The sequence below is a fragment of the Gossypium hirsutum genome, chromosome D05, assembly GCF_007990345.1.
Source record: "Gossypium hirsutum isolate 1008001.06 chromosome D05, Gossypium_hirsutum_v2.1, whole genome shotgun sequence".
In the NCBI taxonomy this organism is placed as follows: Eukaryota; Viridiplantae; Streptophyta; class Magnoliopsida; order Malvales; family Malvaceae; genus Gossypium; species Gossypium hirsutum.
The window spans coordinates 59,393,622-59,642,316 of NC_053441.1; the positions used below are offsets into that span (position 1 = coordinate 59,393,622).

At 32.7% G+C, this 248,695-nt stretch overlaps 16 protein-coding genes and 4 pseudogenes across 29 annotated transcripts; 14 read left to right on the forward strand and 6 right to left on the reverse strand.

Moving 5' to 3' along the window:
- Positions 1 to 16,611: 16,611 nt before the first annotated feature.
- LOC107902250 (uncharacterized) lies at positions 16,612 to 17,118 on the forward strand. Its single transcript, XM_016828463.1, has one exon. The coding sequence runs from the start codon at positions 16,612 to 16,614 to the stop codon at positions 17,116 to 17,118; it is 507 nt and encodes a 168-aa protein (XP_016683952.1).
- A 16,470-nt stretch (positions 17,119 to 33,588) lies between these two features.
- On the forward strand, positions 33,589 to 36,497 carry LOC107902249 (disease resistance protein At4g27190). Its single transcript, XM_016828462.2, has 2 exons — positions 33,589 to 35,000; positions 35,111 to 36,497. The coding sequence occupies exons 1-2, from the start codon at positions 33,589 to 33,591 to the stop codon at positions 36,495 to 36,497; spliced, it is 2,799 nt and encodes a 932-aa protein (XP_016683951.2).
- Positions 36,498 to 40,475: 3,978 nt separating this feature from the next.
- LOC107902248 (disease resistance protein At4g27190) lies at positions 40,476 to 43,289 on the forward strand. Its single transcript, XM_041092785.1, has one exon. It carries the CDS (start codon positions 40,476 to 40,478, stop codon positions 43,287 to 43,289), a length of 2,814 nt encoding a protein of 937 aa, XP_040948719.1.
- A 13,984-nt stretch (positions 43,290 to 57,273) lies between these two features.
- On the forward strand, positions 57,274 to 64,882 carry LOC107902247 (disease resistance protein At4g27190-like). Its single transcript, XM_016828460.2, has 2 exons — positions 57,274 to 57,466; positions 62,418 to 64,882. The coding sequence occupies exons 1-2, from the start codon at positions 57,289 to 57,291 to the stop codon at positions 64,880 to 64,882; spliced, it is 2,643 nt and encodes an 880-aa protein (XP_016683949.2). The 5' UTR covers positions 57,274 to 57,288.
- Positions 64,883 to 69,203: 4,321 nt separating this feature from the next.
- LOC121216865 (probable disease resistance protein At5g63020) lies at positions 69,204 to 71,849 on the forward strand. 2 transcript variants are annotated; one of them, XM_041092332.1, is made up of 3 exons: positions 69,204 to 69,354; positions 69,445 to 69,534; positions 70,053 to 71,849. In XM_041092332.1, the coding sequence occupies exon 3, from the start codon at positions 70,063 to 70,065 to the stop codon at positions 71,767 to 71,769; it is 1,707 nt and encodes a 568-aa protein (XP_040948266.1). In that variant the 5' UTR covers positions 69,204 to 69,354; positions 69,445 to 69,534; positions 70,053 to 70,062; the 3' UTR covers positions 71,770 to 71,849. The 2 variants fall into 2 exon arrangements, with proteins under 2 accessions (XP_040948266.1, XP_040948267.1); XM_041092333.1 differs by lacking the exon at positions 69,445 to 69,534 and having other exon boundaries at positions 69,226 to 69,354.
- Positions 71,850 to 78,378: 6,529 nt separating this feature from the next.
- Positions 78,379 to 81,341, forward strand: LOC107902246 (disease resistance protein At4g27190). Its single transcript, XM_016828459.2, has 2 exons — positions 78,379 to 79,500; positions 79,602 to 81,341. The coding sequence occupies exons 1-2, from the start codon at positions 78,379 to 78,381 to the stop codon at positions 81,339 to 81,341; spliced, it is 2,862 nt and encodes a 953-aa protein (XP_016683948.2).
- A 1,671-nt stretch (positions 81,342 to 83,012) lies between these two features.
- Positions 83,013 to 159,647, forward strand: LOC107903589 (disease resistance protein At4g27190). Of its 5 annotated transcripts, none has more exons than XM_041092334.1 (6): positions 151,714 to 151,978; positions 152,093 to 152,167; positions 152,928 to 152,977; positions 155,894 to 155,982; positions 156,405 to 159,359; positions 159,437 to 159,647. In XM_041092334.1, the coding sequence occupies exons 5-6, from the start codon at positions 156,415 to 156,417 to the stop codon at positions 159,531 to 159,533; spliced, it is 3,042 nt and encodes a 1,013-aa protein (XP_040948268.1). In that variant the 5' UTR covers positions 151,714 to 151,978; positions 152,093 to 152,167; positions 152,928 to 152,977; positions 155,894 to 155,982; positions 156,405 to 156,414; the 3' UTR covers positions 159,534 to 159,647. The 5 variants fall into 5 exon arrangements, with proteins under 5 accessions (XP_040948270.1, XP_040948268.1, XP_016685172.2 ...); XM_016829683.2 differs by having other exon boundaries at positions 155,897 to 155,982; XM_041092336.1 differs by lacking the exons at positions 151,714 to 151,978; positions 152,093 to 152,167 and adding an exon at positions 83,013 to 83,089 and having other exon boundaries at positions 152,871 to 152,977; positions 155,897 to 155,982.
- Positions 101,410 to 109,005, forward strand: LOC107903591 (disease resistance protein At4g27190-like). Of its 2 annotated transcripts, none has more exons than XM_016829687.2 (3): positions 101,410 to 103,522; positions 104,039 to 106,978; positions 107,053 to 109,005. In XM_016829687.2, the coding sequence occupies exons 2-3, from the start codon at positions 104,049 to 104,051 to the stop codon at positions 107,054 to 107,056; spliced, it is 2,934 nt and encodes a 977-aa protein (XP_016685176.1). In that variant the 5' UTR covers positions 101,410 to 103,522; positions 104,039 to 104,048; the 3' UTR covers positions 107,057 to 109,005. The 2 variants fall into 2 exon arrangements, with proteins under 2 accessions (XP_016685176.1, XP_016685177.1); XM_016829688.2 differs by having other exon boundaries at positions 101,410 to 101,630.
- LOC107902245 (disease resistance protein At4g27190) lies at positions 117,105 to 119,420 on the forward strand. Its single transcript, XM_016828458.1, has one exon. The coding sequence runs from the start codon at positions 117,105 to 117,107 to the stop codon at positions 119,418 to 119,420; it is 2,316 nt and encodes a 771-aa protein (XP_016683947.1).
- On the reverse strand, positions 121,115 to 122,812 carry LOC107902244 (proton pump-interactor 1-like; annotated as a pseudogene).
- Positions 139,100 to 147,248, forward strand: LOC107902243 (40S ribosomal protein S6-like; annotated as a pseudogene).
- On the reverse strand, positions 148,239 to 149,194 carry LOC107903590 (uncharacterized). The gene is made up of 2 exons (XM_016829686.2): positions 148,928 to 149,194; positions 148,239 to 148,655 (listed from the first exon to the last, which is right to left on the reverse strand). Exons 1-2 carry the CDS (start codon positions 149,159 to 149,161, stop codon positions 148,551 to 148,553), a joined length of 339 nt encoding a protein of 112 aa, XP_016685175.1. The 5' UTR covers positions 149,162 to 149,194; the 3' UTR covers positions 148,239 to 148,550.
- A 1,950-nt stretch (positions 159,648 to 161,597) lies between the features above and the next one.
- On the reverse strand, positions 161,598 to 165,239 carry LOC107903588 (proline--tRNA ligase, cytoplasmic). Of its 6 annotated transcripts, XR_005913071.1 has the most exons (6): positions 164,921 to 165,188; positions 163,476 to 163,649; positions 163,281 to 163,374; positions 162,627 to 162,699; positions 162,055 to 162,189; positions 161,598 to 161,987 (listed from the first exon to the last, which is right to left on the reverse strand). XR_005913071.1 is itself a non-coding variant. In XM_041092337.1 (5 exons), the coding sequence occupies exons 1-4, from the start codon at positions 165,068 to 165,070 to the stop codon at positions 162,665 to 162,667; spliced, it is 453 nt and encodes a 150-aa protein (XP_040948271.1). In that variant the 5' UTR covers positions 165,071 to 165,188; the 3' UTR covers positions 161,598 to 162,189; positions 162,627 to 162,664. The 6 variants fall into 6 exon arrangements, 2 of the variants coding, with proteins under 2 accessions (XP_040948271.1, XP_040948272.1); XR_001685855.2 differs by adding an exon at positions 163,988 to 164,076 and having other exon boundaries at positions 161,598 to 162,189; positions 163,281 to 163,649; positions 164,921 to 165,239; XR_005913072.1 differs by lacking the exon at positions 162,627 to 162,699 and having other exon boundaries at positions 164,921 to 165,189.
- Positions 165,240 to 168,938: 3,699 nt separating this feature from the next.
- On the reverse strand, positions 168,939 to 172,293 carry LOC107903586 (proton pump-interactor 1-like; annotated as a pseudogene).
- Positions 172,294 to 173,349: 1,056 nt separating this feature from the next.
- On the reverse strand, positions 173,350 to 176,731 carry LOC121217258 (mitotic spindle checkpoint protein MAD2-like; annotated as a pseudogene).
- A 6,545-nt stretch (positions 176,732 to 183,276) lies between these two features.
- Positions 183,277 to 201,666, forward strand: LOC107902239 (probable disease resistance protein At1g61300). The gene is made up of 2 exons (XM_016828454.2): positions 183,277 to 183,332; positions 198,684 to 201,666. Exons 1-2 carry the CDS (start codon positions 183,292 to 183,294, stop codon positions 201,664 to 201,666), a joined length of 3,024 nt encoding a protein of 1,007 aa, XP_016683943.2. The 5' UTR covers positions 183,277 to 183,291.
- Positions 186,456 to 189,087, forward strand: LOC121216868 (uncharacterized). The gene is made up of 3 exons (XM_041092339.1): positions 186,456 to 186,705; positions 186,795 to 186,903; positions 187,497 to 189,087. The coding sequence occupies exon 3, from the start codon at positions 187,499 to 187,501 to the stop codon at positions 188,009 to 188,011; it is 513 nt and encodes a 170-aa protein (XP_040948273.1). The 5' UTR covers positions 186,456 to 186,705; positions 186,795 to 186,903; positions 187,497 to 187,498; the 3' UTR covers positions 188,012 to 189,087.
- A 4,190-nt stretch (positions 201,667 to 205,856) lies between the features above and the next one.
- LOC107903585 (disease resistance protein At4g27190) lies at positions 205,857 to 210,627 on the forward strand. 3 transcript variants are annotated; one of them, XM_016829680.2, is made up of 5 exons: positions 205,857 to 205,949; positions 206,040 to 206,124; positions 206,644 to 206,796; positions 208,262 to 208,350; positions 208,722 to 210,627. In XM_016829680.2, exon 5 carries the CDS (start codon positions 208,732 to 208,734, stop codon positions 210,568 to 210,570), a length of 1,839 nt encoding a protein of 612 aa, XP_016685169.2. In that variant the 5' UTR covers positions 205,857 to 205,949; positions 206,040 to 206,124; positions 206,644 to 206,796; positions 208,262 to 208,350; positions 208,722 to 208,731; the 3' UTR covers positions 210,571 to 210,627. The 3 variants fall into 3 exon arrangements, with proteins under 3 accessions (XP_016685169.2, XP_016685171.2, XP_016685170.2); XM_016829682.2 differs by lacking the exon at positions 206,040 to 206,124; XM_016829681.2 differs by having other exon boundaries at positions 205,943 to 206,124.
- Positions 210,628 to 233,327: 22,700 nt separating this feature from the next.
- LOC107903581 (probable disease resistance protein At1g61300) lies at positions 233,328 to 239,671 on the forward strand. The gene is made up of 6 exons (XM_041092341.1): positions 233,328 to 233,428; positions 233,924 to 233,955; positions 234,053 to 234,141; positions 234,564 to 237,538; positions 237,614 to 237,732; positions 239,469 to 239,671. The coding sequence occupies exons 4-6, from the start codon at positions 234,574 to 234,576 to the stop codon at positions 239,616 to 239,618; spliced, it is 3,234 nt and encodes a 1,077-aa protein (XP_040948275.1). The 5' UTR covers positions 233,328 to 233,428; positions 233,924 to 233,955; positions 234,053 to 234,141; positions 234,564 to 234,573; the 3' UTR covers positions 239,619 to 239,671.
- Positions 239,672 to 241,557: 1,886 nt separating this feature from the next.
- LOC107903583 (uncharacterized) lies at positions 241,558 to 244,431 on the reverse strand. The gene is made up of 2 exons (XM_016829679.2): positions 244,287 to 244,431; positions 241,558 to 244,121 (listed from the first exon to the last, which is right to left on the reverse strand). Exons 1-2 carry the CDS (start codon positions 244,297 to 244,299, stop codon positions 241,960 to 241,962), a joined length of 2,175 nt encoding a protein of 724 aa, XP_016685168.1. The 5' UTR covers positions 244,300 to 244,431; the 3' UTR covers positions 241,558 to 241,959.
- Between the last annotated feature and the right edge of the window lie 4,264 nt (positions 244,432 to 248,695).

Genomic DNA, 248,695 nt, shown 5'->3' on the forward strand with positions numbered 1-248,695 from the left:
CAAAGTTTCCATGTTTTCAAAAATTCTGGCGTTTAAAAAAAATTCGTGTTTCAAAATATTCTCGCATTTCAATTTTTGTTTTTTAAATCGTGTTTCAAAAAAATGTCGTGTTTAAAAATTTTCGTGTTTCTAAAATTTCCCTGTTTTAAAAATTCCCGTATTTCAAAAAAAATGTCGTGTTTTAAAAAAATTTCGTTTTTCTAAAAATTTTGTGTTTCTGAAATTTTCGTGTTACAAATTCTCGTGTTTTCAAAAATTCTCGTGTTTTAAAAAAAACTTTCGTTTTAAAAAAGAAATAATGCGCTTCAAAATTCTCGTGTTTTTTTAAAAAAAAGGGTTCTCGTATTTCAATCGGATCACGACTAAATATTAAATGGAACTCGTATTTTTGAAAATTAAGACAACATGCGTTTAACGAGATACCAATTTGGGCGTCGCGAGGGTGCTAATACCTTCCTCGCGCGTAACCGACTCTCGGACCCTAATTTTCTCTGGATTTTGACGTGGACCTAAAATTGTCTCTTTTTTAGAAAAGTTTAAAAAAAATTCTTCTAAAAAAGGATTTTATTTGGTGTCCGATCACACCTAAAAAAGATCGGTGGCGACTCCTTTTTCAAATAAAATCGAGATTCAATTTTCAAGTTTTCAATAATTACTTCGAGTAGCGCCCGTGCACGAAATTTTTAGGTCACTACAGCTGGCGACTCCACTGGGGACAGCCTTGTTGAGAGTCGTGTCCGGAATTAAACACATTTTGTCAAAATTTTCAAATTTCCTTGTTCAAAGTAAATATTTGGTCATGATCCGAAAATCTCGTTTTCAAAATTCATGCATTTGTATCGTGCTGTAAATATTTCTTCTAACTTGCTTATTTGGTTGTTTTTCAGTGTTTCAATTTTATGGTTTTAATTTGGTTTAGTTTCTTTAAGTGAAACGTAAAGGTTTATGAGTTGTTCCCCACACACCGTGTACTTGCATTTTCGCACAACATGAGCTCTCTACCCGGGCTCCGTCCGTTTAAGTGAAAGTAAATGCTACGCCTTCGTGAGTTAACTCGTCCCTCCGCACAGGCTAGTGAATACTTTCGGGTTACATATGACTTATGCTTTCGTGAGTTAACTTGTCCCTCCGCATAGGCATAAGTAAATGTAACCCCTCGAATTGAACTCGTGAGCCTGTGATAGGCTATGACCGAGGCTCCGTGTTAATCTTAGCAGATGATAGTACAGGCAATTCGAGTACCTATCTAGAACCAAAATCGCATATAATGAACCATACGAGTCACCTAACTAGAGCCATGCGAACCTGTCGCTTATAGTCACAAAATAAGTACACGGGAAATGCCTTTGCCTTCATTTACACTGTTATGCAATAATTGGATTGGGTAGTTTAATACGTTTTCAAATTATATTGTTGTGTTTACTAACCAAGTTTGTTTGTTTTACTTTTATTTTCATCATGCATCATAGGCATCATATTAGGAAGATGTTGATTAAAGTTGGTTGCCAAAAAACGGGTTTCTGATGGAGGAGTCAATTACACAAATAACCGAGAAGAATGTCGTGGTTCGGGACTGGTCTCTAAAAATTCAGAGAGAAAAGGGGGATAGTCTAGTGGAAGGGTGTGTCGCTAATTTGCCCGAACATATAACTGTAAATGTTCGCCAAAATAACTTTAAGGATTTGGTTCGAATTTGGAATCAGTGGGATTCAGACACTAGAGACATTTTCACTGAGAGGTATGGAGATATAGCTCACCTGATCACCATCCGTGTAGACGAACAGTTGATTCAAGCCATGGTTCGGTTCTGGGACCCAGCTTATCAGTGTTTCACCTTCAATCAAGAAGACATGACTCCAACCATAGAAGAGTATGCTGCTTTACTCCGCATCGACAATGCACAATTCGGCAAAATATATGTGAAGGAGCCTAAGCCGATGACCTTCAAGAAAAAGTTAGTGAGACTGACAGACATGACTGATGCATGGGCCGAAAAACAGATAAAGAAGAAGAATGAAACCATTTGCATTCCATGGTCCTCCCTACGAGATTTGGCTCTGAACCATCCCGACATGCTGAAAAAGCTAAATCTATTCGCTTTGGCCATTTATGGTTTGGTCATTTTCCCAAAAGTTCTCGGACATCTCGAAGTTGCAGTAGTTGATTTCTTCGAAAGGTTAAAACAAGGAATCAACCCTGTCCCGACCATCCTAGCCGAGACCTTCAGGTCCCTGAGTAGTTGTCGAAGAAAAGGGGAGGGACGATTTATCGGATGCGCGCAGTTGCTCAATGTTTGGATTTTGAGTCACTTCTGAAAGGTAGAGCGCACTCCGTTCCATATGTTTTCTAAAACATTCTCCCCGCTAGAAGCTTACCTCAATAAAGAATGGCCGAAGGAAGTCACCGAGCAACATTGGGTATCAGTTTTTCAGAATCTTCGCGCCGAGAATATAACATGGAGAGCACCCTGGATCCGTCCTTCAGTTCTGCTATACAAATGTGGAAGCCAAGATTGAGTACCTCTACTCGGGTTATGGGGAGGAGTTGGATATGCTCCGCTATTAGTCCAAAGGCAATTTTCTTCGCAACAATTCCTCCCCGCAACTGGAGGATTAGCACAGTTCGAGTTCACTTTCGCGGGTGAAGGATATATGAAGAGAGTCCGAGACACTGCAAAGTATTGGAAGGAAATTCATTTCATGGAATTAGCTTTGTATGTTGATACCCTTACCCAAGATTACGACATATGGAGGAAGCAACGGGTAAATAGTTAGCAAATCTCATCAACAAACTACACCATCCAGAATCCTTTCTCGGAGGAAACGCCGTCTGAGCTAGAAATGGCAAGACAAGAATTTGAACGAGAAAAGGCCAAGATGTCTCGGGACCTTAGTGCCCTTCAAGAAGAAAACTATCAACTGAAGATTGAAGTTCAGGTTGAAAGGTCCAGGATTGAAAAAGTACAAAGAGAAGCCGAGATTGTGAGAAACGACTTAAGGGACCTTCATTTGGAAAACAAGAAATTAAGAAACACTATAAAGAATAGCGGGTTGGGCAAGTCGACAGCAGAATGGAAGGAAGAAATTAGCAATATCAAGGGAGGAATGGAGTTTTGGAAGGGAAAAGCAAAGAAAGAGGAGAAAAAGGCTGCGCGCGCTGTGATAGAGTTAAGAAGAAGAACGCTGAGTATGAAATAGTGACTGCAAAATTGGCGAATAGTTAGTCTAAACATCAAGAATTAAAAAGGAAAAAATGAGATCTAGAAAATATGCTGCAATCTCGTCAACAACAATTAGATAACCTCTTGAAGGCTCTAGAAGAAAAGAGTGAGCAGTACGATAGGACATTCACGCGTATGAAGGAACTCTCAAAGAAAAAGAAATGCAACTTGACTTCTTGATCAATGAAATTCGTAAAGCGGCTATGCAAGTTGTTCAATTATCAGATGAAGCCGAAGTTCTCAGTTGCCAATTCCCTCCGAGCCAAAGATCGAGCATATCAGAGTTTTTAGAGCAAGTGAAGAAATAGGCAATGTGGCTAGGAAATTTGTGTAACTGTTGGAAAAATGAGAACTTTGTGTAATAGACTATGTTGATAAATGAAATGCCTAAATATGGGGCTATCTTGAAATCAACACCAATTTCTTGCATTTCATTCATAATTGACATTCACTTGACATTCATGCATTCATTCATGCATCAATTCATTCATTACATATCCCATACTCGTTCGCTGAGGTTAAAACGTACAATTCGCAGTTGCAAGACTTCAAGACTGGAACCACGTCATCCGTATAAAACGCGCCGACAAGCTAGAGTAATGGAGAATGAATTCAATGAGAGAATTGAAAGGATGGAAAGGGCTCAAAAGGAATTACAAGAGCAACTGGCCAAATCGCAACTAGAGATGAGAGACCTAATGGTGAGATCTCGAGAGGAATCTCTCGAGCAAAGAGATCAGATGGCTAAAATGATGGAGATGATGACAACTTTGGTCAAAGGAAAGGGACCTATGCAGAGTCCTGAAGTCGTAGAGCCACCTCAGACAAGAGCTAATCAAGACCCACTTTATCCCCCAGGATTTACTCCACCTCATGTCCACGTAATGCAACGAGGATACCCCCAAAGGGAACCTACAGGCCTAGAACAACATCCTGCTCCACCCACTAATTTGGGGCAAGGAATGTTAGCGTTGAACCTAGGGGCTAGTCCTGCTAATCCACTAGTTCCAGATCTGGATGACCCAGCAGAGGTAGCCAAGTTGAAATTGGATAACCATGACGCAAAATATAGGAGTCTAGAGGAAAGACTCAAAGCAATAGAAGGCACTGAAGTCTTCCCCGCACTAGGTGCCAAGGAACTCAGTTTGGTACCTGATCTAATTTTACCTCCGAAGTTCAAAGTGCCTGATTTTGAGAAGTATGATGGGACAAGGTGTCCAAAAGCACATCTCATTATGTTCTGTCGAAAAATGACCGGTTATGTGAACGAGGATAAACTACTCATACATTGCTTTCAAGATAGTCTAACAGGGTCAGCTCTTCGGTGGTACAATCAACTTAGTAGAAAAAAGATTCGATCCTGGAAGGACTTGGCGTCAGCATTTTGCGAGCAATACAAGCATGTATCGGATATGGTGCCAGATCGTATGACCTTGCAAATGATGGAGAAAAAGCCATCAGAGACTTTTAGACAGTATGCGCAGAGATGGAGAGACGTCTCAGCTCAAGTGGAACCCCCACTAACAAAAACAGAGATAACCGTTCTCTTTATCAATACTTTAAAGGCGCCGTTTTATGACAAATTAGTGGGAAGTGCCACGAAAGAGTTTGCGGATATTGTAATAACTGGTGAACTCATAGAGGATACCGTCAAGAACGGTAGAATGGAAGGATCAGAAGGCTCAAGAAAAGCAGCACCCTTAAGGAAGAAAGAGCCAGAAGCCCACATGGTGGGAACTGGGAGTCGTTACATTCTCAATTCGTATCCTAACCAACCCCGACCTCGAAATTATCCACCCTCGAATTTCTATTATCCCCCTCAAGCCTCTTACTACCAAGCACCACATCTGTCCTGCCCCGTATACGCCACGAACAACCAAAGACCCGTTACCACTTTCCCACAAAACACAGTACCCGCCCAAAGCCAACCCAGAAACGAACCAAGACCATCAAGGCATAATCCCGAGAGACCACAATTTACCCCCATCCCTGTGTCGTATGGGGAATTGTACCCAAAACTTTTAGAAAAACAGCTAATTTCTCCCCATTACATGGCACCCCTTAAACCTCCATACCCAAAGTGGTACGATCCAAACGCTAGTTGTGTATACCACGCAGGGAACCAAGGGCACTCTACTGAGAACTGTCTCGCTTTCAAAAGGAGAGTTCAAGGACTCATTGACGCAGGTATCCTACGATTCGATAGTGCTAGTAACGCCACGGGGAACCCGTTCCCTAACCATACCGAAGGGAATGTGAGCACAGTGGGGAAAGAGGATGAATGGAAGGTCAAAAGATGTGTATCAGAAATAAGGACGCCTCTGCAAAAAATCTGGGAGGTATTGGTTAAGAAAGGATTGCTCTGTCACTCTGATAGAATTTTTGGAGAAGAAGGTCAAAGTTTTTACAATTTTCATGGGATTGTTGGACATGACATTCAGTCATGTGAGGACTTTAAAAGGTTACTTCAAGACCGGATGGATAATAAGGAGATCAAGGTCCTTAACAAGAGTGAAGATGCCAACGAAAGAGAAGTATGCGTCTCTAATAGCCAATCATCAGGGCCCCCTTATAGTGCTGATCGACCGTTGGTAATTTATTACGACGCGATGAGAAAGCCACTGAAACCATAGATGGTAATTGAAGTACCATCTCTTTTCCCGTATAAGGATAACAAAACAGTACCGTGGAGATATGATGTTAATATCGTTACACCGAAAGTTGAAAAGTCCAAAGCCATAATTGAAGATGTTGGGGAGGTAGGTCATTTTACTCGAAGTGGACGATGCTATTCTAAAGAAGTTGAACCGGTAAAGAAAAGTAGCAACTCGAAGTAAAAAGGGAAAGCAGTGATGCACGAGATCGAAGTCGAGCAAGAAATTCCACCCGTACAAGAAACTAAAAAGCCTGTGAATGAGGAAGAAGCTCAAGAATTCTTGAAATTTATTAAGCACAGCGAATATAGTGTGGTGGAACAATTGAGCAAGCAGCCAGCACGAATCTCAGTTCTATCTCTACTGTTAAATTCAGAGCCACACCGGAACACTTTATTGAAGGTGTTAAATCAAGCTTACGTGGCCAACAACATATCTGTCGAAAAGCTTGATAGGTGGGTAAACAATCTGAATGCAGACAACTTCATCTCTTTTAGTGATGATGAGATACCGCTAAATGGTAGAGGTTCGGTGAAAGCGCTGCATATCACGACCCGCTGCAAGGGCTACATAATACCGAACGTACTCATCGATAATGGGTCAGCGTTAAATGTTATGCCATTGGCTACGCTTTCCAGAATACCGATAGATTTGTCCTACTTAAAGCCCTGTCATTCCATGGTAAGGGCATTCGACGGGACGAAGCGCGAAGTCATGGGAAAGATCGAAATCCCTTTGGAAGTGGGCCCCTACATCTATAAGGTCGAATCCCAAGTCAAGGACATTACACCCTCTTATAACTGCCTTTTGGGAAGACCTTGGATTCATTCTACTGGAGCAGTCCTAGCATCCCTCCATCAAAAGGTGAAATCCATCATGGATGGCTGTTTGGTCACAGTCGAGGGCGAAGAAGACATCGTCGCATCTATCTCTACTGATGCGCCATACCTGGAAGTAAGCAAGGACGCAGTGGAATGTTCCTTTCGATCCCTTGAATTCATCAATCCACTTTCGTCGCTGAGGGAAATAGAATTCTAATGCCAAAACTGTCGAGAAATACCAGAATGGGTGTCAAGTTGACCGTAGGAAGGGGAGCTCGTGCGAGAAGAGGTTTAGGGAGACATCTGTAAGGAATAGTGAGGGCTTTAAAGCCAGTGCACCACAAGGCCCGATACGGTTTGGGGTTCCAGCCTGACATGCGCCAAAGAAGAAGACAGTGGAAGAAGGATCAAGAGAGAAGAATTGCAAGAACTTTGGGCCGAGAACCAGAATGGGAACCAATAGAGTACCCTCCTTTGTCAAAAACATTTACATCTGCGGGAATGATGTACCCTGGACAAGATGATCCACGAAACATGCTGGGATTAATTGAAAGGGATTTTCAGAATGTCAGTATAAATGTCATTGACAAAGAAGCTGGTGCAAGTAAAGATGTCTCGAGGATACGCCCTAGCCCTCCTGGTTTCATGTTGAACAATTGGATTGCTGAGGAGCTTCTTGTAGTTTATAAGCCTTCAGAGTAATGCTAAACATCAACCTTCTATTGTGTCCTTAGATATAATGGAATTCTTTTGTAGGAGCTTGCATTAACTCTTTATCATTTAAGTGAATATCAATGAAGATGCATTTTGTCACGATTTTTCGCATTATCACTAATTTCATAATCATTTTCTCATTTCATAGCCTATCCTTACATTTGCCTCATTGCCATGACATAACATTTTGTTTGTTGTTTCCAATACTTGGATGTCCCCCGATAGCTTCCTTTTCCATTCAACTTTCAGGTGCTCAAATATTGACGACATGAATAAGCCCGTTACGAATCTTGAAATTGATTTTGAGAAGGCTGTTTGCTTAGGAGAATTTGAAGCCGAAGAAAATGCTGAAGATTATGTCTCGTCTCCTGAATTGTTAAGAATGGTGGAACAAGAGGATAAACAGGTTCTGCCTCATGAAGAATCTATGGAAACAATAAATTTGGGCACTGAAGGGAGGAAACAAGAAGTGAAGATTAGGACTTCTATTTCAGAAAGTACCAGGCATAGTTTGATCACTTTACTCCGCGAATACAAAGATGTTTTCGCGTGGTCATACCAGGACATGCCAGGGCTAGATGAAGATTTAGTGGTCCATAAGCTCCCATTAAAGCCAGAATGCAAGCCCATCCAGCAAAAATTAAGACGGATGAGGCTCGAAATGCTGTTGAAAATAAAAGAGGAAGTCAAGAAGCAATTTGACGCTGGCTTCCTACAAGCCTCCAAATATCCAGAATGGGTGGCTAACATAGTCCCGGTACCAAAGAAAGATGGAAAAGTACGAATGTGCGTGGATTACCGTGACCTGAATCGAGCAAGCCCAAAAGATAATTTTCCCTTGCCACATATTGACACGTTGGTGGACAACACAGCAAAACATTCATTGTTTTCTTTCATGGATGGATTCTCGGGGTATAATCAGATCAAGATGGCCCCTGAGGATATGGAGAAAACTACCTTCATAACAATGTGGGGAACGTTCTGCTACAAGGTGATGCCATTCGGGTTAAAGAATGCTGGGGCAACATATCAGAGGGCTATGGTGACGTTATTTCATAACATGATGCATAAAGAAATAGAGGTCTACGTTGATGATATGATTGCTAAATCTCAAGGAGAAGAAGAGCATGTAATGAACCTCAAGAAGTTGTTCGAAAGGCTGAGAAAGTTTCAGCTAAAGCTTAATCCAGCCAAATGTACATTCGGGGCTACCTCGGGAAAGTTGCTAGGCTTCATTGTCAGTGAAAGAGGTATCGAAGTTGATCCAGATAAAATAAAAGCCATCCAAGAATTACCACCTCCGCGCACGCAAAAGGAAGTTAGAGGATTTTTAGGGAGATTAAATTACATCGCCCGATTTATCGCTCAACTTACCAACCAATGCGACCCAACCTTTCGGCTTCTTCGAAAACATAACCCGGGAGAATGGAACGAGGAATGCCAAGTGACCTTTGATAAGATAAAACAATATTTGTCCAGTCCTCCAGTGCTAGTACCGCCAACTCCGGGAAGACCATTAATTTTGTATCTGACAGTGTTCGAAAGTTTAATGGGTTGCGTACTGGGACAACATGACGAGTCAGGAAAGAAAGAAAATGCGATCTACTACCTCAGCAAAAAGTTCACTGAATATGAGGTAAAATATTCGTCCATTGAGAAATATTGTTGCGCTCTGGTTTGGGTAGCTCGGAGACTCAGACAATATATGTTGTATCACACGACATGGCTAATTTCAAAGCTGGACCCAGTAAAATACATGATGGAATCGCCGGCACTATCAGGAAGAATGGCACGATGGCAGATCCTCATTTCGGAATATGACATTGCCTATGTAAGTCAGAAGTCGATAAAAGGGAGCGCAATAGCTGACTTCTTAGCAACTCGAACGACAGAGGAATATGAGCCTTTAAGATTCGATTTCCCAGACGAAGACTTAATGTGCATCACAGAAATAGAATCCGAGTCATCAAAAGAGAAGTCATGGAAGATGTACTTTGATGGTGCGTCAAATGCTTTAGGGCATGGAATTGGAGCAATCTTGGTATCAATAGACGGGAATCATTATCCGTTCACTGCAAGACTGAACTTCTTCTGTACCAATAATATCGCAGAATATGAGGCCTGTATCATGGGGCTTCGTGCAGCTATCGAACGAAACATCGAGATCTTGGAGGTGTACGGGGACTCAGCCCTAGTGATTTACCAAATCCGTGGAGAATGGGAAGTGAAGGACTCAAAATTGATTAAGTATAGCGATTTAGTGGCTGGATTGATCAAGGAATTCAAAGAAATAACTTTTCATTACTTCCCACGAGAAGAGAACCAACTGGCTGATGCCCTAGCCACTTTGGCTTCAATGTTCAAAGTAAGTAGAGAAGCAGAAATAATGCCCCTCAAAATGAGCATATACGAGATCCCTGCACACTGTTGTAGCATTGAGAAAGAAGTAGACGGACGGCCTTGGTTCCATGATATCTTAGAATATATCAAGAATCAAAGGTATCCCGAACAAGCGAATGAGAACGATAAAAGAACAATTAGAAGAATGGCAGCGGGATTTGTTCTTGATGGGGATATCTTGTATAAAAGAGGAAAGGATCAGATGCTTTTGAGATGTGTGGATGATGTTGAAGCCAGAAAAATACTTGAAGAGGTCCATGAGGGAATTTGCGGAACGCATGCCAATGGTTTCAATATGGCCAGAAAGATCATGAGACTCGGTTATTATTGGCTAACAATGGAAAGTGACTGCATCAATTTTGCCAGAAAATGCCACAAATGTCAAATCTACGGTGATAAAATTCATGTAGCCCCTTCACCCCTTCATGTCATAACTTCTCCGTGGCCTTTTTCTATGTGGGGCATGGATGTCATAGGGCCAATTTCTCCAAAAGCTTCAAATGGACATTGATTCATTTTTGTGGTTATCGATTACTTCACAAAATGGATTGAAGCTGCTTCGTTTGCCAACGTGACGAAGACTACAGTGTGCAAGTTTTTGAAAAAGGAAATCATTTGCCGATATGGTTTGCCTGAAAGAATCATCTCAGATAATGCCATGAATCTGAACAATAAGATGATGAAAGAAGTGTGCGAGCAGTTCCAAATAAAGCATCATAATTCCTCGCCCTATCGCCCAAAGATGAACGGGGCTGTTGAAGCAGCTAACAAGAACATTAAGAGGATCATTGGGAAAATGACTGAGACATATAAAGATTGGCACGAGAAACTTCCATTTGCTTTGTTTGCATATCGCACATCTGTGCGAACATCTACGGGAGCAACTCCTTTCTCTCTAGTCTATGGAATGGAAGCTGTGCTACCTATCGAGGTTGAGATCCCCTCTCTGCGAGTATTGATGGAATCAAAGTTAGAAGAAGCAGAATGAGTTCGAGCTCGATATGATCAGTTGAACCTCATTGAAGAAAAACGTCTAAGGGCAATTTGTCATGGGAAAATGTGCCAAAAGAGAATGATCGCAGCTCATGACAAGAAGGTACGACCAAGAGAGTTCCATAAAGGAGAACTCGTTCTGAGAAAGATTCTCCCAATACAAAAAGACCTGCGAGGAAAATGGGCACCAAATTGGGAAGGACCATACGTTGTAAAAAAGGCATTCTCAGGAGGAGCTTTAATCCTTACCGAGATGGATGGGAAGGAGTTACCGAATCCGGTGAATTTAGATGCGGTCAAGAAATATTATGCTTAAGATGAAAACCCGAAAAGGGCATCTTAAAAAAAAGGGATCAGGGCGAAAACCCGAAAAGGGCGTCTTGATTAGTACAAAAAGATTAGGATGAAAACCCGAGAGGGCGTCCTAATGAAACAAACCTAGCGGTCGAACGATAGGTCAAGTAGTGAGACTACAGTATTTGAAGCACTTCTGAAAGCTCGAAATTTTCTACGCAAGAAGCCATGCTCGAAAAGATTATTGATTGAGGAACGTGGAAGAGTTCATGTGTTGAATATCTAGAGCATTTGTATCTATTGAATACGACCTTTTCTTTACTCTCATTGGTTAACTTTCTTTGTTTGCCACATTTGAAATAAAGGAATATGAGATATCCTTTTTGTCCCTACCTGACCATTTTCATGCATCTCATTATGTGTTTATTTAATGATAAATAGTGAAATGACATACTCTAAACAAAAGAAATGTCAAGCATTACCCGGATAAGAATATGATAAGTGCAAGATCTTCAAAGCAAGAACAAAGTTTAACCAAAGGCAAAAGGGTGATATCTGAGAAACGTCGATTACTCGTAAAGCTCGAAGATAGGTATGAGGCCTGAAGAGAAGGTCGAGAATCAAAGCAATGAACGCAGATCCTCAACAATCATGGCGAAAATGACATACGACCAATATGCTTAAGGAGCACTGCATAATCATGTAGGCATAAAGGCATTTAAGACAAACATGTGCATATCATGATGACATTATGCACGGCATATACAGGTAATCCAGTAAAGCAAGAAATCTTGAATGAGAGTCGCACTTAATCAAAGGAAAAGATACCCGAGTTCTACCAAAGGACTGGTTTTGGTATTTTGATGTTTAATATTCATGCTTTCCAAGGAAAATCAACTCATATTGCGAGAGATGAGTTGAGCCTCAAGACACGTTGAGGTATTTTTAATTTTTTTTAAAAATCAACTCATATTGCGAGAGGTGAGTTGAGCCTCGGGGCACGCCGAGGTATTTTTAGTTTATGTTTTAAATTGACTCATATTGCGAGAGGTGAGTTAAGCCTTTTAATTTTTTGTTTTTCAAAATCAACTCATATTGCTAGAGGTGAGTTGAGCCTCAGGACACGCTGAGGTAATTTCATTTTCTGTTGTTAAAAAAAAAATCAACTCATATTGCGAAAAATGAGTTGAGCCTCAGGACACACTGAGGTAATTTCAATTTCTGTTTTCAAAATTCAACTTATATTGCGAGAAATGAGTTGAGCCTCAGGACACACTGAGGTAATTTCAATTTCTTTTTTCAAAATTCAACTTATATTGCGAGAAATGAGTTGAGCCTCAAGACACGTTGAGGTATTTTCAATTTCTGTTTTCAAAAAAAAAAATCAACTTATATTGCAAGAGGTGAGTTGAGCCTCGGTTCACATGCTGAGGTATTTTTAATTTCTGTTTAAAAAAAAAATCAACGCATATTGCGAGAGGTGAGTTGAGCTTCAGATTACACACTGTGGTATTTTTTTTCAATTCATATTGCGAGAGGTGAGTTGAGCCTCAAGTCACACCGAGGTATTTTCCATTTCTGTTTTCATTATTATGTTTTTGAAAGAATCAACTCACATTGCGAGAAATGAGTTGAGCCTCAAGACACATTGAGGTAATTTCAATTTCTGTTTTCAAAATTCAACTCATATTGCGAGAAATGAGTTGAGACTCAAGACACGTTGAGGTATTTTCAATTTCTGCTTTTCAAAATTCAACTCATATTGCGAGAAATGAGTTGAGCCTCAGGACACGCTGAGGTAATTTCAATTTCTGTTGTCAAAAAAATCAACTCATATTGCGAAAAGTGAGTTGAGCCTCAGTTCATATGTTGAGATATCTTTAGTTTTTGTTTTTAATGTCTGTTTTTAAAGAGCCAATTCATATTGCGAGAAATGAATTGGGCTCAAGATCACATGCCGAGTAAGAATAAAGATTGAAGTTGATGAAAGACACCAGACTTGGTCTCCCTGAAGCTATAGTGGAACTGGTCAAAAGTTGCAAGTCTTGTCTCCCTGAGGTCGCAGTGGAACTGATCGAGGATATCAAATCTTGTCTCGCTAGAGTTACAAAAGAGAAGATCACGAATCTCATCTCACTGAAGTGATAAAAGAGCAGATTGAAGCTGTAGATCTTATCTTTCTGAAGCAGCATGGAAGCAGATCAATGCTACATATCTCATATCTTTGAAGTTACATTGAAATAGGTTGAAGCTACAAGGCATATATCAGAAGATGCAATGGACCAAGCTACAAGATACGATGGACTGGAAGAAGACTATTTGCATAAGAAGAGCACCAATGAAGTCAAGACTCAACAAGACGGGACAAAATTGGCCTTGCATTTTGTCTTTGCTCTATTTTCGTTACACGAAAATGAGCAAAGAGGGGCAGCTGTACAGGCCAATTTTGGGCCCTAAACCAAACAACCCACAAACCCAACATGACCCATTCACACTAAAGCCCGTCAAACCCAAAATGCCACCAGCCCAATTAGTCTAACCCAAGTACTACTAGCCCAATACCCTAAATTAACCTAGCCCAGCAGCCCAAAACAAATCAGCAGAGAGGAAACCTTAATTCCACTAGCCATCAGCCCCATACCCTGGCAACCCTAGCTCCCATCTTGTCAGCCGCCGCTTCTCACCAAGGGCCAACCATTGGCCACCTTGCGCACTACCACCACCACTCTCCACACACGCGTCTGGTCCTCCATACCCTGCAAAATGAAACAAACACCAAGACAGAACAAACGACAAGGAGCAATGGCCAGAAACTTAAAAAATGTTGTATAGAAATGGCTATAAAGGTCAGATCCGAATGTAGGAGAAGGGGGGGTTTTTTCATTTTCGGCAACCAAAAAGCAAAAAAAAAAGAGAGAAAAAAATCAAGCAGCAGCAAGCAAAAGCCCTCACCACCGTCGTTCAACCACCGCCACCGTTGTCGTCCCCTTGCCCCACCACCTGAAAAGTTGCAAGCAACCAAAAAGAAAAGCAAAGCAAACAAAAGAGTAGCAAAAAAAAAACAAAATAACTTCAAAAAATTCGCCGCTCCTTCGCCGCTACCGTGCTCGCCGGCGCGCCCTTACATTCCCACCACCGTCGCACCTCCACAAATAAGCAGACAAAGACAGAAAAAACAGCAAGCAAAAGAAGTAAAAAAGGTAACTGAAAAGAAAAAAGAAGAGAAGAAACAGAAAGATGAAAGGAAAAAGAGAGAAAAAGATAAAATAAAGAAAAAAAATAAAAACAGCAGCCCATTTTTTTGGTAGGCCACCAGCAGCCCACCACCAGTGGACCCGACCCAGCGCAGGCCCAACACCACTGACGGCCCACTAAGCCTCAATTTGCAGCAAAAAAAGGAAAAATGGCTTGTCCTCCAAGACTTTGGGCTTTTGGGTGAATTTTTTTTCTTTTTTCTTTTTAATCTATTTTATTTTGTTTAATGTATTTAAATGGTATTTTATTTAATTTAAAATAGTATGTTTAAAAATAGTTTTTCATAGATATTATTATGTCATTTTAATTACATATTTTTTTAAATAATAATAATGATAAATATTTTAATGCATAAGGCAACGAATTGATTTAGCATCGAATCATCGAATTCATCGCTATGTTGGATGAATATCGATGGCTCGTGTTAAATACGGGACGCCCTTCTAAAAAATCAAAAATATTCAAAATTCCTCGTATTTCAATAAAAATCCTCTTGTTTTATTAGAATCCCGATTAAATATTAAATTGAATTGATTTAACACTAATTCGATGGTTTCATCGCCATATCGGGGTGAATATCATCGATTTGTGTTAAATACAGTATTTTTAAAGAAAAATCGTTTTTAAAAAATTTTCATGTCTTCAAAATTTCTCGTGTTTCAAAATAATAATAATAAAATTTCCTGTGTTTCGAAAAAAATACATTCGTGTTTCTTTCTAAAAAAAATCGTGTTTTCAAAAATTCCCGTGTTTCAAAAAAATTCGTGTTTTCGTGTTTTCGAAAACATCTCGTGTTTCAAAAAAAATAAAAAAATTCTCGTGAATATTTTTTGATATTATTGTGTTTTCAAAAAAAAAATTCCGTGTTCGACAAATTTTGTGTTTTCGTGTTTTCAAAAATTTTCGTGTTTTCAAAAATCTGTGTTTTCAAAAATTCTGGCGTTTCAAAAATTTTCGTGTTTTAAAAAAAATTACGTGTTTTCACAAATTTTCGTGTTTCACAAATTCTCGTGTTTTCAAAAACTCCGGTATTTCAAAGTTTCCATGTTTTCAAAAATTCTCGCGTTTAAAAAAAAAATTCGTGTTTCAAAATATTCTCGCATTTCAATTTTTGTTTTTTAAATCGTGTTTCAAAAAAATGTCGTGTTTTAAAAATTTTCGTGTTTCTAAAATTTCCCTGTTTTAAAAATTCCTGTGTTTCAAAAAAATGTCGTGTTTTAAAAAAAATTTGTTTTTCTAAAAATTTTCGTGTTTCTAAAATTTTCGTGTTTACAAATTCTCGTGTTTTCAAAAATTCTCGTGTTTTAAAAAAAACTTTCGTTTTAAAAAGAAATACTGCGCTTCAAAATTCTCGTGTTTTTTTAAAAAAAAAAGGGTTCTCGTATTTCAATCGGATCACGACTAAATATTAAATGGAACTCGTATTTTTGAAAATTAAGACAACATGCGTTTAACGTGATACCAATTGGGCGTCGCGAGGGTGCTAATACCTTCCTCGCGCGTAACCGACTCCCGGACCCTAATTTTCTCTTGATTTTGACGTGGACCTAAAATTGTCTCTTTTTTAGAAAAGTTTAAAAAAATTCTTCTAAAAAAGGATTTTATTTGGTGTCTGATCACACCTAAAAAAGATCGGTGGCGACTACTTTTTCAAATAAAATCGAGATTCAATTTTCAAGTTTTCAATAATTACTTCGAGTAGCGCCCGTGCACAAAATTTTTAGGTCGCTACAGAACCTGCAGCAAGCTCACAACAAGACCAGAAACAGCAAAGCAGCTTGAAGTGCAGCATTGGAGCTGAACCGAATGCAACAGTAGCTTGGTCCATTTTGTTTCAATGTAATTTTGTTTAGTTTACTTTTGACTTATGCAAGTAAGTTGGTAGGATTGATCTTTGATGTAATGGCTGATATATCAGTTCATTTTGTGTGTAATTTAAGTTATCAATTAGTTATGTATTAGTGGGGGCAGTTAAGCCATTAGGTAGCTGTCAAGTTAAACTTGTCACTTATGTATTTTTCAATTTTTAAATGAAAATTAGTATGGTTCTTCAGTTACATTTTTTGCTGCTGTTCTTTCTTTCTTTTGCTTTGATTTCATTGATTTTGTTTTGTTGTTTTGCTTTTGTTTAATGCCAATGTTCCAACAAATGGTAATTAGAGCCTGTCATCTTTGAGGGCCTCTGTTGCTGGTTGTGTTTTTAGTAAAAACAAAGCTTGGAGAAAAGAGAAATCGAAGTCTTTGAACTTGTTTCAGCAGGATGAGTTTCACACCACCTCTACCACCTGTATTCATTGGAGAGAACTACCACATTTGGGTAGTTAAGATGAAAACATACCTTCAGGCGCATGATCTGGGGAATGTGATTGAAAATGACATCAAACCACCTCCATTGAGGGCCAATCCCACCATTGCTCAGATGATGCGACATAGTGAAGAGTGCTCCAAAAAGAATAAAGCAATGTCCTGCTTGCAGAATAGGGTATCAGATGTAATCTTCACCAGGATAATGGCCTGTGACTTACCTAAACAGGCATGGGAGAAGCTAAAGGAGGAGTTCATGGGGTCAGACAAAACAAGGCAGCAGCAAGTGATCAATATCAGGAGAGACTTTGAGAATTTGAAGATGAAAGAGTTTGATACCATTAAGCAGTACCCAGACAGAATCATGGCAACTGTCAATAGCATAAGGCTAATTGGAGAGGACTTCAGTAAGGGCAGAGTTGTTGAAAAAGTCATCACCACTCTCCCTGAAAAATTCGAGTAAAAAATTTCATCACTTGAGGACTCGAGAGATTTGTCCGCTTTTTCACTGTCTGAACTAATAAACTCTTTGTATGCACTTAAGCAAAGGAGAGCAAATAGGCAGGAAGAACATCCTGAAGGTGTTTTCTAAGCAAAAGCCAATGAAGGCTTAGGTTCAAATCAGAAAATGAAGAAGCCTTGGTCCAACAAAAAGGAGAAACCAAGAAGAGGTGAAGGCAAGAGAGTGTTTCCACCATGCATTCACTGCAAAAAAACCACACATTCAGAAAGATACTGTTGGTATAGGCCTGACATTCAATGCAGAAGCTGTAATCAGTTTGGTCATGTTGAGAAAGTGTGCAAAAGCAAAGGAAAGGAAGCTGCTCAGCAACAAGCTCGAGCTGTTGAGGGCCTACAAGCTCAGGAGGAACATGTTTTTACAACCTCTTGTTTTGCTAGCACAAACAAAGTCAGAAGTGATTGGTTAGTGGATAGTAGCTACTCACACCACATGGCAGCTGATGAGAAGCTGTTTAAAGACCTTGGCAAAACTTTTTCTTCAAAAATTAGGATTGGAGATGGGAACCTAATCGAAGCCAAAGGAAAAGGCAATGTGATGATCAGCACTTGTTCAGGTAACAAAGTCTCTGATGTGCTTTTTGTGCCTAACATAGACCAGAACCTGCTTAGTGTTGGTCAGTTAGTGGAAAAAGGATACACTTTGGTTTTTAGAAATGGTTCTTACATTGTTGAAGGCTCACTTCATGAGTTAGTTACAGTAGCTATGATTGATAGATGCTTCATGCTTGATGTGAGTCAAATTGAGAGAAAGGCTTACACCAGTCTTGCTGATAGTACTGGTCTTTGGCATAGGAGACTAGGACATGCCAACTTCAGATCACTTGATCGGTTGCACAGGTTGAACTTGGTTGATGACATGTCTAAGGTTGAAGTCAGTGATACTGTTTGTGAAGTTTGTCAGCTTGGTAAGCAAGCTAGATTGCCTTTTCCATCAAACAATGCATGGAGAGCTCGAGAGAAGCTTGAAATGGTACATTCTAATGTTTGTGGACCAATGAAGACCCCTTCACTGAATGGAAGTAAGTACTTTGTGCTGTTTATAGATGATCTAACCAGATTTTGTTGGGTTTACTTCTTTAAACAGAAGTCAGAAGTGTTTGAAGCTTTTGGAAAATTCAAAGCTTTAATTGAGAATCAAGCAGGCTACAAGATTAAGGCTTTGAGGACAGATAATGGCACTGAATACTTGTCTGAAAGATTTTAGAAGCTATGTGAGTAGGCTGGGATCCACCATCAGTTAAATACAATGTATACTCCTCAAAAAAATGGGGTATGCGAGAGGAAGAACAGGACAGTGATGAACATGGCCAGGTGTTTGCTATTTCAAAGTAAACTTCCAAGTACATTTTGGGCTGAGGGTGTCAATACCTCAGTGTATTTGCTCAACAAGTTGCCAACTCGAGCTGTCAAGGACAAGACATCTTTTGAAGCATAGCATAGACTCAAGCTAGTGGTATCACACTTAAAAGTGTTTGGTTGTGTCTGTTATGCCCACATTCTAGTAGAAAAGAGGACTAAGCTCAAAAATAGGGCTGTTCCAGGGATCTTTGTTGGCTATAGCAGTACTAAGAAGGGCTATAGGGTGTTTGATCCCTCAACAAAAAAAATTTTGGTAAGCAGAGATGTAAGATTTGATTAAGAAAAGGTTTGGAGCTGGAATGATGTTGAAACAGGCTTAAGTGAAGAGGATCAGCTAGACATTGTTGTTGAACCTGCAGAAGAATAATCAAATGATGAGGCTGTTGATGATACTCCTGTGAGAGGCACCAGAACTATTGATGACATCTACCAAAGAAGAAATATGGTAATAGTTGAACCATCTGACTTTGAGGAAGCTATCAAGGACAAGCCCTGGACGAAAGCCATGGAAGTAGAATTGGAGATGATTCACAAAAAATAACACTTGGGAATTGGTGAGCAAACCTGATCACAAGAAGGTCATTGGTGTCAAATGGGTGTTTAGAGACAAGTGCAATGCTGATGGCTCATTGAACAAGCACAAAGCAAGACTTGTGGTGAAAGGCTATAGTCAGCAATATGGGATCGATTTCATGGAGACATTTGCTCTAGTAGCAAGGCTGGACAGAATCAAACTTTTGTTTGCTTTGGCTGCTCAAAAACAATGGAAGATTCACCAATTGGATGTCAAGTCAGCATTTCTGAATGACTTTCTCAAGGAGGAAATTTTCATTGAGCAACTTGATGGATTTAAAATTGTAGGAGAAGAAGATAAGGTTTACAGACTAAGAAAGGCTCTTTATGGCTTGAAGCAGGCACCAAGGGCCTGGTATGACAAGGTTGACACTTACCTGTCTAGGCTTGGGTTCGAGAAAAGTGTTAGTGAAGCTACACTTTATGTGAAGAGGTCAAAAGGTAAGACTTTGCTGATTGTTTCTCTTTATGTGGATGATTTACTTGCGACTGGAAGTAAAGATGAATTGATTGTTAAATTTAAAACTCAAATGCAAAAGGTGTTTGAAATGACTATCTTGGGGATCATGACTTACTTCCTTGGTATGGAAGTGCATCAGTTTGATCAAGGCATATTCATCAGCCAACATGCTTTTGCCTTGAAAATTCTCAATAAATTCTGTATGCAGAACTGCAAAACAGTCAGCACACCTGTGGCTCAAGGGGAGAAGCTGACCAGTAGTGGAGATCAGGAAAGGGTTGATGAGAAGTAATATCGAAGTCTGGTAGGCTGTCTGCTCTATTTAACAGCAACCAGACCTGATATCATGTTTGGTGTTAGTCTTTTATCAAGGTTTATGCATTGCTGTGATGTGGTTCATTTCAAAGTAGCAAAAAGGATCCTTAGATATGTTAAAGGAACCTTAGATTATGGAGTTAAGTTTGAGAAAGCAAGGGAGCTCAAGCTAGCAGGATATTCAGATAGTGATTGGGCTGGTTCTGTTGATGGCATGAAGAGTACTTGTGGTTACTTTTTTACACTTGGATCAAGTGTATTTTGCTAGAGTTCAAAGAAGCAACAAACTGTTACTCAGTCCATAGCTAAAGCAGAGTACATTTCAACTACAGCAGCTGTTAATCAAGCCATTTGGCTTAGGAAGCTCCTACATGATCTCAATGAAGATCAAGCCGAGCCAACTGAGATCAGGGTAGACAATCAATTTGTAGTTACCATAGCTAAGAATCCGGTCTTTCATGGTAAGACCAAACACTTTAAGATCAAATTTTATTTTGTTTGAGAGGCTGAACAATCGAAGGAAGTCAGCCTTGTTCATTGTAGCTCAAAAGGTCAATTGGCTGATTTACTGACCATGCCATTGGGAGCTACTAGATTTGAAATTTTGAGAAGGGAAATTGGTGTTTGTTGCATACAGTCCAACGAGGAGTGTTAAACTTTGGCCTGCAATGCAACATGGAACTAACAACAAGCTCACAACAAGACCAGCAACAACAAAGCAGCTTGAAGTGCAGCATTGGAGCTGAACCGAATGCAACAATAGCTTGGTCCATTTTGTTTCAATGTAATTTTGTTTAGTTTACTTGTGACTTATGCAAGTAAGTTGGTAGGATTGATCTTTGATGTAATGGCTGATATGTTAGCTCATTTTGTGTGTAATTTAAGTTATTAATTAGTCATGTATTAGTGGGGGCAGTTAAGCTAGTAGGTAACTGTACTGTCGAGTTAAACTTGTAACTTATGTATTTTTCACTTTTTGAATGAAAATTAGTGTGGTTCTTCAGTTACATTTTTTGCTGCTGTTCTTTCTTTCTTTTGCTTCAATTTCATTGCTTTTGTTTTGCTGTTTTGCTTTTGTTTAATGCCAACGTTCCAACAACTTGAAACATGAAATAGATCGCGTCAAGTGTTTCAAATGGTGAAACTGGCAAAGAACACTTCTATTATCTCTAAACTTTTAGATACTTCTAACTTTGCACAGGTGAGCTATCATTCTTCTCTTCAAGGAATAAAGTTCATCACACCCACGGATTGCGTGGGCCCTGCATCTTCAAAATCAGCTTTAATCGGGATCATGGAGGCTATAAATGATAACGGTGTCAACATGATTGGACTGTACGAAATGCTAGGAGTCGGGAAAACAACTTTAGCCAAAGAAGTTGGGAAGCATGCTCGAGAACAAAAGCTCTATGATAAAATTGTGATGTTTACTGTGTCCCAAAATCCAAACATCAACAAAATTCAAGATAAAGTTGCAGATTTTTTTGGTTTAAAATTTGAAACAAGTAGCCAAGAAGGAAAAGCAGAAGCGCTTTTCAGGAGTATGCAAGGCGTGAACAAAATCCTCGTAATTGTCGACGACCTCTGGGAAGAATTCAAATTGGAGAGTATCAGAATTCCATTCGGTGATGGACACAAGGGTTGTAAAATTCTTCTGACTACATGTCATCAACAAGTCTGCATTAAAATAAACTGTCAGAAGGTGATTCAACTTGGCATCTTATCCGAAGACGAAGCATGGGTTTTGTTTCGAGAAAGATCTGGTTTAGATGATTACTGTTCCTCCTTGAATGATGTAGCCAAAGAGGTTGATGGTGAATGTAAGGGATTGCCTCCTGTACTTGATACCGTGGCAAGAGCTTTAAAAGATGAGAGTTTAGATGCGTGGAGAGCCTTAAAGCAGAGATTCAAGGACTCAAGGCATTTGGTTAATGAAGAAGTTCTCGGAGATGTCTTCAAGGGTCTTAAGCTTAGCTACGCTTATTTGAAGGAAGGCAATAACCAAATAACGGAAAATGACATCCAAAGTGTTTCTTACTGTGTTCCCTTTTTCCTGAATATGAAGAAATCCGTATTGACATCCAAATTGGAGTAGGATTGTTCCCTAATGTTTACTCGATTGAAGATAAAAGTAAAGAAATTAGTATGGCACTAAAAATACTCCAAAAATCTAGCTTATTATTGGAAACTTATGACGCAAAAACGATAAGAATGCATGGTGTGGTTCGAGATTTTGCTCATCGGCTAACATCAACAGGAGAAAATAGGTTTATGGTAAAAGATGAGGTGAAAGAATGGCCTCATCTGGATGAAAGTTTTGGATGTTATACTGCAATCGCTTTATGGAATTGTAGTAGTAACATAAAAAATATTCCCGATGACTTTGTTTTTAGCAGGGGAGTGGGATGATTTACTAGTGGTTTCCGAAACATTTTTTGGAGAAATGAAAGCACTCCAAGTTCTACTACTCAGAAATGTCAGTTTCTCACCGACGGGATTCCATTCCTTACCAAATCTTAAAACTTTGTGTTGTATTAATTGCGAGCTGAAAAACTTCTCATCATCAATGACAAATATGAGAAGCCTTGAGATCCTTGCATTGTTTGGCACTAAGATTGATGAGATAAGTGAAGAATTAGTGAAATTGTCTACACTGAAATTATTATATGTTGAAGTTGAAAAGGAAGAAAAAATCAATTTCCCCCCAATTTCCTATCAAGGTAATAGTGCATCAAATTTAATTTTCTTTTTTATCATATTCGTATTTTGTTTGACACCATTTATTTTCCTATCATTTTCTTTCATAGGTAATTTTTATTTTGGAATACTAGTTTTATCACATGTTCCTTCACCTGGAGATATCACAATATATAGTTCAATAGTCAACGTAATAAATATAAAAAAAAACAACTTAATAAATTAATTAAGGCATAATGAAAATTTAGTCGTTAACGTTTACATCATTTATTAATTTAACCCTTATTTTTTTAGCTAAATTTGGTTGTGCACCTTTTAAAAATAGTCGAATTTAAACATTATCCTTTTAAAAAATTATTGAATTTTTTTATAACGGAAATACTAACTAAAATGTAAAGTTTCTATACATGGAAGCCTGCATGGTAATCCATGTTTACTTATGCTATTCAAAAAAAAAAAAGTATGCATTTGCTATAGTTTTTGAATTTTTGTATAAATTTTAAATTATTTCTTTAGTTGACATATAAGATATATAATGTAATGTTTGCATGAAAAATACATGTATTAACATGTGGATTGCCATATCAATAAATTTTTTATTAATAATATTAAATAAATATAAAATATTCAATAAAAAATTAATAAAAATTAAACCTTCAATTCAATGTAACTATAAAAATTTAATATATAAAAAATTGTCAATATTTAATTTAATAAAAGAAATCAATTAATGAATTTCTGTTTAATAAGAACTTAATAATCTTGTTTAAATGAAACTTTTCATTTTTCAATTTCAATCATTGCACCCAAATTTTTATTATAAGAAAAAACATTTATATTTTTTTTCCCAAACTTCTTTATTTTTTTTTCATTTAGAGATAAATTATATGATATTTGCACCCAATATTTAACTTTTTTTCGAAGGTATCTGATTTAATCATTCCACATAAAAAATAAAAATGTTTTCTTTTAAATACAAAATAATATACTTACATGAGTTTTTTTTTTCTAAACCTCGTAATTTGTGTTACATATATAACTTGACAATTAATGTTGCTTCTTTTTATGAATATAATAAGTTGACTTCATTGCAAGAAGTAGATGTGATCAGCAAAAGCAATATCAACTTATTGAAGCCAAATTCATTGTCTCGTTTAACTGCACTATCACTGGCGCTTTCTACTAATCAATTTTCTCAAGAATATTGGGTGTTCCCTAAACTACAAAGGTACAATATAGCTGTAAGTGACAATTTTAACTATCGGAGGTTGTTTAGAACATTGACAATTGGAAACTTCTCATCCTCATTGACTGCATTTAACACTTTATTTTGCAATATGGAGAAAAAGTTGAACTTGAACAATGTTAGTGGACAAAAGAACATTGTGTCAAGTAAAATGGGAGTAAATGAGTTGACTTCTCTGCAGCTTAATTATTGTAAGGATATGGAATTCTTGATTGATATGACAAGAGATCAGGAGTCAATTGTTGCATTCTCTAATTTGGTGGAATTAAATATAGAAAGAATGGTTTCTTTGAAAGGGCTGTGCTATGGTCTTCCTCCGACTAGGTTCTTGCAAAATCTTAAGCAAGTAAGCATCAAACATTGTGAGGAGTTACAAGTGATACTTCAAATGGATAAGCTTTATGAAAAGGTGAAATGTCAGACACCATTGTGCTCAAATTTAACAATATTGGAACTATATTGATCACTGCCAAATAAATTGGAAAGCGTATGGAAATTAGAGCCATCACATCATGCAATTGCAAGCCTCACAAGACTAAAGGTTTTAAGAATTGTGCATTGCAATAAACCGAAAACAATCTTCTCACCTTGCTTGGCTCTAAGTATGCTGCATCTACAAGAACTCAATATAAGGCACTGCGATGGATTAGAGCAAGTCATTGACTTCGGCAAAGAAGAAGAGATTATTGAGGTAGGAATACCGATTCTCTCCAATTTTGTTAATCTTCTTTATTGTTTTAACTTTTTGATAGCATTCTTTTATGGATGAGACAAATTGCAAGAAAACCAAAAACCAATTTGAAGTGAAGTGCTTTGTTCAGTATTTATTGAGTTTAGATTAGTTTAGATTTTTATATTATTTATGTGTATCCAATTTGTTGAAAGTGTAGTGAGCACTAAAGAAATTAACTTTTATTACTCAAAACAAATACACCAATGCAAAATAAAACTATATTTTCCTCTCAATTAGTACCTACAACTAATTATACACTCACAATTCACTCTTTGCTTATTTCCACTTCCATGCACACAAAGTCACACACCTTTGTTTTGTTTCATACTCTTTCCTTTTCTTCTCATCCACACACTCGCTTATACATATCACAAATACATGAAACCTGTTTATAGGCTTATAAACCACATCCTGAATTGTTGTGTCTCTCATTTTTATTTAGATTTTATTTATTTATGGAAAAGCCTTCAATTTAATTACATGTCACTTTTCTTCTACCCTTAAATTTCTAACTTATAAAGTTAGTTTCATATTGTTGAAAAATATGAAACTAACATTTTTTGTGCAAGAGTAGCACCAAATTGATATGAAAATGATTTTCATATCTATTATATTGATAATTTATTAAATGACTTTAATGGGTTATGATTGAGTTCATGGTTGATATCTAGCCTATTATAGAATATCATATCACTAAGGAGATTAGTTTTTAGATATTAGATTGATTCAAAATTAACCAAGACAATCACTTGGATCGTAAAGTTTAATGATGTTCATGTTGGTTCCACTCAATTATACACCATAGTAGAACATGTCCTGAATAAGTTATGTTATTACCAAAAGTTGTATAAATGTAGAATATCCAGAAAATAGAAAATACAGGAGTTACCAGGTTCGGAAGATAGGGAATAATGAGCTTCTTTTTTATACATGTTCTTTGACTTCAACATAAGTAAGTGTGGCTTGCAAATAATGCACCAGCCAAGTGTTAAAATTGCTTGTTGCTTTTAATGTAATTCACCACAAGGATTGTTCACAGTTTGGTTAAAATCGATTTAACCGATCGAATCAATCTAATTCAGTTAATTGGTCGTTGGCCGAATTTAGTTCGGTTGAAGGTTGGTTAATGATTTTTTGAAATTTCGGTTATCGGTTAGTTCAACTCGAAATCGAGTAATTGATTGGATTAACCGATATATATTATATATAATATATGTAGTGTTTGGTTGTTAGCTTTCAAGATTTATCTAGTGTTTTTAATATCTTATTTGAAGTTTTCACCTCCATTTAAAGTATATTAACAGGGTATTTTTTATATCTTTTATACATATTTGAACCAAAAGACAAAAACATATATGATAAAGATTGAGACGGATGAAAGCGTAAGGGAATCATAAAGTTTGTCAAAGTCGTAAATTTGACTTAGGGCTGTAGACATTCGGAAAGAAACTTGGATTTTGACACAAACCTGAAACGAAATTGAATCCAAGTAAAAAAAATTAAAATAAATAACTAAAATAAAATAATAAATCAAATATTAGAATAACAAGAATGCGAATAAAGAAGATAAATCGAAAGATAGAACGTGGTGTGTATAAGTCCTAAGTAGCCTAGGAAACATAAAGAATCCACAACCCCCTTTAAACGGCTCTAATTTTCCCTCTAAGATAGAAATCTTGATAAGAAAAAGTTTGCAAGTGATCCCCACAAGCTAAAAACAATGTTAAAACTCTTCTAAAATAAACTCAAAAGAGAAATCCTTAAAAAGAAAAAACCCAGAGAGAATTTATTAACTCAAAGAGAAATAGAATAATAATGAATTAATGTATCAATTATGTACAATGCAAAGGCCTATACATAAGCTAGCTAAATAAATCTAAATAAAACTCTTAAGTATACTAGAACTCTAATTTAATCTAAACAATAAGTAATTTTAAACTAAACTTTCTTATTAACATAGAACTCCTAAATAACTTAAAATACTTAATAATTATAAAAAATTTGGAATAAAATAATAATAAAATAATAAGAGCTGATAAATAAAATATTGGGCTCATATATAATAAAAATTAAGCCTAAAACTCGAACCCAATATGAAACGTCTAGGCTTGTGAGATCAATTGGGGTTCTTGAAGTGAAATGCCTAAGCTTTTTAGCATTTTCCACATGGGAGAGTGTAGGCCCACAAATAGAATTAGTCCCTTCTAATTCATCATTATTCCAGAATTCATTGTCTTAAAACTTCGACTCTTCTTCTCGAATTATTTTCGTGATAAAGTATTGAACAAATAAGTTGAGTTTTGACTTTATCTACTTGGATTTAAATCTAGTAATTGGGCATTGAGGGAAACTAAGCACATCTATATTATGGCATTTGAATTGGGCTAAGTTTCTCATATCGTTCCCCTTTCCACAAAAGGATTCGTCCTTGAAGCTACAATATCAAAAGGAGAAAGGTCAGTGACATTAAAAGTGGCACTAACATCATACTCACCAAGAAGGTCGATTTGATATGTATTATCATTAATGTCCTTGAGTACTTGAAAAGGTCCATCAACATATGGGTCCAATTTTGTTTTGCGTTTAGTTAGAAATTGCTCTTTTCTCATGTGGATCCAAACCCAGTCACCGGGTTCAAAGATAATTTGCTTGCGCCCCTTGTTAGCTTTGTTGGCATTTGCTTCATTTGTTTTGGCGATTCATTGTCTTGCTTTCGCATGCATGGATTTCACCAATTTAGCTTTCTTCTCACCATCTAAACTAGAAATGTTTTCTATAGGAAATGGTACAAAATCAAGTACATTCAGTGGATTAAAACTATAAACAAGTTCAAATGGGGAATAGGCAGTTGTAGAGTGAATAGATCAGTTATATGCAAACTCAACAAATGGAAAACATTCTTCCCAATTTTTAAGGTTCTTACCCATAGCAGCTCGTAGTAAAGCACCTAAAACTTGATTGACTACCTTTGTTTGTCCATAGTTTTGGGGTTGACATGTAGTAGAATATAATAATTTAGTATCAAGCTTACCCCCACAATACTTTTCAAAAGTGGCTTAGGAACTTTATGTCTCTGTCAGATACAATGGTACAAGGTATTCCATGTAGGCACACCACCTCCCAAAAGAATAAGTTAGCTACATGTGTAGCGTCATCCGTTTTGTGACAAGGAATATAGTGAGCCATCTTTGAAAACTTGTCAACAACAACAAAGATACTATCTCGACCCTTTTTAGTTAGTATCAAACCAAGAATGAAATCCATAAATAAGTCTACCCATGGCAAAAAAAGAATCGGCAAAGGAGTATAAAGTCCATGAGGCATTACCTTAGATTTTGCTTGTTTACAAGTAATACAATTAGAACATACCTTTTCAACGTCCTTTTTCGTGTGCAGCCAATAAAAATGTTCATGTAAAATATCTAGTGTCTTGACGACACCAAAGTGTCCCATTAGGCCTCCACTATGTGCCTCACAAATTAATAATGCTCTCATGGAACATTGTAGAACACATACCCTGTTTAGGCGAAAAAGAAACCAATCTACAAGATAAAACTTTTTAAAGGCACCATTCCAATAATTAGAAAAAAAAAACATTTGCAAAATCAATATCATTTAAGTATAAATCTTTTATATGTTCAAACCCTAAGACTTTAGCATTTAATGTAGTTATCAAATAATATCTACGACATAAGGCATCATCAACTATATTTTCTCTACTTGTTTTATACTTAATTGTAAATGGAAATGTCTCTATGAATTCTACCCATCGAGCGTGTCTTTTGCTCAACTTACCTTGTCCCTTTAACCATTTTAGGTATTTATGATCTATATGGATAACGAACTCATTTGGCAGTAAGTAATGTTGCCAAACTTGTAGAGCTCAAACTAATGTTAGCAACTCTTTATCATAAGTTGAGTAGTTTAATTGCTCCCCAATCAGTTTTTCACTGAAATATGCAATTGGCCTTTTTCCTTGCATCAACACGGCACCAATTCCAATACCTGAATCATCACATTCAAGTTCAAAAATATTAGAAAAATCAGGTAATTTAAGAACCAGAGTAGAACATAACTTCTTTCAAGTTTGGAAAGCCTTTTCCTGCGCTTTTCCCCATTTAAAACCCACAGACTTTTTAATAATCTCAGTTAATGGAGCAGCAATTGTGGAGAAATCCTTCACAAAACGTCTATAAAAACTTGCTAAACCATGGAAAGATCTCACATCGATAATTGATTTAGGAGTGGGCCACTCCCTAATTGCCTTTACTTTGTCCTCACCTACATGAATACCTTGAACACTTACTATAAAACCTAAAAAGATTAGTTTATCACAATAAAAAGTGCATTTATTAAAGTTGGTAAATAAATTTTCAGTTTGCAGAATATCCAAAATAGATTTAACATGAAAAACATGATCATCTAAAGAAAAGAAGTTGAGTAAATTAGAATATCATCAAAATATATTACCACAAATTTACCCAAATAAGGTTTCAAAACATGGTTCATCAAGCGCATGAAAGTACTAGGTGCATTAGTCAAACCGAAAGGCATGACAAGCCATTCATATAAACCAAACTTATTTTTAAAGGTTGTTTTTCATTCATCCCCCTCTTTCATTCGAATTTGATGGTAGCCACTTTTTAAATCAATTTTTGTAAAGATACAAGCACCATAAGTTTCACCAAACATATCATCAAGCTTTGGAATACGATGTCTATACTTAATAGTAATTTGGTTAATTGGTTGACAAGCACCATAAAGAAATCGATTACCTTGAATAAGGTGGTGAAGTCTTTGTTTAATATACCTATAATAGTGAGGTGGGATAAAATGTTTTTGCATGATTTGTGTCAACTGTTCCCACGAATCAACTTCTCGTTCATGATTCCTTTAGGAGTTCAACACAAGTTGAGTGGTGGAATGTGATCTCCATTTTATCCTCCCAATCACAATATGCATCTGGATCATACTTTCCTTGGAATGGTGGAATGTTGAACTTTGGTTTAGCGATAGAAGATTGGCCTCGATTAGAACGAATACCAGTACTAGAATGAATACGAAGTTGTTTATTGTCCCTATCATCATCACTATCACGAGCACAAGATTGTCGATTTGAAGAAGTCTCCAAATGAGCAACAACTTGAATTAGCAGTTGAATTTGATTGGAAAGCTGATTAATGTTCTCTTGTAGTTTTGTTCGACACTTAGTCAAATTGGCCTCAAATGTATCACGTACCTCGTTCAATTGTTGATGTTGAAATGTTACCATCCTCACAATTTTCTCTAATGTAACATCTCGTTCTTTGTCATCAGATGGTATCTCATCATGGTTTTTACGGGTATGAGTGCCATGAGTCATAGTGAAAGCCTAGAAAAGCACAACACTTCAAAAGAAAAAATTAAGCAAACCTCACCTATATGCACTCCAAAAAAAATTCTCAATAAGGTTAGAATTAATCTTGTGAGTCTTTTAAAAAGTGTTTATATCAATCAATCAGAATGTATTAGAATCAAACTATCAAAGCAAAGCTAATAGCACTATGAGTCCAAAATTGGCTTAGATATCAAAGAATTATGTTGCACGGTGGAAAGAATATGCAACATGCTTTAACTTACTTACACAAGAAACAAGAAAGTGTAAGAATGCATAAAGGAACAAATAAAAATAAAAACAAATGAAAACTTAAAGCTAAGAGTCAATGAAAATTTCTAAAACTCGAAAACCTAAAAAATTGCGAAGCAACTTGACAAACTTCGTTTGGGATGTTCATATTTCCAAAAACCACAAAATTTAAACTAGAGCCTCCTCAAATAATGTAGATATGATCTGAAAAGTTTTAGCACAAAATTCAGCCCACAAAATATTTTTTTATTTTTTATATTTTTTGATCACTTTTTTGTGGGAAATGTTTTTTGTATACTCTAAAATAGTGCCAAGAAATAGTATGTAAACTTTTAAATTTCTTGAAAATCGTTTATCCACTGAAAAATACTTTTTTCCAAAAACAGTCGGGGTAAAAAAATTATTTTGAGGTTGTTCCTAGAAATCAGTTTATATATATAAAAAAAAAGAACACCTAAAATGCCCAAATTTGATACCAAATGATAAAGAATGAAATGGATGAACGCAGAAGTAGATCGTAAAGTTTGTCAAAGTCGCGAATTTGACTTAGGGCTCTAGACGTTCGGAAAGAAACTTGGATTTTAACACAAACTTGAAATGAAATTGAATCCAAGTCAAATAAAAAAATTAAAATAAATAACTAAAATAAAATAATAAATCAAAGTTTAGAATAATAAGGTGGCGAATAAAGAATATAAATGGAAAGATAGAACGTGGCATGTAGAAGTCATAAGAAGCTTTGAAAATACGAAGAATCCACAACCCCCTTCAAGCGGCTCTAATTTCCCCTCCAAGATAGAAATATTGGCAAGAAAAAGTTTGCAAATAATCCCTACAGTCTAAAAAGATTGTTAAAATTTTTTTAAAAGAAACTCAAGAGAAATTCTTGAAAAGAAAAAACCCAGAGATAATTTATTAACTCAAAGAGAAATAGAATAGTAATGAATTGTATCAATTGTGTACAATGCAAAGGCCTATATATAGGCTAGCTAAAAAAATCTAAATAAAACTCTTAAGTATACTAGAACTCTAATTTAACCTAAACAAGAAGTAGTTTTAAACTAAACTTTCTTGTTAACATAAAATTCCTAAAGAACTTAAAATACTTGATTAAAATAATAAAATAATAAGAGCTGATAAATAAAATATTAGACTCATATATAATAATAATTAAGCCTAAAACTCGAACCCAATATGAAACGTCTAGACTTGTGAGATCAATTGAGGTTCTTGAAGTGAAATGGTTAAGCTTGTTAGCATTTTCCACATGGGCTTATCATCATAGATTAAGAGTTTAGGCCCACGGACAGAATTAGTCAATTCTAATCCATCATTACTCCAGAATCTATCGTCTTGAAACTTCAACTCTTTTTTTTGAATTATTTTCGTAATAAAGTCTTGAACAAATAAGTTGAGTTTTAATTTTATCTTTTTGGATTTAGATCTCGTAATTGGACATTGAGAGAAACTAAGCTCATCTCTATTATGTCCTTTGAATTGGGCTGAGTTGCTCGTATCAATATAAATTTCGGTAATTCAGTTAATGTATTTGAAAAAAATTCGATTTAATTAACGTTAAAATTTTTTACATTTTGAATAATTCGATTTGGTTAATCATTTTACCATTCCTATTCACCACTATTCTATGGCACATGCATATGCAAAATATAGTTTGCTCATTACATGCAAATGCAAAGTTTGATCGATGAACAACGTGCCATAATTTAAAACAAATTTAAAAATCTTTAACAGATTTTAATAATGTATTTTTAAAAATAATTATTTAAAATGTTAAATAAATTTATAATTTATAACTAAAATATTTTAATTTTTTTTGTCTGATCAGGATTAAACAACTATAATTTTTATTCTTAATTATAAATTTCTTCCAAAAATAATTATAAAAATTAAAATTAGTGTTAAAGTGTTGTTAGTTTTTTAGCAATAGATTTAAAATATTTTAAAACAAAAACTAAGAATTAAAAATAATTTGAATAAAATTGATGGGACATTCCATTTCCCACATTCAAGTCTTTACATATGTTTCAACCCACGTAAGTATTTCCATAAAATATTTTATTCCTTAGCAATTTAAGAAAAAAAACCCAATGTTGTAACCAAAACCAAAATATTCATAATTTAGTAACTAATAGTTAATAATGTAAGGTAAAATAAATTAATTACAAAAATAATATGGAAAATAAATTAATTACAAAAATAAGACATTTGCTATGATGTTCTGCTGGTCGTCTGACATATTGAAAACACCATACTAAAATGTGATAACAAAAAATATTCAAAGACTTGATATGTAAATTACTCATTTTGATTGGCTGTTGAAAATAAAATCTAAAGATATTGTGTGATAGTGTAGTGGCACAAAATCTTAAATAGAGTTAATTTCTTTATAAACTCTCATCGTTTATTATTTTGTTTTTATCTCCCTTCAACACCAAATTACAAAGTTTTCCTACCTATTAATCGAGTTCAAATTATGTCTAGCATAACCGTTAACACTGTTGATAGTAATTTTCTTTGGCTCATATATATATATATAATAATAATTTTTTTTAAAATTTTTATAATTATAATTTTATACGCTATCGTAAATTAAATTGATAATAAGAATAATTAAAATGCCATCTGTAATGGCAGACGGCAAAGAAAAAGGCTAAAAGAAATAAAAAATGATTTCTTTCTGCCTTTGTGGAACCTACCACTGACTTCATAATTTGCCTGTTCTTATCTTCACTTTCTTCTTCTTCGCTGCTTTTAATTTATTTCGATATCCAAGGTCTATCACAAATTTTGAAGCATCCAGTCAAGGTAATTTTCTTTCATTTGCTTAATTCATCACATGCTTTTCTTTGCTTTTGATTATCTGCTACTGTTATAGCAGCTAGCTTTGTAAGATTGTCAAGGAACTCAACTTCACTGCTTCCTTTTCAGTTCTAATCTCTCAACACTTTCAGCCACTAAGTCAGGTAATAAGATCTGAAGCTATGATTTCCTCTACTGATTATCAACATTTTTAGATTTTAAGGTAAGATGATCAGCGGACATAATCTACTGTAGATTGAAATTAATACAGAAAGAGCTACCCAGAAGCAATATAATGTTGAAATCTCAAACAGTTACCATTTTATCTCTTAATATTCTGTAATGAACTGTTGCACACTTGAATCTAGCATTTTATATAAATCGAGAGCTTAATTCTGGTGACCAGAATTTCATCATGTTTCTGTCTGCCACCCATACATAGCTCCATCTAATAAACGCCATTGCTTGAAACTTGCATTCATGCTTACACTGACATATCAATACTTCATAAAATATCCAATTCATTCACAGATTTTCATTCTCTGCTACTGTTATATATGATTGCATTGCAGGGACATAGTAATGGAGTACGTAGAGCCTGTTGTAGGCATTGCAAATTGTCTCGGAACTCCTGTTTGTAAATATTTGCAATATCACAGAAAGCTGAACGATTATGTGAGAAACTTCAAGAGGATCAGAGATGAATTGAATTTCAAAATGGAAGATATAGAGCTGCAATTGAAAGTAGAGCTTCTTCGTCCTCTGGGGAAGATACCAAAGAAGGGAGTTGAAAATTGGTTGAAAGATGTGAAAGAGATGATTAGGGAAGCACAAGTTGTTGAAAACAAAGTCAGGAACGGGAGATATCTCTGTCGTGCTTGCAACGGCAAGCTGGTTGAAGAAAAGACTCGAGAAATGGAGGGATTTCTTGATAAAGCTCCTAATGCCTCTGAAGGTCTTGCCATGGATGGTCCAAGTGCTGGGTTGCCGCTGCCAACATCAGAACTAGTTGGAGAGGAAGCTGTCAGAAAAGAGATTTGGGCATATTTGATGCAGGAGGAGGTGAGCAAGATGGGGGTTTGGGGGATGGGCGGTGTGGGTAAAACCACTATCATGAAGCACATCCACAATGATCTTTTAAAGCAACAAAGATTCAAAAGGGTAATCTGGGTTACCATATCAAAGGAGTTCAATGTAATAAAGGTACAAGATGATATTGCAGCTGCTTTGAAGTTGAAGGAAGATTGGCCCACAGAAGGAGACAAGCTCAGACGAGCAGCAATCTTGTCAGAAATGCTGAAGAACGCAGGAAAGCATGTTCTAATCCTAGATGATGTGTGGGATAAAGTCTCTCTAGAGGAAGTTGGCATCCCCGAGCCTAGTGGCAGCAATGGCTGCAAGTTGGTCTTGACAACCCGTTTGGAGCATGTCTGTAAGTATATGGGTTGTAAGGTGATAAAAGTGAAGCCCCTGTTAGAAGAAGAGGCATTGATACTATTCTTGAATAAAGTTGGACCTAACATAGTTCAAAGTCCAACTATAATGCCTACTTTGAAGCTTGTTGTCAAGGAATGTGCAGGTCTACCTCTTACGATTGTCGTGGTAGCTGGTACCATGAAAGGAGAAGATAACCCTCTTATTTGGAAAAATGCACTCGGGGAATTGAAAGAGAGAATAGGGAAAGTGGAAGGAGTGGAAGCTGAGGTAATCGAGCGCTTGAAATTTAGCTTTGATCACTTAAAGGACAAGCAAGTGAAACATTGTGTTTTGTATTGCGCATTATATCCTGAAGATTTTGAATTTTCGAAGGATGAGCTAATTGAGTGCTGGATTGAGGAGGGGTTCATAGATGATATGGGTACAAGACAAGAAATGAAAGACAAGGGCCATGTTATTTTGAAGAAGTTAGGAGATAACTGCTTGTTGGAAAATATTACTAATGTATTTGGTCAACCTCACATAAAGATGCATGATGCAGTGAGAGACATGGCACTGTCGATCATAAGTATGAATCCTCGATATATAGTACAAGGAGGCTTGCAATGGAGTCCAGGTATTGAGAAAGTGTCGCTTATGTATAACTCCATAACGGAATTTCCCGCAGATGTGCTGCCCACAAAATGTCAACTGCTCACAACCTTGTTATTGCGGGGGACCCTGTAAAGAAGATCCCATATTCTTTATTCATGAACATGCCTTGTCTTAGTGTTCTCAATTTGTCATTTACAAAGATCTTGAGTTTACCAAATTCCATCTCTGAACTAAAGAACCTCACAACATTGTTGCTTCGTGGCTGTCAAGAATTAAGAGATCTGCCATGTCTTTCAATGCTTCAAGAATTGAAGAAGTTGGATCTTTCTGGGACTAAAATTGAGGAAGTCCCTAAAGGAATGGATATGCTGATAAAGCTAAGATATCTTCATCTTGAAGTGTTCACTCTGAAAGAGATACCCGCTGGACTTTTACCAAAACTGGTTCACCTTCAGCACTTGGGTTTTCATGAGGTCAATTTAAAAACAAGTCTAAAAGCAGAGGAGATGGAACCATTGAAGAAGTTGGAGTTCTTTACTGGACTTTTCGAAGACATTTATGAAATCAATAAGTTCATCTCCTCAATGCAACAAAGTAAGAAAAATCTCATCAAGTACTCTTTACAGACGGGCTTAGCTATTTTCCCTCATAGAAGAGATAAAAGAGTAACAATTGGAGGAGTCCATAATTGGGAAGGTGAGTTAATTATCCACCCAATTGAAATTCAAGAGTTGAATATTGTAAAGTGCGACTATTTGAGAAACTTAGTCGATGATAATTCTTCCTTCAAAAATGCGATTGACTTGAGGATTTATGATTGTAAAGGGATAGAGTGTGTTGTTTCCTTGTCCTCTTTTGCCTCTTCTTCCGCTCATCCATTTCAGAGCCTCGAGGTGTTAGAACTTTCTGCTCTGCCAAAGTTGAATGCCCTTATTATGATAGATGCAGGAATTGGTTCAGCAACAACATCAACATTGGCTCCGTCTACCACCTTTTCCCATCTTAAGAAAATTACGATATACAGCTGCTCAAGTATGAAGACGTTGCTTCCACATTGGTTGCTTCCAAACCTCCAAAACCTGGAAAAAATATCAGTGTCACATTGTGATGAGGTAGTAGAAATATTGGGAGCAGCAACATCAGAAGTTGAAGAAAAAGGGAGTGATGCATTAATCAAATTCCATCTTTCCAAATTGAGAGAATTGAGACTACGTAAGTTACCAAATTTGAAGATCATTTGCAGCAAAAGTGGAGTGATGGTTTGTGATTCTCTCCAACTTATCCATATTATTAGATGTGATAAACTGAAGAGAATTCCTCCATTTGTTCCCCTTGTTGGCAATGGGCAGCCATTTGCATATGCTCCACCTTCTCTTACCATCAGGTCAAGCACAGAATGGTGGGAATCGTTGGAGTGGGATGACCATCCAAACTTTAAAAATGTTCTCCAACCCCTTTGAAGGATGAAAGGTATGAACCATTTATGGTTTAGTTTATTTTTTTAGTTTGATAAATCTAATTTCTCCATATTAATAAAATTGGAAGTATAATTGTGATGATGTTGAAGAGAAAGATAAAAGGGTTGGTAGGAAAGTAGTGGGGGAGGATAGTGCAAAAGAGAGGAGAAAAGGAATGATGGAAGGAAGAGGTTAAGAGCATAAATAAGAAATCAAACTGCCTCCACTTTTTAAACATTTTCCCTCTCTTACCATTGCTTGAAACTTGCATTCATGTTTTCCTTTTCATGCTTACACCGAGATATCAATACTTCATAAAATATCCAATTCATTCACAGGTTTTCATTCTCTGCTACTGTTATATATGATTGCATTGCAGGGACATAGCAATGGAGTACGTAGAGATCAACAGTTATAGATTTTAAGATCTGAAGCAATGATTTCCTCTACTGATTATCAACAGTTACAATTGAGCACCAAGATCACTGTAATACTTGTTAGTGTTGTCCAGAATGAATGGAAAGGACATTTCCATGGATATTAGACCTCATATCTATCTTTCAAATTTTGAGAGCAGATTAAAGGTTTTATTATCAAGTATAAAAGTCAGTATGAAATACCCAAAATGCCAACTAATAATGGCAGACAGCGAAGCTAAAAGCTAAAAGAAAAGATGGGATTTCTTACTAATAATTCTGCCTTTGTGGAACCCACCACAAAAGTGAATGCCTCATAATTTTGCCTATTTTTTTCTTCACTCGCTTCCTTTTTTGGCTTTTGTACCCACAACATTCTTTCTTCTACACTGTTTTTATCAAACATGGTAATTTGTTTCGCTCTTAAATATTCTCTTAAGTATAAAAATATAAATTTAAAGGATGGAGCATCAAATTCACTAATTTTCATAATTAATTATCTAAAAACATGTTAAGAATAAGATTAAAATATGTTAATTTTGTAGCTTATCATACCCCTAAACCACAACTAAAAAGTTTAATCTGATATGGTGGCATCCACCATTAATAATTGACTCCCAATTTTGGTTCTTTTTGTCTTATTTTCTCTTTGCACTCGTAGTTTTAGATCATCAGAGTCTTCATGGTGGACCCTAGAGCTTAAAGCAGGCTAAAGATGGTGGAATCTAAGGTAGTGTGAAACAAACCTGGTCTTGACCTATAACACTAAAATTGCTTTAGCTTAAATGAAAATGAAAATATTTTGTATGCATCATATCTCTAGTTTAAATCTTATTATCGATAATTTTTTATTGATTTATGAAAAGATGAAAATACCTTTGTAATTATATATCTTATTTTATAAATAAAATGTTTTTTTAGCAATTTTCTTACTGTGTTCCGACTAATTGATGGTTGACACTATGTTACAATTTAAGGTAAATTACACCATTAGTCATTCAACCATGAGTAAGTTTTCGTTTTGATCATTTAACTAGAAAAAGTTACAATTTAGTCACTAATATTTTTGAAATTATTTTTTATCACCTAACTATTAAGTGGCAGTTGTTTTAATTGATATGATAATAATTTTAGTCCTCTTTTTTTTATATTTTCTATCAATTTGACTCTGATTTTGTACAAAATTATAAAAAAAACTTAAAATTTTAAAAATAGAAAAATGTTTATAAAAATTCTAGAAAAATAAAATCTTAAATATTTTGTTGAATAACTAAATTGTATGAGAAATAAAGCAAATTACCATTCAATAAAATCCGATAACAAATTAAAAACAGAACAAAACCAAAAAAAAGCTTCCTCAATGTTTCTCAAAACCAAATTAGTAATATTATCAAGTTGAGTTTCATGCCCTTGAAGAACATCTGGAACTGACATTACCAAGGCTTATGAAATTGACCCTAATGCCATTTTTTTAGTCAAAAGAATACAAGATATAAAACAAAATTTCCTTTTTCAAACTTAATTCAATTTTTCATTACATTTAAATTATTTTTCAAAACTCAAACTATAAAAATAAATTATATTTAGAAAAAAAATTTATAACGTAAAAGCTATGTTAAGAAACAGAGAACAAATAATTTTGCTTAATGTTTTTTTTACCTTTTTTACTAAGGAATGTGTATTGGATATTTCGATACAGATAATATAGAGAAATTTTGTACAGCTTAAAAACAATTATCTCTCGTTTTCTCTCACTTTATTTATTTTTGAAATTTTTATCTACTTTTATTTAATATTTTATTTTATAATGTTCTAAAATTTTAAAAATAATTTTAATTTTTTTACCATTTTATATATTATCAAGATCAAACTGACTAAAAGTATAAAATTTGAGGATTAAAATTGTTATTATATCAATTAAAAAAGTGTCACTTAACATTTGAGTGACAAAAAAAATAATTTCAAAAACATTAGTGATGAAATTGTAACTTTTTTAATTAAGTGACCAAAAAAAAATACCCATAGTTTAGTGACTAATAGTGTAGGCTTTTTTTGGTAAAATGAAAATTTGACCATGATTTTGTATTAAAAAAAACTCAAAATTATTTATAAGATAGAAAAATGTAGATTATTCAACATAGGGATTTTTTACCCAAATCATATAAAATATAATTAATTATGAAAATGGTATAGAAAATAGCTTAATTACAAAAATAAGACATTTGGTACAATGTTCTGCAGGTGTGGCCTAACATATTGGTAGCACTAGATTAAAATGTGATGACTTAAAATATTCAAGGACTTGATATGCAAATTTCTCATTTTAGTTGGCTGTTGAAAATAAGCTATAAGAGTGTTGTGTGACAGTGTAGCGGCATAAAATCTTAAATAGAGTTAATTTCTTTGTAAACCGTTATTATTTATTATTTTATTTTTATTCTCCTTCAACACCAAAATCAGAAAGGCTTCTTACCAATTAATCCAGGTCAAATTATGTCTGGCATAATAGTTATCACTATTAATAGTTATTTTCTTTGGTTCATATTATAATTTAAATATAGTAAATATTTTTTAAAGTTTTTAGAATTATAATTTTATATGGTGCCCGTAAATTAAATTGATTATAAGATTATCTGTAATGGCAGACAGCAAAGAAAAAAGCTAAAAGAAAAAGCAATAAAAATAGGATTTCTTGCTAAAAATTCTGCCTTTGTGGATCCTAGCAGAGACTTCATAATTTCCCTGTTTTCATCTTCACTTTCTTCTTATTTCTTCTTCACTGTTTTTAATTTGTTTCGATGTCCAAGGTCTATCACAAATTTTGAAGCATCCAGTCAACGTAATTTTCTTTCATTTTCTTAATTCATGACATGCTTTTCTTTGCTTTTGATTATCTGCTACTGTTATAGCAGCTAGCTTTGTAAGATTGTCAAGGAAGTCAACTTCACTGCTTCATTTTCAGTTCTAATCTCTCAAAACTTTTCAGCCACTAAGTCAGGTAATAGGATCCGAAGCAATGATTTCCTCTACTGATTATCAACAGTTTAAGATTTTAAGACAAGATGATCAGCAGACATAATCTACTCTAGATTGAAATTAATACAGAAAGAGCTACCGAGAAGCAATATAATGTTGAAATCTCATACTGTTAACATTTTAACTCTTCATATTCGGTAATGAACTGGTGCACACTTGATTCTAGCATTTTATACACATCGAGAGCTTAATTCTAGTGACCAGAATTTCATCATGTTTCTGTCTGCCACCCATCCATAGCTCCATCTAATAGACGCCATTGCTTGAAACTTGCATTCATGTTTTCCTTTTCATGCTTACACTGACATCTCAATACTTCATAAAATATCCAATTCATTCACAGATTTTCATTCTCTGCTACTGTTATATATGATTGCATTGCAAGGACATAGCAATGGAATACGTAGAGCCTGTTGTCTGCACTGCAACTTGTCTCGGAACTCCTGTTTGTAAATATTTGTAATATCACAGAAAGCTGAACGATTATGTGAGAAACTTCAAGAGGATCAGAGATGAATTGAATTGCAAAATGGAAGATACAGAGCTGCAATTGAAAGCAGAGCTTCTTTCTCCTGGGGGGAAGATACCAAAGCAGGGAGTTGAAAATTGGATGAAAGATGCGAAAGAGGTGATTGCGGAAGCACAGGATGTGGAAAATAAAGTCAGAAACGGGAGATATCTCTATCGTGCTTGCAACGGTAAGCTGGTTGATGAAAAGACTCGAGAAATGAAGGGATTTCTTGATAAAGCTCCTAATGCCTCTGAAGGTCTTGCCATTGATGGTCCAAGTGCTGGGTTGCCGCTGCCAACATCAGAACTAGTTGGAGAGGAAGCTGTCAGAAATGAGATTTGGGCATGTTTGATGCAGGAGGAGGTGAGCAAGATTGGGGTTTGGGGGATGGGCGGTGTAGGTAAAACCACTATCATGAAGCACGTCCACAATGATCTTTTAAAGCAACAAAGATTCGAAAGGGTAATCTGGGTTACCATATCAAAGGAGTTCAATGAAATGAAGGTACAAGATGATATTGCAGCTGCTTTGAAGTTGAAGGAAGATTGGCCCAGAGAAGGAGACAAACTCAGACGAGCTACAATCTTGTCAGAAATGCTGAAGAAAGTAGGAAAGCATGTTCTAATCCTAGATGATGTGTGGGATGAAGTCTCTCTAGAAGAAGTTGGGATCCCTGAGCCGAGTGACAGCAATGGCAGCAAGTTGGTGTTGACAACCCGTTCGGAGCATGTCTTTAAGTATATGGGTTGCACGGTGATAAAAGTGAAGCCCCTTTCAGCACAACAGGCATTGACACTATTCTTGAGTAAAGTTGGCCCTAACATAGTGCAAAATCAAACTTTAATGCCAATTTTAAGGCACGTTGTCGAAGAATGTGCGGGTCTACCTCTTACAATTGTCGTCATAGCTGGTACATTGAGAGGAGAAGATGATCCTCTTATTTGGAAAAACACACTCAGGGAATTGAAAGAGAGAATAGGGAAAGTGAAAGAAGGGGAAGATAAAGTGATCGAGAGTTTGAAAGTTAGCTTCAATCACTTAAAAGACGAGAAAATGAAGCATTGTTTCTTACATTGCGCATTATATCCCGAAGATTTTGGAATTGAAAAGCATGGGCTAATTGATAGCTGGATTGAAGAGGGATTCATAGATGACATGAGTACAAGACAAGAAACGAAAGATAAGGGCCATGTTATTTTGAAGAAATTAGAAGATAATTGCTTGTTGGAAAATGTCTCGAGTGTAACAGTGAAAATGCATGATGCAGTGAGAGACATGGCATTGTCGATAACAAGAATGAATCCTCGATATATGATACAAGCAGGGTCGCAATTAGAAGAGTTACCAGAAAAGGAGCAATGGAGTCCGGATATTGAGAAAGTGTCACTTATGTATAACTCCATATCAGAAATTTCCATAGATGTGCAGCCCACAAAATGTCAACTGATCACAACCTTGTTATTGCAGGAGAACCCTATAAAGAAGATCTCAAGTTCTTTCTTCACAAACATGCCTTGTCTTAGTGTTCTCAATTTGTCCTCTACGAAGATAAAAAGTTTACCAAATTCCATCTCTGAACTAAAGAACCTCACAACATTGTTGCTTTGTGGTTGTGAAGAATTAAGAGATCTGCCATGTCTTTCGATGCTTCAAGAATTGAAGAAGTTGGATCTTTCTGCGACTAAAATTGAGGAAGTCCCTGAAGGAATGGATATGCTGATAAAGCTAAGATATCTTGATCTTAGAGTGCGCACTCTGAAAGAGATACCCGCTGGACTTTTACCAAAATTAGTTCACCTTCAGCACTTGGGTTTTCATGAGAACAATGAAAAAACAAGTCTAAAAGCAGAGGAGATGGAACCATTGAAGAAGTTGGAGTGCTTAACTGGACATTTCGAAGACATCAGTGAATTCAATAAGTTCATCTCCTCAATGCAACAAAGTAAGAAAAATCTCATCAAGTACTTTTTACAGGTGGGCTCATATAATGTGTGTATTGGAAGGGAGAAAACAGTAACAATTGGAGGAGTCCAGAATTGGAAAGGTGAGTTAATTATGCACCCAATTGAAATTCGAGATTTGACTATTATAAGGTGCGACTATATCAGAAACTTAGTCGATGATAATTCTTCCTTCAAAAATGCGATTGACTTGAGGGTTTGTAGGATTCGAGGGTGTGAAGGGATAGAGTGTGTTGTTTCCCTGTGCTCTTTGGCCTCTTCTTTCGCTCATCCATTTCAGAGCCTCGAGGTGTTGCATCTTCAATCTCTGCCAAAGTTGAGTGCCCTTATTATGAATGATGCAGGAATTGGTTCAGCAACAACATCAAAATTGGCTCCGTCTGCCACCTTCTCCCATCTCAAGGAAATTATGATAGTGAACTGCTCAAGTATGAAGACGCTGCTTCCACATTGGTTGCTTCCAAACCTCCAAAACCTGGAAGAAATAGATGTGGATGCTTGTAGTCAGCTAGTAGAAATATTGGGAGCAGCAACATCAGAAGTTGAAGAAAAAGGGAGTGATGCATTAATCAAATTCCATCTTCCCAAACTGAGAGTGCTGTCATTCTGGGAATTACCAAATTTGAAGAGCATATGCAGCAAAAGTGGAGTGATGGTTTGTGATTCTCTCCAACTTATCCAAGTTGCTGGAGACTGTTATAAACTGAAGAGAATTCCTCCATTTGTTCCTCTTGTTGGCAATGGGCAGCCATTTGCATATGTTCCGCCTTCTCTTACCATCTTCTCAAGCACAGCATGGTGGGAATCGTTGGAGTGGGATGACCATCCAAACTTAAAAAATGTTCTTCGCTTCAACCCCCGTGGAGGATAAGAGGTATGAACCATTTTTGGTTTAGTTTATTTTTTTATTTTGATAAATCTAAGTTCTCCATATTAATAAAATTTGAAGTATATTTGTGAAGATGTTGAAGAGAAAGATAAAAGGGTTGGTGGGAAAGAAGTAGGGGGGAGGATAGTGCAAAAGAGAGGAGAAAAGGAATGATGGAAGGAAGAGGTTAAGAGCATGGAGACTGAGAGGCAAAGGTAAATAAGAAATCAAACTGCCTCCACTTTTTAAGCATTTTCCCTCTCTTGCCATTCCTTCTATTCTCTTATATATTCTTCTCTAGTATATAATATATATACTTCCCAAAATAACCTTCTAAATATTTATTATTAAAATATTTATATTAATCAAAATGATTTAAGGTGAGACAAAACTATGATCATAGTTTTATTTCCAATAAAAGTTAGGAAAGTATTGTAAAAAGACATAATATTTTTTAATTTCCATGTAAAATTTCTGAAAACATTAAGATTTAAAAAATAATAATATAGTTAGAAATTAATACCAAGAGAGCTACCCAGAAGCAATATAATGTTGAAATCCCAAACTGTTGAACAATTTACCTCTTAATATTCTGTTGCACACTTGAATCCAGCATTTTCTATACATTGAGAGGTTAATTCTGGATATACAAATTTCATCATGTTTCTGTCTGCCACCCATCCATGGCTCCATCTAATAAACGCCATTGCTTGAAACTTGCATTCATGCTTACACTGACATATCAAAAAGCCAATACATTCACAGATTTTCATTCTTTGCTACTGTTATATATGATTGCATTGCAGGGACATAGCAATGGAGTACGTAGAGCCTGTTGTCGACATTGCAAATTGTCTCGGAACTCCTGTTTGTAAATATTTGCAATATCACAGAAAGCTGAACGCTAATGTGATTAACTTCAAGAGGATCAGAGATGAATTGAATTGCAAAATGGAAGATGTAGAGCTGCAATTGAAAGCAGAGCTTCTTCGTCCTCTGGGGAAGATACCGAAGAAGGGAGTTGAAAATTGGTTGAAAGATGTGAAAAAGATGATTAGGGAAGCACAAGTTGAAAACAAAGTCAGTAACGGGAGATATCTCTGTCGTGCTTGCAACGGGAAGCTGGTTGATGAAAAGACTAGAGAAATGAAGGAATTTCTTGATAACGCTCCTAATGCCTCTGAAGGTCTTGCCATGGATGGTCCAAGTGCTGGGTTGCCACTGCCAACATCAGAACTAGTTGGAGAAGAAGCTGTCAGAAATGAGATTTGGGCATGTTTGATGCAGGAGGAGGTGAGCAAGATTGGGGTTTGCGGGATGGGCATAAAAAATTATTAAAATAGATCATTGCTAATTCTCTCTTTACTTAATCGGTAAGTTTCTCTCTTCAAATCCTTTTATTTCTTTATTGAATCCATCGCATATCATTTGCAAATTAACCGATTTCTCTACAGTTTGTTTGTTCAATTTTTCTTTTTCCAGTTTTTTTTCTTGATTTAGATGGAAGATTCTTTTGTTGCATTTGAAGAGTTTCTAAAAATTTTAGGGTTATCCTAAATCTAACTTTCTCGACACCACGTGCACGTATAAATTCCTTTCGTGGAGATTATTTATCATGTTTGTGTGTTTCGTCTTTTGAGGTTGAGCTGTTTTTATTTTCAAAAATAAATATTTATTTCCTTTTGCATTTATTTCTAAGATCACCATAAATTGTTTAGGGTTGTGTATTTTGGGGACTTTGGGTGGTTTAATTTGGGGATTTTGGGTAAGGGTTTTGATTTTGGGAATTTTTGTTTAGGGGTTTTTAATTTTGGAGATTTTAGGGATATCTTACACCGCCCTCCTCATCACCTTCAAAGCCAAGAAATCTACATCTAGGTTCATGCGAAAAGTCGCCAGAACTCATGTTTAAAACCTCGGGTCACTTCTGCCATGCGGATTGCATCGAACTGATCGACGACTCTATCAAATAGCTCCAAAAATCTATACGTAAATTTTTTTCATATCAGATGCTCCAACTTTGTGCTTATGAGTGATCTTCAAACCTAGGTTAATGCTGCTCTGACAAATGAAGATACTTGCATGGATGGATTCTTAAGCAGGGCTATGAATGGGTATGCAAAGATGATGGTGAGGAACGAATTATTAATATCACATATTTGACGAGCAATGTTTTGGCTCTCATCAATAACTATGCTTCATCTCAGATCCTTCATTGATTTTCTTGAGAAAATTTTGATGGCAAGGAAAGCATTCATGGATTTATGTTCAATATGGGATTTTATGGTTTTCGAATAGGACTTAAGTTTTTAAGGTACTGTAGATTGTGTTCTCAATTCTATGTTTGTGGTTATTGATTTTTGCAATTGTATCTGTTTGAATATGAAATTTGTGTTTGTGTATGTTTAGGGTTTTTTTATTGTTCTTTTAATAATTTTAAAACCATTTACTGACGTGGTATATAAGAGAAATAATATTATGGTAGTATCTAAATTTATTTAGACCGTCATGTTAGAGGTTAATGTTTGACCGTTAAACAACTAACATCCACATCAGCCTCTATGTTAAAAACAAACCAATTTGTTAGAAATTTAAATTTTGCACTATAAAATTAATTTTTAAAATTAACTATTCAATTTGTAATTGATTTTATTAAATTAAAATATTCACTAATGTTTAAAAATATTCTCCATGTTAATTAAAAAAATATTTAAGAATTCAGTTAAATGGTAATCAATTTATATTAAAATATCAGCTTTATTGGTTGTATTATTTCATTAATGTTCTTATAATATTATTTCATTTTTATTTATAGACACCAACTTCAAAATTAGAAGAGGATCAATTTACGAGAAGATATGATTCATACTGTAAACGATAAATAAGATATTATAAATTGATATGATTAAAATTTAAATAATATACAAAGAGTAGTAAAATAAATTTAAAACATTTGATATGACCTAAATGAACTATAATAAAGGGATTATATATTTTGAAATGGTGATTTGAGAGACAACTAATCAATCCTACTATTTTGTCTTTTATAAATAATTTGTGATCGAAGATCCATCAAAGATGACTCACATATGTTTCCCAAAGATATGATATATATATATATATATTCCTATCAAGCAAGTTGACAGCTAAAGGGTGCAATTTTGACTTTGCTAAATTCTCTAGCATCAAAGAGGCAAGATATGTTGCAAACAAAACATAAACCAATATCAACCCCTACTTTTGTATGATAGAGAAAATATGATGTACAAGTTTACAGTCATGGAATGTATTAGGTGCATTGAAGATAATTCAGTGTTAGAATCAAAGATATTTAGGAAAAAATGTTTGATTGTCATTACAAGAATATCTTTAAAGTTAATAGTTTGAGAGATAATTTTAAGTAGGAAATGGAAGGCATTGCTATAAAGAGAATCTCAAGAAAGTAATTTCGTTTTGAGTTTCAAGTGAAAGGAATGAAAGAAAGGTTGCTTAAATAAATATGGGATTGGATATTGAGCTCTTTTGAATAGTTGGAGCGAAAGACACATGGACCATATGAAATTCAAGTCTACCAAAGTAATGCTAATCAGATTCCTCTTTGGAAATGATCAACTTTTCAAAACATTGTCAATCTACCTTGAAAGGTGGCATCGGTGAAAGAATCAATCATGAAATATTAAAATTATACTAAAATGACTATAAAGATTTATTTCCCCCATAAATAAACATATTGTTATTCTTCCTTAAAAATTAACATGATTTTATCTTAATAGACATGTATATATATTTATGTGTCAAAATAGCCTTCTAAAATATTTATTTTAGAAAATAATTTATATAAGACATATAACAATTAATTATAAACTTATTTTGATATGATGTCAAAATTAAATATTATAATGGTCCTTTACCACATTCAACACTAAATAAACTTTAAATTTTATAATAAAAAGCATACATAGGCTTCAAATTTTAAGTTTAAAATATGGGATAATAGTTGACTATAGACCCATCCATGGGCCCTTGATCGGAGTCGGTTCTATATAGATAAAGTTTTTTTATAATTCGGGTCAGCCCAACCCAAATTTAATTTAAATAATAAAAAATTTATTTTTAAAATTTAAATTTATTTATAAAAATATGCTCTCTTTTTTTAACATTGAAACGAGCTTTTTAGGTAGATCGAGTTAGGTCGAAAATGGGTTTGGACTTGAAAATTTTAGATTATTTTTAAGAGAATAATAATATCAAGGAGTCTAATAATTAAAAATTTTATATTAAATTTTTATTGTTTGAAATCTTCTAATAACATAAAAAAAATTTAAACCAAAGTTTTTAAAAGAATTTAGGGTAAACTACACCATTAGTTACTCAAAAAAGGGTCAATTTTCATTTTGGTCACTTAACTAAAATAAGATACAATTTGGTCACTAATGTTTCTAGAAAAAAGTTTTGGTCACCCGACTATTAAGTGGCGCTTACTTTAGCTAGTATGATAACAATTTTTGTCACATCCCAAAAATCAAGTTAGTAGAAATTGGGTTTGTGAAACCAAGAGTGGTGACGTCCTATTTTTGAGTTAAGTTTGTGAAAATTATGTTAAGTAAATTGATTTGGTTTAGTGGTTAAGTGCTTTGGACGTGTCTAAAGTCTTGTGTTCAAATCTTTTCCCTTAAATTTTCATTATTTTTGTCCTAACTTCCATCTCTGAACATCTAGCTTATATATTATTTTTGCTCAATTGATGATAAGAATGAGTTTGTTAGTTTAGTGGTAAGGCTTTAGTTTACTTAGAGGTCTTGTGTTTGAATCTTATGTGTGTAAAGTGGAATTATTTTTGTTTTTAATAAGAAATTTTTTTTATAAGGATAACTAATCAAATTGAGTGGGGAAGTTTTTCATTTTCCTACGAACTTTCCCCAAAATTCGCCTCATTCTGTCATCCACTTCTTGCCACATTGTTCACGTTTTCTTTTCCCTTTTCTTTTTCCATCTGCTGATTTCTATTTTCTTTTTGCTTTAGTAGTTTTGTTGCCTTCCTTTCTCATCTTTGCTCTACTATTTTCTTTTGTGTTATTATATTGGTATGTTGTTCAATCTCTGTTATTCCTTCGGGTAAGTGTTGGCTATTTGTTTTTATATAAATGTGGTGTTGGGTTAATCTTTCAAGTGATTGATGGTTTCAAGTTTGATCTTCGTAATGTGTTGTTAGGAGAAGATCGACAAACTCGTGAATTGTCTCCAGCGGTTTAAGTGCGGGAAAGGGCTGTTGTTTTTGCAAGGGTAAATGATTAAAGTTTTCAACTGGAGGCTGATTCGGTTTCTTAGGCTAAGTGTTTAGCATTTGTGATCGAATTAGTGACTTGGATTTAGCATATTACTAATAATTCTTACATTCTAAAATGCCAGTTTAGGTACTGGAATCCTTGTAGTGGTGTTAACATCGAAAATTGACTAGGTGTGTAACGGAAAAATCAAAAAATAGCGAACGACACGATGTCAAAAAACCCACTATCGACGTCACACAGCCATTTGCCAGGTTATGTGGGTCATATGGGCTGGGTTATTTGGGCCATGTGTGTCAGGCTGTGTGCCAGGCCGTGCAGGCTACACGAGTTGGGTCAGTTAGGCCGTGTGGGACCATTTTTCGTAAAATTCCATCAGGGTCGTTTTTGAAGTGCAATTTGAAATTATTCACTTCTTAGGTTCCGAAATGTGTTATGTATGCATTCTGGATACGAAATTTGATATTTTGTTTCTGTTAATGTGATTTTTGAAAGCATATTATTCAATATTGGCATTGTACGTGTAATCTGTAATTTGAGAATCTATTTAAGCATGATTCATTTATGTGCATCTCAGTATGTAAAATGTTTTGACATGTGCATTGGGGTGGGATGATGATGTGATGGAGGAGGTGTTTGGCAGTTTAACTGCATACTAATATTTATAAGCCATCGTTGTCGAGCAACTCGAGATAACTTAATTTGTGGTTTAACATAACTTAATTTGTGGTTTAACCTCATATCTAATATGGTGGATTGACCACACTTATTGATTTTGGCAAAATACCGCATTATTTATGGCAGCTTGACTACGCTATTCTAAAAAGTGATATACGCTCACTTATTGGTGTGACGGATGGATTGGCTCTTATAGTCCTATTTGGTGTGTATTGGTGGGATAGAGATGGTGTGTAGTGGATAGGTGTAGGATCTATTTATGTGTCTGTATTTGCATTTGTATTTGTATCTGTATCTGCTTTTATATATGAGATTGCATCTGTATCTAAAATTGAAATTATATATGTAATTGAATTGTATCTATTTCTGTAATTGTTACTGTATTTGAGTCTATTCTGCCTATTTGGGTTGAGTTACACACTAAGCCTATAAGCTCACCCAAGTTCTTTGACTTCTCAGGTAATTAGCATACTTAGGACCAAAAGACGTGCAGAAGCTCAGATTGGGTTCTCAGTTATTTAAGTATGATGGTTCATGTTTTTAAATTATTCTAGACTTTCTAGATTTTTTGGGGGGCTGTAAATCTGTTTCTGTATTTTGCTTTACGTTTTGGTTTGCTTAGTTGAATTTAGTAATTATTACTTAAAACTACAAAGTTTTGTTGCAATACCCAAATTTTAGCCCGGGCTCACATATGGAAACATAATCTTCGAGGATATGCAATCTTAGATATGATATGTAATCTTAGAAGATATGATTTTGTAATCTTAGAGATTTAATTTGTAGATACCCTTTAATCTTCGCCGTTGATGTAATTGATCTGTACCGTTGGATTTGGGGAGGCTCAACTATAAATAGAGGCCTCTCCCTTCATTGCAAAAAAAAAAAGGGAGGAAGAAAAAATCAATAAAAAGGGAGAACGATTGACAGTTTTTTAAAGGTGGCTTTTTTTTCCGATTATCTTTTTACTTATTTACGATTTTAAAAAAGGGAGAATGTGATATTACTGCGAATTTTATTTATTTATTTTTATTATTTAGCCCTAATAAAGTGACGCGTTTCAAAGGATGGAGATATTTTCCCATTCGAGCCCTATGAGTTATTCGCACCTTTTAATTGGGCCCTTCATTTTTTTTCTTCTTTAATTCTGTTGATTTTCAATTTAATCCTTAATCTTTCATTTTAGGTTTTTAGTCTATTTTATTAATTTTGTTATTATTATTTTTATTATTATATTATCTATTATTATTATACCTACATATATGTGCGCATATGCATGTTAATATATATACATATATATTTTAAACGTTTTAATATATATACATATTATATACATACTTTATTATTATTTTATTTTCATAGTTTTTTATACATATATACACACACATTTATATTTCATAATATTTATACGTTTGCCCATATTCTATGATTTTTATGTACACATATATTTATACTCCATTCAAAGCTTATTATAAATATTTTCAGCGTTTTTATATTATACTTATATATTTCATTTTTTTTGTAAATGCATGAATATATTTTATATGTATATATTTATATTTTCCTTGTTTTCATAAATGCATTATGTATTATATATATATAAGTTTTATAACCTAAAATTTTATGAGTAAATTATCTTTATGTCTTTTATTCTTCATAATTTCAAATGTATATATATTTTGTCCCTTTTTCTCTTTATATTTTGTTGTTTATTTTCTTGATTTGCTTATTGATTTATGTTTTCATTTATATTCATTTGATACTTTACATGTCGTTGTTTATGTACATTAATTTTGTTTATTTCTATGCCATTGTTGTATTTATTATTACATTTTATATTTAATGTAGCATCACATCATTTTTTTTTCGATTTTAAAATTTTCAAAATTGAGATAACACTCGTATTTAGGATTTTCAAGGAAATTGAGCCCTAACGTATTGGGTTCCCATTTTCTTCGTTAAATAGAACGATTGAGGGTTGCTCATTAGTAAAAAATATATAAAATAAAAGGCTTGTTGTTGGGGAGTTAAATATGTTGTATCCTAACGTATTGGATGTGACGTATTGATTTCTCGAGACAAAGATTTTTTGAAAAAATAATAATAAAGGAAATATTTCAAGTTTGGGATTTTGAGGAATTGTGCCCTAATGTATTGGGCCGCGATTTCTTAAATCTTAAACAAATGAATATTCTTTTAAATTTTTATTACACGAGTTTTAGACTAATTCATTTTTGAGGAAATTAGAATGTTGTGCCCTAACACATTGGGTGTGACATTTTCTTTCTCCGAAATGATAAGGGTCTTAATAAGTAACGTTTTTAAGTTTTTGCTAAGGATTATATTTTTCAAATTTTCGACATTAAGACACTAATTAATTAACTAGGTACCAATTTTGGGCGTTACAAGGGTGCTAATCCTTCCTTGTACGTAACCGACTCCCGGATCTGTTTTTCTAAAACTCGTAGACCAAAGCCGTTTTTTTAGGTGATCCAATCACACCTCAATAAAAGATTGGTGGCGACTCCCAATTTTCATTTTTTTAAGTCAACAACCTAAATTTTTTGTTTTTCCAAAAAAATGGTTTCGACATTTGTGTTTTACAAATTAAGTCACGATTTTCAAATTTTAATACTTTGAAATTTCTGCTGCAAAATAAAGTAATCATTTAAGTGTTTTTCTATAATAAAATAAATAGTTTTAATGAGTGTTTTCTTAAAAACTAGAAAGTGATTTGCCAAAATTAATATTGCCAAAACACACTATTTCAAATTCAATTTCTAGGTTTTTAAATAAGCTAATGTAATTCCTCCAAATTTGGTAATAACGTCTAGGCCGGTTTTGGGATGTTACAATTTTAGTTCTTAATTTTTATATTTTTACCAAATTGACCCTAATTTTATATAAAAATTATAAAAAAAACTCAAAATCATTTATAAAATAGAAAAATGTATGTAAAATTCTAGAAAAATAAAATCTTGAATATGTTGTTGAAGAACTAAATTGTATGAGAAATAAAGAAAAGTATCATTCAATAGAATCCAATAACAAACTAGGCACATAACAAAATAAAAAAGTTAGATCATTACATACTTCCTCAACGTTTCTCGAAACCAAATTAGTAATATTATCTAGTTGAGTTTCATGCTCTTGAATAACATTTAGAACCGGTATTACGGAGGCTTATGAAATCGACTCGGATGTCATTTTTTTTAGTCAAAAGATTACAAAATATACCACAAAATTTTTTTTCAAACTCAATTCAAAATTTAATTATAATTAAAATATTTTTCATAACCCAAATTGTAAAAACAAATTATGTTTCTTCTTCCATGGTCGAGTTGGGCTTGGAAAAGGTTTTTATGTCTTGAGCCGTTACAACTTGAATTCAATTTAAATAATAAAAGTTATTTTTAAAATTTAAATTTAATTAAAAATATAAAATTTTTTTTAATATTTTATTATTTTCTGAACTCTAAATGGACTTTTGGAGTGACCAAGCTAGGCTAAAAATGGGTTAGGCTTGAAAATTTTTTAGATTATTTATAAGAGTATATCAAGGTGTCTAACAATTACAATTTTTTTTTTGAAAGGTCTTAATAACACTAGAAATCTTATCACACACGTTTACATGTGAAAATCACGTATTTATAACACAGACTGTGTTTAAAAATAACAAACAATGAATACTGAAAAGTATAATTTGGAACTAATTAATAATAACACGTTAAATATGTATGATATTAAAATAAAAATTAGATTAAATTGAGAGTAAAACAAAATCTAAACACAAAAACACATCATATTAAGAATACTAAATGAATACAAATGTTTATCATTGTTTTGTCTTCAATCCCCAGTTGGTGATGCTAAATCAATAACATTATTTACATACACAAATATATAAAAATTTAGAACACAAATGTTTATCTGTTATAAAAACATGTATGACATGTACATTTCTGACATTTGTTAATTATGCATGTGCATTAGGATGAGATTTGTGTTTACGGAGGAACTGTGGGAGTTTAATTCATTTGCCATATTTGGTGGCTCAGCCACGCATATTTCTGCATTTAGCGATGAATCACCTAATGATCTGGCAGTTAGGCTGCGAATACTTTGAAAAGTTTTATACCGACACTAAGCGGTGTGTAGGGTTTGATGGGTATTTAATACCCTATATAGTGTGTAGGGATGGTCGGAGATGGTGTGTAACGGATCGGAGTAGGATTGTAATCTACACCTGATATTTTTTTATTCTGTTTCTGTATATGATATATGTCTAATTGACTTCCGAAAGCATGTTTGAAAATTATATATGATATTTTAACTCTTATAAGTTACATATTGAGCTTCTAAGCTCACTCTTAGTTTCTCTTATTCTTAGGTAATCCTTAGATTTAGTCGGTGCGACTGGAGCTCGGTTAATTATCTTCTTGGTATATTTGTTATTTTAATTTGGTTTATTCTATTTTGGTTTTGAATTGTTTTTGGACTGTTTTTAAGTTTAGGTTTATTTTCGTTTTATTTATTTATTTAAACGTTTTTGGTTGGTTTAAATTTGATCTACAAAATTTTAAATTACATAGCAACAAACCGTGTTTTGAAAATTGGACTCAACTAAGAATTTTCGCTGCAAACGTAAGTGTTTTACGAATAAATAATCGACAAATTTATCGAAATGGTTAAGAAGGATATTTTCCCCAAATAAACTAGGATTTTACTTAATAAGAGCTAGCATTGTTTTATAAGTCGAACGGATTCTGGATTTTCAAATAAATTGTAGTAACATCTCTAGATTTGGCCATAACGTCTAGGTCAGATTTAGGGTGTTACAGAGCCTATAAGCTCACCCAATGTTTCTAAGTTCTCAATTATCAACATATTTAGGACCAGATGACGTGCAGGAGATCAGATTGAGTTCTCAATTATTTAAGTATGATGGTTCATGTTTTAAAATTATTCTGGACATTCTGATTTTTTTGGGGGTTGTAAATCTTTTTTCAGATTTTGCTTTGCTTAGTTGGATTTAGTAATTATTACTTTAAACTACAAGATTTTGTGTTTTAAAAATTAAGTCATGGTTTTCAAATTTTAGTACTCTAAAATTTTCACTGCAAAATAAAGTAATCACTTAAGTGTTTTTCTATAACAAAATAAATAATTTTAATGATTATTTTCTTAAAAATTGAAAAGTGATTCGCCAGAATTAATATTGTCAAAACACACAATTTCAAATTTATTTTCTGGGTTTTTAGACAAGTTAATGTAATTCCTCCAGATTCAACCATAAAGTATAAACCAAGTTTGTGGCGTTACAATTTTTGTCCTCAATTTATATATATATTTATCAATTTGACCCTGATTTTATATAAAAAATTTAAAATCATTTATAAAATAGAAAAATGTATATAAAATTCTAGAAAAATAAAATATTGAATTTGTTGATGAAGAGCTAAATGAGAAATAAAGAAAATATCATTCAATAGAATCCAATAACAATAAAGAAACAAAACGAAATAAAAAAGTTCAGTTTCATGCTCTTGAAGAACATCTAGGATTGATATTACAAAGACTTATAAAATTGACCCGGATGTCTTCTTCTTCTTTTTTTGTCAAAAGATTACAAAATATACCACAATTTTTTTTTCAAACTCAGTTCAAATTTTGATTACATTTAAATTATTTTTCAAAACTCAAATTGTAAAAACAAAATTTGTTTCTTCTTCCATGGTTGAGTTGGGCTTGGACAAGGTTTTTATGTCACGAGTTGTTCCAACTCGAATTCAATTTAAATAATAAAAAATATTTTTAAATTTTAAATTTAATTAAGAATATAAAAATATTTTATTATTTTTTGAACTCTCAAATGGACTTTTTTAGGTTGACTGAGCTGGGCGAAAAATGGGTTAGGCTTGAAAAAATTTTAGATTATTTTTAAGAGTATATCAAGGAGTCTAATTATTACAATTTTTTAAAAGGTTTTAATAACACTAGAAATCTTATCACACGCATATGCGTGTGAAAATCACGTATTTAGAACGCATATTTGCTTTTAAAAAGAACATACAATAAATAATGAAAAGTATGATTCGAAACAAATTAATAATAACAAATGAAATATGTATGATATTAAAATAAAGATTAGATTAAATTGAGAGTGAAACAAAATTTAAACACAAAAACACATGAATATTAAATGAAAACAAATGTTTATCATTGTTTTGTCTTCAATACTGAGTTGGTGTCATGCTCATTGGTGACGCTAAATCAATGACATTATTTACATATACAAATATATAAAAATTTATAATACAAATATACTTATTAAAGTTTCAAATGAAAACCTTAAATTGTTTTAGTTATAATGTAAATGAAAAAGCTTTATATGCACGGTGTCTCCTAGTTCAAATATCATTATGGGTAATTTTTTTATTGATTTATAAAGAAAATATAAAATGATGAAAACACTCTCATAAACATATATCTTACTTTGCAAATAAAATAGTATTTTTGGTAATTTTCTTATTGAGTTGGGACTTGATTGATGTGTGACACCAACTCAGTAAAATGCTTAATACATAGTATAGATAAAACAATTCTAAACTAAATTTTTTAAAAGAATTTAGGGTAAAATTCAACTATGGTTAAGTTTTCATTTTGGTCACTTAACTAAAATATGTTACAATTTGATCACTAATGTTTTCGAAATTATTTTCTTTTTGCTCACCCGGCTGTTAAGTGGCACTTGTTTCACTTGATATAATAATAATTCTAGTCATCAATTTTTATATTTTCTGTCAAGTTGACTCTGATTGTGTATAAAAAATTATTAAAAGAAACTCAAAATATTTATAAAATAGAAAATGTAGATAAGATTTCTAGAAAAATAAAATCTTGAAGTTGTTGAATAACTAGTATGAAAACTAAAGAAAATTAACAAATTAAAAACAAAACAAAACAAAGTTACGTTTTGCACCTTATACTTGTTCATAATAGCTAATATTCACATAATTTTCAATTCAGTCCATTTTAGTGATGAATTCACTAAATTCTAGTTACAGCTAAACATATAGATGAAATCAAGTACAATTTACACATTATATAAAACCAGATAGTAAGTTTCTTATTTAAAACTGTTGAACATTTTACCTCTTTAATGTTAAAACTCATTTCTAATACAACTCATTGACTTGTATATTTAATTTCAAGTTGTATATTCAATACTGACAACTTCAGCAATGCAAATCATTTAGTAATGGGGTGCCAATAACTATACCTAACACAACTCGTTTACTTGTATATTTAATTTCAGGTTGTAACTTATAATTATGCATTCTATTATTATTATTATTATTTATTGCCATCTTCAATGATTTTGTTTTGATGTCCAAGGTCTACCATAACATCCTGTCAAGGTAATTTTCTTTCATTTGCTTAATCCATCACATGCTTTTCTTTGCTTGATTCATGACTTTGCAATGATTGTTTCTGATTATCTGCTACTCTTATCAGCTAGCTTTGTAAGACAGCCAAGGAAGAAGTGAACTTCACTGCTTCATTTTCAGTTCTATTCTCTCAACACTTTTCAGCCACTAAGTCAGGTAAAAAGATCTGAAGCTATGATTTCCTCTACTGATTATCAACAGTTTTAGATTTTAAGATAAGATGATCAGCAGACATAATCTACTCTAGATTGAAATTAATACAGAAAGAGCTACCCAGAAGCAATATAATGTTGAAATCTCAAACGGTTAACATTTTAGCTCTTAATATTCTGTAATGAACTGTTGCACACTTGAATCTAGCATTTTGTATACATCGAGAGCTTAATTCTGGTGACCAGAATTTCATCATGTTTCTGTCTGCCACCCATCCATAGCTCCATCTACTTAACGCCATTGCTTGAAACTTGCATTCATGTTTTCCTTTTCATGCTTACACTCACATATCAATACTTCATAAAATATCCAATTCATTCACAGATTTTCATTCTCTGCTACTGTTTTATATGATTGCATTGCAGGGACATAGTAATGGAGTATGTAGAGCCTGTTGTCGGCATTGCAAATTGTCTCGGAACTCCTGTTTGTAAATATTTGCAATATCACAGAAAGCTGAACGATTATGTGAGAAACTTCAAGAGGATCAGAGATGAATTGAATGGCAAAATGCAAGATATAGAGCTGCAATTGAAAGCAGAGCTTCTTCGTCCTTATTGGTGCTATAACTGAAACTAACAGATTCAGTGCAGACTTGTTAAGCAAGTCTCGAGACTTGCTGAGCAAACAAGAGAATTCGAGCAAGAGAAAGGAAAAAGGCTAAGAAAAATGAAGAGAAAAATTGATGAACAAACTGAACTTCATTCATAAAATGCATAATGGCACAATGCCAATACATAAAACAGGCACTAAGCTTGTCAAAGACAGTAAGTAATTACCTAAACATCACCTACCTCCACTAATGACATGGAAACTTGAAATTTTGGCTTGTAAACTTACACAAAGTTGTGTTTACAGCTCATACATAAGCTAATTACATCAGTCAACAATCTAACTTAGTTAGAAATGAACTAAGATTACATTTCATTGACTAGGAATTACAAAATAAACAAAATAAGCTTGCATCAGCAGCTCCTGCATGACTTGGTCTTCATGGCCTGCATGCTGTCGAGTTTGCTGCATGCTGAACCAACTTCATCACTCCTCCTTGGTTTGCATGGAGCAAACACCTAGCTTCTTTCTTAGACATTCGAACCTTGTGACACTAAGGGCTTTGGTTAAAATGTCTGCAAGTTGATCCTCTGAATTACAGTGGATCAGCTTTACTTCCTGAGCTTGCTCCATTTCTCGAACAACATGCAACTTGATGCTGAAATGTTTTGTTCTTCCATGGAACACTGGATTTTTAGCAATTGCTACTGCAGATTGGTTGTCACAGAAGATCTCAGTAGCTTCCTCTTGATGCACATTCAAGTCAGCCAATATTTTCCTTAGCCATATGGCTTGGTTGACAGCACTTGCTGTTGCCACATACTCTGCTTCAGCAGTAGATTGAGCTACTAGACTTTGCTTCTTTGAGCTCCAGCAAAACATGGCTGAACCAAGGTTAAAAGCATACCCTGAGGTGCTTTTCATGTCATCTACCGAGCCAGCCCAGTCACTATCAGTGTAGCCAACCAGCTTCAGATTTCCTTCTTTGCTGTACTTCAAACCATAGTTTAAAGTGCCTTTGACATATCTCAGCACTCTCTTTGCAGCTTGGAAATGCTTCTCATTGCAGCAATGCAAGAACCTTGAGAGCAATACAGCATACATGATGTCTAGTCTAGTGGCAGTCAAGTATAGCAAGCAACCAACTAGACTTCTGTAGGTTGTTTCACAAACTTTCTTAAAATCACTTTGGCTCGATAGTTTTTCTCCAACAGCAACAGGTGTTTTAGTTGCCTTGTTGTTTTGCATGGAGAACTTGGTCAGAATCTTTGTGGCAAAGCTTCTCTGGCTTAGAAATATCCCATTCTATACTTGAGACACCTCCATTCCAAGAAAGTATGACATCTCCCCAAGATCAGACATTTCAAACACTTCTTGCATCTTGGTCTTGAAATCAGCCAGCACTACTCGATCTCCTCCTGTCACCAGAAGATCATCAACATACAGGGACACAATGAGTTGTATTTGTGTCCCTTGTTTCTTGACATACAGTGTTGGCTCACTCTTGCTTCGATCGAATCCCAGATCAGTCAAGTAGCCATCGATTCTGCTATACCAAGCCCTTGGAGCCTGTTTTAATCCATATAGGGCCTTCTTTAGTTTGTAGACCATATGCTCTCTGCCAGCTATTTCAAACCCTTGTGGTTGTTTAACATAGATGTCTTCATCTAAGAAACCATTCAGAAAGGCTGATTTTACATCAAGTTGATGGATCTTCTATTCGAGCTGTGCTGCTAAGGCAATCAGCAGTCTAATGGTGTCGAGCCTGGCCACTGGTGCAAAGGTCTCCAGGTAGTCCAAGCCATACCTCTGACTGAACCCCTTGACAACTAGCCTTGCTTTCAGCTTGTTCAAGGTACCATCAGCATTCTGCTTGGCTTTGTACACCCATTTCACCCCAATTACCTTCCTTTTGACTGGCCTTTCAACCAATTCCCAGGTCTGGTTCTTCTCAATCATGCTGATCTCCTCAGCCATTGCCTGCTTCCACCCTTGCTGAGCCTCAGCCTCTTCAAAGTTGCTTGGTTCAGCTATGGCTACATGAGCCCTTTCATAAATTTAAGCCAATGGCCTTGTTCCTCTGACTGGTTCATCATCAATATCCATTTCAGGGACATTTTGGCCTGGCTCAGCTTGGTCTGCTGTAAGTTCTTTAGAAACTTCTTCAGGTTCATGTCTTTCCCAGTTCCAACATGACCTCTCATCAAATGCCACATCCCTGCTTACTGACACTTTGTTTGTTGAAGGATCTAAAATCCTATAGCCCTTCTTAACAGTGCTATAGCCCACCAAAACACCAGGTCGAGCCCTTTCAGACAATTTGTCCCTTTTAACAGCAGGTACATGTGCATAACAGATGCATCCAAAGACCTTCAGATGAGCCAGTGATGGCTTGAAGCTAAACCAGGCCTCGAATGGGGTCTTTTGATCCAAAGCCTTGGTTGGAAGTCTATTTTGAATGTATGTTGCAGTGTTAACTGCTTCTGCCCATAGTGCTTTAGGCAGATTCTTCTGAATCATCAAGCACCTGGCCATATCCATCAAACTCCTATTCTTCCTTTCACTTACCCCATTCTGCTGAGGTGTATATGTGTTGGTAAGTTGATGTTTGATGCCTGCCTTATCACAGAAGGCTTGGAACTGAGCTGAGGTGTACTCAGTCCCATTATCAGACCTTATGGTCTTCACCTTGCAGCCTGTTTCAGTCTCAGCAGCAGTTTTGAACTTCCAAAACACAGTGGCCACCTCTGATTTCTGTTTTAAGAAGTAAATCCAGCAATATCTCGAGAAATCATCAATGAACAATATGAAATACCTGTTTCCACTTAATGACTTAGTCTTCATAGGGCCACACACATCAGTATGCACCAGTTGGAGTTTTTTAGAGGCTCTTCAGGCTTGATTCGAGGGAAATGGGAGTCTGGCCTGCTTTCCTAGCTGACATACTTCACATACATCATCATGGTCCACTGAGTTGATGAAGTTTTCAGCCAGGTCTTCTCTGATCATTCGGGCCATCGATATGAAGTTGGCATGTCCCAGTCTTTGATGCCACAGCTTGGATTCATCTGAAGTGGCTGTGTAGGCAATGTCTGACTTCTTTGTCCAGTCAACCACAAAGCTCTTATCAGCCATGGGGACTGCCATCAGTTTGGATCCACTTGGATCACTGATTTGGCACTGGTGGTCTTTAAACAAAACTGAATAACCTTTTTCCAGCAACTGAGCTATGCTGAGCAGGTTTCTGTCAATTTCAGGCACCAACAGCACATTTGAAATCACTTTGGTACCTGTAAGGGTGCATATCAACACATCACCCTTGCCTTCAGCTTGAATAAAATGACCATTTCCTATCTTGACTTTAGTTCTGCAGCTTCTGTCTAAAGACTTGAAGATTGCAGCATCAGGTGTCATGTGGTTGGTGCATCCACTGTCTAGGAGCCAACCAGATGAGGACCTTTCCTGAGCAGCTGAGCATGACACAACAAAAACTTGCTCCCCTTGGTCACTGTCCTCCTTAGCTACTCGAGCCTCAGCTTTCATCTGTTGAAACTGATTGTGCCTTGATTTGGCCTTGCTCTTATAGACTCTCTCAACATGACCCTTTTTCTTACAATGCTGACACACAGCATCTGGATTGAACCAGCATTTTTCTTCTAAATGACCAGTCTTTCTGTAGTGCTTGCAAGTCTGACCTTCTCTCTTTGCAGCATCATTCTTTGGCTTGTCTCTCCAGGCCTTCTTGCCTTTGTAGGCAGCATTTGTTCTTGCCTGAAAGGCACCTTCTTGGTGCTCCTCCAGTCTGCTTGCTCTCCTCTGCTCTTGAGCATATAGAGCATTGATCAACTCTGTCAGGGAGATGGTGGACAGGTCCCTTGAGTCCTCGAGAGATGAGATTTTTGCCTCATACCTCTCAGGCAAAGTTGCTATAACCTTCTCCACTATCCTAGCTTCATTAAACTGCTCTCTAAGGAGCCTGATGCTGTTAACCACAGCCATAATCCTGTCAGAATATTGCTTGACAGTTTCTTCTTCCTTCATCTTCAAATTCTCGAAATCTCTCCTCAAGTTTAACAACTGTTGCTGCCTTGTCCTCTCTATCCCTTGAAACTCTTCCTGCAACTTGTCCCAGGCCTGTTTTGGTGATTCACAGGCCATAATCCTTGTGAAAATCACATCAGACACTGAGTTTTGGATGCAAGACATAGCCTTGTGCCTCTTGGTCCTTTCATCAGCATGCTGCTTGATCTGAGCCACTGTTGGATTAGCTCTAAGTGGCTCTGGTTCAACATCAGAGTTGACCACCTCCCACAGATCGAAAGCCTGCAGGTAGGTCTTCATTTTGACCACCCATATGTGATAGCCTTCTCCATTGAAGACTTGAGGTGCAGCTGGTGAAAAGCTTGATGAAGCCATGGATTTGTGTAACAGATCCGTTAAGAAATAGTCTCTAGATACCAATTGTTGGTGCTGTAACTGAAACTAACAGATTCAGTGCAGACTTGTTAAGCAAGTCTCGAGACTTGCTGAGCAAACAAGAGAATTCGAGCAAGAGAAAGGAAAAAAGGCTAAGAAAAATGAAGAGAAAAATTGATGAACAAACTGAACTTCATTCATAAAATGCATAATGGCACAATGCCAATACATAAAACAGGCACTAAGCTTGTCAAAGACAGTAAGTAATTACCTAAACATCACCTACCTCCACTAATGACATGGAAACTTGAAATTTTGGCTTGTAAACTTACACAAAGTTGTGTTTACAGCTCATACATAAGCTAATTACATCAGTCAACAATCTAACTTAGTTAGAAATGAACTAAGATTATATTTCATTGACTAGGAATTACAAAATAAACAAAATAAGCTTGCACCAGCAGCTCCTGCATGACTTGGTCTTCATGGCCTGTATGCTGTCGAGTTTGCTGCATGCTGAACCAACTTCATCAGTCCTCTGGGGAAGATACCGAAGAAGGGAGTTGAAATTTGGTTGAAAGCTGTGAAAGAGATGATTAGGGAAGCAGAAGTTGTTGAAAACAAAGTCAGTAACGGGAGATATCTCTGTCGTGCTTGCAACGGGAAGCTGGTTGATGAAAAGACTCGAGAAATGAAGGAATTTCTTGATAAAGCTCCTAATGCCTCTGAATGTCTTGCCATAAATGGTCCAGGTGCTGGGTTGCCGCTGCCAACATCAGAACTAGTTGGAGAGGAAGCTGTCAGAAATGAGATTTGGGCATGCTTGGTACAGGAGAAGGTGAGCAAGATTGGGGTTTGGGGGATGGGCGGTGTGGGTAAAACCACTATCATGAAGCACATCCACAATGATCTTTTGAAAGAACAAAGATTCGAAAGGGTAATCTGGGTTACCATATCAAAGGAGTTCAATGTCATGAAGGTACAAGATGATATTGCAGATGCTTTGAAGTTGAAGGAAGATTGGCCCAGAGAAGGAGACAAGCTCAGACGAGCAGCAATCTTGTCTGAAATGCTGAAGAACGCCGAAAAGCATGTTCTAATCCTAGATGATGTGTGGGATAAAGTCTCTCTAGAAGAAGTTGGGATCCCCGAGCCGAGTGGCAGCAATGGCTGCAAGTTGGTGTTGACAACCCGTTCGGAGCATGTCTGTAAGTATATGGGTTGTAAGGTGATAAAAGTGAAGCCCCTTTCAGAAGAAGAGGCATTGATACTATTCTTGAATAAAGTTGGACCTAACATAGTTCAAAGTCAAACTGTAATGCCTACTCTGAAGCTTGTTGTCAAGGAATTTGCGGGTCTACCTCTGACAATTATCGTCGTAGCTGGTACATTGAAAGGAGAAGAGGACCCTCTTAATTGGAAGAACGCACTCAGGGAATTGAAAGAGAGAATAGAAAAAGTGGAAGGAGTGGAAGCTAAGGTAATCGAGCGCTTGAAATTTAGCTTCGATCACTTAAAGGACGAGAAAGTGAAATATTGTTTCTTACATTGCGCATTATATCCCGAAGATTTTGGAATTGAAAAGGATGAAATAATTGAGTGCTGGATTGAGGAGGGATTCATAGATGATATGGGTACAAGACAAGAAATGAAAGACAAGGGCCGTGTTATTTTGAAGAAGTTAGAAGAGAATTGCTTGCTGGAAAATATTACCAATAAAAGTGGTCAACCTTGCATAAAGATGCATGATGCAGTGAGAGAGATGGCATTGTCGATCACAAGAATGAATCCTCGACATATGATACAAGTAGGTTTGCAATTAGAAGAGTTACCAGAAAAGGAGCAATGGAGTTCGGATATTGAGAAAGTGTCACTTATGTATAACTCCATATCAGAAATTTCCATAGATGTGCTGCCCACAAAATGTCAACTGCTCACAACCTTGTTATTGCAGGAGAACCCTATAAAGAAGATCTCAATTTCTTTCTTCATAAACATGCCTTGTCTTAGTGTTCTCAATTTGTCCTCTACGAAGATCAAAAGTTTACCAAATTCCATCTCTGAACTAAAGAACCTCACAACATTGTTGCTTTCTGGCTGTTATGAATTAAGAGCTCTGCCATGTCTTTCGATGCTTCAAGAATTGAAGAAGTTGGATCTAAGTTGGACTAGAATTGAGGAAGTACCTGAAGGCATGGATATGCTGATAAAGCTAAGATATCTTGATGTTCGAGTGTTCACTCTGAAAGAGATATCCGCTGGACTTTTACCAAAACTCGTTCACCTTCAGCACTTGGGTTTTCATAAGGACAATAAAAGAATCAGTCTAAAAGCAGAGGAGATGGAACCATTGAAGAAGTTGGAGTGCTTAACCGGACATTTCGAAGACATCAGTGAATTCAGTAAGTTCATCTCCTCAATGCAACAAAGTAGGAAAAATCTCATCAAGTACGATTTACAGGTGGGCTCATCTTTTATGCGTGCTACAAGAGATAAAGCAGTAACAATTGGAGGATTCCATGATTGGGAAGGTGAGTTAATTATGCACCCAATTGAAATTCAAGAGTTGAATATTTTAAAGTGCCACAATTTGAGAAGCTTAGTCAATGATAATTCTTCCTTCAAAAATGCGATTGGCTTGAGGGTTTGGTGGTGTGAAGGGATAGAGTGTGTTGTTTCCCTGTCCTCTTTTGCCTCTTCTTCCGCTCATCCATTTCAGAGCCTCGAGATGTTGGACCTTAGTGAGCTACCAAAGTTGAGTGCCCTTATTATGAAAGATGAAGGAATTGGTTCAGCAACAACATCAACATTGGCTCCATCTGCCGCCTTTTCCCATCTTAAGGAAATTACGATAGACAGCTGCTCAAGTATGAAGACGTTGCTTCCACATTGGTTGCTTCCAAACCTCCAAAACCTGGAAGTAATATCAGTGTCACACTGTGATAAGGTACCAGAAATATTGGGAGCACCAACATCAGAAGTTGAAGAAAAAAGGGAGTGATGCATTAATCAAATTCCATCTTCCTAAATTGAGAAAGTTGAAATTGTGGAGATTACCAAATTTGAAGAGCATTTGCAGCAAAAGTGGAGTGATGGTTTGCGATTCTCTCCAAGTTATCCAAGTTGCTGGAGACTGTTATAAACTGAAGAGAATTCCTCCATTTGTTCCCCTTGTTGGCAATGGGCAGCCATTTGCATATGCTCCACCTTCTCTTACCATCTGGTCATTGAAAAAATGGTGGGAAAGGTTAGAGTGGGATGACCATCCAAACTTTAAAAATGTTGTTCAACCCCTTTGGAAGCTTTTAAGGTATGAACCATTTATAGCTTAGTTTATTTTATAAATCTAATTTCTCCATTTTAATACCATTTCATGTTATATTTTATTTTTGTTTTAAGTTAAGATGATGTGGCCTCCATTGGTGCGAAAGAAGTAGAAGACGGTAGCAGAGCGGAGGATGGTGCAAAAAAGGTGGGAATAAAAGGAATGATGGAGCATTGAGGAATTGAGCAGCCACCATAATAATTGACTCCTTTTCCATTTTAATATCAAATTATTTTATTTGTATTTTTATATAAAACAATTAAATTCAAATATTATATAAAAAATCTTTATATTTGTTAATTGAATTGATGTAATTCGTTAATTGGATTTTAATATTATTTTCATAAAATAACAAATATTATTTTGAGAATATTTTTATTTTTTACATAAAATTTTAAAATATATATGTACATGTTGAAATTTAAATCTAAAACATCACATTCTTTAATACCTCAATTCTATTATTTAAAATTATAGTACTCTTTGCTTATATTGATCTATTGGCATAATCTTAATTAGATATGTTTGTATTGATCGTAAAGTGAAATTATTTTTCTTAACATTTATAAATGATTAATATTAAAATATTTGAAATTAAAAATAAATTACTAAAAATAAATTTTAAAAAATTTTGGATTTAAAATGGAATTAAAATATAATATCAAATTATTACTACCTTTATAGTATAATTTATTGGATAAACTACACTGTAGGTTATTCTAAAACAACATTATTTCTATTTTGGTCACTTTATTTTTTTGTCAATTTAGTCACTCTAATTAAAATAATTGTTCGAATTAGACATTGCCATAACATTTTTTTTTTTACTTTTGACTAAAGCTAGAGACTTTTCTATTAGCCCAAAACATTTGTTTTTGTTTATTTGCAGCATAAGAACCACGTATGCTTGTCACCACTCATCCTTTGCTTTCCATCTCTATTGCTCCTCACTGCACCATAAGAACCACGTTTCATCACAATGGTCTACAAAGAGTGTTGGTTGTGTTTTGACTATCGTACAAATTAGTGTAGAAATACAACCGGCAAACTTCCGAGTGGATACTATTGGGAAACTATAGGTGAAGTCGGAGCGAAAAACACAAGCTGTCATGTAAGGACCTACGGCTATCGTCGAATCTTGCATGGCGACTGGGGATATGACGGATTTTTTAGTTCTGACGAGGATCTTGGATCCGATATCCAGAGTCCATTTCCACTTATCGTTATTGTATAGCTCAGATTTTTTGCCAAGAATCTTCTTGGTTAGAACATAGTAATAGCTAAGACAAGGTGAAAGAGAAGCAACAAGGAAGCTAAAATGGTAACAAGCTTGGGAAAGGATTGAGTAGAAACTGACTTCTTCATGGACTCAGTATGGGATCCAGGAAGGGAAAAAATCAATCTTTAAGAACAAATGAAAAAAACCAAAGGAATCCGCTTTCAAATAAATTTACCTTTGAGGCTTTGTTAGTGTTTTAAATTAATTATAAAGAAATTCTTAATTTTAGTAAAAAGTAAAAAATGAATGTCATATCAACAATCAGTTAGTGGGTTAATACGATAGTGACCAATTCAAATAATTAGTATAATAAAAAAATTTGCTCTTTTAACTTTTACATATTATATCATCAATTTGGCATAATTTTAAAAAATAACCTTCAAAATTACAAATGATCTCTATTTCATCATCAAATTTTACCTACCTAATTTATCGTTAAATAGTAGCAGATATATTCTGTTTGGACGATTTTTGGGTTGACATATTCTTTTCAGCTGAATGCTAATAATAACAATAATATGATGAAACACTGGAGTAATTTCTTATGTGACGGCCTTCATTTCACTCACTAGTTGCATGTTTATTGTTCATGCACTGATTAAACAAGATTTGAAAAAGGCTAAAAGCATGAGCATGCAACACTGAATTGTCAAATACTCAATAGTATAAGATTGAAATGGTGTTTTTTTTGCAGGAACAATAGGTGATTTGCAGAATCATACACAAAACAGGCGAGAAAAAAAATGGGGTAGCTGCTGCGCAAGGACAAGGCTATCTCTTGAAACTTTCTTCAATATCTTCAACAGCAAAGCAACAACTTGCTTTCGTCCACTGCTTGAAATCCCAATTCCGTTTAGAATCTCAAGCTCAAGCTTCAGTGCAGGCTGCCCCTAACTCTTTTATGGAACGTGAAAAAGCCTAATAAACCCAGTTGTGTATCCAACTAATGGGTTCCAACCCTCCTTTTCAGCCACTTCCACCTAGCACACTTGATTTATAAATTTTGAAATTTAATTTTTTAAAATTATGCATGTCAAAGTTGATAGATAAATTTATTGTTATATCGATTTTTAACTGCCACATCACCCTCCGATTAAAGTTTTAAGGCACTTAACGAAAATGGATAAAAATAATAATCTCAATTAGTTGAGTGACCAAATTAAAAATAAATTAATAGTTAGTGATCAAAAAGAAAAGGGACAATAATTAGATGACCTGTGATGTAGTTTACCCATATCTTTTTAAAAGCGTATATATATATTTATAACTGTCATCATTCGTATAGAAATGTCACAAATATTAAATCATTAAATTGCATGTTTCAAAAAAAAATTATTAATTCATTTTTTAAGATTAGTAATTAATAGAAATAGGATCAAAAACATTCATACTAAACTTAACTAAACAATCTTATAATTTGGTCACTCATGTTTTCGAAATTATTTGTTTTCTTCACTCGACTGTTAAGTGGCACTTATTTTAATTGATACAATAATAATTTTAGTCTTTAAATTTGACCTTGATTTTATACAAAAGTTATAAAAAAAAATCTCAAAATTATGTATAAAATAGAAATTTTCATATAAAAATTCTAGAAAAATAAAATCTTGAATATGTTGTTACATAACTAAATTGTATAAGAAATAAAGAAAATTAGCATTTAATAGAATCTAATAATAAATTAAAAATAAAAAAAAGTTAGATCATTACATGCTTCATCAATGTTTCTTGAAACTAAATTAGTAATATTATTAAGTTGAGTTTCATGTCCTTAAAGAATATCTAGAATTGATATTGCAGAGGCTTATGAAATTGACCTTGATGCCATTTTTTTTTAACCAAAAGATTTTATGTTTCAAACTCAATTCAATTTTTCATTACATTTAAATTATTTTTTGAAACTGAAATTGTAAAAAGAAATCATATTCAGAATTTTATTTTTTCTTGTAAGGTAAAATTATGTCAAGAAACAGAGGAGGTAAAAAACATAGAACAAATAAATCAGCTTAATGTTTGTTTTCTATGTTTGTTTTTAAAGAACGAGTATTGGATATTTCAATATACATAATATAGAGAATTTCTGTAGGGTTTAAAAACAATTATCCCTCATTTTCTCTCACTTTATTTATTTTTGAAAATTTTATCAACTTTATTTAATTTTTAATTTTATAATGTACTAAAATTTTAAAAATAATTTATTTTTTACCATTTTATATATTATCAAGATTAAATCGAGTAAAAATATAAAACTTAAAAAAAAGACTAAAATAACAATTATATTAATCAAAAGAATACCACTTAACAATGGAGTATGTAAGAAATTGTCCAAGAGTTAAATCCAAAATGTAATATCAACAACACAAGTTATTTACTACAACACCAATAACTATATATATTTTTTTATAACTAATACAAGTCATTTACTAGTATATTAGACATTCTTATACCCTGCTTTCCCATACATTCCCATTATGATGATGATGATGATGATGATGATGATGATGTTACAATTGAGCACCAAGATGACTGCAAAACTTGTTAGTATTGTCCAGGATGAATCGAAAGGACATTTCCATGGATTTTAGACCTCATATCTATCTTTCAAATTTTGAGAGCAGATTCAAGGTTTTATCAAGTAGAAATGTCAGTATCAAATACCCAAGATGCCAACTTATAATGGCAGACAGCAAAGCAAAAAGCTAAAAGAAAATATGGGATTTCTTACTAAAAATCCTGCCTTTCTGGAACCCACCACAGAAGTGAATGCCTCATTATTTTGCCCCTTTTTATCTTCACTTTCTTCCTTGTTTTGCTATTGTACCCACAACATTCTTTCTTCTTCACTGTTTTTATGAAGCATCCAGTCAAGGTAATTTTCTTTCATTTGCTTAATCCATGACATGCTTTTCATTCCTTAGTTCATGACTATGCAATGATTGTTTTTTATTATCTGCTTCAGTTATAGCAGTTTGCTTTGTAAGATAGTCAAGGGAGTGAACTTCACTGCTTCATTTTCAGTTCTAATCTCTCAACACTTTTCAACCAGTAGGTCAGGCAATTTATGCTTCCCATTCTTTGATCCTTAAATATGCAATTCAGCTCTTTTGAAAATTTGTTTCCTTATTATCAACTCATGACATGATTTCCTTTGCTTTTACATAACAAGAAAGATGAATATTTGTAATAAGATCTGAAGCTATGATTTCCTCTGCTGAATATCAACAGTTTTAGATTTCAAGACTGGATGATCAGCAGACATAATCTACTATAGTTAGAAATTAATACCAAAAGAGCTACCCAGAAGCAATATAATGTTGAAATCCCAAACTGTTGAACATTTTACCTCTTAATATTCTGTTGCACACTTGAATCTAACATTTTCTATACATTGAGAGGTTAATTCTGGATATACAAATTTCATCATGTTTCTGTCTGCCACCATCCATAGCTCCATCTAATAAACGCCATTGCTTGAAACTTGCATTCATGCTTACACTGACATATCAAAAAGCCAATACATTCACAGATTTTCATTATCTGCTACTGTTATATATGATTGCGTTGCAGGGACATAGCAATGGAGTACGTAGAGCCCGTTGTCGGCATTGCAAATTGTCTTGGAACTCTTGCCTGTAAATACTTGCAATATCACAGAAAGCTCAATGATTATGTGAGAAACTTCAAGAGGATGAGAGATGAGTTGAATTGCAAAATGGAAGATATAGAGCTGCAATTGAAAGCAGAGCTTCTTCGTCCTCTGGGGAAGATACCGAAGAAGGGAGTTGAAATTTGGTTGAAAGCTGTGAAAGAGATGATTAGGGAAGCAGAAGTTGTTGAAAACAAAGTCAGTAACGGGAGATATCTCTGTCGTGCTTGCAACGGGAAGCTGGTTGATGAAAAGACTCGAGAAATGAAGGAATTTCTTGATAAAGCTCCTAATGCCTCTGAATGTCTTGCCATAAATGGTCCAGGTGCTGGGTTGCCGCTGCCAACATCAGAACTAGTTGGAGAGGAAGCTGTCAGAAATGAGATTTGGGCATGCTTGGTACAGGAGAAGGTGAGCAAGATTGGGGTTTGGGGGATGGGCGGTGTGGGTAAAACCACTATCATGAAGCACATCCACAATGATCTTTTGAAAGAACAAAGATTCGAAAGGGTAATCTGGGTTACCATATCAAAGGAGTTCAATGTCATGAAGGTACAAGATGATATTGCAGATGCTTTGAAGTTGAAGGAAGATTGGCCCAGAGAAGGAGACAAGCTCAGACGAGCAGCAATCTTGTCTGAAATGCTGAAGAACGCCGAAAAGCATGTTCTAATCCTAGATGATGTGTGGGATAAAGTCTCTCTAGAAGAAGTTGGGATCCCCGAGCCGAGTGGCAGCAATGGCTGCAAGTTGGTGTTGACAACCCGTTCGGAGCATGTCTGTAAGTATATGGGTTGTAAGGTGATAAAAGTGAAGCCCCTTTCAGAAGAAGAGGCATTGATACTATTCTTGAATAAAGTTGGACCTAACATAGTTCAAAGTCAAACTATAATGCCTACTCTGAAGCTTGTTGTCAAGGAATTTGCGGGTCTACCTCTGACAATTATCGTCGTAGCTGGTACATTGAAAGGAGAAGAGGACCCTCTTAATTGGAAGAACGCACTCAGGGAATTGAAAGAGAGAATAGAAAAAGTGGAAGGAGTGGAAGCTAAGGTAATCGAGCGCTTGAAATTTAGCTTCGATCACTTAAAGGACGAGAAAGTGAAATATTGTTTCTTACATTGCGCATTATATCCCGAAGATTTTGGAATTGAAAAGGATGAAATAATTGAGTGCTGGATTGAGGAGGGATTCATAGATGATATGGGTACAAGACAAGAAATGAAAGACAAGGGCCGTGTTATTTTGAAGAAGTTAGCAGAGAATTGCTTGCTGGAAAATATTACCAATAAAAGTGGTCAACCTTGCATAAAGATGCATGATGCAGTGAGAGAGATGGCATTGTCGATCACAAGAATGAATCCTCGACATATGATACAAGCAGGTTTGCAATTAGAAGAGTTACCAGAAAAGGAGCAATGGAGTCCGGATATTGAGAAAGTGTCACTTATGTATAACTCCATATCAGAAATTTCCATAGATGTGCTGCCCACAAAATGTCAACTGCTCACAACCTTGTTATTGCAGCATAACCCTATAAAGAAGATCTCAATTTCTTTATTCACAAACATGCCTTGTCTTATTGTTCTCAATTTGTCCTCTACGAAGATCAAAAGTTTTTCCAAATTCCATCTCTGAACTAAAGAACCTCACAACATTGTTGAAATTTATAATATTTTATTTTATTGATAAATGAATAAATTTCTCTAATTAAGTAATTTATTATATTCTTTCTCAAATAGATAAATGAAAACAACAAGGAGAAACAAGTATAAGGGATTTTTTTTATTGAAGTGATAAAAATAGGAATGATAGCGAGTCAGGTATATGCATATTTTTGAATGATTTCAATTTAAATTCACAAATTTATTTAAGTATTTAAATGTTATTCATGAATTATTTGAGTATTACTATTCAAATTCAAATTTAAATTAAATAATATTATCCATCGAATATTTCAATCCTAAAAAAAACCCAAATTTAAATTTTTAATTTTTTTGTGGATATTTTCAAATCCACAAAAACCTGAATTTGAATATGGTAAAATTATTTTAATATATATAATCACAATTGTAAGAATTTAGTAACTACTAGATTTATATATCTGAAATTACATTTGTTATCTGAATAAGAAATGCAGATTTAAATAATGGATATTCAAGGTATCTTATACCCACATACACTTCGAATTCATATAGCATATAGCAATTTTAAAATCTGAATCTAACTATTATTCCAACCTAAAAAAAAGGTCTTAGATCATCAGAATTCGTAATCAGAATTTTCATCTTTAACTAAAATATTCTTTATTCCATTAAATATGTAAGTGTCCACCGAGCTTTGTTCTTTATTGTAATATTTATTGATTTTTTTCTATTTCTTCAAGGATTATTGTTTTATCGTGCTTTTAATGTGGTGTTTTATTAATTTTTTTTAGATTTTGTTAGTTAATAATTTTTATTTATGTTGAAAAATAATGAAAAAATAGTTGATATATATTGTTCGGAACCAAGATAACTTGGTTGAAGAAATGAAAGTAGGAGTGAAAGTGCATTATGAAGAAGCATACTATCTTTTACAAATTTATTATCTCTTTTACAATTATATACACAAACCAATCATATACCGAAACCAAAAACCCTAAACAAATTTATTATTATCTCTTTTACAATTATATAAGAACATATTTAAAATATAAATTAAAAAAACTAATTAATCTAAACCCAATACCCTAGCCCGACCCCTAAACCCTAGCTAAACCCTAAATCCCTAACTCCTAACTCCTAACTCCCAACATCTAACCCCGGCCCTAACCCCTAAACATTAAATCTCAGCCCTTAAACCATAATCCCTAAATCTCTCTATATATATACTCCTAATCAATTATAATAACCTTAAAATAGTAATCCCTAAACTGACCTAAAATATTAAATTAATAATTATATACCCTAAACCTAAAACCCTAAATCAACTATAGTGATACTTAATTCAATATTTTAAATTTAAATTAATACTATCTCTTTTACGATTATATAAGAATTTTTTTAATATATAAATTAAAAAATAATTAGTAATCATGTAACCAAAAAACTTTAAAATTATTTAAAATTATTTTAAATAATAGTATTTTAATTTGTCCATGTGTTTTATTTCAAATTAATTCTACGTGTTCTTTTTTTCTGAAGATTTTAAATATTCAATTAGAAATAAGTTGAATTTTATTTAATTAATATAAATAATTAACCAATTAAGGTAAAATGTTTTTTACGGCGCTTTCACAAAAACGTCGCTAAAAATACGAGCATTAGCGGCGCTTTTTCAAATTGACCCTTATTTTATATAAAAATTATAAAAAAAAACTCAAAATCATTTATAAAATAGAAAAATGTATATAAAATTCTAGAAAAATAAAATATTGAATATGTTGTTGAAGAACAAAATTGTATAAGAAATAAAGAAAAATATCATTCAATAGAATCCAATAACAAACTTGGCACATAACAAAATAAAAAAGTTAGATCATTACATACTTCCTCAACGTGTATCGAAACCAAATTAGTAGTATTATCTAGTTGAGTTTCATGCTCTTGAAGAACATTTAGAACCGGTATTACAGAGGCTTATGAAATCGACCCGGAAGTCATTTTTTTAGTCAAAAGATTACAAAATATACCACAAAATTTTTTCAAACTCAATTCAAGATTTAATTATATTTAAATTATTTTCCATAACCCAAATTGTAAAAACAAATTATGTTTCTTCTTCCATGGTCGAGTTGGGCTTGGACAAGGTTTTTATGTCTTGAGCCGTTACAACTTGAATTTAATTTAAATAATAAAATTTATTTTTAAAATTCAAATTTAATTAAAAATATAAAAATGTTTTTTAATATTTTATTATTTTCTAAACTCGCAAATAGACTTTTTGGATTGACCAAGCTAGGCTAAAAATGGGTTAGGCTTGAAAAAATATTAGATTATTTATAAGAGTATATCAAGGAGTCTAATAATTACATTTTTTTTTGGAAGGTCTTAATAACACTAGAAATCTTATCACACGCGTATGCATGTGGAAATCACGTATTTATAACATAGACTATGTTTAAAAATAACATACAATGAATACTGAAAAGTATAATTTGGAACTAATTAATAATAACACGTGAAATATGTATGATATTAAAATAAAATTAGATTAAATTGAGAGTAAAACAAAATCTAAACACAAAACACATCATATTAAGAATACTAAATAAATACAAATGTTTATCATTGTTTTGTCTTCAATCCCGAGTTGGTGATGCTAAATCAATAACATTATTTACATACACAAATATATAAAAACCTAGAACACAAATGTTTATCTGTTATAAAGCATGTATGACATGGACATTTCTGACATTTGTTAATTCTGCATGTGCATTAGGGTGAGATTTGTGTTTATGACGTGTGGGAGTTTAATTCATTTGCCATATTTAGTGGCTCAACTACACGTATTTCTGCATTTAGCGATGAATCACCTAATGATCTGGCAGTTAGACTGCGAATATTTTGAAAAGTTTCATATTGTAACTAAGTGGTGTGTAGGGTTTGATAGGTATTTAATACCCTATATGGTGTGTAGGAATGGTCGAAGATGGTGTGTAACGGATCGGATTAAGATTGTAATCTACACATGATATGTTCTGATTCTGTTTCTGTATATATGATATATGTCTAATTGACTTCCGAAAGCATGTTTGAAAATTATATCCAATATTTTTACTCTTATAAGTTACACATTGAGTTTGTAAGCTCACTCTCAATTTCTCTTATTCTTAGGTAATCCTTAGACTTATGTGGGTCAGTGCAACTGGAGTTCGATTAATTATCTACTTGTTATATTTGTTATTTTAATATGGTTTATTCTGTTTTGGTTTTGGACTGTTTTTAAGTTTAGGTTTAGTTTCGTTTTATTTATTTATTTAAACATTTTTGGTTGGTTTAAATTTGATCTACAAAATGTTAAATTATATAGCAACAAATCGTGTTTTCAAAATCGGATTCAACTAAGAATTTTCGCTGCAAACGTAAGTGTTTTATGAGTAAATAATCAACAAATTTATCGAAATGGTTAAGAAGGATATTTTCCTCAAATAAACTCAAATTTTACTTAATAAGAGCTAGCATTGTTTTATAAGTCGACAGATTCTGGGTTTTTAAATAAATTGTAGTAATATCTCCAGATTTGGCCATAACATCTAGGCTAGGTTTGGGGTGTTACAGAGCCTATAAGCTCACCCAATGTTTCTAACTTCTCAATTAATCAACATATTTAGGACCAAACGACGTGCAAGAGATCAGATTGAGTTCTCAATTATTTAAATATGATGGTTCATGTTTTTAAATTATTCTGGACATTCTGATTTTTTTTTGGGGGGGGTTGTAAATCTTTTTTTGGATTTTGCTTTGCTTAGTTGGATTTAGTAATTATTACTTAAAACTACAAGTTTTGTGTTTTACAAATTAAGTCATGGTTTTCAAATTTTAGTACTCTAAAATTTCCACTACAAAATAAAGTAATCACTTAAATGTTTTTCTATAACAAAATAAATAGTTTTAATGATTGTTTTCTTAAAAACTGAAAAGCGATTTTCCAGAATTAATATTGTCAAAGCACACAATTTGAAATTTATTTTCTAGGTTTTTAAACAAGTTAATGTAATTCCTCCAGATTCGACCATAACGTATAAACCAAGTTTGTGGTGTTACAATTTTTGTCCTCAATTTATATATTTTTTTATCAATTTGACCCTGATTTTATATAAAAAAAATTAAAATCATTTATAAAATAGAAAATGTGTATAAAATTCTAGAAAAATAAAATCTTGAATATGTTGTTGAAGAACTAAAATGTATGAGAAATAAAGAAAAGTATCATTCAATAGAATCCAATAACAAATTAGAAACAAAACGAAATAAAAAAGTTAAGTTTCATGCTCTTGAAGAGCATTTAGGACTGATATTATAGAGACTTATAAAATCGACTCGACTGTCATTTTTTTGGTCAAAAGATTACAAAATATACCACAAAATTTTTTTTCAAACTCAGTTCAAATTTTAATTACATTTAAATTATTTTTCAAAACCCAAATTGTAAAAACAAAATTTGTTTCTTTTTCCATGTTGAGTTGAGCTTAGACAAGGTTTTTATGTCACGAGCTGTTCCAACTCCAATTCAATTTAAATAATAAAAAATATTTTTAAATTTTAAATTTAATTAAGAGTATAAAAATATTTTTTAACATTTTTTTTTGAGCTCTTAAAAGGTTGACTGAGCTCGGCTAAAAATGGGTTTTGCTTGAAAAAAATTTAGATTATTTTTAAGAGTATATCAAGGAGTCTAATAATTACAATTTTTTTAAAAGGTTTTAATAACACTAGAAATCTTATCACACGCATATTTCTTACTTTGCAAATAAAATAGTATTTTTGGTAATTTTCTTATTGAGTTGGGACCCGATTGATGAGTGACACCAACTCAGTAAAATGTTTAATACATAGTATAGGTAAAACAATTCTAAACTAAAATTTTTAAAAGAATTTAGGGTAAAATTCAACTATGGTTAAGTTTTCATTTTGGTCACTTAATTAAAAAATGTTACAATTTGATCACTAATATTTTCAAAATTATTTTCTTTTTGTCACCCAACTGTTAAGTGGCACTTGTTTTAGTTGGTATAATAATAATTTTAGTCATCAGTTTTTATATTTTCTATCAATTTGACTCTGATTGTGTATAAAAAATTATTAAAAAACTCAAAATATTTATAAAATAGAAAAATGTAGATAAGATTTCTAGAAAAATAAAATCTTGAAGTTGTTGAATAACTAAACTGTATGAAAAATAAAGAAAATTATCATTTAATAAAATCCAATAATAAATTAAAAACAAAACAAAGTTACATTTTGCACCTCATGCTTGTTCATAATAGCTAATATTCACATAGTTTTTCAATTCAGCCCATTTTAGGGATGAATTCACTAAATTCCAGTTATAGCTAAACATATAGATGAAATCAAGTACAATTTACAGATAATATAAAAAAATAATACATTAAAGTGAAAAAAATTAATTTAAAGAAAATAAATGTAATTATTTTTAAAAAAATTAACTTAGTAGAAAAACTTCTTAGTAAACAAACATATGAAAGGTTGAAAACTTTTGAAAAAAAAAATATTGAAACAAAGGTTAATGGTAAAGAAAAACTCAAAAATAGAATTAGGGCAATTTTGACAAAATAAACAAAATTGGTGACCAAATTTATCATTAAACCTAATTATTATTATTAGTTAATGCCAATTATAATGGGTGACGGCAAAGAAAAAAAGTAAAAAAAGATGGATTTCTTACTCATATCCACAACATTCGTCTTTTTATACATGTAATTATTAATTATTTTCTGTTTCTTCTTCTTCTTCACATACTTTCCCATTAATTCCTATCACAATTTTGCTTATTTCTATTTCCACCTTCTTCTTCACTCTTTTTATTTTCTTTTCATCTCCAAGGTCTATCACTAATTTTCAAGCATCCAGTCAAGGTAATTTTCTTTCATTTGCTTTATTCATGACTATACAATGATTGTTTTTTATTATCAGCTACTGTTATAGCAGCTAGCTTTGTAAGATAGTCAAGGTAATAAGATCTGCAGCAATGGTTTCCTCTAGTGATTATCAACAGTTTTAGATTTTAAGACAGGATGATCAGCAGACATAATCTACTATAGATACAAATTAATACGAAAAGAGCTATGCTTTGTAAGATAGTCAAGGTAATAAGATCTGAAGCAATGATTTCCTCTACTGATTATAGATTTTAAGACAGGATGATCAGCAGACATAGTCTACTATAGATACAAATTAGCACGAAAAGAGCTACCCAGAAGCAATATAATGTTGAAATCTCATGCTGTTGAACATTTTACCTCCTAATATTCTGTAGTGAACTCTTGTACACTTGAATTTAGCATGTTATATAGTTTGAGGGGTTGATTCTGGATATACAATGGTGACCAGAATTTCATCATGTTTCTGTCTGCCACCCATCCATAGCTCCATCTAATAGACGCCATTGCTTGAAACTTGCATTCATGTTTTCCTTTTCCAGCTTACACCGACATATCAATACTTCATAAAATATCCAATTCATTCACAGATTTTCATTCTCTGCTACTGTTATATATGATTGCATTACAGGGACATAGCAATGGAGTACGTAGAGCCTGTTGTCGGCATTGCAAATTGTCTCGGAACTCCTGTTTGTAAATATTTGCAATATCACAGAAAGCTGAACGATTATGTGAGAAACTTCAAGAGGATCAGAGATGAATTGAATTGCAAAATGGAAGATATAGAGCTGCAATTGAAAGCAGAGCTTCTTCGTCCTCTGGGGAAGATACCGAAGAAAGGAGTTGAAAATTGGTTCAAAGCTGTGAAAGAGATGATTAGGGAAGCACAAGTTGTTGAAAACAAAGTCAGTAACGGGAGATATCTCTGTCGTGCTTGCAACGGGAAGCTAGTTGATGAAAAGACTCGAGAAATGAAGGAATTTCTTGATAATGCTCCTAATGCCCCTGAAGGTCTTGCCATGGATGGTCCAAGTGCTGGGTTGCCGCTGCCAACATTAGAACTAGTTGGAGAAGAAGCTGCCAGAAATGAGATTTGGGCATGTTTGATGCAGGAGGAGGTGAGCAAGATTGGGGTTTGGGGGATGGGCGGTGTGGGTAAAACCACTATCATGAAGCACATCCACAATGATCTTTTGAAAGAACAAAGATTCGAAAGGGTAATCTGGGTTACCATATCAAAGGAGTTCAATGTCATGAAGGTACAAGATGATATTGCAGATGCTTTGAAGTTGAAGGAAGATTGGCCCAGAAAAGGAGACAAGCTCAGACGAGCAGCAATCTTGTCAGAAATGCTGAAGAACGCAGGAAAGCATGTTCTAATCCTAGATGATGTGTGGGATAAAGTCTCTCTAGAGGAAGTTGGGATCCCTGAGCCGAGTGGCAGCAATGGCTGCAAGTTGGTGTTGACAACCCGTTCAGAGCATGTCTGTAAGTATATGGGTTGTAAGGTGATAACAGTGAAGCCCCTTTCAGAAGAAGAGGCATTTATACTATTCTTGAATAAAGTTGGACCTAACATAGTTCAAAGTCCAACTATAATGCCTACTTTGAAGCTTGTTGTCAAGGAATGTGCGGGTCTACCTCTTACAATTGTCGTGGTAGCCGGTACCATGAAAGGAGAAGATAACCCTCTTATTTGGAAAAATTCACTCAGGGAATTAAAAGAGAGAATAGGGAAAGTGGAAGGAGTGGAAGCTGAGGTAATCGAGCGCTTGAAATTTAGCTTCGATCCCTTAAAGGACGAGAAAGTGAAATATTGTTTCTTACATTGCGCATTATATCAGATTGTGGAATTGAAAAGGATGAACTAATTGAGTGCTGGATTGAGGAGGGATTCATAGATGATATGGGTACAAGACAAGAAATGAAGGACAAGGGTCAAGTTATTTTGAAGAAGTTGGAAGATAATTGCTTGTTGGAAAATTCCTCGAGTGAAGAAATGACAATTCATGATGCAGTGAGAGACATGGCATTGTCGATCACAGGAATGAATCCTCGATATATGATACAAGCAAGTTTGCAATTAGAAGAGTTACCAGAAAAGGAGCAATGGAGTCCAGATATTGAGAAAGTGTCACTTATGTACAACTCCATATCAGAAATTTCCATAGATGTGCTGCCCACAAAATGTCAACTGCTCACAACCTTGTTATTGCAGCATAACCCTATAAGGAAGATCCCATATTCTTTCTTCATAAACATGCCTTGTCTTTGTGTTCTCAATTTGTCCTATACGATGATCAAAAGTTTACCAAATTCCATCTCTGAACTAAAGAACCTCACAACATTGTTGCTTTGTGGTTGTTCTAAATTAAGAGATCTACCATGTGTTTCGATGCTTCAAGAATTGAAGAAGATGGATCTTTCTGGAACCAAAATTGAGGAAGTCCCTGAAGGAATGGATATGCTGATAAAGCTAAGATATCTTGATCTTGAAGTGCGCACTCTGAAAGAGATAAGCGCTGGACTTTTACCAAAACTCGTTCACCTTCAGCACTTGAGTTTTGATGTAGACAATGAAAAAACAAGTCTAAAAGCAGAGGAGATGGAACCATGGAAGAAGTTGGAGTGCTTAACCAGACGTTTCGAAGACATCAATGAATTCAATAAGTTCATCTCCTCAATGCAACAAAGTAAGAAAAATCTCATCAAGTACAATTTACAGGTGGGCTTATCTATTTTGCGTCGTACAAGAGGTAAGACAGTAACAATTGGAGGAGTCCAGAATTGGGAAGGTGAGTTAATTTTGCACCCAATTGAAATTCAAGATTTGACTATTTTAAAGTGCGACTATTTGAGAAGCTTAGTCAATGATAATTCTTCCTTCAAAAATGCGATTGACTTGAGGGTTTGTAGGATTTGGGGGTGTAGAGGGATAGAGTGTGTTGTTTCCCTGTCCTCTTTTGCCTCTTCTTCCGCTCATCCATTTCAGAGCCTCGAGATTTTGGGTCTTATTAATCTGCCAAAGTTGAGTGCCCTTATTATGGAAGATGAAGGAATTGGTTCAGCAACAACATCAACATTGGCTCCGTCTGCGCCCTTTTCCCATCTCAAGGTAATTTTTATAACCAAATGCTCAAGTATGAAGACGTTGCTTCCACATTGGTTGCTTCCAAACCTCCAAAACCTGGAACAAATTTGGGTGTCAGATTGTGATGAGATAGTAGAAATATTGGGAGCACCAACATCAGAAGTTGAAGAAAAAGGGAGTGATGCATTAATCAAATTCCATCTTCCCAAATTGAGAAAGTTGGAATTGGGGAGATTACCAAATTTGAAGAGCATTTGCAGCAAAAGTGGAGTGATGGTTTGTGATTCTCTCCAACTTATTCATATTACTAGATGTGGTAAACTGAAGAGAATTCCTCCATTTGTTCCCCTTGTTGGCAATGGGCAGCCATTTGCATATGCTCCACCTTCTCTTACCATCAGGTCAAGCACAGAATGGTGGGAATCGTTGGAGTGGGATGAAGATCCAAACTTTAAAAATGTTCTTCAACCCCTTTGGAAGGATGAAAGGTATGAACCATTTATAGTTTAGAGAAAGATGAAAGGGTCGGTGGGAAAGGAGGGGGGAGGATAGTGCAAAAGAGAGGAGAAAAGGAATGAAGGAAGGAAGAGGTTAAGAGGCTCCACATTGTAAACATAGTCCCTCTCTTACCATTCCTTGTATTCTCTTTTTCTTATAATGTAAAAGCTGAAGAGGTAAAAAACAAATAAATTTGCTTCATATTTTTTCTATGTTTGTTTTGAAAGAAAGAGAAATATGGTAGGGTTTATAAATAAAATATAATTTAAATATCAATTGATAAATTAAGTGTATTCAAAATAATGGTATTTTAGATAGCAAAGGTATTGAAAATTTAAAGTGATAAATTACCTTTTTATCATTATAAATAAATACCATAATTTCTTTTTAAATAAAATAAAAAATATCATTATTTCTTCATTCAACAATCATTCTATTCTAAAAATTAATTTATTTATAATTTTTTTAATTAAATAAACAAAATAAAAATTTACTCATAATTGAGTGATTAATGATATCATTTATAGTAAAAATTACTTTTTAATTTTATCAGTTTTATTTATACTTTTATTTAATGCAACATACATATACAAATTATATTCACTATGGATGAATAATTATATCACTTATTCTCATTGAATAAAACAAAACATAGCTAACAACCATTGTTAAGTACCCGTTTCAGCTTTTATTAATTCTCAATTCTTTTTTTTGAAGATAACCGAATCCATAATTTCAACATTAGAAATCTTGTATTTCAAATTAAAAAATTTTCAAAAAGGCTAAATTACAACTATATGCTGAAAAAAAATTGAAAATTTATGTTGTTTTCTTCAAAATTTATCAATTTATATTGTTTTTTATAAATAGAAAAGAAAATGTGTCTTATAGGACGTGTTTTCTCTGATCTTCCAGAGAAAACATGAGACGCGTTTTATTCTCTTTCCTAAAAGGTGCTCTGTAGGATGCATTTTCAGATAGTTTAAAATTGTTTTTTTTCTTACAGTTTGAAACTAGAAATTTATAGGTTTAGCTTTTCCCGTGTTCAAGATAAACATTGTTATAGTTTTAATGTATGTACGAATTTATAGTAGTTTAAAAATGTAATTAAATCAGTCATAATTTAGGGGAGGTTGATGCAATTAACTCATTTCTAATGGTGCTAATAATTAAGTCTGCTATAGGACAAAGTGAAAAAGTGGAAAGCAGAGTTAAAATATGACCCAAAGACTCACCGTTTTCTAAGTCGTCTCTTATCATAATTGCATAATAAATGGATAGCAGTACCAACATTTCTAAACCAAGAAAACCCAATTGTCTTAAGAGTTCATATTTGTGAAGGTTTCTTAACATTTTAGTGCAACCTTGATTTTTATTTTTATTTATTTCCTTTCCCTTAAAAAGAAGAAAAGACCTTCAAGTTTTTTTTCTTTTTTCTTCTTCCGTTTTGCTTACTTTCTTTTGCTCCCAAAAACCAAAAAATATCCCTTCAAATCCCATTTGATGGTTTTGAAGTAGCAACGATCTTCTCAGCACCTAGTCTAGTTTGATTTTGAAGTTCCCAAGTGAGGTCAATGTATTTATTTATCCTTAATTTCTTTATTTTTGGTTTTTTATATATAAATTTGTCATATATTTCTTCATCTAATATTATGTTTTTATGTTTTTCTTGAACTAAATCAGAGAAAAATAGACTGTTTGGATTTGCTTTTTTTTTTTTCACACTCAAATTCTTGGAATCATTACTTCATTTTGAAGGGGTAAGTGGGTATGTTTCTTATATTTTCCATCATTACATGCATAATATTAATTGGATGATGAAAAAATTGAAAATATCGATGATTAAATTTCATTTATAATTGAGTCACTATCGTTAAAATTATTTTTTAATTTTTTTATAAATTTACTCTTTGTATTAATAATTTGCACTTTAAAGATAAATTTCATTTACATATTTTGTTAGTTAAAAACCAGTAAATTGACTCTTTATATTTATAGGTTTGCACTTTAAAGATAAAGAGATGCTTGCAATTAAAAGATCTAATTCAAGATCCACAAATGTCATACATAAGCCTCCAAAGTTTAAGGGAAGTAGAATTTAGAAAATATGATAATTTAAAGTATCCCTTCCCATTGTCTGTAGCTAATACCCTTGAGTAATTGCATACTTTGAAGATAAAGAGTTACTTGCATCTAGAAAATATAATCCTAGATCCATAAGTGTCGTGCATACGAAGTTTTAGGCAAGTAGAAGTTTAAAAAAAATGTGAAAATTTAAAGTTTCTCTTACCACTATTTGTTGCTAATTGTAACACCTTTAACCCGTATTTATTGTTAGAATAGGGTTTCGGAGCATTATCGAGTAATCATAATCTAAATTATTCATTTTCAAACATTTCAAAAATCATATTATAATTCATCATTAACATGCATAGAGTCCCCTATTCAAGCCTTGGAGGGCATAAAATTACTTTAGAATGGATTTGAGACTAAATTAGAAACATTTAAAAACTTTAGAAGAAAGAAAAATTTTAACTGCAGGGTTCACACAGCTGTGTGGCCAGGCTGTGTGACTCACACAGCCAATTCACATGCCCGTGTGTCTGGCCATGTGGGCATTCGAAGTAGGGACACACGATCGTGCCGCAGCCCATGTCCCTACCCGTGTAACTCACTGGCCAAGCCACACGCCCGTATGTTAGGCTGTGTACCCTTCAAAAATGGCCTCACACGCCCGTTGCTAGCCATGTGTCTCACATGGCCAAGTCACATACCCCTGTGTCTGGCTGTGTTAACTTAAATTGTATCTTAAACAACAAGTTTACTATTTCCTACTTGCTTGGGCATTAAGTAACTCAAAAACCATTCATTTAACCTATTCAAAGCACAATCAAGCACACCTAAAACATGCTAAAACAATCATCCTAGGTGCCTAACCAATGTACCCTCATTGGTACCACATTTATGTCATCAAAATATATCATCAATGCATCATTCAAATCTAGTTTACAAACATGCCAAAATCCATCACTTTGGCCTAGCTCATATCTACCTAAAACATCAACTTTAATTCACATACACATAACAAGTATTGGTTTAATTCAACATACCATATTAAGGCTTCAAACACAAACATATATTTACATATATACCAAAACAACATAGCACTTATAACCTCATTTACAATTCATCCACAAAATAACTATCAACTAGACATCCTAGGTACATGCCAACACAAAAGATGAACATCACCACGTTTGAGATCGGGATCGTTGTTGGATGCCATATCAGCGATCAAAAGAGAAGTACCTCACTTGCGTATGAAAAACAAAATCGTACGCTGAGTAAAACTCAGTAATATTTCTATAATCTGAACAATTAAAGACATAAAGATACATGAATGCTCAATTTGAAATGCATAATCATATTTCTAACAATCAAGCAATTGTAAATTAATCAACATCACAATTTCATGCATAATATCACATTATATCATGATTTGCTCACTTCACTAATATTCTTCCATTAATTGGTTTAACTTATAACTCAATTAACAACGACATATTTCAACTATATTCAATCAATGAGTACATTACTCATTTACCTCATTTATAATCACAACTTTTTCACCTTTCATTTATCAATTCACTTTTCCATTTCCAATTCACATATTTTGTCATTTCAATATCGATCATAGAACTTGTTATTTAATTATCCCTATTAACCCGAATTGAACTCGGATGGTTACACGGATCCAACCAACACACAAGTTTGACACCCAGTGCTTCATCGGATAAATTTGAAGTAATAGATGCGCCTAACACTATATAAATTGACACCCAGTGTCTTATCGGTTAAACTGAAGTAAATCGACACCCAGTGCCTCATCGACTCGAAGTCGAAGAAATTTTTAAACTCTTCCTATCCTATGGCATGCTATCTATATCCGACTTAGCCCGATACAATTAATAAGGTTTCATTTCACATCTCAAATACAACCATTATCCAATATTAAGTTTTCATATAATCACATTATCACATATACAGATGAATTCAATTCAATCTATAATAATTAATACATTCATAATGTATAAACCACTTCAATCCATTTCAATCAACTACAATTTCAATTCAATATCAAAGTGTCAAGATACTTACCTTAACCACTTACCATATGTATTAAATCAAAATATAACAATTAATAGCTAGGTTCGGATTATAGAAATACATATTGTGGATTTCGAGCTATTTGACGTCGATTTTAACCTTCCTCTTTTTAGTCGAGGATTCCAATACGACGTTAGCTACAGAATTAAAACAACTAAAATTCATCAATACTACAAAATTCAATTTCATAATGATTATTTCAATTTTTACTCAATATTTTCCTAAATTCTAATTTGTCCCTAAATCGAGACTAATTTATATTTTTTACATTTAATTCTATAATTTCATACCAATTTCACTTTAAAATAATTAAATTTCCTATTTTCAATTAAATCCCTAAATTTCAAAATTTTCACAATTTAGTCCCTATTACTCAAAATTTACAATTTGTTCTACAATTTAGTCTTTTTCAATTTCTAGCTTAAAAATCTATCAAATTAATCCCTACTACTAAAAATATTTAACAATAACAACATTTAAAATCTTAATCAATACTAAAATTACAACATGGGTCGAGTAGCCCTAGGTACTGAGATTCTAAAAACATAAAAATCACAAAAAGGGACTAAATTATATCACTATGGATGAATAATTATATCACTCATTATTATTGAATAAAACAAAACATAGCTAATAACTATTGTTAAGTATCAGTTTCTGCTTTAATTAGTTCTTAATTCTTCTTTTTTTTTTTGTTGAAGATAACCGAATCCATAATTTCAACATTAGAAATTTTGTATTTAAAAAAATTCAAAAAAGGCTAAATTGCAACTATATGCTGAATTTTCTTCTTTTTTTTTTGAAAATTTATGTTGTTTTCTTGAAAATTTATCAATTTATATTGTTTTTTACAAATAGAAAGGAAAACGCATCTGATAGGACATGTTTTCTTTGATCTTCCAGAGAAAACATGAGATGCATTTTATTCTTTTTCCTAAAAACGCGCTCTATAGGATGCATTTTCAGATAGTTTAAAATTATTTTTTTCTTACGGTTTGAAATTAGAAGTTTGTAAATTTAGCTTTTCCCGTGTTCAAGATAAATATTGTTATAGTTTTAAGGTATGTTTGAATTTACGATAATGTCATGGAGTTGGGTGACTTACGAATTTCATCTGGCACGTGAGCATGAAGCCATCAATCGAGAAGCTGGATTGCATTGAAACTCAAGGTCCCAGTTGACAGTGTTTCTATAGTCACCGATTGAAATGTAACTAGGTCTTCAATTTTACAAAGGTTATGTTATCAATGAATAGAGCATAAATGGGCCCCAATTGATAGTGGTTATGCGAGCACAACAACAAGTTTCTCATCATCAGGGGAGGATGCTATTTGCCACAAAAACAGAAGTATGAGGAAGAAAAATACAATGGAGAATCAAAATTGGCAGAAAATTCTAAACAAAATATTGATATTAAAAAGGCAAGGATTCAGCCAAATAAATTGGAGAAGTGATAGGCAAAAGGGCAACATAAACAGAAAATAAAACTTGTGTTTTAGGTAGCAATAATGATGGATTATGAGAGAAAATTGAAGAATAATGGAGAGAAAAAATGAAGGGGATTACAATAGCTTGAGAAAAATAAATAAAATAGGCTAAACATAAAATAAAATGCAATTTATGCCTAGGTTAAAAAGGGCTTGGAAGGCAACAAGGTTTTAGGGAGCAGAAACATTGAAAAAATAAAAATTTGCAAGGGAAGGGAATTAACTCAAGTCTTAAGGTCAATTTCACTAACTCTTTATCACTAGGCCAATTACTCATTCTTTTCATAAATGCTCAAACAAAACCTTAAAAATTAGGGCAAGACAACTCTCAGTTCACTAGCCTGATTTCTTCTGACTCAATTCCTTCCAACCCAATTTTTGGGACATGACAAAACTATTAGTAAGTTTATGTTTCGTTTTAGTCACTTAACTTCAAAATGTTACAAAATGGTCAATAAACTATTTAATTCATTTAAGTCATTGGTTTGTTTGTTTTTTTAAGTTTGACTAATGAGCTCCAAGCGATGATTTGACAATTGATGTAGTGAATCTATACCCATTGACGAGTGAAACATATCTTAGATCCAAGTTAACCTACCATTTAGTGTAGGAGATTGGAGAAAAAAAGTTGTTTGAATTTTGGTTCACAGATTTGTGACGTTCAAAACTGTTTCATGAATATAAATTATGTTGCAAAAGAGAAGAGAAATGTGAGCTTTCAATTAATACAAATGGTGCAAACAAAGGTCATATAGTAACAATTTTAAAAGCCTGATGACTTAAATGAAAATTTTTGTATAATTCAGTAATCATTTTATAATTTTTTGAAATTAACTAAAACGTAAACTTATTAATAATTTAATAACCTCAATTGCCATTTACCCATAAAACTGTTGAGACCATTAATGATCATTATTCTAAAAAGTGATGCATTAATTATATCTTTTATCTTTTATATATTGTTTCGATTAATACCTAAATTATTTGTACGAGAAAAAAATCAAAATGAAATGCAACATGTTCTGAACTTTTATTAAAGCTCATCATTTTGTTGAAGATACCCCAATCCATGATTTCAACATTGGAATTTTTGAAAGTCCCTAGTAATAGTATGAATTATGAAATTTCAAAAAAGCATATTCTTATTTATTGTTAATTTCAAGGTAATTTTAATAGCTATACTTACATTTGTCTTTAGAAAATAGAAAATTCACTTTAAATGTATAAAAATAAATAAAGAAAACTCATCTTCATTTTTTATAGCAAATAAGAAATATGAAACAAAAACTAAAAAGGAAATACATATTTTATTGAAAGACGCTTTAAATGAAACAAATATGAAATACATAGGAGTGTTCAATTGCTTAATCGATTGGTTAACCAAATCGAATTAGTATTAACTGAATTAATATTTTCAAAATTATTGAAATTCTCATGTGATGGTTTTGAAGTAGTGAGGATGTTCTGAGGACTTAGTCTAGTTTGATTTTGAAGTTCCCAAGTGAGGTAAATGTATTTATGTATGCTTAATTTCTTTATTTTTTATTTTTTATATATAAATTAGTTATATATTTCTTGATCTAATATTATCTTTTTATGTTTTTGTTGAACTAAATGAGAGCAAAATAGAGTTTTTGGATTTGTCTTGTTCACACTCAAATTCTTGGAATTGTTACTTCATTTTGAAGTGGTGAGTATGTTTCTTATATTTTCCATCATTATATGTATAACATTAGTTGGGTGATAAATATATTGAATTTTTTATGATTAAATTATAATTTTTTAATTAAATAATCAAAATGAAAATTTACTCATAATTGAGTGATTAATGATATAATTTATCGTAAAAATTACTTTTTAATTTTATCAATTTTATTTATACTTTTATTTAATGAATATTTAATGCACCGTGCATATACAAATTATATACACTATGGATGAATAATTACATCACATATTATCATTGAATAAAACAAAACATAGCTAATAACCATTATTAAGTACGAGTTTCAGCTTTTATTAGTTCTCAATTTTATTTTATTTTTTGTTGAAGATAACTGAATCCATAATTTCAACATTGGAAATTTTGTATTTCAAAAAAAAAAATTCAAAAAGGCTAAATTACAACTATATGCTGAATTTTTTTTTTGAAAATTTATGTTGTTTTCTTGAAAATTTATCAATTTATATTGTTTTTTACAAATAAAAAGGAAAACGCGTCTTATAGAACGTGTTTTCGCTGATCTTCCAGAGAAAACATGAGACATTTTATTCTCTTTCCTAAAAACACGCTCTGTAGGATGCATTTTCAGATAGTCTAAAATTATTATTTTTTCTTGCGGTTTGAAATTAGAAGTTTGTAGATTTAACTTTTCTCGTGTTCAAGATAAACATTGTTATAATTTTAAGGTATGTTTGAATTTACGGTAGTGTCATGGAGTTGGGTGACTTACGAATTTCATTTGACATGTGAGCATGGAGCTATCAACCGAGAAGCTGGATTGCATTGCAACTCAAGGACTCAGTTGTCAGTGGTTCTAGTCTCCGATTGAAGTGTAGCTAGGTCTTCAATTTCACAAAAGTTATGTTATCAATGAATAGAGCATAAATAGGGGCCTAGTTGATAGTGGTTATGCAAGCACGACAATGAGTTTCTCATCATCAGGGGAAGATGCTATTCGCCACAGAAACAGAGCAATAAGAGTGTTCTGAATATTACTCTGAAATGGTCCTAAAAATTACAAGAATCTCCTCTACAGTCTAGTTGTTCGAAATGCCTCTAGGAATGTAAAAACAAATTCTTGATAGGTTTTTTCTGTTTTTGTTTGTTTTTTAATTCCTTCTTCAAAGGCACAAACATCTTTACCTTCTAAACCATCGATATCTTCAAAGAATTCCAATTCTTTATCATCCATCAGGCTCTGTACTAGAGTTCTGAACTAGACGCACTTTTGGATTTTAGGAAATTTATTGTATGCAATGAAATGTAATGTTAATGAATGGAAAAGATGCATGCAAAAAGGTGTTAATTCTAGTTCAATTCCATTAGAACAACTTTACTAGAAAACAAGTTTCTTTGCATAAAGCGGATACATATACGGCCTCGCCTTCACACTTAAGACCTTAATTTTCCTAAGAAATAAAGTTAATTCTTAGCCTTGATCCGACTCCGATTCATATTTCAGGCTTTGAACGACCGGGGTCTGCAAGTGGTCAGCCACTTCTCGTACTTGAACCAAAGCTTCGCTCATGATATGGTCCATATCTCTGACCTGCCTCTCTCACAGGCTGTTACCTTTCTCTTGTTGCCTTTTCTTAGACCATATTTGCAGGGTCGTGTTGTCTTGGGTTTTATCAAGAGACTCATTTTCCATGACGAGCTCTCTATTTAGCAACTGAACTTGAATCAACACCTTTTTTATATGATGAAAAATGCAATGCAATCATAAACAAAACAAAACGAAACGGGTTAGTACAAAGCAAAAGTAAGCAAGAAAGAAACAAATAGAGCACCTATTTGGGAGACCACTAGGGTTTGGTGTAGTTCTACCTAGGATAAGCTCTTAGGGCTCACTATATGCGGTTCGGTTCTAAAGTAAAGGTACCAGAACCAGAAGATTCCTTGATCCTCACCCATTATAGGCTCATATGGATCGAGTTCAGTTCAGGGGAATACATTTCCCTATGGCTACACAGAGATGAAAATCTCACAAAGACATAGGTACAGATGTATCCCGAAAGTGACCCACTATCCTGCACGGAGGTGAAAACCTCACGAAGGAATAGTTTCTCACTCCTACTTAAAAGGGTATAACCGAACGGTTATGCAAATGCAATATGCAAAAATATGTCGAGAGACTTGAACAAATAAAGCAAATATAGCAAAATGACGCAAACTATAAAAAATGAAATGCAATGAAAAATCGTACATTTAAACCAAGTTTTCAATTTCAACAAAAAGACAAAAAGTATCAACTCGTGGCTTGACTCTCTTATTTTAGTCCCCAGTGGAGTCGCCAAGTTGTCGAAACCATTTTTTTGAAAAGGGATCGACTTAAATTTTGAAAAAAAAATGAAAATGGAGTCGCCACCAATCCTTTTTATTTTGGTGTGATTGGATCACCTCATAATTAAATCATTTTAATAAAAATTTAAATTTACTAAAACGATAATTTTTGGTCTTATAAAATCATGAAACGGGTTCAGAAGTCGGCTACGCACGAGAAAGGATTAGCACCCTCGACACGCCCAAAATTGGTACCTTGTTGATTAATTAGTGTCTTAATATAAAAAATGTGCAAAGATTTTAAAATACGATCCTTGTATTAAAAAAAACTTGTATAAATCAAATTACATGTTAAGACCCTCTCATTTCGGAGAGAGAAAATGTCACACCCAATGAGTTAGGGCATGATATTTCACATCCTCAAAAATGAGCTTGTCCTTAAAAAAACTCATACAATAAAATTCAAAAGGATATTCAATTGTTTAAGTCAGATGAAGAAATCGTAGTCCAATACGTTAGGGCACAATTTCTCAAAATTCCAAACATTGAATATTGCCTTTATTATCAAGATTTTCCTTTTTTTACGAATTTGGGTAAAAATTAATGTAATATTTAACGAGATGTACGTTTAATTTATGCAAATATAGTGTGAAGGCGAACAATTTTTCATACAATGTATAGTACAATAATAATGATATAACGTAAAATAACTATGTTAGTAGAATATTTAAAGGGTAAATAATAAATCATAGAACACAATAATAATAATGACGTAATTATAATATTAATCACCAAATAATAATAACAATGACCATATTAATTACTTATTCTAATATTAAAAATATAAAAAAGAATTAAACACTAATAAAAATGATAATAATAAGGATGATAATGAAATGTACAAATTGAAAGTAATAAATGTAATATAAAAGTAAGAACAATAAAAGAAAATGACAAATAATAAATGATAAACAAAAAGTGTGAAAACAAAAAAATAAAAAAAATAATGGAAGTATTGAGTAAATAAAAACAAATAAAGCATTTGATTTTTTAAAAAGGATTAAACAAACAAAGAAAAAACAATAAACAAAATAGTTTATATAAAAAATAAAAATAAGAACAAAAAAATGAAATTAAATGGACCTAGGACCAAACTGAAATTAAAATAAAATAAAATGACAAAATTTACAAGAAAAAAACAATCAGGCCCAAACGAAGCACGCGCAAAGATGCAGGGTCGGAAGGGAAATATTCCCATGTATTTTGAACGGCGCCGTTTCAGGGGACAGCATCTGTGCATGGTCCAGGGACCAAATTAAATCGGAGACAAAATTTTGTGGCCAAAATCAAAAGAAGAAAAGGACCGTATTGAACACGCCGCCAAGGCGGGGAACCAATCGCTCAAATAGACCATTAAAGTTAAAACGGGCGGATCTACCTTGCGGGTCGAGTCGGTGCGCGGGTCAGGCTAAAAACGGTGTCGTTTTGGTGCCTGAGAGGCTTGCCCAAAACGGCGTCGTTTTGCTGGCCTATATAAGTAAGTTTTTTTGACAAAAAAAATCATTTAGCCCTTTGTTCAGAAAAAAAAAATCTTTAAAACTCTCTCCCCCTCTCTGGTTTTCTCTGGGCACTGCCCAGAATCCGGTGAAGAGGGCCGCCGTGGCTCTGCCGCGCCTCCGTTGTGTACGGTGGTCGGACGACCAGGTAAGTTTTCGTTTCCTTTTTCTTTTATATTATATATTATATATATCTAGTTTTTTAAAACAAAGGGAAATAAAAAACTTGAATATAAACAGTTTTAAAAAAATGAAAATAAAGAAAATAAAAAAATGACCTTTCGCACGTTTCTAGTTTTTTTTATCTGCTTTCGTTTTTGTTGTTTTTGTGCTTGAATCTCCTTTTTTATTTCAAGCAAAATCCGAACCCTTTTACAATGATTTATCGTGGCTTATTAGTTAAATTATTTTCAAGCAACGGATTGATTTGACATTAAGACATTGATTTCATCGCTATGTTGGGTGAATATCATTGGCTCGTGTTAAATATGGGACGCCCTTCTAAAAAATCAAGAAATTCAAAAATTCCCGTGTTAAAATAAAATGTTTATCTTTTGTAAATTATCAAATTACATATTTAAAAATATATAATAATATGTAATTTATCAAAATTCTTGTGTTTCAAATGAAACAAATATGAAAAACATAGTTGTAGGAGTGTTCAATTGCTTAATCTATCGATTAACCAAATCGAATTAGTATTAACTGAATTAGTATTTTTCGAAATAATCGAAATTCTAATTTTATGGTTTTGAAGTAGCAAGGATCTTCTCAGCACTTAGTCTAGTTTGATTTTGAAGTTCCCAAGTGAGGTAATGTATTTATGTATGCCTACAACAATTTATATTAGAATTTTTCATAGCTTTGTTATTTAATGTGATTTATATTAGAATTTGGATTATTGCTTTGTTAAGGACTACAACAATTCGGTTTATTGATTTGTTAAGGCCTCAGATGCTTCTGAAATTGATGCTCATTTCCATTTGGTTTATACATAGATATGAAATAAAAAGATTAATTAGTGAAATAGTTGAAGTCTGACCGTGCAGCACTCAACTTCAAAGTCGGCACCTCTTCTATCTATCTATATATTTTTGGGCTCGAATGAAAAATGGGCAAATATTATAAATATTTGATCAAACTTCCATAATAATTAAGTTTAGCTAATTTCAATTGTTTCTTAATTTCTCCTAGTTTCAATACAATATTGATAGGTTTCAGGTGTCTTGAAACCTAAAACTGAAAAAAAAAGATACAATCGAAACTAGTTATTATGAAAGTAGCAGTAGCAACATCAATAATTTAGATCCCGATATTGAGGTAATCTCATAACACAAATCCTTTGCTACTAAACCAAGAAAACCCAATTGTCTTAAGAGTTCATATTTGTGAAGGTTTCTTAACATTTTAGTGCAACCTTGATTTTTATTTTTATTTATTTCCTTTCCCTTAAAGAGAACAAAAGATCTTCAACTTCTTTTCTTTTTTCTTCTTCAGTTTTGCTTACTTTCTTTTGCTCCCAAAAACCAAAAAAAATATCCCTTCAAATCCCATTTGATGGTTTTGAAGTAGCAACGATCTTCTCAGCACCTAGTCTAGTTTGATTTTGAAGTTCCCAAGTGAGGTCAATGTATTTATGTATGCTTAATTTCTTTATTTTTGATTTTTTTATATATAAATTCGTTATATATTTCTTCATCTAATATTATATTTTTATGTTTTTCTTGAACTAAATCAGAGCAAAATAGACTGTTTGGATTTGCTTTTTTTCACACTCAATTTCTTGGAATCATTACTTCATTTTGAAGGGGTAAGTGGGTATGTTTATTATATTTCCATCATTATATGCATAATATTAATTGGGTGATAAAAAAAATTGAAAATATCTATGATTAAATTTCATTTATAATAGAGTCACTATCATTAAAATTATTTTTTTATTTTTATTTAGTGAATATTTAATTTACCGTCGATGCACAAATTTTATACACTATAGATGAATAATTACATCACATATTATTATCAAATAAAACAAACATAGCTAATCACCATTCTTAAGTACCCCTTTGAGCTTTTAGCCAATTCAATCTTGGAACTTTTGTATGTTTTCTTTTAGAAAATGGAAATTTTGAAGGAAATTTCGAAAAGCCTATTCTTATTTATTATTAGTTTTGTGGAAAAGAACTTGCTGTATAATAGAAACATCGGAAATACATTTGTCTTTAGATTTAGCAAAAATGAATAATGGAAACATTTTTTCATTTCTGATAGCAAATGAAAATTAAGAAAAAAAACATTCAAGAAAATAGATATTTTAAATGTAGTAAAAATCAAACAAATAACTCAAACAACCCTTCAAATGTTTACATATTTCGTTAGTTAAAAACCAAGAAATTGACTCTTTATATTTATAAGTTTGCACTTTAAAGATAAAGAGATGCTTGCAATTAAAAGATCTAATTCAAGATCCACAAATGTCATACATAAGCCTCCAAAGTTTAAGGGAAGTAGAATTTAAAAAATGTGATAATTTAAAGTATCCCTTCCCATTGTCTGTTGCAAATACCCTTGAGTAATTGCATACTTTGAAGATAAAGAGTTACCTGCATCTAGAAAATATAATCCAAGATCCATAAGTGTCGTGCATATGAAGTTTTGGGGAAGTAGAAGTTTAAAAAATGTGAAAATTTAAAGTATCTCTTCTCACTATCTGTTGCTAATTGTAACATCCCTAACCTATAACCGTCGTTGGAATAGGGTTTCAGAGCATTATCGAGTAACCGTAATCTAAATCATTCATTTTCAAACATTTCAAAAATCATATTATAATTCATCATTAACATGCATAGAGTCCCTTATTCAAGACTTGGAGGGCATAAAATTACTTTAGAATCGATTTGGGACTAAATCGGAAACATTTGAAAACTTTAGGAGAAAGAAAAATTTTAACTGCAGGGTTCACACAGCTGTGTTGCCGGGCCGTGTGACACACACAGCCAAGTCACACGCCTGTGTGTCTGGCCGTGTGGGCATTCGAAGTAGGGACACACGGTCGTGTCCCAACCCATGTCCCTGCCCGTGTAACTCACTGACTTGGGTCATACGGCCAAGCCACACGCCTGTATGCTAGGCTGTGTACCCTTCAAAAATGGCCTCACACGCCGTTGCTAGCCATGTGTCTCACATGGACAAGTCACATACCCGTGTGTCTGGCTATGTTGACTTAAATTGTATCTTAAACAACAAGTTTACTATTTCCTACTTGCTTGGGCATTAAGTAACTCAAAAACCATTCATTTAACCTATTCAAAACACGATCAAAAACATGCTAAAACAATCATCCTAGGTGCCTAACCAATGTACCCTCATTGGTACCACATTTATATCATCAAAATATATCATCAATGCATCATTCAAATCAAGTTTATAAGCCAAAATCCATCACTTTGGCCTAGCTCATATCTACCTAAAACATCAACTTTAATTCACATACACATGACAAGTATTGGTTTAATTCAACATACCATATTAAGGCTTCAAACACAAACATATATTTACATATATACCAAAAAACATAGCACTTATAACCTCATTTACAATTCATCCACAAAATAACTATCAACTAGACATCCTAGGTACATGCCAACACAAAAGATGAACATCACGACGTTTGAGACTGGGATCATTGTTGGATGCCATATCAATGATCAAAAGAGAAGTACCTAACCTGCGCACGAAAAACAAAACCGTATGCTGAGTAAAACTCAGTGATATTTCTATAATCTGAACAATTAAAGATATAAAGATACATGAATGCTCAATTTGAAATGCATAATCATATTTCTAACTATCAAGCAATTGTAAATTAATCAACATCACAATTTCATGCATAATACCACATTATATCATGATTTGCTCACTTCATTAATATTCTTCCATTAATTGGTTTAACATATAACTCAATTAACAATGACATATTTCAACTATATTCAATCAATGAATACATTACTCATTTATCTCATTTATAATCACAACTTTTTCACCTTTCATATATCAATTCACTTTTCCATTTCCAATTCACATATTTTGTCATTTCAATATCGATCATAGAACTTGTTATTTAATTATTCCTACTAACACGAATCGAGCTCGGACAGATACACGGATCCAACCAACACACAAGTGTGACACCAGTGCCTCATCAGATAAATCTGAAGTAATAGCTGCGCCCAGCACTATATAAATTGACACCCATTGTCTCATCGGTTAAACCGAAGTAAATCGGCACCCAGTGCCTCATCGACTCGAAGTCGAAGAAATCTTTAAACTCTTCCTATCCTATGGCATGCTATCTATATCCAACTCAGCCTGATACAATTAATAAGGTTTCATTTCACATCTCAAATACAACCATTATCCAATATCAAGTTTTCATTTAATCACATTATCACATATACAGATGAATTCAATTCAATCTATAATAATCAATACATTCATAATGTATAAACCACTTCAGTCCATTTCAATCAACTATAATTTCAATTCAATATCAAAGTGTCAAAATACTCACCTCAACCACTTACCATATGCATTAAATCAAAATATAGTAATTAATAGCTAGGTTCGAATTATAAAAATACATATTGTGGATTCCGAGCTATTTGACGTCGATTTTATCCTTCCTCTTTTTAGTCGAGGGTTCCAATACGACGTTAGCTACAGAATTAAAACAACTAAATTTCATCAATACTACAAAATTTAATTTCATAATGATTATTTCAATTTTTACTCAATATTTTCCTAAATTCTAATTTAGTCCCTAAATCGAGACTAATTTTTATTTTTACATTTAATTCTATATTTTCATACAAATTTCACTTTAAAATAATTAAATTCCCTATTTTCAATTAAATCCCTAAATTTCAAAATTTTCACAATTTAGTCCCTATTACTCAAAATTTACAATTTGTTCTACAATTTAGTCTTTTTCAATTTCTAGCTTAAAAATCTATCAAATTAATCCCTAATACTAAAAATATTTAACAATAACAACATTTAAAATCTTAATCGATACTAAAATTACAACATGGGTCGAGTAGCCCTAGGTACCGAGATTCTAAAAACATAAAAATCACAAAAAAAGGGACTAAATTATATCACTATGGATGAATAATTATATCACTTATTATCATTGAATAAAACAAAACATAGCTAATAATTATTGTTAAGTACCAGTTTCAACTTTTATTAGTTCTTAATTCTTCTTTCTTTTTTTTTTTGTTTAAGATAACCGAATCCATAATTTCAACATTAGAAATTTTGTATTTAAAAAAAAATTCAAAAAGGCTAAATTACAACTATATGCTGATTTTTTTTTTTTTGAAAATTTATGTTGTTTTCTTGAAACTTTATCAATTTATATTGTTTTTTTTCCAAATAGAAAGGAAAACACATATTATAGGACGTGTTTTCTCTTATCTTCCAGAGAAAACATGAGATGCATTTTATTCTTTTTCCTAAAAATGCGCTCTATAGGATGCATTTTCAGATAGTCTAAAATTATTTTTTTTTCTTACGGTTTGAAATTAGAAGTTTGTAGATTTAGCTTTTCCCATGTTCAAGATAAACATTGTTATAGTTTTAAGGTATGTTTGAATTTACGATAATGTCATGGAGTTGGGTGACTTAAGAATTTCACCTGGCATGTGAGCATGGAGCCATCCGAGAATCTGGATTGCATTGCAACTCAAGGTCCAAGTTGACAGTGGTTCTATAGCCTCCGATTGAAGTGTAACTAGGTCTTCAATTTTACAAAGGTTATGTTATCAATGAATGGAGCATAAATGCGGCCCCAATTGATAGTGGTTATGCGAGCACAACAACGAGTTTTGTCATCATCAGGGGAGGAAGCTATTTGCCATAGAAACAAAAGTATGAGGAAGAAAAATGCAATGGTGTTTTAGTATAATCAAGTAATTCGGTAGAAATGGATAAAATGCTACTACATTTTTCTTTCCTTTTTACTTTTTTTTGTGGTGTATAGCTTCCTCCATTGATGATGAAAAAAATCCTTATCGTGCCTGCAAAAGTACCACCAACTAGGGCCAAATTTATGTTCTGTCCCCTGGCAGTATAACCTTTGTAAACTTGAAACCTTAGTTATATTTCAACCCGAGACCGTATAATCACCGTCAACTTGGATCTCGAGTTGCAACGCGATCTCGACTGCTCAGGTGATGACTCAATGCTCACATGGTAGGTTAAGTTTGTTGGAATAAAAAACCGATAACTTTGAAATTAATAAACTAACCTCCTCTTTTGTTTGTTGGTCTAAATTTAGTCAGATGTCCTCGAGCTCGGTCAATATATTGTTGTGTCTGGCGAGGTTATTCCACCTATACCAAAACCATGTTATTTCAACATTACAATGAAAATTCTGATACAGTAACAATATTATGAAATAAATTTTATCATGTTACGAATGAGAATTTATAAGGGGAATTTCTATCGCATTCTGTATTTTTCATAATCTTTACAAGTAGTATACTCCACTATATATAGAGAGACTAGACTCTTCATATTCTAATACATAAATAAGAAAAGGGGGTTATAAGGAGATGAAAGGTTAAAAATTAAAGAAAATGAAAGATTAAAGGTCAAGGGAGATGAAAAGTGAAAAGTGAAAGGTTGAACATCCGCTTAATAACATTAATATAAATATTTTAAATGTAGCAAAAATCATAAAAATAATTGAAACATCGCTCCAAAATCCAAATGAACCAAATCCACTCAAGCAATTACTGAAACTTCAAGGAAAATGTGAGAGCATAGATTATTTATTTTTAATAAGTTAATTGCACCAAATATTTTTAAATTATTACCCGCATTCTAAATTAATTCATTAAATTTTAAATCATTTTAGTTACATCTCTAAACTAAACAGAATATATCAATTTAATTTTTTTTAAATCATTAATTTAATGATAAAAAGACATCTTCAGTCACTCTCAATTTTAAAATTGAGTAAATTAGTCACTTTCAAAAAAATTGGAACAATTTAATCTCTGTCAATTTTGAAAGTGAGCAACTAAGAACAACTAATCACAACGTTCATGTCTTTCGTCAATTGTGCATAATTTTGATTGGTACAATAACACATTTAGCCCTTGATGTTTACATATTTTGTTAGTTTGGTCTTGATTCTAAAAAAAATCAACAAATTCAGTCTCAACATTTACACATTTACAAAAATATTACAGGCTAAAATTGTTATCATATCAATCAAATTTATGTAAAATTGATGAAAAACATTAATATTGTGATTAATTACTCACTTTTGAAATTGGTAGGGATTAAATTGCTTCGATTTTTTTAGAGGGACCAATTTGCTGAATATTAAATTTGAGAGGGACTAGAGAGGTCGTTTTACCTAGTTTAATAATTAAATGATATGTTAAATCTTATGTGATATAATTTAAAATGAATTTTTTTTAAAAAAAATGAAGATTGTAAAAATAGTTGTTTTAAAAATCTTGGTTTTGAAGTTTTTACAAATTTTGTAACGTTCATCAATACTACAAAATTCATATATAATCTTATTGAATTAAATTTCACATTTTGTACTATTTATTTTATTGAATTGTTTAATCATATTAAATCTTTAGTAATTTCAGTTCAAATTGAATTATTGATGATGCCATAAAATATTCGTGTTAAAATTTTCTATTGGTATCAATTTCACATTTTATCTTTAAAATATCATTTATTAAAAAATCACATTTTTTACATTTAATATATTTTTTTAATTTCAAAATACATGATGACAAAAATCAGAAGATAATTGAAGCAACTAAGCAAGCAAATAAGTTAACTCATATATAAAATATTAATAAATAAATTATGAGGGGATGAAAATTAGTAATAAATTTGATTACAGTGAGTAACAGTGGCTATAAGGATTCAAAATCATTTTTTTTTAATTTAACTATAACTCATTAATACCCAATTTGCGTCATTATGATGGATTAAAGGAAGTAGGGAAGCAACAATAGAAAAATATTGAAAAGGAAAAAAAACTTCGAAGATGAACTTGTTCCCATGCAATAGCCAGGAATTCTTGGTGGTATCGAGCCAGAACAACATGTTCTTCTTGGATACCCTAATTCAGGGCCAAAGAATATCCTATCGCTACCATATAAATATTCATTTCAACTTGGGGATAAATAAAGTATCTGTGTTTTTTTTTTTTTGTTTTTTTTATCTCTCAAAGATTTTATAAAATGGACTTTCTAGAGACCCTCAATGACCAATCTGGCATGAATTGTTAAGGACCCAATAAGGCCAACATTGATCCCTGAGACGTGTCAATTGGGCAAATGTGTCCATAGTGACTAAGATGGATACTTCGTATCTGAAAATTAGCAGTTCGCCCAGTCAATCCTCCAAGGCCCGAATAACTCAATTTTCTCTCATGCACTATTTGTGTCAATGGATTTGTTCGATCCAAAACTTGAGACAATAGGTGTAACCTGAAAAACAATTCATAAGTGGTTGTTAATGGAATCAAAGTTACCGAAGAGTTGGTATCAATTTATTTCAGAATGAATGGAAAGGACATTTCCATGGTTTTAGACCTCATATCTATCTTCCAAATCTGGAGAGCAGATTAAAGGTTTTAGTATCAAGTAGAAAAGTAAGTATGAAATACCCAAAATGCCAACTAATAATGGCAGACAGCAAAGCAAAAAGCTAAAAGAAAAGATGGGATTTCTTACTAAACAATTCTGCCTTTGTGGAACCCACCACAGAAGTGAATGCCTCATTATTTTGCCTGTTTTTGTCTTCACTTTCTTCTTCTTTTTGGCTATTGTACCCGCAACATTCATTCTTCTTCACTGTTTCTATCAAGCATCCAGTCAAGGCAATTTCCTTTGATTTGCTTAATCCATGACGTGCTTTTCATTGCTTAATTCGTGACTATGCAATGATTGTTTTTTATTATCTGCTTCAGTTATAGTCAAGGGAGTCAGCTTCACTGCTTCATTTTCAGTTCTAATCTCTCAAGACTTTTCAGCCACTAAGTCAGGTAATTTGTGCTTCCCATTCTTTGATCCTTAAATATGCAATTCAGCTCATTGGAAAATTTGTTTCCTTATTATCAACTCATGACATGATTTCCTTTGCTTTTACATGACAAGAAAGATGAATAATTGTAATAAGATCTGAAGCAATGATTTCCTCTACTGATTATCAACAGTTTTAGATTTCAAGTCTGGATGATCAGCAGACGTAATCTACTTTAGATAGAAATTAATACCAAAAGAGCTACCCAGAAGCAATATGATGTTGAAATCTCAAACTGTTGAACATTTTACCTCTTAATATTCTGTTGCACACTTGAATCTAGCATTTTCTATACATTGAGAGATTAATTCTGGATATACAAATTTCATCATGTTTCCGTCTGCCACCCATCCATGGCTCCATCTAATAAACGCCATTGCTTGAAACTTGCATTCATGCTTACACTGACATATCAAAAAGCCAATACATTCACAGATTTTAATTCTCTGCTACTGTTATATATGATTGCGTTGCATGGACATAGCAATGGAGTACGTAGAGCCTGTTCTTGGCATTATTATATGTTTCCTATATGTTTCTTGAAACCAAATTAATAATATTATCAAATTGAGTTTCATGCCCTTGAAGAACATCTAGAATTGATATTATAAAGACTTATGAAATTGACCTTAATGCCTTTTTTTAGTCAAAAGAAAAGAAAATAATTATTTTTCAAAACCCAAATTATATTCAGTTTTTTTTATAACATAAAAATTATGTCAAGAAATAGAAGAATTAAAAAGCAGAGAACAAATAATTTTCCTTTATGTTTCTTCCATATTCTTTTAAAGAATGAATATTGGATATCTTAATGTAAATAATATAGAGAAAGTTTGGAGGGTTTAAAAACATTTACCCCTCATTTTCCCTTACTTTATTTATTTTTTAAAATTTTATCTACTTTTATTTAATTTTTAATTTTATAATTTTCTGAACTTTTGAAAATAACTTCAACTTTTTACATTTTACATTAGTGACGAAATTGCAACTACTTTTTTATAGTTAAGTGACAAAAACGAAAATTACCAATAGTTTAGTGACTAGTGTAGCATTTTTTTGGTACAATTAATGATCATTCGAATTTCAACTATTCCTAAAGAAAGTAAACACCTAACCAATAAATCACAACTTGAGATAGCTTATCCAGGAATTTATATTCACATTTTACAAACCTCCATATGTAAAATATTACTCAGAGTTGAATCCAAATTTTAAAACCAACAACAAGCCATTTACTACAACACCAACAACTATACTTTGTTTTTATAGGGTGCCAATAACAACACCTATTACAACTCATTTACTAGTATATTTAATTTCAAGTTGTAACATATAACTAGGCATTCTTATACCCTGCTTTCCCATCATCATCATCATCAACATCGTTGTTGTTACAATTGAGCACCAAGATCACTGCAATTCTTGTTAGTATTGTCCAGAATTAATGCAAAGGACATTTCTATGGATTTTAGACCTCATATCTATCTTCCAAATTTTGAGAGCAGATCAAAGGTTTTATTATTACAGATTTAAAGAAGAATCAGATTGTAAATCATCGATCAACTGTTGAGAAAAATCAGTATCAAATACGGTAGCTGCACCGAAAATGCCAACTATAATGGCAGAAGCTAAGGAAAAGTAAAAAAAAGATGGGATTCCTTACTTAATATTTCTGCCCTTGTACCCACAACATTCTTTCTTCTATCACAAAATTTCAACCATCCACTCTACCTACTTTCCTTTCATTTGCTTAATAGTTCTGCCTTTCTACCCACAACATTCTTTCTTCTCCACTGTTTTTAATTTCTTTTCATCTCCAAGGTCTATCACCAAATTTCAAGCATCCCGTCAAAGGTAATTTTCTTTCATTTGCTTCATTCATGACATGCTTTTCCTTGCTTCATTCATGACTATGCAATGACAGTTTTTTATTATCTGCTAGCTTTGTAAGATAGTCAAGGAAGTCAACTTCACTGCTTCATTTTCAGTTCTAATCTCTCAACACATTTTCAGTTCTAATCTATCAACAGTTTTAGATTTTAAGACAGGATAGGATGACCGGAAAACATAATCTATCATAGATAGAAATCTCAAACTGTTGAACATTTTAGCTCTTAATATTCTGTAATGAACTGTTGCACACTTGAATCTAGCATTTTATATACATCGAGAGCTTAATTCTGATGACCAGAATTTAATCATGTTTCTGTCTGCCACCCATCCATAGCTCCATCTAATAAACGCCATTGCTTGAAACTTGCATTCATGTTTTCCTTTTCATGCTTTCACTGACATATCAATACTTCATAAAAATCCAATTCATTCACGGATTTTCATTCTCTGCTACTGTTATATATGATTGCATTGCAGGGACATAGCAATGGAGTACGTAGAACCTGTTGTCGGCATTGCAAATTGTCTCGGAACTCCTGTTTGTAAATATTTGCAATATCACAGAAAGCTGAACGATTATGTGAGAAACTTCAAGAGGATCAGAGATGAATTGAATTGCAAAATGGAAGATATAGAGCTGCAATTGAAAGCAGAGCTTCTTCGTCCTCTGGGGAAGATACCGAAGAAGGGAGTTGAAAATTGGTTGAAAGCTGTGAAAGAGATCATTAGGGAAGCACAAGTTGTTGAAAACAAAGTCAGTAACGGGATATATCTCTGCCGTGCTTGCAACGGGAGGCTGGTTGATGAAAAGACTCGAGAAATGAAGGAATTTCTTGATAATGCTCCTAATGCCTCTGAAGGTCTTGCCATGGATGGTCCAAGTGCTGGGTTGCCACTGGAAACATCAGAACTAGTTGGAGAGGAAGCTGTCAGAAAAGAGATTTGGGCATCTTTGATGCAGGAGGAGGTAAGCAAGATTGGGGTTTGGGGGATGGGCGGCGTGGGTAAATCGACCATCATGAAGCACATCCACAATGATCTTTTGAAAGAACAGCGATTTGAAAAGGTGGTTTGGGTTACTATATCAAAGGACTTCAATATTGTGAAGTTACAAAATGATATTGCAAGTGCATTGAATGGAAAGATGCCCGAAGAAGCAAACAAGGTCAGACGAGCAGCAATCTTGTCTAAAATGCTGAAGAGAGCAGGAAAACATGCTCTAATCCTAGATGATGTGTGGAGTGAAGTCTCGTTGGAAGAAATTGGGATCCCTAAGCCAAGTAGCAGCAATGGGTACAAGTTGGTGTTGACAACCCGTGTGGAGCAAGTTTGTAAGTCTATGGGCTGTAAGGTGATAAAAGTGAAGCCCCTTTCAGAAGAAGAGGCATTGATACTATTCTTGAGTGAAGTTGGACCTAACATAGTGCAGAATCAAACTTTAATGCCAACTTTGAAGCTTGTTGTCAAGGAATGTGCAGGTCTGCCTCTTACAATTGTCGTCATAGCTGGTACATTGAGAGGAGAAGATGACCCTCTTATTTGGAAAAACACACTCAGGGAATTGAAAGAGAGAATATGGAAAGTGAAAGAAGGGGAAGATAAAGTGATCGAGAGTTTGAAAGTTAGCTTCAATCACTTAAAAGACGAGAAAATGAAGCATTGTTTCTTACATTGCGCATTATATCCTGAAGATTTTCAAATTGGGAAGGATGGGCTAATTGAGTGCTGGATTGAAGAGGGATTCATAGATGATATGAGTACAAGACAAGAAATGAAAGATAAGGGCCATGTTATTTTGAAGAAATTAGAAGATAATTGCTTGTTGGAAAATGTTTCGAGTGAAAGAGTAAAAATGCATGATGCAGTGAGAGACATGGCATTGTCGATCACAAGAATGAATCCTCGATGTATGATACAAGCAGGTTCGCAATTAGAAGAGTTACCAGAAAAGGTGCAGTGGAGTCCGGATATTGAGAAAGTGTCACTTATGTATAACTCCATATCAGAAATTTCCACAGATGTGCTGCCCACAAAATGTCAACTGCTCACAACCTTGTTATTGCAGCATAACCCTATAAAGAAGATCCCGTATTCTTTCTTCATAAACATGCCCTGTCTTTGTGTCCGAAATTTGTCCTATACGGTGATCGAGAGTTTACCAAATTCCATCTCTGAACTAAAGAACCTCACAACATTGTTGCTTTCTGGCTGTTCTGGATTAAGAGATCTGCCTTGTCTTTCGATGCTTCAAGAATTGAAGAAGTTGGATCTTTCTGGGACTATAATTGAGGAAGTCCCTGAAGGAATGGATATGCTGATAAAGCTAAGATATCTTGATCTTAGAGTGCGCACTCTGAAAGAGATACCCGCTGGACTTTTACCAAAACTAGTTCACCTTCAGCACTTGGGTTTTTATGAGAACAATGAAAAAACAAGTCTAAAAGCAGAGGAGATGGAACCATTGAAGAAGTTGGAGTGCTTTACCGGACGTTTCGAAAACATCAATGAATTCAATAAGTTCATCTCCTCAATGCAACAAAGTAAGAAAAATCTCATCAATTACCATTTACAGGTGGGCTCATATAATAGTGTGGATTGTGAAAGGGGTAAAAGAGTATCAATTGGAGGAGTCCAGAATTGGGAAGGTGAGTTAATTATGCACCCAATTGAAATTCAAGAGTTGAATATTGTAAAGTGCGACTATTTGAGAAGCTTAGTCGATGACAATTCTTCCTTCAAAAATGCGATTGACTTGAGGGTTTGTTGGATTTGGGGGTGTGAAGGGATAGAGTGTGTTGTTTCCCTGTCCTCTTTTGCCTCTTCTTCCGCTCATCCATTTCAGAGCCTCGAGGTGTTGGGTCTTTATGATCTGCCAAAGTTGAGTGCCCTTATTATGAAAGATGAAGGAATTGGTTCAGCAACAACATCAACATTGGCTCCGTCTGCCACCTTTTCCCATCTCAAGGAAATTACGATATTCAAATGCTCAAGGATGAAGACGTTGCCTCCACATTGGTTGCTTCCAAACCTCCAAAACCTGGAAGAAATATCAGTGTCACACTGTGATAAGGTAGTAGAAATATTGGGAGCAGCACCATCAGAAGTTGAAGAAAAAGGGAGTGATGCATTAATCAAATTCCATCTTCCCAAATTGAGACAATTGAGACTACGTACGTTACCAAATTTGAAGAGCATTTGCAGCAAAAGTGGAGTCATGGTTTGTGATTCTCTCCAACTTATCCTGATTATTAATTGTCATAAACTGGAGAGAATTCCTCCATTTGTTCCCCTTGTTGGGAATGGGCAGCCATTTGCATATGCTCCACCTTCTCTTACCATCAGGTCAAGCACAAAATGGTGGGAATCGTTGGAGTGGGATGACCATCCAAACTTTAAAAATGTTCTCAAGCATGAAAGGTAGGAACCATTTATAGTTAGTTTATTTTTTTTATTTTTATAAATCTAATTTCTCCATTTTAATAAAATTTCAGATGAATTTGGTGATGTTGTTGAAGAGAAAGATAAAAGGGTTGGTGGGAAAGAAGTAGGGGGGAGGATTGTGCAAAAGAGTGGAGAAAAGGAATGATGGAAGAGCATGGAGACTGAGAAGCAAAGGTAAATAAGAGATCAAACTGTCTCCACTTTGTAAACATTGTCCCTCTCTTACCATTCCTTCTGTTCTCTTTTTCGTATAATGTAAAAGTTATGTCAAGTAACTGAAGAGGTAAAAAACAAATAAATTTGCTTAATATTTTTTCTATGTTTGTTTTGAAAGAATGAGTATTGAATATGGATAATATAGAGAAATTTTGTAGGGTTTAAAAAAAAGTATCAAGATGAAAAAAAATATATAATTTAAATGTCAATTGATAAATTAAGTGTATTCAAAATAATGGTATTTTAGATAGCAAAGGTATTGAAAATTTAAAGTGATAAATTACCTTTTTATCATTATAAATAAATACCATAATTTCTTTTTATGCTGAAAAAAAATTTGAAAATTTATGTTGTTTTCTTGAAAATTTATCAATTTATATTGTTTTTTTACAAATAGAAAGGAAAACACGTCTTATATGACATGTTTTCTCTGATCTTCCAGAGAAAACATGAGACGCGTTTTATTATCTTTCCTAAAAAGCGCTCTGTAAGAGCAACTAAGGACAATGAATCACGACGTTCATGTCTTTCGTCAATTGTGCATAATTTTGATTGGTACAATAACACATTTAGCCCTTGATGTTTACATATTTTGTTAGTTTGGTCTTGATTCTAAAAAAAAATCAACAAATTCAGTCTCAACATTTACACATTTACAAAAATATGACGGGCTAATTTTGTTATCATATCAATCAAATTTATGTAAAGTTGATGAAAAACATTAATATTGTGATTAATTGCTCACTTTCAAAATTGGTAGGGATTAAATTGCTTCGATTTTTTTGGAGGGAGCAATTTGCTGAATATCAAAATTGAGAGGCACTAGAGAGGTCATTTTACCTAGTTTAATAATTAAATGACATGTTAAATCTTATGTGACATAATTTAAAATGAAAATTAAAAAAATGTAGAAATAGTTGTTTTAAAAATCTAGGTTTTGAAGTTTTTACAAAATTTTTATTGTTCATTTTTTTTAAAATTTCAGTTTTATTTAATTTTAGTTTCTTTAAAATTTTTATTTTAAAATTAGCTATATAAAATTTAACGTGTCATTTAATGATTTTAATAATAAAATGATATGATTAATATAACATCAATAGTTTAGAAATGTAATTAGATCAGTTTGAAGTTTGAAAATAGATTTAAAATAATGGTCAAAATTTAGGGGTGGTTGATGTAATTAACTCATTTCTAATGGTGCTAATAATTAAGTCTGCTATAGGACAAAGTGAAAAAGTGGAAAGCAGAGTTAAAATATAATTGCATAATATATGGATGGGGCCATTACCAAACGATGAAGCAAAAGAAATGAAGGGCCATCATACTTTTATTTAGAAATTTTATAAATTTTAGTTGTTAAACATGTCAAGTAATTTGATTTGGTGTGGTGGTTAAGTGCCTTGAATGTTTGCTTTGGGTCTTGGGTTCAATTTTTTTTGTTAAATTTTTCCTATTTATATTATGTTGAACTTGAGCCTTAGGTCTTATCTCTTATTTTCAATGATGAATCTGGTAAGAGTTTAGCTTATCACCAATTTAAATTTTATAAAATCTGGTAAGTGGGATTTAGATTAACTTAAATCTTTTTATTTAATTTTACTAAATCTCTATTTTCACTCATTGTTTCAACCGTCCACACTCTCACCCCACTTTGTATGCTACTTTCTTTTGTTTCCCTATTCTGCCGTTTTATCTTCTTTTCTCTTCCTCCTTTCTCCTCTTTGATTATTCCTGAATACTACCATTTATTTTGTGAGTTCTGTCACTTGGATTGTATTCTGTTTGCAGTGTAAGTTTTATTTGGTTACTTTTGTTCTCTTCCCATTAATAGTTTAGTTTTATTTCGTTTCTTGAACAAGTTGAGTTTGTGTTGGTATTTTCTGTTCATTATCATGATTAGTATTTTTGTGGTTCTCGATTAGGCGAAAGGTGTGAGAATCCTAACCCTCCAGCAAAGTAGTCACAATTTTTTACGTTGTTTTGGAGAACTAAGTATTCGAATTCTATTTTAGGGGCTGAAATTTTGATTCAACGATGTTATTTTGGATAAGTATTGTTAGTTAATCCGTGTGGTTTGATGAACGTTTATAGGATTCGTGAGTTCCAATAGAGCGGTTGATCAAATCAGCAATAGGTGTATGAAATTAACCTGAAAACTCAATCGAAACTCGAGAAAATTAAGGGCCACACAACTATGTGGGTATTTTGGCCAATTTTAAGCCCCAATTAGGGGCCGATTAAAGGACTCAAATATTATTGGGTCCATAGCAATCATATAAGCCCAAAAAAAAAAATGTAAGTTTTAGTATATATATACATGGCTAAGCTTAGGAGGTATGTTAAGTAGGTTGTATACAAATCATATGCTATGTTATGTTCCTTATAAAAATATGTGTATGCATGTCATACGACTTATGATATATGTATTTATGATATTATAATTATGATTATGCCTATGTTTTGGGATGGGTTATGATATGATGGAGGAAGTATTATATGATAGTTTTTACTACAACTATGGCCACTAGACCATAAAATGTCTATCTGACAGCTTAGTTGCATATTTATGAGTGGCATACCGTCACATATTGGTGTGATTGGATGGATGGACTCTTATAGTCCTAATTGGTGATATTGCATGGACGGAGATGGCATGTAGCAGTTGGAGGTATGATATCATATTATATGAGATATGATAGGATAAGATAAGATATGAAACATGTTATAACATGATATGAAAATCGATATGATATAAGATGTGCTCCGATATGCTATAAGATGTGCTCCGATATGCTATGATACATTCTGATTTTTATATATACGACGATGTGTGGGTCAAATCACATACTGGATGTTAAGCTCACACCTTTGTTAATTCTGTTTTAGGTGATCTTCAAAGTTAGGATTGGATGATGACTATAGAGCTCGTATTTCACTCTTTCGGTTTAAGTATGCATTGGACTCTCTTTTGTAACTTTTTGGGCTTTTGGATATTTTAAATTTATTTGGGACGCTAAAAATTATTTTGGCATTTATTTTTCAAAAGTTATAACTTTTACCGATACTTAAATCAAGACAACTAAAAATAAACCATAGTTATAAGGTAAATTTGCTATAATGCTTTCTGCTGCAAGTTTTAAGGTCAATTTGCTATAATGCTGTCCGCTGCAAGTTTTATTGAAATTTGCTAAGATGTTTTATCTCACAAACAAAGTAAGTAAATTAAATGCATTTTGGTAAAATTAACAAATATTGCTTACTTCAATGTATTCACGGGTTTTCAAAAATGGTACATCTTCAACGGGTTAATTAAACTTGTTTTCTTTTGAGTTAAATAGTTTTTGCCAAAATGAAGTAATATTGTTTTCACACGCAATGTAATCTCCACAATCTGATTATAACATTTAGGTCATGTTTGGATGTTAGAATTAGAGCTTTAAAAAATAATTACTTTTTCTTTTAGAAGTTAATGTCATTGTAGGGTTTGATGGGTTATCTTCAACTTTAACAGTTAAGCTTCCAAAGTCGATGATCCTATTTAAATATATAAAAAAAATTTATATTTAAAAGATGTTCTTATAAGGAAAAAAAGATGTTATTTATGATTGTTGCATGCAATTATATTATTTTATGATTCGGGTTATATATGATTGTTGTCATGACATAAAAGTGTTTAATTAATATTTTAAAGTTTTAAAAAATAATAATAATAATTTTTAATAATTTTAAAATTTAAAAGATAAGTTATATCTATTTTTAAAACCATAAAAATTATTTAAAAACTAATGTATCATCCGTAACAAATCATACATCATTAACACATATTGGGGCATGGGAAAGCTTTTAAAAATTTGAACTCAAATAGTGCTCTACATGGTTCATCAAGGCATGGCAAGTAAGCGATAGTTGATTGCCTGTATTTCTCTCATAATTTGTCACTGCAAAATCTACTACATTTCAAATTAACTGATGTCAAGTAGAAAACTAAAGCAGAAGAGGATCAAGTATTTCCCTCACTATCTGTTTCAATGCTAAAATTCCACCTCTCCTCTCCAACACCTCATTGGTAGCCTTACTCATCATAACCAACACAACCCTTTCTTTTATCTCGCCACATAAAAGAAATTCAAAATAATTTTTAAATTTTTATAAATTTGCAAAAATTTATATTTTAAAAATTTCTAAAAATATATATAAATAAAGTTGAAATTTTAAAATTTTCTGAAATAATAATTTTAGCACTTACATAAGTTAATTAATGATTCAAATTTATCAATATTTATTTAAGTTTTTTAATATATATGGTTTTAAATCTAGATGAAATATTTTAATTTGACATGTTTAATTTTTTAAGTTAACTTAAACAATTTCACTCTATTTGAATTTCATTTCATTCGATTTGATTTGAAAAAATTTCATCTCAAGTTAAGGTGATAAAATAAAACCTATAAACTCGATTAACTCAAAATGTTTTCACTCAATTGTGAGGTGATTGATCATTTTATTAGTAAAAAGACATATAATTATTCATCTAATATTATAACTATTCAAACAGTATAATTCTTTTTAAAAAATTAAGTGATATAATTATTGACCAATGACCAAAAGATTTATCTTTAGATTAATTACATCCATTCATTTATAGTTATTATTAAATAAATAATTAAAAAACTCCTATCTAATTTCAACAATTAAAAAAACTTTAAATTAAAATTAAATTATTAAGATTCTAATAATATAAAAAACTAAATTGAAATTTTTAAAAGGATATATTAAATAAATTAATAATTTATAATTAGATAAGAAATAAATATTTTTTATAAAAAAATAAAATACTTTAATTTAAAAGGACATTTTGGTCAATCACTTTAATAGTTTTTGGAGTGATTAAAAGTTTAATTGATACCCCTAAACCATAACTAAAAAGGATGGAACCTTTTGCCAGATTGCTATTAGTTGTAACAATCTAATCTGTTGGCATCCACCATTAATGATTGAATATTGTAGCAAAGACCATAACAATTGACTTCCAATTTTGGTTCTTTTTGTCTTGTTCTTCGTAATTTTCTTACTGAGTTGGGACTCAATTGATGGTTGACGCAAACTCAGTAAAAGGCTTTAACACAGTATAGATTAAAAAAAGATTTAAACTAAAATTTTTAAAACAATTTAGGTTAAATTTAGTTATTCAATTATAGGTAAGTTTTAATTTTGGTTACTTAACTAAAAAAATTACAATTTGATCACTAATGCTTTCAAAATTTTTTTTTTGTCACCTAACTGTTAAGTCATACTTGTTTTAGTTGGTATAATAATAATTTCAGTCCTTAATTTTTTATATTTTCTGTCAATTTGACGCAATTTTTGTATAAAATTATAAAAAAAACTCAAAATTATTTATAAAATAGAAAAATGTATATAAAAATTCTAGAAAAATAAAATATTGAATATGTTGTTTCATAACTAAATTGTATGAGAAATAAAGAAAATCATAGTTCAATAACATCCAATAACAAATTAAAATCAAAATAAAAGGAAAAAAAGGTTAAATTATTATATGTTTCCTGAATATTTCTCGAAAAATAATTAGGGGTTAAAATTTACATGCTTAAATTATTAACGAGTCTATTTTCAATAGAAACAAATGGGAACTTCATCCAAATTTGTACTAAGAGGTAATTAATTTTTAGCAAAGAATGGTCGAAGTTGTCAGACAATAGAATAGGGGTAAGTTTGAAGATTTTACTGTACTTATTGGCTAAACCAAAAATTCTGAAAACTTTATGGTAGAAAGGTATCTGAGCCTATTTCAAAGACATCAAGTGGATTTTAATTCGAAATTCTGTAGCTCAAGATATAAATAATTTAGTAGCAGTGACTCAAATAGACAGTTTTAAAGGAACACATAAGTAAATAGTGAAAAACATATATAAATATTTAGCTAGCACGAGTTACATTAAAAATGGATCACGCGGCCAAAGCCAATTTGGGCTGAGTAGGCCACATGGGCGTGTGAGCCCATTTTTCTGAAAAGTTCTGTAAGGTTGCACGGGTCGCCCAAGTCAATTGTGGATCTACTGTAGGGTCGATAAGCTCTATTTAGACCCCTATATGTGTGATTTGTCTGACTGATTTCTATACTGAGCATGACTATTAATTGCATAATTGCATGACATATTTTGTATGTTGCATTGCATCGGGGTGGGTTGATGATATTTGGAGGAAGTGTCTGAAAGGCTATTAAGCCTGTTATCTGGCAGCATAGCTACAACCTTTTGATTATATGCTGCATTTCGGTACAGCATGGTGTGTAGGGATGTGTGGCTTGATTTAATCCCCACATGGTGTGTAGGGTTGGACGGAGATGGTGTGTAGAGGCTAGTGGGTAGGATTCTAATTTACTGTATCTGCATTCTGTATCTGATATGAGTCAAGGCCCTAATGTATTTTTGAGACTGTATCTGAACGGGCTAAGGTCCAAACTGATTCTGTTGATTATCTATATGCATGTTTTATGTGAGGATTACACACTGAGTTTGCGAAAACTCACCAGCGGAGGACTCGACAGTGGCCACACGTAAATTTCGGACTGTTTTCCGTTAATGCATAGAATTTATTACTTATTTGAGGTTTTTGATGTATCTTCTGGACTATGGATTGGTTGGCTTTAAATTTTGGGATTTTATACTATTTTTTATGGGTTTTTTTTAAATTACAACTCCACAAAACACGGTTTTTTTCTAAAAAAACTAAGGATTTTCATAAATAGAAACGATTTTCCCTAAATTAATTGGTTACAAAAGTTTCCGCTAAGAGACAAATTTTAAAGCAAATCAACAAGTTTTTTTTTCTGAATTAAATAAAAGCTAACTTACTGTAACGATTTTTAAACTCGACAATCTTGTCTTCAAATCCCTTTCCATGTGACATCGCCAGATTCGGCCATAACGTCTAGGCCGAGTTTGGGGTGTTACAAAATTAATCATACTTGATTGGATTATGAGAGTGAATTTTAATGAAAGATAATATGTGAAGAAAGAAGAGAACTAAAAGGGAAATTGTACCAAAATATAAAAATAGAAAAACAATGGCAGATTGCTTCAAATGCAATATACGCAAGAATGTGCTAAATTGTCTTTTTAAATCCAAAGTATGTATTCATGCCACAATTAAAAACCTTTATATACCGATCCCAGAGAATCAATTTCACATGATTTTACTCCTAGAATCATGCTTAACAAGCAACAACTAAATCAAAATTTTCTAAATATAGAATTTGTCAAAGTAAAAAATCTAATATTTTTTATCAACCCAAAAATAATTTTGCAACTTTCAATTCAACCCCCCAACTTGTTTTTTTTTTCAATTTAGCTCGATCTGTTTGTTTTTGAACTTCGGCACTCCAATTGTGTCCATGATAAAATTCAGGCAATAAATCATAAGTTTAGTAGAATTCTATTAAAAAGTTTACCAAAATTGGGTATATTAAATATATAAAATTAGGTTGCTATCAGATTTGGAACTAATTAATAATAACATATGAAATATGTATTATATTAAAATAAAAATTAGAATAAATTGTGAGTAAAACGAAATCTAAACAAAAAAACACATCAGATTAAAAATACTAAATGAATACAATTGTTTATCATTGTTTTGTCTTCAATCCTGAGTTGGTGTTGTGTTTATTTGTGACACTAAATCAATAACATTTTTTAATAAATAAAAAATTAGAATACATATATACTTATTAAAGTTTAAAGTGAAAAGTAAAAAGTAAAAATTGCTTTAGTTCAAAAGTAAATGAAAAATATTTATATGCATGGTGTCCTTAGTTCAAATCTTGTAATGGATAATTTTTTATTGATTTATAAATATATGAAAAGACGAAAATACCCTCATAATCATATATCTTACTTTGCAAATAAAATCTTGAATATATTGTTGAATGGCTAAATTGTATGAGAAATAAAAGCAATTATCATTCAATAGAATCCACTATCAATTTAAAAACAAAACAAAACCAAATTAGTAATATTATCAACTTGAGTTTCATGTCTTTGAAGCACATCTAGAACTGATATAACAGAAGCTTATGAAATTGAGCTTGATGCCATTTTTTAGTATCAAGAATACAAAATATACCACAAAATTTTATTACATTTAAATTAGTAATATTATTCACGTCTTACAAACATCATATGTAAGAACAACTATATTTTTTTGCAGGAAGCCGACTAGTATATTTAATTTCAACTTGTAACATGTAATTAGGCATTCTTATACCATACTTTCCCATTATTATGCTGCTGCTGCTGATGTTGTTGTTACAATTGAGCACCAAGATGACTGCAAAACTTGTTAGTAATGTCCAGAATGAATGGAGGACATGGCAGATTAGTGAATTATTACTGATTTAAAGAAAAATCAAATTGTAAATCAGCTGATAGATACAACTGCTGAGAATCAAATACCCAAAATGCCAACTATAATGGCAGAAGCAAAGGAAAATTAAAAAAAGAAGGGATTCCTTACTTAATACTTCTGCCTTTCTACCCACAACATTCTTTCTTCTTTCACAAAATTTCAACCATCCACTCTACCTACTTTTCTTTCATTTGCTTCTTTCATTACATGCTTTTCTTTGCTTAATAGTTCTGCCTTTCTACCCACAACATTCTTTTTTCTTCACTGTTTTTATTTTGTTTTCATCTCCAAGGTCTATCACCAAATTTCAAGCATCCCGTCAAAGGTAATTTTCTTTCATTTGCGTCATTCATGACATGCTTTTCTTTGCTTCATTCATGACTATGCAATGATTGTTTTTTATTATCTGCTAGCTTTGTAAAATAGTCAAGTCAACTTCACTGCTTCATTTTCAGTTCCAACCTCTCGACACATTTCAGCCACTAAGTCAGGTAATAAGGTAATGATTTCCTCTACTGATTATCAACAGTTTTAGATTTTAAGACAGTATAGGATGACCGGCAAACATAATCTAGCATAGATAGGAATCTCAAACTGTTGAACATTTTAGCTCTTAATATTCCGTAATGAACTGTTGCACACTTGAATCTAGCATTTTATATACATTGAGAGGTTAACTCTGGTGACCAGATTTTCATCATGTTTCTGTCTGCCACCTATCCATACCTCCATCTAATAAAGGCCATTGCATTTATGCTTCCTTTTCATGCTTACACTAACATATAAAAAATTATTCAAAAATCCAATACACTAACATATATGATTGCGTTGCAAGGGCAGAGCAATGGAATACGTAGAGCCTGTTGTTGGCATTGCAAATTGTCTTGGACCTTCTATTTGTAAATACTTGAAATATCACAGAAAGCTGAATGATTATGTGAGAAACTTCGAGAGGATCAGAGATGAATTGCATTGTAAAATGGAAGACGTAGAGATGCAATTGAAAGCAGAGCTTCTTTCTCCTGGGGGGAAGATACCAAAGCAGGGAGTTGAAAATTGGTTGAAAGATACAAAAGAGATGATTGCGGAAGCACAGGATGTGGAAAATAAAGTCAGAAATGGGAGATATCTCTGTCGTGCTTGGAACGGAAAGCTGGTTGATGAAAAGACTCGAGAAATGAAGGAGTTTCTTGATAAAGCTCTTAATGCCTCTGAAGGTCTTGCCATGGTTGGTCCAAGTGTTGGGTTGCCACTGCCAACATCAGAACTAGTTGGGGAGGAAGCTGCCAGAGAAGAGATTTGGGCATGTTTGATGCAAAAGGAGTTAAAAAAGATTGGGGTTTGGGGGATGGGCGGTGTGGGTAAAACCACGATCATGAAGCACATCCACAATGATCTTTTGAAAGAATAAAGATTCAAAAGAGTAATCTGGGTTACCATATCAAAGGAGTTCAATGTAATGAAGGTACAAGATAATATTGCAAGTGCGTTGGAGGCAAAGGAATATTTAGACAAAGAAGAGGACAAGCTCAGACGAGCAGCAATCTTGTCAGAAATGCTGAAGAAAGAAGGAAAGCATGTTCTAATCCTAGATGATGTGTGGGATGAAGTCTCTCTAGAAGAAGTTGGGATCCCTGAGCCGAGTGACAGCAATGGCTGCAAGTTGGTGTTGACAACCCGTTCGGAGCATGTCTGTAAGTATATGGGTTGCACGGTGATAAAAGTGAAGCCCCTTTCAGCACAACAGGCATTGACATTATTCTTGAGTAAAGTTGGGCCTAAGATAGTGCAAAATCAAACTATAATGCCTACTCTAAAGCTTGTTGTCAAGGAATGTGCGGGTCTACCTCTTACAATTATCGTCGTAGCTGGTACATTGAAAGGAGAAGAGGACCCTCTTATTTGGAAAAACGCACTCAGGGAATTGAAAGAGAGAATAGAAAAAGTGGAAGGAGTGGAAGCTAAAGTGATAGAGCGTTTGAAATTTAGCTTCGATCACTTAAAGGATGAGAAAGTGAAGTCTTGTTTCTTACATTGCGCATTATATCCCGAAGATTTTCAAATTGAAAAGGATGAACTAATTGAGTGCTGGATTGACGAGGGATTCATAGATGATATGGGTACAAGACAAGAAATGAATGACAAGGGTCAAGTTATTTTGAAGAAGTTGGAAGATAATTGCTTGTTGGAAAATGTCTCGCGTAAAAGAGTAAAAATGCATGATACAGTGAGAGAGATGGCATTGTCGATCACAAGAATGAATCCTCGATATATGATACAAGCAGGTTTGCAATTAGAAGAGTTACCAGAAAAGGAGCAATGGAGTCCGGATATTGAGAAAGTGTCACTTATGTATAACTCCATATCAGAAATTTCCATAGATGTACTGCCCACAAAATGTCAACTGCTCACAACCTTGTTATTGCAGCATAACCCTATAAAGAAGATTCCATATTCTTTCTTCATAAACATGCCTTGTCTTTGTGTCCTAAATTTGTCCTATACAGAGATCGAGAGTTTACCAAATTCCATCTCTGAACTAAAGAACCTCACAACATTGTTGTTTTGTTGTTGTTATGAATTAAGAGATCTACCATGTCTTTCGATGCTTCAAGAATTGAAGAAGTTGGATCTAAGTTGGACTAAAATTGAGGAAGTCCCTGAAGGCATGGATATGTTGATAAAGCTAAGATATCTTGATCTTAGAGTGCGCACTCTGAAAGAGATACCCGCTGGACTTTTACCAAAACTCGTTCACCTTCAGCACTTGGGTTTTTATGAGAACAATGAAAAAACAAGTCTAAAAGCAGAGGAGTTGGAACCATTGAAGAAGTTGGAGTGCTTTACCGGACGTTTCGAAGACATCAATGAATTCAATAAGTTCATTTCCTCAATGCAACAAAGTAAGAAAAATCTCATCAAGTACCATTTACAGGTGGGCTCATCTTTTATGCTTGCTACAATAGATAAAACAGTAACAATTGGAGGAGTCCAGAATTGGGAAGGTGAGTCAATTATGCACCCAATTGAAATTCAACAGTTGAATATTTCAAGTTGCAACTATTTGAGAAACTTAGTCGATGATAATTCTTCCTTCAAAAATGTGATTGGCTTGAGGGTTTGGGTTTGTGAAGGGATAGAGTGTGTTGTTTCCCTGTCCTCTTTTGCCTCTTCTTCCACTCATCCATTTCAAAGCCTCGAGGTGTTAGATCTTGGAGATCTGCCAAAATTGAGTGCCCTTATTATGAAAGATGCAGGAATTCGTTCAGCAACAACATCAACATCGGCTCCGTCTGCCACATTTTCTTATCTTAAGGAAATTAGGATATACAAATGCTCAGGTATGAAGACGTTGCTTCCACATTGGTTGCTTCCAAACCTCCAAAACCTGGAACTAATTTCTGTGGCAGATTATGATGAGTTAGTAGAAATATTGGGAGCAGCAACATCAGAAGTTGAAGAAAAAGGGAGTGATGCATTAATCAAATTCCATCTTCCCAAATTGAGACAGTTGACACTCTGGGAATTACCAAATTTGAAGATCATATGCAGCAAAAGTGGAGTGATGGTTTGTGATTCTCTCCAACTTATCCATATTACTAGATGTGATAAACTGAAGAGAATTCCTCCATTTGTTCCCCTTGTTGGCAATGGGCAGCCATTTGCCTATGCTCCACCTTCTCGTACCATCACGTCAAGGAAAGAATGGTGGGAATCGTTGGAGTGGGATGACCATCCAAACTTTAAAAATGTTCTTCAACCCCTTTGGTGGTGATGTTGAAGAGAAAGATAAAAGGGTTTGTAGGAAAGAAGGAAGGATAGTGCAAAAGAGAGGAGAAAAGGAATGATGGAAGGAAGAGGTTAAGAGACTCCACATTGTAAACATTGTCCCTCTCTTACCATTCCTTCTTTTCTCTTTTTCTTATAATGTACAAGCTGAAGAGGTAAGAAAACAAATAAATTTGCTTCATATTTTTTCTATGTTTGTTTTGAAAGAAAGAGAAATATGGTAGGGTTTAAAAATAAAATATAATTTAAATATCAATTGATAAATTAAGTCTATTCAAAATAATGGTATTTTAGGTAGCAAAGGTATAGAAAATTTAAAGTGATAAATTACCTTTTTTATCATTATAAATAAATACCATAATTTCTTTTTATGCTGAAAAAATTTTTGAAAATTTATCAATTTATATTGTTTTTTACAAATAGAAAGGAAAACGCGTCTTATAGGACATGTTTTCTCCGATCTTCCAGAGAAAACATGAGACACGTTTTATTCTCTTTCCTAAAAAGCGCTTTGTAGGAGCAACTAAGGACAATTAATCACGACGTTCATGTGTTTCGTCAATTGTGCATAATTTTGATTGGTAAAATAACACATTTAGCCCTTGATGTTTACATATTTTGTTAGTTTGGTCTTGATTCTAAAAAAAATTCAACAAATTCAGTCTCAACATTTACACATATACAAAAATATGACAAGCTAAATTTGTTATCATATCAATCAAATTTATGTAAAATTGATGAAAAACATTAATATTGTGATTAATTGCTCACTTTTGAAATTGGTAGGGATTAAATTGCTTCGATTTGTTTAGAGGGCCCAAGTTGCCGAATATCAAAATTGAAAGGGACTAGAGAGGTAGTTTTACCTAGTTTAATAATTAAATGACATGTTAAATCTTATGTGACATAATTTAAAATGAAAATTAAAAAAAAAAAGGAAGATTGTAAAAATAGTTGTTATAAAAATCATGGTTTTGAAGTTTTTACAAATTTTTTATTGTTCATTTTTTTTAATTTCAGTTTTATTTAATTTTAGTTTGTTTAAAATTTTCATTTTAAAATTAGCTATATAAAATTTAACGTGTCATTTAATGATTTTAATAGTAAAATGACATGATTAATATAACATCAATAGTTTAGAAATGTAATTAGATAAGTTTGAAGTTTGAAAATAGATTTAAAATAATGGTCATAATTTAGGGGTGGTTGATCTAATTAACTCATTTCTAATGGTACTAATAATTAAGTCTGCTATAGGACAAAGTGAAAAAGTGGAAAGCAGAGTTAAAATATGACTCAAAGACTCACCTTTTTCTAAGTTTGCCATTACCAAACGATGAAGCAAAAGAAATGAAGGGCCATTACCAGAATTTCATCATGTTTCTGTCTGCCACCAATCCATAGCTCCATCTAATAAACGCCATAGCTCCATCTAATAAACGCCATTGCTTGAAACTTGCATTCATGTTTCACTTGCAATCATTTTCGTGTCCACCTTCAACCATCAGCCATCACTCACCATTGCTTAAGCTATTTTGCATTTTAGACCATAAATTACTGAGTTGAAAACTATAGTGTCGTTCTGCAGCCTTTTTTGGTCCAGGCAGGGCAGGCTGGGCTCAAAAATTTGGGTCGACCTTGAATAAAACATTTAATCCCATATTTCATATTAGGCCAAGCTTGAGCAAAAATAACAGTTAGCAATACCTTGTCTAAGCCTGAGCCAAATCCGGCCCATGAGATAAAGCATTCAGATTGAACTACCGGTAACATTATGAGTTTTTGGTCCATCCTTCATGGGGATGCAAAGAACAAAATTAACTAACTTTTGCCACTATAGAATGTTTGTTCAACTAAATAAAATAAAGATTGCCCTATAACTCTAGTTCCATTCAAGTAAAAACTTCTTCAGGCAAGATAATAGTAACATAATGCTAAAAGAACCAGCACAACCACCCCAGCAGGAGCTGCCCATATCCAATAGTTCATCGACTTGGTTCTTTTGGTTCGATTCCTGTACCTACTAGTATTATCCTTTGGTACTTTACCCTTCATTGAAACGGTAGCAGGAACAGGTGCATCAGTATTAACATCGACCTTCTCGGGTTCTGAATCTTGTGCCACAGCTTCAATCAGTTCTTCGAGATTCACAGCATTTGTCGATCCTGCCACCTTCTTCTTAGCTCTCTTTTCACGCTCCTGAAAAAAAGATCGAAAGAGTTTCAGTTTCAACCCACAAACTAATAACTGATAAAGCGAAACTAGATAAGGAAGCAAATGATTTCCTTGAGCTTCTTTTCAGCTTCCATTTGAGCTCTTCTAGCTGCTTTGGCTGCTGCTTTTTCAGCCAACTTCTTTTTTCTTTCCATAGCTTACTTTGCTTTTGCTATTTCCTCTTCTCTCTTCAATTCTTTCAGTTTTGCTGCATCGACTTCCTTGTTCTTTTGCAATTTTTCGGATACCAAAATTTCCTCTGCTACAACACTAATATCTGACAAAGGATTCGACTCCATTGCTATAGTCTCGACATGTTTTGGGGCCTTTTTTGCTAGTTTCGTATCTGTTTAGGGACTTGATTTGGCCTCTTCCTTTGGTTATCTTACACTAGGTCTCAGAATTGTTTCGGTTTCAGAATCCACTAGTTTCTCGGGTGCAACCAGTGGTTTCTCATCAAGATTCCTTATTCAACCATCCCGACTCAATAGCCGACTGTCCAGGGATGGCAAATTTTTTTTCTCATAATCATCCCTAAAGGCTTTATTGCCATTCCAGAGAGCCATAACCTTCTCAACCTAAAATTATAAAGCAAATGAGATACATTGGAAGTAACATTAACAAGCAGTCTCAACAAACCTCCACAATTGATAACTCCTCAAGAGCCTTTATATCTTTCTGTGCAGCAAGCAATTTGGCGTTGTGTACAATGGTACGACTCTGGTAAAAGTGAGAATTCTGAAATTTTGAGAAAGAAAGTAATTAAAATGATTCATTAGTAACATCATGCACAGGAATATTGGAAGAAGACATAATATGTATCATTTAATATCTTAAGTGATACTAGTTATCCATGCATAAATGAAAATGTTCCGACATGGTCAAGTATTATACGAAACAGATATCTTAAGAGTTGAAGCAAAGAAAAGGCGATACCCCCTGATCACTTTGTTTCCTCAACTCCTAAATGTTTTCAAAAGCTTTGTGCCTCTTCAGGGTCACAGCTTTCAGCTCATTTTGTAAAGTGTTGAATGTAGTTCCCATGCAAGATGCTTCCCATGCAAAGGTGGCCATGCAAGAAACAAAGGAGCAGCAATCAGTCGAGCCACGGTGTGCAGCAACTGGAGCTGAAGCTGTGGAACCACTTGCTGTTTTTAGTTGCATTTTGATTATTTTGTAATCTAGTTCATGTTGAACTAAGTAGGTGGATGTTTTGATGTAATTAGGTGCTGAATGACAAGTTTAGGTGACTTGTTATGAGTGTTCAAACAAGTTTACCAAGTTACTAGGCAAATCAGTGGTGTTAGGTATATTATTAGGTGATAACTTGTTTGTTTTGTTTTGTTAACTCTTATATGTATTGGCATTATGCCTCTTTTAATAGTTAATGAAAATTCAGCTCATTTTTATTCAAATTTTATCTCTTTCATTCTCTATTTTCTGTTGCAAATTTTTCTTTCTTCTTCTGTTGTTTTTGCTGCAAGCCTCGAGGCTTGCTGTCCAAGCAAAGCTGAAATCAGCTTGCCGCTGCCTCTTGCACCAACAATTGGTATCTAGAGCTCTTGTCTTAGTGGACCTGTTGCTTCAAACCAAGGAATCTGATGGCTTCTTCAGGATTTTCACCAGCAGCCCCACTAGTCTTCAATGGAGAAGGCTTCCACATATGGCTGGTAAAGATGAAGACTTACCTGCAGGCCTTTGATCTGTGGGAAGTTGTCAACACAGATTCTGAGCCAGCACCACTGAGGGCCAATCCCACAGTAGCTCAGATCAGGCAACATGCTGATGAGAGGACCAAAAGGCATAAAGCCATGTCCTGCATTCAGAACTGTGTGTCAGATGTCATCTTCACCAGAATTATGGCCTGTGAGACTCCAAAACAGGCCTGGGACAAGCTTAAGGAGGAGTTTCAAGGCACTGAGAGGACAAGGCAACAGCAGCTGTTGAATTTGAGAAGGGATTTCGAGAATCTTGAAGGAAGAAGAAACAGTGAAGCAGTATGCAGATAGAACCATGGCAGTGGTTAACAGTATAAGGCTCCTTAGTGAGCACTTTGATGAGGCAGGAATAGTGGAGAAAGTCCTCTCCACTTTGCCTGAGAGATATGAGGCCAAAATATCCTCTCTATAGGACTCAAGAGATCTGGCTAGCATCTCTTTGACTGAACTGATTAACACCTTCTATGCTTAGGAACAAAGGAGAGCCAGCAGAGCTGAAGATCACCAGGAAGGTGCATTTCAAGCCAAGGCAAGAGAGGCCTCGAGCACCAATGCTCAAAGAGGCAAAAAGCCTTGGAAAAGTAGGCCCAAGTCTAATGCTGCAAGGAGCAATGACCAGCCCTGCAGACATTGCAAGAGGCCAGGCCATCCAGAAGACAGATGTTGGTTCAGGCCAAATGCAGTATGTCAACACTACAAGAAGAAAGGCCATGTTGAAAGGGTTTGCAAAAAAAAACCAAGCCGAGCCAGAGTCAATATCAACAACCAAAGGTTGAAGCTCGAGTAGCTGAGGACAGTAGTGACCAAGAAGAGCAGGTCTTTGCTGTTTCTTGCTTAGCTGCTGAGAAAAAATGTTCAAAAGGCTGGTTATTGGACAGTGGTTGCACTAACCACATGTCACCAGATGCTTCCTTGTTTAAAATCTTGGATAGAAGTTGCAAAACCAATGTCAAGGTTGGAAATGGTCAGTTCATAAGGGATGAAGGAAGAGGAGAGGTGCTGATATGTACTCCTACAGGCAAAAAGGTCATTCCAAATGTGCTTTTGGTACCTGAAATTGACGGAAACCTTCTCAGCATAACTCAACTGCTTGAGAAGGGCTATTCCGTTGTGTTCAAGGATAAAAAGTGTCAGATTACTGATCTAAGTGGATCAAGCCTTATGACAGTCACAATGACTGATAAATGCTTTGAAGTTCATTGGCCAAATGACTCAAAGTCAGCATACACAGCCTCTGTTGATGATTCCAAGCTTTGGCATCAAAGGCTCGGGCATGCCAACTTTAAATCAATGGCTCGAATGGCCAAAGAGGGCTTGGCAGAGAACTTCACCGCTCAGTGGAGCATGATGATGTGTGTGAAGTGTGCCAAATGGGAAAACAGGAAAGACTGCCATTTCCCACAAATTCAGCATAGAGAGCCATTGAAAAACTGCAGCTGGTGTACTCTGATGTATGTGGCCCAATGAGGACTGAATCACTCAGCAAAAACAGGTATTTCATCCTCTTCATTGATGATTTTACAAGGTTTTGCTGGATTTTTTTCTTGAAACACAAGTCTGAGGTAGCTCAAGTGTTTGTGAAGTTTAAAATGGCCGTTGAGACAGAAACAGGTTGCAAGCTGAAATCGATAAGGTCAGACAATGGCACTGAGTACACTTCAGCTCAGTTTCAAGCCATTTGCCATGATGCTGGCATCAAACACCAGCTTACAAATGTCTACACACCTCAGCAGAATGGGGTATCTGAAATAAAGAACAGAAGTCTGATGGATATGGCCAGGTGTCTGTTGTTTGAGAAGAAACTGCCCAAGATCATGTGGGCTGAGGCAGTAAACACTGCTGTCTACCTTCAAAATAGGCTTCCTACCAAAGCTCTTGCTTCCAAGACACCTTTCGAGGCTTGGTTTGGATTCAAGCCTTCCTTAGCACACCTGAATGTGTTTGATTGCCTGTGTTATGCACAAATACCAGCAGCAAAGAGGGACAAGCTCTCTGAAAGGGCTCAACCCGGTGTTCTAGTGGGCTATAGCTTAGTCAAGAAGGGCTACAGGGTTCTGGATCCCTTGACAAGCAAAGTCCAGGTAAGCAGAGATGTCATCTTTAATGAAAAGGCTTGCTGGAATTGGGAAAAGAGTGAACCAGAAGCTATTTCAGAAGACCTGGTGCCTAATCAAGCTGAACTCGAGCAGCTTGGTCCTGAGATGGATGTTGATGATGTGCCTGTGAGAGGTACAAGGCCTCTAGATGAGATTTATGAAAGGGCACAGGTTGCTATAGCAGAACCTGGCAGTTTTGAAGAAGCTGAGGCAAATGAAGGCTGGAAACAGGCCATGGTTGATGAAATCAACATGATTCAAAAGAATTAGACATGGGAGCTGGTTGACAAGCCTGTTGGAAAAAAGACCATTGGAGTAAAATGGGTCTATCGAGCAAAACAAAATGCTGATGGCAGTCTAAACAAGCAAAAAGCCAGGCTTGTTGTCAAAGGATTTAGCCAAAGGTATGGTATGGACTACCTAGAGACTTTTGCACCAGTAGCCAGGCTTGACATAGTCAGAATGATAGTTGCCTTAGCTGCTCAACATCAGTGGACCATTCATCAGCTTAATGTGAAGTCTGCATTTCTCAATGGTTTCCTGGAAGAAAAGATCTACATCGAGAAGCCTCAAGGGTTTGTGATCACTGGCAAAGAACACATGGTGTACAGGCTAAAAAAGGCCTTGCATGGCCTGAAGCAGGCTCCTCGAGCCTGGTATGCTCGAATTGATTCCTACTTGCTCAGTTTGGAGTTTGAGAGAAGTGCCAGTGAACCAACACTGTATGTGAAGAAAAATCAAGCTGAGACTCAGCTTATCCTGTCACTCTATGTTGATGATTTGTTGGTAACTGGAGGAGACAAGAACATGTTGCATGATTTCAAGAGGAAAATGATGAAGATGTTTGAGATGTCTGATCTAGGCAGAATGAACTACTTCCTAGGAATGGAAGTGAAGCAAACAGCAAATGGAATCTTCCTCAGCCAGAGTTCATTTGCTATGAAGGTCTTAAACAAGTTCTCGATGAAGAACTGCAAGCCAACAAGCACACCAATGGCTGTTGGAATGAAGCTATCGAAACAAGAAACTGGTGAACCAGTTTGTGAGACTATGTACAAGAGTCTCATTGGTAGTCTACTGTATTTGACTGCAACAAGGCCCGATATCGTGTTTACAGTTAGTGTGCTATCCAGATACATGAATTGCTACAACAATCAGCACTTTCAAGCAGCTAAAAGAGTACTGAGATATATCAAAGGCACCATTGATCATGGTGTGTTGTTCAAAAGGGTTGAAAACATGAAGTTAACAGGTTATGTCGATAGTGATTGGGTTGGATTGTGTGATGACATGAGAAGTACATCCGGATATGCATTCAGCCTTGCTGGAGCTTCAAGAAGTACATCTGGCCTAATGAATCTTGAATCTTTGATCTCATTGCAGCATTAGCAATAACTTTCTCGCGGGATCCCTCCAGGTGTTTGATTTCTTTAAGGATTCGCTTCTCCTCACTCAACGAGATGCTTTCATGCTGAATGCGATATTGCAAGCTATGGATCTGCAATTCATAAATTCCATTGAAGTGACTAAAGGAGAAAAAGAAAAGCATTAACTGCGGCAGCAAACAATGAATAAATCTAAATGCAGTCAAAGTTTATAGAAGTATCATACAATAAAATCGAGCTCTTCCTGAGATGCACATAAACTAAGTCGATTATTAACATTTTTATTATTGCGAAGCTTGCCCAAAGCCTACTGCAGTGGTTCTATTTCCTTTTTTTTCTCATCTAAAATCGTCTTAAATTGCTCAAAATCAACATTCAGCGCTCCCACTTGCGAAAGCATCTCTGATCGTTCTGCCTGCATTAGCATAAAGATAATCACAATTTAGCCAACTGACAGCGCCATTATTTTTTACTTCTTTCACATTTTTTCTCAAATTTTGAAGGAAACACAACAATAACGAATCATTATACCAATAGCATATCTGTAAGTGTCATTACTTTTCAAGGACATAAATTTCAAACATTCAAATAAATACAAATAGTAAAAATTTAGGGTCAAAATGTAAATTTTCAATTTTTGTATTTTTTTATTTGTTTATTATTATTCTACTATTATTAATATATCATAAAAATAAAAAAAATAAAAACACTAATGGGCTAAAACCCAAACAAGTCCAAAATTAAACCCAAGTATACAATCACAACGGGCCCAATCATTTTGCCCAGCCCAAACCCGTAATTTGGAAAAAAAATTAAAACACGAAATCGGAACCGGACAAAATTTAGTGATTACAAGTACCCCTCTTTGCTCATCACTATGAAACAGGAATAGAGTAAAAACTTAAAAGCACTGAATTTTGTTCTATTATCCAATTGTTTTTTCAAAGGAACTTGACTCATGATGCAATTTTGAAAGTAACGATTACTTCGGAAAAAAATCCACTTGACAACGAATTGGAAATTAAAATACCTCGGCAAGTAATAAAAACTGAAATGGATTTGGATGGAACCAAAACTTTGAAAACAAATAAAAGAGTGAAATTTAAAATACCTCGGCGTGCAACCCGGGGCTCAACTCACCTCTCGGATTATAAGTTGATCTTTAAAAAACAACAATTGAAAATACGTTAGTGTGCGACCCTAGGCTCAACTCACTTCTCGGATTATGAGTTGATTTTCAAAAAATAGAAATTAAAAATACCTCAACGTGCGACCCGAGGCTCAACTCACCTATCAGATTATGAGTTGATTTTTGAAAAATAGAAACTGAAAAATACCTCAGCGTGCGACCCAAGGCTTAGCTCACCTCTCAGATTATGAGTTGATTTTTGAAAAATAGAAATTGAAAAATACCTCAACGTATGACCTAAGGCTCAACTCACTTCTCGGATTATGAGTTGATTTTTGAAAAATAGAAATTGAAAATACATCAGTGTATGACCCGAGGCTCAACTAACTTATCAAATTATGAGTTAATTTTTGAAAAACAGAACTTGAAAAATACCTCAACATGCGACCTGAGGCTCGACTCACTTCTTGGATTATGAGTTTATTTTTAAAAAAGAGAAATTGATAAATACCTCAACGTGCGACCCAAGGCTCAACTCTCTTCTTGGATTATGAATTGATTTTTGACAAACAGAAAGGAAATTATTCTTGAAAGAGTCAGAGTTTCGAAAAAGATTATCATGTGAAACTCAAAAGCCTTCTTTTTCATTGATTCAGTGTAGCTGCCACCAAAGTCTCTTGCTCTACTAGAATGCCTGTATATGTCATGTATGATGTTATTATGATATGCACGTGTTTGTCGTAAATGTTTTTATGCCTACATGATCATGCCATGCACCTGGACTGTTTGTCACGTGCCCTTTTTTGGTCATGATTTTCGTGAGGGTCCACATTCATTGCCTCAATCCTTGACTTTTCTCTCAGATTTTGTACTTCTCCTCAAGTTCTTGTCATTAACCCACATTTCTTCGTATATTGCCCTCTTGCCCCCTGTTAAACTTTGCTTTTGCTTCGAAGTCTTCGATCTTTAATACTAACACATCGAGATATATTTGATGCATATGTATCTAGAACATTTATATCCTTCAACACCATGCAGAACACTTCTTTCTCTATATTTAACATTGAAAAAAATAGAAGGCGGCAACCGATATTTCCCATTCGAAAGTGCTTGGGGATGAAGAATTTGTCGAATTCCCATGTGGACTAAATCAAGTCAACTCTGAAAATTATCTTTCGATTTTCCATTGACATTCAAAATTGTCCCGATGATGTTCTCGCAAACATTTTTCTCAATGTGCATGACATCAAGATTGTAGCGTAAAATGTGATGCTCCTAATAAGGCAACTCAAAAAAATACTTCTTTTTTTCCACAAGTCTGTCTCATTAGGATCATCATCTTCATCAGATTCATCATTTGATCTTCTATTTCTTTGTGTGTTCGGCAGTTGGTTCATCAGATTTTATTTTTTTACTTCTATTTTTTCCAGAAGTTTCGGTACTAATTTACTTCTGTTGACTTCTGTTTTGTTTACTTTTGTTTTTTTACTTCTGTTTTTTCGGTACTAATTTACTTCTGTCTTTTTTTTCCAGAAGTTTGCTTTGAAATTGAGGAAATTTAATGTATTTATTCCTATGTTTCCCTAATTAGTTTTCTTAAAAAAAACATCTCCAATTGTTTAAATTTTTGTATGGTTATGTTTTAGCTTTATAGTTTAATTATTATTTTTGAGTTTTAAAAAGGAGTTTTAATTACCATTTTAGCTTTAAAACCTCTAACTATCGATTTTAATTATCATTTTTGCTTTATATGTTTCTAGCTCAATTTGCACGTAACTTCTAGAAATTTGAGTCAAAGATCTCTTCACTTGAGGACTCGAGAGATTTATCAGCTATCTCACTGTCTGACCTGATAAACTCTTTGTTTGCACTTGAGCAAAGGAGAGCAAATAGGCACGAATAACAACCTGAAGGTGCTTTCCAGGCAAAAGCCAATGTAGGCTCAAGTCCAAATTTGAAAGGCAAGAAGCCCTGGCACAACAGAAGAGACAAACCAAGAAGAGATGAAGGAAAAGGGGTGTTTCCACCATGCACTCACTACAAGGAGACAACACATTCAGAGAGGTATTGCTGGTATAGGCCAGACATTCAATGCAAGAAATATAAACAGTTTGGCCATGTGGAGAAAATGTGCAAAGGCAAGGGAAAGGAGGATGCTCAGCAACAAGCTCGACCTGCTGAGGACCTTCAAGCTTAGAAGGAGCATGTGTTCACAGCATCCTGTTTTGTCAGCACAACAAAGGCCAAAAGTGATTGGTTAGTGGACAGTGGCTGCTCACACCACATGGCAGCTGATGAAAGGCTGTTTAAGGACCTAGACAGAAGCTTTACCTTGAAGATCAGAATTGGAGATGGAAACTTGATTGAAGCCAAAGGCAAGGGTAATGTGTTAGTAAGCACTGGTTCAGGTAATAAACTGATTACTGATGTGCTCTTTGTGCCTGATATAGATCAGATTTTTCTTAGTGTGGGCCAATTAGTGGAAAAAAGTTATACCTTAGTCTTTAGAAATGGTTGTTACATTGTTCAAGACTCACTTGGTCAGGAACTGGTTACTGTAGCTATGAATGATAGATGTTTTATGTTGGATGTAAGTCAAGTAGAGAGAAAGGCTTACACCAGCCTTGCTGGTAGCACTGATCTCTAGCATAGGAGATTAGGCCATGCTAATTTCAGGTCTCTTGATCTGTTGCATAGGCTAAATTTGGTTAATGACATGTCTAAAATTGAAGTTAGTGGCACTGTTTGTGGGGTTTGCCAGCTTGGTAAGCAGGCTAGATTGCCTTTTCCTACTGATAATGCTTGGAGAGCTCAGGAGAGGCTCAAATTGGTGTATTCTAATGTCTGTGGTCCTATGAAAACTCCTTCAATAAGTGACAACAAGTAATTTGTTCTGTTTATAGATGACTTAACAAGATTTTGTTGGGTTTATTTTTTGAGGCAGAAGTCAGATGTGTTTAAGACATTTTGCAAATTTAAGCCACTTGTTGAGAACCAATCTAGTTGCAGAATTAGAGCCTTGAGGACTGACAATGGCTTTGAATATCTTTCTGATAGATTTCAGAAGTTGTGTGAAAGTGCTGGGATTCATCATCAACTCACTACTGTCTATACTCCTCAACAAAATGGAGTATGTGAGAGGAAGAACAGAACTGTGCTTGATATGGCCAGATGTATGTTATTTCAGAGCAAGCTTCCAAACTAATTCTGGGTTGAGGCAGTCAACACCTCAGTATATCTGCTCAACAGGTTGCCAACTCGAGCAGTCAAAGACAAAGCTCCTTTGAAGGATTGGCATGGACTCAAACCAGTGGTAACACACTTGAAAGTATTTGGTTATGTGTGCTATGTTCATGTTCCAGTGGAAAAGAGAACCAAGCTTGAAAGTAGAGATGTTCAGGAATTTTTGTTGGCTATAGTAGTAACAAGAAGGGCTACAGGGTGTTTGATCCATCAACAAAGAAGGTACTGTCAGCAAAGATGTGAAGTTTGATAAAGAGAGGGTATGGAGCTAGAATGGTGTTGAAGCAGGCTTGCTTGAGGAAAATCAGTTGGACTTGGTTACTGAACCTACGGAAGAGGGATCAAATCTTGATGCTGTTGATGATGCACTAGTAAAAGGCACCAGAACCTTAGCTGATATTTACCAAAGGTGCAATGTTACAGTAGTAGAGCCTACTGGCTATGAAGAGGCTGTCAAGGATAAGAACTGGAAGAAGGCTATGGAAGCAGAATTGGAGATGATCAACAAGAATTAGACTTGGGAATTGGTGAACAGGCCAGACCACAAGAAAGTCATAGGTGTTAAGTGGGTGTTTAGATCCAAATACAATGCTGATGGCTCATTGAACAAGCACAAGGCCAGGCTTGTGGTGAAAGGCTACAGTTAGCAGTATGGAGTTAATATCATGGAGACATTTGCTCTAGTAGCAAGATTGGATACAATGAAGCTTCTATTTGCTTTAACTACTTAGAAACAGTAGAAGGTTCACCAATTGGATGTAAAATGAGCATTTCTGAATGGCTTTCTCAATGAGGAGATTTTCATCGAGCAACCAGATGGATTTAAAGTTGCTAGAGAGGAAGACAAGGTGTACAGGCTGAGAAAGGCACTTTATGGCCTAAAGCAGACACCAAGGGCCTGGTATGATAGGGTTGACACCTACCTGTCTAAGCTCGGGTTTGAGAAAAGTGTTAGTGAAGCTACACTTTATGTGAAGAAGTCAGAATATGAGACATTGCTGATTGTTTCTCTTTATGTGGATGACTTGCTTGTAACATGAAGCAAGAGTGAGCTCATTGATGAATTCAAAGTCCAAATGCAACAAGTATTTGAAATGACTGACTTGGGGATCATGACTTACTTCCTTGGTATGGAAGTGCATCAGTCTGATCGAGGCATTTTCATCAGCTAGCATACTTTTACCTTGAAGATTCTTGCTAAGTTTTGCATGCAAAACTGTAAAACAGTCAGCACACCTGTTGCTCAAGGTGAGAAAGTGACTAGTAATGGAGACAAGGAAAGGGTTGATGAAAGACACTATCGAAGCCTAGTTGGTTGTTTGCTATATCTAACAGCAGCTAGACCAGATATTATGTTTGGTGTCAGTTTGTTATCAAGATTTATGCACTGCTGTAATGAGGCTCACTTGAAAGCAGCAAAGAGGGTTTTTAGATACATTAAAGGGGCTGCAAATTATGGTGTGATATTTGAAAGTGGAATAGAGCTAAAACTTGAAGGATATTCAAACAGTGACTGGGCAGGTTCTCTTGATGACATGAAGAGTACCTCTGGCTACTTTTTCACACTTGGATTGAGTGTGTTTTGTTGGAGTTCGAAGAAGCAACAGACTGTTGCTCAGTCCACAGCTGAAGCAGAGTACATTGCAGCTGTAGCAACTGTTAACCAGGCCATATGGCTCAGGAAACTCCTTCAAGATCTCAATGAGAATCAAGTTGAAGCAACTGAAATTTGGGTGGACAATCAATCGGCAGTTGCTATAGCTAAAAACCCTGTGTTTCATGGAAAGACTAAGCACTTTAAGATTAAACTTCATTTTGTTCGAGAGGCTGAACAAACAAGAGAAGTCAGCCTTGTTCATTGTATCCCAGGGGCTCAATTGGCAGACATATTGACTAATCCATTAGCAGCTACTCGATTTGAAGCCTTGAGAAATGGAATTGGTATGTGTTGCATACAGTCCAAGGAGGAGTGTTGAAAGTTGGCCTGTAATGCAACATGGAACCAGTAGCTAACTATCATCGAGTTCAGCAACAGCAAAGCAACATGAAGTGCAGTATTTGAGTTTGACCGAATACAACAGTAGCTTAGTTCATTTTGTTTCAATGTAAACTTGTTTAGTTACAAATTTGTGTAAGAAAGTTAGTAGGATTAGTCTTTGATTAGTCCTTGATGTAATGGCTGATTGGTCAGCTACTTTTGTGTATGATTTTAGCTATAATCTAGTCATGTATTAGTGGGGGCAGTTAAGCCATTAGGTAACTGTCAAGTTGATATTTTTTGTAACTCCAATATATTTCAAAATTTGAATAAAAAATACTTGTTGTTCAGTTACATTTTTCTGAGTGTTCAAGCTTGCTTACTGTTTTCTTTTCTTTTGCTTCGATTTCCATTGGTTTTTTCTTTGCAAATTGGTTCTTTTGCTATTGCCAAAGTTCCAACAAGTGTGTTGTTTCCTTGTCCTCTTTTGCCTCTTCTTCCACTCATCCATTTCAGAGCCTCGAGATGTTGGATCTTAAACATCTGCCAAAGTTGAGTGCCCTTATTATGAAAGATCCAGGAATTCGTTCAGCAACAACATCAACAATGGCTCCGTCTACCACATTTTCCCATCTTAAGAAAATTTATGTAGTAAGATGCTCAATTATGAAGATGTTGCTTCCACATTGGTTGCTTCCAAACATCTAAAACTGGAAGAAATTTGGGTGTTAGAATGTGATGAGATAGTAGAAATATTGGGAGCAGCAACATCAGAAGTTGAAGAAAAAGGGAGTGATGCATTAATCAAATTCCATCTTCCCAAATTGAGACTACTGACATTCTGGGAATTACCAAATTTGAAGAGCATATGCAGCAAAAGTGGACTGATGGTTTGTGATTCTCTCCAAGTTATCGAAGTTTTTAGAGATTGTGATAAACTGAAGAGAATTCCTCCATTTGTTCCCCTTGTTGGCAATGGGCAACCATATGCGTATGCTTCACCTTATCTTACCATCTTCTCAAGCACATAATGGTGGGAATTGTTGGAGTGGGACGACCATCCAAACTTTAAAAATGTTCTTCGCTTCAACCCCGTGGAGGATAAGAGGTATGAACCATTTATGGTTTAGTTTATTTTTTTATTTTGATAAATCTAATTTCTCCATATTAATAAAATTTGAAGTATATTTGTGAAGATGTTGAAGAGAAAGAGAAAAGGGTTGGTGGGAAAGAAGTAGGGGGAGGATAGTGAAAAAGAGAGGAGAAAACGAATGATGAAAGTAAAAGGTTAAGCAAAGGTAAATAAGAAATAAAACTACCTCCACTTTTTAAACATTTCCCCCCTCTTACCATTCCTTCTATTCTCTTTTTATTCTCTAATATGTACATATACTTACCAAAATAACCTTCTAAATATTTATTATTAAAATATTTATATTAATCAAAATGATTTTAGGTGACACAAAACTTATTTCCAATAAAAGTTAGGAAAGTATTGTAAAAAGACATAATATTTTTTAATTTCCATGTAAAATTTTTAGAAACATTAAGATTTAAAAAATAATAATTGCTTGTTTTTAAAAAAATAATATTTATTAAAAAATATAATTGGATTCATTCATATGTAAACGTAATGATAAAGATTAAAACAATAATGTACTTTCATAAAAATATGATATTAGAAATTAAAAGTGGAAATTAAATAAGATAAATTCCTTTTCTTAAGTAATATAAAAATTGTAGGGATTAACATAGTTAATAATATTAACATATTTCTAAAATTAAATAATATTTTAATTTATGAGGACTAAATGTGAAAATGAAAAAGGTGAAATCCCTTTTAAAATAAATTAAAAACATTAAGGGGATTATGTTGCAAATAAGCCCTCCACGTTTCCCATATATAAAAGACATTTTCCTTTTTCTTTTAATGTGTGATGGATAAGTTGGAAAATAAAAATAAAAAAATACTTAGTTTCCTTCCTTTTTTTCTTGCTTCATTTTGTTGTCCGACTTTTTTTCAAAGCTGAAGGTTTAAATTTTTTTAGTCTTAAATACTGAAAATATCATAGGTTCTCAATAATTATGAGTTTGTAACGCCAGAAAGTTTACATTTTTAAAATATCATAGGGACACAAACGTGTATCCAGACCGTGTGTGGCTATGTTAGTGCAGGGTTCACACAGGCCAAGGACACTGGCGTGTGTCCAGGTCATGTAACACACTGTTTACAAAATAAAGATCACACGGGCGGATGACACAGCCGTGTGTTAGGCCATGCGGGACACACGGGCAAGCAAACAGGCATGTGTCAGGCCGTGTAGGACTACACGGGTGTGCGGGCCAGTTTATAGAATTTTTTCATTTCCTGAACTTCGTTTGAAATGAATACAAGCCTTCTGTAAGGCCGTATGAACTGAATTAAATTGTATAAATTGATATTCTATTATCTGAAATTGAGTACTAATAATCTGTGTGTGTATTGTGTATGACCAATGTTAATAGTATCGATCTACTGTATTCAAGCATGAATTGTATCTAAATATCCGCATCTGTATTAACTGTCATGTGAAGTCTGCATATGCATTAGGTGGAAATTGAACAAGAAGGAAGTATTATGTTCTGACATAACGATTAAATTAATCACTGTCATATGTACTCTGATCTGGGAGCTAGACTGCAATTTCTGAAATGTGTCAGACCGACCCTATATGGTGTGTAGGGTTAGATGGGTAATAAGTATCCTATTTCATGTGTTAGGTTAGTCGGAGATAGTGTGTAACGGCTAGGATTAAGAAAATTGCATATGTTCTATTCTGTTCCGTATCTGATTATAGTTTGATTTGATATCTTTCTGTATGGTTTTGATCCGTAAATGAATGAGCTATTTCCTAAGTCTAAATCGGCATTTGCGCTTGGACATCTACTGGTTTAATCCACACTCTATTGAATATGTATATAGTTCGTTTCTTTATGAGATATTAAATCATTTTGTTGTTGAAAGAATTATAGGTAAATCACAGGCTTAGACGAGTCGGTGGATGGGGAGCTCAGTTTCACTGTTTTAAACTGTTTAGTAGTACTAGTATTGTTAGTTGTTATTCGTATTTTCAATGTAGTTGCACGATAAACCAAATTTCTTGCCTTATTAGTTCTTTAAATCTTATATGAATCTGAAGGATTTTAAAGCTAAGTTATGAAGTTGCTTTATTATTATTATAGTTCGTTGTAACCCTCCAGGCTTGGCCTTGTCGTCTAGACTAGGTATGGAGTGTTACATTCCTTTATAATATTTAGCAATGCCGACAATGTTAAAATTTGGCCCGCACGAGGTTAAAACGCTCGTAATTAATTTTGTTTTCAAATTTCATTGCGTACTTGCTTGACCTGATAGGATCGAAAAAAAAATTCATCTATAATAACTAGTGTTTTAAAAATTATACCAGCCGATCAGTCAATTGGATATGAAATCGGTCTAGAGATAGGAGTTGAATTGGTTGACTTGCGAGCCAATACAAATAAGTTGAACCAAGCTAAAGAAACCAATTGAACCAATTCTCTCTATTTTTTAATTTTTATGAAATTTTGATATTTTAAATTTAGATAAAGAAAGTATTATCTTTTTATCATTTTTTTACATGAAAATTTTTAATTGATTATTTTTAAAAAGAAATAGGCTTAATAGTTTGCCTAACAACAAAAGTACCAACTTGGGGAAAATATAGTTTTGGTAGTACTTTTAACCAAAAAAATATTTAGGTACTAAAATGGGAAAAATGATAGAGTTTAGGTACCAATTTATGAGTTAAACATTTTTCTAAAAAAAATGGATTTAACTGTTTGACTTACTATTTGACTAACAAAAGTATCAACTTAAGAAAACAAAAGTAATTTATAAACCACTTGTGACAAAAAAGATGAAAAAAATATAATTTAAATATTAATTGATAAATTAAGTCTATTCAAAATAATGGTATTTTAGATAGCAAAGGTATTGAAAATATCATTATAAATAAATACCATAATTTCCTTTTAAATAAAATAAAAAATAAAGTTTAAATATCATTATTTCTTCTTTCAACAATCATTCTATTCTAAAAATAAAAATAAAATAAAATAAAATAAACAAAAAAAATGAAACCAATAACCCCAAATAAAGTATTAATGATATTTTTAAATAAAATAAATTCAAAAAGTTTTAAAAAGTAAGACTTGATGAAACACTATAAATAATTTTATTATTAATTTTTGTATTACGTTGTGTATTTAATTTTTATATTTTAATTTTTAGTTTTTTAAATTTTAAAATTTTATGTGGTAATAATTAAATTTATTAAGTTAAATTATACTATTTGTAAAAGGGATAATGCACTATTTGCCCTCAAAAGTTATACTCAATTATCACTTTGATTCTTAAAAGAATTTTTTGTACCAATTTTCTACACGAAGTTTCTAATTATGAATCACTTTGCCTCACTTGTTAACTGTGTTAAAAAAAGATGATGTGGCGTGCTCTAGCATATCACGTGGTTCAAATTCTTATTTTCTTAAAATAAATTCTAAAAAAATGCAATAAAAAATAAAAAATATTTGAGAATTTTTTCTCAGCTTTTTTTAAATAAAAAATATGCAAATTTATAGCAAATTCCTAAAATTGAAAAACTATTTACATTTATTTTTTTTAAATACATAAAATACAAGAAATTCAAAGAAAACAAAAAAATCTATAAAATTTTAACAAATAACAAATGGAAAGTTGTATAAAATTTTCAAAATAAAAAAAAACATATTTCTATTTTTTAAAAATAGATAAAAATACAAAAGAAAAAGAAAAAAACATAAGAATTTCAAAAATTTCAGAAAAAGCTTAAAACAATTAAAAATCAAATTTACTTTTCATTTTTTAAAATACATGAAATATAAAAAAATTTATTTGGAGATAAATACAGAAGGTTTCATTGTTTTATAGAAATATATTAACTCTCTTTTACTAATTTTTTAGATTTCTCTTCACTTTTTTTTTGTATTTTCACTCTTCGTATTATATTTTTTTTTCAAATAATATATTTTTTTTGAAGTAAAAGGTTGGAACCTTATTAAAATTAAAAAGCCATCGTACAAACGAAAAAGTCCCTAAACACCAGAAAAAGAAAAGAAGAAAACAACCGAAAAAAAAACACTTAAATCCAGCCAGCATATGAGCTGCCCTCTCCCAACAGAGTAACAATATAGTGATGAATGAAGCTCTCCAAAAGAATTGTCCATCCAACATCCCGGCCACCCAATTGAACCAACAGAGACTTGTCGCCATGACCCCTGACTCCTAGATGTTATTGTGGTTGGATAGATGTCTGATCACCTGCCATCTTCGCAGCCACCCGATCATGAACAACATCAGGGCCATCCTCCAACAACCAACAAGCAGTTCAACAACAGAAACCCCTCTTGAGCCATGAGATGAGCAACATTGTTTCCTTCTCTGTGAATATGTTGGTATCTTCAAGTAGTGAATGTCTTTGCAAGTTGTTGAGCCTCTAGAACATATGAACTATATCTGAGGGATCAAGGAGAGGAGAGCGAAGTTTCATAATAACCACCAGAGAGTCCCCTTCAATCTCCACCGAACCAAACCCCATCTCCCTTGTGAACCAAATCTCTTCCACACTCAGCCATGCCTCCGTTGCCAAAGGGGTTGAAACATACTCCGTCCAGAAGTAGGTTGCCCACATTAGAAGGCCCAAATGATTCAAGGTCATGACCCCTGCACGTGCAACCCCCAAGTCCCTATGAAACCCCATATCAAAATTAGGTCGCATACAAGGCTCGACCGACAATCACCATGTTCGGAAGGTTGAGTCCTTCCGCGACCATGCACATCGAGTAAGCATCCCAGCCTTCGGACATGACCCAAAATAAAGGTAAGAAGCTCTGAATTTTATTGTCGTTTGCCCTCATGCACCAAAAGATTTCTCAAATACCAAATTGCCTAAATGGTGACAATTATTGTTAGACGTTGTGCAGGAGAACTACCACAAAGCAAATCCCACACCCAACAAAACAAAGAGTCGTTAACCTCATCCACATGCCAAGTGAAACCAAGGCTCAACCAAACCCAGAACAGAAATGGACAATCATGACAAGCATGAAGAGATGTTTCACCACCCACACCACATCGAGGGCACATCAGTCACCTCGAAGGTTGTCGCATGAAAAGATAAGCATTGGTAGACACATAGTTGTTTACGAATTTTGACACTATAATTTTGATATTTTCCTACGCAGGAATCTGCCAAAGAATTCTATAAATGTCCTTGATGTCTTGACCCACATTAATGTACTTGTCCTTCATCGAACAAGGAAAACCATGCAAAATGAGTCAATAGCCACTCCGAACCGTGTACTCTCGAGAACCTTCTAAGCACCAATTCAACTGTCAAGGCCCCCTACTGCGGCAAAGGAATGAAGAGGATCGTACGAGCCTCTAAGGCATCAAACATTGATAGAACAAGATCCTCATTCCACATATTCATATTTGTGTCAATCAAATCAACAACCTAATTAATACCGTTGACTCGTTGTGACTCCACCAGAAATGGTCGATCACTAGAGCGCCATGACTTGTCACAAACTAAAATCTCATTCTTGTTCCCCATCAACCAACTACAACCTTTGACAAGTAGGCCTTTCGTCGCCCAGATGCTCCTCCTAATAAAAGAAGGTTTGCTCCCTAATGTCGACAGTAGGAAATCATCACGCAAAAAATATTTTTCCTTGAGAACCCTTGCCATTCACAAAAATGATCCCCATTTAAATTTTTCTTAGTAAAAATGTTAATAAGAGGATTATAAGACATATTTGAACTGAAAAAAATAAAGATTCATTAATTACTATCTTTGTATTAAGTAAATATTTTCATTTCAGCAACATATCAAGAATGCAGTATGATGCATGCGTCTTGTATTAAAATCTTGATAATATTTTTTTTATTGCTACGATCATTCTCACACCCATCAATCATGTCGCTTTGGGGTCTCATGATTAACTAGTAAGAACATGGAATCAGTTCATGAATCTTAATTCTCAAGACTCCACAGAAACCAACGATCGTTTAACGTTTAGCCATTGCCTCTAGCTTAAATATCGTTTTTTGGGAAACTATTTCATAAGAAGTTCTTAAGTATGTAACTATTGACTCAACACCCATCATGAACATGCTTTCATTTGTGAGTCATCTTGGGACAATTTCACTAAGATTCATGCACAACTACTTATCCTGAAAAGTAAATCTCATTTAGTGAACCCAAATGATAAAGTTTATCTTGGGACAATTTTTTTTTCTTTCAATTATCATGTTACCATTTAAGGGCCATCAATGGAGGTCGTAGGTCTTGTTAAATGACCATCTCCCACTCAATATTTTAAAATAATATGAAAGGTTTTTTATCTCATATTTAAAGAATGATCATACAATAGTCCTAGTGACATTCTTAGATTATGACAATTTTACAATATTCAATATTTTTGAAAAAGCGCCGCGAATTCTTGGGGCTTTAGCAACATTTTTGAAAAAGCGCCGCTAATTCTCTATTTTTAGCGGCGTTTTTGAAGAAGCGCTGTGAATGCTCTATTTTTAGCGGCGTTTTTAAAAAAGCGTCGCAATAAACATTTTATCTGTCTATTTATTATTTAATTGGTTTATTTATATTAATTAAAATTAAAATTATTTTTAATTGAATAGTTAAAATCTTCAGAAAAAATAATGACATGTAGAAATAATTTAAAATAAAAAACATAGAAAAATATTTGTTAAAAATGGAAAAATTAAAATACTATTATTTAAAATAATTTTAAAGTTTTTTGGGTACATTACTAATTTTTTTAATTTATATATTAAATAATTTCTTATATAATCGTAAAAGAGATAGTATTTGTCAAAACCATTTTTTTGTGAAAATGGGATCGACTTGGATTTTAAAAATGAATACGAACATGGGAGTCACCACCGATCTTTTATTGAGGTGTAATCGGATCACCTTAAAAATGATTTTGGTCTACAAGTTTCAGAAAAAATGAGTTCAGGAGACAATTACGTAAGATGAAGGATTAGCACCCTCGTAACGCCCAAAATTGGTACCGAATTGATTATTTAATGTCTTAAATTCGAATGTTGAAAATTCGAAAAGATTGAAAAGCGATTCCCCTTTAAAAAATCTTTATTGAAATTTATTATTTTGAAAACTAAAAAAATCAGTCTTCTTGCTTCAATGAAGAAATCGAAACCCCGTAAGTTGGGGCACAACTCCTTGAAGTTTCAAAGACGACACATGAGTTTGCCTTTATTTAAAAACCTGGTCTCGAGATAACAGGATGTTGTATCCAATAAGTTAGGACACAACATTTTGAATCTTCGAGATAAGCTTTAATTGAAAAAGGAATACTCGGTTACTTAAATTCAAAAAGGAATACTCGGTTACTTAAATTCAACGAGGAAGATTGAGGCCCAGTAAGTTAGGGCACAATCTTCTCGAGAACCTTGGATACCGAGTCTTATTTTATAAATCCTTGAATGAAAAATGTAAGGTGATTAAATGACAATATGCAACGCGAAAGGATAATTTGTAAATAAATTATACATTAATCAAATGAATGGTAGATAAATACAAGCAAGTAATACACATAGCAACAATAATCTCATGTAAATACCCACATTGGCTAATAAGTGGAAACTAATTAAAATCAAGCAATTTTACATAAACACTAACGAAATATACAAATTTAAGCATAATTTAAGAAATAAATATAATATATATATTAAAATATTAAAATAAATTAACAATATTGAAATAAGTTGAAATGAATTAAAGATGTTAAAATATTTGAAAGAAATAAAATATCTATATAATAATACGAAATTAACAATAGATTATGTATGTATAATGAAAATAATTTAATATGAAATATGTATACATAAATAGTATTACGTAAAAAAATTTATATTTATACAAACCTAAAAATATGTAATGAGTGAATTTAGAGAAAATATATTGTAGAATAAAATAAATTCAAATAATATTAATAATAGTATATTATAAAAAGGTAAATACATATAAGATTTTAAAAGTAACTTAAAACAATAATACATATAAAATAAAGTAATGTATATGTAATAGGAAAATATATAAGCAAATAATATTATCAATAATAGCAATAATAGTAATAATATTAATAATAATGAAAGTAGTAATAGCAATAATTATAATAACAACAACAATGATCCTAATATTAATGAAAATATTAAACTAATTTTAAAAAAAATATATTAGATTGCAACTAAAATGAAATTAATCGGGGAATAATGTAAATAAAACAAAATAAGGGCTAATGTGCAATGCGCGAATGACATGAAAGGTTAATTTGGAAATATTCCCAACCCTCCAAAACACTGTGTTGCAACATGGACTAAAATAAAGCGAAAAATGAATTAAAGGGTGAAATTTAAAAAAAGAAAAGAATTTATTTGAACACGCCACTAAAGAGAGAGGACCACTGCGCAAATTTACCCCTGGGACAAAACGCGCAGATCCTCCCCTCGGGTCGGATCGCGCGGGTCACTAATTGGTGTGGCATTATACGACGTCGTTTTGGGGCCACTAAAGCAGGACCTAAACGATGTCATTTTTATTACCTTATAAAATCCCCCAAATAAAACCCTAATCAGAATTTTCGCCACTTTTACAGAAAATAAAACCAAAAAAATAAAAAATAAAACCTTGGGTTTTTTTTCTCTCCGCCGCTTTGGAAATTCAGGCTGTTTTGAGGCTTCCCGAACCTTGCAAGGGCTCCGATCGCGACGGAGCAAGCAGATTCAACACTTCAGGTAATTTCTGTTTTCTAATTGATTTTTTTTACACACAATGAATAAACAATAATAATAAAAAGAAACAGAGAAATCGAAAAAGAAAAGGAAATCACCTTAAAAACTCACTGCTATAATTTTTTTATTGATTTTTTAATCGATTTTCGTATTCCCCCTTTACAAATCCGTGTTTGGCTTTTATATAGCCAAAAAGAAAAATCAAAATCCCTCTTTTTCTATTTTTTGCTTTTTTTTATGTTTTTATCTCCCCTTACAATTTTTCGCTGTAAATTTATTATTTTCTTTGTTGTAAGTCCGTTTATTCTTTTTGCTGCTTTGGTTTATCGTTTGTTGCAGGGAGAACATGCGTAGTGCGAAGGTGACGTACTGCGACGTGAGCGAAGGCGTGCGAGGGAGCCTTGCTGACGTGCGGCGCACCCTAGGGCTTCTGCCTCCTTTGTTGCTGAAAACATGTTGTGGGCCTATTGGGCTAGGGTTTTTTGTAATTTGGGCTATTTGGATTTGTAATTAGGGCTGGACACTTATAGTTTTAATTTATTTTAATTTGGTGTTGGGCCCGAACTTAAAATTGGGTATTACAGTATTAATTTTAAAATATTGAATTAATTATCACTATAGTTTAGGGTTTTTGATTTAGGGTACATGGTTTAGAGTTTAAGGCTTATGAGTTATTATTTTAAGGTTTATGGATTATGGGTTTAAGGGTTATGGTTTATGGTATATGGTTTAAAGGCTGGGGTTTAAGGTTTAGATGTTATGTGTTTAGGGTTTAGATTAACTAGTGTTTTCTAATTTATATATTAATTAATTTATTATATAATTGTAAAATAGACAATATTAATTTGGTTCTTCAAAATCGTGTGAAGATTTGGTTCTTCAAAATCGTTTCGGTGTATTTAAAACTGTTAAAGCTGCATTATATTTGTTGAGGGAATAAGAAAACAGTAATACTGAGTTTTTAAACATTTTCAAAGAATTTGACATTAAATAGTTTCACAACATTTTAATAAGTACAAGGTTAATTTTCATTCTTATTCCTCCAGGGATATTGCTGTTATTTAAATTGTTGTTGTATGACCTTATCGGTTTGCATCATCTACACCAATTTAAATTTTGACTTTTTACTAGTATTTTTTTCTCTAAATTGTTAATGGTTGCTTTTACTTTTTTTAAATTTGTGCTTATGATTTTTACCAATTTTTTACTTTTAATTATTGATTTAAGTATTTTCAAACTTTTTTTTTTAATTTTGTTTTTTTCACTTAGAGTAAAGCGATTATAGTGGGTCCAAGTAAGCCCATTTAACCAATTAACCCAAAGCCTAAATTAGAATTCAAGACCCATCAAATGTCCACATGTTGATTCAGATAAAAGTTATGGTGTTCACTAGCAGCACCTAGTTATTCCCCTTTTATTTATATAAATATCCACAAATAAAAACCCTTTAATAGAAGCGAAACTAGAGGTGATGATGGACTGGGCTGGGCTTGAAATATGGGAGGGTTTGGGTAAAAATATAAACTCGAAATATGGGTTTGGGTAAAAAACGAGGCCCGTTTAGAAAACGAGCCGGGCCTCGGGCAAAAATTTTTTGGCCCAGGTCCAGCTCGACCCTAATATAATAAATATATATTTTTAAAAAAATTCTCATTTCTCCTCCCCATTTCCCATTTCCCTAAGCTCGTATATTTTGAAATTTATTTTTTTATTTTTATTTTAAAATTTTTAATTTTTATATTTCAAAATTTAAAATTTAATTTTAATTATTAGTATTGTCAAATTTGTTGATATGATATTTCATGGGCAAGGGTTCTATTCTAAAATTAAAATAAAAATTCTTTTTTTAACTCTTTATAATTTATAAAATTTTAAAATAGTAATGGTAAAATTATACTTTGGCCCTCAAATGATAAAAAATTAATTTAATCTTTTAAAAAACGGGCCGGGCCGAACCGGACTCGGGCTTAGTATTTTTTCCTCGAGCCGGGCCTAGACAAAATTTTAGGCCCATATTTTGAGCTAGGCCAAGGCCTAAAAAGCAAGCTAAATTTTTTTTAACCCGGCCCGACCCAAACCCGGCCCATCCCATTTATGATCACCTCTTCCTCAGAAGACCCATCAAACAGAAATAAAGGTTTTTTCTTTTTTCTTTTTTGAACTAAATATAAATAGATTTCAATCCTTTTTGGGGGTTTGTTTATTCTTTTCATTTTGCTGATTTTTTTCTTTTTTTTTCTCAGTTCAACATTGCAAATACGACTATTGGTTACCAAAAAAAGCTGGAAATTGATGATGACCAGAAACTGTGATTTTCTTCTCTCTCTAACTCATGAAATAGTTGGGTTTAAGTTGAATTCGTTGATTTAATTTCAGTATTTAGTGTTAAATTTAATGCTGCTTGTCTTAACCATGAAAAGACCCATATGAAGGATATGTCTTCTTTTTGGTCATGTTGTCTATATATATATTCAGGTTTCAGTTATATTTTGTTTGGGTGGGATTCAACTTTTCTGAGTATTTATAGAATGTGAAAAGTCAATTATGTTGAAGCAAAATAAAATGTATATTATTTGCTAACGAAGTTTGGATATCTTCTATTTGAGGCATGATTTTATGCAACTGTGAGAAAGAAATTAAAAAAATTCTGATGGTCTTGCAACACAAAATCAACAAATGGATTTGATTTGTAGGTCTTTCCTTTTTTCATTTAGATATGAAGTGGAACTTTTAATATTACGGTGGATTAGCCTTCTGGATATAGTTCACTTGTATCTAATCGGTGCGTCAAATATACCTTATAAGATAATAGCTCATCTATTAAATTTGTAGCTGATTATTATGTTAAAATAATAGTTTCTTTTAAGCAGCTTGGCTTGATTGTATTTGTGAGCATCCATTTACTCTCTTGCGTCAATGCTAGTTGGTAGTTGTTACTTTGTATTAAGAAGAAAGTATTCTCACATTGACATTTGAAAATGCAGTCGAGCCTTTTTTGACAAGAGGATCTCACAGGAAGTCAATGGTGATGCCTTCGATGAGGTATGTTTCCAAGTTACCTTTAGCTTTTCGTTCACTGCCTCAAGTTTCTGCTGGTGCATCTGGACTTCATAACTGCAATTTGCTCACCCCTTAATTATCCTTCAACAGGAGTTTAAGGGCTATGTATTCAAGATCATGGGAGGCTGTGATAAACAAGGTTTTCCAATGAAGCAAGGAGTTCTCACTCCTGGATGTGTTCGTCTTTTGCTTCACAGAGGTCTGTGGATTCTGAAATATTTTTCCTTGTTCTTATTTGTGTAGAAATGTTTTTTCGGTTAATTAAATGTCTTCTTTTCTAATTCTTTGAATAGATACTCCCTGCTTCCATGGATATGGTAGGAGAAATGGAGAGCGTAGGAGGAAGTCAGTTCTTGGATGCATTGTTAGTCAGGATCTTTCAGTTTTGAACTTGGTTATTGTGAAAAAGGGTGAAAATGATCTTCCTGGACTGACTGACACTTAGAAACCAAGAATGAGTGGTCCGAAGAGAGCATCAAAAATCAGGAAGTTGTTCAACTTGTCTAAGGAGGATGATGTTCGGAAGTATGTTTATTAAGCTGTGAGTTTATTAAGCTGCTTTTATGATAAAATTCAATGCATTTTCTGAGTACCATTTGTTCTTTCTTTGGTAAAAATTTTGCAACAATTCTGAGCTACAATTTTTGTTAAGCTTATCATGGATTTCGATTTTTTGCATTTCATGGTAGCTCTTTTCTTCTTTGTTTGATGCTTCACATCTGTTTTGAACATTTTCAGGACGCAGTTGATAACAGGAATGTTGCAGTAAATTCTAGGAAGCCAGAAGTTAAAAATGATGTAGAAGAAGAGATGTCTGTGAAGCATCTGACAAGGAAGAAAAGAGTCATTTGTGAATTGCAAAATCAACTGGTTAACCCCAAACTTGTTGGCCATTCAAAGAAGAAATCCAATCACTTTCGTGCTCGTGGCTGTAAAGCAGCAATTGAGAGTATAACCAGCTTTCTCTGCCAAAGAAGCTTGTACCCTTCAATCTAATAATTGCTCATTTAGTAACCATGTGATTTGTATTTATATATGCAAAGCTACATGACTTGTTTTTATCGAGTGATAAGTTCAGTGGGACTAATAAGCACCAGTTACTTTAAATTTTCATGAACCCATGGTATCATAATAGAGCGTACATTCTGGAAATGCTTAAATGTGTACTGTTGAGTATATATTCAGTGGCTTTGATCACTGAACCTTAACAAATTCAATATCTGAGACTTCTTATGTAGCATAGAAGAATTAGATGATAGAATTTGTGGTAGTCTAATCTGGTATGTTATAAGATCAAAATCTGCAATTAGAATGAAACTCAAGGAAAATTTTATCATAGAATCTAACCTATGATTAAGAAGAAAAATCGAGGTAAAAGCTTGTGGTTTTTTTTGTCTTTCCGTTCCTTCTCTATCCACAGTACGGGTTTCAGAAAAAGAGCTTCGCTCGCTCTTGCTATTAAAGTCGGGTTAGTTTCATCTTTGATCTTCTAATTTTCCTTCTTTGATTCGTGTTTTTTTGTGTTAAAGTGTCTGCAATTTTGTTTGGTTTTGGAGAAATCTGGGATTATTGTTGTATTTTCTGAAACTGATCTATTATTGATGGAAGTCAACCCCTAATATAGGGGTTTTTGAAAATGCAGCAAAAATCAATATAGGGAAAAGCCTAAGTTTAAAAAAATTCTAAAATAAGAATTTAATTGTGATATCTAAAGTAATAAACACTTAATAAAAATTGTACCTTTTCGATTCGTTTATGATGAATGCTTCATTGAGTAGTCTTTTCTATTATCCTCAAGCTCACAAACAAGTGCAACAACTAAGCCAATGTTGATAGCACTTAAAGGCAATGGCTGAAGCAAACAACAATTGAAAAAAAAAATGAAAGAATCGGTGTTGCAAATTTTTAAGATTAGCACAATGGCCACAAGGTAATTGACGGCTATAATAAAGGGCTGATTGACAAATGCACAGCAGGCTAAAACAACAAGAAATTGAAGCTAATCAGCACCCAAATAGCAGGCAGCACATTTAGATGGCAAACAGTACGAGGTTAAGCAACAAAATTGAAGCAAATTAAATAGCAAGTCAGTAACAAAAGGAACCAGTAGCAGCTAATTGGAAGTTGATCGATAAGTATTTGGTAAAACAACGTTATTCGGCCAACATGCAAAATAGTACACATGCATACACCACTCACAATTGATTTGAATCTCACACCTCAATTACAATCCATAGAATATTAACAATTGACCGGAGCACCACTACAACTCGGATTCGTCTCGATTCCTTCTTAACGCTACACCGGTTTTGTTGCAGGCCCATTTACTCGGTGGCCCACTACCCGTTACAAGCCCAAATGACATTACAGGCCCAAACAGCCCAGACCCAAACCAACCATGGCCTAACTTAAAACAATTTCAGCAAAAATTAAAAAACCTAACCCTAGGGCGCCGCATGCTCCACCTGTTGCCACCGCCCTTGTCCCACGCCACCACCAACTCCCTCACCTGCCCTCTGACTCCCTGCAAGATGAAAGAACACGCAAAGTAGAGACCAAGCAGTAGAAAATAACATTTTTATTGTATCATTTTCGGGGGGATAAAAGGGAGCTTGATCATCGGTAATCAGGGGGGATTTTTTTTGTAAAAAAGAAAACCACATCAGAAATAAGAAAAGGAACAAAGGTTGCTGTGTTCTTCATTTTATTCTTTTTTGATTCGTTTACTTTCATTTATTTTTAAACAAATCCGTTAAAAAAATATATCAATAAAAAGGAAAAGAAAAAGGAGCGCACCTGAATCGCTCTCTGGCTCCGTCGACGGAGGTTCTCTCGCCGTCGTCGGCCCGGATCTGAAGGATGGATTCTGAGCCCTAGTCCCGGCGCTCGTGGGGGTTCAAGGACCCGACTCTCAAGTCGCCTGGAGGCAGGGCTTTTAAAAACCCTTTTGTTGTGCTTCTTTGGCCGCCGATTTTGTGGCGGTACGGCGGACGGACGGTCAGCGGCGAGAGCCCAACCGTTGGAAGGCATAGGGAAGCTTTGAGAGCTTTCTGCAGTTTTTTGTGTGGGATGGGGAAAAAATGAAAAAATAAAAGAAATGGGTGCTTTTATAGCAGTAATAAAACGGCGCCGTTTTGGCCCTTAGGATCCGCACGCGACCCGACCCATTCCAGGGGATCCGTGTGTTTCTGTTCAATGGGCTATTTGCAACCCAGGTCCTCCGCTTTTATGCTTGTCTTCAATTTAATCCTTTCACCCTTTCGTTGGCATTTATTAATTTGGCCCCGCAGTTTTTGCGTTTATTTCAATTCGGTCCTGAATGAAATGACGGGCTAGAAGTTGGGGATATTCTCCCAATCGGTCCCTTGCTCTTGCAGCGCATTTTATTGTGGTCCATGGGAGCCCTTTTCTATTTATTTGCACTTTAGACCCCATGTTTTGTTTCTAAATTCAGTTTAGTCGATTTGTTTATTTATTTTAGTTATTTTATTAATAATGTTAATAAATTTGATACTATCATGGTTATTATCATGTGTATTACTGTTGTTATATGTTATTTATATTAACTTATTTTAATATCAAAGATATTTGTTTTTATATTGATATTACTATATTTATATTATATTGATATTATTTATATCTTTCTTATTTTTCAAACTTTGTTACATGTATATAATGAATATATCTATATACATAGATTTTTTTACTCGTGTATATGCATACATACATATTTATCTTTGGTTTTATATTTCTAAAATACATATGTACATATTTACATTGTTTTATTATATATATACTTTTATATTTTATAATTTTAATCTTTTTGTTATTTACTTATTTATTTAAGTTCTCATGATTATTTTAAGAGAATGTTTTATTTTTATTTGCTTATACATTTGTTATTTTGTGAGTTGTTGGTTTGTTCCTTTATTTATTTTATTTTGATTGCTATTGCTCGTATTTTTTATACTTTTTATACTTTCATATTCATTATGGTTTCACCATGCATAAAAAATGTAATTTGCTTTCGTATTTTTTGTTACGGTTTTCGTGTTTTTTATTATACTCGATTTAACAAATTGGTTTTGAATAAATAATATTTCGTGTTTAGATTCGAGAAGGTCGTACCCTAACTTACTGGGTTTCGATTTTCACGATAAATCTAAATGTACGAATCTTTTTGAACTCAAATTTTAAATGATCTCGAAATTTAAGAAAAGGGGTCGCGTCCTACCTTACTGGTTGTGATCTCATTTTTAAATTCGAGATGGCCAGAATTTCTTAAATAAACTTTCTCATCCGCGTATCGAAAATTCGAGACATTGTGTCCTAACTCACTGGATATGATTCTCCTTCTCGAATAACGTGAAATATGCCCCTTTTTCCTAAAAATTTTCAACGTTTTAATACAAGGATCGTATTTTTAAAATTCTTCAAGGTTCTCAATTTTTGACATTAAGACATTAAGTAATCAACTAGGTACCAATTTTGGGCGTATCGAGGGTGCTAATCCTTCCTCGTGCGTAACCGACTCCCGAACCCGTTTTTTTTTTCTGAATTTCGTGGACCAAACTTGTTGTTTTAATAAAATCAAACCTTTTATTAAAAACCACCACTTTTCGAGGTGATCCAATCACACCTTATAAAAAAGGGATTGGTGGCGACTCCCGTTTCATTTTTCAAAACCCAAGTTGACCCCGTTTTCATCCAAAAAATGGTGTCAACAGGTTTGAAGATCTGCGTTAATAGTCGATTAACAATAATGAATGCTCACTAACCAAGCTAAGAGGGTTCAGTCAAGGGGTGAGATATAATGATGACAAGATGAGACTTAGATGGGGCAGCAATGCAGAAATTATGAGGGCAACAAAAACTTCAATGTGCGACAACAGGAGAAGGAGAAATGGACATCAATGGAGAATCAAAAATGGCAGAAAATTCTAAATGTAACACCCCTATACCATGTTCGACTTAAGGAACCTGATATAAGAATATTACATTTGGTGCCAAATTAATACTTGGCTAATTACTAATATAATTGAACATAAAAAACTAATACTTGGAACATACCTAATATTTTTCCTAAGTACATGCCATTCTAATCAAAACTTTAAAACATACCATATTGTAAAAAAACAATCAGATACAGAAGTATGAAAATTAAAAAAAAATTGTAAAAATAGTTAATTTTAAAAAACTTGGTTTTGAAGTTTTTACAAAATTTTTATTGTTCATTTTTTAAAAAATTCAGTTTTATTTAATTTTAGTTTCTTTAAATTTTTATTTTAAAATTAGCTATATAAAATTTAACGTATCATTTATTGATTTTAACAACAAAATAATTTGATTAATATAACATCAATTGTTTAGTAGATGAATTTGAAGTTTGAAAATAGATTTAAAATAATGGTCATAATTTAGGGGTGGTTGATGTGCTAATTATCAAGTGTGAAAATAGGACCCAAAGACTCATCTTTTTCTAAGTCGTCTCCTATCATAATTGCAAAATAAATGGATGGGGCCATTACCAAACCAATCAGTGCCAACATCAATAATTTAGCTCCCCATATCGAGGTAATCTCATAACACAAATCCTTTGAACCCAGTTGTCTTAAAACTTTTCTTAACATTTTAGTGCAACCTTGATTTTTATTTTTATTTATTTCCTTTCCCTTAAAAAGAAGAAAAGACCTTCAACTTTTTTTCTTTTTTCTTCTTCAGTTTTGCTTACTTTCTTTTGCTCCCAAAAACCAAGAAAATATCCCTTCAAATCCCATTTGATCGTCTTGAAGTAGCAAGGATCTTCTCAGCACCTAGTCTAGTTTGATTTTGAAGTTCCCAAGTGAGGTAAATGTATTTATGTATGCTTAATTTCTTTATTTTTTATTTTTTTATATATAAATTTGTTATATATTTCTTCATCTAATATTATATTTTTATGTTTTTCTTGAACTAAATCAGAGCAAAATAGACTGTTTGGATTTGCTTTTTTTTTTCACACTCAAATTCTTGGAATCAGTACTTCATTTTGAAGGGGTAAGTGGGTATGTTTATTATGTTTTCCATCATTATATGCATAATATTAAATGGATACCAAGCAGTACCAACATCAATAATTTAGATCCCGATTTTGTATAAAATTATTTAAAAAAACTCACAATTATTTATAAATAGAAAAATGTATATAAAAATTCTAGAAAAATAAAATCTTGAATATGTTGTTTCATAACTAAATTGTATGAGAAATAAGGAAAATCATCATTCAATAACATCCGATTACAAATTAAAATCAAAACAAAACAAAACAAAAAATGTTAGATTATTATATGTAATTTCCTGAATATTTCTCTAAACCAAATTAGTAGTATTATCAAGTTGAGTTTCATGCCCTTGAAGAACATCTAGAACTGATATTATAAATACTTATGAAATTGACCTTGATGCCATATTTTCAGTCAAAAGAATACAAATATGCCATAATTTTTCTTTTCCAAACTCAATTCGAAATTTCATTACATTTTAATTTTTTTCAGAATTTTATCTTTTCTTATAAAGTAAAAGCTATGTCAAGTAATGAAGATGTAAAAAACAAATGAATTTGCTTAATATTTTTTCTATGTTTGTTTTTAAAGAATGAGTATTGAAGTAATAGATAATATAGAGAAATTTTCTTCCTTTTTTTTTTATGTCAGGACTCGGGTCTTTAAAGTTCCTCAATCATTTTCTTCCTTCTTTTCAGAATTAGATTTGCTTTTTTTGCTTGAATCTTGACTTTATAGTCAATTTGGTGGGTCAGGTTTCTTGAAGCTTTAAGGTTGTATGGTCGTGGCTAGCGCCAAATAAAAGGTAAGTGCACAATGAGTTGAATTGATTTACTTATCTTTACCATGTTCACTATGGTTTGAACATTTTAAATTACTCTTATTTTCATGCAGAGTTTTTATATTTTTCTTTTTCAAGCTCAATTCAAAATTCCATTACATTTTATTTTTTTTTCAAAACCCAAATTGTAAAATGAAAATATATTCAGAATTTTATCTTTTCTTATAATGTAAAAGCCATGTCAAGTGATTGATAAGGTAAAAAAGCATAGAACAAATAAATTTGCTTAATAGTTTTTTCTATATGTGTGTTTTTAAAATAATGAGTATTGAATATTTCAATATAGATAATAGAGAGAAATTTTGTAGGGTTTAAAAATAATTATCCCTAATTTTCTCACTTTATTTATTTTTTAATTTTATAATGTTCCAAAATTTTAAAAATAATTTCAACTTTTTATCATTTTATATATTATCAAAATGAAATTCACCGAAAGTATAAAAATTTAAGACTAAAATTTTTATTAAATCATTTAAAAAGTTCCACTTAACAGTTGAGTGACAAAAAAATAATAATTTCAAAAACATTAGTGGTAAAATTGTAACTTTTTTAAATTGAGTGATTAAAACAAAAATTAGCAATAGTTTAGTGACTAATAATGTAACTTTTTTTGGTACAATGATAATTCGAAATTTGGCTATTCCTAAAAAGGGTGAACATTCGATCATATTTATTCACATATTACAAACATCTATATGTAAGCAATTCTCCCGAATTAAAATCAAATTTTAATATCAACAACTTTAACAACTCATAAATAGGAAGATAATATGTTTCAGTACACTTGAAACCACATCCTTCTACATTGACAACAATTACTATGACAATGAAGCTAAGACTCAATCCACAATACTTATATATTTTTGTTATACCTAATTAAAGTCATTTACCAGTATATTAGACATTCTTATACCCTACTTTCCCATACTTTCCCATTATTATCGTGATGATGATGATGATGTTACAATTGAGCACCAAGATCACTGTTATACTTGTTTTAATTGGTATAATAATAATTTTAGTCCTCTTTTCTTTTATATTTTCTATCAATTTGACTCTGATTTTGTATAAAATTATTTTAAAAAAAATTAAAATTTTAAAAAAAGAAAAATGTTTATAAAAATTCTAGAAAAATAAAATCTTGAATATGTTGTTGAATAACTAAATTGTACGAGAAATAAAGTAAATTACCATTCAATAAAATCTGATAACAAATTAAAAACAGAACAAAACCAAAAAAAAGCTTCCTCAATGTTTCTCGAAACCAAATTAGTAATATTATCAAGTTGAGTTTCATGCCCTTAAAGAACATTTAGAACTCATATTACCAAGGCTTATGAAATTGACCCTAATGTCATTTTTTTAGTCAAGATATATAACAAAATTTCCTTTTTCAAACTTAATTCAATTTTTCATTACATTTAAATTATTTTTCAAAACTCAAATTATAAAAATAAATTATATTTAGAAAAAAATTTATAACATAAAAGCTATGTCAAGGAACAAAGAACAAATAATTTTACTTAATGTTTTTTTCTACGTTTTTTACTAAAGAATGTCTATTGGATACTCCGATACAAATAACATAGAGAAATTTTGTAGGGCCCAAAAACAATTATCTCTCATTTTCTCACTTTATTTATTTTTAAAATTTTTATCTACTTTTATTTAATTTTTTATTTTATAATGTTCTAAAATTTTAAAAATAATTTCAACTTTTTACCATTTTATATATTATCAAAATGAAATTCACCGAAAGTATAAAATTTGAGGATTAAAATTGTTATTATATCAATTAAAGAAGTGTCACTTAACATTTGAGTGACAAAAAAAAAACAATTTTAAAAACATTAGTGATGAAATTGTAACTTTTTAATTAAGTGACCAAAACAAAAATACTCATAGTTTAGTGACTAATAGTGTAGCCTTTTTTTTGGTAAAATGAAAATTCTTGTATAAAAAAAACTCAAAATTATTTATAAAATAGAAAAATGTATATTATTCAACATAGGGATTTTTTACCCAAATCATATAAAAAATACTTAGTTATGAAAATGGTATGGAAAATAAATTAATTACAAAAATAAGGCATTTGGTACAATATCCTGCTGGTGTTGCCTGACATATTGGTAGCACTAGATTAAAATGTGATGACCTAAAATATTTAAGGACTTGATGTAACGCCCAAAATTTTAATTTTGGGTATTATGATTGTGTAACATAAATATCTGTCAGCTTTAGTGGTTATGTGTTCTAAAAGTGTTTGAGAGGTCCTAAGTTTAAGTCAAGATTTGGGCAAATTTTAATATGTAAATTTCAAAAATATTCAAAGACTTGATATGTAAATCTCTCATTTTGATTGGCTCTTGAAAATAAACTCTAAAGATGTTGTGTGACAGTGTGGTGGCACAAAATCTTAAAAATGTTATGTGATATTGTTCATCCAATTCAAATTATGTCTAGCATAACCGTTAACATTGTTGATAGTAATTTTGTTTGGCTTATATATATATATATATAATAAAGTTTTTCTAAAATTTTTATAATTATAATTTTATACGATACCGTAAATTAAATTAATAATAAGAATAATTACAATGCTATCTGTAATGGCAGACAGCAAAGAAAAAGGCTAAAAGAAAAAGTAATAAAAATAGGATTCCTTACTAATAATTCTGCCTCTGTGGATCCTACCAGAGACTTCATAATTTCCCTGTTTTTATCTTCACTTTCTTCTTACTTCTTCTTCACTGCTTTTAATTTGTTTCGATGTCCAAGGTCTATCACCAATTTTCAAGCATCCAGTCAACGTAATTTTCTTTCATTTGCTTAATTCATCACATGCTTTTCTTTGCTTTTGATTATCTGCTACTGTTATAGCAGCTAGCTTTGTAAGATTGTCAAGGAACTCAACTTCACTGCTTCCTTCTCAGTTCTAATCTCTCTACACTTTTCAGCCACTAAGTCGGGTAATAAGATCTGAAGCTATGATTTCCTCTACTAATTATCAACAGTCTTAGATTTTAAGAGTGAATGACCAGCAGACATAATCTACTATAGATAGAAATTAATACAAAAACAGCTACCCAGAAGCAATATAATGTTGAAATCTCAAACTGTCAACATTTTAACTCTTAATATTCTGTAATGAACTCTTGCACACTTGAATCTAGCATTTTATATACATCGAGAGCTTGATTCTGGTGACCAGAATTTCATCATGTTTCTGTCTGCCACCCATCCATAGCTCCATCTAATAGACGCCATTGCTTGAAACTTGCATTCATGTTTTCCTTTTCATGCTTACACTGACATATCAATACTTCATAAAATATCCAATTCATTCACAGATTTTCATTCTCTGCTACTGCTATATATGATTGCATTGCAGGGACATAGCAATGGAGTACGTAGAGCCTGTTGTCGGCATTGCAAATTGTCTCGGAACTCCTGTTTGTAAATATTTGCAATATCACAGAAAGCTGAACAATTATGTGAGAAACTTCAAGAGGATCAGAGATGAATTGAATTGCAAAATGGAAGAAATAGAGCTGCAATTGAAAGCAGATCTTTTTCGTTCTCTGGGGAAGAAACCAAAGCAGGGAGTTGAAAATTGGTTGAAAGCTGTGAAAGAGATGATTAGGGAAGCACAAGTTGTTGAAAACAAAGTCAGTAACGGGAGATATCTCTGTCGTGCTTGCAACGGGAAGCTGGTTGATGAAAAGACTCGAGAACTGAAGGAATTTCTTAATAACGCTCCTAATGCCTCTGAAGGTCTTGCCATGGATGGTCCAAGTGGTGGGTTGCCACTGCCAACATCAGAACTAGTTGGGGAGGAAGCTGCAAGAAAAGAGATTTGGGCATGTTTGATGCAGGAGGAGGTGAGCAAGATTGGGGTGTGGGGGATGGGCGGTGTGGGTAAAACCACTATCATAAAGCACATCCACAATGATCTTTTGAAAGAACAAAGATTCGAAAGGGTAATCTGGGTTACCATATCAAAGGAGTTTAATGTCATGAAGGTACAAGATGATATTGCAGATGCTTTGAAGTTGAAGGAAGGTTGGCCCAGAAAAGGAGACAAGCTCAGACGAGCAGCAATCTTGTCAAAAATGCTGAAGAACGCAGGAAAGCATGTTCTAATCCTAGATGATGTGTGGGATAAAGTCTCTCTAGAGGAAGTTGGGATCCCCGAGCCAAATGGTAGCAATGGCTGCAAGTTGGTGTTGACAACCCGTTCGGAGCATGTCTGTAAGTACATGGGTTGTAAGGTGATAAAAGTGGAGCCCCTTTCAGAAGAAGAGGCATTGATACTATTCTTGAGTGAAGTTGGACCTAACATGGTGCAAAATCAAACTTTAATGCCAACTTTGAAGCTTGTTGTCAAGGAATGCGCAGGTCTGCCTCTTACAATTGTCGTTATAGCTGGTACATTGAGAGGAGAAGTTGACCCTCTTATTTGGAAAAACACACTCAGGGAATTGAAAGAGAGAATAGGGAAAGTGAAAGAAGCGGAAGATAAAGTGATCGAGAGTTTGAAAGTTAGCTTCAATCACTTAAAAGACGAGAAAATGCAGCATTGTTTCTTACATTGCGCATTATATCCTGAAGATTATAAAATTCAAAAGGTTGGGTTAATTGAGTGCTGGATTGAAGAGGGATTCATAGATGATATGAGTACAAGACAAGAAATGAAAGATAAGGGCCATGTTATTTTGAAGAAATTAGAAGATAATTGTTTGTTGGAAAATGTCTCGAGTGAAACAGTGAAAATGCATGATGCAGTGAGAGACATGGCATTGTCGATCACAAGAATGAATCCTCGATATATGATACAAGCAGGTTTGCAATTAGAAGAGTTACCAGAAAAGGAGCAATGGAGTCCGGATATTGAGAAAGTGTCACTTATGTATAACTCCATATCAGAAATTTTCATAGATGTGCTACCCACAAAATGCCAACTGCTCACAACCTTGTTATTGCAGTTCAACCTTATAAAGAAGATCCCATATTATTTCTTCACAAACATGCCTTGTCTTCGTGTTCTCAATTTGTCCTATACGGTGATCGAGAGTTTACCAAATTCCATCTCTGAACTAAAGAACCTCACAACATTGTTGCTTTCTGGCTGTTTTGGATTAAGAGATCTGCCTTGTCTTTCGATGCTTCAAGAATTGAAGAAGTTGGTTCTTGCTGGGACTAAAATTGAGGAAGTCCCGGACGGAATGGATATGTTGATAAAGCTAAGATATCTTGATCTTGCAGTGCACACTCTGAAAGAGATACCCGCTGGACTTTTACCAAAACTCGTTCACCTTCAGCACTTGGGTTTTCATGAGAACAATGAAAAAACAAGTCTAAAAGCAGAGGAGATGGAACCATTGAAGAAGTTGGAGTGCTTTACCGGACATTTCGAAGACATCAGTGAATTCAATAAGTTCATCTCCTCAATGCAACAAAGTAAGAAAAATCTCATCAAGTACCGGTTACAGGTGGGCCCATCTTATGTGCTTGCTACAAGAGATAAAACAGTAACAATTGGAGGAGTCCAGAATTGGGAAGGTGAGTTAATTATGCACCCAATTGAAATTCAAGAGTTGAATATTATAAGGTGCGACTATTCGAGAAACTTAGTCGATGATAATTCTTCCTTCAAAAATGCGATTGACTTGAGGGTTTGTAGGATTTCGGAGTGTGAAGGGATAGAGTGTGTTGTTTCCCTGTCCTCTTTTGCCTCTTCTTCCGCTCATCCATTTCAGAGCCTCGAGGTGTTGTATCTTCTACAGCTACCAAAGTTGAGTGCCCTTATTATGAATGATGCAGGAATTGGTTCAGCAAGAACATCAACATTGGCTCCGTCTGCCACCTTTTCCCATCTCAAGGAAATTACGATATTCAAATGCTCAAGTATGAAGACGTTGCTTCCACATTGGTTGCTTCCAAACCTCCAAAACCTGGAAGAAATTTGGGTGTCACACTGTGATGAGTTAATAGAAATATTGGGAGCAGCAACATCAGAAGTTGAAGAAAAAGGGAGTGATGCATTAATCAAATTCCATCTTCCCAAATTGAGAGAATTGAGACTACATAAGTTACCAAATTTGAAGAGCATTTGCAGCAAAAGTGGAGTGATGGTTTGCGATTCTCTCCAACTTATCCACGTTCTAGACTGTTATAAACTGAAGAGAATTCCTCCATTTGTTCCCCTTGTTGGCAATGGGCAGCCATTTGCATATGCTCCACCTTCTCTTACCATCACGTCAAGGAAAGAATGGTGGGAATGGTTGGAGTGGGATGACCATCCAAACTTTAAAAATGTTCTTCGCTTCTACCCCGAGGAGGATAGGTATGAACCATTTATGGTTTTGTTTATTTTTTTTTTATTTTGATAAACCTAATTTCTCCATTTTAATACAATTTCAGGTATGCTTTTGATGATGTTAGAAAGAGAAAAGGGTTGGTGGGAAAGAAGGATAGTGCAAAAGAGAGGAGAAAAGGAATGATGGAAGGAAGAGGTTAAGAGGCTCCACATTGTAAACATATAAATTTGCTTAATATTTTTTCTATGTTTGTTTTGAAAGAATGAGTATTGAATATAGATAATATAGAGAAATTTTGTAGGGTTTAAAAATAATTATCCCTAATTTTCTCATTTTTTTTTATTTTTTAAATTTTAGAATGTTCTAAAATTTTAAAAATATTTTTTAACCTTTTACCATTTTATATATTATTAAAATTAAATTGACTGAATAATTATATCACTTATTATCATTGAATAAAACAAAACATAGCTAATAACCATTGTTAAGTACCAGTTCAGCTTTTATTAATTCTCAATTCTTTTTTTGTTGAAGATAACCGAATTCATAATTTCAACATTAGAAATCTTGTATTTCAAATTAAAAAATTTTCAAAAAGGCTAAATTACAACTATATGCTGAAAAAAAATTGAAAATTTATGTTGTTTTCTTGAAAATTTATCAATTTATATTATTTTTTACAAATAGAAAAGAAAATGTGTCTTATAGGATGTGTTTTCTCTGATCTTTCGGAGAAAACATGAGACGCGTTTTATTCTCTTTCCTAAAAAGTGCTCTGTAGGATGCATTTTCAGATAGTCTAAAATTGTTTTTTTTTTCTTACAGTTTGAAACTAGAAGTTTGTAGGTTTTGCTTTTCTCGTGTTCAAGATAAATATTGTTATAGTTTTAAGGTATGTTTGAATTTACGGTAGTGTCGTGGAGTTGGGTGACTTACGAATTTCACCTAGCATGTGAGCATGGAGCCATCCGAGAATCTGGATTGCATTGCAACTCAAGGTCCCAGTTGACAGTGGTTCTATAGTCTCCGATTGAAGTGTAACTAGGTCTTTAATTTTACAAAGGTTAGTTATCAATGAATGGAGCATAAATGGGGCCCCAGTTGATGGTGGTTATGTGAGCACGACAACGAGTTTCTCATCATCAGGGGAGGATGCTATTTGCCACAGAAACAGAAGTATGAGGAAAAAAAATGCAATGGCGTTTTAGTATAATCAAGTAATTCGGTAGAAATGGATAAAATGCTACTACAATTTTCTTCCTTATACTTTTGTTTATGTGGTGTATAGCTTCCTCCATTGATGATGAAAAAAAATCCTTATTGTGCCTACAAAACCACCGCCAACTAGGGCCAAATTTATGTTTTGTCCCTTGGCAGTATAACCTTTGTAAACTTGAAACCTTAATTACATTTCAACCCGAGACAGTATAATCACCATCAAGTTGGATCTCGAGTTGCAATGCGATCTCGACTGCTCAGGTGATAACTCAATGCTCACATGGCAGGTGAAGTTTGTTGGAATAAAAAACCGAAAACTTTGAAATTAATAAACTAACCTCCTCTTTTGTTTGTTGGTCTAAAGTTAGTCAAATGTCCTCAAGCTCGGTCAATATATTGTTGGCGGGGTTATTCCACCTATACCAAAAACATATTATTTCAACAGTACAATGAAAATTTTGATATAGTAACACTACACCAAAACAGGCTTTTAGCGGCGCTAAAAAGCGCTGCTAAAAGTATTTGCGGCGCTTTTACAAGCGCCGGAAAAAACGCCACTAAAGACTACGTCGCTAACTTTAGCGGCGTTTTTAGAAAAAAACGCCGCTAAAGACCACGACCTTTAGCAGTGCTTTTGCCACAAACGCCGCTAAAGATCATGACCTTTAGCGGCGCTTCTCGCAAAAAACGCCGCTAAAAACATAACCTTTAAAAAAATTATTTTAATCAAATAATATCTTTAGCAGCGCTTTTCATTCAAACACCGCTAAAGAACAAACCTTTAGCGGCGCTTCTCACAAAAACGCCACTAAAAACATAACCTTTAACAAAATTATTTTAATCAAATATTATATTATATTATATTTTTTAATTTTGAACTTTAAATATACTTTTTAAGGATAAATAAAAAATATTATTTAAATTAAATTTTCTATGAAAATTTTAACTTTAAAACTAAATATAAAAATGAATGAATTTAGTTTTAAAATTTAAAATAATAAATTAATAACACAATTAAAATCCAAAAGTTAGAACTCAAGTTGTCGTAAATATTAAAGTAAAAATAAAAATTTAGAATCAAAACTAAAATAAATAATACATTTGAAAAACAAACTGACTAGTTGAACCTCCTATGACTATTCACATTGCAAGCTAATAAAAAATACAATGCATTAAATTGTTGAACCTGCCCAGGTACTAACTGACAGCAGAATAACACATTAAATTGTTGGATTAAACATGTAGATTACATACTAATGTAGACCTAAATATTTTCCTTTTCCTTCTACCCTTAAATCTAGAGATAGCAAAAACCAGGGACCTAACACCAGCAAGTTCAAATATATTGCTAAAAGAAACACAACTTTAGCTCCATCCAAATGTACTTTCAATTCTCATTTCAAATTCTGCTTCAATATATTGGATGAGTTTCCCCACTGCATGATGTTAGGTGATCAAACAGAGTACTTTAAAACTGCAAAAGTAAGAAGCAAGCATCCTCACTTGATAATCTGAAGGGTTGTCTTCCTCACCACTTGGTCCTCTAAAAGGAAGCAGCTGAGCTTTAGGTTTCTCTAAAGAGAAAACAACAGGAATTCCACCCTCAATCCCATGATCTTTCCTTAAACGGTGTCTCACCTAGAAGCAAAAATTTGAGAAAGAGTAAAGTGAATGATATCAGGAAATAAACCCCTAAACAATGTCTTCTTAATGCAATAGATAAACAAGAGTAAAATTGGATATCCAAAATAACAAATACAAGCATAAGATATTAAAGTTTTTCCAAACCAAATAAAATCTAATTGGACAAGGCCCCAAAGTAAACACCAATCATAAGATCAGCAACCACCAGAAAACTGCAGTAGCAAGTGTAGATTCAAAAGCCACAGACGCAAAGAGCCCCCATTTTAGAATGATTGACAACTCCAAAACAACTTCACCGTATTCAGAATCAATAATATAAAATGCCAGAAGCTCAAATCACAATAAATAATAAAAATACAAAAACATAAATATTTCATAACCTAAAGCTACTGATACTAAAATAAAATACGTATCTAGAAGCAAAACCTAACCTTCGTACACACTAAGTAGCAAAGTTGATCCTAATCCTTCAGCTGAATAACTTATGTTGCTTGCTTACTCGTGCTTTAGATGGGTGCAATATCAAACAAGCATATAGAAGGATTAGCCATGCACTATCATAATAATGAAAAATAAAACATAAATTAGAGCATAACATGAACCACATAAAGAAATTAGGAGTTCTATATATGGTGAAAAGCCAATATTTGACTGCAACGTTATATAGAATTCTTATAGCCAATAGGTAAAACTGAAAGTTCATAAGTCATGATGATACCTTTGTGTCAATGTTATCAATGCAGTCCAAAACAAAATCAGGGTTTAACTATTTGATTAAAAAAATTAAAAATTATTTTATAAATTATTTTTTTAATCAGGGTTTAAATTTGACAAATTTAAAGACTAAATGTTATTTTATCTATAGATGAATTGAAAAATTGAAATGCCAACTAAGCTTCTTATATAGCAGCTCTGTCAAGGTTCTGAACTCCAGCAGAATTAATCAAACATAATCATTGACAATATATATATATAATTTTATATATAAAACCTTGTTTGCTCTAAAGAAATTTGGATGGAAAAGGGTTAATTTCAGATTCTTTAAATTATTTAAAATAAATGCCTGCATGGATGGAGTCAAGTACCTTCTGAGAGTTCAGGTTGTTCGAATGGGGTACAAAGAGACTTAGCTGCTCCCATCTCACCCCTTGTTCGAGCTTTCACATCTTTCTCCACCTCCTATATATACAAAACATAAAACATCATTTAAGAAAAATGAGCGACATATGCCTCGAGAGATTAGAATATGATCCAGCTCATGTTGTTGCCTAACAAAATACAGGTTTTACAAACTCATCCCGCGTTTTTACAACTTCAATGCAGGCATCTCTTTTTTGTTTTGCCACATCGAATAGGTTCTGTTGAATCTTATCCAACATTCCTTTTACTTGTTCAACCAAAAAGACTCTAGAGATATCAGTCTTTTCTCCATTGTCACAGCGAACTGCACGCACCTGTCCAATAAAACACATTCTGGTTTCAATAATAAGAAAATAATACATAAAAGAATAGAAGGAAAGCGGAAATAAGAAAAAAAGGGTTAATTGCATGACCTTAAAGAGCTAAGAAAATAAGTAATTTTGTTTTGGACTTAAAGAGCATAATTTTGAGTATTATTGAGGTTATGAATTCCGAGGACATGTAAGAGAAGTGCACAAGGCTACTAATACGAACATGGACAGCAAATAATCATCTTTTATGTAATAATTAAACAAATAAGCTATCCGATTTTTCTTTTGGTTTGAGTTGGTAAAACGTTAGGCATGTTCGTATTCAACATAAGTTTTCTGACCTTTAAATTTTTCATTATTGTTGCAAATAGAAGCACAGTCACTGAAATGAGAATCTCGACATGCTCCTTGTCTTTCTAGTTGCAGGCTTCTGTTAGCAGTATATTACTATCAAAATTTGCAATTGCATTTGAAGAACCTGCAAGAATCTCATAACAGCTAACCAGAACAGGGTCAAAAAATCTCTTCTGTTCTTTTTTCTTTCTGTTTTTTAAGGCTGGAGTTGGTTGGATCTCAGCTACCTTAAATAAATTTGTTTGACTTCGAGCACCCATTAAATACATTAAATCAGGCCCTTCCACTTATAGCCAATTGGTTTTAGGTTGGATGCTTAACACAAGTCATGTAAACTACTTGTTACTTTTAATTTGAGTTAAATTTTAGAACTTTTCATATAGACTAGCAACTTCCCACTCAATTTTCCACCTCTTTCTCGCAACCAGAAGAAGGAAACACTGATAACAGAAAAAATAAATTATCTCAAATTCAATTCGTGCAATTATCATATCATTTTTATTTTCTTTCTCATTTTACATTTTTTTTTTCTTGGCAACCAAGCAGGAGTTAGACTACTAACAAACTAACTAAAAGCTTACTTTCTACATCTAACTATGAAAAAAAAAAGTAATCGAAAATATAAATTTGAGATAATTTCATCAATCTGCAATTTTCTTTCTCGGTTTCCAGTGCTTTCTCAGTAACCAAAAGGAAACCGTTAAAATTACAACAAAGAGGAGAAAAAAAAAAGAAAGCTATTCGAGTTGAAGTCATGCAATTTTTAATTTCCTTCTCAGTTCTTCATTTTTTCCTTCTCAATTTCCAAGTTGAGTCCGCGAAATTATTACATAAATTTTGCAATTTTCCTTCTCAATTTCCAAACTTTACTAGAAACCAAATAAAAACTATAAAAATTAAACGATAAAAGAAAATATAACCTTGTGAAAGGGACCGACGCGCTGCTCACTGGCATAAGACTTGAAGTTCCTCATCACCATCTCGTTAATTACTAACCTCGGTCCTCGAGATCCCACTTGGGCCTGCTCTGGCTCGCGAGTCGTGAACTCATCCTTCGTTTCCATCTCCATACGGAAATAAGCGGCTGCTAAGTCAACTCACTGCTATTGAATCGGTTTGAGACTTCGAGACGAGTTGATGGAATAAACAATTAAAAGGAAGATGAAAAAGTTTAAAAAGCATTTGAGCAAAATTTCAGAAGGGATTTTTAGCGGGAATTTGAAATAAACATCACGCGTCAGAATATTTGGGGCGCTTACAAAAAAAGTCACTAATTGAATAACTTTTGTGGCGTTTTCAACAAAAACGCCACTAAAAATTAAATTTTTGTAGTGAAACGGGCCGTTTTGAAAATTTTAAATATATATTTGCGGCGTTTTTGGTTCAAACGCCGCTATTGCTTACCTTTTGCGGCGTTTTTCTTATAAACGCCGCTAATAATTAAATTTTTTTACAATTTTATATTTAATTATTATATAATTCATATCAATTTTAAATAAATAGTTTTTGAAAAATTAAGTAATATTTAAAAGAATTAGATAAATTTTAAATCTTTTATATAATTTTTATTTTTATTTGTTATAATTTGATCCTATGCAAAATAGATAGTTACCCATCCATATCAATCTGTTACTTTTTATTTATTTATTTATCAATGTTTTTTTTAATCTAATATTTAAATATATCAAATGGTTTAGATTAAATATTTTGAAATATAAAAGCATTAATTGATTGTATAAAATTTCATCATTTAAGAAATCTCAAGTAAACCATATAATAAATCTCTTAAATAATTTAAACTATAATCATAATTTTAATATATTAAAATTAATATTATCTCCTTTACAATTATATAAGAAATTATTTAATATATAAATTAAAAAATACTAATTACTCTAAACCCTAAACTCTTAACCCCTATCCCCAATCCCCTGAACATTGAATCATAAAACATAAACCTTAAACCCCTAACCCCTAACCCCTAACCCCTAAACATTAAACCCCAATGATGTGAGCTTGCCTACGAACCAAATGGAGAACGAACAAGAAGCCATCAAGCTGCCCATTGGTCCAATAACGCGAGCTAGAGCTGACTTTGGACGAATTTCTGAATGAAATATCATTTTAGTGAGGCAATTCACTCTCTTTATTCTTCAAAGCTCAATTGACTTATCTTTACGAGTGGCGTCAATCTGACTTTGTTTCGAACTTATCACCATAAGGTGTGGCGTTCCAACTATGCCGAAGGTTCCTATTTTGCTAAATAGAGGGTCTCGGTTTTATCTACCATTTCTTTCCTTTTTCTTTGAAACCTTTAAGCCCGGGTCCTTATTTGCTAATAAGGGTTCGTTCTTGTTTCATTGGAAATCACTTATCTTCATTTTGCTTCCTAAACCATTTAAAACCAATATAACTCATCTTATTGAATTTGAACTAAATCGACACTACCTAAATTCGATCGGGAACATAATACGACTCGTCACATCATCCGAATCGAGCTCGTATCACCCAACCCTTAAACCATAAACCATAACCCTTAACTCTTAACCCTCAACTCCTAACCCTTAACCCCTAAACCTTAATCTATAAATCTTAAACCATAAACCGTAACCCTTAAGCCTTAAACGCATAAACTATAAACCATAATCTATAAACCTTAAAATAGTAACTCCTAAACTTTAACCCTAAACCATATACCCTTAACCCTAAACCCTAAACAATAATAATAATTAATTCAATATTTTAAAATTAATACTATCTTTTTTATGATTATATAAGAAATTATATAATATATAAATTAAAAAAAATCAGTCATATACCTAAAAAACTTTAAAATTATTTTAAATAATAGTATTTTAATTTTTGAATATTCAATTAAAAATAATTTGAATTTTAATTAATATAAATAAACCAATTAAATAATAATAAATAGATAAAATATTTTTGCGGCGCTTTTCCAAAAGCGCCGCTAAAAACCCCGAGCATTAGCGGCGCTTTTCCAAAAACGCCGCTAAAGCCCATACTCTAGCGACGCTTTTTAAAAAACGCCACTAAAGCCCCTAAAACTCAAAAAATGACGTCGTTGGGCTTAGGTTTTTTGCGGCACTTTTTCAAAAACGCCGCTAAAGCCCCATGCATTAGCGACGCTTTTTATAAAACGCCACTAAAGCCCCAAAAACTCAGAAAACGACGTCGTTGTGCTTAGGTTTTTTGTGGCGCTTTTTGAAAAACGCTGCTAATGCTCATTTTTAGCAGCGTTTTCCAAAGTGCGCCACTAATGCTCAATCTTTAGTGGTGTTTTTTCAGAAGCGCCGCTAATGCTTGATTTTTAGCGGGGTTTTTTATCCAAACGCCACTAAAAGTGCCGCTAAAAGCCTGTTTTGCTGTAGTGTAACAATATTATGAAATGAATTTTATCATGTTATGAATGAGAATTCATAAGGGGAATTTCTATTGCATTCTATATTTTTCATAATCTTTACAGGTAGTATACTCTATTATATATAGAGAGATTAGACTCTTCATATTCTAATACACAAATAAAAAAAAGGGGTTATAAGGAGATGAAAGGTTAAAAATTAAAGAAAATGAAAGATTACAGGTCAAAGGAGATAAAAAGTGAACGGTGAAAGGTTAAACATCCACTTGATAGCATTAATAATAAATATTCTAAATGTAGTAAAAATCATAAAAATAATTAAAACACTGCTCCAAATGAACCAAATCCACTCAAGCAATTACTGAAACTTCAAGGAAAATGTGAGAGCATAGATTAATTATTTTTAAATAAGTTAATTGCACCAAATATTTTTAAATTATTGCCTGCATTCTAAATTAATTCATTAAATTTTAAATCATTTTAGTTACATTTCTAAACTAAAGAGAATATATCAATCAAGTTTTTTTGTTTTTAAAACCATTAATTTAATAATAAAAAGACATCTTCAGTCACTCTCAATTTTAAAATTGAGTAAATTAGTCACTTTCAAAAATTTTGGAATAATTTAATCTCTGTCAATTTTGAAAGTGAGCAACAAAGGACAATTAATCACGACGTTCATGTCTTTCGTCAATTGTGCATGATTTTGATTGGTATAATAACACATTTAGCCCTTGATGTTTACATATTTTGTTAGTTTGGTCTTGATTCTAAAAAAAAAAACAAATTCAGTCTCAAAATTTACACATTTACAAAAATATTACAGGCTAAATTTATTATCATATCAATTAAATTTATGTAAAATTGACGAAAAACATTAATATTATGATTAATTGCTCACTTTTGAAATTGGTAGGGATTAAATTGTTTCGATTTTTTTAGAGGAACCAATTTGCTCAATATCAAAATTGAGAGGGACTAGAGAGGTTGTTTTACCTAGTTTAATAATTAAATGACATGTTAAATCTTATGTGGTATAATTTAAATAAAAATTAAAAAAATTGTAGAAATATTTGTTTTAAAAATCTAGGTTTTGAAGTTTTTACGAAATTTTTATTGTTCATTTTTTTTAAAATTTCAGTTTTATTTAATTTTAGTTTCTTTAAAATTTTCATTTTAAAATTAGCTATATAAAATTTAACGTGTCATTTAATGATTTTAATAATAAAATGACCTGATTAATATAACATCAATAGTTTAAAAATGTAATTAGATCAGTTTGAAGTTTGAAAATAGATTTAAAATAATGATCATAATTTAGGGGTGGCATTTTGCAGTTTAGACTTTAGACCATAAATTACTGAGATGAAAACTGTAGCGTCGTTCTGCAGCCTTTTTTGGTCCAGGCAGGGCAGGCTGAGCTCAAAAATTTGGGTAGACCTTGAATAAAACATATAGACCCATATTTCATATTAGGCAGAGCTTGAGCAAAAATAACAGTTAGCAATACCTTGTCTAAGCGTGAGCCAAATCCGGTCTATGAGATAAAGCATTCAGATTGAACTACCGGTAACATTATCAGTTTCTGGTCCATCCTTAATGGGGATGCAAAGAACAAAATTAACTAACTTTTGCCACTATAGAATGTTTGTTCAACTAAATAAAATAAAGATTGTCCTATAACTCTAGTTCCATTCAAGTTAAAACTTCTTCAGGCAAGATAATAGTAACATAATGCTAAAAGAACCAGCACAACCACCACGGCAGGAGCTGCCCATATCCAATAGTTCATCGACTTCTTACGTTTCAGGATGGCTTTTGGGAGGGACTCGGTTCTTTTGGTTTGATTCCTGTACCTACTAGTATTCTCCTTTGGTACTTTACCCTTCATTGAAATTGTAGCAGGAACAGGTGCATCAGTATTAACATCGACCTTCTCGTGTTCTGAATCTTGTGCCACAGCTTCAATCAGTTCCTCGGGATTCACAGCATTTGTCGATCCTGCCACCTTCTTCTTAGCTCTCTTTTCACGCTCCTGAAAAAAAGATCGAAAGAGTTTCAGTTTCAACCCACAAACTAATAACCGATAAAGTGAAGCCAGATAAGGAAGCAAATGATTTCCTTGAGCTTCTTTTGAGCTTCCATTTGAGCTCTTCTAGCTGCTTTGGCTGCTGCTTTTTCAGCCAACTTCTTTTTCTTTCCATGGCTTGCTTTGCTTTCGCTATTTCCTCTTCTCTCTTCAATTCTTTCAGTTTTGCTGCATCGACTTCCTTGTTCTTTTGCAATTTTCCGGATACCAAAATTTCCTCTGCTACAACACTAATATCTGACAAAGGATTCGACTCCATTGCTATAGTCTCGGCATCTTTTGGGGCCTTTTTGGCTGGTTTAGTATCTGTTTGGGGACCTGATTTGGCCTCTTCCTTTGGTTTTCTTACACTAGGTCTCAGAATTGTTTCGGTTTCAGAATCCACTGGTTTCTCGGGTGCAACCAGTGGTTTCTCATCAGGATTCCTTATCCGACCATCCCGACTCAATAGCCGACTGTCCAGAGATGGCAGAGTTCTTTTCTCATAATCATCCCTGAAGGCTTTATTGCCTTCCAGAGAGCCATAAACTTCTCAACCTAAAAGGAATATAAAAGATAAGTGAGCGGCTAATTATAAAGCAAATGAGATACATTGGAAGTAACATTAACAAGCAGTCTCAACAAACCTCCACAATTGATAACTCCTCAAGAGCCTTTATATCTTTCTGTGCAGCGAGCAGTTTGGCGTTGTGTACAATGGTACGGCTCTGGTAAAAGTGAGAATTCTGAAATTTTGAGAAAGAGTAATTAAAACGATTCATTAGTAACATCGTGCACAGGAATATTGGAAGTAGACATAATATGTATCATTTAATATCTTAAGTGACACTAGTTATTCATGCATAAATGAAAATGTTCCGACATGGTCAAGTATTACACGAAACAGATATCTTAAGAGTTGAAGCAAAGAAAAGGCGATACCCCCTGATCACTTTGTTTCCTCAGCTCCTGAATGTTTTCAAAAGCTTTGTCCCTCTTCAGGGTCACAGCTTTCAGCTCATTTTGTAAAGACACGATTTTAGTCTCAGTTTCGTCCAATTTATCTTTAATTTGCTTTTTTTTGGACCAGACTGCATGCTGCTCCTTCCTTACTCCATTCAAATCGACACCCATAAGCTACAATAAACAAATATAGCTTTTTTTTTTTAGTGTAACACAATGGTGCTCTATATTCACATATAAAAAGAGGAGCAAACTCCGATGGATAAAGGCAGAAAATAGAATTATCTTACTTTAACTTGATCTTGAATGTCTTCTTTCTGGCCTAATGAATCTTGAATCTTTGATCTCATTGCAGCATTAGCAATAACTTTCTCGCGGGTTCCCTCCAGGTGTTTGATTTCTTTAAGGATTCGCTTCTCCTCACTCAACGAGATGCCTTCATGCTGAATGCGGTATTGCAAGCTATGGATCTGCAATTCATAAATTCCATTGAAGTGACTAAAGGAGAAAAAGAAAAGCATTAACTGCGGCAGAAAACAATGAATAAATCTAAATGCAGTCAAAGTTCATAGAAGTATCATACAATAAAATCGAGCTCTTCCTCAGATGCACATAAACTAAGTCGATTATCAACATCTTTATTTTGCGAAGCTTGCCTAAAGCCTGCTGCAGTGGTTCTATTTCCATCTTTTTCTCATCTAAAATCGTCTTAAATTGCTCAAAATCAACATTCAGCGCTCTCACTTGCGAAAGCATATCTGACCGTTCTGCCTGCATTAGCATAAAGATAATCACAATTTAGCCAACTGACGGCGCCATTATTTTTTACTTCTTTCACATTTTTTCTCAAATTCTGAAGGCAAACACAACAATAACGAATCATTATACCAATAGCATATCTGTAAGTGTCATTACGTTTCAAGGACATAAATTTCAAACATTCAAATAAATGCTTCCGGGTTTAATTCCCCTACATTCATCATATTACAATAAGCACACCGTAATGACATAATGATAGGGCTAATAATTATCTTAAAAGTATGACAATTAATGGCTACCATGCTATACATCTAATTGAAATTATTAACTTTTCACTCACCCTTTTTGCTTTTAATTCGTCGGTAAGCTTAAACCGGCTTTATTCCACTTTTGTATCTCTTTATCAGCCTGATCAAGTTTGGCTTTTATAGCCGGATCTTCGTAGAAGCGATACCTAATAAAATGAAAAGAGTGGATCTGCTTAGGTGCAGGCCACTCGACGACCGCATCCTTCGGAAAGTCGGGATCGGATGCACCATTCTCTTCTCCTTATCAGGTTCCTCACTATGTGAATCAACTTCAATGGGGTTATTATAAACTGGATCCTTATCCAGTTTCCCATTTTCATGAAGAAATGATTTGTCTACTTCAGTCACTTTGTCAATAGACAATTGTGCCAGGTCTGAATCAACAACCTCAACACCCATTAAACACAAAATTGAGCTACCTGAAAACATCCAAAGACAAAGATTATGACACCATATAACAACAAATATAAATATAAAATATTATTTCATTCATAAAATAAAAATTTTAAAACAGACACCTGATAGACATGTATAAAACAATATATATTAAATAAATAAATTTTAAAGAACAGTGTAGCCAATACAATTTGAAATGGTGCAATCTAAAGTCATTCCTTTAGCTAGTTTTCTCATTAATCAGATCAAAAGAGTGAACAAACAGTAGAATTGCAAAAATATATGTATATATTCTAAATAAATGATAAACTATAATGGAGAAAAACAATAATCAGATAAAATCTAGATCAAAAACTAAATTATAAGTACATTAGCTCATGCTATAACAAAAGATCAAGCCTTTATCCGTCAAGAAAATTAACATGCAAAATCATATGACACTAATGGAAAAGACCCAGAAATTTACAAACATGAGATAAATGAAAAACAAAAAAAAAAACCCAGAAATAAAAACATGAGAAATAATTATGTAGTTTGCAAGGCAGAAAGTTTACATTTTTAAAAAGAAAAAGTCAAAATAAGATGTTTTTGTTGTCGAGAGAGGCATAGATACAGAGGTTCTGAATTAAAAAAAACTTTCAACTTTTTTATTTTACATTCGCGTAATGCCTCAAATTTTATAAAGTTTAGGTGTTAAAAGTAATTTGATTTGGTGTAGTAGTTAAGTGCCTTGAATGTTTGCTTTGGGTTTGGGGTTCAATTTTTTTTGTTAAATTTTTCCTATTTATTATGGTATTTGTTAAATTTTTCCTCTTTATTATGGTATTATGTTCAACTTGAGCCTTAGGTCTTATCTCTTATTTTCAATGATGAATCTACTCGTTCAATGGTAAGACTTTAGCTTATCACCAATTTAAATTTTATAAAATCTGGTAAGTGGGATTTAGATTAACTTAAATCTTTTTATTTATTTATTTTAATTTAATTTTACTAAATCTCTATTTTTACTCATTGTTTCAACCATTCACACTCTCACCCCACTTTGTACGCTACTTTCTTTTGTTTCCCTATTCTGCGGTTTTATCTTCTTTTCTCTTCCTTCTTTCTCCTCTTTGATTATTCCTGAATACTACCGTTTATTTTGTGAGTTCTGTCACTTGGATCGTATTCTGTTTGCAGTGTAAGTTTCATTTGGTAACTTTTGTTCTCTTCCCATTAATAGTTTAGTTTTATTTCGTTTCTTGAACAAATTGAGCTTATGTTGGTATTTTCTGTTCATTATCATGATTAGTATTTTTGTGGTTCTCGATTAGGCAAAAGGTGTGAGAATCCTAACCCTCTAGCAATGTAATCACAATTTTCGACGTTGTTTTGGAGAACTAAGTATTCGAATTCTATTTTAGGGGCTGAAATTTTGATTCAACGATGTTATTTTGGATAAGTATTGTTAGTTCATCCATGTGGTTTGATGAACGTTTATAGGATTCGTGAGTTCCAATTGAGCGGTTGATAAAATAAGCAATAGGTGTATGAAATTAACCTGAAAACTCAATCGAAACTCGAGAAAATTAAGGACCACACGACTATGTGGGTATTTTGGCCAATTTTAAGCCCCAATTAGGGGCCGATTAAAGGACTCAAATATTGGGTCCATAGCCATCATATAAGCCCAAAAAAATGTAAGTTTTAGTACGTATATATACATGGCTAAGCTTAGGAGGTATGTTAAGTAGGTTGTATATAAATCATATGCTATGTTATGTTCCTTATAAAAATATGTGTATGCATGTCATACGACTTATGATATAAGTATTTATGATATTATAATTATGATTATGCCTAAGTTTTGGAATGGCTTATGATATGATGGAGGAAGTGTTATATGATAGTTTTTACCGCAACTATGGCGGCTAGACTATAAAATTTCCGTTTGACAGCTCAGTTGCATATTTATGAGTGACATACCGCCACATATTGGTGTGATTGGATGGATGGACTCTTGTAGTCCTAATTGGTGATATTGCTTGAACGAAGATGGTATGAAGCAATTGGGGGTATGATGTCTTATGATATGGGATATGATATAATAAGATAAGATATGAAACATGCTATAACATGATATGAAAACCGATATGATATAAGATATGCTCCGATATGCTATGATACATTCTGATTTATATATATACTACAATGTGTGCGTCAAATCACACACTGGATGTTAAGCTCACACGTTTGTTATTTCTGTTTCAGGTGATCTTCAGAGTAAGGATTGGATGATGACTATAGAGCTCGTATTTCACACTTTCGGTTTAAGTATGCATTGGACTCTCTTTTGTTTATATGGACTTTTTGGACTTTTGGATATTTAAAATTTATTTGGGATGCTAAAAATTATTTTGCATTTATTTTTCAAAAGTTTTAACTTTTATCGATACTTAAATCAAGACAACTAAAAATAAACCATAGTTATAAGGAAAATTTGCTATAATGCTTTTTGCTGCAAGTTTTAAGGTCAATTTGCTATAATGCTATCCGCTATAATTAAGTTTTATTGAAATCTGCTATGATGTTTTATCTCACAAACAAAGTAAGTAAATTAAATACATTTTTGTAAAATTAACAAATATGGTTTTCTTCAATGTACTCACGGGTTTTAAAAAATGGTACATCTTCACCAGGTTAATCAAATTTGTTTTCTTTTGAGTTAAATAGTTTTTGCCAAAATGAAGTAATATTGTTTTCACATACAACGTAATCTCCACAATCTGACTGTAACATCCAAGCAATGTTTGGGGTGTTAGAATTAGAGTTTTAAAAAATAATTACTTTTTCTTTTACAAGTTAATGTCATTGTAGGGTTTGATTGGTTATCTTCAACTTTAACAGTTAAGCTTCTAAAGTCGATGATCCTATTTAAATATATAAAAATTCTTTATATTTAAAAGATGTTCTTATAAGAAAACAAAGATGTCATATATGATTGTTGCATGTAATTATATTATTTTATGATTTAGGTCATATATGATTGTTGTCATGATATATAAGCATTTAATTAATATTTTAAAGTTTTAAAAAAATAATAAATAATTTTAAATAATTTAAAAATTTTAAAAATAAGTTATATATATTTTTAAAACCTTAAAAATTATTTAAAAACTAATGTATCATCCATAATAAATCATACATCATTAACACATATTGGGGCATGCGAAAGCTTTTAAAAAATTGAACTCAAATAGTGGTCTACATGGTTCATCAAGGCATGGCAAGTAAGTGAGTTGAAGCAATTTGTGTCATGATTGCCTGTATTTCTCTCATAATTTCTTTGTCACTCTGCCCCCGTGACACATTGCAAAATCTCCTACATTTCAAATAAACTGATGTCAAGTAAAACATTAAAGCAGAAGAGGATCAACTATTACCCTCACTATCTATTTCAATGCTAAAATTCCACCTCTCCTCTCCAACACCTCATTGGTAGCCTTACTCATCATAACCAACACAACCCTTTCTTTTTCCAATACATTTCCAGAATGTACACTTTTATTATAAGAAAATATCCAAAAACATTTTACCAGAAAGCTGGGCTGTGGGGTTGGGAATGAAGGATTTCACGCCTTCATCTTGGGGAAGCCCATATTTCTTCACTTTGGCAAAACTCTCTTCTGGGTCGATTCTACAAAATATTTATTAGCTCATTTTGTGAAAGAGGTAATTGTGAGATGATTGATCATTTTGTTTCTACATTATAAGTAAAAATTGTAATATATACCTGAACTTGAGTTGTCATATTCTAATATTTCTTTGCTCAATATTTACTTGATTGTATACATTAGATTTGCACCCGAAGCAATAGTTTTAGAACACTTACAGTAATAGTTTTAGTCTTTCAACTTCATCAACTAATCTTTTATAGTTATGTGTATCGATTGTGGTCATAAACCAACTAAAAATCTGATTAAGGTATATGTACTTATCAATTAATAGTATAGTTACGATGAATAAAGATATCATTCCCACGATGGCTAAAAATACTAGTAATTATTGTCTTTCTATTATTTAACCGACAAATTGGAGTGATTGATTAAAACTAAAATTAAATTAACTAATTAACTAAAGAACATGACAAAGAACAAATCAGAAAAATAAACGATTAACAACCAAAAAGCGAGACAATACCCAGGAAATAATCCACCTAGACTTCATCTGTCATTATCAATCTAAATCACGTAATTTCTTCACTTACTATCTTGATCCGTAGAAATCCCTAAATTATGGTAATATCACTCTTCAAGACTAAGAGTAACTGACTCTAGATTTATTAATTGAAATTTCTTTCTAATTAAAAATCCTATTATCGCATTAACTCGATTTATGGATTATTCTATTAGATTTGACTCTAATCCGGTAGATTTATGTAATCCTATTTTTAGGATTGTATGCAACTCCACTCAATTACGCTAGATCTACTCTTAAATATGGTCTATTCCTCCTTTGGTTTAAGCACATAAAACATGAATCAATAGTCTAAAAATATTAAACTATGAATTAAACACACATAATTGAGAACAAGATCTAAGTATTTATTCCATAAAAATAGAAATCAAATAATAGAATCCATCCTAAGTTTTATCTCCCTAGGTATTTGGAAAATTAGTACATATAGTAAATAAAAACATCCCAAAAATAGTATAACCATAAGAAATAAAGAAACTCATAATAAACTTCAAAAAAATCAAAAGGAGAACTTCAATATTGATGGAAATCTACTTCAAAGTCGGCTTTAATAGTATTTTCCGAGTTGCTTTCTTCAATGTTATATGACAACTCACTGATCCCCTCCTCTTATCTTTGTCATATATATCTTAGAATGCTCGAAAAACCTAAAAATTATGATTTTTTGCGTGTTTAGAGTGCAATTTACGATTTTCACATGGTCTAGCACATGGTCGTTTTGTAATGACCCAAAATTCACGGGCATCGGAAAAGTATAATATCGGGCCTCCGTCTTAGTAAATTGAGTTTAAAAATAATTATTAGAAATATTTACTAGACTAGTTGTGTGTTTAATTAGGTTTTAGATAGGTGAATTTAGCTTAATTAAGAGTAATTAGCAAAAAGGATTAAATTACAATAGAAGTGAAAGTTTAATTATAAATTAAAATAAAATAAAGGAGATTAAAGAGGCAATTATGCCAATTGCCAAATTTGAGGCCGCATAAGCATAAAAATCTAATATTTTTATGTGTTAAAATATGTTATTAAATTATTATTATTATTATTATGATGATGAAATAAATAAGATGGTGACAAATGTATGGCAATAAAATTAGTACATGTGTAAAACATGTATTTAAACACTTGTATTATAATGATATATTTTCTTAAATTTTAAGTGAAGGTATTTATATATTATATGTGAAATTATTATATTATTATATTATATTAATAAAAATAATATAAAGTAAATAATAAAAAGAAAAGAAAAGAAAAAGAGAGAAGGAAGAAACAGAGGCATTCGAAACAGAGCAGGAAAAAGAAAGAAAGAAAAGAAAAAGGAAAAACTAAAGGTTTAATGTTTAAAGCTTTGATTGGTAAGTCAATTGAGCCCTTTTTATTTAGTTTTGATGATTTAGAAGCTTTAAAACAAAGTTTTGATGAAATTAAGTTGATATTTTGTAAGTTCATAGGTTTTTAAGCATGGTTCATGTTGAATAAATTGTTGAATTAGGGATTTAATTGAATAAATTTTAAGTTAGAATTGATAAAAGGATTAAATTGTAAAAGAAACTATAACTTTTATGTTTTAGGGACTAAATTGAGGGAAATTAGAAATTAGGAAAATATGCTGAAATTTTAATAGTTACATTTGAGTTTGGATGAAATTTGAATAGAAATAGATGAAATTTGAATAGAAATAGAGTGTGAATTGAATTAGGAAAGTAAGTGAACTTAGTTAGGATTAAATTGAGAATAAGGGTTGAAATTGAATAGAAATTCAATTATTTATCATAATTAGTGCTGAAATTAATAGTATAAATTATTATTATTTTCGTAGCTAACAAAGAACCATAAGCACCGGCACGGAAGGGAAAAGAGAAGATTTTCGAGGAGTAAACTCGAGAAAAGCACGGTTTGTATTACTATAATTCAAGTTATTTATTATTAAATGTTAAATTTCAATTTATGTGTTTGGTAAATGAAATGTGAGGTAAGTAAAATGAAATGTGAGGTAAGTATTATTATTATTATTATTATTATTATTATGAGTGAGAATTAAATTGAATAGTTGATATGAATTAATATTTGAATTGTTTGTTGATTGAAAGTGGGAAGTGAATTTGAATCGAATTGTGACTGATATTAAATTGAATGGAAATGTATTGAGTTGTGAAAATGTGTGAATTTGTGGATTAATTATTGATTGAAAGGTGGAAAATGATTGAATTGAAAATGTGAGAAATTGTGATTGAATTGGGGTTATATGTGATTTAAATGCCCTATTAACTAGTCGGGCTGAGTCGGATATAGTTGGCATGCCATAGGATTGGAAGAGTTCAGGGATGCTTCTACCTCGAGTCGATGAGACACTGGGTGTCACTATATTTCTTCGGATAGATTTGATGAGGTACTGGGTACTAACTTTCTTCGGCTTTGTCGATGAGACACTGGGTGTCAACTATTGCTTCGAACTATCCGATGAGGCACTGGGTGCCAATCTGGTGTGTTTGGTTGGATCCGTGTATCTGCCAAAGTCCGAGTTTTGTTAACAAGGGTAAATAATGAAATGATAAATCGAATGAGTTTGGTAAATCGAGCTACTGAAATGAGATGAAAAAGTTGAATTGTGAATTGAAATGTGATACGAGATTGAAGAATAAACCTAAGGTTCATGATGTGTTCAAAGCTCAGATTGTGGATACATGATATTAATTGATAAATTGTTATTGTTGTATTATGAAATTTGAGTTTAAACTTGTATGTATGATTTGTGCATGATATGTTTGATGATTATGTTTTATTGTTATTATTATAATTTGAATTATGGTAATACCACTGAGTTCGAATACTCAGCGTATGGTTGTTTTCGTGCGCAGGTCGATAGAAGTCAAAGGTTCCAATTCAGCATCCAGATCAATCCCGATTCCAGCATAAAGATTTTGGTGATGTTTTCTTCCTTCAGTGAAAGTGGCATGTACATAAGGATTATAATGGTTATTTTGGTATGTTATATAATTTTGTTGTAAAGTAAGATATTAGGTGATTTGATGATTTAAGTGGTGAAATGATAGAAATTGTTTATGGCATTAATAGTGAACTAAAATGGTTTGAATAGTTTTACGAGCTAATTAGAAATGATAATAGGGTTTTTTTAATTAAGTTATTAAGACATTATGTCAAGTAAGATTTAAGTATATTTAAGTACATAAATTCCTTAGTTGAAATACTGGAATTAGGTTGGTTGTGTTTTGAAATTTGCAGAGGGTTTTATATAAAAATAAGCAGAAATATTGTCGAAATTAAAAAAAAATTGAAATACTCGAACAAGTTCCGTTCTACTTTTAATATATGTTTTGGGCTTCGAGAGTCCATTATAGGAATATAATTATTAGATTATACTATGAACATTATTTTAATTATGAATTATTAGTAAGTTGTCTGATAGGTCCGGTAATGCCTCGTAACCCTATTTCGCTCATTTTTTACTCATTTTGCTTCCAAATGCTCTTCTAAGTATAGAAACATGAATTTAAAGTATTAGGAGCATAAAATTCACCGTTAACACATTTTCTCTGTATATTTAGCATATATTTGAACTTCGAGTTTCTGCTTTGCAGTTTAGGTTCAAAAATATGAACCCATGTTTTCAAAGGTCTAATTTTTCCATGAACAGCCGGAAATGAAAAGAAAAAAAATATTTTAAAAAAATGAAAGAAAAGAAAAATGAAAATATAGTTTAATGAGACTTACATAAATGTCGGGATTGAGAAAATGATTGTCTAAAAAGAAGCAGAAATTTGGCCGTCAAGCAGAAATTTGGCCGTCCAAGCCATCTTATTCAGTTCACCGATACAAGTTTCTCCGCTTAGCCGCCGCTACTCTGAAAATGACGAAGGACTAACTAGTTTAACAACAGTACCAGTACGACGTCATAAGAATGTATTCTACATGGCATTCGTGTCATCTAGCTAAGTCAAACTACGAAGCTACAGTTAGACTTCGATTTTAGTTGGGTTTGGTTTCTTAGGTGGAGTTCTATTTAAACTTGGGTTTTGTTTTCGGTTAAATTACCCTATTAGTTACTAAATTATAGGTTGCTTTTGTGTTGTTCACTTAACTAAAAAAAAAGTTAAAATTTTGTTACTGAAGTATTCGAATATTTTCATTTAAGTCACTAAAACAAGATCTTTTTAAATAAGAAATAAATATTTTTTATAGAGAAATTTTATATATAAAAAATAAAATACTTTAATTTAAAAGGACATTTTGTTTAATCACTTTAATAGCTTTTGGAGTGATGAAAAGTCTAATTTCACTTTCCACCTAAAATGATTTTTTTGGTAATTTTCTTATCGAGCTGGGACTCAATTGATAGTTGACGTCAACTCAGTAAAAAGCTTTAACACAGTATAGATAAAAAAAAGTTTTAAATTAAAATTTTTAAAAGAATTTAGAGTAAACTACACCAGTCATTCAACTATAGGTAAGTTTTCGTTTTAATCACTTAAAAAAAATTACAATTTGATTACTAATGCTTTCATAATTGTTTTTCTTTTTTGTCATCCAATTGTTAAGTCATACTTGTTTTAGTTAGTATAATAATAATTTTAGTCCTCAATTTTTATATTTTTTGTCAATTTGACTCTGATTTTGTATATAATTACAAAAAAAAAACTCACAATTATTTATAAAATAGAAAAATGTATAGAAAAATTCTAGAAAAATAAAATCTTGAATATATTGTTTCATAACTAAATTGTATGAGAAATAAAGAAAATTGTCATTCAATAACATCAGATAATAAATTAAAATAAAAAAAAAGCTAGATTATTATATGTTTCCTAAATATTTCTCAAAACTAAATTAGTAGTATTATCAAACACATTAAGAATGAGATTAAAATATGTTAATTTTGTAGCTTATCATACCCCTAAACCACAACTAAAAAGTTTAATCTGATATGGTGGCAGCCACCATTAATAATTGACTCCCAATTTTGGTTCTTTTTGTCTTGTTTCTCTTTGCACTCGTAGTTTTAGATCATCAGAGTCTTCATGGTGGACCCTAGAGCTTAAAGGAGGCTAAAGATGGTGGAATCCAAGGTAGTGTGAAATAACATGGTCTTGACCTATAACACTAAAATTGCTCTAGCTTAAATGAAAATGAAAATATTTTGCATGCATGATATCTTTAGTTTAAATCTTATTATCGATAAAGTTTTATTGATTTATGAAAAGATGAATATACCTTTGTAATTATATATCTTACTTTACAAATAAAATGTTTTTTTTTAGCAATTTTCTTAATGTGTTCGGACTAATTGATGGTTGACACTGTGTCAGTAAAAGGCCTAATACATAATATAGATTAAAAAAATTTAAACTAAAATTTTTAAAACAATTTAAGGTAAATTACACCATTAGTCATTCAACCATGAGTAAGTTTTCGCTTTGATCATTTAACTAAAAAAAATTACAATTTAGTCATTAATATTTTTGACATTATTTTTTTAATCACTTGAGTGTTAAGTGGCACTTGTTTTAATTGGTATAATAATAATTTTAGTATCTTTTTTTTTATATTTTCTATCAATTTGACTCTGATTTTGTATAAAATTATAAAAAAAAACTCAAAATTTTAAAAATAGAAAATGTTTATAAAAATTCTAGAAAAATAAAATCTTGAATATGTTGTTGAGTAACTAAATTGTATGAGAAATAAAGCAAATTATCATTCAATAAAATTCGATAACAAATTAAAAACAGAACAAAACCAAAAAAAGCTTCCTCAATGTTTCTCGAAACCAAGTTAATAATATTATCAAGTTAAGTTTCATGCCCTTGAAGAACATCTAGAACTGATATTACCAAGGCTTATGAAATTGACCCTAATGCCATTTTTTAGTCAAAAGAATACAAGATATATAACAAACTTTCCTTTTTCAAACTTAATTCAATTTTTCATTACATTCAAATTATTTTTCAAAACTCAAATTATAAAAATAAATTATATTTAGGAAAAAAATTTATAACGTAAAAGTTATGTCAAGAAACAGAGAATAAATAATTTTGCTTAATGTTTTTTCTACCTTTTTTACTAAGGATTGTGTATTGGATATTTCGATACAGATAATATAGAGAAATTTTGTACGGCTTAAAAACAATTATCTCTCATTTTCTCTCACTTTATTTATTTTTGAAATTTTTATCTACTTTTATTTAATTTTTTATTTTATAATGTTCTAAAATTTTAAAAATAATTTTAATTTTTTACCATTTTATACATTATCAAGATCAAATTGACTGAAAGTATAAAATTTGAGGATTAAAATTGTTATTATATCAATTAAAAAAGTGTCACTTAACATTTGAGAGATAAAAAAAATTTCAAAAACATTAGTGATGAAATTGTAACTTTTTTAATTAAGTGACCAAAACAAAAATGCCCATAGTTTAGTGACTAATACTGTAGCTTTTTTTTGGTAAAATGAAAATTTGACCCTGATTTTGTATTAAAAAAACTCAAAATTATTTATAAGATAGAAAAATATAGATTATTTAACATAGGGATTTTTTACCCAAATCATATAAAAAATAATTACTTATGAAAATGGTATGGAATATAGCTTAATTACAAAAATAAGGCATTTGGTACAATGTTCTGCTAGTGTCACCTGGCATATTAGTAGTACTAGATTAAAATGTGATGACCTAATATATTCAAGGACTTGATATGTAAATATCTCATTTTGGTTGGCTGTTGAAAATAAGCTATAAGAGTGTTGTGTGACAGTGTAGCGGCACAAAATCTTAAATAGGGTTAATTTCTTTGTAAACCGTCATTATTTATTATTTTGTTTTTATTCTTCTTCAACACCAAAATCAGAAAGGCTTCTTACCAATTAATTCAGGTCAAATTATGTCTGGCATAACAGTTATCACTATTGATAGTAATTTTCTTTGGCTCATATATATCTAATAAAGTGTAAATTTAACTAATAATTATAATTTATATATAGTAAATATTTTTTTAAAAATTTTATAATTATAATTTTATATGGTGCCCGTAAATAAAATTGATAAAAAGAATATCTGTAATGGCAGACAGCAAAGAAAAAGCTAAAAGAAACTTCATAATTTGCCTGTTTTTATCTTCAGTTTCTTCTTATCTCTTCTTCACTGCTTTTAATTTGTTTCGATGTCCAAGGTCTATCACAAATTTTCAAGCATCCAGTCAACGTAATTTTCTTTCATTTCCTTAATTCATGACATGCTTTTCTTTGCTTTTGATTATCTGCTACTGTTATAGCAGCTAGCTTTGTAAGATTGTCAAGGACGTGAACTTCACTGCTTCATTTTCAGTTCTAATCTCTCAACACTTTTCAGCCACTAAGTCAGGTAATAGGATTTGAGGCAATGATTTCCTCTACTGATTATCAACAGTTTTAGATTTTAAGACAAGATGATCAGCACACATAATCTACTCTAGATTGAAATTAATACAGAAAGAGCTACCCAGAAGCAATATAATGTTGAAATCTCAAACTGTTAACATTTTAACTCTTCATATTCTGTAATGAACTGGTGCACACTTGAATCTAGCATTTTATATACATCGAGAGCTTAATTCTAGTGACCAGAATTTCATCATGTTTCTGTCTGCCACCCATCCATAGCTCCATCTAATAAACGCCATTGCTTGAAACTTGCATTCATGCTTACACTGACAATACTTCATGATATATCCAATTCATTCGCAGATTTTCATTCTCTGCTACTGTTATATATGATTGCATTGCAGGGACATAGCAATGGAATACGTAGAGCCTGTTGCCGGCATTGCAACTTGTCTCGGAACTCCTGTTTGTAAATATTTGCAATATCACAGAAAGCTGAACGATTATGTGAGAAGCTTCAAGAGGATCAGAGATGAATTGAATTGCAAAATGGAAGATATAGAGCTGCAATTGAAAGCAGAGCTTCTTTCTCCTGGGAGGAAGATACCAAAGTAGGGAGTTGAAAATTGGTTGAAAGATGCGAATGAGATGATTGCGGAAGCACAGGATGTGGAAAATAAAGTCAGAAACGGGAGATATCTCTGTCGTGCTTGCAACGGGAAGCTGGTTGATGAGAAGACTGGAGAAATGAAGGGATTTCTTGATAAAGCTCCTAATGCCTCTGAAGGTCTTGCCATAGATGGTCCAAGTGCTGGGTTGCCGCTGCCAACATCAGAACTAGTTGGAGAGGAAGCTGTCAGAAATGAGATTTGGGCATGTTTGATGCAGGAGAAGGTGAGCAAGATTGGGGTTTGGGGGATGGGCGGTGTAGGTAAAACCACTATCATGAAGCACATCCACAATGATCTTTTAAAGCAACAAAGATTCGAAAGGGTAATCTGGGTTACCATATCAAAGGAGTTCAATGTAATGAAGGTACAAGATGATATTGCAGCTGCTTTGAAGTTGAAGGAAGATTGGCCTAGAGAAGGAGACAAGCTCAGACGAGCTGCAATCTTGTCAGAAATTCTGAAGAAAGTAGGAAAGCATGTTCTAATCCTAGATGATGTGTGGGATGAAGTCTCTCTAGAAGAAGTTGGGATCCCTGAGCCGAGTGACAGCAATGGCTGCAAGTTGGTGTTGACAACCCGTTCGGAGCATGTCTTTAAGTATATGGGCTGCACGGTGATAAAAGTGAAGCCCCTTTCAGCACAACAGGCATTGACACTATTCTTGAGTAAAGTTGGCCCGAACATAGTGCAAAATCAAACTTTAATGCCAATTTTGAGGCTCGTTGTTGAAGAATGTGCGGGTCTACCTCTTACAATTGTCGTCATAGCTGGTACATTGAGAGGAGAAGATGACCCTCTTATTTGGAAAAATACACTAAGGGAATTGAAAGAGAGAATAGGGAAAGTGCAAGAAGGGGAAGATAAAGTGATCGAGAGTTTGAAAGTTAGCTTCAATCACTTAAAAGACGAGAAAATGAAGCATTGTTTCTTACATTGTGCATTATATCCCGAAGATTTTGGAATTGAAAAGCATGGGCTAATTGATAGCTGGATTGAAGAGGGATTCATAGATGACATGAGTACAAGACAAGAAACGAAAGATAAGGGCCATGTTATTTTGAAGAAATTAGAAGATAATTGCTTGTTGGAAAAGGTCTCGAGTGTAACAGTGAAAATGCATGATGCAGTGAGAGACATGGCATTGTCGATCACAAGAATGAATCCTCGATATTGCAGGAGAACCCTATAAAGAAGATCTCAAGTTCTTTCTTCACAAACATGCCTTGTCTTAGTGTTCTCAATTTGTCCTCTACGAAGATCAAAAGTTTACCAAATTCCATCTCTGAACTAAAGAACCTCACAACATTGTTGCTTTGTGGTTGTGAAGAATTAAGAGATCTGCCATGTCTTTCGATGCTTCAAGAATTGAAAAAGTTGGATCTTTCTGGGACTAAAATTGAGGAAGTCCCTGAAGGAATGGATATGCTGATAAAGCTAAGATATCTTGATCTTAGAGTGCGCACTCTGAAAGAGATACCCGCGGGACTTTTACCAAAACTCGTTCACCTTCAGCACTTGGGTTTTCATGAGAACAATGAAAAAACAAGTCTAAAAGCAGAGGAGATGGAACCATTGAAGAAGTTGGAGTACTTAACCGGACATTTCGAAGACATCAGTGAATTCAATAAGTTCATCTCCTCAATGCAACAAAGTAAGAAAAATCTCATCAAGTACTTTTTACAGGTGGGCTCATATAATGTGTGTATTGGAAGGGAGAAAAAAGTAACAATTGGAGGAGTCCAGAATTGGGAAGGTGAGTTAATTATGCACCCAATTGAAATTCGAGATTTGACTATTATAAGGTGCGACTATTTCAGAAACTTAGTCGATGATGATTCTTCCTTCAAAAATGCGATTGACTTGAGGGTTTGTAGGATTTGGGGGTGTGAAGGGATAGAGTGTGTTGTTTCCCTGTCCTCTTTTGCCTCTTCTTCCGCTCATCTATTTCAGAGCCTCGAGGTGTTGTATCTTCGTGATCTGCCAAAGCTGAGTGCCCTTATTATGAATGATGCATGAATTGGTTCAGCAACAACATCAACATTGGCTCCGTCTGCCACCTTTTCCCATCTCAAGGAAATTATGATAGTGAACTGCTCAAGTATGAAGACGCTGCTTCCACATTGGTTGCTTCCAAACCTCCAAAACCTGGAAGAAATAGATGTGGATGCTTGTAGTCAGCTAGTAGAAATATTGGGAGCAGCAACATCAGAAGTTGAAGAAAAAGGGAGTGATGCATTAATCAAATTCCATCTTCCTAAACTGAGAGTGCTGTCATTCTGGGAATTACCAAATTTGAAGAGCATATACAGCAAAAGTGGAGTGATGGTTTGTGATTCTCTCCAACTTATCCAAGTTGCTGGAGACTGTTATAAACTGAAGAGAATTCCTCCATTTGTTCCTCTTGTTGGCAATGGGCAGCCATTTGCATATGCTCCACCTTCTCTTACCATCTTCTCAAGCACAGCATGGTGGGAATCGTTGGAGTGGGATGACCATCCAAACTTTAAAAATGTTCTTCGCTTCAACCCCCGTTGAGGATAAGAGGTATGAACCATTTATGGTTTAGTTTATTTTTTTTATTTTGATAAATCTAATTTCTCCATATTAATTAAATTTGAAGTATATTTGTGAAGATGTTGAAGAGAAAGATAAAAGGGTTGGTGGGAAAGAAGTAGGGGGGAGGATAGTGCAAAAGAGAGGAGAAAAGGAATGATGGAAGAACATGGAGACTGAGGGGCAAAGGTAAATAAGAAATCAAACTGTCTCCCCTTTTTAAACATTTTCCCTCTCTTGCCATTCCTTCTATTCTCTTATATATTCTTCTCTAGTATATATATATATATACACTTCCCAAAATAACCTTCTAAATATTTATTATTAAAATATTTATATTAATCAAAATGATTTAAGGTGAGACAAAACTATGATCATAGTTTTATTTCCAATAAAAGTTAGGAAAGTATTGTAAAAAGACATAATATTTTTTAATTTCCATGTAAAATTTCTGGAAACATTAAGATTTAAAAAATAATAATATAGTTAGAAATTAATACCAAGAGAGCTACCCAGAAGCAATATAATGTTGAAATCCCAAACTGTTGAACATTTTACCTCTTAATATTCTGTTGCACACTTGAATCCAGCATTTTGTATACATTGAGAGGTTAATTCTGGATATACAAATTTCATCATGTTTCTGTCTGCCACCCATCCATGGCTCCATCTAATAAACGCCATTGCTTCAAACTTGCACTCATGCTTACACTGACATATCAAAAAGCCAATACATTCACAGATTTTCATTCTCTGCTACTGTTATATTTGCATGGACATAGCAATGGAGTACGTAGAGCCTGTTCTTGGCATTGCAAATTGTCTCGGAACTCCGGCTTATAAATACTTGCTGTATCACAGAAAGCTCAATGATTGTGTGAGAAACTTCAAGAGGATGAGAGATGAGTTGAATTGCAAAATGGAATATATAGAGTTGCAATTGAAAGCAGAGCTTCTTCGTCCTCTGGGGAAGATACCGAAGAAGGGAGTTGAAAATTGGTTGAAAACTGTGAAAGAGATGATTAGGGAAGCACAAGTTGTTGAAAACAAAGTCAGTAACGGGAGATATCTCTGTCGTACTTGCAACGGGAAGCTGGTTGATGAAACGACTCGAGAAATGAAGGAATTTCTTGATAACGCTCCTAATGCCTCTGAAGGTCTTGCAATGGATGGTCCAAGTGCTGGGTTGCTACTGCCAACATCAGAACTAGTTGGAGAAGAAGCTGTCAGAAATGAGATTTGGGCATGTTTGATGCAGGAGGAGGTGAGCAAGAGTGGGGTTTGGGGATGGGCATAAAAAAGTATTAAAATAGATCATTGCTAATTCTCTGTTTTCTTAATCGGTAAGTTTCTCTCTTCAAATCCTTTTATTTCTTTATTGAATCCATGGCATATCATTTGCAAACCGATTTCTGTACAGTTTGTTTGTTCAATTTTCACTTTCCAGTTTTTTTCTTGATTTAGATGGAAGATTCTTTTGCTGCATTTGAAGAGTTTCTAAAAATTTTAGTGTTTTCCTAAATCTAACTTTCTCGACACCAGGTGCACGTATAAATTCCTTTCGTGGAGATTATTTATCATGTTTGTGTGTTTCGTCTTTTGAGGTTGAGCTGTTTTAAAAATAAATATTTATTTTCTTTTGCATTTATTTCTAAGATCACCATAAATTGTTTAGGGTTGTCGATTTTGGGATTTTGGGTTTTGGGTGGTTTAATTTGGGGATTTTGGGTAAGGGTTTTGATTTTGGGAATTTTTGTTTAGGGTTTTTAATTTTGGAGATTTTGGGGATTTCTCACACCGCCCTCCTCATCACCTTCAAAGCCAAGAAATCTACATCTAGGTTCATGCAAAAAGTCGCCAGAACGCATGTTTAACACCTCGGGTCACTTCTGCCATGCGGATTGCATCGAACTAATTGAAGACTCTATCAAATAGCTCCAAAAATCTATACGTAAAATTTTTTTCATATCAGATGCTCCAACTTTGTGCTTATGAGTGATCTTCAAACCTAGGTTAATGCTGCTCTGACGAATGAAGATACTTGCATGGATGGATTCTTAAGCAGGGCTATGAATGGGTATGCAAAGATGATGGTGAGGAAACGAATTATTAAGATTACACAATTGACGAGCAATGTTTTGGCTCTCATCAATAACTACGCTTCATCTCAGATCCTTCATTGATTTTCTTGAGAAAATTTTGATGGCAAGGAAAGCATTGTGTTTCATGGATTTATGTTCAATATGGGATTTTATGGTTTTCGAACAAGACTTAAGTTTTTAAGGTACTGTAGATTGTGTTCTCAATTCTATGTTTGTGGTTATTGATTTTTGCAATTGTATCGGTTTGAATATGAAATTTGTGTTCGTGTATATTTAGGGGTTTTTTTATTGTTCTTTTAGTAATTTTAAAGCCATTTACTGATGTGGTATATAAGAGAAAAATAATGTTTTGTTAGTATCTAAATTCATTTGGACCGTCATGTCAGAGGTTAATGTTGACCGTTAAATAGCTAACGGCCACATCAGCCTCTATGTTAAAAACAAACCAATTTGTTAGAAATTTAAATTTTACACTATAAAATTAATTTTTAAAATTAACTATTCAATTTGTAATTGATTTTATTAAATTAAAATATTCACTAATTTTTAAAAATATTCTCCATGTTAATTAAAAAATATTTAAGAATTCAGTTAAATGATAATCAATTTATATTAAAATTAACTATTCAATTGGTTGTATTATTTCATTAATGTTCTTATAATATTATTTCATTTTTATTTATAGACACCAACTTCAAAATCAGAAGAGAATTAATTTACGAGAAGATATGATTTATACTGTAAACGATAAATAAGATATTATCAATTGATATGATAAAAACTTAAATAATATAAAAAGAGTAGCAAAATAAATTGAAAACATTTGATATGGTCTAAATGAACTATAATAAAAGGATTATTTATTTTGAAATGGTGATTTGAGAGACAACTAATCAATCCTACTATCTTGTCTTTTTTAAATAATTTGGGATCAAAGATCCATCAAAGATGACTCACATATGTTTCCCAAAGATATGATATATATATATTCCTATCAAGCAAGTTGACAGCTAAAGGGTGCAATTTTGACTTTGCTAAATTCTCTAGCATCAAAGAGGCAAGATATGTTGCAAACAAGACATAAATTACCAATATCAACCCCTACTTTTGTATGATAGAGAAAATATGATGTACAAGTTTACAGTCATGGAATGTATTAGGTGCATTGAAGATAATTCGGTGTTAGAATCAAAGATATTTATCGGTATTTTTGTTAATTGTAAAATTGTGCATAAACTGGAAAAAATGTTTGATTGCCATTACAAGAATTTCTTTAAAGTTAATAGTTTGAAAGATAATTTTAAGTAGGAGTTGGAAGGCATTGCTATAAAGAGAATCTAAAGAAAGTAATTTCATTTTGAGTTTCAAGTGAAAGGAATGAAAGAAAGGTTGCTTAAATAAATACGGAATTGGATATTGAGCTGTTTTGAATAGTTGGAGCGAAGGACACATGGACCATATGAAATTCTAGTCTACCAAAGTAATGCTAATCAGATTCCTCTTTGGAAATGACCAACTTTTCAAAACATTGTCAATCTACCTTGAAAGGTGGCATCGGTGAAAGAATCAATCATGAAATATTAAAATTATACTAAAATGACTATAAAGATTTATTTCCCCCATAAATAAACATATTCTTATTCTTCCTTAAAAATTAACATGATTTTATCTTAATATACATGTATATATATTTATGTGTCAAAATAGCCTTCTAAAATATTTATTTTAGAAAATAATTTATATAATACATATAAAATTAATTATAAACTTATTTTGATATGATGTCGAAATTAAATATTATAATGGTCCTTTACCACATTCAACACTAACTTTTATTTTATTATTTTTTTAAAAATAAACTTTAAATTTTATAATAAACAGCATACATAGGCTTCAAATTTTAAGTTTAAAATATGGGATAATAGTTTACTATAGACCCATCCATGGGCCCTTGACCAGAGTCGGGTGTATATAGATAAAGGTTTTTATAATTTGGGTCGGTCCAACTCAAATTTAATTTAAATAAAAAAATTATTTTTAAAATTTAAATTTAATTATAAAAATATGCTTCTTTTTTTTTTTTTGAACATTGAAACGAACTGTTTAGGTAGATCGAGTTGGGTTGAAAATGGGTTTGGACTTGAAAATTTTAGATTTTTTTAAGAGAATAATAATATCAAGGAGTCTAGTAATTAAAAATTTTATATTAAATTTTTACTGTTTGAAATCTTCTAATAACATAAAAAAAAATTTAAACCAAAGTTTTTAAAAGAATTTAGGGTAAACTACACCATTAGTCACTCAAAAAAGGGTCAATTTTCATTTTGATCACTTAACTAAAATAAGATACAATTTAGTCACTAATGTTTCTAGAAAAAAAATTTGGTCACCCGACTGTTAAGTGGCGCTTACTTTAGCTGATATGATAACAATTTTTGTCACATCCCAAAAACCAAGTTCGTAGAAATTGGGTTTGTCAAACCAAGAGTGGTGACGTCCTATTTTTGAGTTAAGATTGTGAAAATTATGTTAAGTAAATTGATTTGGTTCAGTGGTTAAGTGCTTTGGATGTGTTTAAGGTCTTGTGTTCAAATCTTTTCCCTTAAATTTTCATTATTTTTGTCCTAACTTTCATCTCTGAACATCTAGCTTATATATTATTTTTGCTCAATTGATAATTAGAATGAGTTTACTAGTTTAGTGGTAAGGCTTTAGTTTACTTAGAGGTCTTGTGTTTGAATCTTATGTGTGTAAAGTGAAATTATTTTTGTTTTTAAACTCTAAGAAATTTTTTTTATAAGGATAGCTAATCAAATTGAGTGTGGAAGTTTTCCATTTTCCTACAAACTTTCCCCAAAATTCGCCTCATTCTGTCGTCCACTTCTTGCCACATTGTTCACGTTTTCTTTTCCCTTTTCTTCTTCCATCTACTGATTTCTATTTTCTTTTTGCTTTAGTAGTTTTGGAGCCTTCCTTTCTCATCTTTGCTCTACTATTTTCTTTTGTGTTATTATATTGGTACGTTGTTGAATCTCTGTAATTCCTTCGGGTAAGTGTTGGTTATTTGTTTTATATAAATGTGGTGTTGGTTTAATCTTTCAAGTGATTGATGGATTCAAGTTTGATCTTTGTAATGTGTTGTTAGGAGAAGATCGACAGACTCGTGAATTGTCTCCAGCGGTTTAAGTGCGGGAAAGGGCTGTTGTTCTTGCAAGGGTAAGTGATTAAAGTTTTCAACTTGAGGTTGATTCGGTTGTTTAGGCTAAGTGTTTAGCATTTGTGATCGAATTAGTAACTTGGATTTAGCATATTACTAATAATTCTTACATTCTAAAATGTCGATTTAGGTACTGGAATCCTCGTATTGGTGTTAACATCGAAAATTGAGCAGGTGTGTAACGGAAAAATCAAAAAATAGCGAACGGCAAGATGTCAAAAAACCCACTATCGACGTCACACAGCCGTGTGCCAAGTTATGTGGGTCATACGGGCTGGGTTATTTGGGCCATGTGTGTCAGGCTGTGTGCCAGGCCGTGTGGGGCCATTTTTCGTAAAATTCTGTCAGGGTCATTTTTGAAGTGCAATTTAAAATTAGTCACTTCTTAGGTTCTGAAATGTGTTATGTATGCATTCTGGATACGAAATTTGATATTTTGTTTCTGTTAATGTGGTTTTTGAAAGCATATTATTCAATATTGACATTGTACGTGTAACATTTGAGAGTATGTCTATGGTATAATTTATGCTTCTGATCTGTAATTTGAGAATCTATTTAAGCATGATTCATTTATGTGCATCTAAGTATGTAAAATGTTTTGATATGTGCATTGGGGTGGTATGATGATGTGATGGAGGAGGTATTTGGCAGTTTAACTGCATACTAATATTTATAAGCCATCGTTGTCGAGCAACTCGAGATAACTTAATTTGTGGTTTAATATAACTTAATTTGTGGTTTAACCTCATATCTAATATGGTGGATTGAACTCATTTATTGATTTTGGCAGAATATCGCATTATTTATGGCAGCTTGACTATGACTACGCTATTCTAAAAAGTGATATACGCTCACTTATTGGTGTGACGGATGGATGGGCTCTTATAGTCCTATTTGGTGTGTATTGGTGGGATGGAGATGGTGTGTAGTGGATAGGTGTAGGATCTATTTCTGTGTCTGTATTTGCATCTGTATTTGTATCGGCATCTGATTTTATATATGAGATTGCATCTATATCTGAAATTGAAATTATATATGTAATTGAATTGTCTCTATTTATGTAACTGTTACTGTATTTGAGTCTATTCTGCCTGTTTGGGTTGAGTTACACACTAAGCCTATAAGCTCACCCAAGTTCTTTGGCTTTTCAGATAATCGGCATACTAAGGACCAAACGACGTGCAGAAGCTCATATTGGGTTCTCAGTTATTTAAGTATGATGGTTCATGTTTTTAAATTATTCTGGACTTTCTAGATTTTTTGGGGGGTTGTAAATCTGTTTCTGTATTTTGCTTTTACGTTTGGGTTTGCTTAGTTGAATTTAGTAATTATTACTTAAAACTACAAAGTTTTGTGTTTTGCAAATTAAGTCACGATTTTCGAAATTTAATACTTTGAAATTTCTGCTGCAAAATAAAGTAATCATTTAAGTGTTTTTCTATAATAAAATAAATAGTTTTAACGAATGTTTTCTTAAAAACTAGAAAGTGATTTGCCAGAATTAATATTGCCAAAACACACGATTTCAAATTCAATTTCTAGGTTTTTAAATAAGTTAATGTAATTCCTCCAAATTTGGTCATAACGTCTAGGTCGGGTTTGGGATGTTACAATTTTAGTCCTTAATTTTTATATTTTTACCAAATTGACCCTAATTTTATATAAAAATTATAAAAAAACTCAAAATCATTTATAAAATAGAAAAATGTACGTAAAATTTTAGAAAAAGAAAATCTTGAATATGTTGCTGAAGAACTAAATTGTATGAGAAATAAAGAAAAGTATCATTCAATAGAATCCAATAACAAACTAGGCACATAATACAATAAAAAAGTTAGACCATTACATACTTCCTCAACGTTTCTCGAAACCAAATTAGTAATATTATCTAGTTGAGTTTCATGCTCTTGAAGAACATTTAGAACCGGCATTACAAAGATTTATGAAATCGACCCGGATGTCATTTTTTTTAGTCAAAAGATTACAAAATATACCACAAAATTTTTTTCAAATTCAATTCAAAATTTAATTATATTTAAAATATTTTTCATAACCCAATTTGTAAAAACAAATTATGTTTCTTCTTCCATGGTCGAGTTGGGCTTGGAAAAGGTTTTTATGTCTTGACCCGTTACAACTTGAATTCAATTTAAATAATAAAAGATATTTTTAAAATTTAAATTTAATTAAAAATATAAAAATGTTTTTAATATTTTATTATTTTCTGAACTCTCAAATGGACTTTTGGAGTGACCAAGCTAGGCTAAAAATGGGTTAGGCTTGAAAAAATTTTAGATTATTTATAAGAGTATATCAAGGTGTCTAACAATTACAATTTTTTTTTGAAAGGTCTTAATAACACTAGAAATCTTATCACACACATATGCATGTGAAAATCACGTATTTATAACACAGACTGTGTTTAAAAATAACATACAATGAATACTGAAAAGTATAATTTGGAACTAATTAATAATAACACGTGAAATATGTATGATATTAAAATAAAAATTAGATTAAATTGAGAGTAAAACAAAATCTAAACACAAAAATACATCATATTAAGAATACTAAATGAATACAAATGTTTATCATTGTTTTGTCTTCAATCCCGAGTTGGTGATGCTAAATCAATAACATTATTTACATACACAAATATATAAAAACTTAGAACACAAATGTTATGACATGTACATTTCTGACATTTGTTAATTCTGCATGTGCATTAGGATGAGATTTGTGTTTACGGAGGAAGTGTGGGAGTTTAATTCATTTGCCTTATTTGGTGGCTTAGCCACACATATTTCTGCATTTGGCGATGAATCACCTAATGATCTGGCAGTTAGGCTGCGAATACTTTGAAAAGTTTTATATCGACACTAAGTGGTGTGTAGGGTTTGATGGTTATTTAATACCCTATATGGTGTGTAGGGATGGTCGGAGATGGTGCGTAACGGATCGGAGTAGGATTGTAATCTACACCTGATATGTTCTGATTCTGTTTCTGTATATGATATATGTCTAATTGACTTCCAAAAGCATGTTTGAAAATTAAATCTAATATTTTAACTCTTATAAGTTACACATTGAGCTTGTAAGCTCACTCTCAGTTTCTCTTATTCTTAGGCAATCCTTAGATTTAGGTGGGTAGGTGTGACTGGAGCTCGGTTAATTATCTTCTTGGTATATTTGTTATTTTAATTTGGTTTATTCTATGTTGGTTTTGAATTGTTTTTGGACTGTTTTTAAGTTTAGGTTTATTTTCATTTTATTTATTTATTTAAACGTTTTTGGTTGGTTTAAATTTGATCTACAAAATGTTAAATTACATAGCAACAAACCGTGTTTTCAAAATCGAACTCAACTAAAAATTTTCGCTGCAAACGTAAGTGTTTTACGAGTAAATAATCGACAAATTTATCGAAATGGTTAAGAAGGATATTTTCCCCAAATAAACTCGGATTTTACTTAATAAGAGCTAGCATTGTTTTATAAGTCGAACGGATTTTGGATTTTCAAATAAATTGTAGTAACATCTCCAGATTTGGCCATAACGTCTAGGCCGGGTTTGGGGTGTTATAGAGCCTATAAGCTCACCCAATGTTTCTAACTTCTCAATTAATCAACATATTTAGGACCAGATGACGTGCAGGAGATCAGATTGAGTTCTCAATTATTTAAGTATGATGGTTCATGTTTTTAAATTATTCTGGACATTCTGATTTTTTTGGGGGTTGTAAATCTTTTTCTGGATTTTGCTTTGCTTAGTTGGATTTAGTAATTATTACTTAAAACTACAAGATTTTGTGTTTTACAAATTAAGTCATGGTTTTCAAATTTTAGTACTCTAAAATTTTCACTGCAAAATAAAGTAATCACTTAAGTGTTTTTCTATAACAAAATAAATAGTTTTAATGATTATTTTCTTAAAAATTGAAAAGCGATTTGCCAGAATTAATATTGTCAAAACACACAATTTCAAATTTATTTTTTGGGTTTTTAGACAAGTTAATGTAATTCCTCTAGATTCGACCATAAAGTATAAACCAGGTTTGTGGCGTTACAATTTTTGTCCTCAATATATATATATATATATATTGATCAATTTGACCCTGATTTTATATAAAAAAATTAAAATCATTTATAAAATAGAAAAATGTATATAAAATTCTAGAAAAATAAAATCTTGAATATGTTGTTGAAGAACTAAAATGTATGAGAAATAAAGAAAATATCATTCAATAGAATCCAATAACAATAAAGAAACAAAACGAAATAAAAAAGTTCAGTTTCATGCTCTTGAAGAACATCTAGGATTGATATTACAAAGACTTATAAAATCAACCCGGATGTCTTTTTTTTCCTTGTCAAAAGATTACAAAATATACCACAATTTTTTTTCAAACTCATTTCAAGTTTTAATTACATTTAAATTATTTTTCAGAACCTAAATTGTAAAAACAAAATGTGTTTCTTCTTCCATGGTTGAGTTGGGCTTAGACAAGGTTTTTATGTCACGAGCTGTTTCAACTAGAATTCAATTTAAATAATAAAAAATATTTTTAAATTTTAAATTTAATTAAGAATATAAAAATGTTTTTTAATATTTTATTATTTTTTGAACTCTCAAATAAACATTTCTGGGTTGACTGAGCTGGGCTAAAAATGGATTAGGCTTGAAAAAATTTTAGATTATTTTTAAGAGTATATCAAGAAGTCTAATAATTACAATTTTTTAAAAAGGTTTTAATAACACTAGAAATCTTATCACACGCATATGAGTGTGAAAATCACGTATTTAGAACACATATTTGTTGGTAAAAAGAACATACAATAAATAATGAAGAGTATGATTCGGAACTAATTAATAATAACACATGAAATATGTATGATATTAAAATAAAAATTAGATTAAATTGAGAGTGAAACAAAATTTAAACACAAAAACACATGAATATTAAATGAATACAAATGTTTATCATTGTTTTGTCTTCAATACTGAGTTGGTGTCATGTTCATTTGTGACGCTAAATCAATGACATGATTTACATATACAAATATATAAAAATTTAGAACACAAATAAAGTTATTAAAGTTTCAAATGAAAACATTATAACTAATGTAAATGAAAAAGCTTTATATGCATGGTGTCCCCTAGTTCAAATATCATTATGGGTAAATTTTTATTGATTTATAAAAAAATATAAAATGATGAAAACACCCTCATAAACATATATCTTACTTTGTAAATAAAATAGTATTTTTGGTAAAATTTTTAAAAGAATTTAGGGTAAAATTCAACTATGATTAAGTTTTTATTTTGGTCACTTAACTAAAATATGTTACAATTTGATCACTAATGTTTTAGAAATTATTTTCTTTTTGACACCCAACTATTAAGTGGCACTTGTTTTAGTTGGTATAATAATAATTCTAGTCATCAGTTCTTATATTTTTTTGTCAATTTGACTCTGATTGTGTATAAAATATTATTAAAAAAGCTCAAAATATTTATAGAATAGAAAAATGTAGATAAGATTTCTAGAAAAATAAAATCTTGAAGTTGTTGAATAACTAAATTGTATGAAAAATAAAGAAAACTATGATTTAATAAAATACAATAACAAATTGAAAACAAAACAAAGTTACATTTTGCACCTTATACTTGTTCATAATAGCTAATATTCACATAATTTTTCAATTCACAGCTAAACATATAGATGAAATATTCAAGTACAATTTACACATAATATAAAACCAGAGAGTAAGTTTCAAATTTAAAGTCACACCCTAATTCAACTCATTGACTTGTATATTTAATTTCAAGTTGTATATTCAATACTGACAACTTCAACAATGCAAATCATTTAGTAATGGGGTGCCAATAACTATACCTAACGCAGCTCCTTTACTTGTATATTTAATTTCAGGTTGTAACATTCTGATACCCTGCCAACTATTATTTTTATTAAATATTATTTATTGCCATCTTCAATGATTTTGTTTTGATCTCCAAGGTCTACCACAACATTTCAAGCATCCTGTCAAGCTAATTTTCTTTCATTTGCTTAATCCATCACATGCTTTTCTTTGCTCGATTCATGACTTTGCAATGATTCTTTCTGATTATCTGCTACTCTTATCAGCTAGCTTTGTAAGACAGCCAAGGAAGAAGTGAACTTCACTGCTTCATTTTCAGTTCTATTCTCTCAACACTTTCAGCCACTAAGTCAGGTAATAAGATCTGAAGCAATGATTTCCTCTACTGATTATCAACAGTTTTAGATTTTAAGATAAGATGATCAGCAGTCATAATCTACTCTAGATTGAAATTAATACAAAAATAGCTACCCAGAAGCAATATAACGTTGAAATCTGTCAACATTTTAACTCTTAATATTGTGTAATGAACTGCTGCACACTTGAATCTAGCATTTTATATACATCGAGAGCTTGATTCTGGTGACCAGAATTTCATCATGTTTCTGTCTGCCACCCATCCATAGCTCCATCTAATAAACGCCATTGCTTGAAACTTGCATTCATGTTTCCCTTTTCATGCTTACACTGACATATCAATACTTCATAAAATATCCAATTCATTCACAGATTTTCATTCTCTGCTACTGTTATATATGATTGCATTGCAGGGACATAGCAATGGAGTACGTAGAGCCTGTTGTCGGCATTGCAAATTGTCTCGGAACTCCTGTTTGTAAATATTTGCAATATCACAGAAAGCTGAACGATTATGTGAGAAACTTCAACAGGATCAGAGAAGAATTGAATTGCAAAATGGAAGAAATAGAGCTGCAATTGAAAGCTGAGCTTTTTCGTCCTCTGGGGAAGATACCGAAGAAGGGAGTTGAAATTTGGTTGAAAGCTGTGAAAGAGATGATTAGGGAAGCACAATTTGTTGAAAACAAAGCCAGTAACGGAAGGTATCTCTGTCGTGCTTGCAACGGGAAGCTGGTTGATGAAAAGACTCGAGAAATGAAGGAATTTCTTGATAAAGCTCCTAATGCCTCTGAAGGTCTTGCCATGGATGGTCCAAGTGGTGGGTTGCCACTGCCAACATCAGAACTAGTTGGGGAGGAAGCTGCAAGAAAAGAGATTTGGGCATGTTTGATGCAAGAGGAGGTAAAAGAGATTGGGGTTTGGGGGATGGGCGGTGTGGGTAAAACCACTATCATGAAGCACATCCACAATGATCTTTTGAAAGAACAAAGATTCGAAAGGGTAATCTGGGTTACCATATCAAAGGAGTTCAATGTCATGAAGGTACAAGATGATATTGCAGCTGCTTTGAAGTTGAACGAAGATTGGCCTAGAGAAGGAGACAAGCTAAGACGAGCAGCAATCTTGTCAGAAATGCTGAAGAACGCAGGAAAGCATGTTCTAATCCTAGATGATGTGTGGGATGAATTCTCTCGAGAAGAAGTTGGGATCCCCGAGCCGAGTGACAGCAATGGCTGCAAGTTGGTGTTGACAACCCGTTCGGAGCATGTCTGTAAGTTTATGGGTTGTAAGGTGATAAAAGTGAAGCCCCTTTCAGGACAACAGGCATTGACACTATTCTTGAGTAAAGTTGGCCCGAACATAGTGCAAAATCAAACTTTAATGCCAATTTTGAGGCCCGTTGTTGAAGAATGTGCGGGTCTACCTCTTACAATTGTTGTCGTAGCTGGTACATTGAAAGGAGAAGAGGACCCTCTTATTTGGAAAAATGCACTCAGGGAATTGAAAGAGAGAATAGGGAAAGTGAAAGAAGCGGAAGATAAAGTGATCGAGAGTTTGAAAGTTAGCTTCAATCACTTAAAAGACGAGAAAATGAAGCATTGTTTCTTACATTGCGCATTATATCCTGAAGATTTTCAAATTTGGAAGTATGGGCTAATTGAGTGCTGGATTGAAGAGGGATTCATAGATGATATGGGTACAAGACAAGAAATGAAAGAAAAGGGCCATGTTATTTTGAAGAAGTTAGAAGAGAATTGCTTGTTGGAAAATACTACCAATGTAAATGGTCAACCTTGCGTAAAGATGCATGATGCAGTGAGAGAGATGGCATTGTCGATCACAAGAATGAATCCTCGATGTATGATACAAGCAGGTTTGCAATTAGAAGAGTTACCAGAAAAGGAGCAATGGAGTCCGGATATTGAGAAAGTGTCACTGATGTATAACTCCATATCAGAAATTTCCATAGATGTGCTGCCCACAAAATGTCAACTTCTCACAACCTTGTTATTGCAGGAGAACCCTATAAAGAAGATCTCAAATTCTTTCTTCATAAACATGCCTTGTCTTAGTGTTCTCAATTTGTCCTCTACGAAGATCAAAAGTTTACCAAATTCCATCTCTGAACTAAAGAACCTCACAACATTGTTGCTTTCTGGCTGTTATGAATTAAGAGCTCTGCCATGTCTTTCGATGCTTCAAGAATTGAAGAAGTTGGATCTAAGTTGGACTAGAATTGAGGAAGTACCAGAAGGCATGGATATGCTGATAAAGCTAAGATATCTTGATGTTCAAGTGTTCACTCTGAAAGAGATACCCGCTGGACTTTTACCAAAACTCGTTCACCTTCAGCACTTGGGTTTTCATAAGGACAATAAAAGAACCAGTCTAAAAGCAGAGGAGATGGAACCATTGAAGAAGTTGGAGAACTTAACCGGACATTTCGAAGACGTCAGTGAATTCAGTAAGTTCATCTCCTCAATGCAACAAAGTAAGAAAAATCTCATCAAGTACGATTTACAGCTGGGCTCATCTTTTATGCGTGCTACAAGAGATAAAACAGTAACAATTGGAGGATTCCATGATTGGGAAGGTGAGTTAATTATGCACCCAATTGAAATTCAACAGTTGAATATTTTAAAGTGCCACAATTTAAGAAGCTTAGTCAATGATAATTCTTCCTTCAAAAATGCGATTGGCTTGAGGGTTTGGTGGTGTGAAGGGATAGAGTGTGTTGTTTCCCTGTCCTCTTTTGCCTCTTCTTCCGCTCATCCATTTCAGAGCCTCGAGATGTTGGATCTTAGTGAGCTACCAAAGTTGAGTGCCCTTATTATGAAAGATGAAGGAATTGGTCCAGCAACAACATCAACATTGGCTCCGTCTGCCGCCTTTTCCCATCTTAAGGAAATTACGATAGACAGCTGCTCAAGTATGAAGACGTTGCTTCCACATTGGTTGCTTCCAAACCTCCAAAACCTGGAAGTAATATCAGTGTCACACTGTGATAAGGTAGCAGAAATATTGGGAGCACCAACATCAGAAGTTGAAGAAAAAGGGAGTGATGCATTAATCAAATTCCATCTTCCTAAATTGAGAAAGTTGAAATTGTGGAGATTACCAAATTTGACGAGCATATGCAGCAAAAGTGGAGTGATGGTTTGCGATTCTCTCCAAGTTATCCAAGTTGCTGGAGACTGTTATAAACTGAAGAGAATTCCTCCATTTGTTCCCCTTGTTGGCAATGGGCAGCCATTTGCATATGCTCCACCTTCTCTTACCATCAGGTCATGGAAAGAATGGTGGGAATGGTTGGAGTGGGATGACCATCCAAACTTTAAAAATGTTCTTCAACCCCTTTGGAAGGATGGAAGGTATGAACCATTTATAGCTTAGTTTATTTTATTTAATTTATAAATCTAATTTCTGAATTTTAAAACCATTTCATGTTATATTTTATTTTTGTTATAAGATGATGCTGCCTCCATTGCCGCCAAAGAAGTAGAAGAGAGTAGCAGCGCGGAGGATGGTGCAAAAAAAGGCGGGAATAAAAGGAATGATGGAGCATTGAGGAATTGAGCAGCCACCATAATAATTGACTCCTTTTCCATTTTAATAACAAATTATTTTATTTGTATTTTTATATAAAACAATTAAATTCAAATATTATATAAAAAATCTTTATATGTTCTTAATTGAATTGATGTAATTCGTTAATTGAATTTTAATATTATTTTCATAAAATAACAAATATTATTTTGAGAATATTTTTATTTTTTACATAAAATTTTAAAATATATATGTACATGTTGAAATTTAAATCTAAAACATCACATTCTTTAATACCTCAATTCTATTATTTAAAATTATAGTACTCTTTACTTATATTGATCTATTGGCATAATCTTAATTAGATATGTTTGTATTGATCGTAAAGTGAAATTATTTTTCTTAACATTTATAATTGATTAATATTAAAATATTTCAAATTAAAAATAAATTACTAAAATTAATTTTAAAAAAAATTAGATTTAAAATGGAATTAAAATATAATATCAAATTATTACTACCTTTATAGTATAATTTATTGGATAAACTACACCGTAGGTTATTCTAAAACAACATTATTTCTATTTTGGTCACTTTATTTTTTTATCAATTTAGTCACTTTAATTAAAATAATTGCTTGAATTAGACATTGACATGACATTTTTTTTTACTTTTGACTAAAGCTAGGGATTTTTCTATTAGCCCAAAACATTTGTTTTTGTTTATTTGCAGCATAAGAACCACATATCCTTGTCGCCACTCATCCCCTGCTTTCCATCTCTATTGCTCCTCACTGCACCATAAGAACTACGTTTCATCACAATGGTGTACAAAGAGTGTTGGTTGTGTTTTGACTATCGTACAAATTAGTGTAGAAATACAAACGGCAAACTTCCAAGTGGATACTATTGGGAAACTATAGGTGAAGTTGGAGTGAAAGACACAAGCCGTCATGTAAGGACCTACGGCTATCGTCGAATCTTGCATGGCGACTGGGGATATGACAGATTTTTTAGTTCTGACGAGGAACTTGGATCCGATATCCAGAGTCCATTTCCACTTATCGTTATTGTATAGCTCAGATTTTTCGCCAAGAATCTTCTTGGTTAGAACATAGTCAATAGCTAAGACAAGGTGAAAGAGAAGCAACAAGGAAGCTAAAATGGTAACAAGCTTGGGAAAGGATTGAGTAGAAACTGACTTCTTCATGGACTCAGTATGGGATCCAGGAAGGGAAAAACTCAATCTTTAAGAACAAATGAAAAAAACCAAAGGAATCCGCTTTCAAATAAATTTACCTTTGAGGCTTTGTTAGTGTTTTGGATTAATTATAGAGTAAAAAAATGAATGTCATGTCAACAATCAGTTAGTGGGTTAATGCGATAGTGACCAATTCAAATAATTAGTATAATAAAAAAATTTGCTCTTTAACTTTTAAATATTATATCAGTTTGGCATAATTTTAAAAAAATAATCTTCAAAATTACAAATGATCTCTATTTCATCATCAAATTTTACCTACCTTTTCTGCTTCCCCACGGTCACTACTATGGTTGCCTCCATATCCTCCTCCACCCTTCTTCAAACAAAAAAAAAAAAAAAACTTCTCTTTTTTCTTATTTGAACCTAATTTATCGTTAAATAGTAGTAGATATATTCTGTTTGTATGATTTCTGGGTTGACATATTCTTTTCAGCTGAATGCTAATAATAACAATAATATGATGAAACAGTGGAGTAATTTCTGATGTGACGGCCTTCATTTCGCTCACTAGTTGCATGTTTATTGTTCATGCACTGATTAAACAAGATTTGAAAAGGCTAAAAGCATGAGCATGCAACACTGAATTGTCAAATACTCAATAGTATAAGATTGAAATGGTGTTATTTTGCAGGAAGAATGGGTGATTGCAGAATAATACACAAAACAGGCGAGAAGAAAAATGGGGTAGCTGCTGCGCAAGGACAAGGTTATCTCTTGGAACTTTCTTCAATATCTTCAACAGCAAAGCAACAACTAATTGCTTTCGTCCACTGCTTGAAATCCCAATTCCATTGTTAGAATCTCAAGCTCAAACTTCAGAGCAGGCTGCCCCTAACTCTTTTACAGAAAATGACCTGAAAAAGCCTAATAAACCCAGTTGTTTATCCAACTAATAATGGGTTCCAACCCTCCTTTTCAGCCACTTCCACCTAGCACACTTGATTTATAAACTTTGAAATTTAGTTTTTTAAAATTATGATCAAATTGATATATTATATAAAAGTTGGGAGATAAATTTATTGTTATATCAATTTTTTAACTGCCACATCACCCTCCGATTAGAGTTTTAAGGCACTTAACGAAAATGGATAAAAAAAAATCTTAATTAGTTGAGTGACCAAATTAAAAATAAATTAATAGTTGGTGACCAAAAAGAAAAGGTACAATAATTAGATGACCTGTGATGTAGTTTACCCATATCTTTTTAAAAGCGTATAAATATTTATAAATGTCATCATTCGTATAGAAATGTCACAAATATTAAATCATTAAATTGCATGTTTCAAAACAAAATTATTAATTCATTTTTTAAGATTAGTAATTAATAGAAATAGGATCAAAAACATCCATACTAAACTTAACTAAACAGACTTACAATTCGGTCACTCATGTTTTCGGAATTGTTTGTTTTCTTCACTCGACTGTTAAGTGACGCTTGTTTTAATTGATATAATAATAATAATTATAATAATAATAATGATAATTTTAGTTCTCAATTTTTATATTTTTTATCAATTTGACCTTAATTTTATACAAAAATTATAAAAAAGCCTCCAAATTATGTATAAAATATAAATTTTTATATAAAAATTCTAGAAAAATAAAATCTTGAATATGTTGTTACATAACTAAATTGTATAAGAAATAAAGAAAATCAGCATTTAATAGAATCTAATAATAAATTAAAAATAAAATAAAAAGTTAGATCATTACATGCTTCATCAATGTTTCTCGAAATCAAATTAGTAATATTATTAAGTTGAGTTTCATGTCCTTAAAGAACATCTAGAATTGATATTGTAGAGGCTTATGAAATTGACCTTGATGTCATTTTTTTTTAGCCAAAAGCTATTATGTTTCAAACTCAATTCAATTTTTCGTTACATTTAAATTATTTTTTGAAACTCAAATTGTAAAACGAAATCATATTCAAAAGTTTATCTTCTCTTGTAAGGTAAAAATTATATCAAGAAATAGAAAAAGTAAAAAACAGAGAACAAATAAATCAGCTTAATATTTGTTTTCTATGTTTGTTTTTAAAGAACGAGTATTGGATATTTCGATATACATAATATAGAGAATTTCTGTAGGGTTTAAAAACAATTATCCCTCATTTTCTCACACTTTATTTATTTTTGAAAATTTTATCAACTTTTATTTAATTTTTAATTTTATAATGTACTAAAATTTTAAAAATAATTTATTTTTTTTACCATTTTATATATTATCAAGATTAGATTGAGTAAAAATATAAAACTTAAAAAAGACTAAAATAACAATTATATTAATTAAAAGAATACCACTTAACAATGGAGTATGTAAGAAATTGTTCAAGAGTTAAATCCAAAATGTAATATCAACAACACAAGTTATTTACTACAACACCAATAACTATATATATATATTTATACCTAATACATGTCATTTACTAGTATATTAGACATTCTTATACCCTGCTTTCCCATACATTCCCATTATTATGATGATGATGATGATGATGATGTTACAATTGAGCACCAAGATGACTGCAAAACTTGTTAGTATTGTCCAGAATGAATGGAAAGGACATTTCCATGGATTTTAGACCTCATATCTATCTTTCAAATTTGAGAGCAGATTCAAGGTTTTATCAAGTAGAAATGTCAGTATCAAATACCCAAAATGCCAACTAATAATGGCAGACAGCAAAGCAAAAAGCTAAAAGAAAATATGGGATTTCTTACTAATAATCCTGCCTTTGTGGAACCCACCACAGAAGTGAATGCCTCATTATTTTGCCTGTTTTTATCTTCACTTTGTTCCTTGTTTTGCTATTGTACCCACAACATTCTTTCTTCTTCACTGTTTTTATCAAGCATCCAGTCAAGGTAATTTTGTTTCATTTGCTTAATCCATGACATGCTTTTCATTGCTTAGTTCATGACTATGCAATGATTGTTTTTTATTATCTGCTTCAGTTATAGCAGTTTGCTTTGTAAGATAGTCAAGGGAGTGAACTTCACTGCTTCATTTTCAGTTCTAATAACACTTTTCAGCCAGTAGGTCAGGCAATTTCTGCTTCCCATTCTTTGATCCTTAAATATGCAATTCAGCTCATTTGAAAATTTGTTTGCTTATTATCAACTCATGACATGATTTCCTTTGCTTTTACATAACAAGAAAGATGAATAATTGTAATAAGATCTGAAGCTATGCTTTCCTCTGCTGATTATCAACAGTTTTAGATTTCCAGACTGGATGATCAGCAGACATAATCTACTATAGTTAGAAATTAATACCAAAAGAGCTACCCAGAAGCAACATAATGCTGAAATCCCAAACTGTTGAACATGTTACCTCTTAATATTCTGTTGCACACTTGAATCTAGCATTTTCTATACATTGAGAGGTTAATTCTGGATATACAAATTTCATCATGTTTCTGTCTGCCACCCATCCATAGCTCCATCTAATAAACGCCATTGCTTGAAACTTGCATTCATGCTTACACTGACATATCAAAAAGCCAATACATTCACAGATTTTCATTATCTGCTACTGTTATATATGATTGCGTTGCAGGGACATAGCAATGGAGTACGTTGCAAATTGTCTCGGAACTCCGGCTTGTAAATACTTGCAATATCACAGAAAGCTCAATGATTATGTGAGAAACTTCAAGAGGATGAGAGATGAGTTGAATTGCAAAATGGAAGATATAGAGCTGCAATTGAGGTTGAGCTGTTTTTATTTTCAAAAATAAATATTTATTTTCTTTTGCATTTATTTCTAATATCACCATAAATTGTTTAGGGTTGTGGATTTTGGGGATTTTGGGTTTTGAGTTTTGGGTGGTCTAATAAGAAGATAGCACGTTTTAATATTGTCGAACTCATATCCTTCTACATTGACAACAATACCCATGCCAATTAAATAAATACTCAATCTACAATAACTATATTTATTTTTTGTTATACCTAATACAAGTCATTTACTAGTATATTAGACATTCTTATACCCTGCTTTCCCATACTTTCCCATTATTATGATGATGATGATGATGATGTTACAATTGAGTGGCACTTGTTTTAGTTGTCACCTGACTATTAAGTGGCACTTGTTTTAGTTGGTACAATAATAATTTTAGTCCTCAAGTTTTATATTTTTTGTTAATTTGACCTTGATTTTGTATAAAATCATAAAAAAATTAAAAAATATTTATAAAATCTTGAATATGTTGTTGAGTAACTGGACTGTATTGAGAAATAAAGAAATTAAATTATCATTTAAAACCTAATAACAAATGAAAAACAGAACAAATCAATGTTTCTTAAAACCAAATTAGTAATATTTTCAAGTTGAATTGCATGCCCTAGAAGAATACCTAAAAATGATATTACAGAGGCTTATGAAATTGACCTTGATGCCATTTTTTTTAATCAAAAGAATACAAAACATACCACAAAAAAATTTATTTTTTCAAACTCAATTCAAATTTTCATTACATTTAAATTATGTAAAAGCTACGTCAAGAAATAGAAGAGGTAAAACATAGAGGCATATCATTTTTCTTAATGTTTTTTATATATATATTCTTTTTAAAGAATGGGTATTGGATATTTTGATATAAATAATATGGAGAAATTTTGAAGGGCTTAAAAAAAATTACCCTCATTTTCTCTCACTTTATTTAATTTTGAAAATTTTATCTATTTTTATTTAATTTTTAATTTTATAATGTTCTAAAATTTTAAAAATAATTTCATTTTTTTACCATGTTATATATTATCAAGATCAAATTGATTGAAAGTATAAAAATTAAGGATTAAATTTGTTATTATTTCAATTTAAAAAGTACGATAGGTAAGAAATTGTCCAGAATCCAAAATTGAATACTGACAACTTCAACAACGCAAATAATTTAGTAATGGGGTGCGAATAACTATACCTAATGCAACTCCTTTACTTGTATATTTAATTTCAAGTTGTAACTTATAACTATGCATTCTTATACCCTACCAACTATTATTTTTATTAAATATTATTCATTGCCAACTTCAATGATTTTGTTTTGATGTCCAACGTCTATCACCATATTTCAAGCTCATTTTCTTTCATTTGCTTAATCCATCACATGCTTTTCTTTGCTTGATTCATGACTTTGCAATGATTCTTTCTGATTATCTGCTACTCTTAGCAGCTAACTTTGTAAGACAGTCAAGGAAGAAGTGAACTTCACTGCTTCATCTTCAGTTCTATTCTCTCAACACCTTTCAGCCACTAAGTCAGGTAATAAGATCTGAAGCTATGGTTTCCTCTACTGTTTATCAACAGTTTTAGATTTTAAGACAAGATGATCAGCAGACATAATCTACTCTAGATTGAAATTAATACAGAAAGAGCTACCCAGAAGCAATATAATGTTGAAATCCCATACTGTTAACATTTTCACTCTTAATATTCTGTAATGAACTGTTGCACACTTGAATCTAGCATTTTATATACATCGACAGCTTAATTCTATCAGTCACCCATCTATAGCTCCATCTAATAAACGCCATTGCTTGAAACTTGCATTCATGCTTACACTGACATAACAAAAAGCCAATACATTCACAGATTTTCATTATCTGCTACTGTTATATATGATTGCGTTGCAGGGACATAGCAATGGAGTACGTAGAGCCCGTTCTTGGCATTTCAAATTGTCTTGGAACTCCTGCTTGTAAATACTTGCAATATCACAGAAAGCTCAACGATTATGTGAGAAACTTCAAGAGGATGAGAGATGAGTTGAATTGCAAAATGGAAGATATACAGCTGCAATTGAAAGCAGAGCTTCTTCGTCCGCTGGGCAAGATACCGAAGAAGGGAGTTGAAAATTGGTTGAAAGCTGTGAAAGAGATGATTAGGGAAGCACAAGTTGTTGAAAACAAAGTCAGTAACGGGAGATATCTCTGTCGTGCTTGCAACGGGAAGCTAGTTGACGAAAAGACTCGAGAGATGAAGGAATTTCTTGATAACGCTCCTAATGCCTCTGAAGGTCTTGCCATGGATGGTCCAAGTGCTGGGTTGCCACTGCCAACATCAGAACTAGTTGGAGAAGAAGCTGTCAGAAATGAGATTTGGGCATGTTTGATGCAGGAGGAGGTGAGCAAGATTGGGGTTTGGGGGATAGGCGGTGTGGGTAAAACCACTATCGTGAAGCACATCCACAATGATCTTTTGAAACAACAAAGATTCGAAAGGGTAATCTGGGTTACCATATCAAAGGAGTTCAACGTAATGAAGGTACAAGATAATATTACAAGTGCGTTGGAGTCAAAGGAGTATTTAGACAAAGAAGAGGACAAGCTCAGACGAGCTGCAATCTTGTCAGAAATGCTGAAGAACGCAGGAAAGCATGTTCTAATCCTAGATGATGTGTGGGATAAAGTCTCTCTAGAGGAAGTTGGGATTCCTGAGCCGAGTGGCAGCAGTGGCTGCAAGTTGGTGTTGACAGCCCGTTCGGAGCATGTCTGTAAGTATATGGGTTGTAAGGTGATAAAAGTGAAGCCCCTTTCAGAAGAAGAGGCATTGATACTATTCTTGAATAAAGTTGGACCTAACATAGTTCAAAGTCCAACTATAATGCCTACTTTGAAGCTTGTTGTCAAGGAATGTGCGGGTCTACCTCTTACAATTGTCGTGGTAGCTGGTACCATGAAAGGAGAAGATAACCCTCGTATTTGGAAAAATACACTCGGGGAATTGAAAGAGAGAATAGGGAAAGTGGAAGCTGAGGTAATCGAGCGCTTGAAATTTAGCTTTGATCACTTAAAAGACGAGAAAGTGAAATATTGTTTCTTACATTGCGCATTATATCCCGAAGATTTTGGAATTGAAAAGGATGAACTAATTGAGTGCTGGATTGAGGAGGGATTTATAGATTATATGGGTACAAGACAAGAAATGAAAGACAAGGGCCATGTTATTTTGAAGAAGTTAGAAGATAATTGCTTGTTGGAAAATGATACCTCTCAATTTGGTTTACATGTTATAAAGATGCATGATGCAGTGAGAGACATGGCATTGTCGATCACAAGAATGAATCCTCGATATATGATACAAGCAGGTTTGCTATTAGAAGAGTTACCAGAAAAGGAGCAATGGAGTCCGGATATTGAGAAAGTGTCACTTATGTATAACTCCATATCAGAAATTTCCATAGATGTGCTGCCCACAAAATGTCAACAGCTCACAACCTTGTTATTGCAGCATAACCCTATAAAGAAGATCTCAATTTCTTTCTTCACAAACATGCCTTGTCTTAGTGTTCTTAATTTGTCCTTTACGATGATAAAAAGTTTACCAAATTCCATCTATGAACTAAAGAACCTCACAACATTGTTGCTTCATGGCTGTTATGGATTAAGAGATCTGCCGTGTCTTTCGATGCTTCAAGAATTGAAGAAGTTGGATCTTTCTGAGACTGGAATTGAGGAAGTCCTGAAGGGATGGATATGCTGATAAAGCTAAGATATCTTGATGTTCGAGTGTTCACTCTGAAAGAGATACCCGCTGGACTTTTACCAAAACTCGTTCACCTTCAGCACTTGGGTTTTCATAAGAGCAATAAAAGAACATGTCTAAAAGCAGAGGAGTTGGAACCATTGAAGAAGTTGGAGTGCTTAACTGGACATTTCGAAGACATCAGTGAATTGAATAAGTTCATCTCCTCAATGCAACAAAGTAAGAAAAATCTTATCGAGTACTATTTAGTGGTGGGCCCATATAATATGGGTCGTGGAAGGGAGAAAACAGTAACAATTGGAGGAGTCCAGAACTGGGAAGGTGAGTTAATTATGCACCCAATTGAAATTCAAGAGTTGAATATTGTAAGGTGCGACTATTTGAGAAACTTAGTCGATGATAATTCTTCCTTCAAAAATGCGATTTACTTGAGCATTTTTGATTGTAAAGGGATAGAGTGTGTTGTTTCCTTGTCCTCTTTTGCCTCTTCTTCTGCTCATCCATTTCAGAGCCTCGAGAAGTTGGATCTTCTACATCTTCCAAAGTTGAGTGCCTTTATTATGAAAGATGCAGGAATTGGTTCAGCAACAACATCAACATTGGCTCCGTCTGCCACCTTTTCCCATCTTAAGGAAATTAGGATAGTGAACTGCTCAAGTATGAAGACGTTGCTTCCACATTGGTTGCTTCCAAACCTCCAAAACCTGGAAGAAATATTAGTGGATATTTGTGATGAGTTAGTAGAAATATTGGGAGCAGCAACATCAGAAGTTGAAGAAAAAGGGAGTGATGCATTAATCAAATTCCATCTTCCCAAATTGAGAAAGTTGTCATTCAGGGAATTACTAAATTTGGAGAGCATTTGCAGCAAAAGTGGAGTGATGGTTTGCGATTCTCTCCAACTTATCCAAGTTGATGAAGAGTGTGATAAACTGAAGAGAATTCCTCCATTTGTTCCCCTTGTTGGCAATAGGCAGCCATTTGCATATGCTCCACCTTCTCTTACTATCAGTTCAAGCACAGAGTGGTGGGAATCGTTGGAGTGGGATGACCATCCAAACTTTAAAAATGTTCTTCGCTTCAACCCCCTTGTGGAGGATAAGAGGTATGAACCATTTATGGTTTAGTTTATTTTTTGATTTTGATAAATCTAATTTCTCCATATTAATGAAATTTGATTTATATTAGTGATGATGTTGAAGAGAAAGATAAAAGGGTTGGTGGGAAAGAAGGATAGTGCAAAAGAGAGGAGAAAAGGAATGATGGAAGGAAGAGGTTAAGAGGCAAAGGTAAATAAAAGATCAAACAGCCTCCACTTTTTAAACATTTTCCCTCTCTTACCATTCCTTCTATTCTCTTATTCTTCTCTAAATATTTATTATTAAAATATTTATATTAATCAAAATGATTTAAGGTGAGACAAAACTTTTATTTCCAATAAAAGTTAGGAAAGTATTGTAAAAAGACATAATATTTTTTTATTTCCATGTAAAATTTCTGGAAAAATTAAGATTTAAAAAATAATAAGTGCTTGTTTTTTTTAAAACTTAGTATTTATAAAAAAAATATAATTGGATTCATTCATATGTAAACGTAAAATATTTCTAAAATTAAATAATATTTTAAATTATGAGGACTAAATGAGAAAATTAAAAAGGTGAAATCCCTTTTAAAATAAATTAAAAACATTAAGGGGATTATGTTGCAAATAACCCCTCCACATTTCCCATATATAAAAGAAAATTTCCTTTTTCTTTTAATTTGATTTGGTGTGGTGGTTAAGTGGCATGAATGTTTGCTTTAGGTCTTGGGTTCAATTTTTTTTTTAATTTTTCCTATTTATTTTGGTATTATGTTCAATTTGAGCCTTAGGGCCTATCTCTTATTTTCAATGATGAGTCTACTGATTCAGTGGTAAGACTTTAGTTTATCATCAATTTAAATTCTATAAAATCTGGTAAGTGGGATTTGGATTAACTTAATTTTTTTTATTTTTTTATTTTAATTTAATTTTACAAAATATCTATTTTCACTCATTGTTTCAACCGTCCACCTATCACCCCACTTTGTATGCTACTTCCTTTTGTTTCCCTATCTTCCTTCTTTCTCCTCTTTGATTATTCCTGAATACTGCCGTTTATTTTGTGAGTTCTGTCACTTGGATCGTATTCTATTTGCAGTGTAAGTTTCATTTGGTTACTTTTGTTGTCTTTCCATTAATAGTCTAGTTTTGTTTCGTTTCTTGAACAAGTTGAGTTTGTGTTGGTATTTTCTATTCGTTATCATGATTAGTATTTTTATGGTTCTCGATTTGGCGAAATGTGTGAGAATCCTAACCCTCCAGCAAAGTAGACACAATTTTCAACGTTGTTTCGGAGAACTAAGTATTTGAATTCTATTTTAGGGGTTGAAATTTTGATTCAATGATGTTATTATGGATAATTATTGTTAGTTAATCCGTATGGTTTGATGAACGTTTATAGGATTCGTGAGTTCCAATTGAGCTGTTGATCAAATCAGCAATAGGTGTGTGAATTTAACTCGAAAACTCAATGAAAGCTCGAGAAAATTGCGAAACAAGGGTTGTTTTCGAAACTGTCCAACGCCACATGGCCATGTGGTAGGACGTGTGGAGCACACAGTCGTGTGAATTTACACAGCTTGTGTCCGTAGGCTATGTGAATGACACGAGCTAGCTTTTTGAGCTGTGTGAGCCACATGACTATGTGGGCATTTTGGTCAATTTTAAGCCCCAATTAGGGGGCGGATTAAAGGATTCAAATATTGGGTCCATGGGCATCATATAAGCCCAAAAAAATGTAAGTTTTAGCACGTATATATACATGGCTAAGCTTTGGAGGTATGTTAAGTAGGTGGTATATAAATCATATGCTATGTTATGTTCCTTATAAAAATATGTGTATGCATGTCATACGACTTATGATAAATGTTTTTATGATATTATAATTATGATTATGCCTATGTTTTGGGCTAGGTTATGATATGGTGGAGGAAGTGTTATATGATAGATTTTATCGCAACTATGGCAGCTAGACTATAAAATTTCTATCTAACAGCTCAGTTGCATATTTATGAGTGACATACCACCACATATTGGTATGATTGGATGGATGGACTCTTGTAGTCCTAATTGGTGATATTGCTTGGACGGAGATGGTATGTAGCAATTGGGGGTATGATATGATATGATATGGGATATGATATAATAAGACAAGATATGAAACATGCTATAACATGATATAAAAACCGATATGATATAAGATATGCTTCGATTTGCTATGATACATTCTGATATATATATATATATATACTACAATGTGTAGGTCAAATCACGCACTGGATGTTAAGCTCACACGTCTGCTTATTTTGTTTCAGGTGATCTTCAGACCTAGGATTAGAATATGACTCTAGAGCTCGTATTTTACTCTTTCGGTTTAAGTATGCATTGGACTCTCTTTTGTTTATATGGACTTTTTGGACTTTTGGATATTTTAAATTTATTTGGAATGCTAAAAATTATTTTGCATTTATTTTTCAAATGTTTTAACTTTTACCGATACTTAAATCAAAACAACTAAAAATAAACCATAGTTATAACGTAAATTTGCTATAATGCTTTCTACTGCATGTTTTAAGGTCAATTTGCTATAATGCTGTCCGTTGCAAGTTTTATTGAAATTGGCTAAGATGTTTTTTCTCACAAACAAAATAAGTAAATTAAATACATTTTGGTAAAATTAACAAATATGGATTTCTTCAATGTACTCACGGGTTTTCAAAAATGGTACATCTTCAACGGGTTAATCAAACTTGTTTTCTTTTGAGTTAAATAGTTTTTGCCAAAATGAAGTAATATTGTTTTCACGCACAATGTAATCTCCTCAATCTGACTATAACATCTAGGCCATATTTTGGGATGTTAGAATTAGAGTTTTAGAAAATAATTACTTTTTCTTTTACAAGTTAATGTCATTGTAGGGTTTGATGGGTTATCTTCAACTTTAACAGTTAAGCTTCCAAAGTCGATGATCGTATTTAAATATGTAAAAAAATCTTTATATTTAAAAGATATTCTTATAAGAAAACAAACATGTTATATATGATTGTTGCATGCAATTATATTATTTTATGATTCGGTTTATATATGATTGTTGTCATGACATTTAAGCATTTAATTAATATTTTAAAGTTTTCAAAAATAATAAATATATTTTTAATAATTTTAATTTTTTATAATTTTAATTTTTAAAAAATAAGTTATATATATTTTTTAAACCTTAAAATATTTTTAAAAAACTAATGTATCATCCATAACAAATCATACATAATTAACACATATTGGGGCATGGGAAAGCTTTTAAAAAATTGAACTCAAATAGTCCTCTACATGGTTCATCAAGGCATGGCAAGTAAGTGATCGTTTTTTGAACAGAAATCCGTTTATAGCAATTGGGCCTGGGAAGCAAACAGGAGAAGTCCACTAGCAACAAACAAACCAAAGTAAATCAAAAACAAAACAAATTGGAAAAACAAAACAGCAAAAAGGGAAAATTAAAACAGAAATCGACAAACACCGTCTTCTCCATCCAACAAGTCCCCAGGCACTGTGTGACTCCACCAAACCCCAATGAAATAAACGGTTAAGATCTTCCAAATTCGACAACAACCGGAAAAGAAAGCAGTTGAGAATTGCCATCTTGTATAAGTATTTCTCAACTCCATCACTGAAATAGAAAAAAAAAGGTTATGGAGGTTGCCCACACCGACGATCAGAGTCGGCCACTTCCAGAGCTTTCAAAGGCGCATCTTCCATCCAGAATGAATCCCCTTCTACTCGCATACCCTCAACAGCCGATGCATGCGCTGCTCCACTCCCTTCTCTCGCAATGAACTGGAATCGACAGCATTGGAACTTTCTGGCCAGGTTCTTCGCATCCCAGGTAAATGGTCTAGTCTCCGAGTAATCCTCGCTTAATTTTTGAATATTATTTACCACCAGTCTCGAATCACTCTCAAGAATCACCTTTGAAAAACCCTTATCCAGGGCGAAATGGAGCCCATGCAAGTAAGTGATAGTTGAAGCAACTTGTTTCATGATTGCCTGTATTTCTCTCATAATTTTGTTGTCACTCTGTACCCGTGGCACACTGCAAAATCTCCTACATTTCAAATAAACTGATGTCTAGTAAAACATTAAAGCAGAAGAGGATGAACTATATATTACCCTCAGTATTTGTTTCAATGCTAAAATTCCACCTCTCCTCTCCAACACCTCATTGGTAGCCTTACTCATCATAACTAACACCACCCATTCTTTTTCCAATACATTTCCAGAATGTGAGGAATGCCCTACACTTTTGTTTCTACATTATTAGGAAAAATTGTAATATATACCTGAACTTGAGTTGTCATATTCTAATATTTCTTTGCTCAATATTTACTTGATTGTATACATTAGATTTGCACCCGAAGCAATAGTTTTAGAACACTTACAGTAATAGTTTTAGACTTTCAACTTCATCAACTAATCTTTCAAAGTTATGTGTATCGATTGCGGTCGTAAACCAACTAAAAATCTGATTAAGGTAAATGTACTTATCAATTACTAGTATAGTTACGATGAGCAAAGATATCGTTCCCACGAGAGCTAAAAGTGTTAGTAATTATTGTCTTTCTATTATTTAACCAAGAAATTGGAGTGATTGATTAAAAATAAAATTAACTAAATTAATTAACTAAAGAACACGACAAAGAACAAATCATAAAAATAAACGATTAAAAACCAAAAAGCGAGACAATATCCAGGAAAGAATCTACCTAGACTTCATATGTCATTATCAATCTAAATCACGCAATTTCTTCACTTACTACCTTGATCTGTAGAAATCCCTAAATTATGCTAATATCTCTCTTCAAGACTAAGAGCAACTGACTTTAGATTGATTAATTGAAATTTCTTTCTAATTAAAAACCCTATTATCGCATTAACTCGATTTATGGATCATTCTATTAGATTTGACTCTAATCCGGTAGATTTATATCGTCCTATTTTTAGAATTGCATGCAACTCCACTAAATTACGCTAGATCTACTCTTAAACAGGTCTATTCCTCCTTTAATTTAAGCACATAAAACATGAATCAATAGTCTAAAAATATTAAACTATGAATTAAGTACACATAATTGAGAGCAAGATTTAAGTATTTATTGCATAAAAATAGAAATCAAATAATAGAATCCATCCTAAAAACAGTATAATCACAAGAAATAAAAAAACTCATAATAAACTTCAAAGAAATCAAAAGGAGAACTTCAATCTTGATGGAAATCTACTTCAAAGTCGGCTTTAATAGTATTTTTCGAGTTATTTTCTTCAATATTATATGACAACTCACTCCCCTCCTCTTATCTTTGTCATATATATCTTAGAAAACCTAAACATTATGATTTTCTGCGTGTTTAGAGTGCAATTTGCGATTTGCACATGGACTGGCATATGGTCGTGTGACAGCCCGTGTGGCTTACTCAGCCGTGTGTCCAGACCGTGTGCAATGGCCCAACCCATGTGGCTCCTGAAACTTGCTCCAATTTTTCGATTTTCGCTTATTTTTCGCTCATTTTGCTCTCAAATGCTCTCCTAAGAATAGAAATATGAATTTAAAGTATTAGGAGCATAAAATTCACCATTAACACATTTTCTTTGTACATTTAGCATATATTCAAACATCGAGGCTCTGCTTTGCAGTTTAGGTTCAAAAATATGAACCCATGTTTTCAAAGGTCTAATTTTTCCATGAACTGCCAAAAATGAAAAAAAAAAAAACAAATGTTTAAAAAAAATGAAAGAAAAGAAAATGAAAATATAGTTTAATGAGACTTACATAAATGTTGGGATTGAGAAAATGATTGTCTAAAGGGAAGCAGAAATTTGGCCATCCAAGCCATCTTATTCAGTTCATCGATGCAAGTTTCTCTGCTTAGCCACCGCTGCTCTCAAAATGACGACGGACTAATTAGTTTAACAACAATACCAGTACGACGTCGTAAGGACGTATCCTACGTGGCAGTTGTGTCATCTAGCTAAGTCAAACTACGAAGCTACAGTTGGACTTTGATTTCAGTTGGGTTTGGTTTCTTAGGTGGAGTTCTATTTAAACTTGGGTTTTGTTTTCGGTTAAATTACCCTATTAGTTACTAAATTATAGGTTGCTTTTGTTTTGTTCACTCAACTAAAAAAAAGTTAAAATTTTGTTATTGAAATATTCGAATATTTTCATTTAAGCCACTAAAACAAGATCTTTTTAAATAAGAAATAAATATTTTTTATAGAGAAATTTTATATATAAAAAATAAAATACTTTAATTTAAAAGGACATTTTGTTTAATCCTTTAATAGCTTTTGGAGTGATGAAAAGTCTAATTTCACTTTGCACCTAAAATGATTTTTTTGGTAATTTTCTTACCGAGTTGGGACTCAATTGATGGTTGACGCCAACTCAGTAAAAGGCTTTAACATGGTATAGATAAAAAAAAGTTTTTAATTAAAATTTTTAAAAGAATTTAGGGTAAACTATACCAGTCATTCAACTATAGGCAAGTTTTCGTTTTAATCACTTAACTAAAAATATTACTATTTTGATCACTAATACTTTCAAAATTGTTTTTCTTTTCTGTCACCCAATTGTTAAGTCATACTTGTTTTAGTTGGTATAATAATAGTTTTAGTTCTCAATTTTTATATTTTCTGTCAATTTGATTCTGATTTTGTATAAAATTATAAAAAAACTCACAATTATTTATAAAATAGAAAAATGCATATAAAAATTCTAGAAAAATAAAATCTTGAATATGTTGTTTCATAACTAAATCGTATGAGAAAGAAAAAAAATCATCATTCAATAACATCTGATAACAAATTAAAATCAAATCAAAACAAAAAAAAAGTTAGATTATTATATGTTTCCTAAATATTTCTCGAAACCAAATTAGTAGTATTATCAAGTTGAGTTTCATGCCCTTGAAGAACATCTAGAACTGATATTACAAATACTTATGAACTTGACCTTGATGCCATATTTTTAGTTTAAAGAATACAAAATATACCATGATTTTTCTTTTTCAAACTGATCAATTCAAAATTTCATTACATTTTAATTTTTTTTTCAAAACCCAAATTGCAAAATGAAAATATATTCAGAATTTTATCTTTTCTTATAATGTAAAAAGCTATGTCAAGTAATTGATGAGGTAAAAAAGCATAGAACAAATAAATTTGCTTCATAGTTTTTTCTATGTTCGTTTTTTAAAGAATGAGTATTAAATATTTCAATATAGATAATATAGAGAAATTTTGTAGGGTTTAAAAATAATTATCCCTAATTTTCTCACTTTATTTATTTTTCAAATTTTTATTTTACTTTTTTTACTTTTATAATTTTCTAAAATTTTAAAAATAATTTCAACTTTTATCATTTTATATATTATCAAAATCAAATTCACTGAAAGTATAAAAATTAAGGACTAAAATTGTTATTAAATCAATTAAAAAGTTCTACTTAACAGTTGAGTGACAAAAAAATAATAATTTCAAAAACATTAGCGGTGAAATTGTAACTTTTTTTAATTGAGTGACTGAAACAAAAATTAGCAATAGTTTAGTGACTAATAGTGTAACTTTTTTTTTGGTATAATAATAATTTGAATTTTGGCTATTCCTAAAAAGGGTGAACATCTGATCATATTTATTCACATATTACAAACATCCATATGTAAGCAATTCTCCCGAATTAAAATCAAATTTTAATATCAACAACTTCAACAACTCATAAATAGGAAGATAATGTGTTTCAGTACACTTAAAACCATATCTTTCTATATTGACAACAATTACTATGACAATGAAGCTAAGACTCAATTCACAATAACTATATATTTTTGTTATACCTAATTAAAGTCATTTATATCAGTATATTAGACATTCTTATACCCTAGTTTCCCATACTTTCCCATTATTATCGTGATGATGATGATGATGATGATGATGTTACAATTGAGCACCAAGGTCACTGTAATACTTGTTAGTATTGTCCAGAATGAATGGAAAGGACATTTCCATGGAAATTAGACCTCATATCTATCTTTCAAATTTTGAGAGCAGATTAAAGGTTTTATTATCAAGTAGAAATGTCAGTATGAAATACCCCAAATGCCAACTAATAATGGCAGACACCAAAGCTAAAAGCTAAAAGCTTGGAACCCACCACTAAAGTGTATGCCTCATTATTTTGCCTGTTTTTATCTTCACTTTCTTCCTTTTTTGGCTTTTGTACCCACAACGTTCTTTCTTCTTCACTGTTTTTATCAAGCATCCAGTTAGGGTAATTTCTTTCGCTCCCAAATATTTTTTTTAAGTAAAAAAAATTTAAATTTAAAAGATTACAAACATCAAATTCACTAATTTTCATAACTGATTATCTAAAAACATATTAAAAATAAGATTAAAATATACTATTTTTGTAACTTATCGTACCCCTAAACCACAACTAAAAAGTTTAATCTGATAGTGGACCCTAGAGCTTAAAGGAGGCTAAAGATGGTGGAATCCAAGGTAGTGTGAAACAACATGGTCTTGACCATAACACTAAAATTGCTTTAGCTTAAATGAAAATCAAAATATTTGTATGTATGATATCTCCAGTTTAAATCTTATTATCGATAAATTTTTATTGATTTATAAAAAGATGAAAAATAGCTTTGTAATTATATATCTTACTTTACAAATAAAATGTTTTTTGTTACCAATTTTCTTACTGCGTTTGGACTAACTGATGGTTGACACTATGTCAGTAAAATGCCTAATACATAATATAGATTAAAAAAAAGTTTCAGACTAAAAATTTTAAAACAATTTAAGGTAAATTACACCATTAGTCATTCAACCATGAGTAAGTTTTCGTTTTGATCATTTAACTAAAAAAAAAGTTACAATTTAGTTACTAATATTTTTGATATTGTTTTTTTATCACCTGATTGTTAAGTGGCACTTGTTTTAATTGGTATAATAATAATTTTACTCCTCTTTTTTATATTTTCTATCAATTTGACTATGATTTTGTAAAAAATTATAAAAAATCAAAATTTTAAAAATAGAAAAATGTTTATAAAAATTCTAGAAAAATAAAATCTTGAATATGTTGTTTCATAACTAAATTGTATGAGAAATAAAGCAAATTACCATTCAATAAAATCCAATAACAAATTAAAAACAAAACAACACTAAAAAAAGCTTCCTCTCAACGTTTCTCAAAACCAAATTAGTAATATTATCAAGTTGAGTTTCATGCCCTTGAAGAACATCTAGAACTCATATTACCAAGGCTTATGAATGACCCTAATGCCATTTTTTTCGTCAAAAGAATACAAAATATACAACAAAATTTCCTTTTTCAAACTTAATTCAAATTTTTAATTACATTTAAATTATAAAAATAAATTATATTTAAAAAATTTTATAACGTAAAAGCTATGTCAAGAAACAGAGAACAAATAATTTTGCTTAATGTTTTTTCTATGTTTTTTACTAAAGAATGGGTATTGGATATTTCGATACAGATAATATAGAGAAATTTTGTACGACTTAAAAACAATTATCTCTCATTTTCTCTCACTTTATTTATTTTTAAAATTTTTATCTACTTTTATTTTTGAAATTTTAAAAATAAGTCATTTACCATCCATCAAACTACAAAAGTGAAGTTCATATAAGACAAATGAAAGCACGATTCATCAATATACCAAGTAAAAAAAAGTTAAGTCAAGACTTAGATTCAGTTCAATGATACCATCCACAGTATGACACTTAAAGGTATCCATCCACAGTAAAGGCACCCTTCCACCCAGGGGTGAAACTAGGAAACTTTTTTAGGGGATGAAATTAAATTGTAATTTAAAAAAAACAAAAAAAAAATATAATTTTACCATTTTAGTAGCCTATATCTTTATAATTTTTAAAAGATTAAATCAAATTTTTATATTTTTAAGGAGAGCAAAGTGCAATCTTACCTTTACTTATTTAAAAATTAAGGGGCTAAGTAAAAAATTTTCCATTTTAAGGGGGGTCAGGGCCCCTGCCACCACCCAAGTTCGCCCTTGCTTTCACCAAGGGTTCATTTTCATTCCACTAAATGTTCATTGATCGAACGGTGGCTCGCCTTATTACATTAGTGTAACGCCCCAAAATTTTAATTTTGGGTATTGTGAATGTGTGACACAAAATATCTATTTGCTTTAGTGGCTATGTGTTTTGGGTGTGTTTGGGAGGTCCCAAGTTCAAGCCAGGACTTAGGCAAATTTTGGTATTTTTATGAATAAGCCTTATCTTTGGTCAGTAAGCTTTTAAGTAAAAGTTGTCAAATAATTAACAAAATGGGCTATTAGTCTAGTGGATAAGTGGAGTGTTGGTGTAAAGGAGGTCCTGTGTTTGAATCTTGGCATGGGTATTATTTTTGCTCGTGAGTCCAAGAGAGTTTGAGATGGACTAAAAATCTGAGTAGTGGATTTAGTGGGGAGTTTGATGGAGAGAAATAAAAGATTGAGGTGGTTATCAAATATTTTGTTCATCATATTTTCTTTCCTTTTATTTACTTTCCCAAAAATCCCTCCACCCTCTTGTCGTTTTTCTCTTCATTGCTGCCGAGTTTTTGCTCTCTTTCACCCTTTATCTTCTTGATTTTTCTTTTCCCACTCTACCTTGTGTCACTCCACGTTTGTCTGCGATCGTTCGGTAAGTTTTAAATAAGTGATTTGTCTTCGTTTGTTAACTTTCTTCTGAAGTGTTTTGTTTATGGCAATTAAGGAAGGATTCAAGGGCTCGTAATCACCAATCGGAGTCTTAGTTTTAGTGGGAATTACTGTTCATCGGTTGAAGGTAAGGTTTAGTCGATTATGGGTTAAAACCTCGATACGAGTTCGATTTGGGATCACGTTATGTGAGATTAAATTAGTGTTATTTGTTCAATTATAGGCTTTGGAGTGCTCGGGGACTGTTTTAGCATAAAAAATTAGGTGTGTACTCGAAACACGGAAAATGGGATTCGGTGAAAAGCCAAAATTGCTTGCTGTTTGAACAGCTGCAGTAGGCTAACTTTGAGAAATCACCATAAATTGTAGAAATCGAATTAGAGGATGAAAAAGATGGAATTAAATCTTATTGAGTCTAGTTTCTCATAGAAGAAATGGTGTATGTAATGGAATTGTAAATCGTGAGATATAATAAGTCTTGTGAGACAAGGTCAGAATGAATTAGGGTTTCCCTGTTCTAACTTTGAAAAATCATAAAAAATTGGAAAAAAATAATTAGGGGTTAAAATTTACATGTTTAAATTACTAATGAGTCTATTTTCAATAGAAACAAAAGTAATATTATCCAAATTTTGTACTAAGAGATAATTAATTTTTAGCAAAGAAAGGTTGAAGCTGTCAAACAGCAAAACAGGGGTAAGATTGAAGATTTTACTGTACTTATTGGCTGAACCAAAAATTTTGAAAATTTTATGGTAAAAAGGTATTTGAGTCTAGTTTCAAAGACATCAAGTGGACCTTAATTTGGAATTCTGTAGCTCAAGATATAAATAATTTAGTAACAGTGACTCAAGTAGACAGCTTTGAAGGAACATATAAGTAAATAGTGAAAACATATATGAATATTTAGCTAGCACGTGTTACATTAAAAATGGATCACGCGGCCATGGCCAATTTGGGCCGAATGGGCCACACGAGCGTTTGGGCCCACACGGGTTGGCCACATAGGCTTGTGAGCCCAATTTTCTGAAAAGTTCTGTAAGGTTGCACGGGTCGCCCAAGTCGACTGTGGACCTATTGTAGGGTCGGTATGCTTTACTTAGACCCCTTTCTGTCTAATTTCTATATCGAGCATGACTTATGATATCTGAATGTATGTACTATTAATTGCATAATGGCATGACATATTTTACATGATTGCATTGCATCAGGGTGGGTTGATGATATTTAGAGGAAGTGTCTGAAAGGTTATTAAGCCTGTTATCTGGCAGCTCAGCTACAATCTTCTGATTATGTGCCGCATTTCGGTACAGCATGGTGTGTAGGGATGGGTGGGTTGATTTAATCCCCACATGGTGTGTAGGGTTGGACGGAGATGGTGTGTAGAGGCTGGTGGGTAAGATTATAATTTACTGTATCTGCATTCTGTATTTGATATGGGCCAAGGCCCTAATGTATTTCTGAGACTGTATCTGAACGGGCTAAGGCCGAAACTGATTCTGTGATGGGCCCAGGCCCCAGACTGTATTTAACTGAATGTTGTTGAATATCTGTATGCATGTTTTCTGTGTGGATTACATACTGAGTTTGCGAAAACTCACCCTTTTTCTATTTAATCTCTACAGGTAATCCCCAAACTTGACGGGTCGCTACAACAGAGGACTCAAAGGTGGCCACACATAAATTTTAAACTGTTTTCCGTCAATGTCTAGAGTTTGTTACTTATTTTGGGTTTTTGATGTAACTTTTGGACTATGGACTGGTTGGCTTTAAATTTGGGACTTTATACTATTTTTTTGGATTTTTTTAAACTGCAACTCAACAAAACACGGTTTTTCTAAAAATTAAGGTTTTCGTAAATAGAAATGATTTCCCTAAATTAATTGGTTACACAAGCTTCCGCTAAGAGACAAGTTTTAAAGCAAATCAACTAATACTTATTTTTTCTAAATTAAATAAAAGCTAACTAACTATAACGATTTTAACTCGACAATCTTGTCTTCAAATCCCATTCCATGTGACCTCATTAGATCCGGCCATAACGTCTAGGCCGGGTTTGGGGTGTTACATTTAGCATAATCCTGAATAGTTTCTATTGCCTTTAATGTGAACTTAATTTCAAACGATTGATTTACCTTCAAGGTTAACCTAATTTTAAATACTCATAAACGATTGCAATGCTTACAATGCCAGCAAAATTCTAAATATTTGTGAATTACAACAATTTTTGTAATAAAAAAATACAAGCAAATTTTCCTAAATCTAATTTACCTGGTTTAAAACTCAAAGTTCCAGATTTGAACATGTAAGATCTAATATTACATCAGACCTTCGAAAAACAAAGACTGGCTTAAATTAAAAAAAAAACTCTAGATAATGATTTTTTTAATTAAGATGAGAGGAAGGAATTATCGGACAACAGAACAACACAAGTCATTAACTTACTAGAACACTATTAGTTAATTAACAATTTAGCTATAGCTAGTTGGCTATTAGGATTTGTTAAATTAGTGTCATTATACATCTTTTAAATTAATGTTATCTTACATCTATTAAATATTTAACTTTTTCCACTTTCATCTTACTCTGATTTTAACATTTCATTACCACTCTCCAATATTTATACCTCTTCTTGCACTGGCAGCTGCAGGTTTTAAAGATGCCATAAATAAGGATTTCATAGCTCAAGAACTTGACAATGACAGGGAAGATGACTAAGAAGAAGAAGGGGTTGCTATGGGAAGATAGGGTTCACTGATGGGTTGTCACAGTCTTTTTCTCAAGTAAAGAAATCCAAGCTCAGTTTATCGGATGCATTTAACCGTAATCAAAAGGGAGTCATTGCAAACATAATCAGCTTATGGTACCAATCTTAAGAACCAAGACATCGAGTTACTATACTATGATGAAGGATTTCATAACAACGTCAGAGGGAATCTAAGGGATAACATCTGAAGGAAATTCATATTGTTAAACACAAAATTTGAAATTCATGGCAGATTAGGTATCTGATCAACTAAACAGCTAAAGCAATTAAAAGCTTGGTAGATTATTATGTTCCAATGCTACAAATTCAACTTTGGTTTCCTTACTTCATTAGACAGTTTCATTATAGTTTGCCTATGTGTAGAAAGCTTAGGATACGACACAAAATATGCATAACATTCTATCCAACATCAGAAAGATACAAAAAAAAAGTTCGTTATCAAACGAAACCAGGTGAAGTTGCCACACTTACAGATCACTAAAATTTTACAACAATGATGGAAATGTCATCCTTGTTGTTCCTCTCAACAGCTTCCTTAGTTACGTGCTTTGTAGTAGATCGAGCATCCTTAATGCCTTTGATAGCATCGACAGCTTCTTGGTAACGGACCATTAAATCTCAGGTTCAACATGTAGGTTCAATAAAAGAAAAATGTGATTAGATAGGGCTTACCTTCCATAAACCATCACTAGCCAATATTATAAGGACAGTATCATCGTCGGTTGTTTTAATGCTCACATCTGGCTCTGAAGTAAGATGTTTCTTTAAACTCTTGTCATTAAATGCTCTCGCCACCCCAACTGACCATCAACACGCACAACATCCCCTGAAACAAAAACAATATCAGGAAAAGATGGTGTAACCTTAAGTGTCATCCTTAAAAGATCAGGCACCCATTACCTGGAATCCAATTTTTTTTACCCATATCATGGTTTCAAACAGGTCAATAGAAAATTTTGTAAAACCTTAAAAATAATAACCTGTACCACACTAAGGTATCTCTTGTTCTTAGTGCAAACCAATTTTAGTTGAAAGATTTTTATTCATAGGCATGATTATACCTCGTATTTAAACTAAGTTTAGGAAAAAATGAAATTGAAAGTGTAAAAATAGAATGTCGATAATGACAATATATCGCAAAGAAAAGAAAAAGGAAAAATAAAGAATACACAGATTTTTACGTGGAAACCCTTTCGAAAAAAAACCACGGGCAGAGGAAAAGAAAATTCACTATGTCGAATTCGAATGATTACAAGAGGAGTAGACTAGGTCTATTTATAGGCCTATAAAATCACATTCTAATAGAAGTGTAGTAAGATTGAAACACCTTATTCTAATCAATATCAAATAGATGTAGTTTAATAAGGTTTAAAAAACCTTATTCTAAAACAAAATAAAAGAAGTGTAGTTCTATATAGATTTTACTTTTATTTTATTTTATCACTGTATTTTATTTATAAAAGGATTCGGGTCACTCAATTTTAAGAATCTCCACCTTGACACGAATTCTCAATGTACAAGTTCTTCATTACGAACTCTCAACGAACAAGTTCTCCACCTCTTCCATAAAACCCCTTAAGGGTTTAACTTCAATAATGAACACAAATCAAGTCTAAGTAATGCTCAAACTTGGTTATAGGAAGTGACTTAGTCATCATATCTGTAGGATTTTCATGAGTACTAATTTTGCTCACAACAATATCACCACGAGCAATAATATCACGAATAAAATGATACTGAACATCAATGTGTTTTGTTCTCTCATGAAACATTTGATCTTTTGTAAGAAAGATGGCACTCTGACTATCACAAAATATTGTATTGATTTGAAAGCCTTCATTGAGTTCACTAAATAGTCCCTTCAATCAAATGGCTTTTTTACAAGCCTCAGTAATCGCCATGTACTCAGCTTCAGTGGTAGATAAAGCAACTGTAGTTTGTAAAGTGGCTTTCCAACTGATTGCACAACTTCTCATTGTAAAGACATAACCTGTGAGAGAACTTCTTCTATCAAGGTCTCTAGTAAAATCAGCATCAAAATATCCAATGACTCAATCTCTAGTTCTTCCAAACTGTAAGCAAACATCAATAGTACCTCGTAAGTATCTTAAAATCCACTGAACTACTTTCCAATGTTCTTTACTGGGATTCACCATGTATCTACTAACTGCACTAACTGTATATGATAAATCTAAACGTGAACAAACCATAGCATACATGAGAGATCCCACTGCACTAGAGTATGAAACACGTGATATGTACTCAATCTCATCATTTGATTGTGGAGATAAAGCCGATGAAAGTCTGAAATGGGCTGCTAAAGGAATACTAATAGGCTTAGCACTCTGCATATTGAACTTGCAAAGAACTTTCTCAATGTACCAGTTCTGACTTAGGTACAATTTACTTGCTTTTCAATCTTTGAGAATCTCCATACCAAGTATATTCTTTGTTGGTCTCAAATCTTTCACCTCAAATTCTTTACTTAGTTGGGCTTTGACATTTCTTATCTCTCATTTATCTTTTACTGTTATCAACATGTCATCAACATAAAGGAGTAGATACACAAAAGAACCACCACTGTTTTTCTTAAAATAAACACAATTGTCAAAGCTACTTCTTTTGAAATCATGAGAAGTCATAAAGGAATCAAACCTCTTGTACCACTGTCTTGGTAACTATTTCAAGCTGTAAAGGGACTTTTTCAGCAAGCAAACATAGTCCTCTTTTCTGAAACTGTAAAACCCTCTGGTTGTTGCATGTAAATATCTTCTTCAAGTTCTCCATGCAAAAAGGCAGTTCTTACATCTAACTGTTCAAGCTCCAAATCATGCATGGCCACAATACCAAGCAAAGCTCGAATCAAACTATGCTTCACAACTGGGGAGAACACATCTGTGAAGTCTATTCTTGGAATTTGACTGTAACGTTTGTAACAAGCCTTGCTTTATATCTGAGTTCTTCAACTCCTGGACTCCCTTCTTTCTTTTTAAACACCCATTTACAACGAACAATCTTTTTACCTTTAGGAAGTTTCACAAGATTTCATGTTTTGTTTTTATTGAGTGATTTCATCTCCTCTTGCATAGAAAACATCCACTTTTCTAAGTCTTCACAGCTAGCTGCCTTAGAATAATTAGATGGCTCTTGGTTTGCATCTATATCTTCAGCCACATTTAAAGCATAAGCAACTAGATCAGCCTCGACATACTTCTTTGGAGGTTTAATTTCTCTTCTAGTTTTGTTTTTGGCGATAGAGTATTGTGGTGAAGAAGCAATTCTATTCTGAATTTTTGCACTGGCTTGAGGAGTCGACTCTTTTGTTGATTCTAGATTAATCTGATGCTCTACCTACTTTTGATTTCCTTTATTAGAAGAGTTTTTAAGAGATAAGTTAGGTAGCATAGCAGTTTCATCAAAAATAACATCTCTGCTAATCACAACTTTTCTATTTTCAGGAACACCAGCTTTATAACCAAGAAAAACACATTTAATGGATCTCGGTTTCAATTTGACTCTGATTTTGTATAAAATTATTAAAAAAAACTCAAAATTTTAAAAATAGAAAAATGTTTATCAAAATTCTACAAAAATAAAATCTTGAATATGTTGTTGAATAACGAAATTGTATGAGAAATAAAGCAAATTACCATTGAATAAAATCCGATAACAAATTAAAAACAGAACAAAACCAAAAAAAACTTCCTCAATGTTTCTCGAAACCAAATTAGTAATATTATGAAATTGAGTTTCGTGCCCTTGATGAACATCTAGAACTGATATTACCAAGGCTTATGAAATTGACCCTAATGCCATTTTTTTAGTCAAAAGAATACAAGAAATATAACAAAATTTCCTTTTTCAAACTTAATTCAATTTTTCATTACATTTAAATTATTTTTCAAAACTCAAATTATAAAAATAAATTATATTTAGAAAAAATATTTATAGCGTAAAAGCTATGTCAAGAAACAGAGAACAAATAATTTTGCTTAATGTTTTTTCTACGTTTTTTTACTAAAGAATGTGTATTGGATATTTCGATACAGATAATATAGAGACATTTGTAATGCTTAAAAACAATTTTCTCTCATTTTCTCTCACTTTATTTATTTTTAAAATTTTTATCTATTTTTATTTAACTTTTTATTTTATAATGTTCTAAAATTTTAAAAATAATTTCAATTTTTTACCATTTTATATATTATCAAGATCAAATTGACTGAAAGTATAAAATTTGAGGATTAAAATTGTTATTATGTCAATTAAAAAAGTGTCACTTAACATTTGAGTGACAAAAAAAAAACAATTTCAAAAACATTAGTGATGAAATTGTAACTTTTTTAATTGAGTGACCAAAACAAAAATACCCATAGTTTAGAGTGGGGGTGAGCAAAATTCGATTCGACTCGAAAAAATAAAAAAAAAATTGAATTTCGAGTTAAACGAATCGAGTTATTCGAATCAACTTGAATTTTTTTTTCAAATTTCGAGTTCGAATCGAGTTGAGGTTTCGAATTCGAATAACTCGAATAACTCGAATAATTCGAACATCAAACTATAATATTTTACATTTTTACCCAAACTCCCAAATCTTTTTACTTTTCCCTCAAAACTTTTACTCCTTCCCACTTTCCCCCCAAAACTCTTCCATTTACTTTTTCTCAAAATTTTTCTCCCAAAAACCCTCAAAACCTTTTATTTTCCCCCAAAAGTTTTACTCCCTCCCACTTTTCCCCTAAAACTTTTATTCCCTTCCCATCACACCTCCCACCTCTCATCTACCCCACACCGTCCCCCCTCCAATTTTTTTTAATATTTTCCCTCCAAAATTTTAGTCCCCCCTATTTACTTTCCCTCAAACTTTTATTCCCCAAAACTTTTTATTTTCCCCCTAAATTTTTACTTCTCACCCTTTACTCTCAAATAAAAAATCAAAATTATCCAAAAAAAAATCACTAAACATAAATAGTAATAATTTTATTTATATCTACTATTTATATTATTAAATTAAATTTCACATTTTATATTATTTGTATTATTGAATTGTTTTGTCATATTGAATATTTATATTAAAATTGAATTATTAATTATGCCATAAAATATTCGTGTTAAAATTTTATATTGGTATCAATTTCACATTTTATTTTTAAAATAACTTTTATTAAAAATAATATTTTTACATTTAATATATTTTTTAATTCCAAAATATATAGTGACAAGAATCTGAAGATAATTGAAACAACAAAGCAAGCAAAGAAGCTAACCAGTATATAAAAAATTAATAAATAAATTATGAGGTGATAAAAGTTAATAAAAAATTTGATTAAGGTGGACAAATTTTATTACGATGGGTGACAGTGGTTACAAGGACCCAAAATTATTTTTTAAAATTTAACTCGAACAAATATATTTGATTCGATTCGATTCGATTTGAATTCCATCTCACTCGACTCGATTTGAGAAAATTTCAAATCAAATTAGGATGATAAAATATGATTCGTCAACTCGATTAACTTGAAATTTTTTTATTCGATTCGATTCGATTCGATCAAACGCTCACCCCTAGTTTAGTGACTAATAGTATAGCCTTTTTTTGGTAAAATGAAAATTTGACCCTGATTTTGTATAATAAAAAACTCAAAATTATTTATACAATGGAAAATTGTATATTATTCAACATAGGGATTTTTTACCCAAATCATATAAAAAATAATTAATTATAAAAATAAGGCATTTGGTACAATGTTCTATAACAAAATAAATAGTTTTAATGATTGTTTTCTTAAAAACTGAAAAGCGATTTGCCAGAATTAATATTGTCAAAACACACAATTTCAAATTTATTTTTTGGGTTTTTAAACAAGTTAATGTAATTTCTCCATATTCGACCATAACGTATGAACTAGGTTTGTGGCATTACAATTTTTGTCCTCAATTTATATATATATATATATATCAATATGACCCTGATTTTATATAAAGAATTAAAATCATTTATAAAATAGAAAAATGTATATAAAATTCTAGAAAAATAAAATCTTGAATATGTTGTTGAAGAACTAAAATATGTGAGAAATAAAGAAAAGTATAATTCAATAGAATCCAAAAATAAATTAGAAACAAAACGAAATAAAAAAGTTCAGTTTCATGCTCTTGAAGAACATCTAGGATTGATATTAGAGAGACTTATAAAATCGACCCGACTGTCATTTATTTTGTCAAAAGATTACAAAATATGCCACAATTTTTTTTTCAAACTCAATTCAAACTTTAATTACATTTAAATTATTTTTCAAAACCCAAATTGTAAAAACAAAATGTGTTTCTTCTTCCATGGTTGAGTTGGGCTTGGACAAGATTTTTATGTCTTGAGCTATTCCAACTTGAATTCAATTTAAATAATAAAAAATATTTTTAAATTTAAAATTTAATTAAGAATATAAAAATATTTTTAATATTTTATTATTTTTTGAACTCTCAAATGGACTTTTTAGGGTTGACTGAGCTTGGCTAAAAATGGGTTAGGCTTGAAAAAATTTTAGATTATTTTTAAGAGTATATCAAGGAGTCTAATAATTACAATTTTTTAAAAGGTTTTAATAACACTAGAAATCTTATCATACGCATAAGCATGTGAAAATCACATATTTAGGACACATATTTGTGTTTAAAAAGAACGTACAATAAATAATGAAGAGTATGATTCGGAACTAATTAATAATAACACATGAAATATGTATGATATTAAAATAAAAATTACATTAAATTGAGAGTGAAATAAAATTTAAACCAAAAACACATGAATATTAAATGAAAACAAATGTTTATCATTGTTTTGTCTTCAATACTGAGTTGGTGTCATGTTCATTTGTGACGCTAAATCAATGACATTATTTACATATACAAATATATAAAAATTTAGAACACAAATATACTTATTAAAGTTTCAAATGAAAACCTTAAATTGTTTTAGTTATAATGTAAATGAAAAAGCTTTATATGCATGGTGTCCCCTTGTTCAAATATCATTAATATGGGTAAATTTTTATTGATTTATAAAAAAAAATATAAAATGATGAAAACGTACCCTCATAAACATATATCTTACTTTGCAAATAAAATAGTATTTTTGGTAATTTTCTTATTGAGTTAGGACCCGATTGATGAGTGACACCAACTCAGTAAAATGTTTAATACATGTTATAGATAAAACAATCCTAAAGTAAAATTTTTAAAAGAATTTAGGGTAAAATTCAACAATGGGTAAGTTTTCATTTTGGTCACTTAACTAAAAAATGTTACAATTTGATCACTAATGTTTTCGAAATTATTTTCTTTTTGTCACCCGATTGTTAAGTGGCACTTGTTTCAGTTGGTATAATAATAATTCTAGTCATCAGTTTTTATATTTTTTGTCAATTTGACTCTGATTGTGTATAAAAAATTATTAAAATTATTAGATTTAATTTCAAGTTGTAACATATGATTATGCATTCTTATACCCTGATGTCCCATACTTTCCGATTAATTATTAGATTTAATAATAAATTTAGCCTTTAACGTTTGATTATTTTGTTAAAATGGCCCTAATTGTGTTTTTGATTTTTATTTTTTTTGCTATCAACCTTTGTTCTTTTTTTAATCTTCTTTTTTTAATATATTTAATGAAAGTACTTTAAAAAAGTTGACCGCGAAAATGTGAAATTTCATATGTCAAATATTTTTAATGAGATATAATTTATTAGTTAAATAACCCTATAAGATAATTACATGTAGAAAATATTAAAATAAATAATACATTAAATTGAAAAAAATAATTTAAAGAAAATAAATGTAATTATTTAAAAAAAACTAACTCAGTAGAAAAACTTCTCAGTAAACAAACATACGAAAGATTCAAAACTTTTGAAAGAAAAGAAATATTGAAACAAAGGTTGATGGTAAAGAAAAGCTCAAAAGTAGAATTAGTGATCAAATTTATCATTAAACCTAATTATTATTATTTAATGCCAATTATAATAGCTGACAGCAAAGAAAAAAGTAAAAAAAGATGGATTTCTTACTCATATCCACAACATTCGTCTTTTTATACATGTAATTATGCTTTCCCATTAATTATTAATTATTAATTATTTTCTCTTTCTTCTGCTTCTTCACATATTGCTATCACAATTTTGCTTATTTCTGTTTTCACCTTCTTCTTCACTCTTTTTAATTTCTTTTGATCTCCAAGGTCTATCACTAATTTTCAAGCATCCAGTCAAGGTAATTTTCTGTCATTTGCTTCATTCATGACTATACAATGATTGTTTTTATTATCAGCTACTGTTATAGCAGCTAGCTTTGTAAGATAGTCAAGGTAATAAGATCTGAAGCAATGATTCCTCTACTGATTATCAATTTTAAGACGTACAGGATGATCAGCAGACATAGTCTACTATAGATACAAATTAATACGAAAAGAGCTACCCAGAAGCAATATAATGTTGAAATCTCATGCTGTTGGAACATTTTACCTCTTAATATTCTGTAATGCTCTTGCACACTTGAATCTAGCATGTTATATAGTTTGAGAGGTTGATTCTGGATATACAATGGTGACCAGAATTTCATCATGTTTCTGCCTGCTACCCATCCATAGCTCCATCTAATAGACGCCATTGCTTGAAACTTGCATTCATGCTTACACTCACATATCACAACTTCATAAAAAATCCAATACATTCACAGATTTTCAATGATTTTGTTTTGATGTCCAAGGTCTATCACAAAATTTCAAGCATCCTGTCAAGGTAATTTTCTTTCATTTGCTTAATCCATCACATGCTTTTCTTTGCTTGATTCATGACTTTGCAATGATTGTTTCTGATTATCTGCTACTCTTAGCAGCTAGCTTTGTAAGACAGTCAAGGAAGAAGTCAACTTCACTGCTTCATTTTCAGTTTTATTCTCTCAACACTTTTCAGCCACTAAGTTAGGTAATAAGATCTGAAGCTATGATTTCCTCTACTGATTATCAACAGTTTTAGATTTTAAGACAAGATGATCAGCAAACGTAATCTACTCTAGATTGAAATTAATACAAAAAGAGTACCCAGAAGCAACATAATGTTGAAATCTCATACTGTTAACATTTTAACTCTTAATATTCTGTAATGAACTGTTGCACACTTGAATCTAGCATTTTATATACATTGAGAGCTTAATTCTGGTGACCATAATTTCATCATGTTTCTGTCAGCCACCCATCCATAGCTCCATCTAATAAACGCCATTGCTTGAAACTTGCATTCATGTTTTCCTTTTCATGCTTACACTGACATATCAATACTTCATAAAATATCCAATTCATTCACAGATTTTCATTCTCTGCTACTGTTTTTTTATGATTGCATTGCAGGGACATAGCAATGGAGTACGTAGAGCCTGTTGTCGGCATTGCAAATTGTCTCGGAACTCCTGTTTGTAAATATTTGCAATATCACAGAAAGCTGAACGATTATGTGAGAAACTTCAAGAGGATCAGAGATGAATTGAATTGCAAAATGGAAGATATAGAGCTGCAATTGAAAGCAGAGCTTCTTCGTCCTCTGGGGAAGATACCCAAGCAGGGAGTTGAAAATTGGTTGAAAGCTGTGAAAGAGATGATTAGGGAAGCACAAGTTGTTGAAAACAAAGTCAGTAACGGGAGATATCTCTGTCGTGCTTGCAACGGGAAGCTGGTTGATGAAAAGACTCGAGAAATGAAGGAATTTCTTGATAAAGCTCCTAATGCCTCTGAAGCTCTTGCCATGGATGGTCCAAGTGCGGGGTTGCCACTGCCAACATCAGAACTAGTTGGAGAGGAAGCTGTCAGAAATGAGATTTGGGCATGTTTGATGCAGGAGGAGCTGAGCAGGATTGGGGTTTGGGGGATGGGCGGTGTGGGTAAAACCACTATTATGAAGCACATCCACAATGATCTTTTGAAAGAACAAAGATTCGAAAGGGTAATCTGGGTTACCATTTCAAAGGAGTTCAATGTAATGAAGGTACAAGATGATATTGCAGATGCTTTGAAGTTGAAGGAAGATTGGCCCAGAGAAGGAGACAAGCTCAGACGAGCAGCAATCTTGTCAGAAATACTGAAGAACGCAGGAAAGCATGTTCTAATCCTAGATGATGTGTGGCATAAAGTCTCTCTAGAGGAAGTTGGGATCCCTGAGCCTAGTGGCAGCAATGGCTGCAAGTTGGTGTTGACAACCCGTTCGGAGCATGTCTGTAAGTATATGGGTTGTAAGGTGATAAAAGTGAAGCCCCTTTCAGAAGAAGAGGCATTGATACTATTCTTGAATAAAGTTGGACCTAACATAGTTCAAAGTCCAACTATAATGCCTATTTTGAAGCTTGTTGTCAAGGAATGTGCGGGTCTACCTCTTACAATTGTCGTGGTAGCTGGTACCATGAAAGGAGAAGATACCCCTCTTATTTGGAAAAATGCACTCGGGGAATTAAAAGAGAGAATAGGAAAAGTTGAAGGAGTGGAAGCTGAGGTAATCGAGCGCTTGAAATTTAGCTTCGATCACTTAAAGGACGAGAAAGTGAAATATTCTTTCTTACATTGTGCATTATATCCCGAAGATTTTGGAATTGAAAAGGATGAACTAATTGAGTGCTGGATTGAGGAGGGATTCATAGATGATATGGGTACAAGACAAGAAATGAAAGACAAGGGCCATGTTATTTTGAAGAAGTTAGAAGAGAATTGCTTGTTGGAAAATAATACCAATGTACGTGTTCAACCTTGCATAAAGATGCATGATGCAGTGAGAGACATGGCATTGTCGATCACAAGAATGAATCCTCGATATATGATACAATCAGGTTTGCAATTAAAAGAGTTACCAGAAAAGGAGCAATGGAGTCCGAATATTGAGAAAGTGTCTCTTATGTATAACTCCATATCAGAAATTTCCATAGATGTGCTGCCCCCAAAATGTCAACTGCTCACAACCTTGTTATTGCAGGAGAACCCTATAAAGAAGATCTCAAATTCTTTCTTCACAAACATGCCTTGTCTTAGTGTTCTCAATTTGTCTTTTACAAAGATTGAGAGTTTACCAAATTCCATCTCTGAACTAAAGAACCTCACAACATTGTTGCTTCGTGGTTGTTCTGAATTAAGAGATCTACCATGTCTTTCGATGCTTCAAGAATTGAAGAAGTTGGATATAAGTCGTACAAGAATTGGGAAAGTACCTGAAGGCATGGATATGCTGATAAAGCTAAGACATCTTGATCTTAGTGTGTGCAATCTGAAAGAGATACCCGCTGGACTTTTACCAAAACTCGTTCACCTTCAGCACTTGAGTTTTGATGTGTACAATGAAAAAACAAGTCTAAAAGCAAAGGAGATGGAACCATTGAAGAAGTTGGAGTGCTTTACGGGACGTTTCGAAGACATCAGTGAATTCAATAAGTTCATCTCCTCAATGCAACAAAGTAAGAAAAATCTCATCAAGTACTATTTACAGGTGGGCTCATATTTTGTGGGTGCTACAAGAGATAAAAAAGTAACAATTGGAGGAGTCCAAAATTGGGAAGATGAGTTAATTATGCACCCAATTAAAATTCAAGAGTTGAATATTTTAAATTGCGACTATTCGATAAACTTAGTCGATGATAATTCTTCCTTCAAAAATGCGATTGACTTGAGGGTTTGTAGGATTTATAATTGTAAAGGGATAGAGTGTGTTGTTTCCCTGTCCTCTTTTGCCTCTTCTTCCGCTCATCCATTTCAGAGCCTCAAGGTGTTGCATCTTCGATCTCTGCCAAAGTTGAGTGCCCTTATTATGAAAGATGCAGGAATTGGTTCAGCAACAACGTCAACGTTGGCTCCGTCTACCACCTTTTCCCATCTTAAGGAAATTGATGTACGGGGATGCTCAAGTATGAAGACGTTGCTTCCACATTGGTTGCTTCCAAACCTCCAAAACCTGGAAAAAATATATGTGCGTGCTTGTAGTCAGCTAGTAGAAATATTGGGAGCAGAAACATCAGAAGTTGAAGAAAAAGGGAGTGATGCATTAATCAAATTCCATCTTCCCAAATTGATAGTGTTGGAATTGAGCGAATTACCAAATTTGAAGAGCATATGCAGCAAAAGTGGAGTGATGGTTTGTGATTCTCTCCAATTTATGAAAGTTGATGGAGATTGTGATAAACTGAGGAGAATTCCTCCTTTTGTTCCCCTTGTTGGCAATGGGCAGCCATATGCATATGCTCCACCTTCTCTTACCATCTTCTCAAGCACAGAATGGTGGGAATCGTTGGAGTGGGATGACCATCCAAACTATAAAAATGTTCTTCGCTTCAACCCTACATTGAGGATAAGAGGTATGAACCATTTATGGTTTTGTTTATTTTTTTTATTTTGATAAATCTAATTTCTCCATTTTAATAAAATTTCAGATAAATCTGGTAATGTTGTTGAAGAGAAAGATGAAAGGGTTGGTGGGAAAGAAGTAGGGGGGGAGGATAGTGCAAAAGAGAGGAGAAAAGGAATGATGGAAGGAATGATAGAGGCAAAGGTAAATAAGAAATCAAACTGCCTCCACTTTTTATACATTTTCCCTCTCTTACCATTCCTTCTATTCTCTTATTCTTCTCTAATATATATATATATATGTATATATATATATGTATATATATATGTACTTCCCAAAATAACCTTCTAAATATTTATTCTTAAAATATTTATATTAATCAAAATGATTTAAGGTGAGACAGAACTTATTTCCAATAAAAGTTAGGAAAGTATTGTAAAAAGACATAATATTTTTTAATTTCCATGTAAAATTTCTTGAAACATTAAGATTTAAAAAATAATAAATGCTTGTTTTTTTAAAACATAATATTTATTAAAAAATATAATTGGATTCATTCATATGTAAACGCAAGCATAAAGATTAAAACAATAATGTAATTTCATAAAAGTATGATATTAGAAATTAAAAGTGGAAATTAAATAAGATGAATTCCTTTTCTTGAGTAATATAAAAATTGTAGGGATAGTTAATAATATTAACATATTTCTAATATTAAATAATATTTTAAATTATGAGGACTAAATGAGAAAATTAAAAAGGTGAAATCCCTTTTAAAATAAATTAAAAACATTAAGGGTATTATGTTGCAAATAACCCCTCCACGTTCCCATATATAAAAGACATTTTCCTTTTTCTTTTAATTTGTGATAAGTTGGAAAATAAAAAAACAAAAAAAAAAACTTAGTTTCCTTTTTTATTCTTGTTTCATTTTGTTGTCCGACTTTTTTTTTGAAGCTGAAGATTTAAAGTTTTTTAGTATTAAATACCAAAATATCATAGGTTCTCAATAATTATGTAGTTTGTAATGCCAGAAAGTTTACATTTTTTAAATATCATAGGGACACTAGCGTGTGTCCAGACTGTGTGTGACTATGTTAGTGCAGGGTTCACACAGGCCAAGGACACGAACGTGTGTCCAGGTCGTGTAACTCACTATTTACAAAATAAGGATCTCACGAACGGATGACACAGCCGTGTGTTAGGCCATGTGAGACACACGGGCAAGCAAACAGGCATGTGTCAGGCTGTGTGGGGCTACACGGGTGTGTGGGCCAGTTTACGGAATTTTTTTCATTTCCTGAACTTCGTTTGAAATGAATACAAGCCTTCTGTGAGGCTGTATGAACTGAATAAAATTGTATAAATTAATATTCTATGATTTGAAATTGAGTACTAATAATGTGCGTGTTTATTGTATATGACCAATGTTAATAGTATCGATCTCCTGTATTCAAGCATGAATTGTATCTAAATATTTGCATTTGTATTACCTGTCATGTGAAGTCTACATATGCATTGGGTGGAAATTGAGCAAGAAGGAAGTAGTCTATTCTGACATAATGATTAAATCACTACCATATGTACTCTAATCTGGTAGCTAGACTGCAATTTTTGAAACATGTTAGATCGACCCTATATGGTGTGTAGGATTGGATGGGTTATAAGTATCCTATTTCATGTGTTAGGTTGGTTGGAGATGGTGTGTAACGGCTGGGATTAAGAAAATTGCATATGTTCTATTCTGTTCTGTATCTGATTATAGTTTGATTTGATATCTGTCTGTATGGTTCTGATCCGTAAATTAATGAGCTATTTCCTAAGTCTAAATCGGTATTTGCACTTGGACATCTACTGGTTTAATCCACACTCTATTGAATATGTATATAGTTGGTTTCTTTATGAGATATTAAATCATTTTTTTGTTGAATGAATTATAGGTAAATCACAAGCTTAGAGAAGTCGGTGGATGGGGAGCTCAGTTTCATTGTTTTAAACTGTTTAGTAGTACTAGTATTGTTAGTTGTTATTCATATTTTCAATTTACTTGGACGATAAACCTCAAATTTCTTACCTTGTTAGTTCTTTAAATCTTTTATGACTCTGAAGGATTTTAAAGTTAAGTTATGAAGTTGCTTTATTATTATAGTTCGTTGTAACCCTCCAGGCTTGGTCTTGTCGTCTAGACCGGGTATGGAGTGTTACATTCCTTTATAATATTTAGCAATGCCAACAATGTTAAAATTGTATTGGTAAAAAAAGTAAATTTAATTTTATAAATAGATTTTCACATAAACATTAAACATTTTTACTCTACAAAAAAAATTAATATAAAATATTTAAATAAATACCCATGATGAATACATGCATTGTACAAGTTATATATCAACATTTAACATTTTATCCAAAAAGTTAATGATACTAACTGTAGAGACTAAATTATGTTAGAAATTAAAGTATAAAGATTAAATCATAAATTTAGATATAATAGAGGGATCAAAACTTAAAATCATGAAAAATTCCTTAACAAAATCTTTCCATTTAACAACCAAACATCATAAACCACCATTAAACTTCAAAAATCTACCATCTTCATCAATGACTTCTTCCAAATCATTAACAATTTAACAAAAAAAATCCTTGGATTAGATAGATAGAGTTAAAATGATCCCAAAAACATTAAATTCATGAAAAACAGATTAAAATATTCTTACATGCATTAACCTTAATGACTGAAAATGCAAGCTACAAATAGACTATTCTTTTCTCTATTTTCGGCAGGAACACCTAAAAAAGATGATAATTTTCATTAATTTTTCTTTTATGTTTTCTATTCTTTATTTTCATAAGTACTTACTTATCCTTGTAATATAACTAAACAATGAACTAAACTTAGTCTATATTTGTCCACTAAAGTTCTATATGGTTTAATTACCACATAGATCCATCCACTCAAATAATACTAACCATTTAATACAGTTAACTATTGGAACTAACTTTTTAAGTTTTTACAATTTAATCCTTTTTAATTAATTAACTATCTAAACAATAACCTTCTTAACTAAAATTTAATAGACACTAATGACCTTGTAAATACTAAATTAACCTGAAAAATGAGAAAACAATTTAATCCTTTTTAAATTAATTAACTATTGGCCGGACCCTCGGGCTTTCAGAGAAAACAAAAAGTGGTTTTTTTTTTTGAGAAGTGAGAGAAAATGAAAATTTTTAAAAAATTTTGGTTTATATAAGGCCTTACAAACGACGATGATATATAAGCTTGTGAAAGTTAAAGTGAACAGATGATGATATTTATAAGTAAATATACACTTTGATGATGCTTGTTTATGTGTATGGTGCCAAAGATTTGTTGCTTGAATAGAAATGAAGGCATGTTTTTTACCTGTTAAGTTAATTTTGGTTATATGATGGGCCCTATAATGTGGATAGTTGGGTGGATAGTAAAAACAAACTGAAATTATTCAAAGTTTAAGTGGGAAATCAAAACAGAGTTTAACTGAGAGAAGAAAAAAAAACAAACTTGATGAACGCGTCGCCACGTCGTGACGTAGCATTCTTGTCATCGTGACAGGGAGATGTTACGTTGTTGAGATGAAGGCTTTCTTCTTATCATGACATTGGTTGTTTGTCGCGACGTTGAGCTTTATCTTGTTGGGACATCACTTACTATTTTGTTTGAAATGTGAGGCAAACGCCATAAAGTGTATAGTGATATAGAGCCATGGTTGTTTGAACCAAGAATCAGTCAAGGTACTAGTTCGAAGTGAGGCATCAGACCACTTCACCCGCGAATCGGTGCAAACCTATTGAACAAGATTAAAGAAAACTAGTTTTTTTTTTAATTTTTATGAGTTTTTAATGATTTATTTAATTGAACAATACAGACTAATAGTTTACCAGTTCAACTACTTCTAAAAACCTTAGAATATATTTTAATCTTTAAATTTTTACTCAAACACTAATAATAAATTTTAATCTTTAAATTTATTTTATAATTTAACATAAATAGAAAATAACTCAACCGTACTAGCATTAAAGAAAAAGGAAATCCATAGTGGTACGAGTCACGCAAAGGAAGGAACTGCCAACATCCTTGAAGCTCTATAATTATCAAAATTGAAAAACAAAATGCCAACATCCTTTAAGCTTTTGCACTAGAATCGAAATTAAAAAAGAAAAAGGAACTGCCAACTTTCGTTAAGAACAAGTAGTTGAAACTCTTCGTTGACACCTGAATAACCAAGGTTCATCCCTTATCGTACTCTCCTATCATAACGCGACAACAAACTTTGCATTGTTTCTACTCAAAAGGGTGACATCAAAATATATTTTGTTGAATTTGAAAAGGAAAATTTAAGAACAGTGAAGTACATCCAACTATGAAAGACTAACGTTGAGATTGACCTGGTGCTAATTTGCACTCAGCAGAGCTCTTGCATGTCCTTTAGATATCTGTAGCTGCTCTGTTATGCCAAAATGAGCCATAAGAAGCCAAACATGGGTTAGAAGCTCTCCACCCCTTCTCAGTTGATTAGCATGCTGAGTTCCCCCACAATGACTTGCAGCATAAGTTAGCATCTCTAACCAAATTTCTTTAATCATCTCCCATTTTACCTTTTTGTCTGATATGCCTTCAAGTGTTGATGCCAGCTTGCAAGCGTCAAACAACACAGATTTGCTTTTATCCCCTTTTACTTTGCTCGGGTCTACATCGGTCTTCACATGAAGCAACATACTGCAAGCATCCTTCACACTCATTAATTGGTATGCACTTGAAGAGAGCAGCCGTCCTTTAAAGAACCTCCAAGCTTGAAGCAACTTTTTGCAATACTTGGTTATTTTATTCACTCGCTTAGCACTAGAAGATTCCTGTCTTTCCTTGAAAAACCTCCTGGCCTCGGCTTCAGTGTCTCGAAACCTTATAAGCCCTATTCCTGATGGCAACATAAGAGGATAAAAGACAAGGAGGTATATCAGGTACTTTGAGATTAACAGGCTTGCTTCCCGACATTGTCCATTTTCAGTATCACTTTGAAGACCTGAGTTGTAACAAATCTCTGTAGCAATGTGCCAGATAAGAATACTCTGGTCGAACTCAACATCAATACTCCACTCAAGCTTAGCTGGCAATTTATCCTCATGTTTTTGAAGTATGCTCTCTCCCCTTTGGCGGCAGAAGTCTCTAAGATTAGTACCTTTTTTTCCCTTTTGCGCTTCAAATTTCGCTTTGACATGGCTAAAGAGGGTGTCTCTCAAGGATCCCTCGAATTTTACACTACTTCTAGGCGGCCACATTTGCTGCACCTTTTCAAGTATTTTAAACCCAGGTCTTTCTTCCAGGAAATGGCTGAGTAGGCTGTACTGTGATATGCGACCAGACCACCTCTTTTGATCATACAGGGAAGTCAAACATCTAGTGGCTCTAATAATGAAAGTTCTGTTATTCTTAACCAACCAATGGCTCGTCTGGTCTGAGCAAAGTAATAAAAATGCTGCATACATCTCCAGAAGAATAGCTACAACAAGCAAAAGAAAAGTGATGCATACATCAGCCTCTTCATACTTGTTCAGGTTATCAGTAGAGAACATCCCCAACACAAGACAGGTGAGAAGGACAGTAGTAAAGCGGCAAACCAAACCGGAACGAGTATAATTTACCATAGCTTTGGTGTATAGTAAATCATACATGAATCCTAGTTCAATGGCCACCACATCGAAAGCATCCTCCGGACTCATGTCCTTGAATAAATTTTGGCTTTTCTCCTTGTCTTTAAAGCTTAGGATGAGATCTGCAAACAGACGCTTGAATATCTGAAACATCACAGTGGCTTTAATGATTTTGTCTTGGTCAGTGCTCCTTTTTTCAGGGGCTGTAATATCCATTTCTTGCTCATCTTCCTTCACCTCTTCAATAGTCACCAAGAACCCCTCAAATTTCCTCAGACTGTATTCATCCATCAACTTGGGGTAATTAGGACCAGGATCTGGAGAAGTTAGCATCGAGTCTCGTAATTCGCCCGGGCTTGCTCTCCATAGAGTCCATGTCCTCTCAGCATACTTAATTGATCCAGCCACAATCATTGGAATGGTTAGCTTGGAGAGAAGGGAACCTGTCCATGCCATGAATAAGATGTATATTGTCACAATTGTCTGCACAATTAGTCCAAAAAGGTGCCTTAACCATAGCTGATTGTCTTCCAGGGAGTAAGCTGTAATGGCATCTGGGCCACCCAAGTGCAGTAGGAGAAAGGGTGCCCACGTTGCTTTAAGCTCAGTGCTCAAGTCAAGAGCTCCTCCCTTATCATATATTTCACCCAGGTCATTTGTTAGTATGCCGAGGGCGATAGATGCTAGAGAATCAGCCAGCAAATAGGAACACCAAACAGCAGCTCTAATCCTTCTTTTTGAAGTGCATTTTCTGCGCTTGCCAAATAAAATGAGCAAAATTTGGACCAGAAGGCTGGTTAAAACCATTGCTCGGAGCTCCCATTCCTTCCACAACTTCATTAATGAGGGAGAAAAGACCTCCACCATCTTTCGGCTTTTCTTCACCAAAATTAAGCTACCAACTACTGCATATGCACGAACAAACAAGAATTATTCATAAACTTAACGCAGCTAACTAGTGATGATTTTCAAAAATAAATATTCCATTTTTTTCCAGAAACATATTTTGTTCATTTCTTCCCATTATGAATATATATGCAGAATCTAAGAAAGAAAAATTGGTTCCTTACTTGTGGGAATCATTGTGATTGTTAATGCTTCCTGATGAGTCTACTCGCATCACCTAACTGGGTTTTGCTCTGCGAAACGGTTTAGCTAACATTGATGGGAAAAGCAGCTTCTTTACTCTAAGCGTCAATGCGTTATGCTTAAATCAAATATTCTTAGAGTATCCTTACAAATTAGTTTAGATGTGCCAACGGTATTTTTACTTTTTTCACATTTAAAATTTAAAATTTAATCTTTATAATTTTCAGACTTTTTACTTAAAAAATTCTAGTTTCTCTATTTAATTTTACCATTATCGACTTTATAAAAAAAGTAAAATGAATTTTTAGTCCTTAATATTTACAATTTTTTATCAATTTGATTCTTACCTTTAAAAGTAAATAAGAAATTTTTGAATTTACTTTTTCCATATTTTATTTAAAAATTTTAAAATATATTTTAAAAATCTAAAATTATGAAAGAAATAAAAACTATTTAAAATTCAAAAAATAATCATTTAATATAAATTTTATTAATAATATAATAAATAAATTAAATCACAAAATATTAATGCTAAAATTAAAAAATGACACTTTTGGACTAATGTAATTTAGATATTAAATATGATATATATGAGATATTGGTATTTATTTTATTAATAAAATATAAAGAAGCAAATTACATAAAAAGATAATCATGTATGATCACATTTTGTTATATAAATCATATATAATCATTAAATATGAAGCAATAAATGCTTTTTAATTTTTTTAAATTTTATTTATAATAATTATGTTTCTCTAATATTCTTTAAATTAACTTAATGTTATGGATTGATTTACCCATCTGTAATTAAACAGTTTTTTAAATATTATAATATACAAATTAAATTTTATAATTACAAATGCTTTATACAATAAATCCAAATGTTTTAATTTAGAAATATAATTCTAAAAAATGTTGAAAATAGCAATTTTTAAATAAATAATGTATTTATTATTAAAAAAATATTTTTAATATTATAGTATTTATTTAATTTAATAAAAATAAATATTTTTAAATATCAAAAACTTAATAATTGAAATTTATTACGCAAGTGCATGTATCAATCAAGTAATAAAGTGATAAAAATAGGGACAAAACCAGGAAATTACATTAGGAGGGCCGAAATTAAATTTTAATTTTAATAGCCTATATCTTTATAATTTTTAAAAGATTAAATCAAATTTTTATTATTTTAGGGGGACCAAAGTGCGATTTTACCTTTACCAATTTAAAATTTTAAAATTTCTAAAGGGCCTAAATGAATATTTTTCCATTTTAGGGGCTAGGTGTAACACCCTAAACCCGGCCTAGATGGAAAGACCAAGTCTAGAATGTCAAATGAACTTACCAGAAAATAGATACACTTAAAGTCGGTTTAACTAATACGTAAATAAGTCTTAAAATCATTAACCACTCAACATAACACAATCTTAAAACTCAAAGTCGGAAAACAATAACAATTTAAAACACACACACACACACATATTGATACAGATGCAGTTATCCTACCCCCATCCGCTACGCACTATCTCCGATCATCCCAACACACCAATAGGTATATAATACCCCTCCAGCCATACATACCTTATAGTGTCGGCACGACACATTGTAATGTTTACAGTCTCACTGCTAGATCAGATATAATTCTAGGTGGTTTGACCACCAAATTAGTATGGAACACTTCCTTCAATCCATAATTCCCACCCCATGCAAATGCAGAGAACAAATGACCAATATTTATGTATTGTTATGCAGATACAAATCATACAGTTTCAATATATCAAAGGGTTGAAATTCTTACGAATTGTCTCATACGGTTATGTAAAACCAATTTATAATCATAATAAAGTAGATCATAAAGTCCAGTTTAGTTCATACACATCCTATAGACGACTTACACTCGCCTCGCACAACAATTATAGCATTAACAAAAATTTGGCGATTCTAGCTCACATGCCCATGTGGATGCCCGTATGACTCCACACGGCCTGGCACACGGCGATTCTGAGATTGGTATTAACAGAGAAGTGCAAAAATAATAATATTCCTAAACGCAGGATCAAAGACTCAAACACCAGACCATAATGTATACAGATTCTTTATCATCAAACCAACAGGTTCATTCTTGAGATGTCAATGCATGAAATTTAACTTATGTGACACATGTAAGTCAAAAGTTCAATTATAATACGCAAAACTTCAAAAAAAAAATGTGACTTGAACCTCCAATCTCAAACACATAAACAGAGTACTTAAACACAGATACAGAGACTTAATTATTGATACTACCTAATAGGAAAACCCACATTTTTAGGGCGTTACACTGGGGCCCTACCAACCCCCTCTAGATACGCCACTGGATAAGAAGATATTGATCCCACAAGAACCAAATTCTAAGATGTTAAGTAACAAATATTTAGTTTTATCTAATTCAGATTAATAAAATAAAATTTGATTACTATAAAAATTAAACTAAACAAATTATGGAGGTTTTATTAAACTAAAACCATGAAAACTTCTAAGTTCCTCAAACAAATTGAGAGACTTGAAACTCTAACTTCTCCTAATCTAGATTCAATCTATGTAAGTACTAACCCATAATTCAATGATGTTAATTAGACTCTTCCAGTATCTAGTTAAGTTAATCTCCTTTCCCATTAACTATATTCCCATACTAGGCAAGTTAAGTGAAATCACGAAGAACAAACTTATTAGATTGATTAGGGAATCATGTATATTTATATCTTAATCACAAATTAAACTTGATTTAATTAGCCTAAATCATAACCTTAATTTTCTCTTTCATGACAAATTAAGATTATTGAATTAATGTAACTTGGTGATCAGACAAGCAGATTAAATAAGCATAGGACTGAATAAATAATTAATAAGGATCGAGCTATTAAAGAGAAAATTTAATTAATTAACTAAGAAATAAGATTCATTATCTTTCTAAAAAAAATTAAAGTTTAATTCATAATAAGTTGAAAAAACAACACAAAAAATTTAGAACAAACTTGCATCAATAAATTCAGATAATTTATAAAATGCATATATCAAATCCATTGCCATTTCCTTAATTCAATTAGAGAATATCAAGATTTATTACATTGTTTGTAAATTAAATCAGTAATATAAAGTTAAGACTTACCTAAATAAAATCGAAATTCATTGATAAATTAAATTAAAGATAAAAGATTAAACATATAAAGTATGGAACCACCTAATCATAAATTTTGGAAATAAAGGTGATCTTAAAAAATTATTCCCAAAAAAATATTCAATTCCTGCACATGAAACATGACTTGACTGGATTCAACTTTATTTCCTTTTCATTATTTATTATATTTAATATTAATAAAAATTAAATACTTTTTTTTCTTTTTTACTTTTGGCCTTTTTCTTTTCTCTCTTGCATGTGGTAACCAGTTTAATGGGTTAAAAGTTATCGTACGGTTCTAAAAATTTTATTACAATTTTCTCAAAAATCCAATGCCACACGATGAATCTTTGTGTAGACGCCGCTTGTGATTGTCTTTTTGGTTTTGGTTTTTAAAATTAAAAGTAATAGATATTTTAGATGCCAATGATGATGAGGTGAGGTATTACTTATGACTATATAGCATATTTGATGATTAATTATTTATTTTAATTACGATCAAGAAAAAATATATTTTAAGTGTTAAATTGAAAAAGAAATTAAAAGTTAAAATTATATTTAAATTTTAATTGAACATTAATTTTGATTTAATGCAGTTATAAATATAAAATTTTTAAAAAATTAATACATGTGTTAATTTTCATTGAATAATCCCTTTGATAGCAAAAATGAAAAAAAGTTCCCTTAAAATAATTTCCAAATTTGCAGCTGTTTGAAAGCAATGGAAATAGGGGCTGTCATCCCGTAAGACAACTTACCCCAAATTCTTTTGGTAAGTCATGTTACGGTACCTAAACCCCAAATGTTTATTCCCTCAACAATTGCTCTCTCCTATTCAAACAATTCTATGAATGGAATTTGGGAATAATTGTATCCAGAAAATGAACAAATTACATGGACAAAGATGATGAATTTTAGAATACATGTTACTCTTTGTGTTATTTTGTTTGCATATGAATTTAGAGCAACATGTGTCCTTTTTTTTCTCAATCCCTGTGAAGGTTCAAACTTGAGTTTGGTACTGAATTCATTTGTTTTTTAGACTTCATTCATTTTCTTTTCATTATATCTCTTCGGGTCGGTCTTCTTTGACTCTTGTTCAAAGTTCCAACATTGAGTTCTACTTGTTGAATGTTGCAAAAAAATTTTAACTTAAAAATATTTTAGATTTTGATATTCTTAAAAATCAATTTGCATAAATGAATGTCTTACGATTGAATCTTCACT

Coding starts and splice junctions, on each gene's coding strand:
- LOC121216868 (XM_041092339.1), top strand. CDS start 187,499: ATGGAGTACGTAGAGCCTGTTCTTGGCATTGCAAATTGTCTCGGAACT.
- LOC107902248 (XM_041092785.1), top strand. CDS start 40,476: ATGGAAGATACAGAGCTGCAATTGAAAGCAGAGCTTCTTTCTCCTGGG.
- LOC107902245 (XM_016828458.1), top strand. CDS start 117,105: ATGAAGGTACAAGATAATATTGCAAGTGCGTTGGAGGCAAAGGAATAT.
- LOC107903588 (XM_041092338.1), bottom strand. CDS start 165,070: ATGGAGATGGAAACGAAGGATGAGTTCACGACTCGCGAGCCAGAGCAG. Junction 163,650..164,920: donor GCGTCGGTCCCTTTCACAAG/GTTATATTTTCT, acceptor TTTATTGGACAG/GTGCGTGCAGTTCGCTGTGA. Junction 163,375..163,475: donor GGGATGAGTTTGTAAAACCT/GTATTTTGTTAG, acceptor TTGTATATATAG/GAGGTGGAGAAAGATGTGAA.
- LOC107902247 (XM_016828460.2), top strand. CDS start 57,289: ATGGAGTATGTAGAGCCTGTTGTCGGCATTGCAAATTGTCTCGGAACT. Junction 57,467..62,417: donor GAAAGCAGAGCTTCTTCGTC/CTTATTGGTGCT, acceptor ACTTCATCAGTC/CTCTGGGGAAGATACCGAAG.
- LOC107902246 (XM_016828459.2), top strand. CDS start 78,379: ATGGAGTACGTAGAGCCTGTTGTCGGCATTGCAAATTGTCTCGGAACT. Junction 79,501..79,601: donor TGGAAGGAGTGGAAGCTGAG/GTAATCGAGCGC, acceptor GGAATTGAAAAG/GATGAACTAATTGAGTGCTG.
- LOC107902239 (XM_016828454.2), top strand. CDS start 183,292: ATGTCCAAGGTCTATCACAAATTTTCAAGCATCCAGTCAAC. Junction 183,333..198,683: donor TTTTCAAGCATCCAGTCAAC/GTAATTTTCTTT, acceptor ATTGCATTGCAG/GGACATAGCAATGGAGTACG.
- LOC107903589 (XM_041092336.1), top strand. CDS start 156,415: ATGGAGTACGTAGAGCCTGTTGTCGGCATTGCAAATTGTCTCGGAACT. Junction 159,360..159,436: donor TTCTACCCCGAGGAGGATAG/GTATGAACCATT, acceptor ATACAATTTCAG/GTATGCTTTTGATGATGTTA.
- LOC107902250 (XM_016828463.1), top strand. CDS start 16,612: ATGAGTTTCACACCACCTCTACCACCTGTATTCATTGGAGAGAACTAC.
- LOC107903585 (XM_016829680.2), top strand. CDS start 208,732: ATGGAGTACGTAGAGCCCGTTCTTGGCATTTCAAATTGTCTTGGAACT.
- LOC107902249 (XM_016828462.2), top strand. CDS start 33,589: ATGGAGTACGTAGAGCCTGTTGTAGGCATTGCAAATTGTCTCGGAACT. Junction 35,001..35,110: donor GCAGTGAGAGACATGGCACT/GTCGATCATAAG, acceptor AATTTCCCGCAG/ATGTGCTGCCCACAAAATGT.
- LOC121216865 (XM_041092332.1), top strand. CDS start 70,063: ATGGAGTACGTAGAGCCCGTTGTCGGCATTGCAAATTGTCTTGGAACT.
- LOC107903591 (XM_016829687.2), top strand. CDS start 104,049: ATGGAGTACGTAGAACCTGTTGTCGGCATTGCAAATTGTCTCGGAACT.
- LOC107903581 (XM_041092341.1), top strand. CDS start 234,574: ATGGAGTACGTAGAGCCTGTTGTCGGCATTGCAAATTGTCTCGGAACT. Junction 237,539..237,613: donor CCCTACATTGAGGATAAGAG/GTATGAACCATT, acceptor ATAAAATTTCAG/ATAAATCTGGTAATGTTGTT. Junction 237,733..239,468: donor AAGGAATGATAGAGGCAAAG/GTAAATAAGAAA, acceptor AATGAATTATAG/GTAAATCACAAGCTTAGAGA.
- LOC107903590 (XM_016829686.2), bottom strand. CDS start 149,161: ATGCCTTCCAACGGTTGGGCTCTCGCCGCTGACCGTCCGTCCGCCGTA. Junction 148,656..148,927: donor GGAGCCAGAGAGCGATTCAG/GTGCGCTCCTTT, acceptor TTCATCTTGCAG/GGAGTCAGAGGGCAGGTGAG.